Below are 288358 nucleotides of genomic sequence, written 5' to 3'. Positions count from 1 at the left end.
GAGATTGTTATGACTATATTTAATAGCCTAAATCCAGAAGATTGGCTAAATTTGTTGATTTTTTATCCCTCTAGAATCGAAAATACCTCCAAAATTCAACATTTCAAGTTTCAAGAACATTTTTAAAATTAAGAGGTTAATTATAATCTACCTTGATTTTAAAGATTCTGATTTTAAAATTAAGTGGTATTCCCTTGGCCCTAATTTTAAAATTCTAGTTTCCTTTCACTTTTGGAAATTGTGTCATCCTCGTCTTCCAACAAAGTTCAAATTGTTTAATTAGTTTTTTCTTACATTTTGCATTAATAAATTTTGTAAGCTTTGTTCCAAAATTCAAAATTCAAATTTTTCCTCTAGTGCATGAGTTTCACCACTATTAGTCCTACCTACACTATCCCCGTTAGACAAAGCATTAGAATTAAGGCCTCCCAAGGTTTAATTACCAAGGAGATGGAGCCTAATTTGGGTGACTTCTTTAATGAGGATCATGCTAATTCTTCCCATTCTAATCATGTGCCTATTCACCCCATTGATGAATCCCATGATGAAGAAGAAGCTTTAACTAGGGTCTCTATAGATCAACTTTCCACATTGGACAATCAACTTGATAACTTTCAACAATGGATGTCCCAAGAATACCCTAATAGTGAAGCTCTTCCATTAATTCAAGGTCTTAAATGCATGATTCAAAGTGATAAGAATGGAATTGATATATTGTGTGGCATTGCACATATTATTGATTCTAATATCATGCCTATCAAGAGTTGTGTTGAAACCCTAGGTTATTCACAACCTTCAACACAAGTCAATCCTTCAATTCCTTTGAATACTCTTATGACTAGTATTCCTACTTTTACCCCCAACATCATGGCTACTTCAACTCAAAATGTCATCCCTACAACCATCGGTCATGGGGGTAATCCCTCTTCTTCATTTAATCCTCCATCTTTACCTATGTCTTCCATAAGTATTCATGTTATCCCTCAACCAATCAATGTGACACAAGGTGGAAATTCCTTCAACAACTTTGTTCCTCCTTTGCGTGTCCCTTTTCCTACTCAATCACCACCTATGCCTACTTATCATAATGTCCCACCACCTTATTCTCAGTCCATGCCTTCTTTCAATAACATCACACCACCTTCTCAATCAACTATGTCTAACATCAATTCTTCTACCGAAGCGACAATTAAAAATCTTGTTCAAACCATGTCTTCCTTACAACAACAAATTGCTTCTATGAGTCAATCCAAGATTAGTGTGCCCACCTTTGATGTTGTGAGCCCACTTTCTCTTGATATTGTTAAATTTGTGCCATCTAAACATGTTGAGGTCCCTTAATTAGAACTCTATAATGGAAAAGGTGATCCTCTTACGCATGTCAAAACATTTCGAACTTTGTGTACAGATTTTTCTTATGATCAAAGATTGCTTGCAAAATTGTTTACAAGAACACTAAGAGATAAGGATTTACAATGGTATTTCTCTTTGCCTTCTTATTCTATCACTTCTTTTCAACAACTGGAAAATGCTTTCATCCAACAGTTTCAAAACAACATTGGTCCTAAAATCACTTTAACTGATTTAATACATTGTAAACAAGGTGTTAAAGAAAAAGTGACTAATTTCATTGATAGATATAAGCATTTGTGTGCTCAAATTTCTTTTCCTATACCAGATAATGATATTCAAAGAATTTTTATTTCTAATTTACAAAAAGATATCAAGGAAAATCTTATTTTGTCTGAGTTTACTTCCTTTCCGCAATTATGCACAACACTCCACAATTATCAACTAGATGTGAGTCAAATGAAGTAGCTCCGAGTGATAAGGGGGAGAGTGTTCAAGAACTATTTGTGAAGTTCAAACCAACAAAAAGCTTCATCAAGTTCAATGATACAATCAACAATCACAATGTGAATGCTACAATAAGTGTGCCTCCTATTTCTAATGTTTTCCAAAGAGAAAGACAGTTTACTCCTTCGAATGAATCTTTACATAGTATTATGTATTAGTTGTTGCAAAGAAATGTTATCAAAATTCCTCCTATAAAACAATTTGATCCTTCTAAACTTGCATCCCCTTATTTTGATAACAATTCATTTTGTCAATTTCATTACAGCTTGATCATGATACTGAGAAATGTTTCGCATTGAAAAATAAGATTCAAGATTTGATTGATAATAATACTATATATGTGGCAAGTGTGAATGATAAAGGGAATAAATCTATAGCTCCTCCTAATCAAAATCTTAAGATTTTCACTGATCCCTTGCCTTCTCATACCTCTAATGTTATTGAGATTGTGCCTACTTCTTTCTCTTCTGAGGAATCCACCTCTATAGCTCCAAACTTGGTAAATATGGTAGAAAAACAAGATATGCCTAAGGATCCTTGTATTACATTTGACCCTAGTGAGTCCATTAGAGCACTCGATGGCCCTTTATACATAGTTGTGAAGGTTAAGGATATACCTTTCAGTGGTGCCCTTATTTATTCCTCTTGCATGGTTAATGTCATAAATGAAGAGTATTTTTTCACTTTATGATTGCATAAACCAATATATGATGCTTCTAATGTGGTTGTGAAGTTATTTGATGGATTCTCTTGTCCTACCATTGGCTCTATCACCCTTCTTGTTGAAGTTCATACTAAATCCATGGATGTCAACTTTGTTATCATTCCCTCTTCTGAGCAATTCCATGTGAAGTTGGGCTATCCTTGGCTATCTTCCATGAAGGCTATTGCTTCTCCAATCCACAAGTGTCTGAAATTTCCTCACAGTGGAGAAATCATAACCATGAACCATAGCTTATTTCGTCCATCTGAAAGAAGCCCTAGTGTTCCTATTAATTTCTTTTGGCCTAAACAATTTCAATCTCTTCCATCAAGGAGTAATTCTCTTTTTCAATCTTATCAAAAATGGAATAAAGATATGATATTATCCTTAAGTCGGCCTAGATCCCCAACACTTGACATTCCTATCATACGTGAAGATAAAGTTTTTCCCCTCATGGATAGAACTAATCTCCCTTCTATGAAAGATCGTCAACCTATTCCTATGGATGTGACTATACCTTCTCCGAAGAAGCCCTAGTGTTCCTATTAATTTCTTTTGGCCTAAACAATTTCAATCTCTTCCATCAAGGAGTAATTCTCTTTTTCAATCTTATCAAAAATGGAATAAAGATATGATATTATCCTTAAGTCGGCCTAGATCCCCAGCACTTGACATTCCTATCATACGTGAAGATAAAGTTTTTCCCCTCACGGATAGAACTAATCTCCCTTCTATGAAAGATCGTCAACCTATTCCTATGGATGTGACTATACCTTCTTCGAAGAAGAACAACAATATTCTTCCTAAGATTAGACTTGTACCTCATCCTCATGATGGACCCAATCTCCTTCCTACACCTAATATTCCTCCTTTATATGGTGCAGGTCCACCTTTGTCCTCTTATCGAGAGAAGAGGCCTTCTTCTCCTCTTGTTCAGCCTAAAAGACCTCAACCTAAACCTTCAACTGTCAAGGAGAGAAATATTCCTACTTTTTCAACTGTTCCTCCTCCTTCTCAGCCTTCCACTAAGACTTGACGTAATCATTGTGCAAGAGACCGCCGACAAAGATGCCATGTTTGAGCTCATGAAGTTGTCCCTCAAAATACTCAATCTCCTAGAATACCAACAGTTGACATGATTCCCTTTTCTCTTAAGCAAGATGTAGGTGGTTTTACTCGTATTCATGTTCTTGCTCCTCTTTCTCTAAACTTTGATGAAGAAATGGGTGAAAATTTTATTCATGATGGCAATACAAATCCTAATGATTTTGACAATGAGTATGAATATGTTGATGTGGACAACCATTTATCCACTGAATTTTCACAAATCCTAATCCTAGCTCCTAGAATCAAACAAAGTGACTTACAACATGAGCATAGTCCTTGTTTGGATCTTGTGATAGCTCCATCTGCTATGCTCGATGTCACTCCTCTAGCGTGTTGCTCGCCTTCCTAAAATAGTGATCAACAAGATTGGGAGGCGGATGTCATGCTAGATTAGCAATATTAGCACTATAGATTTTCTCTCTCTCCTCTCTTGCTCTTTTGTGGCTATTCTTCAATGTGTATCCATGTTCTTCTATTATCCCCTTAATGTCTACTTGGGGATGATGCAAACCATTGAGATCTTTTCTTGGTCTCTTTCATGTTGACTCAAAAGACACCCTCTCTTCCCTTTCTTCCAAGGTAGTGTCCTTCTTTGGGGAATGACAATTATTATATGCACATACATATATGATATACATGAGTTATTGTACAACATACTGACCCTGAGGAAAGCAAAACTACCTCATGTTTTGTGTTCATTATCCTTGGATTTATTCCTATATTGGGGGCTAAATCCTTGCGATGACATGCTCCCTCTCTTCTTTCTCTCTTGGGTGTATCCTACCTTAAATTAATCACTCCCGATAAGGCATGTATGATTGCTTTAACATGGGGGCATACACTCTACTCATATTTTCCTTCTTGATAATTAGAATTACTTAGTGAACTTTGTTCCTTTGTAATATTTGGTATCCTTGCTTTCATGAATCATAGTAACAGGAACTTTTCTACTTTCAGTCATGGTTCTCCCCTTCTCGATCTTCTCTTTTACTTTATCAATCGAAGTCATAAGATCCTAAGTCCACTGGGGGCTTGGCACATCTTGCCTCCTTAATGTGGTAAAATTATTTTGATCTTGTTTCCTTGTACTTTACCGGTAGTATTAGCGTACGCTCATACTCTCGATAAAGTGGGGGCTAAATGTAGTGTCATAAAATTGTGACCCTAGCAATTTTCGACCACATTAGGGTCCTCACGCATGCAAAATTGAATCCCCTAGCCCGATCAGAGACCAGAGATGGCTCAACCCTTGAAAAATACTTCTCACTTGACCTCCTCACCAAACTATATGCACTATTCCTAGAGAAAAGGGCAGGACAGGGGCATGGCACCTCTGTCCCTACCCTATTTGGGGGTAGAACCCTTCCTAAGTTTGCATTGAAGGTTGTGTGGTGAGCAGGAAAACTTCTCGGATGTTGGCTTGTGATGAAAATCAATTTCATTCACCCTAATTGACAAGTATAAAAGTTGCATTTATCCTCTCATTTGCATAAGTTGAAAAAGTTGGGATGGGTGGGAAGTTTACATGAGATCAAGCCTTCAAGAGTGTTCAACCATTCCTTTCCAGCATTGAGCATTCTCAAGTCTCCCTTCAAGGCTAGGTGTTGCATTCAAGTCAAGGATTCAACCATTGAAGAGGAGATTCATTCCAACATTCAATTTCAAAAAAGCAAATCTGTTAGGATAACCGGTGAACAACTGAGAGGGGGGGTGAATCAGTTGTTAGCAAATTATATCAATCAAACCACTTAATAACCTTTAACCAGAGAACATAAACATTGAGTACCAAAATAGAAAAAATAGATATCGGTAAGAAATAAAACTTAAGAATGAAATGGAGAATTAATACAATGCAACCATACCACATAGCACCATGATTTGTACATGGAAAACCCGGTAAAAGGAAACACCACAGTGGGAAGCCTACCCACAGTAAGATGATACTTCTGCAGAAAGTATGTGATATAATGAGGGGCTTGCATATGCAGGAAGGCACATTTCCTAGAGCGTATTGCTCATCATATAATGAGGGGCTTGCATATGCAGGAAGGCACATTTCCTAGAGCGTATTGCTCATTACAAAAGAGTCTCACTGACTATAGAGAGGTTATAACCACCTCAAGATAATTGGACAATAATCCAGAATAATGAACTGCCAGAGATAGCATCTACCATGTCTGATTACAGTCCTGGTTAAGCTCAATATTGAAGGCCTTACCTCTTACTTAAACCCAATTCGATCACCTATGATCGAACAAATCTCCTTTGCATATGATATTGCATTCCACGACCACAACACATGATCTACAATGAGATCTTACATGAATTTATACAAACCCTAAGGCCTAAACCAATTAGGTCAACCACATAAAAGATATTACAATAATCATTACATAAATTTATATTAAAATGATATGCCATGTCGGCATTAGACCAAAACAACAATAACCAATCCATAAATCATCCTGGTAATGTGTACAGAACACGTTAACATTATATCGGTCCATAACCTAGATAGGTACTAGACCTAATCTAGGTCCACCGTGCCAAAACAATGCCTTCAATCAATTGAGGCATGATCAAGGATCACCTTCTGCATCATGAATTCCATCTAGAAGCCGCACCAACACCACTTAGCATTTTGTCAAGGTTTCTCATTGAAATCTCTACCAGTTAAACCTTAAACCCATACCAATAACACAAGATCTTCTACCGATAACCAAAACCTATCTGTTGGTAACCAACCATAACAGATAGTGTTGAAATCAATGCAACACATAATCAATTCATCCATATTGCCAACAATCTTCCCCTTTGGTATTGATGGCAACACTAGATGTGAAAAACATCTAAGTACAAAGAAATGCCATTAACAAGTCTCCCCATGTGGAAGACAATCAACAATCTCCTGTATATAGCTTTGAATATCAATAACTCTCCCCCTGTGAATAATATCTCTATAAAGTTTTAAATTTATTTTTCATATCACTATCTCTCCCCCTTTGACATCAATGCCAGAAATCTAACAAAAAATATAATAATATAAGCCTCTGAATCTCAAAGTTGACTACTCCCTGTGAGTATTAACACCACTCATCAGTGTTGGAATGAATAGTATATTTGATAATGCATGCAAACTGATGCCAAACCGCATCAATCAAGACTTTGTCAGAGGAGCAGAAACCCCTAACCTATCTCTCAAATACTCAAATGATTCCTTAGACAGTGGTTTAGTGAATATATCTGCAATCCGCTCTTTAGTGTTCACATAAACCAATTTGACTTCCTTTTCTTCTACCTTCTCCTTCAGAAAGTTATATTTTATTGATATGTTCTTAGTCTTAGAGTGAAATACTGGATTCTTAGACATGTCAATAGCTATCAAGTTATCACAATAGATAACTATTGGTTCACTACAATTTACCTTGATATCCTTAAACATTTGATTCATCCACAAGACTTAGTGCAATTATTTGTTGTTGCAACATATTCAGCTTCTGTAGTAGATAAAGAAATGCATGACTATTTTTTGTTCATCCATGAAACCAATTTCTTACCAAGAAAGAAAGCTCCACTAGAAGTGCTCTTCCTATCATCAGTATCTCCTGCCCAATCTGAATCTATATATGCACATAAAGTGAAGTCATCATCTCTAGAATACCATAAGCCATATTCTGTTGTTCCTTGCAAATACTGGAATATCCTCTTTACAACACATTCATTATATTCTTTAGGATTAATTTCATATCTTGAAACAATAATTACTACATTCATAATGTTTGGTCTAGTCTGAGTTAGATATAACAAGCCACCAATCATAGACTTATACCTTGTCAGATTTACCGGTGTAGATGTATCTTTGATAGATAATTTCTCACTTGTTACCACAGGAGTACTTACCAGTTTGGCATTATCCATAGCAAACTTCTTCAACAATTCCCTCAGATACTTAGTTTGACAGATAAAGATTCCTTTGTCAATTTGAATAATTTGCAAACCTAAGAAAAATCTCATCTCACCAATCATGGACATTTCAAATTCATTCTTCATATTATTAGAGAATTCCATGCACAATTTATCTTCTTCTCCAAAAATGATATCATCAATGAATACTTCAATAAAAAAAATATCATCATCAGTGATCTTATAATATAAATTACCATCAGCACTGCCTTTAGTAAAATCAAGCCTTAAAAGATATTTATCCAACCTTGCATACCAAGCTCTAGGAGCTTGTTTCAATTCATATAAAGCTTTCCTTAATCTGCAAACCATATCTTTATCATCTAACAGTGAAAATCCATCAGGTTGCTCAATGTATACCTCTTCCTCAAGTTCACCATTCAAAAATGCACATTTAACATCCATTTGATAAACCTGATAGTTCTTATAAGCTGCATAGGCAAGAAATAGTCTAACAGCTTCAATTCTAGCTACAGGTGCAAATGTTTCACCATAATCAATTCCTTCGGTTTGAGAATATCCCTTACAAACCAATCTAGCCTTGTTTTTTACAACTTGACCATCCTCATTTAGTTTATTCCTAAAAACCCATTTAGTTCCAATAACATTCTTATTTTTAGGTCGGGGAACTAAAGTCCAAGTCTCATTCTTTTCTATCTAATCTAATTCATCTTCCATAGCCTTTAACCAATGTTTATCTTTACAAGCTTCAATAACAAATGTTGTTTCAATTTGAGAAATAAGACATGCCTCTTCATTTTCCAGTCTTCTTCTTGTCATAACTCCCTTGTTCCTATCTCCAATGATTTGATCTTCAAAATGATTTAACCTTACATACCTTGGTGTCTTCTGAACTTCAGGTTCATTGTTCTGATCATCAGTCATAGTTGAATTTTTTTATTGTACTAGTGTAATTGTCTCAGTTTCTTGCACTGATTGAGGCATCGTTGGTTCTGTTATGATCATTTCCACTATTGTTTCCCTGGCATATGATATAGATTGATTTATGTATTTCTCATCCACTTTCACATTAGCTCTCTCGACAATTTTCTACAATCTTTTGTTATGAAATCTATTTGCTTTGCTTTGAATTGAATATCCAAAAAATATTCCTTCATCACATCTAGGATCAAACTTCCCAATTGAATCATCCCTTTTGATATAACATTTACTTCCAAAAATTCAAATAAATTTAACAGTAGGTGTATGTCCAAACCATAATTCATAAGGGGTCTTACTGGTTTCACCTTTGATGTGAACTTTGTTGAATGTGTAGACTGTTATACTCATTGCTTCTCTCTAGTAGATGTGAGGCAATTTGGCTTCCATCATCATAGTTCTTGTTGCATCCAAAATGGTTCTATTCTTTCTTTCCACTACTCCATTTTGTTGAGGAGTCCTAGGTGTAGATAATTGTCTCCTAATTCTATTTGTCTCACAATAACTGTTAAATTCATGAGAAGTAAACTCACCACCTTGACCTGATCTCAAACATTTGATTTTTAATCCAATTTCTGTTTCTACCTTTTCTTTAAAGATCTTGAATTTCTCAAAGGCTTCAAACTTCTCCCTAAGAAAAGTCACCCACATCATTCTAGAATAGTCATCAATTATCAGCATGAAATATCTATCACCTTGAAAGCTTCTAGTCCTTGCTAGACCACATAAGTCAATGTGAATCAACTCAAGTATATCATTAGATTTATCATTTATTCTCTTAAAATAATTTCTAACTTTCTTTCCCAATTGACATTCCTTGTATATCGGATTATGAGGCTTCATAATCTTAGGTATATCTCTGATTGCCTTTGTTGAACTGATCGTGACAATACAATCAAAATTAACATGACACAACCTCTTATGCCATAACAAACTCTCATCAATATGAGAAATCAAACATGTCTTATTACGAGTGTTCAAGTGAAAGATATTACCTCCAGTCTGAGTACTGATTGCAATCTCCAAACCAGTTTTGTTAATGATTTTGCATTTTCTATCTTTAAACTGAAGTTGGAAACCCTTGTCCACCAATTGACCAATACTTAAAATATTATGCTTTAAACCTTCTACATAATAGACATTATCACTATTATGCTTTCCATCCAGAGAAATAATACCTCTACCTTTGATCATACATGCTTTGTCATCTCCAAATATGACTTGACCGACATTATATTCTTGCAGGGATAAAAAATTTCTTTTATCTCCAGTGATATGATATGAGCATCCACTATCAATTACCCATTCATCCTTGTCTTCAACTTTTGCTGCCAGGACCTTTTCTTCATTCTTTATAATTGGTTCTGGTTCATCTTTCTTTAAAGCATAAAATACCCATTCCTTTCCATTGTCGGATCCACTAGCAAAGTTTGTTGCCGCTTCATCCTTAGAGTCATCACTTACTCCTTCTTCATCTACTATGTAGCATTGTTTACTTTTCTTGAATCTATATCTGTTATGATTAGGCTTAAATGATTTCTTAACTCTCTCTTCAAATCTTGCATTCCTTTTAGGACATCTAGATGCAAAATGACCAATCTTATTACATGCAAAATATTTAAAAGGTGTTTTTCCTTCATACTTACTTCTTGTCAGTCCTTTAGTTACTCTTCTAGAAAATAAGGCTTCGAGTTGCTCAAATTATTTATCCTCTTTGCTCATATCTTCCAATTATTTTGCATGTAAGGCTTTCCAATCACTTTTGTCGGTAGATGATGATGCATGAAAAACAAGTTCACATTTTGCAACTCCAGAAGATCCAAATTCTTCAAGCTCAAAAGAAGATAATTTCCCAATCAGAATGTCTCTATTAACTGCAGTGTTTGCCATTGTTCTCAGTTCATTAATTATAGTTGCCTCCATCTTGTAAGCCAGTGGAAGGGCTCTCAAGACCTTGGAAACTATTTCATCTTCACTCAAAGATCCTTCACAATATTGAATTCCCATGACAATCTCATTTACTCTTTCCATAAATGTAGCAATTATTTCATTATCTTCCATCTTCAAGTTCTCATACCTTACCCGGTAACCATCAAGTTTTATTAATTTTGATAGTAAGATCACCTTCATTCAGATTTTGTAATTTATCCCAAATAACCTTTGTCGATGATTTATCAGTCAATCCCATGATTTGTTGATCAATAAGTGCACACAAGAGGGCTTCTCTAGCTCTACAATCATTTTCAATATTCTTGTCCAGGTCTGCAAGAGAAGGATTGCCAGATATTGGATCATAAGGTGTATATCCTTTCTCAGTGATCTCCCAAACATCCTTTCCAAGACATCTAAGATGAGTCTCCATTCGGATTTTTCACATCCCATAATTTTTTCCATCAAGCTTAGGGATTTCTATTCTAAAAATAGTTGTCGGTGGATTTGAAGTATTAGCTGCCATAGGATCTACCTCAAGTGGTTAAGCATCTACATAAGAGGACCAAAACTCTCATACCAATTGTTAGGATAACCGGTGAACAATTGAGAGGGGAGGGGTGAATCAGTTGTTAAGAGATTATATCAATCAAACCACTTAATAACCTTTAATTGGAGCACATAAACATTGAGTACTGGAATAGCAGAAATAGATGCCGGTAAGCAATAAAACTTAAGAATGAAATAGAGAATTAACACAATGCAACCATACCACATAACACCATGATTTGTACATGTAAAACTCGGTAAAGGGAAAAACCACAGTGGGAAGCATACCCACTGTCAGATGATACTTTTGTAAAAAGTATGTGATACAATGAGGATCCTGCACATGTAGGGAGGCACGCTACCTAGAGCATACTGCTCATTATAAAAGAGTCTCACTAACTACAGAGAGGTTATAACCACCTCAAGATAATTGGACAACAATCCAGAATAATGAACTGTCAGAGATAGCATCTACCATGCCTAATTATAGTCTCACTTCAACTCAATACCGAAGGCCTTTGACCTCTTACTTAAACCCAATTCGATCACCTATGATCGACCAAATCTCCTTCGCATATGATATTGCATTCCATGACCACGACACACAATCTGCAATGAGATCTTACATCAATTTATACAAATCGTAAGGCCTAAACCAATTAGGTCAGCCACCTAAAATATATTACAATAAGATCATTACATGCATTCATATTACAATGATATGCCATGTTGGCTTTAGACCAAAACAACAATAATGAATCCATAAATCATCTTGGTAACGTGTAGAGAACACATTAACATGATACCATTCCATAACCTAGATAGGTACCGAACTTAATCTAGGTCCACCACACCAAAGCAATATCTTCAATTAGTTGAGGCACGATCAAGGATCACCTTCTGCATCCTGAATTCCATCTAGAAGCTGCACCAACACCACTTAGCATTTTGTCAAGTTTTCTCAGTGATAGCTCTATCGGTTAAACCTTAAACCCATACTGGTAACACAAGATCTTCTACTGGTTGTTAGATTCAATGACAGTCCCAAAGAGACTGAGAGGGGGGGTGAATCAGTGACTAACCGGTTAGCAGAATATTTAAACTTACTAATAGATTTGCATCCCAAAAAAGTGTACCAGTAAACAAGAATTATTGCAATAAATAGAAATGAAAGAGATAGCATAGAAACACACCATAACATAGATATTTAATGAGGAAACCCAGAGTGGGAAAAATCTCGGTGGGATTTGTGATCCACAATATTCACTCACTATCCAATGAATAAATATTACTTACAATAGGGGCCTGCACATGCATGGAGGCCAACTACCTAGAGCTCACTGCTCAATAAAGAGTCACACTGACTACAAAATGGATTACCAAATCCAATACAATGTATTGCTAAAATAGCATCTCCAATGCCAGGTTCAGTACCAGTTTAAGCTCAGTCAATAACCAAAACCTTTGATGTCAACTATATCACCTTATACAAAATTCGCCTTATACTTCTCATCAATTTGCACACATAAAATGATCTATAAGATCTCATACATCTATGAGTCTTTTACAATGTACCATGTCGATTTTACAAAAGATAATTACATTTCAAAACAATTTATATAAACAAAAGTTTATTCCATGTCGGCTGGAGTGTCGGCATGCATTGTTGCCGATGTTAGTGAAGTGTCTGTCGATGTATGTAGAAATCTATTGTCGGTGCCAGTATCTGTCGGTGGGTTTCTAGATGGTTTCCAATTGGATGCCATCAATGACAACATCAACTATTATCATAAGAGTGTAGAATGCCAACACTAGTAACCAAAACCTATCTGTCGATAACCAACCATAAAAAATAGTATTGACATCAATTCATCCATATTGCCAACAAAATCTACCTACATTCTATCTACAACCTCCCTTGAGGTGATTTACATTATAGTCTTTTAGTTATATTTACTTGCAAGTACTTTCTTTCATTACTTGGTTAATTCCAAAACTGGGGTTTGACCTAAAGGCAAACCCCTAATCCCAACCCATTTTCCTCTCTTTTCTATGTGTAGGTTGCAGGTGCACAGTTGTACTTTCAGATTTGGACTCCATTTGCAGAGGCAAAAAAACCCTTTTCATTTCATGGATTTCTCAGAGGACCATGTACATTCCCACCATGATCTGGGCAACTTTTCCTCAAATTCGCAGGGTGGGTTCATCTAGACATATTACTACCAGATCCAGGTGCACATCTTCATTCCACACTTCGATCTTGAGTTATTACTAGTTCTTTTCCACTTTTGCACTTAGTCTCTATACATAATCCAATAAATTCCTTTCCATTCCAAGTAGAAGAGGGGATTGACTTATCATTCTCATTTCATTCAGAGTTCTATCTTCTTTTTTGGAGGTTAAATCTAATGTATCCCCCCCCCCTCTTCCAATGTAATACGTGAAAATTGTTTGAAGGGAAATCCATAGTGAAACTCTCATCTCTCCTTGGAGGGAAAGGGTAGCTTTCCTCTTGATCTCTCATTCACACATTTTTCACCTACCATTACATTTTGGTGACATTACAATGTCATAAGCAATCATGTTGTGTACTAGGATGTTAAAAGGGGTCATATGGTGTTATATGATTTCCTAAGGGCCCACACATGTTTTAGAACAACATATGACCCCTTAGGACACCATATGACCCACTATGACATCATATTGTCCTAAGGGGTCATATGGTGTCATAAGGGGTCATGTCATGTACTAGGATGTTAAAAAGGGGCATATGGTGTCCTAAGGGGTCATACAATATCAGTAGGGGTCATATGGGGTCCTAAGGGCTTGCACATGTGTTAGAACACCATATGACCCCTCAAGACACCATACGACCTCTTAGTAAACTATATGACCCATTAGGATATCATATTGTCCTAAGGGGTCATATGGTGTCATAAGGGGTTATATGGTGTCGTTAGGGGTCACATGATGTCCTAAGGGCCCATGCATGTGTTAGAACAACATATGACCACTTAGACACTATATGACCCCTTAGGACACCATATGACCCATTTGGATATTATATTGTCCTAAGGGGTCATGTCATATACTAGGATGTTAAAAGGGGTCATATGGTGTTGTTAGGGGTTATAAGATGTTAAATAGCCCACACATGTGTTAGAATAACATATGACCCCTTAGGACACCATATGACCCCTCAGGATACCATATGACCCATTTGGACATCATATTATCTTAAGGGGTCATGTCATGTACTAGGACGTTAAAAAGGGTCATATGGTGTCCTAAGGGGTCATATGGTGTTGTTAGGGGTCATATGGGGTCCTAAGGGCCCACACGTGTTAGAACACCATATGATCCCTTAGGACACCATATGACCCCTTATAATGTCCTAAGGGGTCATGCCATGTACTAGGAAGTTAAAAGGGGTCATATGGTGTCCTAAGGGCCCACACATGTGTTAGAACACCATATGACCCCTTAGGACACCATATTGTCCTATGGGGTCATATGGTGTCATAAGGGATCATATCATGTACTAGGATGTTAAAAGGGTTCATATGGTATCATAAGGGGTCATATGGTGTCGTTATGGGTCATATGGTATCATAAGGGCCCACACATGTGTTAGAACACCATATGAGCCATTAGGATTCCATATGACCCCCTAGGACACCATATGACCCATTAGGACATCATATTGCCCTAAGGGGTCATATGGTGTCATAAGGGGTCATGTCATGTACTATGATGTTAAAAGGGGTAATATGGTATCCTAAAGGCACACACATCTATTAGGACACAATACAACCCCTTAGGACATCATACAACCCCTTAGGACACCATACGACCCCTTAGGACATCATATTGTCCTAAGGGGTCATATGGTATCATAAGGGGTCATGTTCTGTACTAGGATGTTAAAATGGGTCATATGGTGTCCTAAGGGCCCACACGTGTTAGGACACCATACAACCCCTTAGGACACCATATGACCCATTAGGACAACATATGACCCATTAGGACATCATATTGTCCTACGGGGTCATATGGTGTCATAAGGGGTCATTTCTTCTACATGGTGTCCTAAGGGGTCATATGGTGTCAATAGGGGTCATATGGTGTTCTAAGGGACCACACATGTGTTAAAACACAATATGAGCCCTTAGGACACCATATGAGCCTCTCTCTCTCTCTCTCTCTCTCTCTCACACACACACACACATATCAAAATGTCAAATAATTATAAGTGTATGTCCATATACAAAAATGGTATAACGCTAACTCAAACAAAATGTATGTTGATACATGTAAATGTATGTCCATATACAAAATATACATGCCAACTAGACATGTAAGTATCCCAAAATGTTCTATAACATCCTAAACTAATGATGGATGATCAAAATCAATCCTCTTCGCAACACTCCTCATCTTTGAAGGATCCTGCACAAGAAAAATCAAACCATGATTGAGATTATTTATATTATATAATTTACATTTGAAAAGTTAACATAAAAATAAATATAAATTAAACTATAATTGAACTCTAAAATTGAATTCTTGATTACCTCATGTCCACATTTTCTCTTCATCTTGGGAGGAATCCTGGAATATGTCTTCAGTAGAGAAGGTATGTCATCAAGATTCTCATAGACAACCTACATATGTTCACAAACATAACATCGATACAAGTCGGCATATAATTGTCAATGATAAGAAAGAATTATATCTACTAAACACAAAATAAAATAAACACATGTACCTGAGGCATCTCTTTAGCTTTTTTAGGTATAGTGGGTGCAGTGAACAAGGATGTGAAGTCAACAATTCTCTATACATAAAGACAAGTATGTGAAACTATCAATCTATGTAGATATGTATAATCATTATAATTCATTTAAACTCTTAATTCAATCATGTTTGCATTCAATTACCTTTCCCTTGTCTTCGGCTGCACTACCAGAGCCCGAATCGCACGACACTGCACTTGCAAGACTTGTGTCCTACAAGAGTAAAATAAGATAAACATGCAAGTTACTATATAATTTAATTAATGACAATTTAAATGATGATCATGTATGTACAATAAAAAATATAAACAACTGTTAGGTCCCGGAGACAACTAAGAAGGGGGGGTGAATCAGTTGTCTAATAAATTCAAACCAAAAACAACTTAACCAATTTAATGCTTAATAACGGTAAACCAGTTAAGTATGTCGATAGATAGTGTTAACAGTTAATTGCTATACCAGTAAATATTAATGCATGAAACATAGACATAAAATCATCCACAACACATAACACCAATATTTGTTTGTGGAAACCCTGTAAGGGGAAAAACCACGGTGGGAAACCTTACACACAATTAGATGATACTACTACAGATAGTAAGTGTACATAAATAGGGTTTGCACATGCAGATAGGCCAACAAACTAGATCTCACTGCTCAATCACAAAATGGGAGTCACACTGACTACAGTTGGATGGTTAAATCCAATAAGAATGTACTGTACAAAATAACATCTTCATATGCTGGATTCAGTACCGGTGTAATGCTGATATGCTTCTACAAAAACCTAGCTTCACCTTCAAATGATGTCTTCATGTATAGCTCTTCTTAATCTCACATATACCTTCTTACAAATATTTTTCACATTCCACATTCGATCTTACAAATAAGATCTTACATTTATACCATAACCTAAGACCAATTTTAGTAGGTCAACTCTACAAGATATTACAATAAAAATATTTTACAAGCAATATAATATCCGATGCAATAACTAATTAAACATGTCGGCTTAATACATTTACAACAATAATAAATCATCTCCATAGTGTGCCATCCTGATCTGGAAAAGATAAACCTCTCGGTGTAACCCTAGGCAACCTTGGACCTGTTTGCCGATAAAAGCAAATATGCAAATATGATTATACCAATGATTAATTCTTCAAAAAAAAGTGTCCACATGATGTCTTTTACATTACCAAGTGTCTTCCAAATCATTCCAAGTGTCGGTGAACATTATATCCTGTCGGTGAACTATATACCAATAACTGTGCAATAGTTACTTGCTTGCCAGTGAATGTTGCTGGATCTCCAGAGTGCTAGTGTTTTAGTAGGTGTTGACATCAATGACAAAACCATACCAAAATACCAACAATCTCCCCCTTTGGCATTGATGGCAACACAAGATGGAAAAACCATCAAAGTGCCAAAACAGAAATGTCAAAAACCAACAATCTCCAAAAAGATCATAGCCAGAATACAAAGAGTAATAGTCTCTCTCAAACAACAATCTCTCCCCCTAAAAGCAACATGTGTTATCCAAAGTTCTCTCAATAGATAATGTGTTTTTCCATAGATATCTCTCCCCCTTTGACATCAAATGTCAAAGTTATAATAATAAAACCAAGTTCATATATAAAATACCAATCAATTCAATATACCAACTACTCCCCCTGAGAAGTAGCTTCCTCATCAAAGACCGGAGTAAAAGATTTGTCTTTTAATTCTATCGGTTGATGACAATCATCAACTGTCTAAGTCTCTACCAGTGGTGGTATGACTCCAAGCTGATCTCTGAGATATTCAAAAGTCTCCTTAGGCAAAGGTTTTGTGAAAACATCTGCAAGTTGTTCGTTAGTATTCACATAAACTAGTTTTATCTCCTTTTCTTCAACTTTTTCCCTTAGAAAATTTAGTTTGATAGAAACATGTTTTGTTTTAGAATGTAATACCGGATTCTTAGATATATCAATTGCTGCAGTGTTATCACAATATATAGTAATAGGTTCCTTGCATTTTACCTTTATGTCTTTCAACATTTGCTTAAGCCATAGTACCTGTGTACAGTTAGTTGTTGCTGCAACATATTCTGATTCTGATGTTGATAAAGATGTACAACTCTCTTTCTTACTCAACCAAGAAACTAATCTCTTTCCAAGAAAGAATGCTCCGCCGATGGTGCTTTTTCTATCATCCACATCTCCTGCCCAATTTGCATATGTGTATGCACATAGATCAAAATTTTCATCTCTAGGATACCATAATCCAAGATTTGCAATGGCTTGTAAGTACCGGAAAATCCTTTTTACTATTGATTCATGATTTTCTCTAGGATTACTTTGAAATCTAGAAACAATACATACTGCATTCATAATATCAGGTCTGGTTTGTGTCAAATACAGTAAACCTCCTATCATAGATTTGTATCTAGTTGGATTAACAGGTGTAGATTCATCCCTTTGAGATAATTTGTCATTTGTAGTCATAGGTGTGCTTACCGGTTGAGAGTTCTCCATCCCAAATTTCTTTAGTAACTCTTTCAAGTACTTGGATTGGCTCAAAAATATACCTTTGTTAGTCTGTGAAATCTACAATCCTAGAAAGAATATTATTTCTCCAATCATAGACATTTCAAATTCTTGCTGCATTTTAATAGAAAATTCTTTACATAATCCATCTTCCCCTCCAAAGATTATATCATCAACAAATACTTCTATAATCAAGATATCATCATTAGTTATTTTGTAATATAAATTGTTGTCTACATTTCCTTTAGTAAAACCAATCATTAAAAGATACTTATCCAATCTTGCATACCAAGCTCTTGGGGCTTGTTTCAATCCATACAGAGCTTTTCTTAACCTACAAACCATATCATTGTCATCTGTCAAGGAAAATCCATCAGGTTGTTCAATATAGACTTCCTCTTCAAGATCTCCATTCAAGAATGCACATTTAATATCCATTTGATAAACTTTGTAGTTCTTGTGAGCTGCAAAAGCAAGGAATAATCTGACTGCCTCAATTCTAGCTACCGGTGCAAAGGTTTCATTATAATCAACTCCTTGTTTCTGAGAATATCCCTTACACACTATTCCTACTTTATTTCTGACAACCTTACCATCTTCATTAAGTTTGTTTCTAAATACCCATATGGTTCCAATTACATTTTTATCTTTAGGTCGGGGAACTAATGTCCAAGTATTATTTTTCTCAATTTGTTCTAATTCTTCTTCCATAGCTTTAATCCAAAATTTATCTTCCCATGCCTCATTAACAGATGATGGTTCAACTTGAGAAATAAGACATACCTCTTCATTTGCCAATCTTCCTCTTGTCATGACTCCTTTAAATTTGTTTCCTATTATCTTTTCTTCAGAATGATTCAATCTTACATACAGGTGTGTCTTAGTTTGTTGTGGTTCTTCAATTACTATGGAATCCTCTGATGGTACCGGGTTAACTGGATCTTCATTCTGTACCGGTGGATTTGTCACAATTTCTGTTGCTGGTTCAGAGTCTATATACCTTGAAGTTCCTCTAAATTGTTCATCAATCTTTACATTTGTGCTCTCAACATTTTTCTACAATCTCTTGTTAAAACATCTATATGCCTTGCTCTTAGATGAATAACCAATAAATATTCCTTCATCACTTCTAGGATCAAATTTTCCAATATACTCATCTCTTCTAATATAACATTTACTTCCAAAAATTCTGAAATACTTAAGAGTAGGAGTATTACTGTAGCGTCCTAAAATTGCAACACTTGCAATTTCGACTGCATTTAGTCTTCACGATGGCGACACAACACGGAACCTGAATGGAGACCCCAAAACTTGTCCACGACACCAAAAACTGCATTTTTCCAGCACCCTGGCCTGATCCTCCTTGCACCCTGCTGTCTCGGGAGGTGGGACCAGAGCGCCCAGCGCCCTGGTCCCTGGCCCTATTTTGGGCCCAGTCTCCTATGGGACTTCGGGTCTTTTTGTTTGCAAATTGGAAAATAACATTTCCTGGTCAGCCTAAGGTTGGGAAAATCAGTCTATCAACCCTAATTGACAAGTATATAAACTACTTTTCCTCTCCCATTTTAGAAATGGATGGAAAAAGGTGGAAACGATACTCAAACATTCAAGCATTCAAGCATTCAAGCATTCAAACATTCCTTCAAGCAATTGATCATTCTAAGTCTCCATTCAAGGCTAAGTGTTGCATTCAAGACAAGGATTTAACCATTGAAGAGGAGATCACATACTACAACATACAACATACAACAAACAACAACATCTATACCTTCACACATAAGGATACAAACATCCTTACAACAAGGTATTAGTACTTGTTTTACATTACAATCATTTACATTTACAGCATTTCTCATTTCTTGGTTAATTCCAAAACCGGGGTTTGACCTAAAGGCAAACCCCTAATCCCTAACCCCCCAATCATCTTCGCTTTTCTGTGTGTAGGTTGCAGGTACGCAGCTGAAATTGAAGATCTGGAATCCTTGTGCAGAGACGAACAGATCCCCCTTCGTTTTGCGGATTTTTCGGAGGACCGTGTGCACACCGGGCGCCATCGTCCCGTCAACTTTTGCTCAAATTTGTAGGACAGTGCCGTATCGACATTTTACTGCTAATTCCAGGTCCGCAGCTTCATCCTATATCCCTATCTCAGTTTATAAGCGAATCTTTCTCACTTTCTATGTATTCCTAGCCTAATCATTCTATCTACATTCTTTACAAAAGAGGGTAGCCTTGCTGTCTTAACCCTTGAAACTCATTTAGAATCCAATCTTGCATTGTGTGGGATTGGATCTTGTGGGTTTCAACCCCTCTTTTGAATGTAAAGTCTCCCCTAAGTGAAAACCGTCAACCCTAGTAACCTCCCTTCTCTCTCCTTGGAGTTGGAAGAGGGGAGAGCAACTAGGGTTCAATCGATTTTCCGCTTTACATTTTGGTGAACCCGACGTGAACATCCTTTCTGATTATTCATGGTTAGATTTGAAAATTTGATTCCTTGATTACATTTCCATGTTTGATCTTTTGCAAATTTTAGAGGTTGATTGCATAAAAACCCTAAAATTTTCTTTTTGGTAATTGAGCTTGTGAAATGTTTAATTGTTAATGCTTGTTTCAGATCTACCCTTCTATTACAAATTATCAATTCATATCTGTGCTTTAATTTTGAAAATTAAGTGGTTAAGTGTCAAAACTCTAATTTTTGAAACCCTCTTGATTCAACCTTTGTCCGACAATTTCACTGATCAAAACATCTCCAAATCAGCTGTAACTTTGGATTCCGCAATAAAATCATAATATCTTTCATCCCTGAAAATTTGGAAAAAAGTTGCGAGAATCGTGTGCACTCCGAGCGCCATCGTCCCCGACATTTTTTCCAAAATTTCGGGAGCTAGATCTTACTGTATTTTTCTGCTAAAATCTAGAATTTTGGCTGATTTTATCAATTCTAACACTTTCAAAATTACAGTCAAAGTGGGTCTTGTGATTGCTTGGTTTAAGGCTCCTAATCATTCAAAATTTGTTGAAATTGAAATTTTGTGTCAAAATTGTGTTCTTACTGTCCTAAATCTGAAAATTGTGTTAGCATTCATTCGAAATTTCAGTGCTTTACTCAAATTCTTGCCATTTGTGACTTTTGAAATTAAGTGCTTAATTACAACAACTTTGATTTCCGCTTTCAAAATTGAATTTCGCGTGAAATTGAGTCAACTTTTAAATTTCAAAACTTGCATTGCTTTTGGTATTCCCTCTAAAATCATAAAATTCAAAATTTCAGTTTCCCTCTCTTTTTCAAAATTCAAATTTTGCATTTTTCGACAATCTTGGTAAGGTTCAATTTTGAGATTGCAACTATAATTTGGCCTATCTACAGATCATAAAATCACCCAATTTTTTCAGATTAGCTCTAAAATCATCATAACTTTCATCCCTGCAAATTTCGAAAAAAGTTGCGAGGACCATGTGCACTCCGAGCGCCACGGTCCCTGACATTTTTTCTGAAATTTCGGGAGATTGTCGTGATTGCATTTAACAGCTTAAATCTAGAAGATTGGCTGATTTTACTTAACTTTGCTACCTCTAAATTCAAAATCTTCTCTCTCTTTCTAGTGCATGAGTTTTACAACAATAAGCCCTACTTACACCATTCCCGTTAGACGAAGCCTTAGAATTAAGTCTTTCCAAGGTTTAATTACTGAGGAGATGGAACCTAATTTGAATAGCCTTTTTAACGAGCACATGGGTAATTCCTTTAATCCTCCTAATGATGAAGAAGCTCTCCATGAGGTTTATGTAGAACAACTTGCGAAATTGGATAACCAATTTGACGATTTTCGACAATGGATGTCTCAAGAATACCCCGATAGTCAAGCTCTTCCTTTAATTGAGGGTCTAAAACATATGCTACAAAGTGATAAGAATGGAATTGATATTTTGCATGGTATTGCACACATTGTGGATTCGAATATGATGCCTATAAAGAGTTGTGCTGAAAATTTAGGCTATACACAACCTCCCACTCAAGTCAATCATTCTATTCTTTTGACAACTTCTATTGCTAGCATACCTACCTTTACATCAAACATAATGGCTACTTCAATACAAGACATTCCTCCTATGATCACCAGTCATGGGGGCAATCCTTCTTCTTCAATTAACCCTCTTCCTTCATTTAATCCGACTTCTTCATTCATTCCTTCAATGAGTGTTCCTATTACATCTCCACAAATGAACATGACGCAAGGGGGCAATTCATTCAACCATTCCATTCCTCCTTGTAGTGTTGCTCCTTTCCAATCCTCTCCTATGATTAACTATCATAGTGTCCCGCCACCTTACTCTTTACCTTCTTTCAATAACATAACACCTCCATCACAATCTAACATGTCTAATATGAACTCTTCAACTGAAGCGACCATTAACAATCTTGCACAAACTGTCTCTTCTTTACAACAACAAATTGCCTCTATGAATCAATCTAAGTTTAGTGTGCCCACATTTGATGTTGCGAGCCCACTTTCTCTTGACATTGTCCGAGCTATCCCTCCTAAACATGTTGAAATCCCGCATTTGGAGCTTTATAATGGTAAAGGTGATCCTCTAACACATGTTAAGACTTTTCAAACAATATGTACCGATTTTTCTTATGACCAAAGGTTGCTTGCAAAACTATTTACTAGAACATTAAGAGACAAAGCCCTACAATGGTATTGCTCGTTGCCTTCTTATTCTATTACTTCTTTCGAACAACTTGCAAATGCTTTCATTCAACAATTTCAAAACAATATAAGTCCTAAAGTTACTTTGATTGATTTAATGCATTGTAAACAAGGTATTAAAGAAAAAGTGACTGATTTCATTGGTAGATATAAGCATTTGTATGCTCAAATTTCTTTTCCAGTGCCTAACAATGATATTCAAAGAATCTTTATTTCTAATTTACAAAAAGATATTCGAGACAAACTTCTGTTTTCTGAGTTTACTTCTTTCCAACAGTTGTGCGCAACTCTTCACAATTATCAACTGACTGTGAGTCAAATGGAACAATCACATCCTATGGCTCCGAGTGATAAGGGTAATAGCAGTCAACAACCATTTGGAAAGTTTAAACTGAACAGAGATTCTATCAAATTCAATGAAAACATCATCAACAACAATGTGAATGCAGCATCAGGTGTGCCTCCTATTTCTAAGTTTTTCAAGAAAGAAAGAAAGTATACTCCTTTCAATGAATCATTGCATAGTATTATGAATAAGTTATTGGAACAAAATGTGCTTACTCTTCCTCCTGTAAGGCAAATTGATCCTGCAAAGATTAATTCACCTTATTTTGATAACAAATCTTTTTGTCAATTTCATCGTCAACCTGGGCATGATACTGAAAAATGTTTTTCTTTAAAGGGTAAAATTCAAGATTTGATTGATAATAATACTATCTTTGTTTCTGGAGTGAATGATAAAGGCAATACATCTGCAACTCCTCCTAACCAAAATCTTCAGATTTTTACTGATCCACTACCTTCTCATACCTCTAATGCGATTGAGACTAATGATTCCTCTTTTTCATCTGATGGTCTTGTGTCTATGACTCTGAATGTGATTAACTTTGTAGAGCAGCAAGAAAACCCTAAAGAACCTTCCATCACATTTGATTCTAGTGAAACTATCAGGGCACCTGATGGTCCTTTATACATAGTTGCAAAAGTCAAGAATACACCTTGCCGTGGAGTGCTTATTGATCCTTCGTGCATGGTTAATGTTATTACCGAAGAATTTCTTTTTACTTTGCAATTGAATCAAGTGATCTATGACAAAACAGATGTGATTGTGAAATTATTTGATGCATTTTCTTCTCCTGCAATTGGTTCTATTACATTACCTATTGAAGTTCATAACAAATCCCTTGATGTGAGCTTTGCTATTATTCCTTCATCCAAACAATTTCGTGTGAAGCTTGGCTATCCTTGGCTATCTTCCATGAAAGCTATTGCTTCTCCTATTCATAAGTGTTTGAAATTTCCCCATAATGGTGAAGTTGTTACTGTCAATCATAGTCTCTTTAAACCAGCTGAAAGAACTTCTAGTGTTCCTATTGATTATTTTTGGCCTAAAAAATTCCAATCTCTTCCTCCGCGAAGTGATCATCTTTTCAAATCTTATCAAAAGTGGAAAACAGATATGATCCTATCTCTAAGTGAACCTAGAACACCCAAACTTGATATTCCAATCATTCTTGAGAAGGAAGTTCTTCCTTTGAAAGATAAAACTAATGTCTTTCCTCAAGAAGATTCCCAACCCATCCCTATGGATGTGACTATGTCTATGCCTAATAAACCTTCTAAAAGTAGACCTATACCTCCTCATCATGATGGACTTGGTCTCCTTCCTAAACCAAAAATTCCTCCTTTATATGGAGCAGTTCCTCCTCCGTCCTTTTATAGAGAGAAGAGACCTTCCTCTTCTCCTATTATCCAGCCTAAGAGACCACAACCTAAACACCCAAGTGATAAGGATGAGAACATTCCTCCTCCTCAATCTTCTCCACTTCCTACTAAGACTAGACAAAATCATTCTGCACGTGAATGCCGACGAAAGCGTCGTCTTAGAGCTCAAGCAGCTTCTTCTCAAACTTTGCAATCTCCAAAAACACCTTCAACAAGCATTATTCCATTTTCTCCAAAATCTCCTAAACATAAGATGCATGATGATCTTGAGCCTGTGTGAGTTAAAGATCCTATTTTTATAAATCTTGATGATGCTATAGATGAAAATGTTATTCATGATGAAAATGTTACTCCTCTTGCTTCTGATAGTGAATATGAACTTGTTGATATTGATAACCATCTATCTAATGAATTTTCTAAAGCACTTATCCTAGCTCCTAGACAAGAACAATGTGGCTTGGAACATGAACATAGCCCTTGTTTGGATCTTGTGATAGCTCCATATTCTCTGTTGGATGTTCCTCCTCTAGCGTGTTCCCTGCCTTCCCGAAACATTGATTAGCAAGATCAGGGGGTAGATGACGTGCTAGACTAGTTACATTAGCATAGCAGATTCTCTCCTCCTCTCTTTTGTTACTTCTTCTATGTGTTATTCTCATTCTTCTATTTGTTGTCCTTAGTGTTGTCTACTTGAGGATGATGTAAAGCATTGAGATCTCTTTTGGTCTCTCTCATGTTGACTCAAAAGACACATGTGTTCCCTTCTTCCAGGTGACCTTCCTTGATTGGGGAATGAAGAACAATTATGCATACATACATATGATATACATGAACTATCATACAGCATATTGACCCCGAGGAAAGTGAAGTCACCTCATGCTTTGTGTCTATTATCCTTGGGTTTATCTCACACTTGGGGGCTAAATCTTTGTGATAACGTGCTCCTTTCCCTTCTCATTTTTTTATGTGTATCACTACGTTAAAGCAATCACCCCCGTTGAGGCGTGTGCGATCGCTTTAACGTAGGGGGGCATACACCCCGTCTATCCCTTCAGGATACTTGAAAATTTCTTGGCGAACTTAGCTTTGCCTTGAAAATTTTTGGTATTTCTCTTGCATGACTCATAGTGAGGGAACCTTACTACTGATATTCATGGTTCTCCCTCGTGATCTTCCCTTTTACTTTGTCAATCAAAGTCGTAAGATCCTTAGTCCACTGGGGGCTTGGTGTGTCTTGCCTCCTTGACGTGGTGAAAGTCTTTCAATGTTGTTTCCTTGTACTTTACCAGAAGTATGAGCGTACGCCTATACTCCCACTAAAGTGGGGGCTATATGTAGCGTCCTAAAATTGTGACACTTGCAATTTCGACTGCATTTAGGTCTTCACGATGGCAACGCAACACGGAACCTGAATGGAGACCCCGAAACTTGTCCACGACACCAAAAACTGCATTTTTCCAGCACCTTGGCCTGATCCTCCTTGCACCCTGCTGTCTCGGGAGGTGGGACCAGAGCGCCCAGCGCCCTGGTCCTTCAGGACCAGGGTGCCCAGCGCCCTGGTCCCTGGCCCTATTTTGGGCCCGGTCTCCTATGGGACTTCGGGTCTTTTTGTTTGCAAATTGGAAAATAACATTTCCTAGTCAGCCTAAGGTCGGGAAAATCAGTCTATCAACCCTAATTGACAAGTATATAAACTACTTTTCCTCTCCCATTTTAGAAATGGATGGAAAAAGGTGGAAACGATACTCAAACATTCAAGCATTCAAGCATTCAAACATTCCTTCAAGCAATTGATCATTCTAAGTCTCCATTCAAGGCTAAGTGTTGCATTCAAGACAAGGGTTTAACCATTGAAGAGGAGATCACATACTACAACATACAACATACAACAAACAACAACATCTATACCTTCGCACATAAGGATACAAACATCCTTACAATAAGGTATTAGTACTTGTTTTACATTACAATCATTTACATTTACAGCATTTCTCATTTCTTGGTTAATTCCAAAACTGGGGTTTGACCTAAAGGCAAACCCCTAATCCCTAACCCCCCAATCGTCTTCGCTTTTCTATGTGTAGGTTGCAGGTACGTGGCTGAAATTGAAGATCTGGAATCCTTGTGCAGAGACGAACAGATCCCCCTTCATTTCGCGGATTTTTCGGAGGACCGTGTGCATGCCGGGCGCCATCGTCCCGTCAACTTTTGCTCAAATTTGCAGGACAGCACCGTATCGACATTTTACTGCTAATTCTAGGTCCGCAGATTCATCCTATATCCCTATCTCAGTTTATAAGTGAATCTTTCTCACTTTCTATGTATTCCTAGCCTAATCATTCTATCTACATTCTTTACAAAAGAGGGTAGCCTTGCTGTCTTAACCCTTGAAACTCATTTAGAATCCAATCTTGCATTGTGTGGGATTGGATCTTGTGGGTTTCAACCCCTCTTTTGAATGTAAAGTCTCCCCTAAGTGAAAACCATCAACCCTAGTAACCTCCCTTCTCTCTCCTTGGAGTTGGAAGAGGGGAGAGCAACTAGGGTTCGATCGATTTTCTGCTTTACAATTACCAAACCATAGTTCATGAGGGGTCGTACCGGTTTCAACTTTGATGTGAACTTTGTTGAATGTATAGACCATTGTGCTAACTGCTTCTCTCCAATATACATGTGGTAGATTTGCTTTAGATAGCATACTTCTTGCTGCATCTAAGATAGTTATGTTTTTCCTTTCAACAACTCCATTCTGTTGTGGTGTCTGTGGTGCTGATAACTGTCTTCTGATTCCATTCACTTCACAGAATGTATTAAAGTCCTTAGATTTGAATTCTCCTCCTTGATCTGATCTTAAACATTTGGTTTTCTTACCGGTTTCATTTTCAACCATTGCTTTGAACAGTTTGAACTTTCCAAGTGCTTCTGATTTTTCTTTGAGAAAAGTGACCCAACACATTCTAGAATAATCATCAATAATTAGCATGAAATATCTATCACCTTGTAAGCTTTTAGTTCTAGCTAGACCACATAAATTAGTGTGAATCAGGTCAAGAGCATTATTGGATTTTTCAGGAATACTTTTGAAACTAGCTCTAACTTGTTTTCCAAATTGGCATTCCTTACAAATTGTATTCTGAGGTTTCACAATTTTAGGTAGATCTCTAACTACCTTAGAAGTACTGATCTTTACCATGAAATCAAAGTTTACATGACAGAGTCTCTTATGCCATAACCAACTTTCATCTATATGTGCAATCAAGCATGCCTTTTCAATGTTATTCAAATGAAAGATATTACCTCTAGTCTGATTACCGGTTGCAATTTCTAAGCCAGATCTATTCACAATTTTGCATTTTCCATTTTTAAATTGTAACTGAAATCCTTTCTCAACTAATTGACCAACACTTAAAAGATTATGCTTTAATCCTTCAACATAGTAGACATTGTCAGTGTTATGCTTACCATCAAGAGATATTGTACCCTTACCTTTGATTGAACACGCTTTGTCATCTCCAAATCTTACTGAACCTCCATTATATTCTTGAAAGTTCAAGAATTTACCTTTGTCACCTATCATATGATGTGAGCATCCTGAGTCAATGATCCATTCATCCTTTACTTCAACTTTAGCTGCTAGGGCTTGTTCTACCGGTTGAGCAGTAGGTGCCAGTTGATCTTCTGTTATAGCAACAAAAACCCATCCATTGTCTGCTAGATCCTCATCACAATCATTAGTCACACCTTCATCAGCAATGTAACAAGATTTGTCTTTGTTCTTCTTAAATCTGTATCTCTGATAATCAGGATTAGGTGTGTATGTTCTTCTAGCTTCTTCTCTTAGTCTAGCATGTCTATCAAGGCATCTCGAAGCCATATGACCAATCTTATTGCAATTGAAACATTTAAAGGGTGCTTTACCTTCATACTTACTTCCAACAGGACCTTTTGGCATTTTCCTTGCAAATACTGCTTCAAGTTCTTCAAGTTCTTCATTCTCCTTCCTGGTTTCTTCAAGTTCTCTTGCATAAAAGGCTTTCCAATCTGATTTGTCAAATGATGGAGCAGATGATGTTGATGCTCTAAAGGCCAAATTTGTCTTTATAGTAGCAACAGGACTAAATTCCTCAATTTCAAAAGTTGAAAGTTTTCCAATCAATGTATCCCTAGTTACTAACGTATTAGGCATTGTTGTCAACTCATTTATAGCAGTAACCTTCATTTTATATGCCGGTGGCAAACCTCTTAAGATTTTTGAAACAATTTCATCCTCACTCAAGGTTCCTCCACAACATTTAATACCCAAAACAATTTCATTTACTCTTTCCATAAAACCAGAAATCCTTTCATCTTCTTCCATTTTCAGATGTTCATACCTAACTCAGAAGCTTTCAAGTTTTGCAATCTTGACTGTGGAATCTCCTTCATTCAGTGTTTCCAAATGATCCCAAATAGCTTTAGCAGTAGACCTATCTGATAATCTCATGATTTGTTGATCTGATAATGCGCTCAAAAGTGCTTCTCTAGCTTTGCAATCATTCTCCTCATCTTTAGCTAAGGTAGTTGGAGCAGTTTGACCAGCTACAGTAGCAGTATCCATCTTTACCAATGCAATTCAAATGTGTCTCCATTCTGATCTTCCATATCCCATAGTTGGTTCCATCCAGTTTAGGACTGTCCTTCCTAAAATAATTAGTAGTCATTGGATCTCCTCAAGTTGTTAAACTTCTGCAAAAGAGGACTATGTTTTGATACCAATTGTTAGGTCTCGGAGACAATTGAGAGGGGGGGGTGAATCATTTGTCTAATAAATTCAAACCAAAAACAACTTAATGCTTAATACCAGTAAACCAGTTAAGTATGTCGGTAGACAGTGTTAACAGTTAATTGCTATACCGGTAAAGATTAATGCATGAAACATAGACATAAAGTCATCCACAACACATAACACCAATATTTGTACGTGGAAACCCTGTAAGGGGAAAAAACCACAGTGGGAAACCTTACTCACAATCAGATGATACTACTGCAGATAGTAAGTGTACATAAATGGGGTCTACACATGCAAAAAGCCCAACAGCCTAGAGCTCACTGCTCAATCACAAAATTGGAGTCACATTGACTACAGTTGGATGGTTAAATCCAATAAGAATGTACTACACAAAATAGCATCTTCATATGCTAGATTCAGTACCGGTGTAATGTTGATATGCTTCTACAAAAAGCTAGCTTCACCTTCAAATGATGTCTTTGTGTATAGCTCTGCTTAATCTCGCATATACCTTCTCACAAATCTTTTTCACATTCCACATTCGATCTTACAAATAATATCTTACATTTATACCATAACCTAAGACCAATTTTAGTAGGTCAGCTCTACAAGATATTACAACAAAAACATTTTACAAGCAATATAATATCCGATGCAATAACCAATTAAACATGTCGGCTTAATGCATTTACAACAATAATAAATCATCTCCATAGCGTGCCATGCTGATCTGGAAAAGATAAACCTGCCGGTGTAACCCTAGGTAACCTTGGACCTATTTGTCAGTAAAAGCAAATATGCAAATATGATTATACCAATGATTAATTCTTCAAAACAAAGTGTCCACACAATGTCTTCAACATTACCAATTGTCTTCCATATCATTCCAAGTGTCAGTGAACATTATATCCTACCGGTGAACTATATACCAGTAACTGTGCAATAGTTACTTGCTTGCTAGTGAATGTTGTTGGATCTCCATAGTGCTAGTGTTTTAGTAGGTGTTGACATCAATGACAAAACCATACAAAAATACCAACAACAACAAGGTGCAATAATATATGTAGCATATAGTTGTCAAGGCCAAATGAAATATCCATCAAGGTGCCATCATGGACCTGTGCTAACTCCTCCTCAATCATCAACTGTTAAATAGACCATGTATATAAACATTAGTACTTAATACTATCTCTTATAAATATTCATTTAAAATAAAATGCACTATGAAATTACAAATCTTACCACTACATCTTCAGTGTATGATGTGTTGGTATTTTGATGATGTTTAGTTGTTATTGTCATTGATGGACACACACTTATTTAATGTATGAATTATTCTCAACCGGTAGTTGTTCTAACCGGTATTGTATGTATAGTCTTTGTTTGTTGAAGACTATTCGTGTTGTGCAGAAAATGCTTACCAATCTTAGTATGACCGAAGACCCCAAGCGGTATGAAGATCTCAAGCTAAACGAAGACCTCGAGCGACAGTTAATCTTTTGATCAGAACACTATGTTCCAGTTTTCCAGTCTTCACTTGTTAACCGATGAACATTATATTTAGTTAACTGGTATACATGTAATGTGTGATGAGTTATCATCCACCGACACTATGGCGGTGTTTCTGTGTCGTGTTACCAAATGTGTCTATATTACCTAGAAAATTATAGTCTAATCTTATTGGACCGACATGAAATCAAGTTCCTATATAAGGACATCATGTCTAGGGTTTTCGATATAGAAGAGAAGTTGATATGTGTGAGTCTTTGAGAGAAGATTAGGTCTGATCGAGAAAAGGTATCTCGTGAGTGAGATTGAGAGTGCAAAACATAGAAGACTGAAGTAGTGCTTGAATGCATTAACAAGGAGTTGTCAAGGATCTAATCAAGCATTATGTACTACTATCTAGATCATTCACTTGTTGATTACTAATATCTTTGACAAGTCTGAAACCCTTAACCGAGTAGGCCCAACCAAGCCTATTGTAAATCCTCTAGCAAGGTGGTTCACAATTGTGAATCTGAAATCCTTTAACAAGGTAGTCTCTAATAGGACTCATCTCCTAACAAAGATCTGGATTCCTAATAGGATTTGTTCTGGTGAAGAACATTGTAAGACCTTAACCGGTTTGACCTTAATCGGTCTAGTTACTATTCTGCAGATAGTTGACTTGCGAGTTTTACTCACCGTGGTTTTTCCCATTTGGGTTTCCACGTCAAAACATATTGTGTTATGGTGATTGCACTTCTGTGGGTGAATGCTTTATTTTCTATTTGGCCTGTTTATGTTCTAATCAATTTATTGTTTAACCTACTACACCCATCTACAGTTAAACTGCTTAAGTGTTTGTTTAGCTTATTGGGTATACTAATTCACCCCTCCACTTAGTATTAATCATGATGAAGGTACCTCCTCACCTCTAACATGTGAGGACTCTCCAGGGTATCCTCCAGTCCCTGTCATCACATCTAGTGCATCGAGCATATCATGCACCTCAAAATCAACAAGGTCCACGGGAGGATCAATGGGCTCTCCAATAGGACCTAAGCATAGTTGCCCACACATAGCACAAGTATGCGGCACACAAATGTGTGGAGCCGAAGAGGACATGTTAGTACCACCAAATCCACCACTAGCATCACTAAAAGGATGAGCTAGTTCCCCAACCTAAGAAACCAAAAGGCTACTCAAAGAGTGAATAGATGATATAGTTTGTGGCACTGCCTTGACAATGATATCTAGATGTTTTACTAGAGGTGGGGGATCAACGGGAGGAGGGGGAACATATGGGCCCTGTAATACTCGAACTACCCCAAGTCTATCTTGAGGCATACCTAAACCCACACCCTGGAAAGGTTTGAAGTTAAAGTAGATGACATGCTTGCCCAAAATAAACTCAGCATATAATTTTTTAATGAAATAAAATGGGACATCAAGATTGTTATTGGGTGGTCTATCGAAAATCATCCACCAACAATCCCAAAATTTATTTACAATATCTTCATTTTGACACCATTTGATGGAAAGTTTTGTTCTTTTCACATCTACGGGTTGTCTAGTGCAGGGATTGATAAACAATGCGGCAATATCAGCTTTAGATATCTCAAGCTCTTTGACCTGATCATAGGTCAAATCATCCGCATATCTATTCCTCATAGACTCTCGCCATAAAAGAGTAACATTGTGCTCTACGGTTATGGTTTCTACATTGTTTATTATGGCATTAAGAGGATCTAACATTGGGGCTAGATAAGGGATTCTACTGTAAATATTTGCAATGACCCTCAATTGGTTCAAATTTTGACGAATTAAATCTTGAATTGAGGGGGGGTTTGTTAATGGAGGGTTTGCTAACGAAGGGTTTGGTGGTTGTGGCAATTGTGGTTGTTCGGGATTATTATTTTTATCCCCCATTCAACTTGATTGAATTTAAAATTTTGAATTTAATCAACAAATTTGAAAGAACAATGCATTTAAAATGAAAAAACCTAGTTTCTATAAAAAAAAAGTTGAAAAACAAATAAAAATGCGAAAAAATTGATAGAAAATAACAAAAGTCCAATAAAATCATACCTTAGATGACAAATTGACAAAAAAATGGCCCCAAATCAAATATCCGCTCAAATTCGATATTGGATTTTATGCCTTTCGTGTAGCCCATGGGTAAAAAATGACCCACGAGTTGTCTCAGTGGATATAAAAATACCCACAGGAATCAGATATCTGATTCCTAAAAGTTTTTTATGCCATGTGTTTTATATATAATATGTTATATATTATAATATATGTAGTATATCATATATTATATAATATATATATATATATATCATATATTATATATTATATAATATAATATTTAATATATTATATTATATTATATATTATTCATATAATATATGAATAATATATAATATAATATAATATATGAATAATATATAATATAATATAATATATTAAATATTATTTATTATATAATATAATATATATTATATTATATTATATTATATATTATATCATATATAATATAATATATATTTATTAATATTAGATATCCGATTTGGTTGGGTGTTTGTCATGGCCAGATGTACTGACATCCAAGCCAAGCAAAAAGTCAACATGAATTTTTTGTGTTTTTAGGCGAGTGGAGAAGGCAATTTTTTTCATATCACCACTTTTTGGTCCCTCATGATCCTGCACATACCCCAAATACATTCCGGAAAAGCTAAAAGACATGTCACCAAAAATAAAATTAGAAACAATCAAAATACATAATCAAACAAACAGACAATATGCTTCATGCCAAAATGAGTCTCATCTAGTTATCATGTTGATTAGATATGTTGATAGGGTATTGTTATGTCTACTCAATCGGACTATTGTCATGTCATGATTTTGTTAAATTTCAAAACACCATGCTCATCTTAAGTATTTGTGTCTTCACGATGTTTATGAAATGTTTTTTCATTTTGATGAAATTTTTTATGATTTTTAGGGTTTTTGAAATGTTTTAATTTTTTTATGGTTTTTTCAATTGACTTTTCATGATGTTTAGGATTTTTTAGGACATTTTAGGATTTTTAGGATTTTTTCAAGACATTTTATGATTTTTACGATATTTTCAAGACATTTTATGATTTTTATGATTTTGCAAGACATTTTATGATTTTTTTTAAGACATTTTAAGATTTCTATAATTTTTTCAAGACATTTATGATTTTTAAGATTTTTTTATGACATTTTATTATTTTTTAGGATTTTTTAATGTTTGCCCCTAGTGTCTAGCAAGGTAAAAGTGATTTTGAGCAAATGAATGAACTAATGGGATAGAAATGGGTAAGTGAATGATAGTGGAGGCTTATGTGATGTTGAAGGACTATCTCACAATAGGATAAGTACATGTTAATTCAAGCAAAGGGACTAGATATAGCAATACAAATTGAGGATAAATTGTAATGAATGTCATCTGGTCCAAAGAAATGGCAATGTCAAAAGGTTTTTTGAAAGTTCATGTTTTTCATTTTGTCCATAGTTTTGATCAAGATCAAGGGATAGATTCGGATAGGATGAAGATGGGATAAGAAAGATCTAAGGGGGTAATGAAGGATGGAAGCAATAAAAGAACAAAATAATGGATAGGAGCTCAAGGGTGTGCATCAAGTGTAATAGATAGGACACACAAACCTTGCAAATATCCTTAACCTTTTCAAGATCAAAGGTGAAAAAGGGATATATATGGATATAGAGTGAATGAGGGGTAATAGAAGATGAAGGATAATAGAGGATGTAGCAAATAAGACAACATGGATGGAACTTGCCCCAGGTGAATAGTGCAAGAAGATAATAGATTATATATGACACTTGTTTGCTAGGTTTTCATCATGGTACTTGCCCAAGGTGCCACTAAGGTGGTTTTCACACATGGATGAATTTATTTCTCTTTACTTTTTTTTTATTTTTTACTTTTTTCTTTTTTTTTCTTTTCTTTTGAATTTTTTGGAAGATAATGGATACATGATTAGGAGATGGAGGAAGCACTCAAGTATCTTATTGTTTGAATGGTACCCTTGAAAAATATTCTAGAATGGACCATGTCCATTAGAAGTATTCTGAAAGATGTTGGTAGGATAATGAAAAAGGAATATGAGATGGATGATTGGATGGAACTAGGGTAAGGATTTATGCAAAGGATTGGATAACAGGAATGGAAGGATGGAAAATAGGTGTTGGATAATAGATGGGATATTGAAAGACCGTTACATGAGTGAATGGATATTCTAGTGGGATCAACATTGGCACACACCTTGAGGGGTAGTGGAGTGATGGAGGAAAAGTGTATTTTGGATTTTGAGATTTTTATGGAGGAATGGCAATGGGTTTTGGAACATGAGGACCCAAAATGAATTTTAAAGGTTACAAAGGTTTAGAAGTAGGGATAGCAATCTTGGATGCCAACTCTGATTTTTTCTTAGGATGTTGTGTTTTGAGGAGTCACTTGGGAATTCACATGGATTTTTTTATTTTTCTTTCTTTTCTAATTCCTTGGAACACATTTCTTCTACAAGTGCCTTAGGAAATCATATGGTTTTTGAATTTTCTCTCTTTTATAGTTCCTTGGAATGCATTTTGTATACAAGTGGCTTAAGAACCATATAGTTTTTGAAATTTCTCTCTTTTGTAGTTCCTTGGAATGCATTGCTTGTACAAGCACCTTAGGAACCCATATGGTTTTTGAACTTTATTTGTTTTTCTCAATGGGATTTTGTGGCCTTTTGTATATCTCTTTTTCATTTGGGATCACATTTTTCTTTGTTTTTACATGTCAATTAGATGGGACATGTTGATCATTAAATGCAAGTGGATTTTCAAACTTGTGGACTTTATGCTTAGCATTCAGATTGCTTGGAAGAGGAACATGATTTATGGGTGGATAGGGATTATATGGAGGGTTGATGGATGGAGTGATGTAAGTAGATGGTGGGAAGGTTCTAAAAGATGTGTGCCTTTTTCAATCTTGAATTAGGGTTGGAGGGGTATAAGGACCTGAAATAGATGGAAGGGATGAAGGGGTAGGTGTATATTTGGACTTGGATGGAAGGATGTGGGAATTAGCAGGGATACCAACATCTTGGAAGTAAGATTTGTTGTTGGGACCATGACCATCAAGATTCTCTTTGATATGGAGGGATTCTGATATACTTTGTTCATGGAGGCTTGTTTGCTTACCTTGATTAGTTCTTTGACTAATGGGATAATCGTTGCTTTTGGGAGAAGATGCGAGTCCATTTTGAGGTAGATACAAAATGAAATAAATGATAGGATCACAAAGTATACCAGACCCAATGGAATTGAAGGAACTCATTTGACTTATAAAAGGTTCATTAACAACTTGCATAGAGATGTTGGGGTCATGAGGGGGACTAAGAGAAATGATGGGATCTTTAGGTGGATATGGAGGTATGATATGCTCATCTTGGGAGATGGAATCTTGTTGAAGACATGGAGGATTATGACAAGCCAATGAAGGGATAATTTGATCTTGATATAGAAGAGGACCATTGGATAAAGTGGAAAGGTTATTTGGCTCTTCATTTTGAATAGGATCATTTGAAAATGTGGAAGAGGAATCATTATCTTTTTTAGGAAGTGAATTAGGAATAGGTTTTGGAATTATGCTTAGCTCTTGAGATGGAAGGGGATCATCATGGAAGAAATGGAAGGATATAAGAGGATCATCATGGGATTCTAAGGTAATAGGATCTTGGTCAGCCATTGGATGGGGTTGGGGAGTTTTGGTGTCTTGATCTTGATTTATGATAGTACTTGTTTCTTCATTCTTTGAATAATCCTCTTGACACAAAGCCACTTCTAAGAAAGGGATATGATTTTGGATATGCATGGGGGATTCTTGGAAGGTGTTCATGTTTTCGCATGATGGTGAAGAATTTTTATTGAGACTGTCTAGAGTGGGTATGATCGCAATTGGAGTGCATGATGGCATAGGATCCAGGATTTTCAAATCATTAGAAGAATTTGAATCAAGATTGGGATTAGCTTGGATTTCCATAAGAGATGGCCCTTGAGGGTCAACATGAAAAGTGTCATCATTAGGTTCATTGTTTGAAAGAGATGGTGCGAATTGTTGTTGAGAAGCTTTAGGAGATGAAGGCATCGTGGAAGAGATGGAGGCTACATGTGGACCCTTTCTATACATAGGTTCATAATGTTGATCATTCTTAGGAGTAGTGTCTTGTTTCTCTTTAGGTGAGTCAATAGGATCTTCAATTTAGATGACACCATTATCAAGGAGGTCTTGAATCTTATATTTTAATTTATGCAATTTGAAGTCTTATGCTTATTGTGTCTATGATACATGCAATAGTTACTCAACAATTTACATCCTCTTGGGGATGTGTTAGGAAATGTGATAAGATTGTGCTCAAGAATCTCTTTCAAAGATAACTCAATAGATTGTCCCAAAGGCGTAAACTATCTATCTGAGGGATATTTGGAAGAAATGTCTTCTTGTCTTGGTGAAGAAGTCATGTGATCATGTTTGAGATTTGGCTTTTGATTTTCAATTACTTGTTGTTCCACCTTATATATTCATTTTAAGGTGAGTTCACAATAATGGTTCCCACTTTTACCCATGAAGGAAAAATGAAATGGTGAGAAAAAAAATTAGGAGTGTGTTCGTTTGAACTGGGGATGTTCATATGAACTACCCTTTGGGATTCGAGGGAACCCCCACTTCTCTCGAACCTACCTTTACGATCGAAACCCCTTCAACGGTTATTTTTGTCAATTTTTAATTATATTGGGGGGGTTCGCTCGAACCCCCTTCGCTTGAACCCCTGTTCGTACGAACTATCTTTTTTGAGATCTCTCCCCAAATTCTTCAAAATTTTGAGAAATTTCGGCCTTCAAACCTCTGGTTCAAGGCTCAAATGAAAGAATATTGATAACCCAAAAATATAAGATGGTAGTGCTCAGAGCAGTCTTTCCAACGAGTATAATTTTATTACATTGTGAATTTATTTATTTCTTATTTTTTTAATTTTATGAAATATTGGTTTTTCACCGAACATGAACTTCTCTATTCAACACATTGAAAAAAATAGGAAACTAATTCAAAAAAATTTTGAAAAATATCTATGCCCTAGGCATTGATGTCTTCTTTCTAACAAAAAAAACAAAAAAATTTCGATATATATTAAACAAGTTATATGTCCAAACCTAAACCTATGTCTGAATTATAACTAGTCGGACTTCGAAACTTAATAAAATGAAAAATATTCAACATATCACTCTCTAACCAACAAAAAACCCTAGATATTGATGTTACAGACCAAAATTCAAAAGAATTGAGTTTTTTATAGTTTATAGAAAAAAAGTTATGCATTTCGGGAGGCACATCACTCTTAAAAAATGTAGTTTGGTGTAAAAAACTACTTTTCGAGGGAGATGGAAAATTTTTAAAAAAAATCTTCAAAAAAATTTGAAAAAAAATATATTTAGAATCCATAGACAAAATGCTAAAAATCATTAATTTACATCATCCTCAAATTCTTAATAGTTAAAATTTATAGTTGTCGGAAGTTGAAGATTATTTTAAAAATGTTCATCTCAGTGTCAAAAGTGGCAAAAAAGTGGGAACCGTTATTGTGAGTTCACCCTTTAGCATTTCTTGAAGTTTCTCTTTCTTGATATCACGGATTTTTATCTCAAGAGGGGTCATTGATGTCTTTTGTTGGATTTGAATGTCATATATTTCTCTCTTGAGGTCTTGAATTTTTTGAGCCAAGGTAGCCATGGGAATATATGATAGTTCTGATCTTTGACGTATATGACACTATGCATGAGACTCAAATTTTTGAATGAAATGCAAGTTATAGAATGCAAGGATAACCTATGGAATACAATGGCTAGACTTCAAATAGTTTATGAGGACCAATGCTAGGAATTGGACTAATTCAAATGATGACAACTCTAAAGTAAGACAAAGGTAACTCTAGGTCTGAAAACAATTATGTAGGTTAGATTTAACCTTTGCTATGATAGATAGACACAAGCACAATGCTATAGAAAAGAGGGTATGCTAAGGTAGGAGATGATGGACTCCAAGAAAGTTACCCTATTCCTAGATATTGATGAATTTCCCAACTCAAGTATGATAGACCTCAAGTGGTAAAACGTGATAAGATACCTAATGTTGGATTCAAAACCTAAGAAGAGTAACCTAAGGGTAAGCGGTTTTTTTTAATCAACGAGTGAGTACAAGGATGAAATATGCAATGAGATGAAGTGATCTAAAAGATGTGATGCAAGGACTAAATGTATGATTGAATGGGATGATCTTATAGACATAAAAGGACTAGGTATGACTAAGTGGAATGATGTGACTATGCAAGGACCTAAAATATCAAAACTAGAAGATAATTTCCCAAGAGACCTAAAATTATTGTTTCAAGAGGATGAGTTCAGTGTTCAATGTTTATTTCAAATGCAAGGTTTCAGTTTCAAGTGTGGTGTTGATTTGTCAATTAGAAATATTTTGATAGTCCCAACCGGTGCTAAGACGGGAGGCATGAATCAACACTTAATCAAATTTTCATAATTTAACTTTTAACTTAAATTTGCATTCATCTAAAATCCAATAATATACTTAATCACTGAAGTAAAATATGCAAGCATGAAAAGTTGACAGTGACACCAAGAAGTTATCTCGTAGAAACCCAAAAGGGATAAAACCACGGTGTGAGTAGGAACTCACAAAATTTGTATTCTTCTGAAGTACGCCCTGTGAGGAGCTATCCCTGTTTGGAGATTACAAAGACACTGTTAGGTGCCATCCGCATAAGGGATTTTGATCAAGGCTGATTAGTGCCTTTACCTTGTTAAAGGTAGTCTGGTTAGAGGACTTAGAACTATTGTTATTTTGGTATGGTTTTGTCATTGATGTCAACACCTGCTAAATACACCTACTTTGGAGATCCAGCAACATTCACTGGCAATCAGTAAACTATTCAAACAATCACCCATATACGGTTAACCAGTAGGATATAATGTTCACCGGTACCTGCAATGACATGGAAGACACTTGGTAATGTCAAAGACATCATGTGGACACTTTTCCTTGAAGTAATATCATTGGTATATTCTTATTTGCATATTTGCTTTTACCAGCAAATAGGTCCAGGTTATTTAGGGTTACACCGGCAGGTTTATCTTTTCCAAATCAGCATGGCACGCTATGGAGATGATTTATTATTGTTATAAAAGCATTAAGCCAACATGTTCAATCAGTTATTGCATCGGATATTGTATTATTTGTAAAATGTTTTATTGTAATATCTTGTAGAGCCGACCTACTAAAATTGGTCTTAGGGTATGGTATAAATGTAAGATCTTATTTGTAAGATCAAGTGTGGAATGCGGAAAAAGATTTAAGGAAGGATATATGTGAGATCAAGCAGAGATATACATGAAGACATCATTCGAAGGTGAAGTTAGGTTTTCGTAGAAGCATATCAACATTACACTGGTACTGAATCCAGCATATGAAGATGCTATTTTGTGCAGTACATTCTCATTGGATTTAACCATCCAACTGTAGTCAGTGTGACTCCCATTTGTGTTTGAGCAGTGAGCTCTAGGCTATTGGCCTTTCTGCATGTGTAGACCCCTCTTTGTACACTTACTATCTGCAGTAGTATCATCTGATTGTGGGTAAGGTTTCCCACCGTGGTTTTTCCCCTTACAGGGTTTCCATGTACAAATATTTGTGTCATGTGTTGTGGTTGACTTTGTGCTTATGTTTCATGCATTAATTCTTACCGGTACAGCATTTCCTGTTAACACTATTTACTGGCACATTTAACTATCTTACCGATATTAAGCATTAAGTTGGTTAATAAGATTTTGGTTTGAATTTATTTGACAACTAATTCACCCCCCCCCCCCATCTCAATTGTCCCCAGGACCTACAAGAACATCAATTAAGATGTCACCCAATTAAGGGATTTTACAATAGGGACCTATTAAAGTCCACTTGATTAAGGGATTTAAGTTGCAGTTATTAGAAAGAAATAGATGAATGATCTGCTGAATTAGCTATTGATAGCTTGATCAGATCTCAATATGCATCACACTCAATACACATCAGTTGTGTCTTCTCTCTATAGCATTGGTTTCCTTCTTACACCTTCGGCTCTTCACTCAGTCAATCACCTATCCCTCGGCACTGTACTCTATCAATCCGCATACCTTCAGCTCTACACTCTGTCGGTTCCTTGACCTTAGGCTCTACACTCCACTAGTCCTCTGATCTTTGGCTCTGCACTCTACTAGTTCACTATCTCTTAACTCTGCACTTAGTTGATCTACCTCAAACACACTCTACTATGCTAACACCTTTTAGCACTTCCTCTCTCTCTACTCTTCACTTTGGATTGCCTTCAACAAAATCTCCTTCTTGCAAATTTCATGATCATAACTTTCTGAATGAACTTCAAGAACACTTTATACACTTTCTACTGATACCTTCAAGTATTCCCTCAAACAAACCAATCATGGATTTCAGAAGATTTAAAATTCAAAATCTCCCCCTCTTTCTCTACATGTCTTACAACAATTTTTCCAAGTGTTCAACCAATTCTTCCATCGAATCTCCCAAAGATAGAAACTTCTAAGTCATGTTCAACCAAATAAGTGTGAACCAGAAAATCCACATGTAATCATGCTTGACTGCATGATAACTGAAATTTGACCTTACCAGCATATGATTTGGCATAGACACAATCTCACCAACTCATCCTTTGCCACTGCAAATGAATAATCGATCACCACTCTGAGATTTATGGTGATCACCTGTCTTCCTTCTATCATATCGGTGTACCGCTATGCCTCTGCACTTCTATATTATCAGTTCATCCTTTGATTGCCAGTTTTTTGTTCTAGCACCAAGTCTCTTCCCCTATTTACCAATGAGTTACTGGTTTGTATAAACAAACAAGTTTTCTTGCCTTAGTCACATTTTGTGACTTCACCATCAGCAAAGTGACTGATCTCTTAGTCTATCTTTCCTTGAGTTGTTTGAAACTTTGATAATTCAATACCAAAGTTATTTCCATGTATTGTAAGTCATCACTTTTTCTTACTGAAAAACAACACCACTCTACCTATACCACTTCACTGGCTAGTGTCTTCACCGGTAAGTGTTGGACATCAACGACAAATCTTAGCACATATACCGATTCTCTAGATTGACCAGTTTTATCAATGCCAACAATCCAACAATATCCCCTTTTGGAATTGATGGAAAATACTTTAAAATATGGCTAATTAGTTGCATGTTCCTTAATCTTTGTACCAGTCTTGTCCCTTCATCTCTTTACTAGTTCAGTCATTACTTTTGCCCTAAGTAATTAATAACTCCCCCTGTCACTGGTCATACTCTGATACATCAACTTCAACTCAATCACTACCTGCCAATGCTCAAGCACTCTAATCATATCTCCCCCTTTGACAAAAATTCCAAAGAGTCCTTTCTTAACACTTACAAGACTGCTCCCCCTAACCGGAGTAGTCCACACTCATCAATCTAGTCATTTTAAAAAAACTTGAAATCATACCAGATTGATGTAGAACCCTGTTTGCTTACTTTATTGAATGGAGGGGCATAACCCCCAACTTACCTCTAAGATAGTCAAAGGTGTCTGTTTGTAGTGTCTTGGTGAAGATATGAGCCACCTACTCTTTTTTTGGTATGTACTCCAACATCAATTTCTTTTCTTGAACTTGTTCCCTTAGATAGTGATATTTGATGGCTATATGCTTCGTTTTGGAGTGCATCACTGGGTTCTTGGATATGGCAATGGCACTATTGTTGTCACAATGAATCACTACCAGTCCAACCACTTTTTCTTATATTCCTTCCAGTAGTTGCTTGATCCAAACTATCTGTGTGCAGTTGATTGTAGCAATTACGTACTCAGCCTCAATTATGGATTCAGAAATGCAATTTTGTTTCTTACTTGTCCAAGATACAATCTTGTCTCTGAGAAAGAATGCACCTCCACTAGTGCTCTTCCTATCATCAATGTTTCCAGCCTAATCTAAACTAGTCACGATACTTAAAACTAAAATCTCCCTTGTGTGGATACTAGAGACCATACTCATCAATCCCCTTTAGGTATCTAACTACCATCATGTGAGTCTCTTTTGGATTTGCAGAAAATTTGGTAACCAAGCCAACAACTTGTGCTATGTCTGGTCTGCTATGTACTGCATACTGTAACTTACCGATCATGGATCAGTAAAGTGTCTCATTTACTTCTTCAGCCTCATCATGTTTAGATAGCTTGCAACATGTAACCATTGGAGTTCCAACGGGTTTGCAATCTTCCATTCCAAAAGTTTTTAGAATTTCCCTTATATACTTAGTCTAACTGATGAAGATGCCATTCTTTAACTGAGAGACTTGCAAGCCAATAAAGAACTTTATCTCACCAATCATGGACATCTCAAATTCTTGTTGCATTTGTTTTGCAAATCTTCTACTTGAATTTCATCATCTCCCCCAAAGATGATGTCATCTACAAAGATCTCAACAATTAGGTTTTTTCCTTCAGCTCCACTCTTCAGATACAATTTATTGTTATCATTGGTTCTTTTGAACTTTATGCTTAGCAGATATGAGTGTAACCTCTCATACCAAGCTCTTGGTGCTTGTTTCAGCCCATACAGAGCCTTCTACAAATTGCATACCATATTCCTCCCATCTTCAGATGTAAACCCTTATGGTTGCTCTATGTATACTTCTTCCTCTAATACCCTATTGAAGAATACCGATTTGACATCCATTTGGTAAACTTTAAATTTTTTGCAAGAAGCTTAGGCCAAAAAAATTCTAACCCCTTCCAGCTTGGATACCGATGTGGAGGTTTCTCCATAGTCCAAACCTTCTTCTTGAGAATAGCCCTTAGAGACCAATCTTGCCTTGTTTCTTATCACCTTACCAGTTTCATCCATCTTATTTCTGAACACCCATTTGGTGCCTATTACATTTTTATTTTTTTATCTTGGAACTAGAGTCCATGTATCATTTTTCCCTATTTGCTCTAATTCTTCTTCCATGGCTTTGACACAATCATCATCTTTCAGAGCCTCCTTTGTTGTTTTGGGCTCAAAAATTGAGAGCATACACCCATTCTCTATTTCTCTTCTTCTGGTTAGAACTCATGCATCCTTGTCACCGATGATATTTTCTACAGAGTGGTTATTTCTGACCTTTTTAGCTGATATCGATTCACTCCTCGAAGCTTCTTCTACTGGTTGTGTAGGTTCTACTTCACAGGATTCTTCATTAGCCACTTCAACAAGATCTTCTTCAGTAGGTTACATCGGTACATTGTACTCAAACCCTTTATAGTCCTCTCGTTCACTCTTACTATCCTATTCATTTTTCTCAGAGTACTCATCTACTCCAACATTTGCACTTTCCACAATCTTACTGGTTCTTTTGTTTAAACACCGGTATACCTTGCTCTTTGTTGAGTAACCTAAAAAGGTTCCTTCATCACTCTTGGGATCAAAGTTTCCAGTGTACTCATCCCTTTTGATATAGCACATGTTTCCAAATACTTTGAAATAACAAACATTAGCTGAGTATCCACTCCATAATTCATAGAGAGTTTTATTTGTCCCCTTCTTTATCTGTATCCGGTTTAAAGTGTATACAACAGTGCTTATTGCTTCTCGCTAGAAGATATGTGGTATTTCCTTCTGTATCATCAAAGTCCTTGCACAATCAATAAGATTTATGTTTCTTCTTTTAGCAACTCCATTTTGCTGAGGTGTTCTGGGTGCAGACATTTGTCTCATGATCCCTTGTTCCTCGCAGTAGTTCATGAACTCTTGAGAGGTGAACTCTCCTCCTCTGTCTGATCTTAGCCACATCATATTCTTACAAGTTCCTCTTTCTACCCGAGCCTTAAACACCTTAAACATGTGAAAGGCTTCAGATTTTTCCTTCAAGAATACAACCCACATCATTCTTGAGAAGTCATCCACAAATAACATAAAATACTGGTCTCCATAGAAACTCTTGGTTCTCATGGGACCGCATAGGTCTGTGTGAACTAATTCTAGCACATTTTCAGATGAGAAAGTTTTACTGCTGAAACTAGACCCGGTCAACTTTCCTAGTTGACACTTTTTGCACATAGCATTTTCAGGTTTTACTATGTCGGGCATACCTCTGACAGATTTTTCCTTACTGAATTTAGCTATGCTATCAAAATTAACATGACACAATCTTTTGTGCCACAACCAACTATCTTCAACCTTAGCTACTAGACAATTACCCATGGTGGTGTCTAGATGAAACAAATTGCCTCTTGACTATTTACCGGTTGTAATCAAACTTCCAGATTTGTCATTTATTTTACATATCCCTTCATTGAACTCTAACTGGTAGCCCTTATTGTTAAGTTGTGCAACACTTAACAAACTATATTTTAGTCCTTCTACCCAATAGACATCATCACAATTTGTCTTATCATTCAAGGCTATAGACCCCTTACCTTTTACTGCACATGGGGCATCATTTCTGAATCTCGTTGTTTCTCCATTGTGATCCTCCATGCTGAGGAATTTGTTTCTATTGGTGGTCATGTGGTGAGTGCAACCATTGTCGATCACCCATTCTCCACACTAGTTTGTGCTAGAAATCAATGTCATATCTCCTTCCTTTGTGTTGTCCTCCTTGAATACCAAAAATGCAATGCCATCTCCATCAAATCCCTATGATTCTTCATCAATGACTCCTTCTGCAAGATAACATTCCTTCTTTCTCTTGTCCCTGTAGCTTCTGAAATTATCCTTCCTATCTTTATCATTGTTAGGGAATCTTGAAGCAATGTGACCTATCTTATTACAGGAGAAGCACTTTAAGGGTAGTTTACCTTTGTATTTTCCTTTACCTCTTGGCAATCTTCTTGCTAATAGAGCTTCAATTTTATCTTGCTCCTATTCCTCAAAGAGCAGATTGTCACTCTCATGGGAATGACTAGTTCTGGTAGTAGAACTACTACCGGTTTCTTTCCTTCTCCTTGTTGGTGCATGAATCATGGATGCTTTCAAAGTAGCATCAATATTTGGTATGTTGTTGTCATAATTTCTCAGCTCAAAAGCACTCAACTTATCGATCAGTGAGTCAAGCGTTACATTGGTTGTTCCCAAGGATCTGAGTTCCTGGATAACAAAGACCCTTATGGCATATTGTGGTAGCAGAGTTCTCAGGATTTTGTTAACCACATCATCCTCCTTGAGCTTTCCTCCTACACTTTTAATAGAGTTCACTACATCCTTTATCCTCTTGCTATACTACTCTATGTTTTCACTTTCCTGCATTCTCATCTCATCGTATTTTCCTCTCAGGCTGTCTACTTTGGCCTTTTGAACATGGGGATCTCCCCCATATATTGTCTTCAGCTTATTCCATATCTGAAAAGATGATTTAAAATCTTGTATCTCGGCAAATTCATTATCCGAAAGAGTGCTAACAATTAGATCTATAGTAGTAGTATTATCTAGTCTTTCCTTGATCTGGTCTCGAGTAAGAGTCCCTCAAGGTTCATTGTACTCAATGATCACATGATTTCAATAGTGTTCACCTAAGGATCTTGGATAGAGTTTCATTCTTCCACATCATAAGGTGTAACTCTCCTTAAAGAACTTAGGACCCTCCTTACACATCATCTTGGATCTCTCCCTAAGCCGATTAATCTTCTTCTGATTCTAGGGACCTGATACTCTGATACCAATTGATAATCCTAATCGGTGCTGAGAGGGGAGGGGTGAATCAATACTTAATCAAATTTTCACAATTTAACTTTTAACTTAAATATAGATTCATCTAAAATCCAACAATATACTTAATCATTGAAGTAAAATATGCAAGCATGAAAAGTTGATAGTGACACCAATAATTTATCTCATGGAAACCCAAAAGGGAGAAAACCATAGTGTGAGTAGGAACTCACAAAATTTGTACTCTTCAGAAGTATGCCCTGTGAGGAGTCATCCCTATAAGGAGATTACAAATACATTGTTAGGTGCCACCTGGTTAAGGGATTTTGATCAAGTCTGGTTAGTGCCTTTACGCTATTAAAGGTAGCTTGGTTAGAGGACTTAGAACATCAATTAAGATGTCACCCGGTTAAGGGATTTTGCAAAATTGACCCGTTAAAGTCAACCCAGTTGAGGGATTTAAGTTGTAGTTGTTAGAAAGCAACAAATGGATGATTTGTTGAATTAGCTACTAATAGCTTGACCAGATCTCAATATGCATCATACTCAATACATAATGGTTGTGTCTTCTCTGCACAACACCAGTTTCCTTCTTACACCTTTGGCTCTTCACTCAGCTGGTCACCTATCCCTCAGCACTGCACTCTACCGATCCTCAGACCTTTGGCTCTGCACTTTGTCGGTCCCCTAACCTTAGGCTCTGCACTCTGCCAGTCCTCTTATCTTCAACTCTACACTCAGTTGGTTCACTATCTCTTGACTCTGCACTTAGTTGATCTACCTGAAACATACTCTACTATGCTCACACCTTTTAGCACTTCGTCTCTCTACTTTTCACTTTGGATCACCTTCAACAAAATCTCCTTATTGCAAATTTCATGATCATAACTTTCTGAATGAACTTCAAAAACACTTTATATATTTTTTGTTGACACCTTCAGGCATTTCCTCAAACAAACCGATCATGGATTTCAGGAGATTTCATATTCAAAATCTCCCACTCTTTCTCTATGCATCTTACAACAATTTCGCCAAGTGTTCAACCAATTTTGCCACCACATCTCCCAAAGATAGAAACTTCTAAGTCATGTTCAACCAAATAAGTGTGGACCAAAAAATTCACATGTAATCATGCTTGACTGCATGATAACTAAAAGTTGACCTTACCATATGATTTGGCATAGACACAATCTCACCAACTCATCCTTTGCCACGATAACTAAATAACCGATCACTGTTTTGAGATTTATGGTGATCACATGTCTTCCTTTTGTCATACCAGTGTACCGGTATGCCTCTGCACTTCTATATTACCAGTTCGTCTTTTGATTGCTGGTTTGTTGTGCTAGCACCAAGTCTCTTCCCCTATTTACCAATGAGTTACCGGTTTATATAAACAAACAGGTTTTCTTTCCTAAGTCACCTTTTTCACCATCATCAAAGTGATTGATCTCTTAGTCTATCTTTCCTTGAGCTGTTTGAACCTTTGATCATTCAATACCAAAGTTATTTCCATGTATTGTAAGTCATCACTTTTGCTTCCTGAAAAACAACACCACTCTACCTATACCACTTCACCAGTATGTGTTGGACATCAATGATAAATATTAGCACATATATCGGTTCTCTAGATTGACTGGTTTTGTCAATGCCAACAATCCAACATGTTTTTTAACACATATGCAAGACGCGACAGACCAAATGTTTTTGTTTTTGATGTTTTCAATAAAAGCTCATTCAAGCACAATCCTAAGGTTTGACCAGGACAATATTTGTTGAATCCCCTTGCCTAGAATACCACATTCAATTGGATAGATAGAATCTTGGTAGCATTGGCTCCCCTCCAGGACACTCACTTCTCGGGCATACCAAGCTTCAAATTTCTAAAGACCCGAAGATATCGAGAAATTTTCTATCTCAAGTTAAAGGGTACATGAGGGGTTTCTTCGGCATGTGCATATCACAACACCTAATTCAACAAGTAGAAGGCAAGGCTGCTAAAAATCAATGAGTTTCTAGTAAGGACATCCATTCAGGTGGTCATACATGTGACGTTTCACTCAAATTAATAAGGCCTCCCATCCCTTATGAGTTTTTTACACATCACACTAATGTTGAGGGAGACATACATTGGTATGATACATCAACACCTATTGTCTGCAAGTTTCCTCATAGACACATTTATTTATAGTGGTTTGGATGGGATTGGCCTTAGCCTCATTACCACTTGGGTCGTTCCCTCTCACCGAGCCTTAAGGGCTTCTCGAGAGGTAGGCCCTCTAAAAGGTAAAACACAAAGAACCTATTGCTCAAGACACAAATGACACTAGTTAACTTTTTAAAGCACTAATTGAAGTGTTTGCTATATTAAAAGACAATCAGTTTCAAAACCAAGTCTTCATCAAAGGTCTTGCACCAAATGTCATTAGTAGTTTCAAGATATGATCTTTGGCTAGTGAAAATGGATGCCCTGTAATGAAAAGATAAGAGACAATGAAAAAAATGCCTTCTATCAAGCAAAAATCAAATCATGAAGAGACAAAGTCATCCCACCAAACGTGCTAGATGTGAATGTGGGAATGGATTTGAATCAAAGATTCAGACTTCTAACATCCACACTAAAGTACCTACGAGCAACATACATGCAAGAATAAATGTCTAAATTAAAACAACCATGCATGATATAAATAAACTACTCCATTGCACTCCTTAAATCAAGATCTCATGTAAGTAACATGGCTCTCAGAAGAACACACAAGAAGCTATGATTTATTGGAGGTTCAAGATGATTGCAAAGAAACGTGAAAATAAGAAATGCAAGAAAGCAAGATAAGATATCAAACTATCAAAAATATAAGAGATAAATGCAAGATTTTGAATGCAAATTCGTGGATGCAAGATTGGGAGACAAGCTCTACTTTTATAAGCATTCTTTGGGTGGGTCTAGATTGTGGGATCTGAATATGGGAAAATAGGAGATTATTGGTATAGGAAGAATGAGTGGTAAGGAGAAAATATAGGTGGTAATGGGTGTTTATTTTTTATTTTAAATACATGGAATGGATAAATAATGAAATATATCTTTATTCAATGGATTTAATGAATTAATGATATGAACATGTTAATACTATAATGAAGAATGCATACATTATAATATGGTGAATAATGGATAATGTAAATAATGGAATACAGATATGAATATTATTATTTTTTTGATCGGTAATAGTTTTTGTATTATATTAATGTAAAAATTTAAGCATACAGAATTGCAGTCTCCCATAGTCCATTTACATATTGTAAACAACAAACCCCCATACTACCTACAACCATACAATATTTTATAAAAAACCATACAACCTATTTAAATCCAAAAAAAAGACTAGTTCAATGTTGCTCCCGCCAAACCCAAATATTACAGAGATAGTTTAGTTTTAACAGTTAACTATTATCAGAAAATTTGTAAAAGCATCTAAAAAGAATGGCCAAATGGCCACTCACTTGATGTCGCCCTGGTTCTCCTTCTCCCCTTCCTCCTTGGTGGTCAGAGCTTTACCTCTTGCCCCTTCACATTTCATCTTTGGGATGCAATCCAAACATCTGAAATCAAGGTCACCTTCCAAGCTTGCTAGCAACTGAACAACCCATCCTTCCTCTAACCTGTCTCTCAGGTCTCTATCGGCTTCCATCTGTGCTACCGCATGCAATGCCTTCAGGACTTCATCTGCCCTAATTAGTTTCACGCATAGCTTCATAGCTTCCCATCCAATACAAGCATGTTCACGACATTTTTCTTTTGTATCATCCTCCGGCCAATGGACAAAAGGTAGCAGCTCCTCCTGGTCATCTCCCTCCTTGATATGAATGCCTACTCAAGGCACAACTCCCTCCAGAAGTGAGTCAAGATTGAGAAAGTACTCCCCATCAATTAGTTTGGTCAAAGTGAGTCTAATCTTCTCCACCTTCGGCTCAAACTCGCATGTCCATTCCAGAATCAAGGAGTACACTTCCATATTCATCTAGTATCGATGATGGACATACACCACCTCTTTTGCAAGCATGAGGAAAGTCACACTCCACAGTTTCTCTTCCTTGTAACGAAAAATTCTCTACATCCTCTTCTCTGTCACCTTTCTCACAAATGACACCAACTTCTTTTCTATGTGCAAGGTTAAATTTGCTTCCATAGTCACCTGCAAATTGAAACTGCGCCAACTTTTGTAATGACAATGTCATAGAAGCCACAAAGAAGTGAAATCAATTAATACACACAAACACTAGCTCGCAAACCAAAGGGAAACAAATTCCTCCACCATCATTTAGGATGAGTAATGAATGCAGAAGTGATGGCATAAATGCCATGAGATTGCACAGAGGATTTGTTGCCATCCTCCACCCGCACCAAACATGTGACCTACCAAGGATAACTACCACATTCAAAGAGCAAGCACCAACTTGCATGATGTACTTGCCAAAAAACTTCCCTTGTTGACATATTGGAGGTTGTAAGTTCCTAAAAGACTGCATTTAAGACCACCTCCACAGTATTCCATCACCCTTCCACCACTTGGTCGTATAACTGTCCATATCACATCCAATATTAGATGGCAAATCTACCACTACATTTTCTCCTCACCTGACATAGGAGACACGAAATTCCATAAATGTTTTGAGCTTCTCTTGGATCGTAGACACCTAGCGGTTTATTTTCCAGCATGAAGTGTTGCCTTTAGCAATTGCGTTAATAACTACTTGAAAATCTCCTTCCAAATGTAGTCATTGAACTTTCATAGTTAAAGCCAACTCAGTTGCCAAAAGTGTCACCTGGACCTCCGCTTCATTGTTTGTACCCACCTACAAACATTGTGCTCCTTTGAAGAGGACAGGACCATTATCATCCCTCACCACTACCCCAACACCTAAGATTCTTGGATTTCCTCTTGAGGCACCATCAAAATTGACCTTTATCCACTCTGTACTAGGTGGTTTCCATTTAACATCCCCTATATCATAAAAAAGGATCAACCCCTGAGGACCCATTAACGGGTTGGCAGTACACAAGAGACCAGTTTACTTGAATATCTTTATCTTCATTTGTGAAGGGGTGTTTTGCCAAATTATGATTACTAGCTACCATAGAGACAACTTCAGCTATTTCTCTTTCTACCCTTGCACATAGGCTCTCCATTGATTCCTCTTTTTTCTTGAAAAATTCTCCTATTTCTCTCCTTCCAAATCTCCCATACAACAAGGAAGGGAGCTACTAGCCAGAGGCTAGAGAAAACTAACTTGCGACAAGGTAGTCTCCAACTTTTAACAATGTCAAAAATTGAGTTGGGTAGTGAGACGAGCCAACCCAGCTTACCTAGAAGGAAGCTCCATACCTTTTGTGCCTCCTCACATTGGAGTAGGAAATTATCCATAGTTTCTTCTGCCTTCTTGCACATTGTGCACCTAAAGAGACCGAGGAAGCCCAATCTACACAATCTTTCTCCTATCAGCATTTGCTTTTCAAAACCAGCCAAGAAAAGGCTCCTGCTTTCGAGAGGATAGGAGAGCTCCATAAAAATTTAGTTGGTCAGCCCGCCCGACCTTCCAGATTTTCTAAAATACCATAACCAATCTTGACCGAGTATTTGCCCTGATTTTGAACCACACCATCTAAGAGTATCTTCTTTGTAAGATAAAGGTGGCATGTACTCTTGCAGAATGGTTTTCAACAAATCTTTGTGGTTTGATGTCAAAGGAAGGTTATCCACCTTCTTCCACTGCCAAATTATGATTACTAGCTACCATAGAGACGACTTCAGCTATTTCTCTTTCTACCCTTGCACACAGGCTCTCCATTGATTCCTCTTTTTTCTTGAAAAATTCTCCTATTTCTCTCCTTCCAAATCTCCCATACAACAAGGAAGGGAGTTACTAGCCAGAGGCTAGAGAAAACTGACTTGCGACAAGGTAGTCTCCAACTTATAAAAATGTCAAAAATTGAGTTGGGTAGTGAGACGAGCCAACCCAACTTACCTAGAAGGAAGCTCCATACCTTTTGTGCCTCCTCACATTGGAGTAGGAAATTATCCATAGTTTCTTCTACCTTCTTGCACATTGTGCACCTAAAGAGACCGGGGAAGCCCAATCTACACAATCTTTCTCCTATCAGCATTCGCTTTTCAAAACCAGCCAAGAAAAGGCTCCTGCTTTTGAGAGGATAGGAGAGCTCCATAAAAATTTAGTTGGTCAGTCCGCCCGACCTTCCAGATTTTCTAAAATACCATAACCAATCTTGACTGAGTATTTGCCCTGATTTTGAACCACACCATCTAAGAGTATCTTCTTTGTAAGATAAAGGGGGCGTGTACTCTTGCAGAATGGTTTTCAACAAATCTTTGTGGTTTGATGTCAAAGGAAGGTTATCCACCTTCTTCCACTCCTAGCGGTCTACCCCATTTGTCCTGCATTTCATAAGGAAATCCCCTACCTTCAATCCCCACTATGCTTTCGTGACCTGTTTGATTTCCGCTAAGCCTTGTCTCTCATAGAATGCTGGTCTCCCCTCCCAGGAGTCCGTCCAGAAATCGGTCGTTGTCCCTTTACCTAATTACTAGGTGAGATGCTCAGTAATGACATGTCTATAGGAGAAAAGGAAGTTCCAAATAGCAGAGCCTTTGAGTAGGACACTGATGGTAAAAATTCATTCCCTGCTCATCTGATCTAGGTATTTATGTTTTAAAATTTGTACCCACTTCTGATTTAGATGAGAGTAAATTTTCTATAACAATTTTGCCCCCATTGCCTCATTAAGAAAAGTCTAGTTCTGCATACCTACACCCCCTGCCTATTTGGACTGGCAAACTCTATCCCACGTAACCAAGGTGATTTTATCATGTGTCTCTTTGCCATTCCATAGAAAAAATTTCAGTCCTCTGTTAATGCAGCTAATCACTTTCTCTGGTATCTTTAAAGCCATCATGGAATATATAGGAAGAGCATAGAGAACTGATTTAAGGAGCATAATTCATCCAGCCAAAGTGATCCATTTACTTTTTTCACCTTCAAGACGATTGACACAATTGTCAATAAGACTATGCCATAAATTTGTGCAGTTTGGCTCCCCAAATAAGGGAGTACCCAGGAATTTCCTAGGTAGTGTGCCCATTTTGACTCCTAGGATGTTGGTAATTTCTTGTTGTCTACTACCCCTAGTGTTGAAAAATAGAACTTCTCATTTTGAGATACTCTTAGATGGTGTGGTTCAAAATCAGGGCAAATACTCGGTCAAGATTGGTTATGGTATTTTAGAAAATCTGGAAGGTCGGGCGGACTGACCAACTAAATTTTTATGGAGCTCTCCTATCCTCTCGAAAGCAGGAGCCTTTTCTTGGCTGGTTTTGAAAAGCAAATCCTGATAGGAGAAAGATTGTGTAGATTGGGCTTCTCGGGTATCTTTAGGTGCACAATGTGCAAGAAGGCAAAAGAAACTATGGATAATTTCCTACTCCAATGTGAGGAGGCACAAAAGGTATGGAGCTTCCTTCTAGGTAAGTTGGGTTGGCTCGTCTCACTACTCAACTCAATTTTTGACATTTTTATAAGTTGGAGACTACCTTGTCGCAAGTTAGTTTTCTCTAGCCTCTGGCTAGTAGCTCCCTTCCTTGTTGTATGGGAGATTTGGAAGGAGAGAAATAGGAGAATTTTTCAAGAAAAAAGAGGAATCAATGGAGAGCCTGTGTGCAAGGGTAGAAAGAGAAATAGCTAAAGTTGTTGCCCTGCAAAAGGTATCTATTGTCCTTCTAATTACTCTAGCCTCTTGAAGTGAAGACTGACCACATAAAAGGGTGTCATCAACAAATTGCTAATGGGTTACTAGATCCTTTCCTTCCACAATTTTAATTCCTTTCCAAGATCCTCGATTCTTCTGAGAGAGAATTAATCTTCCCAAAACTTCAGCCAAAATAATAAATAGAAAGGGTGAAAGTGGATCACCTTGCCCGATCCGACGGGAGGTCTGAATGAAACCTTGTGGAATGCCATTAACCATAACAGAGGTCCACACTCCCCCTATACATGCTCAAACCCAATTAATCCATTCTTCTGAGAAACCAAACCTGTTCAGCACCTGGAGTGGAAATTCTCGGTTCACCATGTCGTATGCTTTTTTGATATCCAGCTTGATCAGCATACGTTCCACTATTTCTTATCGAACAGTATGAATAGCTTCGTGAGCAATTATTATTCCTTCAACAATCGATCTACCTAGAACAAACCCACTCTGTTCTTCTGAAATAATATGTGTAGTCACATAAATCTATCCACTTAATTAAATGAATACTTAGTATTTATTTGATTATTTAACCATCAATTAATAATTAATTAAATTAATATTTAATTAATTCATCTTAACCCTCTTCTCCTATTAATTAAATAAATTATTCAATTTATTTGATTTAATTCACTTAACCAAACTCAGATCATTAATTAAATAAATAAATCATATTTATTTAATTAAATCTTCTCTCACATTTAAATAAATTAATATTTATTTAAATTCCCCCAAAATCCCACCTCTCACATTTAAATAAATTAACATTTATTTATATCACCTTTATCCTCCACCCACTTGCATTTTCCTACAAATGCAAGTTGCACAATTATTTTAAATAAATAATTTATTTAAATCACTTTTATCCTCCACCCACTTGTATTTTCCTACAAAAGCAAGTTGCACAACTATTTTAAATAAATTATTTATTTAAAATCCTATTTATCCTCACCCACTTGAAACCTTTAATGGTTTCCCTTAAAGTCTTCAAACTTGATGGCTTCCCTCTATAGTCTTCTTAAGCCTTTAATGGTTTCCCTTAAAGTCTTCAAACTTGATGGCTTTAAAGTCTTCAAACTTAATGGCTTCCCTTAAAGTCTTCTTAAGACTTTAATGGTTTTCCTTAAAGTCTTCAAGCCTTTCATGGTTTCCCTCAAAGTCTTCAAGCATTTTAATGCTTTATCTTCCTTTTTCTCATTTAAATAAATTAATATTTATTTGAATATTTATCCAAATGCAAATTACACCATTTAATTGAAATAAATGATTTTATTTTAATTGAAAATACCAAAATTTCTCCCACTTGCATTTTCCTACAAAATCCACTTGCATGCCTAAACCCCTTCTAGATTCTTCTAAACCCTTCCTAATTAACCTAATCCATCCCCTAAATATTGTCACATTCCTAAGCAAATTGGAGTCACTTCTCAAAGACTCCAAAGTCTTTGAAAAGCAATTAATGCTTTGTGTGTTCAACAAATTAACCTCTAAAGTCTTCCAAACCACTTATGGCTCTTACATGACCATTAATGGTTAATTCCACTTGCACCCATGGTTAAGGACTTTGACCCCTAACTTAACCCTCATGTAACCCATGTGTCTCTTCAAAGCATTTATTTCTTTGACTAGGGTAACCATCATGTCCCCTCAAGCATTTCATGCTCCTTATCTCTCCTCTCAAGCCTCCTCATGGTGACACTTGTCAACATGGGATTGGGTTGAAAGTCTCACATGGATTGAATATCTTTCAATCCTAACCCTTGTTAAGATTACTCAATCTTAACCCTTCATTTCCCCATTTCTTCTATAAATAGAACCCTTCTCCTCAAGGAAAAAGAAGCATTAGAGTATTGTTGTTATACTGGCATTAGCATAGAGCTTTCTCATAGCATCACTATCTACACTTCCATAGCATTTGCTTATCATATTCAACTATCTTGAATCTCCATATGGCATCCATGGCTAGTGCTAAAAGCTGAGAGCTACACTCATTTGGGACTTGGAGAGGAGAGGAACAAGGGAGAAGCAACTATGAGCATCTTGATTAGCTATTTTATTCTATGTTTATATGCTTTCTATTTCATGCTTAATATCTCTCTTGATATGCCTGTTTAGGATAATCTTTTGTTGCTAACACTAACATTTGTTTCTTGTGCTCTTGTGTGTGTTGCCATCAAACAGATTTTCTAATCCTTTTTGTAGAGCATCAATATGATTCAGAATTCACTTCAAACGATTTGAAATCACTTTCACTACCACTTTAAAAATGGTATTACACAATGAAATTGGCTTGAATTCATTAAAAGAAGTTGGATGTTCCACCTTGGGGATAAGGGCTAAAAGTGTGCAGTTCATTTCCTTAGCTACATGTGCCTTTCTCCACGATTCCTCCACCACAGCCCAAACATCTTTCCCTACTATATCCCAAAAGGTTTGATAGAAAAAATCCAGGAAGACATCCAGCCCCAGGGCTTTGTCACTCACCATGCTAAACCACCTTCTAAACCTCCTCAAACTGGATAGGTTTCATGAGTGCCTGATTTTGTGCTTCTGATATCAACTCCAGAATAACATTGAGTCCATTTTATTGATAGTCTAAATTGGCATTTCCCTCCTTAGACAATAATGCCAAAAAAAATTCAACTGCCTCTCTATTGATATCCTCTAAATTGTCCAACAAGACATTTTCATTATTATAAATGGAAGTGATTTTGTTCTAGGACCTTCTCGCCTTGACTGAATTATGAAATAATTTTGTATTTCTGTCCCCTTCCCTAAGCCAACACTCCCTCAAATTTTTTCGGCAAAATATTTCATCCCATGCCAAGATTTCATTGTACTATTTTTTGAGGTCTCGTTCGTGTAAAAAAGTCTTCGAGGACATTCCATTTTGTATGATTGCCTCTTGTAATGTGGCCAACCTCTCCTCCAGATCTCACTTATTAGCAAAGATGTTGCCAAATTTAGTATGGTTCCACTCTTTAATTTTAATCTTAACAAATTACAATTTCTTGACAAACCCCAAAGTCGTAGTACCTAAGACCTCAAGAGCCCCAGACCACCATTCCACAATTAGATCTTGCAAACTCCCTTTCCTCAGCCACATCTTTTAAAACTTAAAGGGACACCTTATTGGGGGGCCATCAAATGCTATGATGAGTTCCACCGATAAATGATTTGAAGTAACCATCGGTTGGATATTTGAGACAAAAAGTAGAGGGGATTCCGCCCAGGTCCCTCCCAAGAAGAAATGATCAAGTTTTTATGCTACATGATTTCCCAAAATCCTATGGTTCGACCATGTGAATTGTCCTTCCTTGGATTTGAATTCTCTGAGACCATTACTAATCACAAAATTTTGAAAATTTACTTGGGATGAAGTAGGTCCTGTCTTGCCCCCCACTTTATCATTTGATTCCAATATGGCATTGAAATCACCACCAATAATGAAAACTCCTTCTAATTCTTGAATGAGGGAAGAGAGGGATTGCCAAAGGCTTCCTTGTTGATTTGGTTTAGTCCACCCATAAACATTAATAAAAAAGAAGTCAGCATTCAATGGAAAGGAATAAATCTTACACACCTGCCACATACGGGAGCCGACGATTACCTCTACCTTGTGGTTGGTTAGGTTCCAAAGTATACCCAACCCACCCGAGGCTCCCTCTAATTTTATGAAAACCCCTGCCCACTATTTTCAAGATCTCATGAGCAAGCTGGCTTCCAAGGTTATCAAGCTTATTTTCTTGTAAAAAACACCACATTTGTCCTTAATTGATCCAAACCTCATTTGATCAATCAACGTTTGTCAAGGTCATTACAATCCCTGACATTCCAAGTTATGATTTTCATTGTCCTTCAGCAAGGGTAACTCCCTTCCCTACTGTAAGTTTGTCCCTTAGCACTTCCGACCATTGCAATTCTAACTTGATTTGATTTTCTAACTCTGGATTTCTTTTCCCCCAAACGAACCTTATTCCACGCAGGCTCAATTTTCTCTATTGTCCTTGTCTCCAAGATATCTATCTCATCCATCCATCCCCATCCATTATCATCTTCATCTCCCTCAGTCTCTATACTTTCATTAGCTCCATCCTTTTCAGGGACATTATCCTGAAATTCCTCAGACTTATCAGAAGGCTCCGAAGTTTGTCCCATTCCCACAAGAAGTGAAGCTTTGGATTTTGCTTCATCTAGGACCTCTACTGCTTTCTCCACTCTAACTATAGCTTCTTCTACCCAACCTTCTACCTCCATATGTTTATTTATGAGAGAAACATCCATTCCTGTCTCATCCTCCACTGAAGTCCTATTGTTAGTGGTTATCGAAACCTCCCCTTGAAGGAAAAGTTGTTGTGGAGGTTGTGGTGTGCCATTATCTGTTTCCTTCCCACCCATTTCATTTACTTTGCTTGAAAAAAAAATTACCTCTTCTTCAATTGTTGTCTCCACATTTTTCCCTTTTGGGCCAATCAGACATGTATCCTCTGTATGTCCATCTTTTTTGCAGTATTTGCATATTTCACTTGTTTCTTCGACCTCAATCTTTTGTAGTCACTGCCCTGCATTGGGAATGATCTCAATGTGTGCTGGAAGTGGATATTGGGATTTCCAACTGATGTAGATTCATGCATACATGCTGAAATATTTTGACTCTATAGCCTCGTCAACTTTGATATACAAACCTAGTTTATTACCTATTGCTTGGAGGGATTCCTTGTTCCAATACTCTTTGGGGAGACTATATAATCGTAACCAGATGGGTAGCTCTTCTATTGGCTCCAGCAAGGGATTGAAGTTAGGTTCCCAATCTCTAATATGAAGTCCATTGTTGGCATATGTGTAGGGTTTGATGATATGATGATATTGTATGTTGTCATTGATGTCAATATGCTGAAGTATGAACCGGTATATTGAAGTAAGCAAACTGGCAAGTGAACCAGTATGATGATGTGAAGCGGTATATGTGAAAAGGTGAACCAGTATATGCAAAGCTTGTATCAGGGTTTCATTTGATATGACTACCGATTGGTAGTCTTGGCTTCAGGGTTTTCGATTGATGCATTCCAAGTTTATTTGATTCGATCGATGACATCCTGTGATGAGTTAGCATTGAAATGAAGATGAGATCGTGTTGCCACATCAACCTTATGCGCGTGAAGAATTTCCTTGAGGATCTTGCATGAAGAAGATTGATTCTATCTACCTCGGGAATGTGTGAAGTCTCAGTAAACGGTGGAAAGCGCATGATGGGTTATCAGCGTCCAGAAGCGGCAAAGAACAAACGATGCAAAATGTCTTGAGATTTGTTCAAGATTGTTTCACCCTATGTAATGTGTTTAAACGGTCAGGATTGGACCGATTGTATTGTTAACCTAGATGCTTCGCATTTTAGCTTTTTGCCATCGACCTAATTGTTGTCTATAAGGTTGATGATGATACTCATTTGAAGTTGTTGGCAAATGAATGTGTGTGAAGTGATTCTTGCCAGACCGGTGTACTGAGTAGAGATCTGCAGAGTGTGATTGTAGATGTATAGGAACTGAAGTGGATCTGCCTTGGCATTAAGTGTTGTTATCAAATTACCTTATTACCTGTTGACTTCTAACCATTTCAGTAGTTGGAAAATCCCTTTACAAGGTAGCTTTAACAGGCTTTTTGTAAATCCTTTAACATGGTGACTCAAAATCATTGAGTTCTTTAAATCCCCTGACAAGGTAACCTTTAATAGGGTTTTAACCTCTAACCAGGTATTTAGCCATCCCTTGACTGGGTGATCCCTAGCAGGATCGGTTCCTAACAGAAACTATTTAAAATCTTTATCAGACTAGGCTCCTAACAGAGTGGACTTCAGAAGAGTTCAAGAACAACTTGTGGGTATTCATCCCCACCGTAGTTTTTCCCAGCTGGGTTTCCATGTGAAAAATCAGTGTGTTATGTGTGATACTTTTTCATGTGATGTCTTAGTGTTTTCTGTTAAGCGGTAAAGCATGTTGATCCAGTGGTTATTATATTTCTAATGTATTACTTGTTTAAGCATATGGGTGAAGTGGAAATGAGATATTAGGTTTTGTGAAGATCTAGATGTTACCGGTTTATGTCTTTCACAATCTCACTATGTTTTATCGATAATGCCCTGATTTAGATCGGTGATGTTGTTTACCAGTTAGTGCAGTCTTTGCAGTTTAAGTTGTTAAAGAAGTTTTTGTCTATACTGATTCACCCCCCCCCCCCCCTCTTAGTATCTATTTAGTATTTACTGTTCATCATTATTCATCAATTGGTATTAGAGCTTCCTCCAGGTCCTCTGTGTTATAAGTTTGACCACTTGAGGAAAAGATCATATTCTAATGATGAAGAGGGAAGGTCCTAAGTTCAATAGAGATAACTTTAAGATATGGAAGGACAGAATGAAGATATACATGAAAAGCATGGGTGCTCAACACTGGAACTATGTTGAGAATACTTATGTTGTCCCTACTGGTACTCTCACCGATGATCAAAGAAGAGAAATTCGTGAGAATGGGCAAGTCATGGAAGCTCTTATCAGCAATCTATCTGATGTTGAGTTTATAGATGTTTAGGATAAAGACAATCCCAAAGATGTATGGGATACTCTGGAGTCTATCTATGGCGGTGATGAGCATGTGAAGCAAGCTAAGGAAGAAAGCCTTAGAGGAAAATTTGAAGACATGCAGATGGTTGAAGGAGAGACCATTCAACAATATGGGATAAGGATTAAAACTGTTGTTGGAGACATCAAGAGTGCAGGAGGTACAATGGATGATTCCACCATTGTTAGAAAAGTTTTGAGATCCTTATTACCGATCTATGCAATAAGGGTTGCCGCTATTCAGGAGTTGAGATCTATTGACAAGACAAAGGTGTCCCTAGATTCCATCATTGCTAAGTTGACCATATATGAGCTAAACAGTTATGATGGCAGTGCTCAGAAGACTAATTCAGCCTTTAAAGCATCTTTTGCACTATCTAGAAAGGGTAAAGAAGCTAGTATGAGTTGTGAACCTAGACAAAGTAGAGATATGGATGATGAGGAGATCCCGATGGAATTTGAAGCTCTTCTTGCCAAGAGACTTCCTAAGGGAGCTGGAAAATACAGAGGTAAGCTTCCTTTGAAATTATTTTCTTGCAATAGGATAGGACACATTACTGTAAACTGTCTCAATAGTGATAATAAGGACAAATCGAAGAAGTTCAAAAAGTTCAAAGAAGGAAATAGGAGAAACTATCTTGTTGCAGTTGATGAAGGTGTCACTGATGATGAATTAGAAGATGAAGAAAGCGAAGACATAGTGTTTGTAGCCATCAAGGAAGAAGTGTCAGATAAGAAGCCTCTTGTCTCCCGCTTTGATAATTTTAATGAGTGGATTATTGACAGTGGTTGTTCTCACCACATGACTGGTGACCAAAAAAATTTTTGTCTCTGGAAGAGTATGATGGAGCTGTAGTCTAATTTGGTAATGATGCACCATGTATGGTAAAAGGAAAAGGGTCCATCTCTCTAAATGGAAAAAGCAATCCTGATAATGTGTATTGGGTAGAAGGCCTCAAGCATAACCATTTGAGTGTTGCTCAGCTGAATGATAAAGGACTCACTCTAGAATTGAAAGATGGAGTATGCAAAATAAAAGGAAAGAGTGGTGAACTGATGGCCACCGGTATGCAGACCAAAGGTAACTTATTTCAGTTAAATACAAATATTAGTCAATGTCTAATGGCTAAGTTTGATGACAACTGGATATGGCATAGAAGACTCTGCCATGTAAATTTTGATAATATTATGAAGGCTAGTAAGATCAAGGCAGTTAGAGGATTGCTTGTGCTGAACAAACCAGAGAATCCTTTGTGCAGAGAATGTCAACTGGGGAAAATGTCTTCCTCAACCTTCAAAGGTAAATCTTTCATAGTAGATAATTTACTTGATCTAATGCATACTGATTTGTGTGGTCCTATGAAAACTAGGAGTGTTCAGGGAGATAGGTACTTTATGATTCTTACTAATGATTGCTCAAGAATGATGTGGGTCACATTCTTGAAAGACAAGTCTAAAGCTTTCAAAAATTTCAAAGCCTTCAGAGCACTAGTTGAAAAGGAAAGTGGTAAGAGGATCAAATGCCTTAGAACCGACCAAGGAGGTGAGTTCACTTCTAGAGAATTCAATAAGTCTTGTGAAGAGAACAGAATCAAGAGGAAACTATCTGCCCCCTGGACTCCACAATAGAATGGCCTAGCAGAAAGGAACAACCAAACTGTAGTTGAAGCAACCAGAACAATGTTGATTCAAGGGAAGGTTGCTCACACTTTTTGGAGAGAAGCGATGAGCACTGCAGTCTACACTATGAATTAGGTACTCATCAAGAAAGGTAAGGATAAAACTCCTTATGAGTATTGGACCAGTAAGATTCCTGTAGTAAGCTACTTTAGAGTGTTTGGTAGCAAGTGTTATATTAAGAGAAGTGAACACCAAAGAAAGTTTGATGCAAAATGTGATGAGGGAATATTCCTAGGGTATTCCACCAAGAGCAAAGCTCTTAAGTGTTTTAACGATAGGACTCAGAGAGTTGTTGAAAGTATCAATGTTAGAGTTGATGAAACCTCTAAGAAACCTGAGGAAACTGGCAGTGAGAGAGCGCTAGATGAACCGGATGTAACCTTCTAGGAACCGGTTGCAAAACAACCAAGTACCAATAATAGTGCTCCTACACCAGTAGATGTTGATGAAGATGAGGATGAAGAGGAAAAGCAAGAGGAATCAGTTAAGATCATTCCTAGGTATGTAAAGCTGCATCATGATCTAAAGAAGATCATAGGGGATAAGGATGCAGGAATACTTACAAGAAGAAAAGTCAGAGAGAATTCTCGCATGATTTCTAAATTTAGGCCCAAAACATTTAAAGAGGCACATAAAGATGAAGACTAGATTAAGGCTATGGAAGAGGAACTTGACCAGATAAAAAAGAATGGTACATGGTCTTTGGTACCCAGACCTAAGCATAAAAATGTTATTGGCACCAAATGGGTTTTTAGAAACAAGTTGAATGAAGATGGCACATTGGTAAGAAACAAAGCAAGATTGGTATGTAAGGGATATGCTCAAGAAGAAGGAGAAGACTATGGAGAAACCTTTGCTCTAATAGCTAGATTGAAAGGAGTTAAAATGCTTCTTGCATATGCAGACTTCAAGGGATTCAAAGTGTATCAGATGGATGTGAAATTTGCATTCCTGAATGGAATACTTGAAGAGGAAGTGTATATAGAGCAACCAGATGGGTTTGCCCTATCAGAAGACAATGATATGGTGTGTAGGCTACATAAAGCCTGGTATGGATTGAAGAAAGAACCTAGAGCATGGTATGAATGTTTACACTCCCATCTTGTGAAGATTAGATTTGAAAGAACAAGTGAAGATAGCAATATCTATCTAAAGTTAGAAGGAGATCAGATTCTGATCTATGAAGTGTTTGTTAATGACATAATTTTTGGTGGAGATGACAAGATGATCCATGCATTTGTAGATGAGATGAAGAAGGAATTTGAGATGTCACTAATTGGAGATATTAAGTTCTTCATTGGACTACAGATTCAACAAATGAAAGATGGTATCTTTATCACTCAGTCCAAGTATGTCAAAGAGGTGTTGAAGACCTTTGGCATGGAAGATAGCAAACCGGTTGGTACACCTATGATGACCGGTTGTAAATTGTCAAAAGAAGATGACTCAGCATTGGTGAATGAGAAGGAATACTGGTCAATGATTGGTAAGTTTCACTATGTAGTACACAGCAGAGCGGATATTGCACATGCAGTGGGCATTGTTGCACATTTCTAGAAAAGTCCAAGAGAATCCCACTTGGTAGCAGTCAAGCGGAATCTTAGATATCTAAAGGGAACTATAGATTATGGATTCTAGTATCCATATAGTAATGATGTCAATCTCAAAGTATTTACAGATTCTGATTGGGCTAGTAATGTGGACGACTGGAAGAGCACAACCGATGGTGCATTCTTTCTTGGTGGTAGACTAATCTCATGGATGAGCAAGAAGCGGAGTTGTATCTCTTAGTCTATATCAGAAGCAGAATATGTAGCAGCATTTATTAACTGTACTCAGACAATTTGGATGAAGCGTGTATTAAGTGGTTTCAAAGTCCCTGTATCTAAACCGGTGAGTATATTTTGTGACAACACAAGTGCAATTAATATTTCTAAGAATCCTGTATTGTATGCTATAACCAAGAACTTCAAGCTCAAGTATCATTTCTTGAGGGAGAAAGTTTAGAACAAAGAGGTTGTATTGGAACATGTTTCCAGTAAGGAGCAGTTAGCAGATATATTCACCAAGCCTGTACTGAAGGCTACATTTACCTATTTAAGAGGTGAATTAGGGGTGATGCCCCTTCAAGAGGTGAACTAAAGGTATGTGCTCCACATCAGTCAGGTATTGCATTGTCAAATCTTTTCAGGATTGGTGTGTTGAAGGATGCTACTCCTCAGGGGGAGCAACATAGTAGATCCTGGATGTTTGTGCCTCCACTTTGGCATTGTTATCAAAGGGGGAGAAGATGTGAAGCAGAGAAGAAGATATCTGTAGTATTGGCTACACATAATATGGAAGAGATTGGGGAGGATATGCAAAGTAGAGAGATATCTTTGTATATTGCCATCAATGCCAAAGGGGGAGATTGTTGGCAAATGTGCAGAGTTTGATGACATGATGATATTGTATGTTGTCATTGATGTCAATATGCTAAAGTATGAACTGGTATATTGAAGTAAGCAAACTGGCAAGTGAATCGGTATATGTGAAAAGGTGAACTGGTATGTTGGAATGTGAACCGATATATACAAAGCTTGTATCGGGGTTTCATTTGATATGACTACCGGTTGGTAGTCTTGGCTTCAGGGTTTTCAGTTGATGCATTCCAAGTCTGTGTGATTTGACCGATGACATCTTGTGATGAGTTAGCATTGAAATGAAGATCATATCGTGTTGCCACATCAGCCTTGTGCACGTGAAGAATTTCCTTGAGGATCTTGCATGAAGAAGATTGATTCTATCTACCTCGAGAATGTGCAAAGTCTCAGTAAACGGTGGAAAGCGCGTGATGGGTTATCAGCTTCCAAAAGAGGCAAAGAATGAACGATGCAAAATGTCTTAAGATTTGTTCAAGATTGTTTCACCCTATGTAATGTGTTTAAACGGTCAGGATTGGACCGACTATATTGTTAACCTAGATGCTTAGGTTTTTAGGTTTTTGCCACCGACCTAATTGTTGTCTATAAGGTCGATGATGATTCTCATTTGAAGTTGTTGGCAAATGAATGTGTGCAAAGTGATTCTTGCTAGACTGGTGCAGTGAGTAGAGATTTGCAGAGTGTGATTGCAGATGTAAAGGAATTGAAGTGGATCTGCCTTGGCATTAAGTGTTGTTATCAGATCAGTGTATTACCTGTTGACTTCTAACCATTTCAGCAGTTGGAAAATCCCTTTATAGGGTAGCTTTAACAGGCTTTTTGTAAATCCTTTAATAGGGTTTTAACCTCTAACCAGGTATTTAGCCATCCCTTAACCGGGTGATCCCTAGCAGGATCGGTTCCTAGCAAAACCTATTGTAAAGTCTTTAAGCGGACTAGGCTCCTAACATAGCAGACTTCAGAAGAGTTCAAGAACAACTTTGGCTATTCATCCCCACTGTGGTTTTTCCTAGTTGGGTTTCCAAGTGAAAAATCAATGTGTTATGTGTGATGCTTTTTCATGTGATGTCTTAGTGTTTTCTATTAAGCGGTAAAGCATGTTGATCCAGTGGTCATTATATTTCTAATGTATTACTTGTTTAAGCATATGGGTGAAGTGGAAATGAGATATTAGGTTTTGTGAAGATCTAGATGTTACTGATTTATGTCTTTCACAGTCTCACTGTGTTTTACCAGTAGTGCCCTGATTTAGATCAGTGATGTTGTTTACCAATTAGTGTAGTCTTTGCAGTTTAAGTTGTTAAAGAAGTTTTTGTCTATACTGATTCACCCCCCCTCTTAGTATCTGTTGAGTATTTATTGTTCATAATTATTCATCATTCCCCTACCACCCATAAAAAAGGGCTCACTATTCAAAATCCATTGCTTATCCTTATCGTCATCGGTGATCACCAAGAAAAAACCATTTGGCAAGGTTTTTAGATCGATTTTGCGATTCCAATTTTCAGCACACCAACATTTCAATTTTCGCACAATCAGCCAATCTCCAAAACATTTCATAAAAAGACCCCGCTCGTGAAAGAAAGCCATTGAGCCAGTCTAGCTTTGATTATCCAGCATCAGCGAGACTTTCTCCGGCCTCTCACCTTCTCTATTCTCAGGATCATTGGTTGCCTTCTGCATTTTGTTTTTTGGGTCGCCACTCTTTATCTTGAAAATGTTGCCAGATGGTTTTAGGTCCATATTCTTTATTTCGATGCCCAAAACTGCTAAAATTCTCACTTCTAAAAAACTTGGGCTCCCTAGCTCTGGCCTCCTCCCCCCATTGCTTTTGGGGATTAAAAAACCTGTTCTGATCCTCCCAAACCTTGCTTGGTTTTTGCCTTGGTCATTTACCAGTCCACGTCTGGTTGAAACCTTGTTGCATACCTTGAAAATCATATCTTCGCTCCTAGAAATGCCCCCCTGTGATCGAAAACCCTGCAAATCCCTGGGGCGAAGCCCTAACCTCCTACGCCGCTCCATCACCTCATTTTGTTGTTCTTTTTAATCCAATTAATTGGATATGAATATTGATATAACAAAGAAGGGATAATATTATATAATAATGGATTCACCTAATTCATGAAAAACATATTTACCTTTCATTGGCCAACTATCCTAAGAGAGTTGTTATCGCCAAGGAAAACCCATTCTCTATTATATTCCTTGTAGTTAGATTAGTAATATCTACAAGACATCCATGATAAGGTACTCTAGGTCTATCAATCAAGAGTAATCACCAAGAACATTAACAAAAATAAAAGAATTGCTATCGTATTCACCGTTATTTGAGGATCTTTTAGAAAAATCATCTTTCTTAGATTTATAATCCTTTTTAATGTAACCCTTTTTTCTCCAATTCTAACATTTTACTTTACATTTCCTTAAAGACTTTCATTTTTCCTTTGCCTTACACTTTATCTCTTCACTCTTCATCTTACTCTATCCTTAGATTTCACCTTACAACCTTTAAGTAAAAGGATTGGCCTCATCCATCCATGGGTTTCCTTCTATATTCTCTTATTCTCTTAACAAAATGCCTAGGACATTTTTTAGTTTATAATAAAGTAATATTACTACTAATGCATTCCATTGATCTATTTCTATTAGGAGATCATTCACTTTAAAGAATATATACAATCCCAAAATATATTTACTTTGAGCGTAGTCAAGAACTAAATAAAATTAAATGTGTAGTTTTATTATTCCAAACATTAATCGAAAATAGTCCTTTAAATACTACTGGAAAATGCTGTGTGTAAAGAAGGAAAGAAGCATTTTCATTTTGTTATTATCCATGTTTAAAGCTGTATTCCAGCAAAATGAGCTTCTAAGAAATAACGCTTTGTTTCATCATGGCGATATGAAAATTGCAAAGGTGTATTATCGACTATTATCATATTCAATGAACAATATACTGCCATGTTACTCTCTGTGCATTTGTACTTGTCTTCTTCCTCTCCAATATGGACTGCTTTTTGTTTCAACTGTTTGTCAGGATGAATATGTTTAACTTTTTTATTCTTAGCTTAGTACAAAACGGAGGTTTTTAAGAGAATTATAAGGAATGAGATTTTGGATTATGTCTGATCTTAGATTTGGAAACAATGTCTCTGTGTCAATGAGTTGTTTATTTTAAAGTTAATGGTGGAGTTTCTGTTTTGTCAGTTTTTGGGTTTGAGATCAACTTCTTGTCGTGGATCTATATTTGAGATTCAGATTCTTTTTGGTAATTACTGATGTTTTCTTCTACATGTCTTTTGTTCTGTTTGGAAACATGTTGGTATTTTAAAATATCTTAAAAGAATTTGTGTTATGTTACATGGAGTTTTTATATAGATCAATCTCAAAGGAATTAAAATATATGAAAAATAGTAGGCAAGCGCCTTAGATATATATAGATTGTTTCTTCTTTTTATTGCACAAAATCAAAATGTTTTGTGATTGATTACGTCAATGCTCATAGCATCAAATCATAATAAATATGTGCTTAGTTAGCTCAAAGTAGAGGGATGGAGAGGGCAACCAACAAACTTTGAATTTTAAATGGAGCATGTGTATGTGTGTGCAAATGGATAGGGTAGCGATATGTGTTTGTGAGTGGATATGCATGGGGGATTCTTGGAAGGTGTTCATGTTTTTGCATGATGGGGAAGAATTTTTATTGAGACTCTCTAGAGTGGGTATGATCGCAATTGGAGTGCATGATGGCATAGGATCTGGGATTTTTAAACCATTAGAAGAATTTGAATCAAGATTGGGATTAGCTTGGATTTCCATAAGAGATGGCCCTTGAGGGTAAACATGAAAACTGTCATCATTAGGTTCATTGTTTGAAAGAGATGGTGCGAATTGTTGTTGAGAAGCTTTAGGAGATGAAGGCATTGTGGAAGAGATGGAGGCTACATGTGAACCCTTGATATACATAGGTTCAAAATTTTGATGATTCTTAGGAGTAGTGCCTTGTTTCTCTTTAGGTGAGTCAATAGGATCTTCAATTTCAATGACACCATTATCAAGGAGGTCTTGAATCTTATATTTTAATTCCATGCAATTTGAAGTCTTATGCTTATTGTGTCTATGATACATGCAATAGTTACTCAACAATTTACATCCTTGTGGGGTTGTGTTAGGAAATGTGATAAGATTGTGCTCAAGAATCTCTTTCAAAGATTACTCAATAGATTGTCCTAAAGGTGTAAACTATTTATCTAAGGGATATTTGGAATAAATGTCTTGTTGTCTTGTTGAAGAAGTCATGTGATCATGTTCGAGATTTGGCTTTTGATTTTCAATTACTTGTTGTTCCACCTTATAGAGTCATTTTAGCATTTCTTGAAGTTTGTCTTTCTTGATATCATGGATTTTTATCTCAAGAGGGGTCATTGATGTCTTTTGTTGTATTTGAATGTCATATATTTCTCTCTCGAGGTCTTGAATTTGTTGAGCCAAGGTAGCCATGGGAATATATGATAGTTATGATCTTTGACATATATGACACTATGCATGAGACTCAAATTTTTTAATGAAATGCAAGTTATAGAATGCAAGGATGACCTAAGGAATACAATGACTAGACTTGAAATGGTTTATGAGGACCAATTCTAGGAATTGGACTGCCTCAAATGATGACAACTCTAAAGTAAGACAAAGGTAACTCTAGGTCTGAAAATGATTATGTAGGCTAGATTTAACCTTTGCTATGATGGATAGACGCAAGTACAATGTTATAGAAAAGAGGGTATGTTAAGGTAGGAGATGATGGACTCCAAGAAAGTTACCCTATTCTTAGATATTGATGCATTTCCCAACTCAAGTATGATAGACCTCAAGTGGTAAAAGATGAGAAGATAGCCAATGTCGGATTCAAGACCTAAGAAGAGTGACCTAAGGGTAAGCATTTTTTTGGACCAACGAGTGAATACAAGGATGAAATATGCAATGAAATGAAGCAATCTAAAGGATGCAAAGACTAAAAGATGTGATGAAAGGACTAAATGTATGATTGAATGGGATGGTCTTAAAGACATAAAAGGACTAGGTATGACTAAGTGGAATGATGTGACTATGCAAGGACCTAAAATATCAAAACTAGAAGATGATTCCCCAAGAGACCTAAAATGATTTTTTCAAGAGGATGAGTTCATTGTTCAATGTTTGTTTCAAATGCAAGGTTTCAATTTCAAGTGTGGTGTTGACTTGTCAATTAGAAATGTTTTGATAGTCCCAACTAGTGCTGAGAGGGGAGGGGTGAGTCAACACTTATCAAATTTTCACAATTTAACTTTTAACTTAAATTTGCATTCATCTAAAATCCAACAATATACTTAATCACTGAAGTAAAATATGCAAGCATGAAAAGTTGACAGTGACACCAAGGAGTCATCTCATGGAAACCCAAAAGGGAGAAAACCACAATGTGAGTAGGAACTCACAAAATTTGTACTCTTCTGAAGTACGCCCTGTGAGGATTCATCCCTGTTAGGAGATTAAAAAGACAATGTTAGGCGCCACCCAGTTAAGGGATTTTGATCAAGGCCGGTTAGTGCCTTTACCCTGTTAAAGGTAGCCTGGTTAGATGACTTATAACATCAGTTAAGATGTCACCCGGTTAAGGGATTTTACAATAGGGACCTGTTAAAGTCCACCCAATTAAGGGATTTTACAATAGGGACCTGTTAAAGTCCACCCGGTTAAGGGATTTAAGTTGGAGTTGTTAGAAAGCAACAAATGTATGATCTACTGAATTAGCTAATGTTAGCTTGATCAGATCTCAATATGCATCACACTCAATACACACTGGTTAAGTCTTCTCTGCACAACACTGGTTTCCTTCTTACACCTTTGGCTCTTCACTCAGCCGGTCACCTATCCCTCGACACTACACTCTACCAATACTCAGACCTTCGGCTCTGCACTATGTCGGTCCCCTGACCTTAGGCTCTACACTCTGCCAGTCCTCTCATCTTTAGCTCTGCACTCTGCCAGTTCACTATCTCTTGACTCTGCACTTAGTCGATCTACCGCAAACACACTCTACTGTGGTAAAACCTTTTAGCACTTCCTCTCTCTCTTCTCTTCACTTTGGATCACCTTCAAAAAAATCTCCTTGTTGCAAATTTCATGATCATAACTTTTTGAATGAACTTCAAGAACACTTTATACATTTTTTGCCGACACCTTCAAGAATTCCTTCGAACAAACCGATCATGGATTTCAGAAGATTTCAAATTCAAAATCTCCCACTCTTTCTCTGTGTGCCCTACAACAATTTTTCCAAGTGTTCAACCAATTCTACCATCACATCTCCCAAAGATAGAAACTTTTGAGTCGTGTTCAGCCAAATAAGTGTGTACCATAAAATCTGCATGTAATCATGTTTGACTGCATGATATCTGAAATTTGACCTTACCAACATATGATTTGGCGTAGACATAAGCTCACCAACTCATCCTTTGCCACCGTAACTGAATAACCGATCACCACTCCGAGATTTATGGTGATCACCTGTCTTCCTTCTGTCATACCGGTGTACCGGTATGCCTCTGCACTTCTATATTATCGGTTCATCGTTTGATTGTCGGTTTTTTGTGCTAGCACCAAGTCTATTCCCCTATTTACCAATGAGCTACCGATTTGTATAAACAAACAATTTTTCTTGCCTAAGTCACCTTTTGTGACTTCACCATCATCAAAGTGACCAATCATCATCATCAAAGTGACCGATCTCTTAGTCTATCTTTCCTTGAGCTGTTTGAACCTTTGATCATTCAATACCAAAGTTGTTTCCATGTATTGTAAGTCATCACTTTTTCTTACTGAAAAACAACATGACTCTAATTATACCACTTCACTAGTTAGTGTCTTCACCGATAAGTGTTGGACATCAATGATAAATATTAACTCATATAGTGGTTCTTTGGATTGACCGGTTTTGTCAATGCCAACAATCCAACAATCTCCCCCTTTGGCATTGATGGCAAACACTTCAAAATCTGGCTAATTAGTTGCATGTTCCTTCATCTCTATACTAGTTATGTTCCTTCATCTCTTTACCAGTTCAGACATTACTTCTGCCCTAAGTAATGAATATCTCCCCCTATCACTGGTCATACTCCGATACAACAACTTCAGCTCAATCACTACCTACCAATGCTCAAGCACTCTAATCATATCTCCCCGTTTGACAATGCCAAAGAGTCCTTTCTGAACAATTACAAGACTGCTACCCTAACCAGAGTAGTCCACACTCATCAATCTAGTCATTTTAAAAAAACTTGAAATCATACCAGATTGATGTAGAACCTTGTTTGCTTACCTTACTAAATGGAGGGGCATAACCCCCAACTTACTTCTGAGATAGTCAAAGTTGTCCTTCTATAGTGGCTTGGTGAAGATATCAACCACCTGCTCTTTTGTTGGTATGTACTCCAACATCACTTCCTTTTCTTGAACTTATTCCCTTAGATAGTGATATTTGATATATGCTTCATTTTGGAGTGCGTCACTGGGTTCTTGGATATGTCAATGGCACTGGTGTTGTCACAATGAATCACTACCTGTCCAACCACTTTTTCTTGTATTCCTTCCAGCAATTACTTGATCCAGACTATTTGTGTGCAGTTGATTGCAGTAGCTACATACTCAACTCAGTTGTGGATTGAGAAATGCAGTTTTGTTTCTTACTTGTCCAAGATACAATCTTGTCTCCAATAAAGAATGCACCTCCATTGGTGCTCTTCATGTCATCAATGTTTCCAGCCCAATATGAATCAGTGAAGACACTTAAACTGAAGTCTCCCTTGTGTGGATACTAGAGACCATACTCATCAATCCCCTTTAGGTATCTGAATATTCTTTTGACTACCATCATGTGAGACTCTTTCAGATTTGGAGAAAATCTGGCAACCAAGCCAACAACTTGTGCTATGTCTAGTCTGCTATGTCTTGCATATTGTAACTTACCGATCCTGGATCGATAAAGTGTCTCACTTACTTCTTCAGCCTCATCATGTTTAGATAGCTTGCAACCTGTAACCATTGGAGTTAGAATAGGTTTACAATCTTCCATTCCAAAAGTTTTTAGAATTTCCCTTATATACTTAGTTTGAGTGATGAAGATGACATTCTTTAATTGAGAGACTTGCAGGCCAATAAAGAAATTTATCTTGCCAATCATGGACATCTCAAATTCTTTCTGTATTTGTTCTACAAAGCTTCTGCTCATCTCATCATCTCCCCAAAAGATGATGTCATCTACAAAGATCTCAGCAATTAGGTGTTTTCCTTCAGCTTCACTCTTCAGATACAGGTTATTGTTATCACTAGTTCTTTTGAACTTTATCTTTAGCAAATATGAGTGTAACCTCTCATACCAAGCTCTTGGTGTTTGTTTCAGCCCATACAAAGCCTTTTGCAACTTTCATACCATATCCTCCCACCTTTAGATGCAAACCCTTCTGGTTGCTCTATGTATACTTCTTCCTCTAACACCCCATTTAACAATGCCGATTTGACATCCATTTGGTAAACTTTAATTTTTTTGTAAGAAGCATAGGCCAGAAAAATTCTGACCCCTTCCAACTTGGCTACCGGTGCGAAGGTTTCTCCATAGTCCAAACCTTCTTCTTGAGCATAGCCCTTTATAGACCAATCTTGCCCTGTTTCTTATCACCTTACAGGTTTCATCCATCTTATTTCTAAAAACCCACTTGGTGCCTATTACATTTTTATCTTCCGATCTGGGCACTAGAGTCCATGTATCATTTTTCTCTATTTTCTCCAGTTCTTCTTCCATGGCTTTGACCCAATCATCATCTTTTAGAGCCTCCTTTGTTGTTTTGGGCTCAAAAAATGAGAGTATGCACCCATTCTCTCTTGCTCTTATTCTGATTAGAACTCCTGCATCCTTGTCACCGATGATATTTGTTGCAGAGTCATTATTGTTGGCATATGTGCAGAGTTTGATGACATGATGATATTGTATGTTGTCATTGATGTCAATATGCTAAAGTATGAATCAGTATATTGAAGTAAGAAAACTAGCAAGGGAACCGGTATGATGATGTGAACTGGTATATGTGAAAAAGTGAAGCGGTATGTTTGTTCAAAGTGAACCAGTATGTTGGAATGTGAACTGGTATATGGTAAGTTTTATATCGAGGTTTCATTTGGTATGACTATCGGTTGATAGTCTCAGCTTCAAGGTTTCTGGTTGATGCATATCAAGTCTGTGTGATTCCACCGATGACATCCTGTGAGGGTGATTTCACATTACTGGTTCTCACTTTTTGACCAACTTTGACACTTAGATGAATATTTTGAAAAAAACCTTCACTTTCTGACACCTATAACTTTTAAACCGTTAAGAATTTGAAAATGATATAAACAAGTTATTTTTAGCATCTTGTTTGTAGATTCTAAATATTTTTTTTTCAAATTTGTCTGAATAAAATTTTATTGATTTTTCCATCTCCCTCAAAAAGTAGTTTTTTACAGCAAACAACATTTTTTAAGAGTGATGTGTATCCCGAAACGCATAATTTTTTTTCTATAAATGATAAAAACTTAATTCTTTTGAATTTTGGTTTGTAACAGCAATACCCAGGGCATGTAGTTGGTTTGATAGTGATATGTTTAATATTTTTCATTTTATTAAGTTTTGAAGTTCAACTAATTATAATTCAGATATAGGTGTACGTTTGAACACATAACTTATTCTATATATATCAAAATTCAATTTTCTTTTTTCTTTTTAGAAAGAAAACACCAATACCTAGTGCATAGATATTTTTGAGAATTTTTTTGAATTGGTTTACTATTTTTCCCAATGCATTGAACAAAAAAGTTCATGTTTGGTGAAAAACCTACATTCATAAGAAATAAAATAAAAATATATTAATGAAATTAAATATATTAAAAGTTATACTATTTGGAAAGCTTATAATAAGGACTAAATACCTAAAAAAACAACTTTTAAATGAATTAATTTGACCCCCCAAAAGCTAATGTAAAATTGGTTTTTTATCAGTATTTGATAGATGCAAAGGAGATTCCATTGCAAGCATGATTTAGAAGTAGAGAGGTTCTATTCAAGAAATTTTGATCTAAGAGCCTTTGATTTAACTCTCTTCAATTAATTACTTCAAATGGGACCTCTTAAAGCTTAAATCATTATATTTTCTAAAAATGTATGATTTCAGCAAAAATCAGGACGTACCAAAAAGTGGGAACCAACTTTGTGAGTTCACCCGTGATGGTTTAGCATTGAAATGAAGATCAGATTGTGTTGCCACGTCAGCCTTGTGCGCATGAAGGATTTCCTTGAGTATCTTGCATGGAGATTGATCCTATCTACCTTGGGAATGTGCGTAGTCTCTATAAACGGTGGAGAGCGCGTGATGGGTTATCAGCTTCCAGAAGTGGCAAGAACGAACGATGGAGAACGTCTTGAGATGTGTTCAAGATTGTTTTATACTATGCAAAGTGTTGGAATAGTCAAGATTGGACTGATTGTATTGATAACCTAAATATTTAGGGTTTAGGGTTTATGCTACCAACCTATCTGTTTCCTATAAGGTCGATGATGATTTGCATTGTGAAGTTGTTGGCAAATGTTATGTGTGTATCCAAGTAAAGATATACTTGATTCTTGCTAGACCAGAGAAGTGTGTTTTTACCTGGAAAGTGTGATTGTAGAAGTAAAGGAGCTAAAGTGGATCTGCCTTGGCATTGAGTGTTGTTATCAGATCAATGTATTACCTATTGACTTCTAACCATTTCAGCAGTTGGAAAATCCCTTAACTGGGTAGCTTTAATAGGCTTTGTGTAAATCCTTTAACAAGGTGACTCAATTCAATGAGTTCTTCAAATCCTCTTGTGAGGTAACCTTTAATAGGGTTCTAAACCTTTAACCAGGTATTTAGCCATCCCTTAATCGGGTGATCCCTAGCAGGATCGGTTCCTAGCAAAACCTATTGTGAAATTATTTAACCAGACTAGGCTCCTAACAGAGCGGACTTCAGAAGAGTTCAAAGAATAGCTTGTGGGTATTCATCCCCACCGTGGTTTTTCCCAGTTGGGTTTCCACGTGAAAAATCAGTGTGTCATGTGTGATGCTTTTCATGTGATGGTTTAGTGTTAAATGTTAAGTGGTAATGCAAGTTGATTCAATGATCATAAGTATTTCTGATGTATTACTTGATTATACTTTTGGGTGAAGTTGTGATAAGGTATTAGGTCTTGAATTGATCTAGGTGTTACCGGTTTGTGTGTTTCATAGTCTCACTGTGTTTTTACCGGTAGTACCCTGTTTTAGATTAGTGATCCTGTTTACCAGTTAGTGTAGTCTCTAGAGTCAAAGTGGTTTCAGATAGATTTTGTCTATATTGATTCACCCCCCCTCTCAGTATCTGTTGAGTACTTACTATTCATCATTATTCATCAATTATTTCTGACATATTTAGCTAATACCTGTTCACTCCTCAGAGCTTCTTCTACTGGTTGTGTAGGTTCTACTTCACAGGATTCTTCATTAGCCACTTCAACATGATCTTCTTCAGTAGGTTCCACTAGTATATTGTACTCAAACCCTTTATAGTCCTCCAGTTCACTCTTACTGTCCTGTTCATTTTTCTCAGAGTACTTATCTACTCTGACATTTGCAATTTCGACAATCTTACATGTTCTTTTGTTTAAACACTCATATGTCTTGCTCTTTGTTGAGTAACCTAAAAAGGCTCCTCATCACTCTTGGGATCAAATTTTCTAGTGTACTCATCCCTTTTGATATAGCACATGCTTCCAAATACTTCCAAATAACAAACATTAGGTGAGTATCCACTCCATAATTCATAGGGAGTTTTATTTGTCCCCTTCTTTACTTGTATCTGGTTCAAAGTGTATACAACAGTTCTTATTGCTTCTCTCTAGAAGATATGTGGGATGTCCTTCTGTATCATCAGATTCCTTGCACAATCAATAAGAGTTATGTTTCGTCTTTCAGCAACTCCATTTTGCTGAGGTGTTCTGGGTGCAGACATTTGTCTCATGATCCCTTGTTCCTCGCAGTAGTTCATGAACTCTTGAGAGGTGAACTCTCCTCCTCTGTCTGATCTTAGCCACATCATATTCTTACGAGTTCCTCTTTCTACCCGAGCCTTAAACACCTTAAACATGTGAAAGGCTTCAGATTTTTCCTTCAAGAATACAACTCGCATCATTCTTGAGAAGTCATCCACAAATAACATAAAATACCAGTCTCCATAGAAACTCTTGGTTCCCATGAGACCGCACAGGTCTGTGTGAACTAAGTCTAACACATTTTCAGATGAGAAAGTTTTACTGCTGAAACTGGACCCAGTCAACTTTCCTAGTTGACACTCTTTGCACATAGCATTTTCAGGTTTTACTATGTTAGGCATACCTCTGATAGATTTTTTCTTACTTACTTTATCTATGCTATCAAAATTAACATGACACAATCTTTTGTGCCACAACCAGTTGTCTTCAACCTTAGCCACTAGACAATTACCTATGGTGGTGTCTAGATGAAACAAATTGCCTCTTGATTATTTACTGGTTGCAATCAGACTTCCAAAGTTGTCATTTATTTTACATATCCCTTCATTGAACTCTAACCGGTGGCCCTTATTTTTAAGTTGTGCAACACTTAAAAAACTATATTTAAGTCCTTCTACCCAATAGACATCATCACAATTTGTCTTATCATTCAAGGCTATAGACCCCTTACCTTTTACTACACATGGGGCATCATTACCAAATCTCACTGTTCCTCCATTGCAACCCTCCATGCTAAGGAATTTGTTTCTGTCAGTGGTCATGTGGTGAGTGTAGCCACTGTCGACCACCAATTCTCCACACCGATTTGTGCTAGAAATTAATGTCATATCTCCTTCCTTTGTGTTCTCCTCCTTGACTACCATAAATGCAATGCCATCTTCATCAGATCCCTTTGATTCTTCATCAGTGACTCCTTCTTCTGCAAGATAACATTCCTTCTTTCTCTTGTCCCTGTAACTTCTGAAATTATCCTTCCTATCTCTATCATTGTCAGGCCATCTTGAAGTAATATGACCTATCTTATTACAAGAGAAACACTTTAAGGGTAGTTTACCTTTGTATTTTCCTTTACCTCTTGGAAATCTTCTTGCCAATAGAGCTTCAATTTCATTTTGCTCCTATTCCTCAGAGAGCAAATTGTCACTCTCATGGGAATGGCCGGTTTTGGTAGTAGAACTACTACCGATTTCTTTCCTTCTCCTTGTTGGTGCATGCATCATGGATGCTTTGAAAGCAACATCAATCTTTGGTATGTTGTTTTCATAATTGCTCAACTCAAAAGCAGTCAACTTACCGATCAATGAGTCAAGAGTTACATTGATTGTTCCCAAGGATCTGAGTTCCTAGTTAACAGAGACCCTTATGGCATATTGTGGTAGCAGAGTTCTCAGGATTTTGCTAACCACATCATCCTCCTTGAGCTTTCCTCCTACATTTTTAATGGATTTCACTACATCCTTGATCCTCTTGATATACTGCTCTATGTTTTCACTTTCCTGCATTCTCATCTCATCATATTTTCCTCTCGGGTTGTCTACTTTGGCCTTTTGAACATGGGGATCTCCCCCATAGACTATCTTCATCTTATTCCATATCTGAAAAGTTGATTTCAAATCTTGTACCTCATCAAATTCATTATCTTAAAGCATGCTAACAATCAGATCCATGGTAGCAGTATTATCTTGCCTTTCCTTGATCTGGTCTGGAGTAAGAGTCCCTAAAGGTTCATTATACTCAGTGATCAAAAGATTCCAATGGTGTTCACCTAGGGATCTTAGATAGATTTTCATTCTTCCACACCATAAGGTGTAATTCTCCTTAGAGAACTTAGGACCCTCCTTACGCATCATCTTGGATCTCTCCCTAAGCCGGTTAAGATTCTTCTGATTCTAGGGACCTGATGCTCTGATACCAATTGATAGTCCCAACCAGTGCTGAGAGGGGAGGGGTGAATCAACACTTAATCAAATTTTCTCAATTTAACTTTAACTTAAATCTGCATTCATCTAAAATCCAAAAATAAACTTAATCACTGGAGTAAAATATGCAAGCATGAAAAGTTGACAATGACACCAAGAAGTTATCTCGTGGAAACCCAAAAGGGAGAAAACCATGGTGTGAGTAGGAACTCACAAAATTTGTACTCTTCTGAAGTACACCCTGTGAGGAGCCATCCTTGTTAGGATATTACAAAGACATTGATAGGTGCCACCTGGTTAAGGGATTTTGATCAAGGTCGGTTAGTGCCTTTACCCTGTTAAAGGTAGCCTAGTTAAAGGAATTAGAACATCAGTTAAGATGTCACCCGGTTAAGGGATTTTATAATAGGGACCTATTAAAGTCCACCACGTTAAGGGATTTAAGTTGCAGTTGTTAGAAAGCAACAAATGGATGATCTATTGAATTAGCTACTGATAGCTTGATCAGATCTTAATATGCATCACACTCAATACACACTGGTTGTGTCTTCTCTACACAACACCGATTTCCTTCTTACACCTTCGGCTCTTCACTCAGTCGGTCACCTATCCCTCAGCACTGCACTCTACCGATCCTCAAACCTTCGACTCTGCACTCTGTCGGTCCCCTGACCTTAGGTTCTGCACTGTGCCAGTCCTTTGATCTTTGGCTCTGCACTCTGCCAGCTCACTATATCTCAACTCTACACTTAGTCGATCTACCTCAAACACACTCTACTGTGCTAACACCTTTTAGCACTTCCTCTCTCTCTACTCTTCACTTTGGATCGCCTTCAACAAAATCTCCTTGTTGCAAATTTCATGATCATAACTTTCTGAATGAACTTCAAGAACACTTTATACATTTTTTGCCGACACCTTCAGGCATTCCTTCAAACAAACCAATCATGGATTTCGAAAGATTTCAAATTCAAAATCTCCCACTCTTTCTCTGCACGCCTTACAACAACTTCACCAAGTGTTCAACCAATTCTGCCACCACATCTCCCAAAGATAGAAACTTTTGAGTCATGTTCAACCAAATAAGTGTGAACTAGAAAATCCACATGTAATCATGCTTGACTGCATGATAACTAAAATTTGACCTTACCAACATATGATTTGGTGTAGACACAAGCTCACCAACTCATCCTTTGCCACCGCAACTAAATAATTGATCACCGCTCCGAGATTTATGGTGATCACCTGTCTTCCTTTTGTCATACCAGTGTACCAGTATGCCTCTGCACTTCTATATTACCGGTTCATCCTTTGATTGTCGGTTTGTTGTGCTAGCACCAAGTCTCTTCCCCTATTTACCACTGAGTTACCAGTTTGTATAAATAAACAAGTTTTCTTGCCTGAGTCACCTTTTGTGACTTCACCATCATCAAAGTGACCGATCTCTTAGTGTATCTTTCCTTGAGTTGTTTGAACCTTTGATCATTCAATACCAAAGTTGTTTTCATGTATTGTAAGTCATCACTTTTACTTACTAAAAAACAACACCACTCTACCTATACCACTTCACCGGTTAGTGTCTTCACTGGTAAGTGTTGGACATCAATGGCAAATCTTAGCACATATACTGGTTCTCTAGATTCACCGGTTTTGTCAATGCCAACAATCCAACATGTTTTTTTTAACACATATGCAAGACACGACAGACCAAATGTTTTTATTTTTGATGTTTTCAATAAAAGCTCATTCAAGCACAATCCTAAGGTTTGGCCAGGATAATATTTGTTGAATCCCCTTGCCTAGAATACCACATTCAATTGGATAGATAGAAGCTTGGTAGCACTGGCTCCCCTCCACGACACCCACTTATCGGGCATACCAAGCTTCCAATTCTTAAAGACCCGAAGATCTCGAGAAATTTTTTATCTCAAGTTGAAGGGTACATGAGGGGTTTCTTCGGCATGTCCGTATCACAACACCTAAGTCAACAAGTAGAAGGCAAGGCTGCTAAAAATCAATGAGTTTCTAGTAAGGGCATCTATTCAGGTGGCCATACATGTGGCGTTTCACTCAAATTAATAAGGCCTCCTAGCCCTTGCGAGTTTTTATGCATCACACTAATGTTGAGGGAGACATACATTGGTATGACACATCAACACCTATTGTCTGCAAGTTTCCTCATAGACACATTTATTTATAGTGGTTTGGATGGGCTTGGCCTTAGCCTCGTTACCACTTGGGTCGTTCCCTCTCACTGAGGCTTAAGGGCTTCTTGGGAGGTAGGCCCTCTAAAAGGTAAAACACAAAGAACCTATTGCTCAAGACACAAAAGACACTAGTTAATTTTTTAAAGCACCAATTGAAGTGTTTGCTATATTAAAAGACAATCGATTTCAAAACCAAGTCTTCATCAAAGGTCCTACACTAAATGTCATTAGTAGTTTCAAGATATGATCTTTGACCAATGAAAATAGATGCCCTGTAATAAAAAGATAAGAGACAATGCAAAAAAATGCCTTCTACCAAGCAAAAATCAAATCATGAAGAGACAAAGTCATCCCACCAGACATGCTAGATGTGAATGAGGGAATGGGTTTGAATCAAAGATTCAAACTTCTAACATCCACAATGAAGTACCTATGAGCAACATACATGCAAGAATAAATATCTAAATTAAAACAACCATGCATGCTATAAAGAAACTACTCCACTGCACTCCTTAAATTAAGATCTCATGTAAGTAACATGGCTCTCAGAAGAACACACAAGAAGCTATGGTTTATTGGAGATTCAAGATGATTGCAAAGAAACGTGAAAATAAGAAATGCAAGAAAACAAGATAAGATATCAAACTATCAAAAATACAAGAGATGAATGCAATATTTTGAATGCAAATTCGTGGATGCAAGATTGGGAGAGGGGCTCTACTTTTATAAGCATTCTTTGGGTGGGTCTAGATTGTGGGATCTGAATATGGGATAATAGGAGATTAGTGGTATAGGAAGAATGTGTGGTAAGGAGAAAAGATAGGTGATAATGGGTGTTTATTTTTTATTTTAAATACATGGAATGGATAAATAATAAAATATATCTTTATTCAATGGATTTAATGAATTAATGATATGAATATATTAATACTATAATGAAGAATGAATACATTATAATATAGTGAATAATGGATAATGTAAATAATGGAATATGGATATGAATATTAATATAACAAAGAAGGGATAATATTATATAATAATGGATTCACCTAATTAATGGAAAATTTGAGGTCGATTGAGGAGGGCATTTTTTACATGTCTATAGTACCCGGTGAAAATACTTGAAATATAACTTAGATATCTAATTTTAGGCACATGAAAATTGTCTTAATATCAAATGCCTTCAAAATCATTACAAGTTTTCTACCTATCCACATTTCATATTTTGTAGTTTCAATCACAAAAGTAGGAGACATATTTTTCAAGTAACATATACTAACCAATTTAGCCCAAAACTCTTTTCCTAGACCATTACTAATTGACATACTTGAATGGTTTGATTCAACAAGGTTATATTTGATCTCTCAACCACTCCATTTTATTATAATATATAGGGCATTGTATTTTATTTTATAATTCCAATTTGTTTATAGAATACCTCAAATTTCATGGCGATAGATTCTCTGCCATTATCATAACTAAAACTTGTATTTTATTACCAACTTGTGTTTTCATAAGTACCATAAATTTCTTAACTTTTTAAACACTTCAAAAAAAATTTCAAGATAATGTACATAACTATGTCTTGATTGTTGAGGCTTACCAATGAAATTGACATCCACAAGACATAATACATCATTGTAAGTCAACTCTAAAATATCCTTTACCCTTGTACTCCCTAAAGAAAACTATACCCTATTTTCCTTACCAAACACATAATTTTCACAAAATTCAAACCCAATACAACAATCTAAAAATCCTTCCAAAATATGTTTACTCGCCAATATTTTCAAATATTTTTCATCTTTGGATGCCACAACTCAAATTTAGTTTGATCTACATTAGTAGATCTAGACAATATTAATGCATCTAGCTTGAATAGAGTTCCATGTCACAATCCTTGAGAAGGCACCAATTTGTTTCTAACCAATCTACAACTCACATCATTAAACGTAACATGCATTGTAGAGTTATTCATCTTAGAAAAGGACAAAATATTTTTGGTTAGACCTAGAATATGTAACACATCTTAGAGTGTTATCACTTTACCATTCATGAAATTTTTTTTTACCTTTCATTGGCCAACTATCTTAAGAGAGTTGTTATCACCAAGGAAAACCCATTCTCTATTATATTCCTTGTAGTTAGATTAGTAATATCTACGAGACATCAATGATAAAGTACTCTAGGTCTATCAATCAAGAGTAATCACCAAGAACATTAACAAAAATAAAAGAATCACTACCATATTCACCATTATTTGAGGATCTTTTAAAAAAATCATCTTTCTTAGATTTATAATCCTTTATAATGTAACCCTTTTTTCTCCAATTCTAACATTTTACTTTACATTTTCCTCAAAGACTTTCATTTTTTCTTTGCCTTACACTTTATCTCTTCACTCTTTGTCTTACTCTATCCTTAGACTTCACCTTACAACCAAAGTAAAAGAGAGGCCTCATCCATGAGCTTCCTTCTATATTCTCTTATTCTCTTAACAAAATGCCTAGGACATTTTTTAGTTTATAATAAAGTAATATTACTACTAATGCATTCCATTGATCTATTTCTATTAGGAGATCATTCACTTTAAAGAATATATACAATCCCAAAATATATTTACTTTGAGCGTAGTCAAGAACTAAATAAAATTAAATGTGTAGTTTTATTATTCCAAACATTAATCGAAAATAGTCCTTTAAATACTACTGGAAAATGCTGTGTGTAAAGAAGGAAAGAAGCATTTTCATTTTGTTATTATCCATGTTTAAAGCTGTATTCCAGCAAAATGAGCTTCTAAGAAATAACGCTTTGTTTCATCATGGCGATATGAAAATTGCAAAGGTGTATTATCGACTATTATCATATTCAATGAACAATATACTGCCATGTTACTCTCTGTGCATTTGTACTTGTCTTCTTCCTCTCCAATATGGACTGCTTTTTGTTTCAACTGTTTGTCAGGATGAATATGTTTAACTTTTTTATTCTTAGCTTAGTACAAAACGGAGGTTTTTAAGAGAATTATAAGGAATGAGATTTTGGATTATGTCTGATCTTAGATTTGGAAACAATGTCTCTGTGTCAATGAGTTGTTTATTTTAAAGTTAATGGTGGAGTTTCTGTTTTGTCAGTTTTTGGGTTTGAGATCAACTTCTTGTCGTGGATCTATATTTGAGATTCAGATTCTTTTTGGTAATTACTGATGTTTTCTTCTACATGTCTTTTGTTCTGTTTGGAAACATGTTGGTATTTTAAAATATCTTAAAAGAATTTGTGTTATGTTACATGGAGTTTTTATATAGATCAATCTCAAAGGAATTAAAATATATGAAAAATGGTAGGCAAGCGCCTTAGATATATATAGATTGTTTCTTCTTTTTATTGCACAAAATCAAAATGTTTTGTGATTGATTACGTCAATGCTCATAGCATCAAATCATAATAAATATGTGCTTAGTTAGCTCAAAGTAGAGGGATGGAGAGGGCAACCAACAAACTTTGAATTTTAAATGGAATATGTGTATGTGTGTGCAAATGGATAGGGTAGGGATATGTTTGTGAGTGGATAAAGAGGCTAGGAAAATGGGTCATTATCTCATCTTATATATTTGATCTTGTTTGACTTGTGTCATTACAAAACCTATAAACTAAAAGTAAGGGTTACACCTCTTCCTATTCCTAAGAATCCCTAGCACTCTATTTTTAACAATTTCAAGTTAGGACTTCCTACTACCATACATGGTCTTGACTGTATATACGTGGTGGTAGACAAATTTTTTAAAATGGTCATTACAGAAGCTTGCAAGAAATTGTTCTCTACAAAAGAAGTACCAAGATTTTCTTTGTGAATGGTTTTGTCTTATTTTGGTTTCCCATAAATTATCATCTCTTATGAGAATAGTAAGTTCTTTTAAAAGTTTTGGTCATCACAAGGGGCCATAATGGAATCAATAAAGTACTACTTTCCAGCTATAGATAGATGGTTGAGCTACATGATTATTCGCATTATGTGGATGTGTTATTCAAAGAATATCCACACATGGGATGATACTCTACCCTATGTACCAAATGGAAATGGAGTGCACAAAAGATGCTTTCTACACTAATCTAATTAGTAGAGTAGTTGCATAAAATGTCCAAACACCTTTATAGTTACAAAATCTGATGCACATTCATTTACTTAAAATAGATATTCATAATAGACACAACATATACATGGGGAAAACTCTTTCAAGAGAAAAACACCACACTCCAAAATATAACTCAATGTATTTTAGTAAAATATCTAATTCATAATTTAACATAATGGTATCTCTAAAATCATTTAGCCTATACTACAAAACACTCCAACATAGCACATATTTATAGACCACCAAGTTGGGTACCCAAATCTTCCATGTATCATCCTTCCATACACTACATACATGCAATTGCAAAAGGAAGAACACGCATGAGGCCTAATTTCACATACCAATGCAACTATTAAAAATATTTAATAAGCAAGGAGTTTTACATAAACTGCTATGTTAATATTCAATGTCCTTAATATGAAAATGATTATATTTAAGATGCAAAGAGCCTAACTCGTGAGACTAACAACTACCAACTTTGAATACACCTACACATGCAAAATTGCAACCTTCCAATTATAACAACACACGCACATGTAAAACTCCAAATTGCTAAATGTAATTGCACCTCCAAGGTGGCCACATTTCATGAAAACTCAAAATTGAAATAGAAAGTTCCTACATGTGCAACTCTATTCATAAATAGCAACTTCCAAATTTGACGACTCCTCAAAAAATAGAAATATTTCAAAATACCTTTATGTTGGGGATTTTATTACTACATACATGCAATTGCAAAAGGAAGAACACACATGAGGCCTAATTTCACATACCAATGCAACTATTAAAAATATTCAATAAGCAAGGAGTTTTACATAAACTGCTATATTAATATTCAATCTCCTCAATACAAAAAAGATTATATTTAACATGCAAAGAGTCTAACTTGTGAGACTAACAACTACCAACTTTAAACATGGGTCTACACATGCAAAATTGCAACCTTCCGATTATAACAATGCATGCACATGCAAAACTCCAAATTGCTAAATGTAATTGCACCTCCAGGGTGCTCACATTCCATGAAAACTCAAAAAATGAAATAGAAAGTTCCTACATGCATAACTATATTCATATATAGCAACTTTCAAATTTGACTCCTCAAAAATAGAAATATTTCAATAGACCTTTGTGTTGGGGATTTTATTATTTCTTCATTTTATTTTGATGGAGAATTATCATATTGTACTACTAAACTGAGAAGTAGTTGTAGGTGAGAGAGACAAAAGAAAAGAGGGTAAACGTGGGAGGAGACCATAATAGGATTGAACCTTTTATCTCAAATTAGTGAAGAAAAATAAAATAAATATGGATAATTATTCAAGGGTGCTCTTACTTGTTATATGAGGAAATTTCATAGCTTTGGTATCACTTTACTCAAAGAATTCGTTGAAAACTAAAACTTTAGGTTTGTAATCTTATAGGGTGTTGAACTTCACATTTCTAAGAAGACTATAGCCATGGTGATTGGTTATCTAGTGAAGGGAGGAAAAAGTTCAAGGTAGACACAACAGTGAGAAAGGTGATGTAGAGCTTTAAGAACTAAGTACTCTAAAATTCCTTTTAGGTGATGAAGAGTACACAGTGGTGATGAAGGCGAGGAATTCAAGTTTTGATAAAGATGTGATTGTACTAATAACCATGTCTAACCATGTCTAAGGGACAAAGTATCTTGTCTCTTATCTAACATAAATAAATTAGATAATTTTTAAACAAAATTATGTGACATTTTTATTAAAAGATAGATTAAATCTTGGATCAATAAATATACTTTAAAAATGAACTATTTAATAATAATACTCATCAAAATCATAACAGTAAAAATAATATAGAGTTGACAGTAAAAATAATATAAAACTCTATATATTTATATATTCTTTATTTATTCTTTACATACATAGTGGTGAAGGAACCTCGTAAGTTAACCTCGAGGGGCTTAACCAATATCAATACAACGAGGACTCTCTTCCTCAATAAAAGAGTACAGCTTAACATATTTGAAGGAAAGAGGTGTGTCTGTAACAATGAAATGATACTTTTTGATTGTTTGAATGAAAAGATTTCCAAACATACTGTTATGCTTGGTGGGAACTAAAGTTGTTACACGATGTTTTGTGCCCTAAGATAAGCTAATATCCTCACACTCAGGAGTCACACTCAATCACTGAGCATATCCTTGGGCTTGAATTCCTCCCGGTTTACATTACTTGTACCATCCACTAAGAAATGCATTGTATTCTTTGCTTAAGAAAAAATTATAACCATAAGTTGTACCGTATAAGAAAGAAATCATTTAGAATATGTCACTTTATTGAATAGCTAGCTAGTCACAGTATTTTGTCTGTCTTCATGTGACCCTTTATTTCAGGAACAATATTCATGCACACAATAATGTTTGAAAGCTATCTGGAGTACTCAAGTGTCTTACACCTAATCCAACATTAGGAGTAGGCTTTGATATAAAGTACCCACCTAGTGTATAACAGTGTATGCACATTCAAATTTCAAAAGGTGGGTACAGTACTTTACCAAAAAAAGGCAGTTTTTCAAGGACTTCTTCTGTTCGGGGGTAATGACAACACAGAGAGAAAATCTTTAGGTGTGCTCAGAGGAAGTTTTCAGATTAACAGGATGTGTGTTGTTAAGCTCCTGAGCCACCCAAAAAAACAGATTGGTCAGGCAGTTGGAGTTCAGAGTAGAAGAGCAATGCCAAATGCAGCTGCCATTGTAGGATTTTGTTTGTGGGTATTCATTTTTATGGTACAAGGCCTGAATGGCGATGAAGTTACATATGACGGTACTTCTCTCATTATCAATGGTCAAAGAAAACTACTCATTTCTGGATCAATTCACTACCCTCGGAGCACTCCCGAGGTGGGTATCAGAATAATCATAGGATTTTTTCATGAGAAAACATATATACATTGTTTATATTGTATTTTTTTTTATTGAGGCTGGATATTCAATGGTTTTGACAGATGTGGCCTGGGCTGATAGACACAGCAAAAGAGGGAGGATTGGATTGCATTCAGACATATGTGTTCTGGAATATGCATGAGCCAGAGCAGGGAAAGGTAATTGATTTTAACTTCAATCATATTTGTGATATTATGTTCATAAGTCTAATGTTATGCTAGTATTTGTGATTGCAGTTTAATTTTGATGGGAGGTTCGATTTGGTTTCATTTGTAAAGTTAATACATTCAAAAGGACTATATGTGAGTCTGAGAATTGGGCCATACATTGAATCAGAGTGGAATTATGGGTATGCCTCGCATTCCCAATCTGTAACAATATAGATACTTTACTACCACATTGAATTTATGTTTCTCTGATGGTGCATTTTGCCTTCGTCTCCAGGGGATTTCCCTACTGGCTTCATGATATACCAGACATAATTTTTAGAACAGATAATGAGCCATTCAAGGTACAGATTGCCTTTTTTTCTCATTTATACCTCCCCTTTTTCACCTCTTGTACAGAGCCTTTTCAATTTAAGAAAATTTCAGATAGCTTGTTTTCTGATGCATGAATTGCTACTGTGTTGGTGAGTGCAGCGTGAGATGGAAAGATTCACAACAATGATTGTAAACATGATGAAAGCAAAAAGCCTTTTTGCTTCCCAAGGAGGACCCATTGTCATCACCCAGGTGTGTATTCTCTGCAACTGTGTATTAATTTTCTAAGAATTGTCTAAAGTCAATCCCCATTATCATTACCCAAATGTGTTTCTTCTGCAACTGTGTTATAATTTTCTAAGAACTGCTTAAAGTCAATTTCCATTATTTACCCATGTTGTTTTCTCTGCAACTGTGTATTCATTTTCTAAGAACTGCTAAAAATCAATGGTGAATAGAAAATTCCCATTATCATTACCCACATGTGCATTCTCTGCAACTCTGTATTGATTTTCTAAGAAGTGCTTACCATCATTGGTATGCAGAAAGTATTCATTTAAAAGGACTGTGCAAATGCAAACAAGAATAAAAAATTACCTTGGGGAACATGAAAACTACTACAGTTGTTACCCACAACTTTGTTTCTACTTTCAATGCCTTTGAAATATTCCATAGCCCTAAGGGCTACAGTTGTCTCTCTGTGCTGAATGATCAAGAAATGTTAACCGTTTTTAAATTTATCCAGCAGTAAGTCATAATGACAGCAACTATCTTACTAACTTACAGAACTCTTTTCTCTGTTTTTTATCCATCTCTGGCTAGAGAAAACCTAGATCATGTACAGAGGTCATTTCAAATGGTGATGGGGGGAAGTATCCTTATTTGGCTGGGTTTCTTGTTAAGGGCTTAATCTGGTGTCCTGTAATGGAGAAGGCACTTTTGTTGTGGTTACAACGATTCTTTCATTCACGAGAAATATAGCTTCCCACCTCTTTTGTCACATAGCGAGAAGACGTTCATTACCATCTAACATACTTTAACTCTTCTAGATTTGTCTGTTTTAATACTTCTAACATACTTCTAACTTTTTAATTTTACCTTTTTCCCATTTTCAAACATGAGTTTGAAAATAAGCAAAGCATGCTCAATCCGTGAATGTTTAAAAGTAGTTTAAAGTGTTATTTTCAAAATGAAATAGTTGTATACAGTAATTGTAGAAGTAGTATGGTATTCATTTTAATAATATATAGGGAAAGAGCACCATAGTTGTTATAGTTCTAATAATCAAACATTCTTTGCACAACTATCTTTTATTTATTAATTTTAAAGAAATTAAAAAATAAATTAAAAAAATTCATTAATAAATTTCATATATATCAAAGCTAAACATTTTTGGACCATAATTGGCCCATTTGTGCACCTCTAGATTGGTACCCATAGCGCGCAACTATTGGGTCAGTTGTGCATAAGTAATGGTAATTTTAAGTTCACGGTTGTTGGGCATCTTTAAATTGGTATCGAGCAATACTTGAAATGTGTACTTTTTGACCCTTGAGTGCATAACGGATCCCATAGTGTGCATCGTTACTACCCAGAAGCCAAAACAAAAGCTATAGGCAGTTAAGTTGCTTGCAAAGACAATAAAAAAAAATCATCAAAATCCAATGTACCATTTAGAATCTATGGGTGTATGAATATAGCATAATGGCTATTGGTATGCTTCTTCTAGGTGGTGTAAGAATATCATTTAAAGTATTGCAAAATATATTTTTAAACACATTGATGTTTTAGAGAAAATAAGTTCAAAACATCACATTATTTGAAGAGATTAGGAAATAAGAGTTAACAGATTAATAGCAAGAGATAGAACGTGGTCATTCAACTTAGAACCCCACCCAACATTTGGTAAGACCTTGTCATCTCAAATTGTTTCCTAATGACAATGACCTATGAGGGTTTTTGCATGGTTGTTTCTTTGTATTGTGTGTCTAATTGTGGTTTTCATGTTGTCATATTGTATTTATTGCAGGATTTTTTAGCCTTTTAATGGCCTCAACAAGCCTCAGACCAACTATTGATGCTAGTGTTGGAGCTTTTGCATTTGGCAATCATGGCACCCTTGAATAAACGGCCTAAGAAATTTGTTCCCAAATTTTTTCATGAGGTACGCCTTCTGGTACCCCAGATGTTGTCTTACTTGTTCAAGACTTTGATAATGCTTGTCAATGGCTTGAAAAATTTCCTTTAATCTGATATTTTGTGGGGAGGGTTCCACCTGAAAGCATGCTTTGTGACTGGATTGCCAAGGCTTGGGCCCCTCATGAGGTCTAGGTTAATGACATCCAGAACCTCACCAAAGGCTTTTTTTTTGTTTTGCTTTGTTGATTCCACCCATGTGCATAATATTTTGTGTCGTGGGTCTTAATTTGTTTGGTCCTCTTTACTTGTTTTTCAGCCTTGGTCACGAGACTTCTTTGTCTCTAATGACAAGAAGCTCAAAGTCTCAGTCTGGATTGAGTTTCCTAGTCTCCCTTTGCCTTGTTGGCCTTTTTGGAAAACCATTGCCCATTCCATTGGCATGGTGGTTTGCATGGAACCGGACTGTTTTTTCCATACCTATCCTCAAAAAAGGGTATGCATTGGATTTGTCTCGTGACCTCAAGGAGACTATAGATATTCAGATAGGAGGTCTATGTTACTCTCAAACGAGTAATCTATTTGAACTTACCCAATACTTTCTTTCGGTGCCAATCTTCAGAACATAAGATTAAGAACTGCTCTTTGGCTGCCTTGAGAGCTAGAACTTCTTCCAAGGAGGTTGCTCCTCCTCATTCTTTGAAGCTCCAAAAACTGAGGAGGGTTGGACCACAATTGTTTGCAAAGGAAAGGGTTCTTGATCTGCTTCTCAAAATTCGTTAAGCTCTGTTGTTGTTCAATCACAACCCCAAGTTTCTTCGCAACCACAATTGCAACTGCAACCGTCATCGCCACAATAGCTAATTTCAAACCCTGTTATCCAAGGGAAAGAGCTTCTAGGTTCTAGTGGTGCCCCATCTTCTTGGGTTGGAACCCCCTTGCCTCCTTGTCTTGTTTCAACTCAAACATCCTCCATGCGTCGCTCTCGCACCCTTCTGAGCATGTTGAGGATGGCGATGGAGCTCCTGAAAAAGCATTGAGTGGTTTTGCACTCGGGCTTCTAGTTGGAAGACTTTTTGCAAAATAGTTTTTCCTCTCTTAAGGATGAGGATAACTTGCATGATTATCAATCATGAATTTCATGTCTTGGAATGTTCGAGGTCTCACTGACCTTTCCAGGAAGTATTTCGTGTAGGATACTATCTTAAATATCTTGGTATCGGTTTTTTTTGTCTTCAAGAGAATAAAATTGTTGCTTTCATGCTTATTGTTGAATGTCGTGTTATTTGGCCAGATGGCCTCGATTTGGCCTCAGAACACGATGTTGGTCAAGGAGGTGTCATTACCCTTCTCTTGCCATGTTGGCAGTCCTTTATTGTGAATCACGGAGCAGACCCCAACCTGAGATTGGTCGGGGTCCTCATGCTAGTCAACAATCATTCCTTTGGGATCATTAATGTTTATGTTCCCAATGATATTGTGGAAAGATCTCGCCTTTGGCTGTGGATTGTTGATTCATTAAAACCTGCTACTTGGGTTTTGTGTGGCAACTTTAATATGGTTGAGGTGGCCTTTGATAAGGAAGGTGTTTTTCCTTTTTGATAGACAACTAGGGAGAGAGAAGCTTGGTTTTACATGCGTAATAAATTGGGTCTTTTTTATCCCAATACCAATTGTTGTCACCCCCAAGGTGTTTGGCACACTCGGAGTATTTTTTTGGCTGGTACTAACAGAATTCATAAAAGGTTCGATCATGCTATGATCACAACTCAATCTTTTTTCTCTTTTGGAGAGCTAAGAGCTTCTGGTTTTACCTCTCCCCGAGGTAATGCTGTTAGACCACTTCCCCATAGAGTTTTTCATTAATTAGCAAGTGGATCATGTCCGACCTTTCAAAGCCCAACCTTTTTTAATACTTCTTTGTTGAATCATCCACCCATAGGGGCCCACATCCAATGGGTTTGGAACTTGGAAAGTTGTCCCACTTAGCTATTTGGTTGGATTACATGGTGGAATGATGTTATCCAATGCACAACTTGCTTTCCTCTCATCTATGGAAGATAGCTAGTGATGTACTGTAGATGGTCCTATGATGCCAATACTTTGGATTTGCGTCATGCCACAAAAGCTCTTTCTATCAACCCCTTATGTCCTGCCTTGCAGGTTTGGGTTGCTTAGTTCGGGCACTAGAAACAAATTGTTGATAGTTATGTCGCCTGTGGTGCCCAGAACAAGGCTAGGCTTCACTGGCTTAAAGTGGGAGATCGTGAGTCCAAAGGATTTTTCTTGGCTCTTAGAGCTTGTCATTCCTCACATGGTATTAAATGCATTAAAGATGACCAAACTGTGCTCTATTTGAGCTATCAGATATCCTTCAAGCCTTTGTCAAAGGTACTTTTTGCTTAGGGAAATTCTCCTGAATGTGATAGGGCCTTCAAGTAATGTCTCTTTATCATTCCCTCTTGGCTCTTTGAGTCAAAAAAGAATTTTTACGATCAAACCCTGACCCTTGAAGATCTTAAGGAGGTTGTTTTCTCCATGGCCCATGACAAGGCCCCTAGTTGTGATGGCTTTTCCTACAAATTTTACAAAGCCCTTTGGCCTTGTGTTGGCTTAAACCTTCATAAAGTCTATCTGGAAGCCTTGCATTCTCAATCTCTTGGTCAGCTTATTAACAAAGGGAATACCAAGTTCATCCCTAAGGTAGGGGACCATAAGGATATTTGCAATTGTTGTCCCATCACTTTACACAATATCTCCTATAAGATCATTGCCAAAGCATTGGCTCTCAAGATTCACCATCTCCTCCCTCAGGATTGTTTGACCTAAGTAGATAGGTTTCATCAAGTCCAAATTTATTTTGGATAATATTATTGTTATTTGGGAAGGTATGGAGTGGACCCACCACTCCAAACAGAATGCCATTTTTGTCAAGATAGACCTTGCTAAAGCCTACGACCATATTGAATGGTGTTTCATTCTTGATATGCTCCAAGCCTTAGGGTTTGGACCTCAATTCATTCAATCTGTCCAAATATTTTTTAGAGAGCCCTTAGCTTGTATCACCATTAATGATTGACAATCTTTGGTTTTTGGCTTGTTGTGCTCCATCCACCAAGGTTGTCTATTGGCTCCCTCATTGTATGTGTTTACTGTTGAAGGTTCTGGTTACCTTCTCGCAACTGCCATTTTTGTTGGGCATGTCAAGGGGATTTCCCTACCTAAGTCACCTTCTCAACTTGTTAATGGGCATTTTGTAGATGATTCCTTTCACACCTTTATTTAAGATGAAGATAATGTTCATGAAGCTCTATAATGCCATGATACTTTTTGTTTGGCTTCTGGGTTGATGATCTTCAATGGCGCAAACCCCAATGTCATAGGTAATCCTTTCTCTTGATCCCTCCTTGGATTCTCCAATATGGGTGGAAATGAATTCGACATGGGAAAATCTTTTGATTTTTGGGCATTCTCTTTGCCTTCCAATGTTCTTCTATGGACCTTTGGAATGCAGTTCTCGCCAAAATTGAGAACAAGTTGGCATCTTGAATTACTAAGCCACTCTCATTGGTTGGTAAATTCCATGTCCGTTTGAAAGTTCTTGTTGTTACCCATGTGTACTATTCTTCTTGTTGGGTCTCCTCGAAAGCTTCTCACAATAAGCTTGAGAAGCTTCTTCGAGATTTTTTGTGGGTTTTGGTAGCTGACCATCTTGACTTTCACAGAGTTTCTTGAAGGTTTTGTTGTCTTCCCAAGGAGTCTAGAGGGATTGACCTTATTTCTACCCAAAAGCAAGATCTTGCATTATGCGCTAAATGGGTCATTCGGGCCATCACTAGTGATGAAGCCTGGAAATTTCTTCTTAGACATTGTATTTCTGCTAGATATTCGACCAATAAGCCCTTGTGGAAGGGGATCAATTTTCAAACCTTTCTTGTCATGAAAGACGTAATGCAGATTCAAGGTACTTTTGTTGCCAAAAGCATTTGGTGTGCCTAGGAAGTTGTCAAACCTTGGATTCATTGAGATGGTGTCGGATTTAGGGACGACCTTTCTTTCAATCAACATAATATTTGGTGGCCACCACTTTTTCAGATTCAAGGGCTTCCTTTAGCTTGCGTTCTTGGGGTTGGTGCTCTGTGTTTTCACAAACACGACATTCTCACCCCTAGGGAATTTTTATCCAAAGTTGTTATGCAACTCCGTTCTTGGGAGGACATGCAAGTTTAATTTCATCTTGCCTGATCAGATCGATAGACATTTGACCTTGTCTTGTCGGCTCTACCTTTGAATATGCTACACAAGATGGGCATTCAGTCTATCAAACCCTGATGGAAAGACTGATGTTGGTTTCCCAACATGCCCTTTTGCAATTGCAAGCCCAAGTTGGGTTACCTTTGGCTCATGCCTCATTTTCTTGTGGTCTCGACTTCGAATCTCCAATAGCATTTGTATTCATCACGACACATATGGTGTCTCAGATTTCAAACTATATGATCTACCATAATTGACCCTAAGATGGCTCATTTTTCTTCGTGTATTCTTTTCCAAGATTTGATGTTGGATGCTCAGCTACGCCACTTGGGAGTTCATGACCCTCATTGCCCATTTTGTGGATAGCTAGAAACTTTCCCCCATCTTTTTTGGTTTTTCATTGAGCTCAACATTTGTGGAATTGGATTCGTGATTTTTTCAAGCCTTTTTGGCTTGAACCCTTCACTTGGCATATGTCTCTTTTGGGGGATTTCCCTCGGATTCCCTTCACATAAATTTGACATTCTTTTAGGGTGTAAATCCTCTTCACATTATGGAAGGATATAAATACTATTTTATTTTATCACAACTCTATTGATATTTATGTTTCACTTTTTACTAAAGTGTGTATTTGTAATAATATGATGCTTCATATTCAAGTGTAGCCAACAAGGCTGCACTTGAGGTGGCCCACTTGCAAGTGTTTTTGAATCATTGGGGAGATTCCCCTTGTACAGTGGCATGAGTGCCTTTAGACTCTTTTGCCTCTCGTGACTACTCTCCACCTCAAGGTCGACGACATAACTGTACCTCCTTTGCTTGTCATTCATAGCCCTCACGGATCCAGTTTCCTCACTGTCACTCTGACAGTGGTAGCGAGTTCACTTGGCATCGCTCAAACTCTCTGCCACGTGGTGGCTCTTCCTCCGGGCAGGGCATGAGGGGTGCTAACTTTTTGCTGGTGGTGGTTTCAACTGGTCGGATACTAATGGAGATAATACTTGGCTTGACTCTTCCAAAGGGTTCTTGCAACTTTCTCTACCTATCTCTCAGACTAGGAAGGAAAGGAGAATGAAGAGATGACTACCAACAAAGGGTGGTCTCTCCCGGATGACAACCTTGACCACGCTGATGTATGGGGTCCCAAGGATGATTGTGATCCCCTGTTGCATCTGTTTGCCACTGCTTTAGCTGCGTAGTAGTTTGTTTTTTAGTTTTTTCTATTTTTGGGCATTGCCTGTGTTTTTTTTTATGCTTAGTGTTATTTATGGGCATTGCTCGTATAACTCTTGAGGGGTGATCTCGCATCCACCTACCCTTTTTTTTGTGGTAGTGTACTTTTATTTAAATTTTAATGAAAATGCCTATACATTAACAAAAATTGATTCCCAACATGCATGTATATTGTTTATTTCATTCCACCCCTCTTGCTCCACATGCTATTGACCATATCTTGACATGGTGAGATAGCCAAAGTGAGGTGATTATATTTATTTTGCCCATCCATCAAAGCACAATCATATCACTAATAAGACATAAAGAAAGATGGCAATCAAAAAGAGGAGACCATCATGCATAGTTTTGAGAGCACCAATGAGAGATGTTGCGACCTCACCTTTGGCCCATGTGCAAGGAATTGTTATAAGGTCAAACATGTTGTGGTGATGTAAGCAAAACACAATCAACTTTGCAAGGTGTATTTCCCTGGTGATTCAACATAGTATGGAGATAGGCTACCTCCAAATCTGCCTTGTGGTATTGTATTTGAATATGTAGAAAAAATGAAATGTAACCATAACTTTGATATAAGTAAAGAATTGCTTATCAACTAGTGTGTTAGAAGATGTTATTTACTTTCAAATAGAGAAAAAAGACCTCTACTAAAAAATTATACGAAATCTATGCGAATCTTGGAAAAAGCATTGCTAGTCCCATAAAAGAACATTATGTTAAAAAGGCCTAGGCTAAGTGGGTTTGAAAAAGTCACAAATTTATGACAAAGAAATCAAAGCTCTATTAAAAACCAAAAAAAAAATGCTACCTAGTCTATGTTTATCTAAATAAATGACACTTGGTATTTGACACATCTAAGTGGGTGATCTTGGGTTCATTAATCATGTTCTAGATAGTTAGAACCTCCTTCTCCAAGCCTAAGTGAAGATTGAAGAAACCAACTCTTACTCAAATTTTATATGATAGACAAGTAGGGGAATAAAATTCATATCTTTAACGAGGAGTGTAATTGTCAAATGAGATTTCAACATATCATTTCCAATCTTTTCACCAAGGATGACTAGATTGCATGATAATTTTGTATTGTGTATGAGGGGACACAACATCAAGAATCTCTTGAGTTTTTTGGTCTTCATTGCTCAAGTTAAAATATTCCTTAGATTTAAGTCACAATAGCCAAGAGCAATTAGCCTTATAAAAAAAAATCCTAAATAATTTTATTATGTTGTCTATAAAATTTAAGGGCATGGCTTCAAGGAGCCTCAAGCAACACAACAACATGGAAGGTGATAACTTGAGAGCACTAAAGAGATTTTTGGTCAATTGAGAATCCATCGAAAAATCAATTATTATTCCAAAAAGTCATGGTTTGATAACCTCTTGAGGCTTCCAATTGATTTTGGAAACAAAACTACCCACAATCTTGATAAAGGAGGCTTGAAGCATAATAATGTGTCCAACTAGTGAGACATCCCTAGTTTTTGCCTAAAATCATGTCATGATTGGAAAATGTGGGGATTATGACCTAAGCAACCAAATGGGCTTGATATAATTCCCTTAGATTGAAATCCCCTAAACTTAGATTGAACCCCCCCTTGTAGAGCCTCTGTCATAGTCTTCTCTGCTCCTATCAAAATAATAATAACAATATAAATTGCCTCATATTTTAGTGGTGAAGCAAAGTCATTTTCTAGTGTTTTAAACAAGAGTCTTAGCATAGGAATGCAAACTAAGATCTTATTCATTCACTATTTCAACCATTCATTGGTTCCTTCACTTTGGAACAACCAATGAGGTTCAACTTCCTAAGGTAGCCATAGTTTTAAAGGCTTACTAAGATTTTGGTTCATTTGAGTTGAAAAATGTCTATATTGGTTATTTCCAAACTAGTCCAATAGAGTTGAAGGCATCCATCTCTTCCATAGAGTTTATTAACTTCTATGAAATTCCTATTCTAAATAAGAATTATTTCATATTTTACATATTATTTATTATATAGCTATAATACCACCAATCCCTCAATGAATATTATTCTCTAAATTCCCCAAATAATTTGAATTAGTGGTATTAGTTTTGGTTCACCCTTGAATGTCACATCACATGTAGTTAAGGTATCAAAATTTTGGATTTAAGATAAGGGATCCATCGAATTACCTTCCTTTGACATGTGTACACAACTAAAAATGGCTAAAGAATGTGGCAAATCATTAGACCCCTTTAAGGTGTTGCTTGAAGAGGCTTTGGAAAGACAACATGAGGAGACAATGAACTAGTTCAACCAATTATTGTAGCATAATTAGATAATTTACAACCAAGCACAATGGGAGGACCATTTGGTGGTCACACCCATTTCAAGGTACATGTAAAATTTGACATCCTAACTTTTGAAGGAAAATTGATATATAAATGTTGTTGATGAGTGGATATCAAAATTGGAGAAATTATTTTTGGTAAATCACTTCTTAGATGTTGAGAAAATAATAGTTTCCCTCTCCAAAGCTAAGCCTCATGCGTAGAAATCATGGGAGGGAGACATGGCTTTTAGTAAATCACTTCTCAAATTCTAAGAATATAGTATTTACCCTTTTCAAAGCTAAGCCTCATGTGCAACAATCATGGGAGGCTAAGTTGTTATCCAAGGAAAATTGTAGGGGAAATCCTAACAATCCATAATTGTTCATATAATGATGGATGAGAATCACAAATGGGTAGACCTTGTAAAATACAAGTAGAAGCATTAGTAAAACTCAACTAGATAGTCAGAAGAAAATTAGGACTAAAACCAAGACCATAAGCATAGCAAGAATGAATGTTCATGTTCAATCTTATAATATGCTTTCTCAAAGTCAATTTTAATGAATATGGCTTGTTGGTTTGAGTTTTGAGACCAATCCATATTGTTACCATTGGACATGTTTAATTCTATTCTAGATAGGGGAATAATGTATTTAAATTCATGGTCAAGTCATGAGACCTTCTTTGAATTCATCAATTTCACATAATATTTATATTTATTATTTGTTATTTTAGTTTCAAATAGAAGTTTGAATATAAATAGAATATGTCCAATCCATATACATTTAAAAATAGTTTTAATTTTTATGTATTAAAGAAATACTTTTATAAATTTTTACTTTATAAATTGTGTAAAAATAATATATACACTTTTCATGAAAAAATATGGATGATATAAGATTACATCCTAAAGTCTAATAAAGTAGGATAAGCTGAGGAAAACAAGTAGTTCAAAGAAAAGAAGGCTAGTAGTAAGAGCTAGAGCAAGAGATAAAAGACAATAAAGGCAAGTCTCTTGTAAGCTTAGAAAATAATTTGGTTCAAGGAGTAACAATTTTCATCTTGTGATCAAAGGATTGACAATCAATACATTTATTAAACAAATACACTTTTAAGTATGACATAAATTACCTATCTAAATATTAATTGACTCTTTGATTTCTTTAGACAAATCTACCTCAACACACACATTTTTAAGAGCAAGCAAAGTAAAACTTATCAAGATTGACACAAACAACTCTTCTAAGAGAGAAGTGAGATAGCACCAAAAGGTCAACAAGGCAATAGAATCCTTGGAAACTCAATTCACATCATGAGCTTAAGATCTTGTTACTCTAAAACATTTCTTTTTTAAAGACGTAAGAAATTTAATTAGAAAACTTGTACTTAAGTTCTAAATTCTACATGTATTTTTAGTCTACGATACAATTTTCAATAATACTTGTTTTTTGAAATACATATACAAAATAATACTTTAATAAACTACAAATGTGCCAGTATGAAGAAAAAGGTGTAATATTACATTTACATAAAGGTTTTAAATACATAACATTGTAAATAAGGTATTATTAATATTTTCTTTTATATTGTATTATTCTAACTTCTTCAAAATCTAATTACTAGTCATTTCAAAAATTGTACTTATATATTTAAAGTAATAAAAAATAGTATTCATATGTTTAGTACGAAGATAATAGATTGTATGATTTTTTATTTTATTTATATATATATATATATATATATAATTTTTTATTTTTACCTTGTGATTATTATTAATGGTAAATTTGATGTCTTATGTGTTTCTAGATAGAGAATGAATATGGGAATGTTGAACGTTCCTTTCCAGGGGGTCATTCATATGTAGTTTGGGCAGCAAATATGGTAATGGGACTAAACACCGGCGTTCCATTAGTCATGTGTAAACAACCTGATGCACCAGATCCAGTGGTAAGAACTTTATGTTTCTGAAGTCCTATTTAAACCATTTCTATTATTAGATTAATCTAAGTAATAATAGGATAGTGTAGTTTTGAAAAATAATTTATTTGTAATTGTTTTTAGAAAAATTAAATAATTAATCATATAAAATAATTAAAATGCAATAGTCATTAAACTCGTATTTTCTATTTTATAGATTATATTTCTTTTAAATATGATCAGTTAAAAATAATAAAGAATATAATAAACCAAATCTTGATTTGTATTTAATTAAAAAAAAATAACTAAGCAATAGATTTATAGATTTTAATAAAGAGCATGTTAACAATATTTACGATATTCTTGCACTACTTTAATATATCAAAATTTATATTCAAAGTTCACTGTATCCAAACATATGAATTTTGGAATATATTATAAAGACTAAATGATATATAGATAGGTGTGAGTGAGAGAGAGGTAATTTATCCATTTTATCATGTGTCGTGTCATGCACAATATATCTTGTTTATTAGCATCCTATGAGATATTAATTCCCTAGTAAACAAGTATCAATTAAATTGTATTCAAAACCATCATCTTATTCTTCTATAAACTAGTAAAAATGTGATAGTCTATTTATATTAAATATTTTACACTTAAAAAATTGTTTTTCATCCAACTTTGACATAATTTATTTAATTAATAACAATTACTCATTTAATAATTAAAATGTACACAAAAACAATTCCTACACTAACATTCTAAGGAGAATGTTGTGAAATTTTTATCATTTTAACAATTACAAAAAGAAAAAACACATTTAAAGATAAATAAAAAATATATATACCATAACGCAAGTGTATATGGGAAAAACTCTTTAGAAGAAAAAGATCACACTCCAAAGCAACGCAATGTATTCTTTAATAAATTATAATTATAATACAATTACAAAGAAAGCCTTTGCAAGAGTAATATCAACTAGAGATCTAGAGGAAATCTTATAGCTTAACAATATCTAAAAAACTCTATACACAACCTCCATCTTAAGCACCTAAAATATAGGAGATACAAAACCCAAAACCATCAAATGTTAATTAGAAACCCATGAGCTAATTCATCACGTATCTATCCACTTTTGCTCTTTGAACATGTTCATCACCTCCATACACAGATATGAGCTTGTCCCACATTGGGTTGGCATCATTGCAGCCTTCTAGATCATTAAACTCTGAGTCGGTCAATGCAGATGTTATTTCAATCATTGCTTGAATATGTTCTTGCTTTGCCTTTATCTCTTCCATTGTCAATGGATAGGTGCTAGGTGTAATAAAATCATTCTCCAGATAATATACAACATATTCTCCAACTCCTGATAGGTGTAGCTTCATCCTTTTCTGCCATGTAGAGAAATTAGACTTGTTTAGCTTTGGTGCATCCCTCTTATACATCTTTGGATCTTTTCCTCAAGTACCTTTAAACTTTTTTTCTTCCGGAGTCCAAAGCTCTGATACCAATTGATAGTTCTGATACTTAATGTAAGTATAGATGCCAAGCTAACAAGATGAAAGGGGGGGTGAATCATACCAACTTAATCTTCCATAAAAACAATAAATTCAACCTCGATAACATATACTTCAACAATATAACCAAAATTGCTAAACATGCAAACTCATAAGCATATAAACATCATAACACTCATAACACCAGATTTAACGTGGAAACCCAAATAGGGAAAAAACCACTATGGGATTTCGGACCCACTAAGAAATATACTCTTCTAGAATATGTTGGCAATATTGCATTATAACAGACAATGACAAATTGTTGGCATTTCTTAAGGATATTGAGAAGGTTGTTGATGATTATGGATATAACTGATTAAAGATGTTTTACTATCTTGATATTATTATTTTATCATTGATGTCAAGAAATTGATTTTCTAATTCAGTATGATGTTGCCATATCTTGAGAAGTATGATATGAAGAGTATAAAGATGTCGGTAAAAGACATAGGAAAGAATATGATGAATAAGGGGATGAATAAGGTATTCAATGGGCAACTACTACCGAGTCAGACAATGATGAGATCATGATGTTTTAGATTGTTTTAACATCATACATATGTTGTAAAATGTAAAGGTTAATACTACACTATGTTATCAACTAAGGAACCTAGTCGGTAAACCCTAAGGTTATCGCTATCGGTCAATAAAGGCAGAATGTCTACCGAGTGAAGTTTAGTATTCACCGAGTTGTTACTGAGTTGTAACTGAGCTATAATAGAAAGCATTAAATGTTTACATGCAGTATTTAATGAAGGAAGCTGATGAACTGGAGTGGATCAATGATTGGTAAGCTGTGGAAGAATTTTGTTAACGAATCTAAGGCAATGGAAAGTCGGCATGAAGATCTACAACTTAGATTGAACCACAATACCTTGGCACAAGTTCCAAGACTATTATGCAAGTTCCAAGGCGGGGTAAAACGTTTTCAGATCGAAAGATGCATTGAACCTGGACAAGATTAAAGATTTGATGGCTATGATTGATCATGAGAAATGTGATCAAGGAGATTAAGCGGTTACCTAATTGTTTATAAATAGGAAACTGTTGATAAACAATGTATGTGGGCAAGTGTATGTACAGGGATGTTACATAGTGATTGTCGAGCACAGAAGCTTGAAGACCTGTTAGAATAACAGAGTATAGAAGCCCAACAGATAGACAAGATTAGTTCTATGTCTAGATTGTATTCAACAAATAAGAATCTGCTTTAGCATTTTAGATGTGAAGTTGCAGATAGATTTTTATTACTGTTATTTTGTGAAAGTGACAGAAAATCTCTTAACCGAGTGGACTTAACAGTCTTATATGTAAATCCTCTAGCAAGGTGACATTCTGATTGAGTGTTTGAAATCCTTTGACAAGGTCACTTCTAACAAAGTGAAGATCCTAACAGATCTGAGGGAAATCCCTTAACCCGGTCACATCTAGCAATGTGTTTGTAATCTTTAACAGGATTTGCTTTTAACCGAGCATACTCTAGAAGAGTATATTTCTTAGTGGGTCCGAAATCCCACAATAGTTTTCCTTATTTGGGTTTCCACGTTAAATCTGATGTTATGAGGTTTATATTGTTCACATGCTTTTGAGTTTGTATGTTTGACAACTTTGGTTATATTGCTGATATATATGTTACCGAGGTTGAATATGATGTTTTTATGGATGATTAAGTTTGTATGATTCACCCCCCCCCCTCTCTCTCATCTTGTTGGCTATTGGATATGTACTTATATTAAGTATCAGAACTATCAATTGGTATCAGAGCTTTGGACTCCAGAAGGAAAGTTTAAAGGCACTTGAGGAAAAGATCCAAAGATGTATAAGAGGGATGCACCGAAGCTGAACAAGTCTAGTTTCTCTACATGGCAGAAAAGGATGAAGCTGCACCTATCAGGAGTTGGAGAATATGTTGTATATTATCTGGAGTGATTTTGTCACACCTAGCACCTATCCATTGACAATGGAAGAGATAAAGGCAAAGCAAGAACATATTCAAGCAATGATTGAAATAACATCTGCATTGATCGACTCAGAGTTTAATGATCTAGAAGGCTGCAATGATGCCAAGGCAATGTGGGACAAGCTCATATCTGTGTATGGAGGTGATGAACATGTTCAAAGAGCAAAAGTGGATAGTCTAAGAGGACAACTTGAATCTATGAGGATGAATGAAGGTGAGAACATAACCCAGTACAATACAAGACTAAAGGAGATTGTCAATCAAATCAAAGGAGCAGGAGGAACCATTGAAGAAAAGGATGTCACAAGTAAGTTATTGAGAGCCCTTCTACCTACTTATACAATCCGAGTCTCTGCAATCAATGAATTGAGGTTTGTGCCCAATATGCCAATTTCTTTGGATGCTACTATTGGTAAGCTACATGCATTTGAGTTAAGTAACTTTGATAACAGTGGGTCTTCGGTAAATAAAATTGAGTCTGCATTTAGTTTTTTTCATCTTGATGAATCTGATGATTACAATGATAGAAAGTATAAGTATTCTAAAGGGAATCACAATGGAGCAATTGAAAGATTTCGTAAGAACATGGAAGAAGTACACAAACTGTATGAGGAAATCAGAAAGCAGGAAGAGTTTGAAGCACTATTAGCCAGAAGGTTACCGAGAGGCAAAGGTAAGTATAAAGGAAAACTACCTTTGAAATGTTTCAATTGTGATAAGATAGGACATATGGCTTCTAACAGTCCTGACAAAGATTCTACCGAAAAGAGAGATTACCGAGATGACAAACAGAAAAATAATCATTACAAAGGACACCGAAACTTTAGAAGAAGAGATAGAAAGTCATGCCTAATAGCCGATGAGGAATCAAATGATGATAAATCAGATGAAACTGATACAGAGGAAGTAGTTTATGTGGCTATCAAAGATGGATGAAATGAAGAAAGGTATGAAGAAAAAGTCCTAATATCTGACATAAATACTAATGATTCTTGGATCATAGATAGTGGATGCTCACATCACATGATAGGTGATAAACTCAAGTTTGTTAAATTAGAAGATTATGATGGAGGTTATGTAAGATTTGGTAATGATGCACCATGTCCGGTAAAAGGTAAAGGATCCATAACACTTCTTGACAATGCTAAATGTAATGATGTTTAATAGGTTGAAGGATTTAAATATAATTTGTTGAGTGTAGCACAGCTAAACAACACAGGTTACCGAATAGAATTTCAAAAAGGAATTGTCAAAGTTCATGACAAGAATGGAAAGTTAGCTGCTACCGGGACACAAACAAAAGGTAATACATTTCACCTTGACTCAACTCGGAATAAGTGTTTGCATGCAAAGATTGATGATACCTGGTTATGGCATAAAAGGTTTTGTCATGTAAATTTTGATAACCTGATCAAAATTTACATGAAGCACAAAGTAAGAGGTCTACCGAGTCTTGAAAAACCTGAGAATGCTATGTGTCGAGGATGCCAAATGGGTAAGATGACAAGATCAAGCTTTACAAGTAAGTCTTACACTTCTAAGGGAATTTTAGATCTAGTGCACATTGATCTTTGTGGTCCTATGAAAGTTCAAAGTTATTATGGTGATAAGTATTTCATATTATTTGTGGATGACTATTCAAGGATGATGTCAGTAATGTTTTCAAAGGAAAAATCAGAAGCTTTTCAAATGTTTAAATGGTACAAGGCAAGAGTTGAAAATGAAACAGGAAGACAACTGAAATGTCTTAGATCAGATAGAGGAGGAGAGTTCACATATGATGAATTCAACTTATTCTGCAATGATCATGTTATTAAAAGACAAGTCTCTACATCGAGAACTCCATAGCAGAATGGAATAGCTGAAAGAAGAAATAGATCTATTGTGGATTGTGCTAGAACACTGATGATTGAAAAGAAGGTGCCACAAACATTTTGGAGAGAAGCAATAAGCACAGCTGTTTACACCTTGAACTGAGTTCAATTGAAGAAAGGTACTTTGAAGACACCATATGAGATCTGGTATGATAAGAAACCTAATGTTAGTTATTTTAAATTCTTTGGAAGTAGATGCTATGTTCATAAAGATGATAGAAATGGCAAGTTTGATCAGAAAAGTGAAGAAGGAACATTTCTAGGTTATTCTTCTAGAAGCAAAGCATTTAAATGTCTGATTAAAACATCTAACAAAATAGTAGAAAGTGCAAATGTGAAAATTGATGAATTTGCAAAAAGAAATGATGAAGGAAATTCCAAAGAACCAGAAGACTATGATGAATTTGTCTATGTGCAACCGAGAAGTCCTACCGAGAAAACTGTTAAAGAAAATGAAGAGAATATCCAGTTACCGAGTGATGAAGAAGATCATACAGATCCTACCAAGCTTGTATTAGCCAAGTATATCAGAAGACATCATGCACCAAGTCAGATTATAGGAGATAAGGATGATCCAGTAATGACAAGGAACAAACTGAGACGGAACACATGTTTGATATCTGAATTTGAACCGAGAATAGTAAAAGAGGCATTTAACAGTGAAGATTGGGTAAATGCTATGACAGAAGAGATTGATCAAATCAAGAAGAATGACACATGGACACTAATCCAAAGACCGAAGGACAAAAATGTAATCCGTACAAAGTGGATTTTTAGAAACAAGCTAAATGAAAAAGGAGAAGTCATTCAAAACAAAGCAAGATTAGTTTGCAAAGGTTATGCTCAAGAAGAAGGCATTGATTATGGTGAAACTTTTGCACCTGTTGCTAGACTTGAAGGAGTAAGAACATTGTTGGCCTATGCTGCTTTCAAGAACTTCAAGGTATATCAAATGGATGTCAAATCTGCATTTTTGAATAGAATATTAGAAGAAGAAGTTTTCATTGAACAACCTGAAGGATTTGTTGAAGACAATAATAAAGATCAGGTATGTAAATTGAACAAAGCTTTATATGATTTGAAACAAGCACCAAGAACATGGTATGAAAGATTGCATTCTCATTCGATTAAGATTGGTTTTATAAGAACAAGTGAGAACAACAACATGTACATGAAGAATGATAAAAATGGAATACTGATCTCAGTCATATTTGTTGATGATATTATATTTTGTAGAAATAACTCTTTATGCAAGAACTTTGGAAATGAAATGAGCAAAGAATTTGAGATGTCATTAATCGGTGAGATAAAGTATTTTATAGGTTTACAGATACTGCAAATGAAAAATGAGATTTTCATTACTCAATCCAAGTACATAAAGGAAATCTTGAAGAAATTTGGAATGGATGATTCAAAACCAATAAGTACTCCTATGACTACCAACTGTAAATTATCAAAGAATGATGAATCTGCATCTGTTGACGAGACACTCTATCGATCCATGATTGGAAAACTACAATATGTTGTTCACAACAGACCAGACATAGCACATGCAGTAGGTATAGATGCAAGATTCTCTGCAGATCCTAAGGAAACACACATGACAACAATCAAAAGAATTTTTAGATACTTGAAAGGCACAGAGGATTATGGCTTAGTATATCAGAAAGGAAATGATTTTGATTTAAAAGTTTATACTGATGCTGATTGGACAGGCAACATTGATGACAGAAAAAGCACAAGTGGTGGAGCTTTCTTTTTAGGAGAAAGACTAGTGAGTTGGCTTAGCAAGAAACAAGGATGTGTTTCACAGTCAACAGCAGAAGCTGAATACGTTGCTGCAACATTGAATTGTACCAACAGCATGGATCAAACAACTGTTGGAAGGTATAAATGAGAAAGTTACCGAGCCAGTAACTATATTTTGTGACAATACTAGTGCCATTAATATTTCAAAAAATCATGTTATGCACTCTAAGACAAAGCACATATCTATCAAATATCATTATCTTAGAGAAGAAACTCAAGAGAAGAAAGTGGTGTTGGAATATGTTAGCACAAAGGAGCAAATAGCAGATATCTTCACCAAGCCACTACCAAAGGACACTTTTGAATATCTCAGAAGCAAGTTAGGGGTCCTACCCCTATCTTCTACTCACTGACCGAGTTCAGTGAAAGCATCAATCCGATGATTCTATAGAATATTATGTGTGGATTGATGCTTATTTACACACTTTAGGATGTTTTCTAAAGGTGTGCAGGAAACAAATACAGGGAACAGGAATTGAAGACATAATGCTCTGACCGAGACTGAGTTGACACATAACAACAAGGAATTCACTTCTCAGCGGAAGAAATCATGTTTTAGTTCTTTTACTTTTTGGCATTGTTGTCAAAGGGGGAGAAGACTATTGTATGGGGAAGAATTCTGATGACAGGGGGAGAGCATTTCAAAATCTCACACCAATTTGAATCAATTAGGTCAAATCAATTGGTTTTGCCATCAATGCCAAAGGGGGAGATTGTTGGCATTATAACAGATAATAAGAGATTGTTGGCATTTCAATAAGGATATTGAGAAGGTTGTTGATGATTATGGATATAATTGATTAAGGATGTTTACTGTCTTAATATTATTATTTTGTCATTGATGTCAAGAAATTGATTTTCTAATTCAATATGATGTTGCCATATCTTAAGAAGTATGATTTGATGAGTATAAAGATGTCGGTAAAAGACATAGAAAGAATGTGATGAATAAGGGGAGAAATAAGTTATTCAGTGGGCAACTATTATCGAGTTAGACAATGATGAGATCATGATGTTTAGATTGTTTTGATATCCTACATATGTTGTTGATTGTAAGGTTAATACTATACTATGTTACCGAGCAAAGAACCTAGTCGGTAAACCCTAAGGTTATCGCTATCAGTTAATGAAAGCGAAATGTCTACCGAGTGAAGTTTAGTATTTACCGAGTTGCAACCGAGCTGTAACAGAATGCATTAAATGATTAAAAGTGTTATTTAATGAAGGAAGCTGATGAGCTGGAATTGATTAAATGATTGGTATGTTGTGCATGAAGTTTGTTAAAGAATCTATGGTAAAGGAAGATCGACAGAAAGATCTATAACTCAGATTAAACTGCAATACCTTAGCACAAGTTCCAATAAATGTAAGCAAGTTCCAAGGCGAGGTAAAATGTTTTCAGATCGAAGGATACATTGAACCTGGTCAAGTTTGAAGATCTGATGGCTATGATTGATCATGGGATATGTGATCAAGGAGATTCAGCAGTTAGCAAATTGTTTATAAATAAGGAACTGTTGATAAACAATGCATGCGGGCAAGTGTAAGCACAGGGATGCTACATAGTAATTACCGAGCACAGAAGCTTGAAGACTTGTTTGATTAACAGAGTATAGAGCCCAACATAGGGACAAGATAAGTCCTATGACTAGATTGTATTGAGCAAATAAGAATCTGCTTTAGCATTTTAGATGTGAAGTTGCAGATAGATTTTTATTATTGTTATTTTGTGAAGTGACAGAAAATCTCTTAACCGAGTGGACTTAACAGTCTTATTTGTAAAACCCTCTAGCAAGGTGACATTCTGATTGAGTGTTTGAAATCCTTTAACAAGGTCACTTCTAACAAGGTGAAGATCCTAACAGATCTGAGAGAAATCCCTTAACCGGGTCACATCTAGCAATGTGTTTGTAATCTTTAACAGGATTTGCTTTTAACCGAGCATACTCTAGAAGAGTATATTTCTTAGTGGGTCCAAAATCCCACAGTGGTTTTTTCCCTATTTGGGTTTCCACATTAAATCTGGTGTTATGAGTGTTATGATGTTTATATGCTTATGAGTTTGCATATTTAGCAGTTTTGGTTATATTGCTAAAGTATATGTTACCGAGGTTGAATCTATTGTTTTTATGGAAGATTAAGTTGGTATGATTCACACACCCCCCCCCCCCCCACTCTCATCTTGTTAGCTTGGCATCTGTACTTACATTAAGTATCAGAACTATCATAATTGTCCAAGGGGTTGAGCTTAACTGGTTAAAACACTGGGTTCTCACTGTGGAGACCCAAGTTCAATTCCCAATAGGGACATCTGAAGTGGAATTCTAAGTTTTGACTCTTGGCCTTTCATAGGATGGGGAAGGTCTTGGGGTCAATCTAATCAAACATAATAATAATAATAATAATAATAATAATAATCATAATTCAAAGATATGTAATGGGGATGGGGCCCCCTACTGTGTCCCCACTGGTTCATAGCTCCAGTCAAAAGCTATTCAGGCTTCGACCAATTACCAATCAAAAAAATAAAAAATATAAAAATATAATTGTTATATAATAACTTAAAATTTAAAAAAATTAAATTATTCTAATAACTTTTAATTATTATTTGTACTTTCATAAAAAAAGACAAATAATTAAAAACAAATTTCAAACTTAAATTTTAATTAAAAATTAAAAAATAGAATAAAGTAAATGCAAAGTCAAAATATATGAAAATCTAAATATTAATAAAAATAATATTTAATAAATATTTTTAATTGAAAAATAATTAAATAAAAAATAAAACTATTTTAAAAAATTTTATTAGAATTGAAATATTAATCAAATTTGTACCTAAAAAATAAAATTAATAGATTGCAAACAACATTAACATTAATTGAATCACAATCCAAATCCTTACCCTAAGATTTATCATATCTAGAATGATATATTATGTAGTTAATTAGGGTATGTTCTCACATTATTTAAAATCAAATCTTTCAATATTGTATTGTGTCTAATAGCTTAACTATAAATTTGGCATTAATAATACATACTTTTTAAAAAGTAAGTATTTTTAAATACAATTCTATTTCTATGCAAGATTAAGTATTATTGGATTTAAAATTATTAATGAAATCACCACAATTTTTTTAAAACTTACAATTTATTGTAAAATTATAATAAATTGTAAGTTTTAAAATCCACTAAATATTTATTATCTAATATAATTAAATTATATTTAAAAAATGGGGATGACATTGCAATGCAATGGTTAGCTAGGAGCCTCTTACATGGGAGGTCTTGGGTTTGAATCTACTTGACTAGTCCTTAGCTCCATGGAAAAACTTAATCAAAATGATTAATTATAATTTTAAAATAAGTTAAAACTAAAATATAGATTTAAAAGCAACTTTCAATTCTATTTTATTCTTTTTGCATGCAAATCATTTTATATTAGAATTTTTAAATGATTAGTAAAATTAGATATATGAAATACCAAATAGATATATTAAATAAAAACAATCTACTTTATTTTTAAAAAATCACTTTAACTAAAAAAAACCTTAAAATAAAAAGGAATTTAGTTGAGCTTGAGAATTAAAGATGCATATAGAAAGTTTCTTGCTAATGGGATTTTTTTTGCTTTTTCATCCAATGGTTGTAATTGCTTCAAACATCTTCCATGCCTCTAAGATGATATCAATTGTGGATATCCAAGTGAGCTTGGTAAAGTTCAAAATATTTCTACTTTGTTTTAAATATATAATATAAAAAAATAGTAGTATAATAATAGACTCAAAATAATATTATCAATTATGGAGGATTGAAAGTGTCCCTACATCAAACTTTTTGTTTTTGTAAAGAGTTTAATGGAAATGTAAAAATATAATAATAATAATATATTAAAACACAATAATATAATTAATTACAATATAATAATAATAATTTAATATTAATTATAATATAATAATATAATAATTTTGTAAGTGGAATAATAAACAAATATGATATTTTTCGGCATAATTTACTTATATTTCTCTAAATATAGGTATGCTAGTATTATTCCACTTTCAAAATAGTATTAAATAATTTAATTATCTAATTTAAACTTACTATTTTTTTTTGTCTTGTAGATAAATACTTGCAATGGTATGTATTGTGGAGATACATTTATTGGTCCCAACTCGGATAAGAAACCTAGGATGTGGACAGAGGCTTGGACTGGTTGGTATGTATTTTTAATAATTATTTATACAATCCTTTCAATCTCTCATTGATTTTTGTCTTTTATAAAAATCTACAATCTTTCACAAATAAATGTCATTTTGTAACAACAAACATTGTAATATATTTGATATAAATGGCCAATATAAGTCAATGTGAGTTATAAGAACAATTAAGAGAGGTGTAAATACTACACAACTAATTAAAAAGACCCTTATGAATAAATAGATAAATAGAAGAGAGTTATACAAAAATGAATGAGAGAGCATTAAAAGAACATAGACTATTGGTATCAAATTAGACCCATTTACATTAAATTATTATATTGAATTTTTTATTTTAATGCAAGCTAGATATTATTAAGATTACTTTATTAACATTCATGTACATAGAAGTTTAAAATTGGTGAATGGGTTTCATTTTCTAACAAAATCATAAAAAATGTGTTTTTCATTTAGCATAATTATCTTCATTTAATATACATTTTAATTGTATTATGTTGTATTTTTATTTCTTATATACTCTTTATCACTTCTATGTTCTCAATATCTTTAATATATGTGTAGTGCATTTTTTATTTATTGGTAAGTAGTTCATTTTATTGAAAATAAAGATCGGTTACATTGTATGCATCAAAATCCAAAAATAAGCAGAAAACCCGAAACACCCTTTGTAAGAAACATACAAAAACGCACTATGCTAACACCCCCAGACCTAACACCAAAGTCAACTAGACCATCTTATTTTGTTACAAAAAAAATACAAATTCCAAAAATCAAACCATTATGGTGTGTCTTTGTCATTCCAATGCAACTCCCATTCAACAACAACAACCATAGCACCTGCGTCAACACCTTGGGCTGACAATTCACCAATATGTAGTGTTTGTCCCCTCCTCTTCTTTGACGAGCCCCTTGGTCTTCCTCTTTTACGCTTCAATAAGCGAGTGACAGTTTTTGATGCAAACCTCTTCTTATAAGGTCCCCATTTCAACAATACTTCTTGGATGGCCTATGCTTCCAAAGACTTCAAAAAAGCCTTCACTCCATCCAAGACAATTCTTGCAGTGTCTCTTCTCACCTCTTTATTGTAGTTAGCACTCCACAAGAAGTAAGGATACAATGATGGGGTGAACTCACTAACTTGTAGCCATTCCCCTCCCAAGCATACAAAACCCTTCCTATCTCTCGACATCCCCAAGAAGCTCTCCAACCCCCCACTCCATTCTTCATACACACAATTGGTGAAAATCCACAATGCTACCTCATTGGGTTTCAACTTCAAGCACCATGCCAGGAATAGGGAAGCAATGTTAGTGTTTGTTTTGTATCAAAACCTTTTTTTCATGAACTCGTCCCCAAAGACAATTTTAACTCACATTAGGAATGTCCTCTTAGCAAATTTGAAAATGTTTGTCGGATGTTCATATGACACAGGGCCTCGAAACGTCACCATTGGTCTCACTGCACACAGTGATAAGTTTTCTTCCATCTTTCACTTCGTGGAGATTTCCTTTGAGTTGAAATAACACCATCAAACCACTGCAAGGAGGCCATAAATAGACCTTCAAAAAGAAATTGCAATTGTGTGCTCATTTGTGTAGTGCATGTTATAACAATATGTAATATAGCATATATAATTATTCAAATTGATTTATGAAGATTAAGGAGGCTTATCTTATAATAGAAGAGGCCAAACCCTCCCAAGCCTTCACTGGATCCCTAACTAAGGTTGAGAAGGGGATTAATCAAATCTCATGTTGACCAACACATTTATTGTCTTATTGTCTTCTCTAAAACAATGTGTGAAAAATATATCATCAAAAGACATACACAAGGTTCACACCTCCTTCGAAAATATTTTGCATTTCAACTAGGAAAATATATATTTTTAAACCTAAAATAATTATTGGAGTACCATTCCATGTTCAAAATATCACATCTTATTGAACTCACAAAAGATAATTCTTTAACTACTAATTTGTGATTAGATCAATTCAATTTAGGCCATTAAGGTTAAGCTTAAAGTATTGTGCCTATAGAAATCTCACGACATTGACCACTGTAGGTGTTCAATTCAACTAAAGGTATATGCAATAATGTTGCAAGCACACCCCTAGTAGTGTTTTGAGTGTTTTATGTGACTGGGGAGTTCTTGTAATGAGTGAGAGTCTCTTACAATCATTTATAGTTGGTGATAATATTAGTTGCCACAATGTTACATGTTATGTGACTAGCTAAGGGAGGTGTTATCAAGTGCAAGAGGATGGAGCAATAATTTTGAAACTTGGCATGATGGCATTAATAATGTTATGGGATGAATCTAGACATCTTTATTTTATTGGTGCCTATTTATTCAAGTTAGCATTCAACTATAGAAACGCCATTGGCATTGTAGAGAAGAAGTGTGTAGAAGAAGAAAGGAAACTAGAGAGGATGTGTGACAATTTATTTGTCAAAGGGAAAATTGATAGACAAATGTGTTGCACAATGCATGGTTACAACTTTTATCTTATCATGGTGGCAGTCAATTCTTTCTTTCCTACACACAAAATTATTTCCTTATTTGGGTATGATTCTCCATGATTTGGAAATATTTGGATAAATATTCTCATTCCCCTTGGGTGATGATTTACATGTGTGGAAGACTGAGTAATAAATTTCCAATCTCGTTAGTGGTTACTGTAGCAAGGAAATTACACAAAGCCATGTAAAATCAAACACATTCACAACAAGGTCATCAAAAAGCATAAAGGAAATGAATCAATTGAACAATTAAACCATCCAAGCTCCTTTTACGAAGGCCTCGTTACTCTTTCTTTCTCTTCTAATTATGTTGGCATGTTAGCTTAATCCATTATGCAACTCATATGAAGCAAGGGAAAAAGCGTGACAAGTGAGAATACTGGAAGATTTAAAAGTATATGGATTCAACATAATGATAGCGTAAATGTAAACTGCTAATATGTCAAAATGAGGAAACAAGAAACCAATTTATAGACTTTGAGATCACATTGAATGGACAAGATCAACTCAATCCAATGGTTGAGATTTCGTGCAAGAATGAGTTAAAAGAGAAATTACCATTAGAAGTGAAGAGAAAAAGACATTAAATCAAAAAGAAAATGGAAACTTCCATTTGTACTCAAAATATTCCATTTAAACAAGAATGAGGTGGAATTAATAATTTAAAATTATTAATTCCTCATAACTCAAATTAGACAATTAATATTAAAAAAAATATTAATTGTAGAAAAAAGTGAAAGAATATATAAATATTTATTTATTTATTCAAAAGGGGGGACATGGTAGTAAGAAAGGGGATTGATTAATTATTTAATTAATCAACCTAGGGGAAATGATTTGAACAATTTAAGATACCAACCTGATTATTAAATTAGGTCCTAATAGTGATGATCGATTGGCTAATAATTGATAAAAATTAATGACAATTGGCTGAAGTTGACAACAAAATAGGACAAAGATCGAAAAAGACCCAAGATTGATAATGATTTTGATAAGAGTCTGATAAGATCGATTGATAAAGTGCCATGAAAGGCTGATAATGTGTCACAGAGGACCGATTAAAATTGATTGATAAAGAGGTTGATAATTAATGACTGATTAATTATCAACAAAAAGGGAATTGAGTCTAATTGTCAAGATGAGACCAATTCAAATGATTTGAAAATGATAAAATGCCAATCATAATGATTTAGGACCAAATGCGAATGAACAAAACTAATTAGGGTTGGATTCGAAATGAACCAAAACCAAAGGAATGACACAATGTCAACATATGATGAAGATGAAATGCGACATAGAAGACATGTTAAAAAATTAGTTGGAATACTCATATTTGATCATTTGTTAATAAACTTTTACCAGAATAATACAAAAAGAATCCAATAGATTGAAGGTAGTTATAGATCTTTACGGACAAAACTTTATTATAATTTTGAAGACACTGTTGCCTTACCCCCTAGTATGATGTTGAAGATTCTCTTTTTCTCTCCCCCAAGAATGTGTTTGATGAGAAGTTAAATTCTTTTGGTGATGTGGAGAGGAATGTCTTTGGTGAAGAGGACACCAATGTTGATGATTCTAGGGAAGGGGATCAAAAGGATGAACAAAAAAAATTGAAAGATGATCCCTTGGATACCTATTATGCTGAAATAGTAGACTTTCAAAATAGGAAAAATGAGAGAACATGTACAACATAATGAAATTGTATCAAAATGGGCTGGTTGAAATGGAGAAATATTTTAATTATCTTGCTAAAATAATATATGGTATCATGAAGAAGTCTATTTTTGGAATGGTTATTGTTCAACCAAAGGTCAAGAAAATGAAGAAGAACAAACTATGAAGGAAGATCAAGAGGAAATCAAACATAAGTATAAGAAGAATAATTATAGTAAATAGTTGTGCACATTAGTAAACAAAATAATAGATGATGTCTTCTTAAATGAATAATGGTTTCATTACTTTTTATCTATTAAATAAAGTAACACACTATTCACAAAAAAGGGATAGGTAGTAGAAGACACCCTCAAACTTTATGCAGGTGTAAAGCGGAAAATCGAACCCTAGGTGTTCTCCCCCACTCCAAGGAGAATGGGGGTCACTAGGATTGACGGTTTTCACTTAGGAGGGACTTTACATTCAAAAGAGGGGTTGAAACCCACAAGATCCAATCCCACACAAGGCAAGACTGGATTCTAAATGAGTTTCAAGGGTTGAGACATCAAGGATACCCTCTTTTGTAAAGAATGTAGATAGAAAGATTGAACTAGGAATGCATGTAAAGTAAGAAAGATTCGCTTATAAACAGAGATAGGGATACAGGATGAAGTTGCGGACCTGGAATTAGCAGTAAAATGCCGAGATGATGTTGTTCTGCAAATTCGGGTGAAAGTTGACGGGACGATGGCGCCCGGCGTGCACACGGTCCTCCGAAAAATCCGCGAAACGAAGGGGGATCTGTTCGTCTCTGCACAAGGGTTCCAGATCTTCAATTACAGCCGCGTACCTGCAACCTACACACAGAAAAGAGAGGATGATTGGGGGGTTAGGGATTAGGGGTTTGCCTTTAGGTCAAACCCCGGTTTTTGAATTAACCAAGAAATGAGAATGCTGTAAATGTAAATGTTTGTAATGTAAACAAGTACTGATATCTTGTTGTAAGAATGTTTGTATTCTTACATGCGAAGGTGTAATGTATGTTATGTGTTATTTGTTGTAAGTGATCTCCTCTTCAATGGTTGAATCCTTGTCTTGAATGCAACACTTAGCCTTGAATGGAGACTTAGAATGCTCAATTGCTTGAAGGAATGTTTGAATGTTTGAATATCGCTTCCGCCTCTTGCTTGCATATATTTTCCTCTTTTTCCTTGCCTCCTCAAATGGGAGGGGAAATGTAGTTTATATACTTGTCAATTAGGGTTGATAGACTGATTTTTCCGACCTTAGGCCGACCAGGAAACATTATTTCCCGAATTGCAAACTTAAAGACCCGATGCCCAAAAGAGACCGGGCCCAAAATAGGGCCAGGGACCAGGGCGCTGGGCGCCATGGTCCCACCTCCCGGGACAGCAGGGTGCAAGGAGGATCAGGCCAGGGTGCTGAAAAATGCAGTTTTTGGTGTCGTAAACAGGTTTCGGTGTCTCCATTCAGGTTCAATGTTGCGTCGCCATCGTGAAGACCCAAATGCAGTCGAAATTGCAAGTGTCGCAATTTTAGGACGCTACAGCAGGACCAAACCCAAACAACAAAGAAAAGTTTAATGGAGCCAAGCCTAAACAACAAGAACTAATAAAGTTGCTAGGTAGCGAGAGCTACATAATTAGGTAGATCATGATTATTTGGTTTACCCCTGCATTAGTGAGAATGAAATCATTAGTCATTAGTTCCCAACCAATGAGAGCAACCTCATCTTCTTCCGTTATCTACAAGTTGTTGGACACAAACATGATAAATTATCAGTTGTATACAAGGAGCACCACACCCATGTGAAGAGGTTGATGGTAGAATTTCAAGATGAATTAAGTTAACCCAAAAATTATTAAATTAAAGAAATGAATCTATAAAACAAGGTTGTAGGGTAACTAATTTTTAAATTTATTTATTTTCTATTTTTCATTAATGTTAATTTATTTTTGAAATTATCTATATTTACACACACATATTATTTTTGCACTTATTTTTAAAAGCATCTATTTGTACATAATTCTATAATTTATCATCTAATTTTTTATTCTTAAAATTTAAAAATTTTAAAAATAATAAATCCTTTCAAAAAGACTCCTGAGTTCATTGTTATGTTAAGAGAGACAGCTACAATCATAGCAAATTATAGAATGCAATAATATGGATATATGAACAAAAACTATTAATGGGTTGACATGCAAAAATAATAGAAATACAAAACAAATAAAATGTATCTATAAAAAAGGTTAAAAACATGTGCATGGTTATTTCCATTTAACTATGGTAAATAGTCATGATTATTTTTATTTAATTATTGTAAATAGTTGTGGACTTTAGTAAATAAAATACTAGATAAGATTTTTTTTTATGAATAATGGATTCATAACTTTTTTATATATTTAAAAGAGAATAACACACTATTCACAAAAAAGGCGTGCATTTTAGAGGATACACCTTCAAAGTCTATGTAGTGCCAAGTCCAAACAACAAAACAAAATAAGAAAGCAAAGTCTAATGGCCCCAAGCCCAAACAACAATAGATATACAATAAAGCTAATATGTGGTAAGCATGACATTGTCAAGGGGATCATGATTATTTGATTTACCTCATACATTAGTGTGGATGAAACCATTAGCATTTAGTTCAAACCAGTGAGAGCACCCTCCTCTTCTTGACTTTCATTTATACGTTGTTGGACATGGACATGAGAAATTGCTAGCTATAAGCAAGGAAACTTGCTAGGTTCTAGTTAGTCAAGTGTAATACACCCATGTGAAAAGGTCACAATAGAAATTTGAGATAAATTGAGTTAACCCATAAATTATTAAATTATAGAATTGAATTGATAAAAAAATGATTGTAGAATTACCAAGTTTATATTATTTTTTATTTTTTCATTAATTTTAAATATTTTTTTAAAACATTTATATAATTTACGTATGATTTTTTATTTTTAAATTTCTCACTAATTTTCAAAACCACCAATTTACACAATTTCTATAATTTCTATCTATTGTTTGATTAAAATTCTTACTTAAATTAATAATTAAAAAAAACTATAAACTCCTTTTATAAAAGCTCTGAAATTTTCTTATAAGCTTGTTATTATGTTAAAAGGTGTAACTTCAATGATAACATATGATGGAGTTAATGCCATGAACAAGTTAACAAAAACTTATAAATAACTCACATGTAAAAAATAAAAATATAAAATAAACAAAATGTAAAATAATAATAAAAATATAAAATAAACAAAATGTATGTATAGAAAAGTGTAACAACTCTATATAATTAATCTATTTTTGTGCATGATTATTTTCATTAACTATAATAAATAGTTGTTGTTAATTTCATATAATTATACTAAATAATTACGTACATATGTAAATAAAAAATAGATTATTTAAAAAGTAAATAATGACTTCATTATTGTTTATGTATTAAAAAGAAAATAGTACACTATTCATAAAAAAAGGGGTGGGTCGTAGAAGGCACACCTTCAAAGTCTATTTGAGGCCAAGCCTAAACAATAAAATGAAAGAACACATCAAACTCTAATGAGGCTGACTCCAAACAACAATAAATAATAAAGTTGCTAGGTGGTGAAAGCTTACCAACAAAGGGATCATAGTTATTTAGTTCACCATATACATTAGTGAGAATGAACATATTAGTAATAAGTTCCTAACTAGTGAGAACACCTTCCTCATCTTGACATTCATCTTTGGCTTGTTGGATGAACTTGAGAAATCGCTAGCCTCAAGCAAGGAACCCTGACAAGATTTGGACAACTAGGAGCACCACACCCATTGGAAGATGACAATGGTGGATAGGAAAGCTGAGCCATATGTGGGCAACATAATCCTTAGCTCATCTACAATGCAACTAAATGTCACATGGGTGTGAGCCATGATCTCTTTTGGTTGGTTAACTACATCCATGTGGAGGGGAGTGGCGAGTAAAACAATCCTTGACACATTTGAAAGGTAGTTGATAGCTACAATCTCTTATGGTAGGTTGTCTACATCCACATTTGCACCCAGGTAGAGGGGAGTGACCCTAATGGGAGACATAAAGAAATAACAATCTAATTCTCTACAATGAACATTATCTCAATGATCTAAAAAGAGAGCAACTTTAAGTACAATCTTGCTCATTTGCACTTAATTTTATGTAAATACAATGAAACAAGTCACAACTTTAGTGTAAAGTAAAAAATGAATATCAATTGTATAACTAATAAAAAATAGCAAAATTTGAAACTTTTCAAATGCTAAAAAGAATCTCTATTTTAAAAACATGTCAAATCTAGACAAATTTAAAAGACACACAAAGGCCATTCTCCCAACAAAATCATATACCATGAAAAGAACTAATGAATCTAAATCGAGACTTTGTGAATTCCAATATAAAATTAAAAAAATATGAAACTGTCCACCGTAGACAAACATTAGAAACTATATAACTTAAAACTGATTTAAGTTTTTTTAAGACATTTATACTAATCAAGTAACAAACAAAAGCACCATCCAATAATTTCTTCCTTTCTTTCTATGGGCAAAAATACGGTTTTTCCCCCAAAAAATAAAATCAGAACGGCTCGAAAACAGTAAGTAGAATACAGTATAGAAAATTAGCACATTGCTTATGAGGGTCATTTGCCTCTGAAGGCAATCTTGGAATCTGAGCTGTAAGATGAAATGCTGAAATTATCCTCCTCCTGTGAGTGAAATAGTTTGAAAACCCTAGCTGTTAAAACCCTAATCACATTCAAACAAGAAATGGGTCAAACAGTGGAGTTGTGGAGAGGGAAGGCGGAGAGAGATCCCAGTTTTAAATTGTCCTCTGAAAGGGATAGATTTAAGGTAATTCGTTTTTTAATGTAAAAGAAAAAAATGAAAGTCGGGCAATTTGTCGAGAGAAACGGGAGAAGTTTGAGCAATTGTGTGTAGCGACGTTGGGGATGATGATGCTTACTGCTCTATGATTCGACTATGTTAATATTGGAAAGGAGGATTATGTCAGTATATGAACGATTGAACCCATGGACGTTCTTCGTAGAGTCTTGTTTTAGATTTTCAAAGATTATGTTGCCTTGTGGACCTTCTCTGTCTTACGATTATTATCAATACGGAATGAATGTACTATCTTAAGGCATATTGCTAAGGTCAATTTGCTCCCGATTTCTGTTAGTCAAAGCCTACACAGCTCCGACACATCCACAAGGTCCATTATGCCATACCTGGTGTGCTGGCTAGAATGGATCTCCCGATTGCAAATGGTATGTCTTCCCTTTTAATATTTTCGAATTAAGGAACTAAGGCAATATCCTCAAATACGTAAGTAGTTGAATGGGAATCAGAAAGTACAATCGGTTGTAAAATTTGAGTTATGAAAAACAACTTAGACAATTTAAACAAAAGAATGGGGATAGGCGGTTAAACCATGAACCATAACATATAGTGCAAGCGTAGTTTTGAAAGGGAAGGACACTTTAATGAAGCGTAGGATTGATGACGATCATAGTAGGAGAACATGAAAGTAAACCAAGGCTGTCGTATGCCTGCACTAAAAGTCTAGCATTGTTGTTTCTTGTCGCAAAAAAATAAAGAAGATCTGAGAATGCTCACAGAATAATGTCCGTAGCTGAGGGTGGCAGTCTGGACAATCCTCAAGGGAAGCCAAGTACTTTCTTAGAGCCTCTTATAACTGTCAAGTCCGATGAACCTTTGGTTACAGATATATATGAAGTACTGACAAAGGATAATGATGATTAAAACTATCATAATGTATTATTAGAGTTTTTGACAGATACCACCAAATAATGATGGAAGAAAGAAAAGACAGGGATAATGCACAAAATAATGCAAGTTGGTGGAGAACTATCTTTCCAATTAGCTTTCTAAATTGAGAATAGCAGAATCTTCAGTAACTCAATTACAGATTCAATAACAAGGGCCTACCTCAGGAGTAGGCTGAAAAAGTTCTAGGCGCATGCCAGTATTCACTAATTTTACGGTTACCTGAAGACACGTTAACAACTGAAATTGCAAGATATAAACCTAGCAAACAAGACAAATTTAATACTAGAGAACACAGTTGCTCCATAATAGTCCATATCATGAACACTTTGAGGGCAACAATATCGTGTGACTATTACCTAATGTTAGAACAACATAAATCTGAACAATTCGTAGTTCGTCATAAAACTAAGTAATATTGCTAATGTAACACTACATTAGGCACACATGTAGCACACAATTACACATGCACAAGTACGTAACACATTGAAAACTTGTTCAATTGCATAAATCTGTTCACTGAAATTGTATGTGAATCTCACTGGGATCTTATTAAGATTAGGGGTGGGTTTCCATGGAAGGGGCTACTCCTATTTTCACTGTGCAGGTGATCCTATGAGAGCTGGTTAGTATGGTTTGCAAGAATGAATTGAATCTCCAACAAAAATCTGGAGTGCCCATTTTTAGGTATGATTGAGTGGGCAATGTAAAGGAGGGATATCGAATGTTTGTGAAATGATGGGAAATGGGATCCTAGCCTAGAGACATAAACAGAGATCTTAAATCAATATCATTCATTAGAGGAAATAGCTTGTAATGTCCCTTTCGGTATGTGAATAATTGAAGATGAATCTCCTAGCCTTCCTCATTCTCGGGGTTAGGAAAAATTAAATAAATAAGAGGGAATAAGTGGAAAATTAAACATGGATTCCAAAAAGCTAAAGTCCAAGCCAATATATTTTAATTATTCATTATGTTTAAAGAAGGGGCCATTTTTAAGTTACAACGTTATTTCTTCGAGGTGAATCATTATGGGGGCCAATTTAATAATTCTTACATCATTGGAATTTGTGCCTAAGTCACTTATAAGGAGGTTTCTAGATGGATCGATGCTTTTTGGTTGATGTTGAAGCTATTACTTAAAGGGTGTCAATGCTTGAAGAAGCATTCATTATTATTGTCTTCTTTAATTGATTTATGAGCTCTGCAAGCCAGTACACACACAGGACGAAAACCCTGTCATCTGCAGCCTAGACGCGACTTCAGGTCTGATTGTGGCGACATCATTAATTGGTCAGCATCAAAGCACTGCCATATTCCTATCGCTGTGATAGAAGACTTCCAACCATGTGTTTGGGACTTCAAGCTCAGACTACAGCCAGCATTCGTGGGGGTTTGGAATCAGTCTGATTTTGTATCCAGAAATCGCAGCTTCCATCCATACTAAATATCGTGCTATGAATGAGGGTTTGGGAGCCAAACATAGTTAAGGCGATTTGCAGATCAGCATCAGATAGAGGTAGCATTCTTATTTACCGAATGTTGTAGTTTGATCAAAATAATGTTAAGCATAAGTTTAATGGAAATAGCGATAGCTGCAATAATATAAAAAATTTCATTATGTGAACTTGTTCTTTATTGTATCAAGAATTTCATTATATTACATCTGTATCTTGTTTGCCATAAATTATCAAAACCAAATCGATCATACATCAATCCCTTAAAAACTTCAAGCAAGAATATTTCAGTGGTATCAGAGCGCAGTGACCCTGCTAGCCTGTGAGGGTTTTCCTGTGCATGTCGGTTTGAGGGTGATCAAAGCAGTTGCATGTCAGAATTTATGGTTGTATGTCACTTCTAATCTGTTGCATGTCAGTTTGAAACGTTTCTATGCACTCGAGAGGGTTTGAATCATATAGATACTTCACCAAGAGTAGGTCTGAATAGCAGTTGGAAGAAGAAGAGAATCCCTTGTTTGATTCTGGCAACATGGTTGAACAGAGAAATGATGGTGGAAATGGTCAATAGAGCCTTCAGGATATTATGGCACAGATGGCACAACAACAACAACAGATGATGTGAACATTTATGCAGTCTCAACAACAAATCCTAGCTGCAATTGGAAATTTAAGGATTCAACAACCACAGGTACAAGGTCAAGATGGAGCTAGAAGTGATGCCGAGAATTATCATCAAGAAACGATGGCTTCTAACATTGTTAGGACAGTGGATACAAGATTCGATCGACCTCTAAGACCTGTGTTTGTGCCAAGGCCAGTTGAAGAGGAAGTGGTTCTAGAGGTAGAGGAAGAGGAGACTCAAATCATGGATGATGTCATGGTAGCATATGATGAGTACAAAATGCTCCCAAATGATGTAAGGCAGTTAATGAACCTAAATCAATTCATGAACCAGCGAAGGGATAAAGCCAGATTCTGCTTGGAGAGACAGGAAAAGAAACCTAGAGGCCCAACCAAGCAAGGCACACAGCCTTAAGAAATCAAGGATGCTTTAAATAAGGTCTCTTTGCCCACATTTGATGGAAGTGGAAAAGTTAGTGCTAGGTCTTGGGTTCACAAACTTGACACATTCTTGTCACTGAAACCTATGGAGGAGGACAAGGCCATACGATTGGTGGCACCACGGGCTTGTATCATAGGATCATGGTTTGATTCATTCATATGAGGAGTTTGTCAATAAGCTGATCGCATGGTTTGACAGGAAGGATGTTGAGTTTTATTACAGGGAGTTGGCTCAGCTGAAGCAGGTTGGGCATGTTGAGACTTACATTAATGAGTTTCAGAAAATTTAAGTTATGGTCCCCGAAATGTCTGAAAGGAGAGTTACTATGCTGTTTGTTGAAGGTCTGAGTGATAGACTGAGGGGACTGGTGAAGGCTCATAAGCCTAGTACACTTCATGATGCCATAGGACTAGCATTGGACTTGGAAACTACACCTTCTTTTGAGCCTCAAAAAAAAGGTTTCAGCCCATGGAAATCTGATAAAAAAAAAGTTTTAATTAGCAAAACAACATCCCATCAAAGGCTGATCCAGAGTCTAGGAATGAACTTAGAAGGAAAAAATTATGTTTCAACTATAAGGAACCATGGGAACCTGGACATCGCTGCCTTGGGAAAGGCAAAGTACACTTGATTGAAGTCATGTTTGATGACGAAGAACGAAAAGAGCAAGAGGCTTGTGTGGGAGGTGATAGTGAACAAGAGGATCAACAACTACAGATAGAGTTGGAAGACACTACACCAAAGAAACTCTACGTATTGCCACACTATCTGGAGTTCCTTGTAGTCGGCCTTTTCGGCTGAAGGGTGTTCTTAAGGGATAATGAATGGTGTGTTTAGTGGACAACGGATCCACACACAACCTTATAGATGAGGGACTAGTAATAAAGAATGGACTTCAGGCTGAGGAGTTTCTAGGATTCAGTCTTATAGTTGCAGATGGTTTTCCATTGACTTGCACCAGAGCAGTTCCTCAATTGAGTATACAGATTGGAGATTACACATTGACAGGTGACTTTTATGTGCTTGGGCTCAGTAACATAGATGTTGTCTTGGGACTTGAGTGGTTGGAGTCACTTGAACGTTATGTTGAGGACTTTAAGTAGATGCAGTTGGAATTAATGGTTGATGGTAAGAAGATGGTGCTTAAGGCAATGTTTGATGGTGGTCCACGAGTTGTGTCACCAAGAAGGATGGAGGCTCTATTTAGACATGGTGATGTGGATTGGGCAGCCCAGTGTTTTGTGTCTGCTAAGCCTACTTCCAGCAGTAAACCACAATACCATGTGGATATCTAGACAGTGCTAGATAAGCACAACATAGTCTTTAGTGATATACCCCTCCTGGACATCCACCTGATCAGGGGTTCGAGCATGTGATTGAGTTGGAGGATGGTGCAAAGCCAGTAATTACCATGCCCTATTGTCACCTGTGACACTTCAAGGAAGAGATTGAGAAAACGATTAGGGACCTTCTCAACATGGGACATATATGGCCTAGTTCGAGCCCATTTGCCTCATCGGTGGTTCTACTGAAGAAGGATGGGACTATGCGCTTGTGCATAGACTACAGGGCGCTGAATAAGAAGACTATAAAAACTAGATATCTTATACCTAGGATCGATGAGTTACATTGGGCCGTGTACATTTCAAAAATCGATTTTCACTTTGGCTATCATCAGATATAGGTCTGAGAGGAAGACATTCATAAGACTGCTTTCTGTTGCCATTACGAACACTTAAGTTCTTGGTCATGTCTTTCGGGCTCACAAATGTGTTGACAACATTTCAGTCCTACATGAATTGCATGTTTCATGATTAGTTGTGAAAATATGTTTTGGTTTCTTGATGATATCTTGATCTACAACTGGACCTGGAGTGATCTTCAACATCATCTGGATCTGGTCTTGAGTATTATGGAGGCTGGACCTGGAGTGATCTTCGGCATCATCTGGATGTGGTCTTGAGTATTATGGAGGCTTAGTCGCTCTATGCGGAAGCTTCCAAGTGTGAGTTCGGAATGACGAAGACACTATATCTTGGACATGTTATTGGTGTAGATGGTGTGAAAGTGCATCAGGAGAAAATTCAAGCAATCATAGACTAGCCGCCACCTAGGAATATAACAAAATTGCGAGGCTTCTTGGGTTTGTGTTTTTACTACAAATGGTTTGTGAGAGGGTTTTCACGGTTGGCATCCCCTTTGACAGATTTGACTAAGAAGGGTGTGTTAGGGGTAAAAACGTATGTTAGTACGAATAATAATTATAAGTGTGTTATGTGTGTTTATGTTTTGCTATTGCCGAGAGGTTCCCGTTGGGTAGTTGGGAGTTGGGGACGGTTGGCCAAGTTGCCAACCGTCGGGTCTATATATTGTTTAGTTGGAACCTCGGTAGGGAGAATGTGTAGGGACAATTCTGGACATTGGAATAAAGATATAACTTTCTGGTCTAATTATTATCATTTGTCATTTATGTTATGATGTACAATTGTTCCGTTCCATGAATGCTTGGTACGTGCAGGAACTACTGTGTTATCTGATTATTCACCAACTATACATTTAGGACTAAACATTTTGGCGGCGTTGCCTGAACGAACTTGGAGATAACTATGGCGGTAGGCGGAAGCAATTAATGGGCTGACCATTTAACCAACAATTAATTGTCATGGACAGTGACACACATGAAGAGAGTACCGCGGAAGACGAACGAGAGGATAAGTTGACGACAGACTTGGTGGAGTTGTGGGACGTGTCAGTCACGCAGTACGTACGGCGAGAGGCTCAGGAGAGAGCCGTCTCGGAAGGTACGGTACGTGGTGAACTCACCGTCAGCACCCCCGTCTTTGACCTACTCGGAAGTATTCCAGGGTTACTCGCTAGGAATTTGATTGCACTCCAAGACCAAAGGGAGGAAACGACAAAGGCACTTCGGCGGCAACAAGCTTCGACGATACGAGGAATGGAGTCATAGGGAGGAAGAGGAGAGGGAGGCCAGTCAGCGCCGTACCTCTGGCACTTGATGCCCCTACGACCGAACAAAGACAGACGTACCACTGCTACCGAAGGAGTAAACGAGGGAACTGTATGACAATCTCTCCGCATAAAAGAATAGGCCGACAGGAGACGGCGACTAAGAGAGGTTGCCGACTCGAGGAGTCCGAAAAAACACAGCAGAAGTCAGAGTGTGAGTCGGAGTCGTAGTCGGGAGAGGCAAAAACCGTGTATGTGGAAGGAGTTGGCTGAGGTCGCCAGGAACCTGCCGCTTCCAGACTTAGCGGAGGAAGATCTCGCTGACCAGGCCCCACACTCGACATCAAGTGAAGAAGACTCCATAACCGAATCACAAAGCACCCAATCGGAATTTTCATAACAAGGAGAGGAGGTGGTACGAGACCTGCACGAGGAAATCGCCACTATTTTCAAAGCAATGTTGTCCGGCATTAAAAACGTGTCCTTGTCAGAGGGCATCAAAATAGGAAGATCGGATCCGGAAACCTCGGGAAGGAGGGACTATAGAAGTGAAGGTGACCAAAGCCCGATTGGCAGTGGCCCAACCAGACCAAGAGCGTACGGTACCCTCCGGACACAGTACCTTCCCGGCATATAGCCATTTTTAGGCACTGCATAAAACCGCACAGAAAAGAACGATGGCACACACCCTGGAGAAACAAAAACTCCCAAAATTCATGGGAGACGGGTCAGAGGACCCTGTACGACATTGCAAGACATGCGTCACCATCCAGGAAGCAAATGGCCAGGACGACCGGGACTATTGGGTGAAGGCATTTCCGGCCACTCTGCGAGGAATAGCTATTGACTGGTACACAGACCTTGATGCTTAGCATAAAACATCCTGGAGCAATCTGAAGAAAGCCTTCGAGGAAGAATTCAAACTCCTACGGGATGACAACGAGATTGTGGCGGAAATTTACAACACCAAACAAGGAAAAAACGAAAGTGTGCGCGCATATAACAGAAGGCTGAGGGAATTGCTTAACAAAATGGAGAACCAGCCGGCAGATGGCCTCAAGAAGCGGTGGTTCGTGGAAGGATTGGTACCATCCCTAAGAAGGACGATGAAAGTAGTCCCTTCGCCATCATACAATGAAGCATACAACCGCGCCATGGATATTGAAAGTGAAAACAAGACATCCCGGGGGAAGCGACAGACTAGTGATGGTGACAGCACGAACGAAGACAGTGATGGGGGATCCAAAACCGTGCAAGCACTTCGGAAAGATATGATGAGGATGATGGAGTTAAAAGGTGACAAAGAAAATGGTAGGGAAGGAAAAGAACTATGGTGTACTGACTGCAAGATTGAAGGACACACTAAAGGAAGTTGTCCCCGTAAAGTTTTCTGTGACATTTGCCAAGTAATGGGACATTCCACTAAGGAATGCCCATACAACTTGAAAGCATGGAGCACACAAGTGCTCTACGCCCAACCCGACCAAGCCACACCGTCGGCGACACCGTCGAAGCCAACAACAAACTCTGACGCCTCACCTGGAGGGTACAGAACAATTGGGGTAACAACAAATCCAATAATAACACACACAGGAGCAGAATTCAATATGACGGGAAGGGGCGACCCATGATTCAATGCAGGAAGTGCAACGAATGGGGTCACTTTGCTCGAGAATGCCAAAATGAAGGTGATGTAGGAAGTTTGTTGTGCAGATGGTGCGGTCCAGGAAATCACGAGGACATAGATTGTCCAAAACAAAAAGGGGTGAACATGCTCGATGTGGAGAGATCAAGAGAAGACGTACTAGCAATCACAAGGTTGCAGAACAAGAAAGCCATGTACCTGGACCCTCGCACAGAAAAAGAAAGACTCCAGGAGGCAAGGGCGGATATCGAGCGGGCGATGGCTGGAGAGCGAAGGGTCTCGCACCTGGCTGTCGATACACCAGTCTGGTTGGAACCAGAGAAGAATATCATCAAGCAGATGTTACAAACCACAATACCCGTACGGGTGTCGGACCTTCTACAGACCATGCCACAGTTAAGGATGGCTTTGACAAATGTAATCGGGGACACTACCATCGGTTAGGAACACCAAACGATGACAAAGTTTGGTACAGACCCGGTGAAGGGATCTGGTACAGATGCTATGAACCCTATGCTACTAGTGGTGGGCGTTGGATGGAAACCCTCAGTGGTAGAGATGGATATATTGGGACAAAAGCTGACAAACACCATTGTTGATGGTGGGTCCGGAGTCAATGTACTGTCGGAGGAAACTTGGCAGAACCTCGGCAAGCCGACTCTATGGCCACCAACCTTCCACCTAGTCGGTGTGGATCAGCACGACATCAAACCCCTTGGCACCCTCATGGCACAAAAGGTGGTAATTGGGACGCAACACTTCCTTCTGGATTTTGTAGTCATCCCTCTGGAAAGGAAAGTGTATGACGCTCTTCTAGGAAGGGGGTGGCTGATCATGGCCAAAGCTAACCACAACTGGAAAAGGAATACGCTTTCAATCGAGAGTGACGATCATAAGTATGTAATTGATCTAAGGAACCAGTCTGTTAGCGAAGAGCTCGCGTCATCGGACTCCGACTCAGAAGATTCAAATAGATGGGAGTGGGGTTCTGCAGGAGACAGAGGAGGGAAAGAACCCGACGAGGAAGGAGTGTTGGAACTGGACGAATGTTCCGAGGATGGAACCAGTTCACTGGCGGGACTTTTTCATTGGCAAATGGAGGACTATGAGGTCTTCCACCCAGAGTGTCACATGCTTCAAATATGTGAGATAGGAGAATCAAGCGGCAGGATGGAAGAACAATCCTTTTCCCTGGAGTGCGGTAGATACCAAGAGGGAATGGCACGGATGGACGACACGCCAACCAACCAGTTTGAACGGGATAAACCCATCAAGTACGAGGGAAGGTATGTGAAAAAAATCAATCTAGGCAAGGACAAGGACCTGCAGGTGATACTCATAGGGGATGACTGGAATCCCATAGTAGATCACTCGTACGGCGTACGCCAGTCAAGGGAGTGTTTGAGTTATCTGTACAACGTATGGTCGGCAAAGAAGGGAGACTGGCATAGCCCGTAAGGTGTACGACTTGCAAGAGGAGGAATACCGTACGGTGGAACATTGCACCCACAGGAAACTAATTCATACGATCTTGTACGACTAACAACGGATAAAGGAGAAAGAGCATACGGTCAGAGAACAGACAAACTGTACGTGCAGGATCTGTACAATCCCCTCCTTTGCGGTGTTTGTACACGCAGGGAGCGGTTGTATGAAAAGTTTGAGGGTATCTGTGCAGAGATTTGTGCCATCCATGTGAAGCTGAGTAAAGAGTTGGCATAGGTTGAAGAGGTCGTACGACTAGGGAGCGGAAGTGCACGAGTTAATCCATATGGTGTAGAGGCAGCAGTCGGTCCAATGGTCCGTACCAGTATGGCAAACCAGACAATGGCAGAGGAGGCTGCACTAGGGAAAAATGATGTCGTCGTACAGGTAATTGGTACTAGTACGACATGTTCAGGTACTGGTACGACAAGCACTAGTACAGTACCAATAGGTATTGGTATGGTTCCAGTAGGAACTGGTACGTTTCCAGCAAGAACTGGTATGGTACTAGCATGTATGGGTACGCCAGGTGCTAGTACGACAGGTTCAGAAACTGGTACGACGACAACAAAAATTTGTACGGTGTCGGCAAAAGCTGGTATGACGACAGCAGAAACTGGTACGACGACAGCAGAAACTGGTACGACGACAACAGAAACTGGTACGATGGTAGTAGAAACTGGTACGCCGACAACAGAAACTGGTACGTCGACAACATAAACTAGTACGACGGCAACATAAATTGGTATGTTGTCGGCAGAAACTAGTACGGTATCGGTAGCAGAAACTGGTACGACGGCAACAGAAACTGGTACGACGGCAACAAAAACTGGTATGGTGTCGGCAAAAACTGGTACTATGTCGGCAGAAACTGAAACTAGTACAGTGGCAGCATAAACTGGTATGACATCAACATAAACTGGTACGACGACAACAGAAACTGGTACGGCAGCATCAAAAACTTGTACGGTGTTGGCACAAACTGGTACAGTGTTGGCACAAACTGGTACGGTGCCAACAAGAACTAGTACGGTGCCAACATGTATGGGTACGACAGGAATTGGTATGGTGCCAACAAGAACTGGTACAGTGCCAGTAGGAACTGGTACTGTGCCAGCAAGAACTGGTACGGTACCAGCAAAAATTGGTACGATACCAACAAAAACCGGTATAGTTTCAGCAAAAACTGGTACGGATGACTTGAAGGCAGAAATCGGTATGGTACTAGCAAAAATTGGTACGGGTGACTTGGAGGCATTAGCAACCTAGGTGGCGACGCTCAATTCACAGCTGGAACAAAAAGATAAAAAGCTATTGGAATCTGCTCACATGGTAAAGAGAGCTCAGGAACGACAGTCAATGGTAGAAAAAAACCCGAAACTCCAGGCCGAACAACAGCCTCCTACCGCAACCACTACAGAGATGCCTCCTCCCTCTTCTCGGTCTTAGCTATGTTTTTCATTTCAGTTTCTCTTGTCTGAGTCATCTGGAAGACGACTGCGTTTTTGGGGGGGCTAATGTTAGGGGTAAAAACGTATGTTAGTACGAATAATAATTATAAGTGTGTTATGTGTGTTTATGTTTTGCTATTGCCGAGAGGTTCCCGTTGGGTAGTTGGGAGTTGGTGACGGTTGGCAACTTGGCCAACCGTTGGGTCTATATATTGTTTAGTTGGAACCTCGATAGGGAGAATGTGTAGGGACAATTCTGGACATTGGAATAAAGATATAACTTTCTGGTCTAATTATTATCATTTGTCATTTATGCTATGATGTACAATTGTTCCATTCCATGAATGCTTGGTATGTGCAGGAACTACTGTGTTATCTGATTATTCACCAACTATACATTTAGGACTAAACAGGTGCATTTCTATGGTTCGAGGAGGCACAGTTAACTTTTGATAAGCTCAAGGAAGCCATGAGCTCCTCTCCAGTGTTAGCATTGCCAGACTTCACATAGCCATTTGTGCTGGAATGTGATGCATTGGGTCAGGGGATAGGTGTAGTGTTGATGCGGAATCGACACCCGATTGCATATGAGAGCAAAAAATTGAGAGACTTTGAGAGATTATTTTCTACATACAATAAGGAGATGCTAGCGATTATGCACACACTAGCTAAGTTTAGGTAGTACCTAGTGGGAACCAAATTTGTGGTTAGGATTAGATCACAACAATCTCAAGTACTTTTTGGAGCAGAAGGACTTGAATGAGTGGCAACAGAAGTGGGTAAGCAAGATTCAATCCTACGACTTCGATGTAGATTATTGTTGATGTGTTTTTTATGCACATGTGAACACAGAATAAAATACCTTAAGGTACGTTATCCTCTCTTGAATAAAGTTTCGGAATGCTAAAGATATCGCGAAAAGGATCAATCGGGATGACTTCAAGGTTCTTGTATGTAGGGTCTCTACGTGTGGATAAGGTCTCTGTGGTATGATGTGATTTTGCTGGAATCACAAAGGGACTTACACTTGATGACTGAATGTCTGATTTGCTGGAATCACAGGATTTTACCGGTTTAGATTTGAAAAAAAAGGAAAAAAGATGAGGGCGAGGAAAGGATCTAATTCTAATACTAAGAATGTAGGAGCAATGAATGATCTTTGATGAAATTCTAACTAAGTCTTGTTTTGACATCGCAGGACCATCTCCACAAGGCTAGTGCGATCTTCGAAGGAAAGCTTTATGATGTTCAAATCATCACTGCAGGCATAGACACCATGAGGCTGATGCATATCAATGAAGAAGCGATAATTGAAGTTAGGCTTAAGCTGAACGATTCCAGTTGACTACGCAAGGCAAGTCTGCAATCAACAAACTGCTAGTAGTATGGATATGCGAATTTCACCATCAATCAAGCACATTTCTTCCACTCATCTAATCATCTACCATCTAGGATTGAAGATTCAACAAGAAACCATGCATATTGCAAGAAACGACACACTTCACCATTACTTCAATGAAAATGGAGTTTGTTTACAATCAATGGCAACAATTTCTTGCCTTGTCCTCCTATTCTACTCTAATTGCTATTCTATCAACTGACTACTCACTTTCTAACTACTCTCTAACTGCTTCCAACTGCCTTTACAAAATGAAGAGTCGGGGCTTATATAGTGCCTTGAATACAATTCGATGGCTCAGATCCATTTGAGATCAATGGCCAAGATTCAATAATGAAAACCCTAAATAGGGTTTGTTACAACCATTACATAACATTTAATGCTTGACCAATGATAAAATTGTATTGCTTGGACACATGTCCTCTCTGGAAAATTCCACCAATGAATAGCCGGGGTAGGTACATTGAAGTGTGTGCCATCTCCCATGAGTTAGGTACATTGAATCTGGACATGCTGAGGTGGACCAATCCGACTGCAGAAGTGATGACTGGGATGCCACCTCGCCTGACACTTGGTTGATGCTAATTTGATGTCGCTGAGGAGCTAGCTTTAATTAACCCTTCTGGAACTATCTGCTCCTTCAACGAACCCTTGCTCTGACTTCTTTTGTCTTTGATGTGCAGGGTGATTGATGTATCTCGCCTTGGAATGCTGGATTGGAAGAGGTCGTTCCTGATGATGCTTGACCGAAGAAGGCCGTCCTTGTTGATGCTAGACTGGAGGAAGTCGCCCTTCTCCTTGCTTGATCCTCTTGGAGGAGACCGCCTTTGATCTCGCTTGATTTTCCAACTCCGGGATCTCCATTTGATGCCTACACAAAATATTAAAGTTAGTCTTTTGAGCATCAAACCTCAAAGCATGAAATTTAAGACCTTTCAAAGGTAAAACTTAAGATATTAATTTGAAACAAGTCATGATAAATCAAGAACTATACATTTTCAAATTAATTATGAATGGAATTTGGATCTTTAAGACTTAGATTTTACAAAATTGCAATGGGATCACAATAAGTCTTGAATAAGAACTTCAAAAATGATTCTTCATACCTCCTCTTTGATTGCTTAACTACAAAACCTTGGCAAAAGATGAAAGAAAACCGGATTTTGATGGACAAGCTTAGATTATAGTCCTCCCTTGGATGAATTACACCTCCTCTAGCTTGGAAAAGAATAAACTCCACTAGCCTCTTCAAAAATTTGGAAATTCGCCTTCAAATACCTTCAAAACATCTGGAAATTATCCTCCAATCTAGCAAGAAATTCACCTCTCCAATAGCCTTCAAGATGAATTTCGCCCTCCTTAGTCTCCACACTTAGTAGAAATTCGCTCCACTCCAGCTAGATTTCGCACCTTCAATTAGCTCTCCAAATTCGCACTTGAAAGGATGATTGAATGATTTGAATTGTGAAAAAACACCTCCAATATATAGAGCGCTCACCCCTTTGCTCCCTCTAGGCCGACTTGGCAAAAAGAGGTTAGAAATAAATAAATTTCCAAAAAAAAAAAAAAAGGGGGGCCGACTTGGCAAAATAAGTGAAAATAAGGCCTTGTGCGCTCCACATTTAATTTTAATTTAATAAAAATTAATTTTAAATGCCTTAACAATAAAAGTTCGATTTTTTAAGGCCTAAAATCAATTTATTAAATGCCAAAATGTCTTTATTTAATGCCAATTTAATTTTAATTTTTTTTAAATGCCCCAAAGTTAGCAAATTTTGGTGAATTTCAAGGAATGTCAACGTTCAATTAATGCAAAAAATGAAGGATATCATCAATTTCACTCTGGACCCTTGGTGAAGGCTAGGAGCGATTTTTCAATCTAGACCTTGCATACCTCCTTTTTTCCGCCCAAAACTTCATCTAGACATTTAAATGGCATTTTTAACTGGAATTTTGAGTTTGATTTCATTTGATATTTAGGAGGAAAGTGTATTTATTCCTTTTTCGCCCTGGACCCTTAGAGAGGGTCAGGAGCGATTTTGCAAATTCAAGCTTATCCATCTTTTGTTAGTCCTCCAAATTTTCTTCAATGGGTAAAACATACCTCTACGCATCCATTCCAACCAAAAAATTGCTTTGACCTTGCAAGAAAATTGTGTTTTTGAGAATCTAGCTCCGGACCTTCAGTGAGGGTTAGGAGTGCTTTCGCAAATTTAAACAATTTTCTCTCACCTTTCCCTTTGAACTCACCTTGATAGGGAAGAACTTTCCTTGTTTCACGCTATGAATATATCTTCATGTCCAACAAGTGATAAAATAATGTGCTTTTAAGAAAATCGCCCTAGGCCTTCAGTGAGGGTCAGGAGCGATTTTTTGTTTTTGGGTTGATTTCCTCTTTTGATGATCATCCAAATTATATTCAATGGGTAGAACACGCTTTCCTTGATCCCTTCCAATCATAAAATCACTTTGATCTTGCAAGAATAATGCAAATTTGAAAATCTAGCTCCGGACCTTCAGTGAGGGTCAGGAGCGATTTTTGCTACCTTGATCAAACTGCTTCATTTTTCATCTCGAAATCTCTTTGCTAGGGAAGACTTCAGCTTGTTTTGTGCTATGAATAAATTCCCATGTCCAAGAAAGGTCACAAAATGGTGCATATAAAGAAAATCGCTCTGGTCCTTCAGTGAGGGTCAGGAGCGATTTTTGTCTTTGTTGCCCAAAATTCACCATTTTTCAAACTTTCAAACTTTCAAATGCATCCAATAACGTCCAATCTTCTCTTCGGAAAACCCTGAACAAAACAAGTTAGCCAAAATTAGCGAGAAATAAACTTGAATAACATTTTCGCCCTGGACCTTCAGTGAGGGTCAGGAGCAAAATTTACAATCTAGGCTAAATTGCTCAATCTTTTAGTTTCAAATCACTTCACAGGGCAAGGTAAGATCACTTTCAAGGCCAGGAAAAAGGTTTCAAATTCAAGCGAGTTGGCAAACGAAATCAACAATGAATTTCGCTTTGGACCCTCAGCAAGGGTTAGGAGCGAAATTCCCAATCTTGGCCAAAATTCATCATTTTCTTCAAGGTGTTCAATCAATTCCAAAGTCCAAACAAAATGCTTTGCAAATCAAAATTTGGTCGAATAAGGCCAGAAATGAGTCCTAGGTTGATTTTCGCCTTGGACCCTCTGGAAGGGTCAGGGGCGGGATTCGCTTTGGACCTCCTGAGAGGGTCAGGAGCGAAATTCGCTCTGGATCCTCAGCAAGGGTCAGGAGCGAAATTTGACTTTTTGAACTCTCCGACAGGATAATTTTATGGAATATAACATTTAAGTATAAGAATTCTTCTTTCTTATACTTTAAGTTATATTCCATATATACTTTCAGGATGTTTGAGAGTGGTTTCAGACCTCCAGGAGTTATATTGCAAAATCTAGTTTTTGGAGGTTTTTCAGTTTTCAGACTTAGCCAAATTTCAGGATCAGGACTTTCAGACTTAGCCAAATTTCAAGATCAAGACATCACTCAAGCAGGACTTGCTATCCAGGTGATCCCCTTGGCGACACTCAAAATGCAAAGGCTAACGGACAAAACCCTAAAAGACCTAAAAAGACAAACCCTAAAAAGCAAAAAGCAAGGGTCCCCATTTGCAATGGGGCGATGTGTGAAAACGTCACAACAATTATGTGAAGGGCAAGAAAAATGTTGCTGCCGATGCCTTATCTAGAAGACTTGCACTTTGCTTCCTCACGAAGATTCTAGTTGATTGGAAATCTCAACTATTGTCAGAATATGTGAAAAAATCATTTGCTTCTGATTTGATTGATGGCAAGGTACAAGATGAGAGGTATTCAGTTGTTGATGATATTATATATTACAACGACAAGATTTATCTTGTACCAAGTTCTAGGTTGAAGGCCAAGATTTTCATGATGCACCTATGGTAGGATATCCAGGTTTCTTCAAAACTTATTGCCAAGTCCGTGAGAGATTCACCTGGAAGGGATTAAAGGATGACGTACTTCAACATGTTAGAGAGTGCTTGACTTGCCAGCAAACCATGTCATAACACACGTTCCCTGCAGGGCTTCTACAGCCACTTCCGATACCTGAGCAGAAGTGGGAAGGGATATTATGGATTTTATCACAGGACTTCCTCATGTGTAGGGAAAAGATTGCATATTTGTAGTCGTTGATAGACTCACAAAATATGCACACTTCTTTGCTATACTTGCAGAGTTGTTCTTAAGAGAGGTTTTCAGATTGCACGGCCTACCCAAAACAATTGTGAGTGACAGAGATAGCCGATTTTTGAGCATGTTTTGGCAAGAGTTGTTTAGATTGGTGGGAGCAAAATTGACAACTAGCACGAGTTACCATCCTCAAACGAACGAGCAGACAAAAATAGTGAATAAGTGGATTGAAGGCTACTTGCGAAACTATGTTTCAGCGCAGCAGCGTGCTTGGGTGAGATGGCTTTATCTAAGTGAGTATTGCTACGATATTGCCTACCACATGTCCATTGGCATGTCTCCTTTCAGAGCACTCTACAGATATGATGCCTTGTCATTCATGGACTTAGCGTTTGATGATAGAAAGGTTCCATAGGATAAGGAGACACTGCAAAGCTACCAGGATATTCTCAAGGCACTGAAAGACAATCTTCAACACGCAGAGAACCAGCAAAAGATTTATGCAGATAGAGAGTGTGTTGAGAGGTCTTTCGAAGTTGGAGACTTAGTTTTCTTGCGTGTGCAGCCATATTGGCAATCCACATTGAAGACAAGTGGCGTAGAAAAATTAAAACCATGTTTCTATGGGCCTTTCAGGATATTGAGGAGAGTTCGAGAGGTTACTTATGAGCTGGAGCTGCCGGAAGGCAGCAAAATTCATAATGTGTTTCACTTTTCATGCCTCAAGAAGGCGTTGGGCCAACACATGGTTGCATCTCTCGAGTTGCCACCATTAGATGAGGAAGGGAAATTGATATCAATCCCTGAAGGTATTGCCGATTGGAGAGAAAGGAAGCTGAGAAACAAATTTGGTTCAGGAATATGTGATAAAATGGAAGGATTTACCAATTGAGGATGCAACTTAGGAAGGAGAAGAGATTTTACAACATCCCAATTTGCGATTGCTAGAGGATCAACAATCCTGGGAAGGGAGGACTGTAATGCCCCTTTCCGTATGACAATAATTGAAGATGAATCTCCTAGCCTTCCTCATTCTCGGGGTTAGGAAAAATTAAATAAATAAGAGGGAATAAGTGGAAAATTAAAGATGGAGCCTAAAATGCTAAAGTCGAAGCCAATATATTTTAAATATTCATTATGTTTAAAGAAGGGGCCATTTTTAAGTTACAATGTTATTTCTTCTAGGTGAATCATTATGGGGGCCAATTTAATAATTCATACATTATTGGAATTTGTGTCTAAGTCACTTATAAGGAGGTTTCTAGATGGATTGATGCTTTTTGGTTGATTTTTAAGCTATTATTTAAAGGGGGTCGTTGCTTGAAGAAGAATTCATTATTGTCTTCTTTAATCAATTTATGAGCTCTGCAAGCCAGTAACACAAGACGAAAACCCTGTCATCTGCAGCCTGGACGCAACCCCAGGTTTGATTGTGGTGACATCATTAATTGGTCAGCATCAAAGAATTGCCATATTCCTATTGTTGTGATAGAAGACCTCCGACCATGCACTTTGGGATTTCAAGCTCAGACCATAGCCAACATTCATGGGGGTTTGGAATCAGTTGACAACAAAATTTACAATCCTGTAGCAACGTATCTCCAGTCTGATTTTGTATCCAGAAATCGCAGTTTCCACCCATACTAAATATCGTGCTATTAATGAGGGTTTGGGCACCAAACATAGTTAAGGCGATTTGTGGATCAACATTAGATAGAGGTAGTATTCTTATTTAGTGAACTCATTGTGGTTTGATCAGAATAATGTTAGCTACAATAATATCAAAAATTTCATTCTGTGAACTTGTTCTTTATTGTATTGAGAATTTAATTATATTACATCTGTATCTTGTTTGCCATAAATTATCAAAACCAAATGAATCATACATCAATCCCTTAAAAACTTCAAGCAAGAATATTTCATAGCTACAAAGATCCAACTTCAGTCCTAAAAGAGAGCTGATTGCTGTGTATGATTATTTCCTCTTTTTGTATTTGATTTGATTTGATATGAATAAGAAATGACTAGGTAAAATGATGCAAAGTTAACAAGATTCAGCATAAATAGACAAATACAAAACTAAAAGTCAACTTGAGAGTACGAATTTGGAAATGAGAGGCAGAAAAGAATTGTCACTGAAATTTGCGCTTGAAAGAGTTATGTCGTTTTCACACATCATTCCATTGCAAATGGGGACCCCCACTTTTTCTGCTTTCTAGGATAGTGTTAGAGTCTTTAGCTATTAGCCTTTCACTTAGAAGAGGTGTAGTATCTTAGGTGGCCAGGAGGTAATCGAGTCAAGTCTCTCGTTTGGATGAAGTGAGGTCAGTTAGTTCCCAAGGCTCAAGAAATAAACGATTCATGATGATCATTTCCATTTGATCATCATCATTTACTTCTTGAAACAGAGAAGAAGTGCTAAAATTTGGCGAAGGCAAATTGTTTTAGAGGTAAATGCTTGAAAGGAAGGGTAGCTAGACTCCAAATTATTACAAAAGGGCTTAAGGTGAAATGATTAGGTTAGCGAAGTTGTCATCTTGAGGTCACTTCTAGTTGCCTCCCAAATGTGCGAACTTCTAGTTGCCTCCAAAATCGGCAAACATTCACCTCACATTTTCTTAAGCTTGAAGATGATCATGGCCTTTCTAGAACGTTGCTAAGAAGCTATCACAAGCCTAATCAATGGCAAGTCAAGGGAGCGAATGAAGTAGCAAGTCAATCAACCAATAATGAATCACTTCCAATACCCTTGCTAAAGCGTGAACTTCCAATATCCATCTCAAGGCGCGATCTTTCACCAACCGCTTCCGGTACCTATGCAAAAGTGCGATCTACCACTCACCGCTTCCTTTGCCTCCTAAAAAGCGTGACTTTTCCTTGCATTTCCTTTGCCTCCCAAGATCCGTGACCTACCTTGAGTCACTTCCTTTGGTCACCCAAAAGCGCAAACTTCCTTTAATCAACAAATTTCCTTTGCCCTTTGTTGTGACGTATTCACACATCGCCCCATTGCAAATGGGGACCCCTACTTTTTTGCTTTCTGGGGTTTTTTTTTAAGATCTTTTAGGGTTTTGTCTATTGCCTTTGCATGTTGAGTGTTGTCAGAGGGATCACTAAGATAGCAGGCTCTGCTTGAGCCAGGATGAGTCCACAGGGCCCCAAAATTAGGGTTTCTTTGAAAGTCTTCCTTAGGACAAAGTTTTGCTCTTGTTGCTAATTGTGTCTTGTTTGAGGAGGTCAATGAGGCTTGGTGAGTGAATATCATCCTTGAAGGTCTGAGTTAAGTCAAATTGGTGAGTGATGAAGTCTGGAATGTCATCCTGATCTTCAAATGTCCTGAAATTTGGCTTAGTTTGGAATGTCATCCTGATCCTGAAATTTAACTGTCTAGAAAATTGAAGAATCCTCCATAAACTAGATTTTGCATTGTAACTCTTGGAGGTCCGAAACCACTCTCAAACATCCTGATAGTATATATGGAATATAACTTAAATGTTATATTCCATAAATGAATCTTGACGGAGAGGCTAAAATGTCAAATTTCGCTCCTGACCCTTCCAAAGGGTCCAAAGCGAAATTTCCCAAAGGACCTAAATTCTTCACCTAAGTCATTGAATGGTTGAGCAAATTTGCATGGTCATGATGGAAGGAAGCCTAACAAAATGTGTCCAAGGCATGAAAAGGAGAAAGGAAGTAAGAAATTAGCTCAAAATGAGGATTTCGCTCCTGACCCTTCCAAAGGGTCCAGAGCGAAATCCTCATTTGACCCTCAATTTTGGCCTAAGGCATTGAAAATGAAGATTTTTGAGCCAAGTGAATGGCAAGTGGACTTGATTATGGCGAGAGGATGGTGAGTTTGATCAATTTTGAAGATGGATTGGATGAAAGAGGTGAGAAATCAATCAAGAATATGAATTTCGCTCCTGACCCTTCCAAAGGGTTCAGAGTGAAATTCTTAGAAGACCCCTTTTTTCTTCCTTTGCACTGAAAGTCTTGTTCTTTGGGCATGGTGGGGGTAGGTTGATATGTTCTTGCTTTAGAGAGTGATTGAAAATGTTGAAAAGTGAGGATCCTGTCCAAAATTGTGAATTTCGCTCCTGACCCTTCCAAAGGTTCCAGAGCGAAATTCTTCATAAGCCTCATTTGCTTCCTTGTTTAGACTACCAACCTTGTTCCTTGGGCGTATTTGGAAGGGAAATGATGTGTCTTTGCCTTTCCAAGTGATATAATGTGAAGAAGTGAAGGATTTTTGACCAAGACAAGAATTTCGCTCCTGACCCTTCCAAAGGGTCCAAAGCGAAAATCCTTATAGCTCTTATTTTCTTCCTTGTTTTGGCTAGGCGTTGGCATGTTGGACGGTAGATTGGTATTTTCTTGCCTTGAGAGGTAGTTGGACGCTTTGAAAGATGAAGATTTTGCCCAAATCATGAATTTCGCTCCTAACCCTTCCAAAGGGTCCAGCGCGAAATTCTTTATTAACCTCATTTGCTTCCATGCTTCGACTTCAAACCTTGTTCCTTGGGTGAAGAGTGATGGAATTTTACCTTGCAAATAAGATTGGGATTGAAAAGATGAAGAGTCAAGTCTAGAATGAGAAATTCCCTCCTGACCCTTCCAAAGGGTCCAGAGCGAAATTTCACAAAACCACTCTTTTCCCTCAATTTTAGGCCAAGTCTAGGGTGGTTCAAGGTGAATTAGGATTGGAAGTGTCCTTAGGTGTGACTTTGACTTGCTAGTGATTATCAAATTTGAAGGAATTGAGCCAAATCATGAATTTCGCTCCTAACCCTTCTTCCAAAGGGTCCAGAGCGAAATTCCTAATATCACCTATTTTCCCTTCAAAGCAAGTCGAATCCTTGGTTTTTATGGCTTGGATGGGTGTGAAGTGGCGTGACCTTGCCTTTGAAGGTGGATGGAAGTGAGAGGAATGAAAGAATAAGCTCAAAATATGAATTTCGCTCCTGACCCTTCCAAAGGGTCCAGAGCGAAATTCCTTAAAACTACCTTTTCCTTTCATTTTTATGCCAATCTGAGCCTAGACCAAGGTGGGAGAAGTTGGGAGATGCCCCTAGGATTGCCCTTGAATGGATTGTCGCCTCCTGAAATGAAGATTTTAAGCTTGGACAAGGATTTCGCTCCTGACCCTTCCAAAGGGTCCAGGGCGAAATCCCAGATAGGTCCTGTCCTTGGCCATGGTTTTTGAGGCCAAGTAAGTGTTGTCAAGTTGAGAAAAGGATTCAAATGGAGAATCAAGTAATAACAAAGTGAAAGAAATGGAATTGAGTGAGGGAAAACAAGCAAAGAGAGAAATTCGCTCCTGACCCTTCCAAAGGGTCCAGAGCGAAATTCTCCAAATCAACCATTTTTTTCCTTGATTGAAGCCAGAACCTTGATCCCTATGGCATGATTGGATGAAAAGTGATGTACTCTCGCCTTGCAAGATAGATTGGAGTGAAGGAAATGAAATATCAAGTGAAAAACTTGAATTTCGCTCTTGACCCTTCTAAAGGGTCCAGAGCGAAATTCTCAATTTTACCTAAATTGCTCATGATGAAGGTCAGGAGATGGATTCCCAGGCCTTGGTGGAGAGAGGACTAGTGTATCCTTGCCTTGGAAGACATTTCGGAGTGGAGGAGTGACAAAACTTGAGCCCAAACTTGAATTTCGCTCCTGACCCTTCCAAAGGGTCTAGAGCGAAATCCTCAAAAACTCCAGTTTTCTCCAATTTTGCATCAAGCTTGATGTTGGTTGAGATTAAAGGGATCCTTAGACATGCATTTGAGCAAGTTGTGGTTACAAGCTGTGAAGATTTTGTCCTAAAATGCAAATTTCGCTCCTAACCCTTCCCGAGGGTCCAAAGCGAAATCCTTTGAAACTCCTATTTTTTCACCCTGTTTGAGCTAGGCACAGGGCTAGTTGTGAGATTATGATGAAATGAGGTCTAAATTGGCTAGGAATGCAAATTTCGCTCCCGACCCTTCCAAAGGGTCCAGAGCAAAATTCTTATAGGGCCTGTCCCTGGAGAGGATATTGAGCGAAATTCCATTTTGATGTCTTTTTGTTGATGATTTAAGGTAAGAAATGCTATGATTGGAATGAATTTATTATGTGTCCTTAATCACCTTTTGGTTTGTTTTGTAGATGGAAGAAGATCAGGGCAAGGACGACCTATTCCAGTCCATCACCATCAAGGACATTCCAAAGGCATAAAGGTGGACTCAAGGTGTTTTTAAGCATTGAAAGACTACATGTGTTCAGGGAGTTGCCAGCTATCTCCAAAACCTTCACTTCGCCACACTAAGGAACCACAAGACGACAAAGAAAGGCTTTGCCAGCACTTCAAGGTGAGATATGCTACTGAGTAGGAAGACTTGACAGTAAGGAGACCTCATCAAGCATATGGGAGTCAAGGGGGTACGCTTTTCATCAAAGTACATCAAGGACGAAGGAAGATCAACCAAGTCATAAGCATTAGACAAGGTGGCATCCTAGTCATCATTCCTCTGATCGGATTGGTCCACCTCAGCATGACTAGATTCAATGTACCTAATTTATCGAAAGTGGCACAAACTTCGGTGTACCTACCCCTACTTCCTATTGGTCCTCACTTCTAGAATGTAATTTTCTCATTGGCTAAGGAAGTTTGTTGTAACAAACCCTAATTAGGGTTTCTATCTTGTAATCCTAGCCATTGATTCTAAGACAATCAAAGCCGTCTGTTTGTAAAGGGTTCTCTATATAAAGCCTTGGCTCCTCATTTGTAAAGGTTAATAGTTAATAGTTAGCTAATAGTGAATAGTCAGAGAGTAGGAAATAGTTAGAGTAGAGTAGAAAGAGAAGGCAAAGATTGTTGCCAAGATATTGTTGCAAAAGACTTGTAAACTTCATTGAAGAAATGGTGAATTCTATGTGTCGATTCAACAATTTACATGGTCTTTATACTTCTCAAATTTGATTTCATGTTATTAGATGAGTGGAAGGAATTTGTATGATCAACGGTGAAATTCGTATATCCATACTACTAGCAATTTGTTGATTACAGACTTGCCTTGCGTAGTCAACTGGAATTATTCAGTCTAAGCTTAACTTCAATTATTGCTTCTTCATTGACATGCATCAACTTGACGGTGTCCTTGTTTGTGGCGGTGATTTGAACACCATAAAGCTTTCCTTAGAAGATCGCACTAACCTTGCGGAGATGATCCTAGCATGTCAAAGCAAGACTTAGTTAGAATTTCATCAAAGGTCATTCATTGCTTTTACATTCTTAGTGTTAGAAATAGATCCCGTCCAACCTTTATCCTTTTTTTCCCTTTTCAAAATCAAGGACCAGTTAAGTCCCACATTCTAGTGATATCCAACAAATCAGACGCTCAGGCAGTCGAACGTAAGTCCCCTTGTGATTCTAGCAAAATCACATCATATTGCAAGAAGCTTATCCACACGTAGAGACCCTACATACAAGAACCTTGGAGTTACTCCGATTGATCCTTCGGCAAGATCTTCAGCAGTCGGGAAACTTTGTTCAAGAGAGGATAAGATACCTTGGTATTTTTATTCTGTGTTCGCATGTGCATGAAAAACACATCAACACCCTCTCAAAACAACGACCTTCCCTCGAGCTCTTCCTTTGCCTGGTTAGATCCATGATCGAGCTTAAGATCACTGTCAATACCTCCCTAAAAGTCCGATTAGTCAGGACATGTTCTTGTTTTGGTGAGTTGAATGCTGGTTGGAGAAAGTGCTTAAGATTCTGGAAGTGATTGTTGTCTTAAGATTGGTGAAGTGGCTAAGAAAGGAAGGAAGAAGTCACTTCCTTTGCCACCTGAAACCAATGCAAATCAGGCCTGTCTCAGACTTGAAACCTATCAACTCAGGCATATAAAAGTGAAAAATCAGACATAAATCAAGCCTAAGATACAAAATCAGACTCAAATTGATGAAAATTAAGCCAAAAGAAGGGAAATCAGACATAAAATCAGATGTTTCCATGATCAGAAAATTCATTTCCAGATTTAGAGAAGGTAGCGGGAAGCTTGATTAACTAATTTTTACAATGTTTTGATTCAAATTATTAATTATGTTTGTTTCCAGGTTTGATGCAAGCTGGATGAGCATGCAAAGGAATGTGAAGAAAGTCAAGACTTCAAGGCGTGGAAGGAACATCACTCACATGCAAGAGGGTGAATCAAGGCTCGAAGAATCAAACACAAAGCACTACAATGCAAGGAGAAGAGATCAAGGAGAGCACAAGAAAACTCTGAGCTCAAAATAAAGGATTTCCACTGCATGATGAAGACAACATTGTAAAAGGAAGATCAAGCACTCAAGGAAGAAATTTTGCACAATCTTGATTTTCCTCCGGAAATCCAAGAATCACTACCAGTATAGCAAGATGGAAGCTCTAGGGTGGAGGTGATCAAGACAAGAGATAGTTTCAAAAGAGTTAATCAAAGTTAGAAGATGTTGCAATTTGGGAGTATCTCCCACCATCATTCCATTCTTCACCATAGGTGCTTGGAAATGTTGAGTATCACGAGATATGACTCATTCACCAACTTGTGATGACTTCCAAAGATCAAGCAATCTAAGGTTTCACCCAGTCATTGCTTAGCCATTCATCATTTCAAGATAAGGCGTCTAGATTCATTGCACCTAGCTCATTTAACGAGGCAGGTAACTACTACATATGGGCACAAAGTTCGATGTACCTACCCTCATCATCTACTGGTCAATCAGTCAAAGGACATGTGTCCATTTTATTGTAAATCTATCATTGGTCAAGCATTAAATGCCTTGTAATGGGTGTAACAAACCCTAATCAGGTTTCTATCTTTCAATCTTGGCCATCGATGAGGATTTGATCCCGGCCCTTCATTGTAATGAGAGCACTATATAATGCTCTACTCTTTCATTTGTAAAGGTTAATAGTTCATAGTTCAAGAATAGTTTGATAGTAGATAGTTAGAGTAGAGTAGGAAGAGAAGGCAACAATTGTTGCCAAGACTTTGTTGTAAGAAGCATGTAAACTTCATTGAAGATATAGTGAAATTCATATGTTGATTCAACAATTTGCATGGTCTCTACTTCTCATTCAATTTTCATGCTGTTTAGATGAATGGAAGAACTTTGTGCATGATCTATGGTGAAATTCGTACATCCATTCTACTAACACTTTGTTGATTGTAAAGTGCCTTGGGTAGTCAATTGGATCCATCTTAGCCTAGCTTAGCTTCAATCTCTACTCCTTCATCGATATGCTTCACCTTGAAGGTGTCTATGCTTGTAGTGGTGATTTGAAAATCATTAGCTATCCCAAGAAGATCGCATTGCCCTTGTGGAGATGTTCACTGCATGTCAAAGCAAAGCTTAGTTGAGTTTCATCAAAGAATGTCCATTGCTCTTACATTCCTAGGATTAGAGTAGCTTCCTAAACCATATCCCTTTTACTCTTTATTAAGTTAAGTGGAATTCCACATTCCAACAACATTCAAAGCATTCAAGATTCAACGTAAGTTCACCTTGTGATTCCAACAATATCACATTAAACACACTGAGTCTATCTAAGCGGTTGTTAAGACCTGACATTCGGAACCTTGGAGTTGTCTCATTTGATCACACAGTTTAGCACTTGGGAGTCTTTGTTCAAGAGAGGATAGTATACTTAGTGAGAGTCTTTGTTCAAGAGAGGATAGAATACTTAGTATTTCATTTTGTGTTATATGATGCACAAAAAACACCATCCAGAAGTTGGACTATGGAGATAGGTGTCTTAGCCAAAATAGGTGTCCAAGCGTCAGATAGTCCTAGATTTGGTATTAGAAAACTCAGAATTGCAAATCCTCCAAATTTCAAGTCAAATTAGTAGGACAATGGTGCTAACCGGATTAGTCTTAGGCTTTTTACTTGTTTGAAGTTTGGAACCGTGTGTCACAGTATGCTCTACACAAACCTACAACTTTATGTTGTGAGATCTATAACTTGCACACACACACACACATACAATGTTGTGTTGTATAGGGGCTTGCCTAAGTCAAACCTTGTGTTGGTGTCTCCACCTCCACAAGAGCTATGATGATGAGAAAGAGAGCTTACCCATAGTAGGGTAGAGGCTAAATTGTAAATGAAATTTTGAATTGAGAAGATTATACCTTAGAGTTGATAATGGTGGTGATGCAATGCTCTTTAGATAAGTCCTCCAAGTGTTGATGCAATAACATGATATATCATAACAAAATCCATCATGGAAACATACTTGAGGATAAGTTGCTATAGCTTGATGTTTCTTATACTTAGGTCTGCTCTTGAATGAAGGAATTGGGACTTGAAATAGAATTGCTAGATTATGAAAGATGATCAAATGAATTAAAGATGATGCCTTTATATAGGATTCTCAAGGTATTTTCACATTTAGGTTGACTTCCAATAGTCATATCAAAATATCGGGATTAGACCACAAATGGAAGGAACTGGCACTTCGACATATTCAAATTTGGGCCCCTTTTGGATGGAATATGATGCTAGGTGCCATAGTCCACCCATAAAAGGGCAAACTAAAAATGGTTGTAGAGTGGATAGGCCCAGGACATTGGATCAGGTTACGTCATGAGCGTATGATGACAGTTTGGATGAGATGATACCAAAATAGGCTGAAGATGACCTAGGAGGAGGCACAATAAAGCAAGGGCCAAAAAAAGAGTGTGGAATTGTAAAGGGTTTACAATTCACAACACTACAATATGTTGGACCTTTTTGAGATATTTTCAAAAGTTCTATTACCAAATGGCAACTCCATATAATTTAGAGGTTCTTGTTAATTATATCCTGAACATTTCAATAGCACTTATCAAAATTTCAAATAATTTCCAACGTTTCTATGGCAGAGCGGAAAATTTATGCGAAGGAACTTTTAAACCTACATTTTTTTGTGCATTTATTTCAGCAAATCCTCTTAGTAAATATTGAAAACCCCCTAGATGAGTACAATATTTTGGGGCTGGTAATCTCTATACAATTGATTGTAGTAGATCTACTTAAAACAGAGGCAATTATTAAGTGGTTGGTCCCAAAAATTGAGTTCAAAGCTTAGAGATTTATGGGATTACATCAGATCTGTTACAAATTGTTAAGCAGCATTGACCGTTCCTAATCAAAGCACTTATGTCATAATCTCTTTGCATATACTAAGGCTGCCAATTCCATATAGTTATGCTCAAAATGTGGTTTGAAAATTTTCATACATTAATTTTGATTTGATAATATCTTATATTTGAAGTTGACAAATAAGCTTATTTTGAAGCAGTTGTACATGGATACTCAAGATGGAATGATGTGATTCTGTAGAAAACTTAAGTCGCCTTTTAAGACATTGGCGAGTTTTGGCACTCCATTTTCACTGTTAAACAAATAGTGAAGGCCATTTAAAAAAAGTAAATATAGTGAGTACTTTGATATTGATTATTTTTTGTTCAAAAATGTTAAGCTTTAAGAAAACAAAAAGTATTGAGGCCATTTTATTTGTTCTCATTTTGTATAATGTTCAAAACAGTATGATTTTATTTGAGTATTTGAAAATATTTATTTCACTGCTACATATCAAAATTTCAAATCTTCATAAACATAAATAGATAGAAAAAATCTGTTACCACATGTGTTGGGACTCATAAGATTTTGAGTCAATTTGAGAGGCCCATTTCAAAGAAGGGTAAAATGAAGCCAACATCTTCTCCTCGCGTGCCTGTGAAGAGTAAAGGCATTTCAAATTTTCAACCAAATGCAATGGCGGGTAGAAAGTCTACTTTCCCCCCAATTTGGCGTTGGAGGAGATAATTATAGCTTCCAAGCAAATGCATCTTGGCGAGCGTAAAGGGTTTTGAAACTTCCAAGCAATTTCAGTCGCTAGGCATGAAGAAGCATTTATCCCACATTGGTGGTGGGGAGGAGAGTTTTAATATTTAAAAGCAAAGCCGCATATATCCTTAGTGTCAAAGCTTACGGGCTTTTGACAGGAGCCGCTCAGCGATCTGGTGGGCCCCCCTGCGTGCATCTCAAAGCGCCCAAATTTTGCAGTAGGAGGGCAAATTAACCAGCGAGCAAGTTGGGCAGATCAACGGTGATCGCAGATGATCCGACGGTGGTCGCTATACCACGATAGAAAGATGCCTGCCGAATACTCACCACGACTTGGCGACAAAGCACTTGCAGAAAAGGGGCGAGTTAAAAATCGAGCAGATTGTTGAGATCCAATGACAGATCCAAGGAAGATCAACGGTGGAGTGAAATTTCGGGGCTATCCATGACAGTCGCTGTACCGCGGTTGTGAAGTGCCCGGAATGAATACCCTCGCGTTAGGTGGCGCCTAGATGGTGACCAGCTGGATGCACAGACAAACCAAAGGGTGATTTATCAAACAGATCGTGGCTTTAATGGATCTCTAAAAGGATTCACCGAAAGCATCAGTTCCATCAACATAAGGTGCATCGAAGAAATCAGAACTGGTCCCGCCGATAAAGTAAAAAGTATCGATGAAACTGCAGTATCGATGAGACATGTGAACAGCTCGCCGAGGGAGGAAGTTTGGCCGAAAGAATAAAATCGAACAAGTCAACAGAACCAAAGACACCTGGCGGTTAGCGGGTAGTGCCCAGGCAGATCTCATGAGCGAACCAGTGCCTGACACGTGGTGACACGCGGCAAAAGGGAGCAGATCAGCCAAGGTAAAGGTCGGGTAGATCAAGGAAGATCGGACGACGATGTGAAAGATCCAATGGTGGTCGCTATACCACAATGGAAAGAAGCTCGCCAGTTATCTGCCGCGACATAGCGACTGGCGAGGTGGCAGTTTAGGTGGCCGTCCAGGTGGGCTCAGAACGAATTAGGATGTGCCACGCGACAGAGTGTAGAAGAACCCAGGTGGGCCCAAGTCCAGTGGCAGGTCCAAGTGGCAAGTAAGTGGATCCAAAAGCCAATCTAGAGGTGACACATGGTAGGGGTCTGCCGACAAGTGAAATAGATAAGGGGCCCGTTTTGAGGGTTAGAATGGTTAATGATCGGACAGGTTCGATGCAGATCCACAGTTGTCGCTATACCGCAACACAAAGGTGCGCGATGGTTATTCCTTGCGACATGGCGACAAACCACTAGCGGCGGGCCCAGACAGTGGTTAAAGCTTGTAGTTAAGGCGAGCGGTTACGACAGACAACTAGTGGTAGCGGTTAAGTTTTCAAAGGTTTTAAAGATCGAGCGATTGATAGGTGATCCGACGATTGTCGCTATGCCGCTATGCGAAGTTGCCTGACCTTTAGTCTTTGCGGATCAACGACCAAGTGGTGGGGCCTGTTTTGAGTGAGTTACTCAGGAAAGTTAAAGGGCGTGCTAGTTTTCCATGATCGGATGGTTGTCGCTATACCGCAATGGAAATACGTTCGAACTTTAAACGCCGTGACATAGCGACTAAAGGAAAGGTGCCCAGAAAGAAGGCCTTCCTGATCTGTTGGCACCAAAATTTAAATATTCAAAAGAATTAATGGCAGAGGCGTGCAAGTTCCATCCGACATTGTTTCGAAGTAAAAAGTTGGTGAGAGGTATTCAAGGAGATTTGTGGAGAACATAATGGTGCGCGGCTGTGTGTGTTCTTAGGAAGAGCCCATCAATGCTCTGGCATGAGACAATACACTAGCATCATGAAGCTGTCAGTTGTTGTAACCGATTTTGGGTAATAGGAGCCTGCCCTTTTGGCCACTTTCCAACTAAATGACCAGTGAATTAATGAAGCACGCGTCCTAGAAAGAAAGTTATGTTTCTCCCTCAACTTCAATGGTACAACAATGTAACTTTTGGAGTAAATGATAGTTAGGGTAAGAGTTTTCTTTTAGGTAGTCCGAAGCTTGTTGCATCTTGATTTTCTATAAAAGGATACCAAGGCTACCTAGAAAAAGGGGTCACAAATTTTGTAGCTAAACTCTGACAAAATCAATACAGGCCATTTTCTTAGCAATTTCTGAGTCAGATATGATGTACTTGTAACCTTTTTGACAGAGGAATGAAATATAAAGTCCAGAGAATTTAAATTCAGACTTGTATTGTCTCTATGTCATTGTACTGATGTTCATTCTATTTAAATAATCAAGGATTGTTTATTTGAATGATTTGCTAGGCATCTAATGAAGTTGTTTTTAGTCTTTTTCTCAAGGAGGAAAATATAAATATACTTTGAACAAAGTCATTGATATCAGTAATTTTGGTGTAGATTTGATGATGATGTCTGGTTCAGATTAGGACTCTGTATATGTCAGGCATATTCAGAGTTGTTAGATCAGGAACTTGTGATTTGTGTACAAGTTTCTTTTGTCAGGTTGCAGTCTGTTGTAGATGACTCTATTGCCCAGATAAGGCACTGGTTTACCTGTTGGTTTTTAGGTGCATTTTGTGATCCTTTTCAAGAGATCAAATCAACTTTCCATTTATGTTTTAGTTGTCCCAGTCAAAAAGGAAAGTTTACAGGAATTTACACTAGTTTTCTGTAAACCTTTTGCTATATTCGTAAGAAAATAGTCTTAAAAGGGTTCACCTACCCAAGCTATTAAAGGCTTAAAGTGTAGGAGGTTTCCTCATTTGGAACCTCATATTGTTGTCTTTATTTCAAACTTTTTGTTATTCTCTTCCATTGCAGCACAGAGGCAGTAGCTTTCACTTTTAAAGAGAAGAAACAAAAGTTTTCAAAATGGAGAACAACAACATGTATTTTCTTTGTTTTGAGATGCATGTTTCACAGTTGTCTACTTTTTTCACACTTGTGTTGTTTCTTGAAGGTTTCATTACCCATTACAATGTCAAGGCTAATCATTACATTATGTGTGGTGACCATTTTGTGTTCATAGGTCTTGTGGTCAATGTCATTATACACTATTTGGAAGGCTGTATTCTTGAAAAATTAGTTATTATTCTAAAATTCCAAGGCTTGGGTATGTTCATAATAGATGCTTGGACTATAAAGTTTACAGCTAATAACATAGCTTATGTTAAAGTTTAGTGGTCATATTGTATGATATGCATCTGCAAAAGATATTAGAGAAGGTTCATGGCATGCATTTGCTGGTTGGCCATTCTATTTTTTCGTTTAAATATTTGTTTTAAAAATTTGAGATTGTTCATGGCATGCACTTACATGAGATACTGCCCATTTAAAGGGTTTATGCCAATATTGACAGTTCTTTGTTCTGAAAAATTCTGATTGGTTTTAGCTGGAGATTGTCCATAGATATTAGGGTTTAGATATTAGTTTTAATTTTCTAAATTTGATGGATAACAATTAATTGTGACTGACAGTTCTTAGTGTCGACAAATTCTACTTGGTTTTTGCTGAATATTGTCCATATATATTAGTGCTTCTTTTTTTGAAGAATTTGTCCGAGTTATGCTTTCTAAATTTGGTGGATAACAATTTATTGTGATCAGTTCATGTTAGTCAATGGAACAAGCTTGTTCAACCCAACCCTTAGGGCTCATTACTAATCTTTAGATTACAGTCTCCTCAACTAATCTTTAGATTACAGTCTCCTCAATGTTACACTTTATGCTTGACTTAAAAACAATTTGCAGTGTATAAATCACCAGAAAAATAATTTAAAGCAACAAAACCTAGCTCTGTATCTTATGGTATTCATGCGAATTCCCAATGACTGTATTGTTATAACTGCAATATAACTTTTGAAAGTTGTATTATTTCCATATTGTGCTAGTATTAAATGCCTCACCATGGGTTATTCCTATAGCCTTCCTTATAATTCCCATCAGCATTCTCTTGGCTCTGGATGCTGCTATTTCTAGCTTCTTGTAATGCTATTGTTCATTATGTATTGCCTACAATTACTGTCCATTATTGCAAATTCAATTTATATTATTTTCTGTAAGTTTCTAAAGACTCAAAGTTTAAATGTTCTTGTGCATTTGAGTACATCATACAATGTCAGTTGATGGATGAAATATTGTCCACAATTCTCACCAACAAGAGTATGCTTTTTTAAAATAGGTTTCAGGTGTTCGGAGGCTCAATGCCTCACAGACCAGTAGAAGATATTGCATATGCTGTTGCAAGGTTCTTTGCGAAAAATGGCACATTTGTAAACTATTATATGGTATGGATCTACATGCATCCACCTGGGCAGTATGTAGTTTTTTACCATGTATTTGTTGTAAAAGGTTGGGCGATAGAATGAACTTATATAACAATACAGAAAATGCATTTACATATATTGTATACTGCACTTTAATATCATTATCTTTAACGTTGGCATTCTAGTATCATGGAGGGACAAACTTTGGAAGATCAGGAGGGCCATTTATCACAACAAGCTATGATTATGATGCACCTATAGATGAGTATGGTCAGTAACAATTCATCTTCCTCTTGTAATTGTCACTTATTTCAAATCATACATCAGTTCATCCACATGTTCTTGTTCATGTACTCAGGCATCCCCAGAGAACCTAAATGGACACACCTTAAAAATTTAAATATAGCAATTAAGCTCTGTAGTGATGCTGTACTATATGGAAGACCAGAAATTCTCTCATTGGGTCCTTCACAAGAGGTACTTGTAATTGGGGATGTTTATATTGGTGCTTCTAAAGATGTATAACAATTCATCAAAGACGTTTATATTGGGAAAAATAATATTTGAAGATAATTGGGTGAATGGATGCATTATGCTTGTCTTGATACTAAAAGTTTGAATATGACTGTATAAGACATGCTTTGTGGCATTGTAGGCACATGTTTATAGTGGAGAAGCAGGACTTTGTGCAGCATTTCTTTCCAACAGGGATTCGAAAGCTGATGTGAAGGTGAACTTCCAGAATTTGACATATGATCTTCCAGCATGGTCAGTTAGTATACTTGCTGATTGCCAAAATGTGGCATTCAATACTGCAAAAGTGAGCTTCTGAACTTTAAGTTGCTTTTCTTTGGATGAAAGTTATTCATTTGTTTGGCATTCAATAATTTTTCAAGTGGACAATTCTATGCTTCTAGCTTCTTGAGGCTTATATTTATGAAAATTTATAATCTTTCTGGAATTAGTTTGTTGGGTTTCGAAAGGGCTGTTAACTTTTTGGTCCCCCATAAGATTTTTTTTTTGAGTGCTGAAAAATTGAAAATAAAAAAAACTAGGCATATTTTAAGAGAATTAAATCTTCTATGTTTAGGCATGAATGATGCACCGGCAGTACCTGTTGTTAGCATAGTTTGGATGCTATTTTTAGCAGGATTTTGTGGTACCTGTTTATCTTTTTGTGCTTGCGTCTTATTTTTCGGGCAATTTATTTGTGTGATTGAAAAAATTAAAAATAAGTCATCTATTGTGTGTCTGGTTCATGGGTTATTTATTAATATTACGAAAAGTGATGACATAGAGAATGATTAGCAAGATATTCGATATTTTTATTAACAAAAGGGGCAAAGTCGCTTTAAATAAGGGTTACAAATGATTTATCCAATAAGAATAAAATCAACTACTAAGAAAAGTAGATAAAAACTAAAAGAATAAAGAATATTTCTGAAGACTACGCTAACACTTTATTTGACCATTATAACTTAATATTACAATATTATTTTAATACCCTCGCTTATGGTCAATCTATCAACTACATCGAGCTTATCTCAAAATTTTACAAATTTGGTTAGACTCAAAGACTTGGTAAGAATGTCTACAATCTGGTCCTTAGTTGGAACATACTTCAACATCATTGATGTGTCTTCTACAAGTTGCTGTATGAAATGACAATGTGGCTCTACATGTTTTGTATGCTTATTGAAGAATGGATTCTTGGCAAGCTTCAACACCCCTTGATTGTCACAATACAAGGGTGAAGGCCTTGCTTGAGACATTTGCATATCTGAAACCATCATCTGTAGCCATACTGCTTCACATGCTTCTTTGACTATTCCTCGATACTCTGCTTCTGTCAAGGATAGAGCTACTTTTTGCTGCTTCTCATTGGATCTTGTGGCTGCACTGGTAACAACATTGAAAACATACCTAGAAGTTGGCTTCTTGTCATCAATAGATTTTTCTTAATCTAAATTTGTGAACCTAACCTGCCTAGGATCTTTGCTTTTGCTATATAGAATGCCAAAGTCGAGTGTCCCTTTTGCATATCTTAACACCCTCTTTGCTGCAACCCAATGTTTTTGCCGTAGGTATTGTCTTGAATTTGGAAATGTAATTCACAACATAGCTCAAGTCAAGTCTAGCGGCTATAAGATAGATAAGGCTACCCACTAGTTGACTGAATGTTTTGCCCCAAATTGCACCCAACAGAGGCAGAATACCAAATCATCCTCAATTTTGGGAAGGAGTCTTCAAAATTGAAGCTCTGATACATATAGAAGTTGATTGGTGACTCCTCTACATCTTTAGTGACCTTGCAAGACCAAAATGACTTCCACAAGAGAGAAAATGAAAAGAATAGCTTGCTTGATTTTGAATGAAGAATGGACATGAAAATATACATTAGATTTCTTGCTTATAAGGGCAAGGCGAGATGTAGTAAGAAAAAATAACATGAGACAAGTATTAAATACCTAATGCAAATATTAAATGCCTAGGTAATTAAAAGTAAATGAGGTGAACATGGCCCCATTATAACTAACTTATAGAATGAGACCTAAGACCTAAGTAGACTTAAGCCATATGAATTATTTCCTCGCTATGAACTAGTGAAAACATTAGGTACCTTTGCTAGGTCCAAAACCTTATTCACACTAACACTTATGATCTATTTTATGGTTGAATATAGTGAATCCTCCTCATGAAAGTAGCTACTCAAAACCTGCAACTGTCCCATTATCTTCTTGTTGTGACGTTTTCACACATCGCCCCATTGCAAATGGGGACCCCCTTGTTTTCCTTTTTTTGGATTGTGTCTTAGTGTCTCAGGGTTTTGTCTTCGATTTCTCTCGCCTCTGCGAATGAGTCAAGTTTGTCGAAATTTGGAGTAGTCATCGAAATCAATAAGGAGCAAAAGTGGTCCAACAGACATTCTAATGTTACAGATGGGCTTTAGATAGGTCTAAGGAGTAAAATCGCAATTTCCCGGGGTCAATTCTAACAACTTGCATTTTTTAGGAAATTTGCTTTTTGCTTTTTTCTAAATTTAGAAAGTTTTGTTTTTGGTATTTTGGGGCCAATCCGAGAACTTGCTTTTTCGGTTTGCTTTTTATTTTCTAAAAATAGGAAGTTGCTTTTTTCTAAAGATGTTTTTTGCTTTTTTGATCATTGATGGTTTTAGGGTCAAAGGAAGTGTCAGGTTGGAAAAATTCATCTAGAACGGACCAAGCGTTGTTGTGACCTAATCACACATCACCCCATCCCAGATAGGGACCCCCCTAACTTTTAGGCCCTTTTGGTCGTTTGGTCTTGGTTTTTTGTGAGTTTTGGTGGCAATCTCGTTAGTCTCTCCACTTTGCGCATGTTCGAGGGTCATTTGGAGTTAATCTGCTTTTCGTTTGAGCAAGTTTGATGAAGTCTAGGGCCTGTTTTGTCCTTTTTTAGGGTTTTTGCCTTTTGTCCTAGATTTTAGGGGTTTCTGTTAGGGTTTTGGAAAAAATGAACATACGACTGGAATCAGGACCCTTCAAGGAACCTCCTAGTAAAATTTGAGCGAAAATGGAGCAACTTTCTATTTTTAGAAAGTTACCATTTTTTAGGGATTTTACTGAGTCTCGAAATGTTGTCATTTTGCCAAAAATCAAACTTACTATTTTTAGTAAGTTTCTATTTATAGTAAATCATTCCTATATCTTGTCTAGGGGTCTAACGCTGACACTTTGAAGGTTTCTATTTTTGGAAAGTTTGTTCTGACAAGACCGTTCGGGCAAGGTGACAAAGATCATGCATTTGCAACTATTTCTAATTCCGGAAAGTTAGAAGCAGACAAAGAAAGTTCAGCGAAAATGGAGCAACTTTCTATTTTTAGAAAGTTCCTATTTTTAGGGATTTTACTGAGTCCCAAAATGTCGTCATTTTGCCAAAAATCAAACTTACTATTTTTAGTAAGTTTCTATTTATAGTAAATCATTCCTATATCCTGTCTAGGGGTCTAACATTGACACTTTGAAGGTTTCTATTTTTGGAAAGTTTGTTCTGACAGGACCGTTCGGGCAAGGTGACAAAGATCAGGCATTTGCAACTATTTCTAATTCTGGAAAGCCAGAAAGCAGACAAAGAAAGCCAGAAGATGGTTGAGTGCTGGAGGTCCACTATTGGAATGGAAAGCTCGGAAAAATTCTGTAAGTTTGGAAAAATCATCGCAAATTCTCAACAGGGTGCCAAAATGGAGGCGTCATGGAGGATTCAGCATTTGATGAAATTCCTCCTTCATGGCCAAAATCCGCCCAAACACTCAGCAGGGCGCCAAAATGGAGGGGTCATGGAGGATTCAACATTTGATGAAATTCCTCCTCCATAGTGAAATTCCGCCAAAACACTCAGCACGACGACGCCAAAATGGAGGGGTCATGGAGGATTCGACATTTGATGAAATTCCTCCTCCATAGTGAAATTCTGCCCAAACACTCAGCACAACGCCAAAATGGAGGGGTCATGGAGGATTGGAAAATGATCAAATTTCAAGACATGGTGAATTCCATGCTTAAGCTTGAAAATTGAAAATTTGTCTAAGGCATGAAAGTCAAAGGGTCAAGGAGGAATGAAAAGCAAAAGAAATCCCCTCGAGAATTTTTTTGAAATTTCCATTTTTAGACACCAAATCTTATTAGAATCCGAATTTTTTGGCAGATTTGGACTCGTGGGAGAATTCTCTCTCTCCTGGACTCGGGTCCTAAATTTTAGGAAATTTCCTAAAAAATAGGATATGTGAAAATTGGCGAAAAGCTCCCTGCGAATGTGATGAATTCAAAGAGCACAAAAAAAATTCCTTCCTCGAGAAAGAATTGTGCCCAAGAAGAAGAAATTCTGAAAAAAAAAAATTGACGAAGTGATGGAAATTCCTTCCTTCATGACATAGTTCGTGGAAATCATGAAAACTGGCTAAGGTATGAACAATTTCCTTCCTCAGGGGTAAGGAACAAATTTCTTTTCAAAGGAGAATTCCTTCACAACATGAATTCCACGCCGGGATGAATTGAAGGTGGAAAAACAATTTCTTGGCAAGGAAGGAATCAGGGATGAACTGAACAAGAAATTTCCCCCAGGAAAAGTTTAAAAAAATCCATTCTCGGGCATCAAATCACATCCAAATTTCAAAATTTATACAGATTTGGATTCTTAGGAGAATTTTCTCTCCTGGACCATGGAACCCTAATTTGGAAATTTTCCTAAAAAATAGGAAATGTGCAGAATTGATGAAAAACCTTCTTCAAGCAAGGAAAGTTGAAGAGATTTCAAGAAAATTATTCCTGAATCAAATTTTCTCTCTCCAACAATTCAAGATGTGTAGGAGCAGATATACAACGACAAGGTCCACTTGCATGGCGAGGATCTATTGAATGCATGGCAGTATGGTGGCGCATTCATTGCCAGAATATTTGACCAAATGGTGACGCGGTCATTGCACGTTGAATTTATGGTAGATTATTTTTGCATGCAGCCGCCGCATGTGGAAATGATGGAGCATTTAGGACATAATGGGGTGATTTTTGCATGGATGAATATTCAACGCATGTTGGACGAATTTGAAAGAGGTGGTGCATTTAATGCGCAATGGATGCTATTTTGGGTACTTTTGAATTAATTGTATATGGGCATGATGGGTTATTAATTGGAGATTTCCACCTTGTTGCATCTTGAGTGGAGAATCTTTTAGGGAAAACCCAAATTAGGGTTTGCATGTAATCATGGCCTGAGGCCTATATAAAGGGGTGACCCCCCTCATTTGTAAAGGAGGGAGACTTGTATGAAATTGTTGCGATAAGTTTTGAGATAATAACAGTGAAACATTGCTCTCTGATGGTGTCCACTTAAGTTATTTTTTCAAAACTTGCATGGTTTCACCTTCCTCACTTAGAGTAGATGTAGTGTAGTGCTTTGATTTCAATGGAGAATGTAATGGTGTTTGATGAATTTCCATGGTTCATACTTTTTGCATCTTGCTGATTGTAAGTTGTAGTGTAAAGTTAGCCTGAACCCCCTAAATTTGTGCTAAGTTTGATTGTGGATGGTCGTTTGGATTGCGTCGTTTTTGGGTATTCAAATGTACTTTCTTGATTTGAAAATCCTCTAGCATCCCCAGAAGATTGCACCGGTTCTTGCGGAGTTGTAGTTGATCTTGGCGAAGCAGAGCTTGGTTTATTTGGAATTTGTCCACCAAAGCATTAATTGTTGATATCACTGCCCTTAGGAGTAGATTTAGATCCTTCTAAACCCCTTTTCTCCTTTATTTTCAGTTCAGTTTAGTCCGTTCGAAGCAGCAGCATCGCAGAATTGCCATACTCGATGATGGAGTTCCAGCCACACCAAAGAAGTGAAAGAATGATGCAAACGCAAGGCCCCTTGGATTACCAGCAATCACATCAGCCAACTGAGTCACGTCCGTAGCATAAAGGAACCTTGGAGTCGATTGTTTGAACTTCTTGCAATCTTAGCAAGCAATCGTACTTTGATCAAGAGAGAGTGAAGTGACCATTAGGCAACTTTATTTTGTGTTTGACGTGGTCATAAAAAAACACGTCAACAAGCATGAAACATCTTTCGAATCTAGAAGATGTGTTCTTGAAAAGTTAAGGTGAAGATCATGGCAAAATGGTCAAGCTAGAATCAAAATCAAGAAAGGACAAAGTTTTCGATTCAAGACCAAGGCATGTGAAATTAAATGTATGCATATGCAAAGTCCGCCCTCTCTATGCTATATTATACGTGGGCATATGCAAAGTCCACCCTCTCTAGGTGGGCAATCATACGTGTGCACATGCAAAGTCCCCCCAAGCATGATTGAAAACTTCCTTGGCCATGTGCAAAGTTGAAAGTCCGCCCAAGATTGAGTGAGAGAAATGGTTAAGTATTAGTACCTTGGGAAGAAAAATTCAGACTTTTGACTAACTATAGAAGATTTTCCTCAAGACCACATGAAGTCTGCTCTCCAAGATGGAAAATTTCCAAAGCAAGATGAAGTTTGCCTATGGAAGGATGAAGTTTCCAAGTCAACATCAAGGCTGCCCAAGGCATTAAGGAAACTTCCTCCAAGCAGCATGAAGTCCGCCCTAGGAGTGGATGAAAAACGAAAGAAAATAAGAAAATGGTTAGGGGTGAGCACTTGGAGAAGGGAAAGAGTCAAAATTTTTGAGACATGGGAAAGTTTTCCTTGTGAGATACAAAGTTCGCCCCTCCCCTTGGCAAACATTCTTTGCACACACATCAAGTCCGCCCATGCCATGGCCAAAACTTCCTTAATCACGTGCAAAGTCCGCCCTAGGAGAAACAAGTTTTGGCAAGTTGAAAAAGTGAATAAAGCAAGGAGGAAAAACACAAAGCAATTCGCCCAACAAGGAAAGATAAAAGTAAAAAATGAAGTATGATTTGTCCAAGTGTTGGATCAAATGAAGAAAAAGGAAATAAAGAACAATTCATTGCTGATGGTAAAGTGGAATAAAACTCAAAACAAAACAATTCGCCAACATGAAGAGGAAAGTTTGGAGAAAATAAAAAAGTTTGAAAGATGTTGGCAAGGTAAAAAAGTGAATAAAGCGAAAAGGGTTGAAAAGGGAATAAAGAAAAGAGTTCGCTCAAGAAGAAGTGGTTTCTAGAAGGAAGCAAGAGAGAAATTGCCATTTTGCCATTAAGTTTTGAAAACAAAAAAGACAAAAAAAAATAGATCTATTTTATTTTATTTTTATTTAAATTTTCATGTGCCTTTAAACATTTTATAATACATCTAGAGGCCCTTTGCAAATTACAATTTGAATAAAGTGTTAAAATATTTATTAAACATTACATATGACCTATAATAATATTTATGTTGCTCATTTGAAAATAGAATGATTGGGTTCTACTTAAAACATTATTAGTTCTTTTAATTTTGAAAAGGGGACATGACATTAGGGTGCTAGGTCAAAGTCAAAGGCGGAAAATAAAAATACAAAAAAGAAATTAAAAATCCATTATAAATTCGATGGGTTCCATATGGATTTGTTGGGATCTGTTTGGATCCTCTTTGGATTCATCCTAGACAAACCCAACTCCCCCACACCATACCTTGCCTGAATTTGTAGGTACTGGACTCAACTGCGACCCGGTTCAAACCAGACCTAAATCGGGCTAGTCCCGTGGCAGATCCGGTAAAATAGTTCTTATGGAGTAAATATTTCTCTCTTTAAAGAAATATTCATTGAATCCATTGGATGATTTGGAGGCCAAATATGTACTTAAAAATCTGAAAAAATATAACTCTAGTTTCTGTTAAGACTTCTGTTTTGACAGGTTTCCCATGAAAAGATGGAATTCACAATCTTGGTGACATCATGGTGAGACTTAATCACTTACGGAAGAAGTTGATTTTGTTATGTTTATCATGTGTAGGAGAGGACTTGGTAATCATATAATCAAAATTTTATATTGAGTTTCAACACTGTAGTTTGAGAAATACTAACTGGTCCATAAGTACAAGTGGAGGTAAAGGATCAATATTGAAAATTGAAAGAATAACACTTGAAATGAAAGACTGGATTTTTGTTGATGTCTCTATGGTCTTATCTGCTAAGTTTGGCCAACTCCCACATCGTCATCATCAAAACACATAGTATAGCAATAAATGTCATCAGATGTAAAATTGACAAAACAATTTTGTTGAATTTGAAAGTCTCTGTATCAAAACTGTGTAGGAATTTTTTTTATCAAGTGTGATCCAAAACATTGATACAAAAATACAGAAACTTTCAAATTTACAACAGTGGGCTGGAAATATCGTGTCTTATGTTTAAAAATCAAAATCAATGGGTTCTTGCAAAGTACTAAGCTCACCATGTGGTATGATTTCTTGGCTACAAAGGGGATACTAAACCTAGAGTCCTCATCCTTAATACAATGAATCAATACACTACTCCAATATACATACATATTCCAAAATATACCAAAATACGAGAAATAAGAATGGGGAAAATAGGGGGTAATATTGCACTCATTAATAATGATAACAAGACAAACCTGAGTAGACATGTAGTTGGGACTAATCATGTTGAAGGAATTCGAACATCTACATGTTATTCATTTATTTTGTGGATTGCAATTTAAAAATCAAAACAAAAAGTTCTTTATCTATGTTGTAACTTGTATATGACATATGGTACAATGTATACAACATGATTCATCAACATATTGCTATTATCATGGTCCACGGGTCATTGCATATCTTGTAATTTTGGCATTGTCAACTTAGAAACAGTCATCGTAAATGATATAATTACTCAATGGAAATTAGAAATGTATGCTATGTGCTTTAAATAGATACTTCAATTTTCATTGCCACATCTTTAATTATTGTCATGAATTGTCCATTATATTTGAAAGGTGGCTGTAAAGAACAAATATAATTACATTTATTACTGAACTGCCAATGGATTGTGTCTTTTCTTGGGTACTCCATTGAAGTTTCTGTTATTTTCTCACTCCATTTCTTTGTTTCCTTATGCTTCCAGTTCCTATAGATACATAACCAAATTTTCTGTCCAAAACAGACCTTACCTGTCTTTGGTTTTTCAAATTTTCATTTCTTGTTTCTGGCGTCCTACTTTCATAACATGTTGCAACATTAGTTTTGTTTGGCTTTAAAGACAACACTATTAAATCATTGTTTGTAATAATTGTGACATGCAAATAACAATGAAAAATCATTATTAATTTCTGGTGATTTGTAACAGGTGAATGCCCAGCCGTATTCTCTTAAATCAAATACCCAGATGAAGCTTGAATCATCTAAATTATTAAGTGAGAAATTCATGGAAGGGATTGGTTGGAAAATATTTAAAGAGAACATTGGAGGGTTTGAAGATACTCAATTTCAGAATAAAGGTCTTTTGGAGCACATTAGTACAACTAAGGACACAACAGACTATCTTTGGTATTTGATTAGGTGAGTCCCCGTCTCTTTCATTCCGGCACTCTAAATGATTGAAATGCATTAAAGCTGAAATTATTGACCGATGAAAAACTTCTCGATAAATATATTTGAAATTATAAGTTTTCATTCCTATAAGCATTTGATGCAACCAAGGATTCACAATGTGCTATTTAATGCAAAAGCACAGTTCACTAAACACATTTATTTTGAGTAAAAAATTAAACTTCAGTTAAGGCTCCAAAAGCTTTTAATGTTGTCAATGAGAAAACAACCATAGATTATGTTTAACAGGAATTCAGAATTATCACCTTTTTTTGTACAGGGAAACATTTACAGAATATGTTTGCCTATTAGGCTATTTAGTATTTTTTTAACAAAAAAACTATATTTCCAGATGCTTTCGTGTATCTTATTTCTTTTGTGTATGTTTCCTAATCCATGTGTTTATATTCTGCTTTCTGTAGTTTCTCTTCACTCAGACTCTGGAGAATAACCATCTGCAACTTTGTTTCTCAAACTATTTCTGATGTTCATCTATCCTAAGAGGAAATTCTTTCTATTTCTGAATGCTTTACTCTCGTTTTTTGTAATTTATAATTCTCAGCTTGAAATTGGATGATTCCAGCTCTGAACTAAATGACCCCAGCTGCAATTTCTTAGTCCCGAACACCGGACTTTCAAAATTTATAAGTTTAGTTGTACACAACATCAAAATTCAAGTGGAAACATTCATATAATGCATCAAATTTGTTGTTCAGCATTCATTGATTTAAGTATAGAAGCAACAAAAAACTAAAACTTTTTCCATTTTCAGTAATATACATATTTTCATTTCTTTCGATTTTTTCTCCCCTTGTTCTGTAAATCTAAAAAAATCTGTGGATGTCTAGATTTCTGGGGATGTGGGGCCTCCAAAAAGGGTGTTTTGGGGATAGGACAGCAAGATGATTACTCAACCTGTGATTCCTATATAAATTGCTATTTTAATTTTGTACTGATGTGTGATTGATGACATCAAAGGAGTAACAGTTGATGTGACACAAATTGACATCCATAAAATTCAATGATATGGCTGAACTCCATGTATGATGAAGCTTCAATTTTGAGGCATTAATCATGTTCTTGCATTGATATACCATTAATATTCTCTAGTCTCATTGCACAATTGTCGAGAACCTCATGAATCTTCATCTCTTGAACTTAACTGTTTTGGTTTCTCATTGACCATAAAACTTCAACACTAGTGCCCCTGACATTAAGTTCATCTTTCTGAGATGCTTGTTGTTTCAGTATTTCTGCTGTGGTTGGATTACTTTGGTCATGTAGCATGCATTAAACTTAGTCTCTTTTGATTTGTTCAAGTTCATTTTTCTGAAATGCTTGTTGTGCCAGTACTTATGCTGTGGTTGGATTACTTTGGTCATCTAGCATGCATTAATCTTAGTCTCTTTTGATTTGTTCAAGTCCAATCGTTTTTGCATCAGTTTCTCATGATCCATATAAATTTTGCCAGTGTTTTGTGGTGTGAGAACATGTGTTTGTAAACATTAATCTTGTTTTCTATCTTAGAGGCAATCTTTGAGTTATCTTCATCTGCTAGAATTATTTGGCTCAACCTATGAAAGTCATCCAGAAATGAATAGATGTCATGCCTCCCAAGTTCCAACTACCTGCAACACAAAGCCAGTAAAAGATATGGAAAACAGGCCTTTGATTGTCACTACATTTAGACTCCTAAAATTTCCATAGAAGCCAATCTGAACTCTCTTAATCCATGATCATAGATTACCCATTTGTCCATGCTGATCACTACATTGATTAATTTCTCACTTCTATTCAACACTTTCTTTATGTACATTGGTATCATCTTAGCAGTTGTGCACCTGACACAGATGGATTTCTGTGCATTCAAGGCTTTGGTGACATTCCTTGAGATCCCTATATGCCCATACAAACACATCTTTCCAGTGAAGAAAAATTTAGCTTCATTTCTTTACTATTTTATTATGACCATCAATGGTGATATTTTCAATAGCTGTCTTTTAGGCGCAAACCTTTCATAAGCATTTTTTCTTGTTAATAGAGCTATATATGAGCCAATTGATTAGTGTTATGCTCCTGAATAAAGCTGAATCTTCCAGTAAATTTTAAAAAACACTTATCGATGAATATTAATGGAGAGAATCTTATATATTTTTAGAGGGGTATTGTAAGCACATTGAAATTCAGTATTTGTAGTATTTCTAAGACAAACATGTCTGGTGCACAGAAAATAATAAATACTTTAAAATATGATTCTTACAGTTTATTTTCAAGGTATGATTTGATGTGCATTTGATGGTGGCTTGAATCATCTGTGCACAAAGTTTGCATTGTCTTATTATCCGGTTAATACTTTGTGCTGAATATAGAATTTCATTTCCTAACTCTGAATTGCAGTGTTGATGTCGATGAAGATGAGCCCTTTTTAAGGAGTAATATTTCACCGTTGCTTGCTATTGGGTCTCATGGTTATGCTGTGCATGTCTTCCTCAACAATAATTTTGTAGGTAATTTGAAAAATTCTGGAGATCAAATTGTTAAGCTGTTTGCTTATTATGATAAAGTGACATCTCACTCTGGTCAATAAAGCATAGTAAAAATCTGTTGAAACCGTTTCCTCTATGTTTTGAAATTGTTTTCATTGAAAGAATTCAGAAATTTGCTGTTTCTGTCGTGTTAAGCTGGCTTGCATTTAATTTTACTATGGTATAGATAAATTTGAAAAACAATTATATAAAAATTGTTTGTTCTTCACAAGTACTTGTTATCCAATATTAGACGCAATATGATTGATGCAGAACATTCTGGATTTTTAAGTGTGCGGTAGAGAATTTGAGGCCTATTTAGTATTGTAATGTCCTATAAGAATTTTTTCTGATGACAAGATGTGTACTCAATGTTCAGGAATGACTATTTCTAATTTTACACCACAACATTGGTTTATTTTTACTTTTCAATGTGAGTGTATGTTTGTCATTTGATATGGTGTGTAACACGGTCCAGTTTATTGAAAGATCCCTGATGGATCCCCTTGCTGATCTGCTGTAATTTTTAAAATAATAAACTATATTTTCCTGTGATTTTGCTGATGGTCTTACAAAATAGAGAGAAGTTGCAGAATGTTTGGTTTCTTTTTGTATTTTTTTGAATATATAAGCAAGTAATGAATAAAGACCAGCAAATAAGGAAGGAAGCTGAAACAAGTAAGAACATTCAATTAAATCAGAATTGATACAAATCGTACCAAGCAGATTTCTGATTTATAATATCTAGATTATTCCCTACGCACTGAGGATGTGCCTACGCACTGGGGATGTGCTTACATCCAATAATGGCACCAACTGAAGGGTAGATGATGAACACAAACCAAGAACATCAGCTATGGCTGAATGAAAGTCTTCACCACTTCCAACGTAAAGTGTACCTACTGTAATGGTGGCATCAAGTTGAAACAATCACACCCTAGCTAGGAAATTCAACCACCCTGCTGAAACCCTCACCAAGCAATCTGAATCTCCACAAGGAATAGCGCATACACTCTGACCAATGATGCCACTGCCAAAAGAATCCACTGCCAATCAATAGCTGAGGGCTACGTCCCAGCCAGTAACAATCATGGGGTTTGCATCCCAGATTGAAGAATTGCTCTACCAGAGCAATATCGCACCAAACAAGTTTTCAATATGTAAAAGATAATGAGAAATTAGGTTTCCTTCTCCTTATATCTCTTTCCTTCCAAATCGAACCCTAAAGATATATGAAAAGTGCGGTTTAGTATAGTCATATTTCCCAATATTGGGCACCCAAGTATAGAAAAAACACCACTTTTTCAATATAAAATATCTCCAAGCGCCAAAAGGACCCTGGCAAGTGAAAATCATTTAGAAAAGTTCAAGACCTTTCCAACGAGCTATAACACATGGGCATACGAATCCAGCTGAAGCCAAAAACCCCTTATTACTCTGAAATGGCTATAGACATAGCCTTATTTAAAATATTAAAACGCTAACTTGGGAAATATTTAAATATATTAAAAATATAACCCAAATAGCTACAGAAAGCTCGAAACACACCAAAAGCCTGAAACTGAACCTGTCACCTGTCTGTGACTGATGTTGGAAATCATGGATCAACTGGCAGTCTCATCCCTAAAATCTAGGGATGCTCCTAGAAACTAGGAAACACACCCAAATCTCCTGAAACTGAAACCATCTGAAAGGTCCTGAATAACCTCACGACTGGCAACTGTCACGACCTCCTAAAATTTAGGAATATCCCCTAAAATCTAGGAACTGCTCCAAACTGGCTCCAAACTGCCTGTAAAGCCAAAATCCAGTCACTATATGCACTGAATGAGTCCCAATCAACCTCTGCTAGCCTATGAGACTCCAATGATAGGCCAACTCCTACGTCTTTGATGTCCACTCTAGAAAGGGGACATGGCATTTATGATGCGTTTTTGTTAGAATTTGACTCACTTAGAAAATTTTCTATTCCATCAAAATTTTCGTTATCACGTATTTCTAGACATAGAATGAGTATAGAATTTGACTCCTAACAATTCCAGAATCGGGTAATAAGGTTTATATACAAACTAAATGGATTTCTTGTATAGAAGTTAGAACCTAAGTCATAATGTTCGAATTCGAATTGGAGTTCAAGAACAATAAAATTGGAATGAAGTTCGGCAAGGGGGAAAAATTTGAAACAAAAATTGGCATTAAATTTGCCTTACATAAATTTAATGTTTTTTAGAATATGATAGTTTGATTTATTGAATGTTAATATAAAAAAATAAAAACTATAAAAACTATAAAAAATAAAATAAAACGATACTAAATTTATAAAAAAAAACTCAATATTATTAAGTTTAAAATTTTAATTTAAATATTTAAATTTGTTAATTTTTATATATAAATAGTTCAAAGTCTGAATTATATGTTTTAAAATATGATAGTTTTAATCTATCAAATGTTAACATTAAAATTAAAAAAACTATAAAAATAAAATAAAAAAATATTAAATTTAACTATAATAAATGCTAAGATTTTTAATAGCAAATTTAATTTAAAATTAATTAATATTTATCATTTGTAATGTTATAACCATATATTATTGAAAATATAAAATACATCGTTAAAGTTTTTGATAAAATTTTATAAATGAAAAGTAACATAAAAAGAAAATTATAAAAACAAAAAAAGCCCTAAAAAAAATTTGGCGTCTAATTGCATTTCTAGAAGCCACCCACAAGGTTGCGACTCAGTTGCAGATGGAGTCTCAACTTGTAGGGAGCTTGAAGAAATTGCACTAGAAGGGCAACTACAAAAGAATAAGAGTTGCATGATGGAAATGGGAGTTGTACAACAAATGTAGCTTGATAGTGTTGTATTTTAGAAGAAAATAGCTTGTAAACTTAAAAATGCTTTTCAAAAACCCTAAAAAGTGATTTCCAAAAAAATAAATTTTATAAAAACATGTCCCATGTTTTCCATACAAATCTCAAGCGAATTTTATACAAAAGTTTAATTTTCGCCAAAACTTAAATTTCATGCTTGAAATTTGACGAATCTTGTCATTGTAATGTCCCCTTTTTGTAATTGCCCTAATTTTTGCCCTAAATCACAATCTTAAGTAAAACAAGAAATGGAATAGAGTTATCGATATCATTTACCTAGTTGAGACCTGCAAACATGTTAGGTAATCATTGAAACATAATCCATAAAATAGATCTTCCCTACTAGAAACATTTTTTTAATGAAAAGCATAGATCTTTCCTACTAGGGTTAGGAACATTAATTTAACCATAAGGTATATCTAATTCAGTAATGGAATTCAATCATAGGAGAGTTAGGATAGGGAGGCATGATAGGGTGCCTGAAGCGATCCTCTACCCTAGGCCCAAGAGCGGATATGAGGGGGTGTACCTAGTGAGGAATACTATAGCTATTCCCCCTCTTCTTGCCACCCTTATTCTCCTCACTAAGATTGGGGTTCCTTAATCCAATAGTCAACCATGGTAGAGTTTTGGGGGTAAACTACATTAGGGTGTCTGGAACAGACAAAAACTTGTGATGAACAGAAAAAAACACGACGCGGAAAACTGTCACGATTTCAGATGCGACCAAAAAGGGTTCGCTTGGAGAGTAGATAGAAAACCCTTCGCTCAAAAGAAATCCACCTTGGCTCCAAATTGCATGAAAAAAGCCAACGCGAATTTTTGAAACCCTATGGCGCGAGGTTGCAAAAAGATCCTCAATTTTCAGACCCAAAAGAAAACGACGCGATTTTCCAAAAAAGCTTTTTCTGCTGCCAGAAAACTTTCATGATTTGCAATTGAAATTCCAAAAAAAAATTGTTAGAAATAAACCCTGCGGATTTGTAATTGAAATTCCATGATTTTTCCAGAATTTTTTATTTTCACAGACCGAAAGAAAACCTTTTAAAGATTTTGTTCAAAATTTTTTGTTAAAGAATCTTTTTTTAAAACTAGTCCCACTCTAATACCATGAAATGGTAATTGGATATTCAATAATGAAAATGAAGATTACATTTAAAGACAACATATCGATGTTTCTAAACGAAACAATCGACAAAAATAGAAACTATCTAAAAGAATTAAAGAAAACTAAATATTCCTAAATGACCATTAAAATAATAAAATATTACTTTAATAATTTATAGCTCTGTCATGTTGAGGTTTGATAGCACAAAATCTAAAATGATCAAAGCTTTCATAAACTGGTAGTGTTAAAATACAATTTACTCCTAATAGGGAGGACCCAATATTTAGTGTCCCTACTTTTACATAATTCTTGCTATTTGACTGACAAGACTTAGTATTATTGTTAACGCAACTGCTAACGACTCAATCTCAAGTCATTACAACACTAACTATGCCAACATGGGTTCTATTTGGTTAGCCTCCAAAGCATTAGTAGGAGGGCATTCAATTTAGTACAATGATGAATGAACTATGTTGTTTGTGTGTTATTTGTTATGAGTTTTATAGTGTCACATTTGTTAACACAGAATCTGAAAACAAAGTTTGATCATAGAGCCTTAGATTTGCCCATGTAAGCTCTATGAAACTAATTATCATTCATGGGGACCAGTTTAGAATCGTGGATATCATGCTCAGCCATAGAGCCTCTGGTTTTTCTAATACATGCTCCACAGAGTCAGTTCTTATTTGTGGCTCTATAGTTGTTAGTTGTGGCCTTTGTCTGATTAGGCAGCTTAAATTTTGGGCCTTATACTCAGTTTATGGATTGACTGCTAAAACCAATCCAGGTCCAGATATGGTTTAGATTACTGTTGTTTGTAACTGGAATTGCTTTCTCCTTGACCTTATTTGCATATTTTGATATACATGGATGAAATGAAATTTCCAATGTTTAAGTTAAACATGAAAAAAATTATCTATCATTCATTTTGATTTGAGAAACAAAATCCTTACATGTTTGGTAGAAAATAAATAAGAATATTAGCAAGTTCTCAAGAAATGGTCTTTAGAGACCCTACAATGGTTGTTTATTGTTTGCTCAAGTTTTGACTTAAATTTCAAAGTTGATTCTTGGCTGCCAGTCTGCTGGTACAATCCATCCTTTAAGTTTCTTCAACTGTCATAAGTTAAGTGCAATCGAAGTCCAAGCCATCTGTAATGTAAAGTTTAAAGTCATATTAGTGCATTGAAGGTTTTCATGTCTGTTTTTGTTTCATGGACAAATTTGAAAATGTTATTGAAGACCTTACTAAACTTAATTTATGATGCAGGAAGTGCAAATGGAAATAAAACAAGTCCAAGTTTCAATGTTGAGATACCCATTTCTCTAAGCCCTGGGAAAAACGATATAGCTATACTTAGTGTGATGGTTGGATTGCCGGTAAGGATTGCAATTCCAATTAAGGATTTCACTGAGCTTTTTGAGCCTTTGTTTCTACTTTTATGACTGTTAATGAATATGGAATTGAAGTTAAGACTTTTGACCATGCTGTCTGGTTTACTACGAGTATTTTAATACAATGAAACATAAATTTGTTGTGTTAATTTGCAATTGATAATTGCACATCTTGTAATCTTACATATATGCTACTGTATATTTATTTTTTAAAGCGCTTGGATGCAAGAAGTTCTTAACATGGCAGCTTGATTGCTCATATTTTGAAATTGAAAGAATTCGGGGGCGCATTTTGAGCGAAAGAGTGCAGGAATAAGCAATGTAGCAATCCAAGGGTTTAAAGATGGCACTCATGACTTGTCAGAAGAGTTATGGACATATCAGGTGTGTTTTATGCTCATGATTTAATTTGAAATTTAAACATCAGGTTTATTTATGCTACAAACACAATTTGCACTTTATACAAAATATTATCTGCATATATATCCATAGAATTATTGAAGTATAATATTAAGAAAATGTGGAGTATCATGAAAATAGATTTTAAAGAAAATTTGTATAGTGGGCTGATGTCTAACTTCATAATGTGATTAACTATAGCTAGAGTTGCTTGAATGCACAAATAATGATTTTCAGATGGACTCTATGAAATGACCCACACTGATTCTTACCAACTTTTTTGCACTTTTTCACCTCAGACAATTTGTCAAACAGTTTACATGAATGTCCAGATGAAGGTTTGCAGTTTGTCTTTAGCTATGTCGCTGATTGGTAGAGTTTTCAAATGACATTCATAATGCTTGTGTAATATACTAATTTACCTTCCACAATCTCTCCCAAATATTTTTGCCTTTTTCTTTCTATGCGATGGTGTGACTGTATAATGTGCTGAGTTTGATATTTATTTTGACAGTTTTTAATTTGTAATTCTTGGATTACAAACTCATGAACAAGTAGAAGACAAATACCTTTCATAACAGAAATAATAAAGATTTCTTTTCTTTGAAATCACCACTTCCATGTTACAAATTCAAGTTGCAGTTAATTTCAGAATACGACGACAATGCAGTAGCATATTTCTGACCTGATTTTCACATCAAAATCTGCCATTGATGAAGGTATTAAATAGCAGATTATGTTGTCAGCAGGCTACAGAAGTTGACCAGCAAATAATGGAGAATATATATGCAGCATTGGTCTCTCCGATTCCCACGTGCAGGCTCCTATGCAGCAGTCAACCTTCCTTTACATATAGTAATCTTACAATACCATGCCAGCTGAAAGTAAAAGCTAGTAATTTTACTAGGGCAGTCCCTCAATGTCTTCAACTGGCATCAGATTTAGCATGTCCCAGCAAACTTCACCTTCTCATTGATATTCAGCAACTTTTCTCAGAAGATGAGCCGTTTTCTGAGGATATAGTGGCATCGGTTAGTTCCAGGAGATTCATGCCTAGGTAAAGAAGATATGTGACCCAGCAAGGAATCCCAATGAGCATTCAATTACTCACACCTAGAAATACATATAGTACTTGAAAATTTTAGTTATGAAAAGATGTGTAAAGAATAAGTATAAGAACTATAAATGAAACTTTGCCACACTATGTAAAGTTTACACTAATAGACGTCAAAAACATGAAAATGATTGCATTGAAAATTTAAAATTTGATCATTACCTATGGTGGGCAGAGTTTTGGAACTTTGGGAACAAAGGGCAAACCAAGAATAAGTATTATTATTTGCAAATGAAACTTTGGCATACTAAGTGAGATTTAAAGTTTTAAACTAATAATTTTAAAAGTTAAAAACATAAAAAAATGTGGAAATTATTGCATAAACAATAAGAATGGTGGGTGGATATTTGGGGTCAAGGCATAGCGCCCATTGCGGGGGTCTTGATTATGGCTTTGACTGTGAACATGCAGAGATTCACAACCAAGGGATATGTATTATGTAGATTTTTATGATAATGATTCATCACTGGCCTATAACTTGCTTAGATTTATAGTTTCATGGGGGTTTGGGGGCAACACTAAAATGAGGTTGAGGGTAGCACCCCTTGCGGGGGTTAGGGGCTAAGAGAGAGATGTAGAGAGATAGGTCTAGATTTGGGGGAAGAGAAAAGAGAGTGAGATAGAGAGAGGTGGAGAGAGGGGATAGAGGAAGAGAGATAGGTCTAGTGTTTAGGGGAGATAGAAAGAGTGAGGTAGAGAGAGCGAGAGAATGCTGATTATTGCAATTTGACTAGGTTTGAAAATTTATAAATCTGCTAAAACCTAAAATTTGCATTATAACTCTTAGAGATTTGAAACCACTTTCACACGTCCTACCAATGTATACATGAAATATTACTTAAAGTATAAGAAAGAAAAAAGACGTGATGAAGAGAATGAGATTGACTAAAGACAAGGATTCCATTTTCACCATTTTTTGCTAAAGGATAGATTTTTTGAGTGGGGGCTATGGGAGACTCCTAGGTGTCCCTAGGACGGCCAGGGAACTCCTGGGTGTCCTTGAGACATCCCAGAGATCTCTAGACATCCTTGACATCTCCAGCAAGTCTCCGACGGCCCGACGGCAGTGGTGGGACAACAGGGGGGCATTACATCCCCGTCTCCACATCCCAAAGATGTTCCCATCCTAGAAATGCACAGTTTTGAATGTGGATGTGTCCCCATGGTTCACTGCATTTTTTTAAGGGACACTGATTAAAAAATAGGGAAAATTCAAAAAATATAGGAGATTTTTCTTTATGGCTTGCAAAGAGGGCAAAGTCCATGGACTTTTTAGGATGGGGATGGTAGGGGATGATGGGATGCTTTTTTTGGCCTGGGAGGGACATCAAGGATATTTTTAAGGGATACTAATTAAAAAATAGGAAAAAACTAAAAAATATAGCAAATTTCAATTATTCATATGTAAGGCATTCATCATATACATTATAGAATCATATTACATAACATTAGAGCTAAATTGAGAATTCATATGAGTGAGCACACAGGTTAACAAAATTTTATTGTCAATCGACATAAATATCATATAGAAATTACAACAAAATATCCAAAGGTTACAAGTTACAAAAATGACAAAACATAGAAAATCTTCTACTGCATCTAATCTTCATCTAGTAACTTTGCATTAAAATTGGAGTCTGAGTTTGAATCACTCCCAATATTGTTATTTTTAGATCAGACTGATAGCAATTAACAAAATCAACACAATGAACATACAGTACACACGAGTACCCTGGGAAAACCTCCCTCTTGGAGGTGAAAAACCCATCAACAAATCTCAGTTTGTATTAGGCAATAATCAGAATGTGTCTTACAATTTTGCTTCAACGCTTGAAGCAATATTAAGAACAAAATATAAATCTGAACTAGGGCATGCACAGTAGTATGAACAGCAGCATGTAAAACTGAACTAGGGCAAACTTATCTGCAGTATCCTTGACTGGAGGTGATTCGCTAATCAGATAAGGCAATTCGCTGGTATGAAGACCATTCGCTTGACAAGGAGACAAGTTGCAGAATAAGAAGACAATTTTGCTGTTCCTGAAAATGAATTCGCTGCCCTTGAATGGATTCACTGCTCTTGGAGATGAGATTCGCTGTCTTAGAATATATTCGCTGCTGTAGGTGATAGACTGTTTTATGCTTTCAGTGAATCATGAAAAATATATATCTTGAAGCATGAATGAGCCTTGCTTATATATGTGACTTTGGCCACCCAATTTATCCTAGGTCGGCTCTCAAGGAGAATAATTAATAATAATATAATGCTCTTGAGGAGGCGCCCATTATAGGGTCAGCGCCAAGTTACATTGAAACAACTTCCATACGTTACATTTAGGGCCAGGTTTAATACAAGTTACATAATGCGTTTGGGCCCAGCCTAATACAAGAAATACTTATATTTTATTTGCAAGGACCCAATCTAGCTATTATTTCAACACTCCCTCTTAGCTAGAGAGGATTCAGTCAGGTATAGTATAATCATGCATCATGGACTTCTTTATGAGATTCATCGTACATTGCTCGCAGAGGATGAATGTAACTTGCAAGAAAACAACAAAACTTTCCATCTTGCATTGCCTGTAGAGGATGTATCCACCTTGCATTGCCCGTAGAGGATGAATGTAACTTGCAAGAAAACAACAAAACTTTCCATCTTGCATTGTCTGTAGAGAATGTATCCACCTAGCATTGCCCGCAGAGGGTGGAAGAGGTCTTTCATCTCAACCTTCTCCCAGAGAAGGATATACTGTCACTTTGCATTGCCCGCAGAGGGTGACTCCACCATGCATTGCGCGCAGAGGGTGGAAGATGCAACTTAATGCATCACTGAGACTGAGACTCCCTCTCAGTGATAGCTGGATTCTCCACAATTCCAAGCCTATCTCTGAAGTATTCAAACTTCATACGAGCAAGGGGCTTGGTGAGAATGTTTGCAACCTGCTCATCAGTGCTGACATATTTAAGCTGTAAGGCACCTCTTTGTACCATATCACGAACATAGTGATAGTGAATTTCCACATGTTTTGATTTGTCATGAAACACGTGATTAACAGACATTTTAATACGACTTTGATTATCACAATGAATAACTGTGGGCTCCCAAGGTTGTCCAAACAACCCAGCAAGAAGCTTTCGAAGCCACACTGCTTCTCTCGATGCAACACTCGATGCAATATACTCAGCTTCTGCAGTACTCAAGGCTACTGAGGACTGTTTCCTGCTGGCCCAGGAAATCACAGCAGAACCGAAACTGAAACAGATATCTGAAGTTCTCTTCCTATCGGTAACACATCCTGCCTAATCAGAATTTGAGTAACCTTCCAAGGTAACGGTAGTGTTGGTTGGATTCTTTAGCCCATAGCCAACAGTTCCACGCAAGTATCTCAGAATATGTTTGGCTATAACAAGATGAACATGCTTTGGCTTGTTCATAAACTGGCTGAGTGCACTCATTGCATAACAAATGTCTGGTCTAGTGTTAACCAGATACATCAATGATCCAAGCAACTGCCTGTACTCAGAAAGATTTGCAAAATCAGAGTTAGCTGCAGATAAACGCAATTTCTTCAAGTTAGTTTCCATAGGAGTAGACATAGGTTTGCAATCCAACATTCCAAATCTCTTCAAAATATCAACAGTATATTTTCCTTGACTTAGAATGATTTCATTAGGTCTTTGCCACACTTCTAACCCTAGAAAGTAATGCATTAGACCTAGATCCTTCATTTCAAATTCAGTAGCTAATTCTTTCTTACACCTAATGATGAGACTATCTTCGCCAGTTAGAAATAAATCACTTACATATAAAACCAGAATTAACATTTCACCATTAAATACTTTAAAATAAAGGGTAGGATCAACATCATTCTTACAAAACCCTAAACTAACCAAGTACTCATCAATTCTTTAATACCAAGCTCGAGGAGCTTGGTTGAGGCCGTAAAGAGCTTTCTTTAATCTGCATACATGAGATTCTCTATTATAAGCCTCATATCTTTCTGGTTGCTCAATATAGACTTCTTCCTCAATGACACCATTAAGGAAGGTAGTCTTTACATCCATTTGATGTAACTTCCAACCATTAGCTGTAGCAATGGCTATAATAGTTCTAATAGAAGTATATCTAGCAACAGGAGCAAATGTTTCTTCATAATCTATGCCTTCCTTTTGAGAAAAACCACGAGCTACAAATCTATCTTTATATTTCTCTATACTACCATCAGCAGCATGTTTAATTTTAAACAACCATTTAGAAGAAACAACAGACTTACTTTTAGGTCTAGGCACAATATCCCAGACATCATTCTTGATGATGGATTGGTACTCTTCGTCCATAGTTAGTTTCCATGCTTGTTGGTTCATAGCTTCTTCTATGTTGGATGGTTCAGTCTCAATGATGTTGCACATCATTGCAACATAGTTGGAGAACTTTTGAGGTCTCCTACTTTCTCTAAAAGTGCCACTAGGAGCTGCAAACTTTTCTGCTTCTTGAATTGTGCTCCTAACCCAAAGTGGCCTTTTCTTGCTAATTGCAATATCTTTAGGTCCATCAGTTGGATCCAGAGGCTCAGGAGGATCACCATGCTCAATAGGTTCGGGAGGCTCAGTAGACTCCTTGTGAGTCTCAGGGTTAGTATCAATATCCATGTTTTGATTATCATTAACTTCTCTATCATCATTGACAAGGGAACCTTTAGATTTCTTAAAAGCAACATTTTCTTCAAACGTAACATCTCTACTTACCTCAATATACCTTTGTCTTGGAATGTAGATACAAAATGCTTTGGAGGATTCACTGTATCCAACAAGGATACCTTTTATTCCCGAATGGCTCTAGCTTAGTTCTCTTTTCCTTTGGCACATGAACATAGACAGGACTTCCAAAAATCCTTAGGTGATTGATATCCGGTTTGACTCCAGTGACGGCCTCTTCAATAGTTATGTTCTTCAGGACACGGTGAGGGCATCTGTTCTGAATGTATACAGCAGTCTTGGATGCTTTAGCCCATAAGAAGGTTTGGAGATCCTGATCATGAATAATTGCTTTAGCTGCTTCAACAATGACTCTATTCTTTCGTTTAGCCACACCATTTTGCTGAGGATTGTAGGGAACACAAAACTCCCTCTTAATTCCTGTCTCTACACAAAAGTCATTGAAACTGTAGTGTCCTAAAATTGCGACACTTGCAATTTCGACTGCATTTGGGTCTTCACGATGGCGGCGCAACACTGAACCTGAATGGAGACCCCGAAACTTGTTCATGACATCAAAAACTGCATTTTTCAGCACCCTGGCCTGATCCTCCTTGCACCCTGCTGTCCCTGGAGGTGGGACCATGGCGCCCAACGCCCTGGTCCCTGGCCCTATTTTTGGGCCCGGTCTCTTTTGGGTCTCGGGTCTTTATGTTTGCAAATTGGAAAATAATCTTCCCAGGTCGGCCTAAGGTCGGAAAAATCAATCTATCAACCCTAATTGGCAAGTATATAAACTACATTTCCTCTCCCATTTGGAGAAGGAAGGACATATGTGTACAAGAGGCGAAAGCGCTAGGCAAACATTCAAGCATTCAAGCATTCAAGCATTCCTTCAAGCAATTGATCATTCTAAGTCTCCATTCAAGGCTAAGTGTTGCATTCAAGACAAGGATTCAACCATTGAAGAGGAGATCACATACCACATACAACATACAACATACAACAACATTTACACCTTCGCATGTAAGAATACAAACATTCTTACAACAAGGTATCAGTACTTGTTTACATTACAAACATTTACATTTACAGCATTCTCATTTCTTGGTTAATTCCAAAACCGGGGTTTGACCTAAAGGCAAACCCCTAATCCCTAACCCCCCAATCGTCCTCGCTTTTCTGTGTGTAGGTTGCAGGTACGCGGCTGTAATTGAAGATCTGGAATCCTTGTGCAGAGACGAACAGATCCCCCTTCATTTCGCGGATTTTTCGGAGGACCGTGTGCACGCCGGGCGCCATCGTCCCGTCAACTTTCGCTCGAATTTGCAGAACAGCATCATCTCGACATTTTATTGCTAATTCCAGGTCCGCAGCTTCATCCTATATTCCTATCTCCGTTTATAAGCGAATCTTTCTTGCTTCTACATACATTCCTAGTTCAATCTTCTATCTACATTCTTTACAAAAGAGGGTATCCTTGATGTCTCAACCCTTGAAACTCATTTAGAATCCAATCCTGCATTGTGTGGGATTGGACCTTGTGGGTTTCAACCCCTCTTTTGAATGTAAAGTCCCTCCTAAGTGAAAACCGTCAATCCTAGTGATCCCCTTTCTCCTTGGAGTGGGGGAGAACACCTAGGGTTCGATTTTCCGCTTTACAGAAACTACTTGAGGTGTATTCACCTCCATTGTCAGATCTTAACACTTTAATCCTTTTACCAGACATGTTTTCAACTAGGGCTTTAAATTCTTTAAATCTACTTAGCACTTCATCAGATTCTTTAGATTTTAGAAAGTAAATCCAAGTCTTTCTAGAAAATCATCTATAAATGTAATATAGTATACAAATCCGCTAGGTGAAGGAACAAACATGGGTCCACATAAATCAGAATGAACAAGTGCTAATTTTTCCTTAGCTCTACTTTCACTTTTATGAAATGGACTTTTAGTGTTTGTACCTAATGCACAACCTTTGTATGTATCATCATGAAAATGACTAAGTTTAGGCATACCTTTAACCATCTTTTCAAGTGAGGGAAGTGCCTGAAAGTGAAGGTGGCCAAGCCTTCTATGCCATAGCTCACTAGATTCGGGAGCTTCATGAATGAGTTCTCGAACTGGATTAGCTGAAAGCTTATACAAATTATCATATCTTTTCCAATAATACAAGCAGATTTAAAACTAGATTTGTTAGGCCATGCAAGTACTCTACCCTCAAAAAATGCTACTTGATAACCTTTATCTTCTAGGGCAGAAATGGAAATTAAATTTCTTTTAATTCCAGGAACAAATAAAATATCACTAAGATGCAAGGAGATACCAGATTCTAAATTTAAAGAAGTATTGCCAAAACCTCTTATCGAATATCGGGCATCATCACCAATTACCACATGAAGATTGGACTCTTTCTCCATTAAGTCTGAGAGGTGCTCCTAGTATCCTGTGATATGCCTGGATGCACCACTGTCTATCAACGAAGTGTTGCTGTCAGTTGGCACATTGTTGGATAAGGCAGAAATGAAGAGGAAGTCTTCGTTATCCTTCAAATTTGCAACTTCATTCAGGTTCGCTTCTCCTTGCTTGGGCAGATTCTGACATTCTTTAGCATAGTGTCCAAACTTATCACATTTGAAGCAACGGATACGTGAAAGATCCCTTGGCTTCTTCCTTGAATTGTGAGCAGCAGGAGGTCTGAAGTCTCTATCTCTTTTGAAGCTGTTCTTCTTCCAATGACCACCCTTTCTTTTGACATGTTGAGATGCAAGCACATGATGGTCACCTCCATGAGTGCCCTTGAGCATTCCTCTTGCAGCTTGCCGTGATTCCTCTTGAATGCAATCAGACTGGAGGCGATCAAATGAGGGAAATTCAGCTCTTTCGCTTATGCTTTGAATGAATGGATCCCAAGAATCATGGAGACCATTTAATGCAATCATGACAATATCCTTGTCCACTACTTCACTTCCAATGGAGCTGAGTTGGTTCCTTAATTCTGAAATTTTCATGAAGAAGGACATCACTGAATCTCCCTTGCTCATCTTGATTTGAAGAAGTTACTGCCTTAGAGTAAGTGCCCGACTGATGTTGTTGATTTCATACATCCCTTCTAGGTGTTTGAACATTTCCTTGGCTGAAGGTAACTTGGAGATGACTGGAACAAGGTGATCCTTTACAGAATCAATTAGGAACTTCTTTGCTTTAAGAGCATTCTTCTTGAACTGCTTTAACTCATCTGGATCTGATGGTTCAAGCAGATCCTTGTCTTCCACAAACTGTAACAGCTCAATCTCTTCAAGGGCAAGAAGAACACGGACTTTCCAAGAAGTAAAATTGAGAGCACCATCAAGTCTGTCCTTTACCTTTAGTCCTGTAACCATCTTGCAAAACTAAAACAATAAACTGAAAGTGAAGGATAACTGATAATCTGATTACTTTGTAATGAACCTAAGGCTTTGATACCATGTTATTTTTAGATCAGACTGATAGCAATTAACAAAATCAACACAATGAACATACAAAACACACGAGTACCCTGGGAAAACCTCCCTCTTGGAGGTGAAAAACCCAGCAACAAATCTCAGTTTGTATTAGGCAATAATCAGAATGTCTTACAATTTTGCTTCAACGCTTGAAGCAATATTAACAACAGAATATAAATTTGAACTAGGGCATGCACAATAGAATGAACAGCAGCATGTAAAACTGAACTAGGGCAAACTTATCTGCAGTATCCTTGACTGGAGGTGATTCGCTAATCAGATAAGGCAATTCGTTGGTATGAAGACCATTCGCTTGACAAGGAGACAAGTTGCAGAATAAGAAGACAATTTCGCTGTTCCTGAAAATGAATTCGCTGCCCTTGAATGGATTCACTGCTCTTGGAGATGAGATTCGCTGTCTTAGAATATATTCGCTGCTGTAGGTGATAGACTGTTTTATGCTTTCGGTGAATCATGAAAATAATATATCTTGAAGCATGAATGAGCCTTGCTTATATATGTGACTTTGGCCACCCAATTTATCCTAGGTCGGCTCTCAAGGAGAATAATTAATAATAATATAATGCTCTTGAGGAGGCGCCCATTATAGGGTCAGCCCCCAAGTTACATTGAAACAACTTCCATACGTTACATTTAGGGCCAGGTTTAATACAAGTTACATAATGCGTTTGGGCCCAGCCCAATACAAGAAATACTTATATTTTATTTGCAAGGTAATCCGAACTAGCTATTATTTCAACAAATATGAGGGACAACCTCATCCATTGCTACCCATACCAGGTCCTCTTTTGTGTTCTCATCAATTTGTGTTTCATTTGAGATCAACATCATAATGTGCCATTGGAGTTTGGCAATATTTAGGGTTTGTTGATTCCAAAGTCATAAAGTACTATGCATGTCCACCAATATCTTGGCTTTTTGAGAGGTAAGCTTCTTTGTCTTGATAGATCAGAGGAAGCTATGTATTGATCATTACATTTTTTTAGTAGAGGAACTAACAACTTGTGAAAATAGGTGAATATCAAGTATTCTTAACTCCAAGGCATCCTTGCTGTGCCAAGTCTACCATCCAAAATGGTTGGATTGAGCTTACGTAGCTCTATTTGTCCGGCATTTGGTTTGTTGAATATTGGATCTTGAAGTTTGAAGAAGTAAGTCCATTACATATGAGGTAAAGTTTCCTCCTTAATGCTATACATCTTTTGAAAGGTCTTCATGAATTCTTCTTTCATCTTTTCATCATCACAAGAGGCACTCTTCCAGCCTTTGCTGCAACCATTTGAGACATAGAGCATAGGTTGCCATATGAAGTAGGGTGCTCATAGTGTTCCACTTTTGTGTCACAATCGGCTTAATATGCTTCTCATGTAGTCTCAAATTAGGGTCCTTTCTATGAATACCTTGCTTCATCTAGCCAAGCATGTTGTCAAATATATTATAAATTTTGCATCTATTTCTAAGCATCAAGCATTCACTATCTCGTCCATCCATAGATGGAGATATCTTATTATGTCTTCAAGCTTTGTCGCCTTTGCTTTGTGCATCATTTCATTTCCTCATGTACTCTCTACAACATGCTCATTCCTCATGCCTTCTATCAAACAACTACAATGTTAGAAGACCTTTGAAGATGAAGAATGCTTAACAAGGAAAGGAGAAGCATACAGTTGCCAAGATTGGAAGGAAGGTGGGTGTCAAAGATTACATGGATGAGTTCTATTAGGTAACCTTTTGTCTTGCTCATATCGAGGATGGTGTAGATAAATTTGCAAGGTATGTAAATGGTATGTGATTTAACATTCAAGACGAGTTTGGGATTGTGACTCCTAAGTTTGTGGAGGGGACATGTCAATGCAAATCGAAGGTTAAAGAGAGGTTGTCATGAAGACAAGAAAATGCCACATGAAGCAAGGGAAGTTTGTGTGTGGAAGGAATATCATAATGTGTAACAACAATGAAGAGTCAATCCAAAGACATAGAAGAGAGGTGAGCACATTGCTAGGATGAGACGACATTCTAGGGAAGAGATATTTCTTTTGATGAAGAGGATGTGGATAGTAGGGAAGTTTCTCAAGAACATGTTTTAGATGTGTAGAGATTGTGTATTGCACATTCAAGTACCCCCAAGTGCAATAGAGTAGCACTAGTCCTAGAACTAAGGCAAGCAACCATGTTGTTGAAAGTAGCCCAAGGAATAGTACATCGATCAGTGGCATAGAGAAACCAGTAGTGAAGTTCTCATGACATAGTGCATTGATGAAATTTACAAAGGAGAAAAACACACCAATGCAGAGGAAGAATCTCTTTAGAATTGTTTTGAAGTCAGGAGGTAAGTGTTGTAAGATGACCATAGATGTCAACAATGTAAATCATCTCCTTTTGGATTAGATGTTTAAGAAGCTATGCTCAATGAGAATTGTGCATCCTACACTCTACAAGATGTAATACTTGTTGAGAGGAAACTAGTAGTTGGTAAATGAGCAATGCAAGGCCAAGGTCAAGATTGGTAGATATGAAGATGAAATTTTGTGTGACATTATGTTGATGGATTGGTGCTTTGTGTTGCTTGGTGATAGGAAAATGCAACATGCTAGGCATACAAAGACATACATGTGGAAGGATGACAAAAATTATAAGTTGGCACCACTAAATGATTAGGGAACAAAAGTGGAAAGAAACCCTTGAGTATTCGTTTTAGGGAAGCAATTTATGAAAGAGGTGAAAGAGTGCGTATGTTTGGCATTCATCTTGAAACTTGCACAATGAGAAGGCTCAAATGGTGCAAAAGAAAAGGAGATGCCATACTACGTATGAGAGATATTGGGTGAGTATAAGGACATCATTTCGAGTATATGTTGAATGGCCTACCACTCATGTACAACATCAGTCATGTGATGGACCTAATTCCTAGGTTTAGTTTGCCGAACTAAGCAGCCTGTAGGATGATGCCATAGGAGAGTGAGGAGATAAGAACTTAAGTGGAGGAATTGTTTGCAAAGGGGGTAACCATAGAAAGTCTAACCCATACATAGTACTTGTAGTGCTAGCACCAAAGAAGGATGGATAGTGGACATGCATGGACTCCAAAGCCATCAATACGATCATCATCAAATATAGATTTTCAATCTCACACATGGATGACTTGATGATGTAGGCATGTGTTGTGATGTATTCACACATCACCCCATGCAAATGGGGACCCCTACTTTTTTGCTTTCTGGGGTTTGCTTTCTAGGTTTTTAGGGTTTGTCTTTTGGCCTTTGCATGATGAGTGTTGTCAGGGGGATCGTTAGATAGCAGGCTCTGCTTGAGCTAGGATGATTCAGTGGATGATCCAAGTTAGGGTTTTTTTTTCAAGGTCTTCCTTAGGCTTGGTTTTGTTGGTTGTGTCTTGTTCGAGTTCGAGGAAGTTAGTGAGTGGTTGAGAAAATTGGCGAAAGGTATGGAAGGAAATCTGTCTAGGATCATGTCCAAGGCAAGGTCAAATAAGTTGGAAGGAGAATCAAGCCTAGAACATGATTTTCGCTCCTGACCCTTCCAAAGGGTCCAGGGTGAAATTCATGTAAAACCCTATTTTTCACGAAATTCTTGGGCTAAATGTCGACCTAAAGGGTAGATTTGCAGGATCAGGATGGAAGGAGGCCTAGCAAAGTGCGTCCAAGGCATGAAAAGGAGGAAGCAAGTGAAAGATTAGCTCAAATTGAGAATTTCGCTCCTGACCCTTCCAAAGGGTCCAGAGCGAAATTCACCTTTTCTTCTATTTTTCTCTTTCATATGGCCAAGTTTTGGATTTTTGAGGCACAGTTGAGAAGGTTTGGATGCATGTTTGCCTTGGAGAGGATGTTTAAGACTACAAAATGACGGAAATTAGCCTGAAGTAGGGATTTCGCTCCTAACCCTTCCAAAGGGTCTAGAGCGAAGATCCTTATAAACCTCAATTTCTCACTTATCAAGGCCAAGTTTTGAGTCCTAAGGCATGTATGGAAGTGTTTGACATATTCTAGCCTTAGGGAGTGACTTGAGGTGGAGGAGATGAAAGATTTTAGCCCAAATGAAGATTTTCGCTCCTGATCCTTCCAAAGGGTCTAGAGGGAAATATTCCTTTTTTGCCTTCCTTTGACCTTGAAACCTAGTTTGACCTCGCCTAGATCCAGTTGGATGGAGATTTGTCTTGATTGCGATGAAAGGAAGTTGAATTGACCAAGTTTGTATGAGAATGAGTTGAAAGGAAGATGAAGATCAACCTGGGAAGTGATTTTCGCTCCTGACCCTTCCAGAGGGTCCAAAGTGAAAATCCTTGAAGACCTCAATTTCTTCATTGTCTAGACCAAGCTCTTGGTTCCTAAGGCATGCTTGGAGGTGTTTTTGAATGTTCTAACCTTGTAAAGATTGAAAGATGAGGAATTCTAGCCTAAAACATGAATTTCGCTCTTGACCCTTCCAAAGAGTCCAGAGCGAAATTCTTGAAAGCACTCATTTTCCCTCTAGCCAAAGTCAGGATCTTGGTGGAGATGCAAGAGGAAGGATCTATGTTTGCCTCTCAAAGAGGATTGGAATTGGAAAAATCAAGAATCAAGGTCAAAACATGATTTTTGCTCCTGACCCTTCCAAAGGGTCTAGAGCGAAAATCCTTATAACTCTTGTTTTCTTCCTTACTTTGGCTAGGCGTTGGCTTGATGGAGGATGAATTGGTATGTTCTTGCCTTGAGAGGGAGTTGGATGCTTTGGAAGATCAAGATTTTGCCTAAGAGATGAATTTCGCTCCTGACCCTTCCAAAGGGTCCAAAGTGAAATTCACTATAAAACTCATTTGCTACCTTGTTTGAGCTTGAAACCTTGTTCCATAGGTGGAAAATGATCTATGTTTGCCTCCAGAGAAGATTGAAGTTTGAAAAATGAGCAATCAAAGCCTAAATCAAGATTTTTGCTCCTGACCCTTCCAAAGGGTCCAGAGCGAAAATCTTCTTAGACCTCATTCCCTTCCTTGTTTGACCAAATTTTGATTTGCAAGGTATCTTGAAAGGAAGAATGGACATGTTTGGCCTTTGGAAATGTTTGAAAGCATTGAAAAATGAAGGATTTTAGCCAAAAAGGTGAATTTCGCTCCTGACCCTTCCAAAGGGTCCAGAGCGAAATTCCTTACACACCTATTTTTTGACCTTGCTTAGACCACAAACCTTGTCCCTTGGGTGAAGAATGATGTTTAGTTACCTTCTAGAGAGGATTGGAGTTGAAAAGATGGAGGATCAAGTCAAGAATGAGAAATTCACTCCTGACCCTTCCAAAGGGTCCAGAGCGAATTTTCTCAAAACCACCTTTTTTCCCAATTTTATGCCAAGGCAATTGCAGACTAAAGTGAATTGAGGTGAAAGAGATCCTTAGGAATGACTTCAAGTGCTAGGAAATCATTGAAAGTGAAGGAATTGAGCCAAATAGTGAATTTTGCTCCTGACCCTTCCAAAGGGTCCAGAGCAAAATTCCTAAAATCCTTTATTTTCCTAGCAAAATCAAGTCAAACTTGGGTTTCTATAACTTGGATGAGTGAGGAGAAGTGTTTTCTTGCCTTTTTGAGGTGGATTCAAGTTGAAAGGATGGAGGAAGAAGACTAAAAAGTAATTTTAATCTCTATAGCTCTTATTTCCTTCCTAGTTTTGGCCAAGTGTTGGTTTCTAAGGCGTGTTGAAAGGTAGATTTATGTGTTCTTTCCTTGAGAAATGGTGGAAATCAACTTAGAACATGGATTTCGCTCCTGACCCTTCCGAAGGGTCCAGAGCGAAATCCTCATTTGCCCCCTTTATTCTGCCTAAGGCACTGAAAGGTGAAGTTTTCAAGCTAATTTGGTGGTGAGTGGACTTGATTGTGGAGAGGAGAGTTGAGTTAGATCAATTTTGAAGATGGATTGGATGAAGGAGGTGAGAAATCAATCAAGAATATGGATTTTGCTCCTGACCCTTCCAAAGGGTCCAGAGAGAAATTCTTGGAAACTCATATTTTCTTCTTGGAGATGGTCAAATTCTTGAGTTTTATGGCATGGTTAGAAGGACTTTGATGTGGTCTTGCCTTTGAATATTGGATAGAGGTTAGAATAGCTAAGGATCAATAGTGAATAGAATAGAAATTAGAGTAAAGTAGGAAGAGAAGGCAAGAAATTGTTGCCTTGATTGTAAATGAACCCCCTTTTCATTGAAGATATGGTGAAATGTGTCGTTTCTTTGTAATACGCATGGTCTCTTGTTGAATCTTCATTGTAGATGGTAAATAATTAGATTGAATGAAGAAAATTGTTGAATGCACTTGTGTGGAATCCGTCTAGTCCATACCACTAGCCTCTTACTGATTGTAAGTGCGCCCTGCATGGTCAACTAGCATAAAATGAGCTTAATCTTAAGTCGTTACACATCTATTGTTCATGCATTATCTTGAATGGTGATCATTATCAGATGGTGTACTATTTGAATGTATTGGAAGCATCCCTTAGAAGATCGCACTGAGTTGGTGTTGGATTGTTCAAGCCTAATGGTGAGACCCAGCCCAGTAGGACTCCACCTAGTCATTCATCCATCTTCTCGCATTCTAGGTAGTAGAGTAGACTTTCTGAACCCTACATCTTTTGCCATTTGTTTGTCTTCTAGTTAGTAAATAGGACTTGTGATTCCAGCAAATCAGACGTTCAGGTCATCGAGTGTAAGTCCCCTTGTGATTCCAGCAAAATCACATCATACCGTGAGAAGCTTATCCACACATAGAGACCCTACATACAAGAACCTTGGAGTTACTCTGACTGATCCTTCGGCGAAATCTTCAGCAGTCGGGAACTTTGTTCAAGAGAGGATAAGGTATTACTTGATCCCCTTTGCTTGCATGTATATATACCGATCGGTGAATGTTGGAAGATCATCGAAATTTATTAATGCTCTTTCTCCATCTGCAACATACAATATAATAATCAGATTAATTATATAGTGTATTGACAATTACATGAAAGATACAATAGCATTATATATCTTGCTCATTGAATAGAAAATTGAAAACATTTACATGGTATCAGAGCTATAGTAAAATCGAACCTGCGGCTTTTGAATTGTGTTAAATTCAAGTGAAGAATATATCCAACATCACATTTCTCCAAATGGCCAGCACTATTAGACTCGAAGATAGACTCGGAGGAGGCAATGATTTCTCAGCATGGAAGTTCAGAATCAAGATGATTCTAAGAGAAAATAAAGTTGAATCATTTGTAAAAGTTGAAACCACAAAACCTGAGACTGAACCTGACAAAGCGACATGGATAGAGGGAAATGAAAAGGCCATCAAAATCATAGTTGATGGGGTGAGGAATAATATTATGCCCATCATAAGGAAACATGAAACGGCCTACAACATGTTCAAAGCACTTGAAGATGCATTTGAGATATCCAATGCAAGTAGAACCTTGGATTTAAAGAGAGAAATAAATCATATAGCTATGATCAAAGGGGAGTCAGTCAATGCCTACTTCATGCGGATATCAGCCCTAAAGGATGAGCTAGCAACCCTTGGATATGAGATCCAAAGCAAAGAATTAACACTCATTGCTCTAGATGGGTTGCCTAGTATATGGGAAACATTTGTCCAAGCCATCAGTGCCAAGGCTAAATATCCAAAGTTTGAAAGGTTAAGGGCAGACTATCTCCAAGAAGAATCAAGGTTAAATAAGAAAGGGATCAAACAAAAGAATATAGATGAAGATCTCCAAGTCCTAAATACAAACTCCAATAAGAAAAGCAAGAAGAAACAATTTAGGAAGAGGAAAGGTCGTCAAGGCAAGAATACCTCCTAGAAGGATCTCTCTCATATTTAATGTTACAAGTGTGACAAATTCGGACACTATGTTGCCAAATGTCCGGAAAGAGCCAAACAACAAGCCACATTTGCCAAAGCAGGAAAATCTAAAGGGGAAGATGACTCCGAGAAGTATGTACTCTACTCAGCACTTACAAACCAAGTATCAAACAAGGTTAACTCCTGGGTGATCGACAGTGGTTCATCCAGACACATTATAGGGTTTAGAGAAGTGCTAGACTCCGTGATAGAGGAGAATGATGAGGAAGTGACTATCGGAGATGACTCCACACATCCAGTCAAAGGAGTTGGAACTTGCACCATCAAACTGAAGTCAGGCGTATCATTGCAACTTAAAGGAGTACTATATGTCCCAGGCATCAAGAGAAATCTAGTCTCTATATCAGCACTAGAGGATAATGGGTACAAAGTGACCTTCATGGACAACAGAGTGTTGGCGTGGCCAAGGAATTCATCTATCAAGAAAGCTAAAACCATTGGTCAAAGACAAGGCTACTTGTATGAGCTATGCACAGAGTCCAACCTAGCCCTAATCCATGAAGCTACAAATGTTAATTAATTTTGGCATAGAAGACTAGGTCACCTGAATTTTAGAGCTTTATCATCAATAGGAAACCTTATCACAGGTCTACCTAAGTTAAAGCAATATCATTCAGTGGCATGTAAGGGATGTGCCCTAGGTAAAAATGCTAAGGGTGTTTTTCAAAATAGTACTAGGAAAACAAGCAGAGTTTTAGAGTTAGTTCATTTTGATGTATGTGGACCTATGTCCGTACCTTCTTTAGGGGGTTTTTTGTATTATGTAATATTTGTTGATGACTCCTCTAGGAAAACTTGGATCTACTTTCTGAAATGTAAAGAATCAGAAGAGATCCTTAATAGGTTTAAGGAATTTAAATCACTAACAGAAAACTACTCAGAAAATAAAATTAAAACCTTAAGAACTGACAGTGGGGGGGAATTCACCTTAGATTTGTTTAAAGATTTTTGTAAAAATGCTGGGATTAAGAGGGAGCTTACTATATCTTATAATCCTCAACAAAATGGGGTAGCTGAGAGGAAAAATAGGACAATTGTAGAAGCTGCCAAAGCCATGATTCTTGATCGGAATCTAAATACCAATCTTTGGGTAGAAGCAACCAACACTGCTGTATATATACAAAATAGATGTCCTCACTCCCATCTTGAAGATAAAACCCCTGAGGAAGTCTTTACTAAAACAAAGCCAGATATCAGCCACCTTACGATATTTGGGTGCCCTGTCTATATTTACGTACCTAAGGAGAAAAGATTAAAATTAGAGCCTTCTGAAAAAAGGGGAATACTTGTAGGATATAGTGAAACTTCCAAGGCCTACAAAATCTATATACCTAGTCAGAGGAATATTGAATTGAGTAGGGATGTAATCTTTGAAGAAGACTTAGCCTTCAGAAGAGCCCAAAGCTCAATAGAACCTGAAGCCTATATCCCTACCCCTAGCATAGATGAAGACCTTGCTCCTAAGCTTTAGAGGGAGAATCTTGAGGAAAATGAAGGTGAAACTTAAAACCCACCTAGAAAAAATCTCAAGAAAAGACCACTATGGGCCACCAAAACTGTAGAAGAAGCTCAAAAGTATGCAGCCCCTTCAAGAACCTTCAGAGAAAGCAAAAGGCCTAACAAACTTACCAACTACGTTGCCCTCATGAATGATCTTTCAAAAGATGAACCTACTAATGTATCTGATGCACTTAAACATCAAGTATGGAAGAATGCCTTGTCTGAGGAATACCAGTCCATTATGAAAAATGATGTTTGGGAGATTGTTCCTAGGCCAGCTGGAAAATCTGTTGTCACCTCCAAATGGCTCTTCAAAATCAAACATGCTGCAGATGGCAGCATTGAGAAACACAAGGCTTGATTTGTAGCCAGAGCGTTCTCACAAAAGGAAGGAATTGACTATGAAGAAACCTTTGCACCTGTAGCCAGATATACCTCAGTAAGAGCAGTCTTAGCCATTGCAGCAACAAAAGGATGGAAAGTACATCAGATGGATGTAAAGACAACATTTCTTAATGGAGAGATTGCACAAGAAGAATATCTAGAGCAACTTGAAGGGTTTGAGATTCATGATGTAGAATCTCATGTATGTAAACTCAAGAAAGCTCTTTATGGGCTTAAACAGGCTCCCAGAGCCTGGTATGAAAGAATTGACACTTATCTCTCAGGGCTAGGCTTCTCAAAGAATGATGCAGATCCAAATCTCTACTATAAGCAAGACAAAGGTAATATGCTGATATTGATTTTATATGTTGATGATTTGTTAATCACAGGAAAAGATCACCTCATAGATCAGTGTAAGAAAGACCTTGCTAAAGAATTTGACATGAAGGACTTGGGACTCCTTCATTACTTCCTAGGTTTGGAAGTATGGCAGAATTCTGATAGCATTATACTAAACCAGGGTAAGTATACCTTGGACATTTTGAAGAGATTTGGAATGCTAAACTGTAGACCCATGTCCTCTCCAATGGAAAGAAACCTTCTTGAACTTAAGGAAGCAGCAACAGAATCACAACCCTCAGATCCTACTCTATACAAGCAAATGATTGGGTCCCTGATGTATCTGGTAAATACAAGACCAGATATCTGTTATGCAGTTAATGCCTTGAGTCAGCTTATGTGTGAACCAAAGGAGATACACTTGGTAGCAGTAAAACATATCATGAGATATCTACAAGATACCCTAAAACTTGGTCTCAAATATGAGAGAGTTGAACTAGATTTACATGGACTCACAGATTCAGATTGGGCTGAAAGTGTAACTGACAGGAAAATTACCTCAGGATGCTGTTTCAGTTTAGGTTCAGCCATGATATCCTGGATCAACAGAAAATAGTCATCGGTAGCACAAAGTTCCACTGAGGCCGAATACATTGCAGTCTCCATGGCTGCTCGAGAGGCAGTATGGCTTAGGAAGTTGCTTGTGGGGTTATTCGATGAACCAATGAAACCTACAGTTATTCATTGCGACAACCAAAGTTGTATAAAAGTTTCAGTGAATCCGGTGTTTCATGACAGATCCAAACATATTGAGATTCCATATCATTATGTGCGAGACATGGTAGACAGGAATGTGATCCAGTTGGAATACATTTGTACAGGAGATCAAACAATAGATATTCTTACCAAACCACTTTCCAGGGTGAAAGTTGAGCACTTCAGAAAAGGTCTTGGTATGATCGAAATTTAATTTTCTTTGTACTCCTATACTTATTAAGATGTTTAATGTGTAAACTTCGTTGTCGTCATATGACTTTTATGGGCTCCACCCCCTGTGTACGTTTCTAAGAGGTGACGATCTCTCAGATACTGAACACTTGTATGTAGACATTATAAGGTTACGATCTTATAGTGATCAAACTAGATATCATGTGTGATTCCTGGTGTATCATGGATGTGCCATGATTATGTTGTGGTAGAGACATTTGGAAATGTCAGTTCACATACCACAATTTGGATTTAATTACTCTTATGCATTTATCCTTAGTATTGCTTACTTTGCAATACTGATATCATGTGCTTAGGTGATATCTTGTCATCACAAGTTGATGTGATGAACTTTTGTATCACGTGTTTAGGTGATACTTCATGTCATGTGCTTAGGTGATGTGATTTCTTGTATCATATGATTGATGATACTTCATGTCACATGTCTAGGTGATATGATCCCCTAGAGAGTAAGATTATAAGACTACATAAGGAATACTAACCATCATGAGAAATGTGATGCTAGATATGTTGTCTTTCATTTATCTTCCCTAGCTAAGAGGGAGTGTTGATACATGATAGCCTCGATAAGATAAATGATTGAATGAGAGATAAATGAAGTCTCTCATTCAATCATCTATCTCATCGATAGAGTATGATAAGACTTCATTTATCATTCCTTTGTCTGATGATTATTATAATTACTCTTCTATATGTTATTTTCGGTTTTTCTTATACCAATAATGATGATCGTATGCATGATCATTCAAACTTATGTTGATATTCACATATACGATCTTGCTGTGATCATATACCTCGATTAATATATATATAACCTTGCAAACAAATCTTGATTAATATCGGGTTCTTAACCAATGCTTAAATACCGATTAACATCGGTTATAAATCGTAATGCACAAAATACCGATTAGTATCAGTTGTGTTTATTAAATGCATACACACCGATTGGTATCCGTTAAATATGATTATGGTTTGAAAAGGCACGATCAAGTAATATCTTGATCGGTCATGTCTAATAGACATGACCGGTCAAGGTATTACTTGATCCCCTTTGCTTGCATGTATATATACCGATCGGTGAATGTTGGAAGATCATCGAAATTTATTAATGCTCTTTCTCCATCTGCAACATACAATATAATAATCAGATTTATTATATAGTGAATTGACAATTCCATGAAAGATACAATAACATTATATATCTTTCTCATTGAATAGAAAATTGAAAACATTTACAAAATCAACATCCAATTCTTTATCTTCATCATAAAAATTGAAAATATTAATCATTACCTCTATTTTCTCTAGCTCTTCCATCACAACTTATCTTTTTTTTTACTCTCAACTGCAACATTTTCATCTTACAATGTTCTCATGTCCTCGGAAAGACACACAACCGCTGCTACAAAATTATCCTTCTTATTCGCATACATCTTATCATCCTCTACTGTAACTTTTGTTTCCACCTCTTCAATGCCTTCCATAATACATGCTTAAGCTACATTGTCGTTCTTTTCTTCTTCTTTATCCTCCTTTCCTGCTTACACAAATTTTTATCAGAAGAAATATGGGACTCAACCTTACCCATTTTCTTTTCCTCTTCTTTTCTCTTTTCCATCGCTACTTTGGTCTCCCTCAAGCCTCTCATCATACCCCAGATTTCATTCATTCTAGCTAGTTGCATTCTTTCTCTCTTGACAAGGACTGAAATTCCCAAGGGATTGCGCACAACCGACCCCTGCCTTTTTCTCTTTTTCATCTTCACATACAATTTCCAACCTGCAACAAAACTCACATTCACACCTACCCTCTACCCAACAAAGATTTCTGGAAGACAAACTTCTCAGTTCCTCTACCCACTCTCTTTTAGTGGAGGAACTATGTGCACCTTCTGCTCAGCTTCAATCCTTGTTGAAAGACAACAAATATGCTGTCATACATATTTCATCCAACCCAAGGTCCTAGTGTAGATTGCCTAACATTTGGCAATCTATCTACACACTCAAGATCTCTGGCTCTGATATCATTTGATGTAGAGAAGACTAGGGGATCTTACCAACTACCCAATCTTGTAGCTTTAACGTGTCTTCCAATCCATAATGTGGAAACAAAATATGAAACACTTCTTTATTGAAACTCTCATTTGTATATTCATATAGCAAAATACCTCAAGAACAATTACAGATATGCAGTCTTACAACAAGAGACAAATTCAGAAATTTTACAATGTTTCTAGACACTTCTTGCCTTCAAAATTTCAAACCCTCTTGCCTTCAACTCTATTGGCTGCACTCCTCTTTGGAATTCTTATTTTTTTCTTCATCATACAGGCTCTCATGACCGTCTTAAACACCACTAACACATCTGCATATTCGTTCTTCTTTGTTCTCTATTCTTCTCCTCCCGACAAACTTATTTCTTATGCTTTTCTCATTTATCCTCCAAAGCAACCTACAAATACTTTTCTCCAACCTTGCTGCTGTTGATTGCTACCTCTTAACACCATTAAAGGCTGTATTTTATAGGGTTTAAAACCTTTGTGAGGCACCAAAAAGAGACACCTAATTCTGCTCTTTCATTTCCCATAATTTGACCTTTGAATTTCCTTAAAAAAGAATGACATAAAGAACATAGTTTTGCTTCAAAAATGTGTTGTTAATGGTGTTGGACAAGATCCCATGACATGGTGCTATAGATGCCTTTAAATAATGAATAAAAACATAAACCAAGTCGTGCTCCTTTGGAATTTGAAGAGTCATTAGCCATTTTCACAAAATTTACTAGCTTTTCCTTCCATTTTAGGCATCCAAATTGAAAGAATAACACAAAAATATAATGCCAAAAGTCACTTGTCTTATACAAACTTATCTTGGCATCAAAATTGAGAAAATAATTAATTTTAAATTCTATAATATTCCAATGGATGCCTTCAACCTTTTGAATTTGTGCAATATAATACTTTTAAAACCACATTAATCACCCTGTTTGTCTTTGATTTTTGAAATGAAAGTCAAGTCTTGATAAAAGACATATTTTATCTTTCGACAATGCAAAATATGCTCTTGAAGCTCCAACCTACACCAAAAATGAAAAACTTGAACACAAAAAAAAAGGATTTTGTTTTGGGTGATGCAAGATTGGTTGTGAGCCCGGATGCTCCTACATCACTTGATGGATTTTTTGAGTGAGACATGATATTTTACAAAGATTGATTTGAAGAATGGCTACCATCATATCATAATTAGAGAAGCTAATGAGAGAAGATGGTCTTCAAGATCCAGGTTGGGTTGTATGAAATGTTGCTAATGCTGTTTGGTTTGATAAATGCACATCTTCATGCAATTAATTAACAAGGTGTTGAAGCCATTTCTTAGGAGGGTTGTCATTGTGTACTTGGATGACGTCTTGATCTTTAGTTGGACGAAGAACACTTGGCACACATTAGGCAAGTGTTGCAATAGTTGCGCAAGAAGAAGCTACTAGTGAACCTGAAGAAGAGTAGCTTCATTAGAATGGAGTTAGTATACTTGGACCCTAAGAAGTTCATCAGAAAATTTAGTGGGATTTGTGCACCTATCACAAAGACAATGAGGGGTGATAGGACCGAGCTCATTTGGACAGAGGGTGCAAAACACACGTTCTAGATGTTGAAGAATGTGACAAAGCAGCTAGTGTTGGTGCTACTTGGTTCCACTAAAGTTTTCCAAGTGGATTGCAATGCAAGTGGCATGGTGATTGACATGGTGTTGAGTAAAGAGGAAAAGTCATTCACATATTTTACAAACAAACTAAATGATAGGGGCAAAAGGTATTCAAGGTTTTATGAAGATTTCTATGCAATCATACAAGCACTAAAGAAGTGGATTTATTGTCTTTGCCAAAAGAGTTTGTGCTATACATTGCAATAGACTAGTAGACATTGTAATTCATCAATAGTTAGGGCAAGTTGAACCAATGACAGATGGCGTGGATAGAGTTCTCACAAAGTTTCTCATTTATCCGAAAGCATAAAGGTGGGAAGTCTAACAAGGTTACAATTGCATTGAGTTGAAGGTGTGCATTGATGAATGACACATGCATGATTCTTTGGCTTTAACTTAATTAAGGAGTAATACACACAACACTTGGAGTTACTAGAGGCACAAGGAGCACGTGTAGTGCCTACGTGCACAAACTAATTGCAATGGTTGAAATATTTGTTGGAGGATGGGTTATTTTTTAGATGTGTGTGTAGTTGTATAGACATAAGGGGTCAATGCATACACATCTCATCAGTGAGAAGCACAATGGAGGTTTGGCCAGTCATTTTGGTGTACACAAGATGGTGGTGTAGTTTTGTGAAGGGCATTTTTGGTGAATTCATACCATGCAAGCAAACGAATGGCACCACATAGGTGGAAAACCTATTTGTTGATGTGTTTTTTACGCACATGCGACCACAGAATAAAATACCCAAGAGTATCTTATCCTCTCTTGAACAAAATCTCTCGGATGCTAAAGATTAGCTTAAGGATCATTTGAGAAGACTTCAAGGTTCATGAATGTAGGGTCACTACGTGTGGATAGGCTCTGTTGGTTGATGTGATTATGCTGGAATCACAAGGGGACTTACATTTGAATGCCTGAATGCTTGATCTGCTGGAACTTAGATCATTTGATGTAACAATATGGTGATGCTTTGTAATGTCCCCATTTTTCTAGCCTCTTATGAAGTTTTAACCTTTTGGCTAAGTGGAGAAATAAGGAGAAGTTAATTAATTAATTTCTTATAAAGTCATGAATTAAATTAAAAATTAAAGGGGTGACTTATTTAATTAATTAATTAATTAGTGACTTAAAATAAAATATTAATTATAAAGTCACTAAAATGAAATAATATTATTTCTAGAATCCTCTAGAAGTTTATGAGACGTATGGAGAAAAAAGATAAATAGAGGTTGAGCCTCATTGTATGATCATTGGAGGAGGATTTGAATTTGATGAACTATCTAATGCGTTGCATTAGTTGAATCTTTGAGGACGCAAACCTTCAGCGGATTGATAGAAGGACTGGACGAAACCCTAGTTTCTTCTTCTTGGGAGTGGAAGATATTCAGTTTTCCACATTGTGTATAACGAGTTTATGGTGGTTGGGAAGGACAAATCAGTCCTTTCACTTGAACATAATTGAGATTGCTACATTGCCATGGAGGTTGGAATTCATAGTATTTTCAGACTATCATATTGGAGGCTCTAATTACTATGGTTTTCATGGGAGGAGAAAGGTGATTTGGTTGGAGATCATTTGGAGACTAAATTTGGGAGAGTGCAGATCAGAGTTGCAGGTTAGTTTCAGATCAGGGATTTACCATCCAAACCCACGATTTTATTTCTATATCAGCATTGAAACATCCTAATTTGCATTGGAGGACAGTGATGTTATCTAGGGACAAGGGTAATTCATCTAGGAGCACTTTGAAGGAGAAACAAGGTGATTGCTGGTGACATTCTCAGATCTGAAGCAGTTCGACTCAGACCTCCCATACCCACGATTCTGCTCTTAGGTCATTGTAGATGCACCGTTTTACGACTTTGAAGACAGTGACATTTTGTGTGCAGAAAGGCGACTCATTTGAAGGCAATTTGAGGGAGATTTTGTGAAGATTCAGCGATATATCAGTTTGAATCAAAAATCATATCAGACCTTCACTTCCTGCGAAAGTGCTCATAAGTCCTCATTTTGGCATCTAACTTCATCCTAAGAGATAGCGCTCAACTTGGAAGGTGAAGGTGAATTATTTCAGGGGTTTTGGCAAGAGTTAAGGAGCTGTTCACAATATATTTCAGACCTCCATTGCTACAGCAGGGGCGATTTGATACTTGTTCGATTTGGCAAGAGGAGGCACCTAAAATTGGGGATATTGATTGTTTCTTCAGTCTCCAAGCTAGGTGTTGAGCCTCATTGTATGATCATTGGAGAATGGATTTGAATTTGATGAACTATCTAATGCATTGCATTAGTTGAATCTCTGAGAACGCAAACCTTCAGCAGATTGATAGAAGGGCTGGACGAAACCCTAGTTCTTCCTCTTGGGAGTAGATTCGTGAGGGAGTCTACATCAGCACCAAATTTGTGAAGTCTTCAAATTGGAGACAATTGATGACATTGCAGGTCTGATTCAAAATTGGGTGCCATCCACATAAACCACGACCTGCTATTATTTCCTTGCTGGAGCTGCATAACATTCATTGGAGATCAGCACTTGCATTGGAGGAGAAAGGCGATTTGTGTCAAGGTGGATTGAGAGCGGAAATTAGGAGGTAGCTGATAATAATTGCAGATCTGTGATAGATCGACTTCATGATCATTAACCCACGATTCTGCTAATATCCCTTGATTAAAGCCACATAATAGTCAATGGAGGTCAGCGATAGCCTTGGAAGCATAAGGTGATTCAGCTAGAGGTATTTTGAAGGTGCAAAAAGAAGGTTTTAGTTGATATATCAGTTCTGAGAACAAATCATAACAGTCAGCCATATTCCACGATTTTTCTCTTTGACTCCCATCTTGACATCGGGTTTGGTATTTAACATTGGCAATCTACTTGGGAAGGGAGAGTGATTCTTTTTGGTGCAGTGGAGAAGAGTTTGGCATTGCAAATTATTTATTCTCAGACCTTTAAGTCTGCAGCAGGGGCGATTTTGAGGAATAATTAGATTGAGAATATGTGAGGGAACCCAAGCTTGGATGTTGATTGCTACTTCAGTCACAAGGCAAGACATGTATATAACAGGTTTCTTTGGCACCATTATATAACTCTTTTTCAGATAATTTGTAATGTTCATGGTTGCCACATGTCCTAAGATTTTCTGATGTAATGAATACTTAGTGCTTGTCATTAATGAGGACATTGTAAGAACTTGTTTGATTATTGTCTATTGCAATTAAGGAGGAATAAGTTTGCACCATAATTGTATGTTGTCTGAGGTTTCCTACCAACTGTTTGATATAATTACAGCCAGCTGTAGGTTCATGGTTTGCATCCAAATTTGGTATGATGACATTATAAATTTGTGGCATAATCATCCTAGGGAATTATTTCATCATTAAGTAGCAATTTGCTAGTCATTCATTGGTGCATATGTATGGTCAATGACTTTTAATAAGTCTGGAAATTTCTGAGACTTTGTGGATGAATTGTTTGACAAAATTCCTTGAGTCATGAACTGCATAAGACGCAAGCGACCCTGCAGCCCAGAAACCGCATAACATGCAGGTTGTCAGCAATTTGTCTGACGACATTCCTTGCCTTAACAGTCATTTATGAGCATGGGATATTGCATGTTTTTGATCCTAAACTAGCTGGAGTTTGAAAAAAATGGCAAAAGATGGGGGGTTGAGAGAGTCTATTCTAATCCTAAGAATGTAGGAAGATGAGTGAATGATTAGATGGAATCCTACTGAGCGAGGTCTCAAGCTCACTGCAATCTTCTAAGGATATTTCAAAGATATTCGAATCAATACCATCAAACATCGATTACCATTCAAGTTAATGCATAAGCAATGAATGTAGAACGATTCAAAGTTAAGTTCATATCATTCCAAATGACCACAAAAGGCACACTTACAATCAACAAGAGGCTAGTGGTATGGACTAAATGGATTCCACATAAACGCATTCAACAAATTCCTCTATTCAATCTAATTTATTAATAATGTAACATAAAGATCCAACAAGAAACCATGCACATTGTAAAGAAACAACACACTTCACCATAACTTCAATGAAAATAGAGTTCATTTACAACTTAGGCAGCAATTTCTGCCTTCTCCTCCTACTCTACTCTAATTGCTATCTATTCTTCTATTGCTATTAACTATTAGCTAACTATTCTAGCACTATTAACTATTCACTATTAACCTTTACAAATGAAGAGTCTGAGCTTTTATAGAGAGCTCATTTACAATGAATGGCCAGGATTGAATTTTCATCAATGGCCAAGATTTTACAATGAAACCCTAATAAGGGTTTGTTACAACAAACTCTCCTTAGCCAATGAAATGATTACATTCAGTGAGTGTGGACCAATAAATATCAGGGGTAGGCACATCGGAGTTTGTGCCTTCATGTATGAACTTGATTCAATGCGTTGATGTGGACCTTCTCTGATTGGTGGAGGTAGTGACTAGGCTGCCACCTCAATCTTGCATTTGTAAACTTGATTTGATTCATCATCATGAAGGGATGTTGAGAGATATCTCTTGATACTCAACATTATTCAGTTGCTCAATGTGATGATGATGATGAGAAGCAAACTTTGATTAATGCTTTTGAAGCTATTTGCTTCTTCAATCATGCTCGATGTAGGTCTTGTGATGACTTTGGTTGATCCTCCTTCGTTTTCGATATACTTGATGATTGGTGCAACTGGTTGAATGCAGCTCTTCATTGTACTGACTTCAATTCTTGGATTCCCGAAGGGAATTCAAGTTTGTAAAACTTCCTTCCATCATGTTGGTTATCCTTCCTTTATTTTCAAGTGCCTTGAGGTAGTTGGATGATTTCTCCTTTGTACTCCTGTGATCTCTCCATGTCAATGTGATAGAATGAGAACCTTGAAGATATCCCGTTCTATTGCTTGCAGCTATTGAACATTTCAAGTCTTTCAACCTAGTAGCATTTTGAGTCGTCTTCATGCAATTGAGGTGGTGAGAGGCTTTAAACACTTTGAGATCTTCTCCTTCTTGATGTTCTTGTGTTTGTTGATGAAGCTTCTTGAAGAGGTTCTCCTCGTATCTTGCTTCGTTTCCTGCAAAACAAACAAGCAAGTATCAAATACACTTGATATATAGGTTTAATGAGAGCATATAAAGAGAATTCGCCTTCATGTAGGAGCACTTTGAAGTTGCTTTTTGCTTGTGGTGAGGAGCTCTTGTCTTTTTCAACTTCGAAAATTTGCTCTAATCTTCTAAGTCATGAAGTTCACCCTTGTAGAAATTTGCTCCAAATCCTCAATTCTTGAATTTTGCTTGAATGAAATTCGCTTCATCTCTTCAAAACATGAAGTTCGCTCTAGATCCTTCAAACATGAAGTTTTCCTTCATAGGGAATTGACTCCATTTTCTCAAATCATGAAATTCACCCTCAACCTCTAACTCATGAAGTTCATTTTGTATAAAGTTCGCTCCATTTTATTGATTCATGAAGTTCATTTAAATGGAATTCGCTCCCAATCATCAACTCATGAAGTAGACTTGTATGAACTTCGCTCTAAATGTCCCAAACATGAAATTCGCTCCAAAGTGGCAACTCATGAAGTTGCAAAATTTGCTCTAAGGGGTGTGCACATGAAGTCTTATTTCCATTCCCTTGTTTGCTAAGCTTGCTTGTCTCTTCCAAACATGAAATTTGCTCCAAATCTCTCAAACTTGAAGTTCGCTCCAATACTCCAACTCATGAAGTTGCTTTAAATGTGAAATTCGCTCCAAACTGTGAGATCATGAAGTAGGGATTTCGCTTGTGTTGCTCAACTCATGAAGTATGTTTTTCACTCCACTTGCTAAACTCATGAAGTATGAATTTCGCTCCAATTGTTAAACTCATGAAGAAGGGAATTCGCTCCAACTTAGCAGCTCATGAAGTAGGGAATTTTGCTCCAACTTAGCAACTCATGAAGTTCGCTCTAAAGGTTGAATTCATGAAGTTCATGTTCTCAAATTTGCTTCATTCCTTTATTCCCAACTTCGCTCATGAAGGCTTGAAGATGTAATTCGCTCCAACCTCCTTATTCATGAATTTCACTCCAAGAAAGCAACTCATGAAGCATGAAAATTTTGCTCCAAGAAGGCAAGTCATGAAGTTGTAAAATTTCGCTCCAAGAAGGCAACTCATGAAGTTGGAAAATTTTGCTCCAAGAAAGCAACTCATGAAGTTTGCTTGGCTGTTTGATCATGGAGTAGGCACCTTTTGACTTTCCCTTAATCTTCCACCTCAACATGAATAAATTCGCTCCAAAAGTCCAACTCATGAAGTTCAAGTTCGCTCCAATACATGAAGTCATGAAGTTCGTTCCAAGACAGCAAGTCATGAAGTTCGCTTGTGAATGCTTAAACATGAAGTAAGTGGTTCCTTCATCTTTTTATCTTTCCATTTCTCTCATGAAGCCTTGAAGGTGAAATTCGCTCCAAAAGGTGAACTCATTAAGTTGGAATTTCGCTCCAAAAGGTGAACTCATGAAGTTGGAATTTCGCTTCAAATGGTGAACTCATGAAACTTGCTCTTGAGTGTCTGATCATGAAGTAGGCGATTTCCCTCATTCGTCCATTTCCAACATTAAGAAGCTCACTCTAAATCTCTCAAGCATGAAGTTTGCTCCAAAAGTCTCACTCATGGAGTAAGTACTCTTAAATCCTTCACTTCATTCCTTTATTGCCAACCTTGTTCAAGAGAGCTTGAAAGTGAAATTTGCTCCAATCTCCTCATTCATGAAGTTCTCTCTAACTCCTTAACTCATGATGTTGTTCCAAATGTGAAATTCGCTCCAAATTGTGAGATCATGAAGTTTTGAAGGTGAAATTCACTCCTGAGGTTTTGAAGATGTAATTCACTCACGAGGTCAAGTTCATGGAGTGGATTTCAAACCAAGACCAAACTTCCCTTTGCTCATTTTCACTTACGCTCACAACCTCAATACCCTGTAACTTGGTCAACATGAGATCTTAGAGTGAGTCTTTGCTCTGTGGGAGAAGTGTAAGAATATTCACTACACAAGGAATGTTCATGAAGTGAAGTTCGTTCCTTTAAGAGTAGCACCTGACATAAGCGTCAAATTAACAATCCCATAATATCTAGACTTTGTAAACTTGCTTCACACTCATGCAAGACCATCCACTTGACTCCTAGCCATTCTTGATGAACTATACCCCTTGAATGCAAAGGCTAATAGCAAAAGACCCAAACACTACCTAGAAAGCAAAAAAAGTGTGGGGTCCTCATTTGCAATGGGGCGATGTGTGAATACCTCACAACGCTATTCTTCTGGGAGATCGTGTGGCTACCTAGATTGCTACTTAGCATTGCATTGGATAGGGATACAATTCGTGGGTCACTTTTGGAGAACACAATAAAAGAAGTTGAATATAGTTGTAGTTAAATTTAACATATCATCCTCAAATGAATGGGAGGATGGAGCTGGTCACAAGAACCTTGGAAACTTGTTACAATGTTTGGTAAGAGAGAAGCCAAGACTTTGGGATTCAGTCTTGATACAGGTAGAGTCTGTACACGACATGGTAAATTGGAGCACTGCAGAAAGCTCATTACAGATAGTTTATGGGAAAAGTCTGAGAGGAATTGCAGATTTATGTGACATACCAAGACAGCAAAAGAAAATTGCAAAGGTGGAAGATTTTGTATAGTATATGCGTGATGTACATTGAGTGCACTTGTGCCTAACAGCTTTTTGTAGTCACAAGCTTCCCCATGCCTGCAACAAATTCATTAGAGCATGCAGCTCTCTGTAGTTATGAATATATGCAACCAATTGCTAAAGCATAAAGCTATCTGCAGTTATAGGACACCACACCTGAAACAAATCCTTTAGAGTATACAGACCTCTGTAGTCATAGATATCCCCCTCAAAAATTTACTAGAGGCTTAGAGACACCTTTCAGCCTAAAAGATCTTACTCAAATCATCTTATGAAATTGATGCAATCTCCACTACATCCACGTCCCAATGAACAAACTTTCTCTGATATGGGGATAGTTTATCTTGATCTTTTAAAATTTGTTAAATTTCTAATATGGGGATTTCTATACGATTTTATTAATTTTAGTTCTTTTAATATTTTTCAAAATACGAAAGGACTATATTATTAATCATTGTCAAGTTATGTTCACTGGAAATGCATTTATCAGAAAAGCTTAATTTTAAATATGCATCATCTCTTGATGTTTTTCCTTTTTGTTTCTAGTTAAAATACTTGTTTTTATTATTATATAATGCATCTAGCACATGGTGCATAGAAACTAAAAGAAAGTGTAAATTTTATGGACAAGCTTTCCAAAGAATAAGTTTTACCATATATACTTTTCTGTCTAAATCTTGATACAATATGGTCATTTATTCTTCTTTCTTTTATTCTAATTGTACTTTTTAATTTTTATACTTTGCAGATTGGTTTAGTTGGAGAAAGGTTAAATATCTATTGTAATGATGATTCACATGCAATGAATTGGACTTCACCAATTTCTAATCAGTCCTTGTTATGGTATAAGGTAAATTCTTTTGGGATTAAATGTACGTATGGACAGTATGCTCACTCTTATCTAAGGACCATAGGACATTGGAACCATTTGGATTGATTTTGTAAATTCTTGAAGAAATCTTACATTTTATAGTGATGACTTAAATGACAATTTTTCCTCTTTCAATGATGCTCATCATATTTAATTCACCTTTTACCATTCTAGCTTTGAATTGTAACTCATTGCTTTAATATTTACTTTTGAGTCTGTCATTCTCATTCATTCCTTAAGCTCTACAACTCCCAAAACCCCTATGACTCATGCTGAAATGCAAAATCGCTCCATCCTGCCCACTTTTTATCTCAAAAAACTCATCCTGCATATTATTGTGTGCCTCCTCCACTAGTGTTCTTCCTCCCTTCTGAGGTTCAAGTATTAGGGAATGGATCTGAGAAAAGCCATAATTTTTTAGGTTGACAATGCCCAAAATGTTTGGGTTGAAATTCTCGAGGCTTATTTAAATAACATTAATAACAATTGACTTTATGAAAAATTATGTAGTGTCAAAACTGTTGATTTTATTGTAGCTATGGTTGGAATCCACAGGCCTACATAAATAACACAAAGCTTGTGATTATATTGATAATATAATTATTATATTATTAGTTTTGAGATAATATAATTATTATATTATTAATTCTGATAATATAATTATAGTTATAATTATTAATAATATAATAATATATTAATGATTATATATATATTAATATATATATATAATCATTAATATTTAATTTTTTAATATTATAATAAAGTATGGTGTCCCTTGGTGAAAGGGCACCTCTTGCATATATATTATGAGATGTGTGATCTCATTGAGTGAAGAAGATAATAACAATAATAATAATAATAAAAATACAGGCAATACCTGGGACTTCAACAAAAACATTGCCAAAGACATTTCTCAGGTCTGTGTTGTGACGTTTTCACACATCGCCCCATTGCAAATGGGGACCCCCACTTTTCCGTGTTAGACTTAGGGTTTTGGCGCTGTCTTGGCTTAGTGTCAATTTCTTAGTCATTAACCTTTGCTTGTGAGGAAGTTGGTTCCATCGGATTGGAAATTGAGGTTAGGTTATTTGGAGATGTCAACATTGCAAATGTTCCTAATGTTGTCAATGTGATAAAATGTTGTCTAGTTGCAGGACATTTCCTAAGGTCCTTGATTGCTTGGGTTGATTTGCTTAAGTGTTGGAGTCAAAGTTGGATGAGGTTTGCATGATTAAGTTGTTCTTGGTGATCAAGTCATCAAGGTCTCACTTGCAAACATGAGGTAGACCCTAGGGTTTTAAGGTGGCAAAAATAGGTTCAGGGAGTGGTGGTCAAAATCACTTCCAAGGATGAAGGTATCTAGGTGATGAAGGTATGCAAATGTTGAGTTTTGCCAAAATTTTGAAGGTGAAAAATTGACTAAGGGATAAATTTTCTCAAGGTATGATCTTGATGGTAGCTTGCTAAGCAAGAGGCAAAATTCTGCCTAAGTGAAGAGTTGTGTATGCAAGGCTCAAAATGTTGATTGGCTTGTGCAATTGGGAGATGAAAAGCAGCCAAAGTTGTGCTAATGGAAGGGTAAAAACTGCCTAGATTGTGCAATTGAAGGATGAAATGCCACCCAACTTGTGCAAATGAAGGATGAAATGTCACCAACCTTGTGCAAATGCATGGGCAAAATCTGCCCAACTTGTGCAATTGAGTGTAAGAAATACACCCAAGTTTTGTGCAAATGGGCATGAATTTTGCGTCCTACAAACTTCAGTCAGACCTAATTCGTAAGTCTGGCCTAAATGCATAAGGTAGAGAAGACCTAATCCTAAAAATCAGACCTAAAAGTTGACATAATCCTATGCATAAGGCTTAGTTGAGTTTCACCAAAGATTGTCCATTGTTCCTACATTCTAGGATTAGATTAGACTCCCTGAACTCTATCTCTTTTGCCCTTTTATTTTCCAAGCAAGTAGTTAGATCCAAAGTTCCTGTAGCATTCAAGAGCATTCAAGTAAAATGTAAGTCCCCTTGTGATTCCAGCAAATCACATCAAACCATTGAGATATCTACACATCATGACTTGACAATAGAAACCTTGGAGTCGTCTCGGTTGATCACATAATTTAGCATTTAAGTAGATTTTGATTGAGAGAGGATAGAGTGCCTTTGGTATTTTATTTTGTGCTGCATAGTGCATAGAAACATCATCAACAGTCTAATTTTAGAGTTTGCAGGTGATCTGGCTCCCTTGTTGAATTGAATTGCAATAAGTAAAGAAACAAAGACTTTCCACCCTTGGATTACAATTTCACCACTATCATTAAATAGGGTAAATTGGTAATAGAGTTGGAAGGAATCATTAGTGATTCTCTTCATCAACAACTATTGAGAAACTACAAAATTCTATATGACTTAATACCTTGTTTGCACTCTTGTATAAAAAATACCCATCTTTGCAAGCAGTCTATTGAAAGAAAGCAAGATTTGAGGAAACACTTCCTAGAATAATCTACTAAGAATATAGTTGTGCATATTTCAATCTTCCACATTATAGAAAGTAGATACACATATAAACATGAAATAGACAATATGCCATAACATAGGCGTAGATGGGGGAAACCCTTTCGAGAAGACAACCCTACACTCTAAAGCAACCGAATCTATTATTCAATAAAATAAATAGATTACAATACACTTGCAAAGAAGGCCTTCATAGGTGTTTCACCAACATACAATTTTGGAGTGATTCCAACATGATGTTGGTACCTGCAAAATTAACCATACAAACTACAAAAGCATCAACAAATAAATGAAGTACAAACTAGAAATTATGTTCCAACAACACTCCTTGATCTTAATCCTCCTAGTTATTTTTGGCATAATCCTTGCACTTCTTACGTTGTATCAACCAAACATGGGTGGCCCTATCTATTTCCATGACAAGTGTCCAAGCTTGTCATAGTGCTGGGCAAGATTCCAATGTAAGCTCCCTCTTACATGTTCTTACATGTCATATGAATCTATCACATGTAACTTCCATCATGATGTTCCTATAGACACCATAAGATGTCAACACCTGGACAAACAATGCCACCTCAAAGTGGGATGCCTAACTTTTCATGTGAGGACAAAAAGCACTAAGGATGAACTCCATTTTATCTCCAAGTGGGAGCCAACTCTTCCACATGAAGACAAATTGCACAAAGGACGAAATATCGAGTGCATGCAAAAATATTAAAATTGAATATTGGGAATGCAATTTTGAGACACCATTCCCCAAAATCTATAGGCTTCGTCAATGGAGACCCATAATAATAGACACCATATTCAATACTTCAAAACAAGCCCTTGCTATGAATCTTGAATACGTAGTTTAGATGCTTAAGTATAAAGTATTTATGTATTCTTGAACTAATTGAACTGATTGTTGACATAAGTTGGAACAATTGAGAAAACTTCATGTATTAGTCATCATAGTTTCAAGGTAGAATGTTTCTTTGAGAGATACAATGGATCCATTCCATGTGTCTAGACATGTCTCTATCATCCTTATGTGTTGTACAATAGTTATTTCATCATTTCTTTATTGAGAGAAACTTTTAGAAGAGAAAATGTGATTTTCTTGTGGTCAAAGAATTGATTAATCACATAATTAGAACATATTTGGTATTGCCAATTATCTAGGGCATGCACATCTATCTTGCCTTCTAACGTGGGGATTTCTAGATTTACTTGTACCTTTTATGGCATGTGACCACCAAACAATTGTTGTGAATTTGGTACGGTTTTGAAATTGTTTGAGAAATTGTTAAAATTAGTCCACAATGCCCACCGTTTTGTGTGCATGGTGTTCCTCCTATTCTTCTCGTTGTCTTTGCAAAGCATGCTCTATCATCTTTTGGAACATCTTTGGTGTCAATGTTGTTGATCTTTTGTCTCCTATTTTTGAGGATGCAAAGGAAGATATGATGAAGGATAATGGGTTTCAAATCCAAACTTCTTGTATTCTGACCCCATGATTGGGCAATTATTCCAACTTTTACATCCTTGGGACCTCCCCAAAATTCATTGGTGTGCAAGAAACATCCCTAAAATGTGGGGATGCAATGAAGACAATAGGTTTTGATCTAACAACATAGCTCTTGCCGCTTCTACTATTGTTCTATTTTTTCTTTCAGCAACCCCGTTTTGTTGAGGATTGTAAGGTACAGTGAACTCCCTCTTAATCCCAGCATCTTTACAAAACTCTTTAAACACTTCTGATGTGTATTCCCTACCATTGTCAGTCCTAAGAGTTTTGATTTTCCTACCAGAGTGATTTTCTGTAATAGATTTGAACTCTTTAAATTTCCTAAGAATATCTTCAAATTCTCTACTTTTAAGGAAATAAATCCAAGTTTTCCTAGAAAAATCATCTAGAAAGATTACATAGTATAATGCGTTTCCTAGTGATAGTTCAGACATAGGTCCACATAAGTCAGAGTGAACTAGTTCTAGTACCCCTTTAGTTTTTCTAGAACTGCAAGGAAAAGAGCTTTTAGTGTTTTTCCCTAGTGCACATCCTTTACAAACATCTAAATGAATTGGCTTTAGCTTAGGTAGTCCTGTGACTAATTTCTCCATAGAGGGTAGAGCGCGAAAATGTAAGTGCCCTAGTCTTCTATGCCAAATTTCTGCTTGATCTATGACTTCATGAAGTAAGGTTTGATTTGGCTCATTACACAATTCATATAGGTGCCCTTGTCTGTAACCAATCACTTGTGCTCTTTTGAAGGTGGCTGTTTTTGGCCATGCCATTACCTTTCCTTCTATGAATGAGACTCTATATCCATCGTCCTCAAGTGCAGAGATAGAGACTAAGTTCCTTTTGATGCCTGGTACAAATAGTACCCCGGTGAGTTGGATTGAGATTCCAGACTTTAGTCTGATTGTAAATGTCTCGACACCCTTTACAGGATGTGCAGAGTCATCCCCTATTGTTACCTCTTCATTTGATCCCTTTTCCATCGAGTCTAGTAATTCTCTGAATCCGGTGACATGTCTTGACGATCCACTGTCTATCACCCAAGTGTTAGACTTGTTTGAAGCTTGACTTGATAGTGCTGAATATAATACAAACTTCTTAGATTCAAGTTCTGTGTTCCTCTCTACTTTGGCGAATGATGCCTGCTGTTTTACTTTATCAGGACAGTTAAATGACATATGTCCGTACTGATCACATCTATGACATTGGATTTTTGACATGTCTTTCTTATGAAAGCTTTTCCCATGATGGGATTTTCTCTTCTTACCTTTCTTACGGGAATCGGTATTCAGAATGTGGAGGTCTTCATCTTTAGTTTTGTGATTTCCCCCTTTCATTTGCCTTGATTCTTCAAGGAGACAGTCATCCCTTAGTCGATCAAATTCTGTGAATTTATCCCTTGCATTTATGCCTTGTTTGAATGATTCCTAGGATTCAGGTAATCCGTCTAGGGTAATCATTGATAGTTCTTGCTTCTCGACATGATAATCAAGTTTTTGCAGTTGATCTTTGAGTGAACCTATCCTCATGAAGTATGAGTTTATTGTTTCACCTTTATTTATACTTATGTGGTTCAACTGTCTTTTTAGAGCTAGGGTTTTGCTTGGATTGTTTATTTCATACGTCCTTTCAAGGGTTTTGAACATTTCATATGCATTGTCATGTTTTAATATAAGTGGTATTATGTGATCCCTTACTGCATCTATCATGATTTTTACAGCTTTATCATTTCCTTCATTCCATATAGTTTTCTCAGGTTCGTATACAGGTTCGGGCTTGTCCTCTTTTATGAATTTGATTACTTTGTTCTCTTTTAACACTATCATAATTCTGACTTTCCAAGCCAGAAAGTTTGCTGCTCCTTCGAGTCTGTCCTCGAATCTGATTGTGTTTGCCATTTTAGAACTCTTCAATTTTGTAAATTTCACTTTCAGTCTATTCGGATCTTTAAGTAGTTAGGCTCTGATACCATGTAGATGTAAACAGACTGTGATGACTTTCAGAACAATCAGAATTCTGAGACAATGAATTTATATTGTTATTGTTTGATATGAAGAAATATAAAACTGATTTTAAATATTTATCAGTTTGCCTCTATAGATATGAAGATCAACTAATTATATCTGTTCTCTCGTTACCGTATGTATCGTACTTATCTTCTTATGCGATAATGGGAGGTGGATGTATATCTTATGTCTTCAATGGATCGTGCCTCCACAGGGGCTCACGATCCTATGTGGAACCACGTGGTTCCACATAGGGTCGTGAGCCCTGTGTGGAGCCACGATCCTTCTACACCGGCGGATATACTTTAACCAAACATTACAATTAGCAAATTAATATGTCAGTTTTTAATACTAACTTAATTAAATCCCAATAAATCACAAGTGACATAAAATCGAATTCTGGGTGCTAATTATCAGATTACGATTGTTTACGATTGAGACTAATTTTAACACTCCCTCTTAGTCTTAAGAGTATAGATCTAAAACTTAATTTAGCTCAACACTAATCTCATGATAATTACATCACCTAGGTGTGAAGAATCATCCTGTGATTCTAAGGATATACTCACTTTGATATCTAATTTTAAGTATCAGCCTGTGATACTAAGGATATACTCACTTTGATATCCTTGTTATAGTATGTGCACTGACATTAATCCGCTTACATAATGTCTACTATAACTTATCATATTACTGATATTCAAATTGTTTGATTTTCAGTTTATATGATCTTCCAAACATTTATAAGATCGTCACCTTACAATGTTAAAATACAAGTGTTTATTAACTAAAGAATCGTCATCCTTTAGGAATGAACACAGGGAAAGGTTATATACTTCATATACTCAAATATATGACCAAGAAGTTTACATAATTTTAGACATCAATTACATTTTAACCATACCAAGATACCTCCTGAAGTGATCAATTTTCACTCTTGCTAGGGGTTTGGTGAGAATGTCAGTTGTCTGATCTCCTTTATTGACATATTCTAGTCTTATTACCTTTCTCTCTGTCATGTCTCTTACATAGTGATATGGGATCTCAATGTGCTTGGATCTATCATGGAAAACTGGATTCACTGAATGTTTAATGTAGCTTTGATTGTCACAATGAATGATAGTAGGCTTCAGACTTTCACCAAACAGTCCTACTATCAATTTTCTCAACCATACGGCTTCCTTAGCTGCCATGGATGCAGCTATATATTCAGCTTCTATGGAGCTCTGAGCTACTGATGATTGTTTTCTGCAGATCCAAGATACCATAGCTGATCCTAAGCTGAAACAACATCCTGAAGTGCTCTTCCTGTCTATCATGCTTCCAGCCCAGTCTGAATCAGAGTATCCATGTAGGTTCAATGCAGTGTGTTTATAATGCAGTCCATAGTCCAAGGTACCTTGTAGATATCTCAATATATGCTTTACTACAACCAAATGTATTTCTTTGGGTTCAACCATGTGTTGGCTGAGTGCATTTACTGCATAACATATATCAGGTCTGGTATTGACTAGGTACATTAATGATCCAATAATCTGTCTGTATAATGTTGAATCTGCAAATTTGGAATCTGCTATAGCTTCTTTTAGTTTATGTAGGTTTGTTTCCATAGGAGATGACATTGGCTTACAATTCATCATTCCAAATCTCTTCAGAATGTCAATGGTATATTTACCTTGATTTAGATAAATACCATCTGGTTTTTGCCATACTTCTAATCCAAGGAAATAATGGAGTAGACCTAAATCCTTCATCTCAAACTCTGAAGCTAGTTCCTGTTTGCATTTTGCAATGAGATGATCTTCGCCTGTAATTAATAAGTCATCTACATATAATATGAGTATCAACATTTCACCTTTGATTATTTTGAAATACAGATTTGGATCAGCAATGTTTTTAGAGAAACCTATCTCTAATAAATAACTGTCAATTCTTTCGTACCATGCTCTGGGAGCTTGTTTTAATCCATACAGTGCTTTCTCTAATTTGCATACATGTGTTTTAGCATTATTTACCTCAAATCCCTCAGGTTGCTCTAGATATACTTCTTCTTCAATTGTTCCATTCAAAAATGCAGTTTTTACATCCATTTGATGAACTTTCCATCCTTTAGATGCTACTATAGCCAGGATTGTTCTGATAGAAGTGTATCGTGCAACAGGTGCAAATGTTTCTTCATAGTCAATTCCTTCCTTCTGTGAGAAGCCTCGAGTAACAAATCTTGCCTTATGTTTTTCTATACTGCCATCAGCAGCATGCTTAATTTTAAAGAGCCATTTAGAAGATACAATTGATTTTCCTTTAGGTCTAGGCACAATTTTCCACACATCATTCTTTAAGATAGATTGATATTCCTCTACCATGGCATCCTTCCATACTTGTTGTTTAAGAGCCTCTTCAGCACTTGAAGGTTCAACATTTATGAGGTCTGTCATTAGAGTAACATAGCTAGAAAACTTTGAAGGTCTTTTGCTTTCTCTAACTGTTCCTCTAGGTGCTGCAAAGGATTCTGTTTCCTGTACTGTTTTAGTGGCCCATAGTGGTCTCTTCCTGGGATTCTCTGTTGTAGTGTTCTCAAGTTCCAAGGTGTTACCCTCAGGATGCTCTCTCTGAGTTTCAGAAAGAGAATCTTCTTCCAAATTAATGGAATTAGTTGGGATTTCAGGTGTGATGGAACTCCTTGTTTTGTTAATAGCTATATCTTCCTCAAATATGACATCTCTGCTTAATTCTATTTGTCTTTGACTAGGGATGAATATTCGGTAGGCTTTAGATGTTTCACTATATCCTACAAAAATCCCTTTCTGTCCAGTAGGCTCTAATTTAGTTCTTTTCTCCTTAGGTACATGAATATAAACAGGACATCCAAATATTTTGAGATGGCTAATATCAGGTTTAATTCCAGTAAAGACTTCTTCAGGAGTTTTGTCACCAATCTGAGAGTGAGGACATCTGTTTTGAATGTATACAACGGTATTAGTGGCTTCTCCCCAAAGCGCAGTTTCTAGGTTTTGATCTAACAACATAGCTCTTGCCGCTTCTACTATTGTTCTATTTTTTCTTTCAGCAACCCCGTTTTGTTGAGGATTGTAAGGTACAGTGAACTCCCTCTTAATCCCAACATCTTTACAAAACTCTTTAAACACTTCTGATGTGTATTCCCTACCATTGTCAGTCCTAAGAGTTTTGATTTTCCTACCAAAGTGATTTTTTGTAATAGATTTGAACTCTTTAAATTTCCTAAGAATATCTTCAAATTCTTTACTTTTAAGGAAATAAATCCAAGTTTTCCTAGAAAAATCGTCTACAAAGATTACATAGTATAATGCGTTTCCTAGTGATGGTTCAGACATAGGTCCACATAAGTCAGAGTGAACTAGTTCTAGTACCCCTTTAGTTTTTCTAGAACTGCAAGGAAAAGAGCTTTTAGTGTTTTTCCCTAGTGCACATCCTTTACAAACATCTGAATGAATTGGCTTTAGTTTAGGTAGTCTTGTGACTAATTTCTCCATAGAGGGTAGAGCACGAAAATGTAAGTGCCCTAGTCTTCTATGCCAAATTTCTGCTTGATCTATGACTTCATGAAGTAAGGTTTGATTTGGCTCATTACACAATTCATATAGGTGCCCTTGTCTGTAACCAATCACTTGTGCTCTTTTGAAGGTGGCTGTTTTTGGCCATGCCATTACCTTTCCTTCTATGAATGAGACTCTATACCTGTCGTCCTCAAGTGCAGAGATAGAGACTAAGTTCCTTTTGATGCCTGGTACAAATAGTACCCCGGTTAGTTGGATTGAGATTCCAGACTTTAGTCTGATTGTACATGTCCCGACACCCTTTACAGGATGTGCAGAGTCATCCCCTATTGTTACCTCTTCATTTGATCCCTTTTCCATTGAGTCTAGTAATTCTCTGAATCCGGTGACATGTCTTGACGATCCACTATCTATCACCCAAGTGTCAGACTTGTTTGAAGCTTGACTTGATAGTGCTGAATATAATACAAACTTCTCAGATTTAAGTTTTGTGTTCCTCTCTACTTTGACGAATGATGCCTGCTGTTTTACTTTATTAGGACAGTTAAACGACATATGTCTGTACTGATCACATCTATGACATTGGATTTTTGACATGTCTTTCTTATGAAAGCTTTTCCCATGATGGGATTTTCTCTTCTTGCCTTTCTTACGGGAATCGGTATTCAGAATGTGGAGGTCTTCATCTTTAGTTTTGTGATTTCCCCCTTTCATTTGCCTTGATTCTTCAAGGAGACAGTCATCCCTTAGTCGATCAAATTCTGTGAATTTATCCCTTGCATTTATGCCTTGTTTGAATGATTCCCAGGATTCAGGTAATCCGTCTAGGGTAATCATTGATAGTTCTTGCTTCTCGACATGATAATCAAGTTTTTGCAGTTGATCTCTGAGTGAACCTATCCTCATGAAGTATGAGTTTATTGTTTCACCTTTATTTATACTTATGTGGTTCAACTGTCTTTTTAGAGCTAGGGTTTTGCTTGGATTGTTTATTTCATACGTCCTTCCAAGGGTTTTGAACATTTCATATGCATTGTCATGTTTTAATATAAGTGGTATTATGTGATCCCTTACTGCATCTATCATGATTTTTACAGCTTTATCATTTCCTTCATTCCATATAGTTTTCTCAGGTTCGTCTACAGGTTTGGGCTTGTCCTCTTTTATGAATTTGATTACTTTGTTCTCTTTTAACACTATCATAATTCTGACTTTGCAAGCCAGAAAGTTTGCTGCTCCTTCAAGTCTGTCCTCGAATCTGATTGTGTTTGCCATTTTAGAACTCTTCAATTTTGTAAATTTCGCCTTCAGTCTATTCGGATCTTTAAGTAGTTAGGCTCTGATACCATGTAAATGTAAATAGACTGTGATGACTTTCAGAACAATCAGAATTCCGAGACAATGAATTTATATTGTTATTGTTTGATATGAAGAAATATAAAACTGATTTTAAATATTTATCAGTTTGCCTCTGTAGATATGAAGATCAACTAATTATATCTGTTCTCCCTTTACCGTATGTATCGTACTTATCTTCTTATGTGATAATGGGAGGCGGATGTATATCTTATGTCTTCAATGGATCGTGCCTCCACTGGGGGTCACGATCCTATGTGGAACCACGTGGTTCCACATAGGGTCATGAGCCCTGTGTGGAGCCACGATCCTTCTACACCGGCGGATATACTTTAACCAAACATCACAATTAGAAAATAAATATTTTAGTTTTTAATACTAACTAAATTAAATCCCAATAAATCACAAGTGACATAAAATCGAATTCTGGGTGCTAATTATCAGATTACGATTGTTTACGACTGAGACTAATTTTAACAGAAGCTCGAAACTCTACTCATTGGAAATTCATCTGACTACATCAATTCTTGCATTGGTTTTAGCATACAATGATGTAGATCATTCTTTGCCAACAAACATGTGCGTCAACCAAGTCTTTCTTTGAAGCAAAGATTGCAACATGATGAAGTTTGTTGCATGTGGGTTATTTGAAGATGGGCCAACTCCGTCTTGTCTATATATTTTATTAGTTTCTCATTATATTGAGGACACAAGTATGGTTGTATAGGTATTTGGAAATGTTTTTACCATGCTCCACATATTGCTTTCATCCATGGGCTTTTCCTAAAGTTCTCCAATACAAGGTGAAGGCAATTTGCAACACAAGGAGTCTAGAACAAAGATAGGTGCCTGTCCATGAGAATTCTATCTACAACATTATTTATTGCATTATGTATAACCATTTGCATAACATTCTCCTCGCTCACCTCCAACCAAGTTTTCCTCTAAAAGCTTAAAAAATAAATCAACATTTTTTTGTCTTTCTTAATGCATCAATGGATTTCGGGAAAACTATGCCATTTGAGGGAAATAAAGAAATTTGGAAATGTTCGGGACGGGGGCGTGGGCTCCACTGTCCTGATTCTGCACCTGAAACTGCTGTTTTGCAACCTGAAAAGCTGTCAGAAAAATGCTGAAACTTGCTGTCTGACAGAAGGACCAGGGCGCCCAGCGCCCCTGTCCTGGTAGGACCAGGGCACCCCACGCCCCTGTCCTAGCTTTCTGGGTTGGAATTTGGTGTGAAGTTCTGTCTCGATCCGCTTCCGTCAGATCTGCAACTTGCAGCGTCGTCCGAATCCTGAAATCTGCACTTATATCTGAAAGGGTATGGTGGGCGGCTATATAGGGTTTTGCCTTAGTCAAACCCCGAAAATGCTAAAGTTAATCACTATGTAGAAGTTTGACATTTTAATCATTAAATCAATGGATTTTAGAAAAACTATACTACCTAAGGAAAAACCAAAGAAAGTCAACAATGTCTTGTTCCTCCTGTTAATCCAACCACCACTTATGATTGTGTAGCCTTTCATATATCCCACTACTAATCATCTTGGCCTTCACATTGGCCACTTTTTGAGTCAAAATTGACTCCTTTATTTCATAATTATTAAAAGCTTTGAACCTCATCCCACGAGTAGTAAGGACATTTATTAGATTTTGTCAATTATTTAGAATACAAATTACGCAACCCCTAAACTTCAAAAATTAAGAGACACAGAAATCAGAGAACTTATTTTTAAACAAAAACATTAACTAGTTACATGGTTGCATGAAATGGAATGGAACAATAGAATCAAAAGTCTCCAATTGTATTCCTTACTATATCATATTTATCTTTATCCCAGTCCATGCTCTCAAGTGATGGTTGGGAACTTGAGTAGTGTGTAATATACTAGATGAATCCAATCTGGATTCACATACTCTAGACCCCACATTTTCCATTGCCACCAATACTCATAAATCAAGGGAATGGAAGAATCAAAGAACAAAAGTTTTTATGAATGATTGTCATATCTTTTCTTTGTTCTCTTTTAGTTCCTTTTGTTGGTCAGAGGTCTCTAATTGGCTTTGTACCTCGTACACAATTTCAATAGGCACTTTTGTGCATAAAGTTTTGAATTTATTAATTTGTCCCTCAAGATTTTTTATAATGCAAAATTTGCAAACCAACTCCCCCTTTTTGCCCTTGGAAAGGCAGGTTTCCAACAAGGGTCCTTTCCAACATAGCTTGACATTAGAACAATTTATAAACTGAAGTATATTGTAATAACAATTAAATGAAAAATAAATTAACATTTAGGGTTTACAGATAAAACAAGGTTTAAAAAAAAACAGTTAAGAGTTTGCAACTAAAAAATGGATAAAAAATAGCCAAGGTTTGTTAATATAAAAAGATAAAAAATAGGAAAATCTATAATGGAACAAGAAAAAGGAAAAGGAAAATTGTCTTTTCATTTTTCTCTCTTATATATTTTTTTCCATGAATCTAAAATGAAAAAGAAATTAAACAAATGTAGAAAGCATGCAAAATGGGAAATAAAGAAGGAAAAATTATTTCTCTTTATTTTTCGCTCTTTTGTTTTTTTGCTCCATGAATTTAAAATGAAAAGCATTCAACAAATGAAGACGACATGCAAAATTTAAAGGAAAAAAACACCAAAAAGAAAAAGATTCAAAATCGGAGAATACCACTTCAGATTAGCTCAAACTTGACAGGGCTGCTCCAAATTAGCAGTGGGCTCTTCTGGATAGACCGTGGGCTCCTTTGGATGCACTGAGGGCTGCTATAAATCTGTTCATGTTACACTCAATCAACATTTGTTGCTTAAGTTGTCTGCTGTGTTTTGCTTCAGTGGATAATGTTTTTGCTCCAAACTGTTTTTTTCCTTCTTCATCTTGGTTGCAGATAAAATGAATGTCTTTTGACTTTTGAGAGTACTAGAGATCATTTTGGAGTGTTAGGTTTGAGTTTTTTTTTTCTTTTCTGATTTTCACATCACAATTGGGTGGCAGAATCTTAGTGACTGGGGGGTTACTGGGTTTAATGAGTCTTGTAGAGTCAGCGAGTTTGACCAAACTTGCCAAGGACTTGGGCTGGCAATGGTCAAGTACTTGGGCCCTGGGTCTTCTGGCCTCAATTAGAACTATTTGCCTTGCGACTCTCTGAGTATTGGTAATTCAGGACAAGTTTTGTATCCATGGATAAAAGTTTCTCTCATTTAGACACAAAGAGAAGATGTTAAGATCTGTCTACTTTAATATTTTCAAAAAGGCTTTGCAACCAATCATCACAACCAATGGGTATCCAATGATCCTTCCATCCCACCTTTTACTTAAAAGTTTACAAATAAGAAAAAAAAGAATCTGAATAGTGAATAGTAACTATTCCACAAGTTTTCAGAATTATGAGTTAACAATATTCTTCTTTGCAGTGCTCCTCCTGTCCTTTAACCGCATGTGGAATTATCTCCTCTGCTAGAATTGATACAGTGATGTTATTTAAGTGATGTTGCATTTATTGCAAAAAGAGAGGTCACATAGCACTCTCCTTGGATGGATCATCAAAAAAAGTCCCAATATGTCAGATGTCTTATGGACACACTTACAAAGAATTTGAACACTTGTATGTGAAGATTATAATGCAATAGCATTGGCTATTATTATTTCACAACTTTCCAATTTGAGTGACGTCAAGGTTTTCTCAGTTGTCTTAAGTATCAGCTGGAATCTTATGCTGTAACATGCATCTATCATTTTACAAATTAAATCTTATAGCTTATTAGTCATTTATTTTTGCCAGCTTTGGCACAAGAGATTTGGCCGTTTGCAGTTATTTAAAGTTGTACGCTATCCCTTTGGTATTATTATTTAGTTCTTTGTATTTGCAATTGATACTACATGGATGTCTCTGTTAGTTATTTCTGACAGACATAAAACCCAATAAATTTGCGAATGTTTTGCAAAATACTGTTGATATTTCTGCCATTTTACTTGTACACAATTGTTATGAGGCATTCGACTATTAAAATGAGGTATTCCTCTGGCAGGATTGCATGGAATAGGCTTTGGATCTATGTAATGATGATTCACACGGAGTACACAAGATTGTTAACTGCTCCATATGGAATATCCTTTTAATGATTTTTTTTATCTTGCAGATAATAATAGATGCCCCAGATGGAGATGGACCTGTTTCTTTAGATCTAAGTAGTATGGGGAAAGGGCAAATTTGGATCAATGGGGAAAATATTGGACGTTATTGGGTTTCCTTCTTGGCTCCTCCAGGAGATTGTACTAGATGTGATTATCGAGGAAATTATAGCTTGCATAAGTGTGCAACAAATTGTGGACAACCCTCTCAAACATTGTAAGAAATGTCAACAGATTCCTTGACCCTGTTCTGTGAACTTTGAACAGGAATTTCTTCTGTTTTTTTGGTTGCTTTTCCGCTAGCTCTTCCAATCTGCTTGTCAATATAGAGGCAAGAAATATTATTGGATATTCAGTCCAATGGATTTGTTTTACTGAAATGAAATTAACACATGTTTTCAGGTATCATATTCCTCGATCCTTGCTGCAACCCACTGGGAATTTTTTAATTTTATTCGAGGAAATAGGAGGTGAACCATCAAAGGTATCAATACTGACAAGATCCAACAGCAATGTTTGTGCACATGTCTCGGAGACTCATCCACCATCTATCCAATCTTCGGAAAGGATGGAAAGTAAAACTAAGTCCCAGATGCTACATGAGGACGGAGAGCCAAGGCTTCAACTTGAGTGTCCTGCGGGCAAAATAATTTTCTCTATCCAGTTTGCAAGCTTTGGGAATCCTCAAGGAGTATGTGGAGGATTCATCAAGGGGACATGTCATTTGGTGGAAACTGCAAATGTAGTGGAAAAGGTATAATTTAAATTTCTACTCTCTTGCACCAGTTTTCAGAAAACGGTGAATATATTGCTTCAGTTAATGTGATTATTTACTGAAATTACAGGCATGCATAGGACAGAGTGGATGTTCAATTACTGTTTCATCGGTGCAATTTGGAGCAGATCCTTGTATTGGAATTGTGAAGAGTCTAGCAGTTGAAGCAATATGCAACTGAATACAATTGGAATCTTGCTCCAAGATTTTCTATTTTACCAAAGTTTATGATTTCAGTTAATCTTGGCAGTTTGCTGGTTACACACATACCCTTGTGCATTCCGGTGGTGACATATCAAGCAATTTATTCTTTCAAGATGCTGACTGTAGTATATTCTTTATTATTTTCACAGGCCATTTTTTTCAAGACTTGGAAGACTGATTGGAAAAAAAATAAAGTCACAAAATAAGACAAAGCAGAAGACTCTGCTACACCTTAGTACAACCATTCCCCCTGATCAAATCTACATGGAATATTATTGGTATTACATTTCAATGATTTCATTAATAAAATAGCTGGGGATCAAAGCCCGGTGCAATTTCTTTATACGAAGTTCCTTTGTGTTATATTTGTTAATGTCTTAATATTTTAAATTAACCAATTTTAGCAGTCAAACAAATGAAAAAACCTACATCATTTTGTCATCTCTACAATTCGTTGTATATAGATGAAGATCAATATCATGAGACGCAAGAAATTATTTTGGTAACTTTGTGGTATATTATAATAATGAATATTAATATTTTCACACCATTCGTGGAAAATATTTCTAGCTTTTTTTCACCCATTGGGTATTTTTTTGACTACTCAAAAATTACTACCCCAAAATGGCAATTTTTTAGTAAATACAAGCAAATGGCCAAGTCATTTATCTCTGCCAGAATTTAGAATAAAGAACTATTAGTAAATTTACACAACCATAAATAATGAAAACAAAAGATAATTGCAGTCCAATGTGGAGATCGTGTGACATTTGCCTTTGCTTCACATTATTGAGACTAATTGTCTGATAGTAATTGGATTTGGTCTTTTGAGCTAATGGTAATTGTTGAGGCTAAAGTTGAACTCTAAAGAAGTACCCTAAAGTTGAACTCTAAAGAAGTACCTTGAATCTTATTAGTCCATCATAAAGTATAAAAGAAAAGCTACATGAAACTTAGCTTCAACCAATGAAGTAACATGAAATAAACAAAATAAACAAGATTATACCTTCCATGATTTACATATCATTGTGTTCTAACTCCACTGTTGGTTGCAGATGATTTTGTTCCCAGACAAGCACTGGTAGCTTCCAAGATGGCATATGAAGAATGGACAGATAGTTAACTGATACTATGATATGCCAATGATATTAAACTAACATGCTATGAAAATGATTTATGCTCAAAACTCTAAAAATGCTATTTGTTTCAAACTCAAATTCACGGATGCAAGATAAAGACTCCTAGAATGACTTTAAGATTAGCTATTAGACTTAGTTTTTAAAAATGGCTTAGGAGACCTTTATTTATAGATTTTTGAGTGCATAAGCTTAAGTGGCAGAGATCAACGGTCATGATCAAATCTTGCAATTTCAGATGGCTATGAGCAAGACGTTGAGATGTGAGAGAAAAGTGGAAGATGTTCCTCCTACTCCTACATGATGGAGGAAAAGGTGGAAAGAGAAGGCAAATGTTGTTTATCTCACCTTGATCGAGGATGAAGACTGAGAGAATATAGGATAGTTGGAGAAGATTTAGGGATAAGAGGACAAGTGAACTCAGCTTCTTCCAAAGATGTAGGAAGGTTGGAAAGAATATAGGGAGGTTGAGGAATGTGTGTACGTACACATTATTTGGAGATAGAATGAATGTTGAAGATAATGATATATTAATATCTTTAGCCACCTGATGGATGAGTTGACAAAGAAGAAGTAATGTGGAGATGAGGGAGAGTTGGAAAAGGGAGATTAAATAATTAAGAAATTATTTAATTAAGAAGACTATAGGATAGTGGATAGAAGACTAATCATTAAATATTAGATATTTAATTGATTATAAGAAAGACTAAATGAATTAATTAATGCTAGGGTTGTCCCCATATTACAACAGTTGTAGGCTGTGCACCTTTGGGTGGAGGTCTCGGGGTCGAAACCCTTGAGCCTCATGTTGTGCCGTCTAAGCTAGGCGGTACAGTGAGGTGGAGGTTTATCTCGCCCCCCACTGACTGTGATTGTCCGTAGGTCCCCCATCCCGGAAAAACATTTGCTCTACTCTGCTAGTGCTGACAGACCAATCTAGTAGCGCGTGATGAATAATGATGAACAATTAGTATCAATCCAGTACTGAGAGGGGGGGGGTGAATCAGTACAGGCAAAAACTTTCCTTGAACTAGTTTAACTGCAAAGACTGCACTTAGCTGGTAAACAGGAACACCGGTTTGAATCAGGACACTATCGGTAAAACACAGTGAGAGTATGAAAGACATAAACCGGTAAACACTTAGATCTCCACACAATTTAATATCTCATTTCCACTTCACCCGTATGCATAAACAAGTAATATATCATCAGAATATAATGACTGTCGGTTCAACATGCTTTACCACTTGACAGAGAATATTAAAGCATCACATGAAAAGCATCACACATAACATGTTGATTTTTCACGTGGAAACCCAACTGGGAAAAACCACGGTGGGGATGAATACCCACAAGCTGTTCTTTGAACTCTTTTGAAGTCTGCTTTGTTAGGAGCCTAGTCCGGTTAAAGACTTTTACAATAGGTTATGCTAGGAATCGATCCTGCTAGGGATCACCCGGTTAAGGGATGGCTAAATACCCGGTTAAAGGTTAGAACCCTGTTAAAGGTTACCTTGCAAGAGGATTTGAAGAACTCATTGAATTGAGTCACCTTGTTAAAGGATTTACACAAAAGCCTGTTAAAGCTACCCGGTTAAGGGATTTTCCAACTGCTCAAATGGTTAGAAGTCAACAGGTAATACACTGATTTGATAACAACACTCAATGCCAAGGTAGATCCACTTTAGCTCCTTTGCTTCTGCAATCACACTCTGCAGGTATCAACACACTTCTCTGGTCTGGCAAGAATCAAGTATCTTTTCACTTGGATACACACATAACATTTGCCAACAACTTCAAAATGAAAAACATCATTGACCTTAAAGGAAACAGATAGGTCGGTAGCATAAACCCTAAACCCATTGAGAGAATGACCATGAACCTGCCATAGGATGCAGTTCTTGTGCTGGTGCATGAATCAGATTCCCATGGATCTGACATTGTTTGCATCTCTTAGCATATGTAAATGAATCTCTCTCCATAGTAGGCCAATAGTAACCCAAGCGAATAAGTTTCTTGGCCAATGTTAAACCACTTGAGTGCGTGCCACAAATACCTGTGTGGACTAGAACTTTCTCAGACTCTTCTTGTTCAAGACACCTCAATAAAGTACTATCTAGACCTCTTCTATATAAGGCATCATCAATGATAGTATAGTGGGATGACTGACAGATAAAATTTATTTTCTAATTGTGGGATAGGTCATGAGGAAGGTTATTCTCCTTTAGGTATCGATAAGTTTGGCTGTATAAGGGTTGATCGGTTCCATATATATGACAAATCATGTGGGTATTTTGTGATTCAATTGTAGGATTCAAGATATCTTCCACCAGGAATTCGTAATGTTGTTGATTTTCTTAATTCTACAAAAGAGATGCTATTGTAGCCATTGCATCTGCTGCTTTGTTCTCATTTCTTGGAATTTGAGTGAATGATATTTCTTCAAAGTGTTCTTTAAATTCTTCAACTAGCTGTTTATAGGGCATCAACTTGTCATCTTTAGTTTGATAATCATCATTTATTTGATTGATTATGAGTTGTGAATCACCATAAACATGCAATCCTTTGATGTTCCATTCAATAGCCATTTTGATTCCAATAACCAATGCCTCATATTCTGGAGTGTTATTTGTGCAGGGGAACCATAGTCTATATTATTTTGGAATTGTATGTCCTTGAGGTGTGATGAACAAAATTCCAGCACTTGATCCATGTTGTGTATAGTAGCCATCAAAGTACAACTTCCAAAACTTTGTGCTAACTGTCAGAATATCTGCATCGGGAAATTCAATGTGCAATGGTGTGTCATCTTGCAGGGGTACTTTAGCCAATTGATCAACAATGACTTATTTTTTGATAGCTTTTCGATCAATATATTCTATATCAAACTCACTTAGTTTCATGACCCATTTAGCCAATCTGCCTGTCAAAGTTGACTTGCTCAACAAATACTTCAGTGGATCTATTTTTGCTATTAATTTGATAAAATGAGTCAGCATATAGTGTCGTAATTTTTGAGTTGCAAATATAATTGCTAGACATGTCTTCTCAACTGATGTATAGTTCAATTCATAGCCTACAAGTGTTGCTGATGTAATACACTGCTCTTTCTTTTCCTTCTTCATCATGTTGTGCTAAAAGAGCTCCTAGTTATACATTTGTTGCTGAGATATAAAGCAACAATGGTTTTCATTTGATTGGTGATACCAGTACTGGAGGATTCACCAGATATTCTTTGATTTGCAAAAAAACTTCCTCACACTTCTAATCCCATTTGAAGGGAACATTCTTGTGTAATAGATGAGTGAAGGAATGACATCTATAAGCTAATTGGGCAACAAATCTTCTAATCGATTGCAATCTCCCTTGTAGAGAACGCAATTGACTTATATTCTTAGGTGACTCAATTTCCATGATAGCTTTGACCTTTTTAGGATCTACTTCAATTCCACAAGCTGATATAATGTACCCAAGAATTTTTCCAGAGGTTACTCCAAATGCACATTTATTTGGATTCAATCTTAACTGATATTGTTCAAGCCTGTCAAAGATCTTGCCCAAAATGTTCAAATATTCTTTCATTGTATGAGATTTTGCGAGTATGTATCTACATAATCTTCCACAAATGTATGCATAATGTCATGGCTCTCTGATAAGTTGCTCCTGCATTCTGAAGCCTGAATGACATGACATTCCAGCAGTAAGTACCCCATGCACAAGTGAATGTTGTATTTTCTTGATCTTCGGGGGCGATTCTTATTTGATTGTATCTCGAGAATCCACCCATTAATGAAAAAATATCATGACCCGCTAATAAGTCTACAATTATATCAATGTTGGGCAGTGGGAAATCATCTTTATTCAAATCTTTAAAATCAGTGCAAACTCTTATGCTTTTATCTGGCTTTGACACTAGCACAATGCTTGAGACCCATTCTAGATAGGCGACATTATGAAACCCACATCCAATAGTTTCTTTATCTCTTCTTTGACAAGGAGAGCGATGTGTGGATGCATCTTCCTTAGCTTTTGTTTAACTGGTTTTGCTTTTGGATCTACATTGAGATGATGCATGGTAAGATCTAGATCAATTCCTGACATGTCTTCATAGGACCAAGCAATATTTATTTGTCTTTGTTTGAATAATTCTATGTATTATTTCCTCTCTTCATCTGATAATGATGCAACAGGATGAAGGACCTTGGGGTCCTTTGATGTACCAATGTTTATTGCTTCTGTTGGCTCTATTAAAATAACAGATCTTTCCTGAAAATATGTAGGGAGTATGTCAAACTTTCCATCTTCTGGCACCTCAAGGAGGTTTTCATCATCAGATATGTCCTTTATTTTTCCTCTTGATTGATCTAGTTTTGCCATAAAATATTTTTTAGCACTAAGTCTTTTTCCTTATTTTATTTCAATTTTGCGGCTGGAAAGTTTGGCACTCTCTTGACTGCAAGAAGTGTTACTCGATTCACCGGTGGAGGATATCTTAGGTGTTAATGGTTTAACAACATTAAGATATATGGCTAAATTATGATCATTGGAAAAGATATCCAATTAAGGGTTCTCTAGTTTATCCCAATCGATCAACTCTAGATGAATCAGGGGTAGGTCATAGTCATCATCATTGTTGGGTGTTTCAAGGTTCATGACATAATAGTCATAGTTTGACGTAGAGTAGGAAATCTCATAGATAGAACTCTCTTGAGGATAGTCTCTCCCAAGTGCTCTCCAATTAGCTCTAATGAAATCAAGATTGGTATTTTGTGATTCGCTCTCAAGTGACTCATCATCTGATGTTCGTCCCTCAAACAAATGAATTATATCAAGACATACATATTTGATACTACATGTTCCTTCTTGGTTAGCTTCAATAGATTCATTTGTGGTTTGAAGTTGGCATACTTGTCTACTTGACATAGAGGACTGTTTTGCTATCTTTTGTCTTCTCTCGAACTTAGCTTCTTATGGACTAATAGTCATTCCTGCTTGAATTTATATTAGTTCTTCTATGGTTCTTCCATACCTTAATATTTCTTGCTCAACATTTGACATAGATCTGATAGTCTATGTTTCCTGTGGTGTCACTTCTTGATCTTTCTCATCTTCTTTCCTTTGTTGTTTTGCATATGCTTCTTTCCTCTGAATTCTTATTTCTTCTTGTCTTCTTTCCAACTCTATTCTTTGTTTTGTGAAAGATGAGTCTTCATTTGTAACAACTACTTGTTCTTCATCCTTTTCTTCAGCTGATGCATTAGATGAAGGTGGAAGATGTTCCTCCTACTCCTACATGATGGAGGAAAATGTGGAAAGAGAAAGCAAGTGTCATTCGTCTCACCTTGACTGAGGATGAAGACTGAGAGAATATAAGATAGTTGGAGAAGATTTAGGGATAAGAGGACAAGTGGACTCAATCCAAAGATGAAGGGAGGTAAAAGAGAATATAGGGAGGTTGAGGAATGTGTGTACGTACACATTATTTGGAGAATATAATGAATGTTGAAGATAATGATATATTAATATCAAAGATATTAATATCTTTAGCCACATGATGGATGAGTTGGCAAAGAAGTAGTGATGTGGAGATGAGGGAGAGTTGGAAAAGAGAGATTAAATAATTAAGAAATTATTTAATTAAGAAGACTATAGGATAGTGGATAGAAGAATAATCATTAAATATTAGATATTTAATTGATTAAAAGAAAGGCTAAATGAATTAATTAATAAAATATTTTAATTAATTAATAGAAGAATGAATTAAATAAATTAATCATTTCAAATTAACTATTTAGCAGAAGAATAATTATTAAATAAATATTAAATATTTATTTAATTGCTCATAGCCAATTTTATGTGTATACAGTAACATTTAGTTTGATTGCTTCCAATTCATAATCCATTTCTTTCGTCTCATTATTCTGGAAATAGTTCCATAGGATCTTCTTCTTGCGTCATAAGATTATGTAATGTCCCCTCTTTGAATAGGGTTTCATTATAAATAATAATAATAAAATTAAAAAATAAAATAATAAAAATTAAATTAAATTAAAATTTGATTAAAGTTAATGAATGGTCAAAAGGAATGAAATGATAAGTTGTGACTCCCCCAAATATGAGGTATAAAAGGGAGAAGATAACTCATTTGAAGGGGGGATAATTTGGGAATAAGAAGTGCAGATTTGATTTAGATAAGAAATGCAGATATGATTATGAAAGGTTGTGTTCCCTTCAAAGGGCAAAAATAATGAAGAGCTGCACTCTTTCAAAGGGTGCTAATGGTGAAAGGGTGTGTCTCTTGCCAAAGGGTATACATGATGAAGAGGCGTGACCTCTCCCTCACATTGAGAGATATAAAGGAACATAATCAAATCGAGAGATTAAAACCAGGAAAACTATACCACATCAAGGAGAGGATCGAACATCACCGCATGTGGCAATAATTGGTAAGATGCATCTCACCTAATGACTATATGCAGATTACTTTATGTAGAATATTATGAGTAAAAAACAATTAAACTATAATCTGGGACACTGTATTAATAAATAGATATCAGGAAATGTTGCCAATAATTTATACCAGTAATAATTAAGAAATCAGGATAATACTTAATTATTTTTGCATTTGTAATACTTAGAAAGTTAATATAATAAACAGTCTGATCCTTTCTCTTCTGCTAAGACCTACGTGGGATAGGGGGTTTGTGTAGGGAGAGGCAAAGTAATTTGGTCACAAGATGGGTAGATCCCAAGATGGGTAAGGTCATGTATTCCTGAAACCTTGAGGGGAAGTTCCCAAGATGGATACATAAGTGTGCTTATAAATTCTTCAAAAATTTGCTCATAGACTCTTCATAAATCTGATTATAGATTCAAATATTTGCTAATCTTTCTTATATATATAGATATTGTATTTATACTAAATGGCACCACAATATAGGTCGACCCAATACTATTTATTTGCTTTAGTCAATAATCATTAGAAGGGTCAAGCTAAGGATGATAGCAATTCCTTTAAGTGGTCAACCCCAATAACCAATAATATTAGTTGACTTTTATATTTATTTTTGCTCAATGTTGCCATAATCAAGTCTCCTATTTTTATTTCTGCTTTAAACTGTAATGTCCCTTTTTATTTGGCCTAGAAATACAATTAAATAATTAAATTTTAAAAAAAATAAATTATTTTAATTATTTAATAAGGTCATTATAAAATTATGTTAATAGGTCACTTTATTATTTCCCAAGTTGAAATTGTAAATTTAAAAAAAGAAAGATAAAAATGAAAAAGAGAGGGAATGTGTAGAGAAGAATTCGAAGAGTTTCTCAAAGGGTTACAAAAGAGTAGTGAGAGGCTCATTTGAAGCATGTTGAGTTTTATTCTTTTTTTTCTTGTAACCCTTGTGGTTCTAAAGTTTGGATTTTATCAAATTAAGCCTCTTGAGGATGCAACCCCTCTTGAGATGATCAGTTTCGGTGGTGAAATTATCCACTATAACTGATGTTGGCAGAGTTACACAGATTTTGCTACTAGATTCAATGTAAGGAGTTTAAGAAATGAGAGACAAATTTGCAAAATAATTGGATTATCAGAACATGTGCTACTATTCATCTGACTATATCTGCATTTTGATGCATGCTAAATAAGGTGCCTTATATGTATATATGTATATTTTCTATATGACAATATTCAGATTTCATTTTAGATTTCTATTCTAGTCTACTATTATATGCAAAGACATTGGAAGAATGGGAATTAGTTTACATGCAAACTATTTATTTAAATTCCTGTGGAACATTTGGCAAATTCTGAAAAATTTGGTTATGGGATATTACAATGGTATCACACCTAGAGGTTTCAAGAGTGATAGAGATTAAAATTTGCAGAATAAGATGAATTCAGACGAAGAAATAGCTCTTATCTTTGGCATTGATAATAATTCCAAATCTTGTGTCTGTTGTCGATACATAGGATTAAGGAGAATAAAGAATACCATTCATATTATTTGATTTGGTGTATTTTTTGAAGACGGATTGGTATTTTTTTATAATCAAAATTCCATTGCTAGTATGGCATGGGTCCCTTTTCTTCGTCAAGTGTCGCTGTCAGTCTGAACGTAATTCCTTAGAGGCATGATATATATTTTCCTGGTGCGGTTTTTCTTGTGTTCAAATCGTGGCTCCTTTTTCGGTTTTAAAACTGTGACTTTTTATTTTATATCAACTTTTCTAAAAGAAGTTGAAGAGATGGTTGAAAGGTTTGGTTGTTTTCATATTCAAAGTTTAGCTTCGTTGATATCGGCTTCATAGATTATTTGAGAAATCAACTTTGTTGATTTGTGTGGGTTCATAATTTATGCACAACTGTTTCCAATTGTCGTGAGAGATCCTTATTCACAAGTCGTTAATTTTGGAGGTCACAAAGCATTGTTTTTTGGTACGATTCTTCAAACTAGTGCGTGATAATGTTAATTGGCAAAGATATTGGCATCATGAGTTTTAGGAGATTTAGCTCTGAGTTCTTGTTTCGCCTTTGCTCAGAGACTGTGAGTTCGAAATTGGTGATATATCTGAATTCATGTCTTCCGTTCGGGAATTTCAAATGGACATCTAGAAAGTGAAATGAATTGTTCTTGTACGTAGGAAAATGTGGTGATCAAAACGAATAAATCGAGATCAGATGCCGTACATACCAATGAGACTCTTAGTGCATGTATAAAATAATTTAAACTATTTTAACTTCCCAAGGGATGTCCCATTGTTCTCTATCTCACAGGATCCCTAAAGCCAATGCTTTTCTCTCAGATCATTGAGAAGATGACTTAGGAATGACAACTCCAAGAACGAGTGATACTGTGATCCATATGCATGAATGCATTCTAAGATCTATATGATATGTTAAAATCTATGATGATTAAGTTAAGATGAAGATAGTGCTATGATAATTAGATTAACAAATTATCCTAACATGATATGTTAGCATGAATAAACTATGATATAAAATGAAATGCTTCTAAATGTTATGATGATATTCTAACAAAGAGAGGCTAAAATGCTAGGTAAATTAGACTATAATTTAGATTCATGAAACTTGGATCTTGGATAATGAAGAATGTGAGCTCTATTTATAGGGAAAATAGGGCAATGGATGGTTGAGATTGAATAATCTCAACAAGGGCTAGGATTGAAAGTTAATCAATCCATGTTTACAATTTTCACCAATGAAATAGTGACAATTGTCAACAAGAGGTGGTTTGAGAGGAGATGCAAGAGACATTAAATGCCCGAGGAGACATGAAGGTTACCTTAGGAGGTAAGGTTGAGGTTGGGTTAGGGTCATCCATTGGATAAAGCTTTTACCCAAGGGGTAAACTCTTGTGCAAGGGTTAATAGGATAACTAGGGTCAAAGTCATAAGTGCTTGATGAGACCCTTGGGTTAGATGAGGGTTAAGTTAGAGAGAAATTCTCTAACCATGAGGGCAGGGTTGAGTTAACCATTAATGGTTTGGAAGACTTTGGGGATAAATTTGTAAGATTCCTTCCAAATTTGGGGGAACTCAACAAGTTAGCTTGTTGAAGAAATATAGCTTTAAATGCATTTAGAAGACTTTCCTCCAAATTTGATAAGTGACCTCCTCAAACTTAGGGAAAGGACATGATTAGAGGGATTAAAGCTAATTGATTAGGATTAGATGAGTTCTATAAGAATGTTTAGGAGGCAAGTGGGAAATGTAGGAGAGGGCAAGTGGGAGAAAAAGAATTTTAATTAAAATAAAATATTTTATTTCAACTAAAATAGATGAAACTTGCATAAATACAAGTGGGGGAATTTTTATAAATAAATTAGATTTATTTATATGCAAGGGTCAATTTAGTTAAATGTAAAGTTAATTAAAGGGAAGAAAGGGGAATTAATTAAATAAAGTGATTTATTTAATTAAAGGCTAGAAAAGGTTTAGGTGAATTTAATTAAAAAAATTGAATAATTTATTTAATCAAATAGATAAAAATGAAGAAATTAATTAAATAGGATTTAATTAATAGGAGGGATGAGGTTAAAATAAATATTAAATATTTATTTAAGTGGTCAGATTTATACATCTACAGTTCCTATCAACTAGTTGCTCTTGATAGTAACTTCAAAATTATTTTGGCGTGGAATATATTGTATTGAGTCATTTACTCTTCATTATAGTATTTGGTATTCCCGATCGAGTCATTACTGAGTCGGTTTCAACATTATAAGCATATTGGATAATTTTGAAGGATTCTTTAGTGCATAAACTATATTAGTATGGTGTCAGAACTAGTAATAGTTGTTCAGGAGGATTGGTTGGGAGAATTTATGTGTTAATGGCTGAGCAATAATACATGTGTATAGACTTCCATTTATTCACATGGGCCTTCTATATTAATTCATGTTCTTATTTGGAATGAAAGTTTGCTTGGCATAGGATCCTTTTATAGATTAGGCATGGATTTATGTTGTTCAATACAACCCTCACATAAGAAAAATACAAATAGAGGAGGTCGTTTTCATTGTTTTGTGCGATATTGGTGTGGCATTTGAAGTTCCTCTAGGCGTCGTTCTTTTCTCTAACGCGAAACTTTATTCAATTGTTCTTTGGCATTAGAATTGAATTTTTTTGGGCAGTTGTGGGATCTGTCCTCTTTTTGGTATTGCGAGAAAGAAGTTGAGTGAGACTTCTTATTATTTCTTGTGTGACTTGAAACATGATTTATAGATGGTGTCTCTAAAATGAATTTGCATATTTGTTATCTATAGATCTAGGAAGTGTCATATCCCCTAGAAATTTAAATTAATTTTGTTTTTGGACCCTTAGCCCCGTGGTAATTTGGACTAGGGATGGCCTTTGTGATTAAACTATGACTATGTGAATTTATGAATGTGAGTCTGTGATGGTTATAAACTCTTATTTCTATTATTAATGAATGTTTTGATATTATAATGTTTTATTTTGGATTAAGGCAAAAAAGGGTTTTGAAGGGAACCGAAACCCTTTACAAAAGAAGATCCATTTTGACTTAACAAGATATTAAGCCCAAACCAATAACAACAAAAAAACAACCCCATAGAAAACAAATACAATGTAATACCAATAGGGTAGAGACAAAGCGAACCAGGGAAAGAGTTCCCAAAAACAAAGACATGGGTTTTAACAGAAGGCTCCCACAACCTGAACCAAAACTAGAGAAAGACCAAAAAATCAAGCCAAGGCTCCCCCAACCAAAAACCATTAAGAATTATACTTTTCACTACTATTGTGGGAACAAAGAGTCATATCAAAAGAGGGTTTTGAAGGCTTAGCATTCTTTCCCTTAACAATAATCCAACCCTCCTCCACTAAGTTGCCTTGTCATGCCAAGCCAACGAAAGTCCACCATCAAGTGGAGAAGGAGAACCAATAGAAAGAGTAAACACCCTATCAGAGGAATCAAAATATTTCTTCCCAACATCAGAAGATTCTCCAATATTGATAGCAGGAACGCTATCACAAAACAAAGCAACCTGGGGCTCAATCCTACACACTTTTGGGAAAATACCATGTACAACCTTCTCTGCATCAACATTCCCTCCCTTTAAAATATCCAAAGATGTCACATCAACATTCACCGGAGGGGATGCCGCAACACCCTGTGAATCCGAAGCAACCACTTAAGAAAAACTCCTAGGTTGCTCATATTTTTTCTCAATCGTATAGTGTTGTTCAGAAGCCCCTTTCCACCGCGAAGCCGCCATAGTCTTTTTCTCTAATCCGCATTGTGCAACCACATGACCTATTTTAAAACATCTTCTACACCAAAAAGCTAACCCCTCATAGTCCAAAGATTGAACCCAACAACCCTTAGAAGATTTGAGCACAATCTCAACAGGAAGTCCTTTTGAGACATCCATATCAACCAGAATACAAGCAAAAATGGAGTCAGAAGATTCATCATCCACCATCAAAAAATCACCAAGGCCATCACCCGCTTCCTCCAAAAGAGGATCAACCCAAAGATGAAGGGGAAGATTAGGCAGTTGAACCCAAATCAATATCTTGTTAAAAGATTCAGAAGAGGGATTAAAATCCTCATGCCAAGGTTTAATCATCAACATGAATTTGTCATCCCAGCTAAAATAATGATCACATAAAATAATGTCTCTATCCTTAGAAATTTCAAACTTAGATTATTATAATATTTTGTTAACTAATGCTTTGATTATATATTTTATTACTAACCCAAACTGACAAATTTGTGGAGTTGTGTGAGTTTGATGGTTTATTACAGGTACTTGAGGTGCAAGGTGGAGTGGATTTTGTGAACCAGTGGTGAGAGGTAGACTATCTGTATTGCCAATATAGTGTCTATACCTTGAAAGTGAGTTTTGTCCACCTAAGGTTCAACTTGCCTAGGAATCAAAATGCGACTACTTAATTGTTTCCGAGTGTTTTGGAGACATTTATAATAAACTTGCTATTTATTAATTGGAGACATTGAATTAAAAGTTTATTAAAGAATATATATATATATATATATATATATATATATATATATATATATATATATATATATATATATATAATGATTGAAATAAAGATAAGTATAAATAAAATAAAACATAAAACAAATAAAAACCAAATATAAATGAATAAGTAAAAATAAATAAATGTAACTTATATTTTATCTATAGCCAAAATTATGCATATACCTAGCATGGGTGCTCAACTTAAAAAAAAAGAAAAGAAAACAAATTTTGTTAATAACATATGGTAGATGAGGAATTATGAGAAATAACAATAAAAGATAGTAAAAGGGGATTTATTTTTCATTCTTCCACGCATGAGAGATAACTCTCATTTATGGAGAGAGGGGTGCGAGACTGGGAAGGTAGCCGAGCACACTGTTGGAGGAAGTCGTGCCATTAAAACAACATGGCAACCATGTCTGAGGGGCACTTCCAGGTCTAAGAAAGAAGAAATCTAGAGTGACAGGCCATTATTAAAACCCCATAACCCCTTGACTGGGAAAAAAAAGAGAGTCTGGAGGAAAAGAAAATTTGGGGAAAGCATAAGGATAGGCAAGTAGAGGTTCCTGAGAGGGCACTCTTGCATCTGGACGTGGATTCTGAGTGATTTGAAGGAGCTGCACACCTCACACCAACAATTGTGGATTAAGAGTTTTGACAAACAACAAGTTTCAATTCTCTGGCTCAATCTTTTAACTATATGGAAAAATAAAATAAAAGGTAGAATGAAATAAAATATAAACCTGAAATTTTAATAGCTATAGCTTGTTTCCAATTTCTTAGTTAATAAATGTAAAGTAAATTCACCATATTGATGAGGGTTTCATAGTTAATCAATTTATAGAATTCATCTAGCATAATCTTGCCTTGAAAGCTACCAGAATCCTTTAAATTTATGTGTAAAATAGCTGTAGGCACTCTTTATTGAAGCATTCCCCTTAGGTTGTTCTTATAAGTAATATTTTCTTTTAAAGATAAAAACAAAACAAACTCCAACAAGTATAATTTCCTTTCTAAGTCCACCTTCGAGCCCACTTTAGAAGCCAATGCCTAAATTAAATCTATATATTACCCTTGGTTTTGTGCTACAACCTTAGATGCCTATTCTTCAAATATAAACCTTACTTGAATAGTTTTAATTTGTTATGCTGAGACCTTATGCAAAGAAGTAAAGGATATTATTAGAGAGTAACCAAAGGAACTCCCTCATCGTAAGAGCTGAAATTAATAGATTGGAAAAAAGTAGATGCTTAAGAAAATCTTAGTGGAGGAATGACCCATATCCATATTACTACTTGCTGCAATAGAGGTTACCACCATGACAAATCAATCATTTTATGCTCCTGGTTGGCTGAAGCCAGTGAGTATCCTCCTCATAAATTACTTACATCATTGAAAGAGTTAGAAGCTTACGTTGAACATAATCTCTCAGAGCTAGAGACTCATAAAGTAAAGCTATATTTAGAGTATGCATAACACCTTCTCATGTGCTTTGGACAACAGAAGGCAATCAACCTATAGCTTCCTTAAACAATACCAAAATACTTAAAATTACCTATTGGATTGTTGGAGGCCAAAACCTTACTCCTAGTAGTCTATTCTTCTATTTGGATGCTCATTTAAAGAAGACAAAGGAATAACCAATAAATGATATAACTTCCATAGTGAAATCATAACTATGATTATACCCAACTATTTGATGTTCAGAGGGTTTAAACATAAAAGGATTATTAAAGTGAAGAAAGGATTAAAAGAGATAGTCTATATGGGTAATCACTACAATTAAAGTGGAATGTGGGAAGAGTTTAAAATGTATTCATATAATCAATAATTTTTTTTTTAGCTCCATTTATATTCACTTGGTGGCCTTTGCGGCTAGTAAGTACTATTTTCAGCTCACACTTAGCATTCTAGTTGTCCAACCAATGCTGAAATTAGACTCAGAACAACAACAATTAATATAATACAAAAGTTGGGTTGAGGCCAATAGTCTCGGGTTACTCAAGGAGATATTGAGCCTATTAGCTTTTGTTTAAACAACTTTGGAACCTATTGCTAGTTGGAAGCCGACGTATTATCTTGGGTACAAACAACTCCATGGAACTTTCTTAATGTGACAACTCTAGAATTAAAACTGAGCCATAGAAGAGGCTAGTTGGAAAACTACCTACTCCCAACTTATGATTCTATTTCCAGTTTTAGCACTAAGCTATGTACAAGCATTGACTTTTATGACAAGGATAGAGTTAGGACCCTATGAGGGCATTAAGTAGAGGATAATATTCCTCTAAGGCATAGACTAGTCCTCTCTATCCAAGGTGATCACTGAGAGGTAAATCCTATGACCCGCCATAGATAAGCTTATATGATTGAGATTGACAGTAGTCAAGGAGTGTATTGTGCCGTTAGACTGTCAGCCATACCCCTAGATAGCGGATGGATGCCGCTAGTTGCATGTAGGTGATGGGTACCCATGATGACCTATGGAAAATGGATGGATTTCGCCAGTTGCATGCAGGTGAGGGATACCTGTGATGACCTATGAAAAATGGATAGATTCCGCGAGGAGCGTGTGGGCCTGGAGGCCAGCTACATGTCGGTGATGGATGTCCCCGTTGCTTAGTCATCCGATGGATTGCAGGGAAAGGAGAATTTCTAATGGGAATGGATAGACAACCTTTTATGTAATCTCTTAGTGTGGATTGACATGTTTTAGGTACTTGAACCTTGAGGTAGTAAACACCTTAGGTGTTTGGTCTTTAGAGGTAGACCAAATCAATGTCTCTCTCTCACCACATGCCACATAACCTACTTGGAGGGGTGGATAGGGACTAAACCACTATGGAGGGCTCATATTGCACCTCAAGCGATAAAAGAAGAACTATGGATAAGAAGCTTACAGTACCTCACATAGTTCCTAAGGTATGCTATCAAGTAATGCTATTTGTTAAGCTTCTATATCATTTATGATGTAATTATTATTATAGGTTTTATCTTGTTAATTTACTGCTGCACTAATAGTATGATACTTGTTAACATGTTTCATGCTTTGAAAACAAAACAAAAAATTGTGTTAATTTGGATCCTTTTGGGTTGCCGTTACATGAAGATACAAAAGGATTAATAAAGTATCATTGAAGGTGTCATATAGGAGACTACAAATTCATGAAAAATGTGTTGAGAGAAAATTCAGAATTAAACACTGGTATATTTATGCTAAAAGCACCTTCCTAATGCTAGACCATAAATACTTCTGACTATTAGGTATCCTAGCCCTTGGAATAAGCTTCCTATTCCTACATTGCCAAATCTTATGTATGAGAAAAATCTGATGGCATGAGGTGCTTTGTGTTAGGTCTTCTATAAAATTAATGTATGTCTTTGTATTAAGGAGAAGCCTGATTATTTCCCAAGACTGCAGTTAAGCTAGTAGGGAAGCACAACATTCATTGTGATTGTGATAGGTCTTGCAGAATTTGGTTGATGAACAATTACATTGTATACTTGTGCTTGGGTGTTTTCTATTATTTTGAAAGAATTAATAGAATGAAAGGTCAACATGTCCAACTAAGATGTGGAGATCATTTCATGTGTGAGGGAATTATAAGTTGTAGTTATTTCCATTTAAGATTGAATGCGTAGACTTTGTGTACCACTAAATAGTTATAGAACATAGAGTTGGTTACTAACAAAGGTAAATGAAAAGGGGTCTTTTAGTACAAGAAATCATGATGGCAGTCATTTATGCACAAGAGGACAAAAACTTACAGAAGGAGAGATCGAAAAATTGAAAAAGATAGATTACCCAATCACCAATCCAAATGTCACAGTTGAAGATTGTGCTAGCAATGAGCCTACTGCAACTTCTCATGTTCTCATGCTACCATTTCAGGAGATTCAAGAAGAGGAAATGGTATGGTTCTTCATATATTACAAATAAAATTGGTGTCTTGACTCATGAGGGCTATAAGATATAGTTTCAAAGATCTACTGATGTCGAGTTAATGCATGAGGAGAAAGCTAAAATAGTTGCTTCAAATACATCTAATATTGAGCACATGGAAAGAAAAATGATACTAGCTTCAAATTAGATAAAGATAATGATTCTTTCTTTCATTTCAGTGACATAAGAGGATTTTGGTTTGACTTCCAAACCAAGCCTATGGCTATGGAGAAAGATGTCCATGAAATTCCTTTTGCTTCTTCATCTCAGGAGCCCAACAATGAGGATGACATGGAAGGAGCTAAATCCAATTTTTCTTTTCTTGAAGATGGTCTAGAGTAGAGTCTTGGTGACTTTGATGATTTGGGTTCTCATCCTTTTATTGAAGAGGAACAAGAAGAGGCACAAAAGGTTTATGACAAACTTGGAGACACAATTGAAGGGTATGAGACTAATTCTAACCATAGTTCTTCATCATTATTGGATCATGATTGGAGAATCCAATTCTTGGTAATCACTGAAGAAGAAGTACCAGTTTTATCTAGAGTGGATAGCATATACATGCATATACAAAGTTTGATTCAAAAATATTGGAGCAAATTAATTATTTACTCATTATGGTTAAGTCCAACCTTATAGAAAGTTTGATTCAAAAATATTGGAGAAAATTAATTATTTATTCATTATGGTTAAGTCTAACCTTAGGTTAGTTGTCATTTAATATTTTCCTAGATTGCATTATTATTTGCACCGATAGTTGGCAATTAGCTGTTGAGTGGTTGTACCTATCTTACTTGCCCTCACACCTCATTTGTGCTCATCTCTCTTGACTTTTGTTTGTAAGAAAGGTGCTTGTACATTTCACATCATCTCAATACATTTTCATCGTCTGGTGAAATATGTATCTTCTCTTTGTGAAGGTTTATAGCAGGTTGTGGTCTTGGCATACAAGTGCATACTTCTACATGGCATCAGAGCTTCATTGTACTTTGGCACACCGGTTTTGGATTCTTTAGTGGCTTCATTGGCTCACCATCTCTACTCTTTATAGGTATTGTCAACCTTTTATTGCATCAAACAGACCACTTCATTATTGGAATCCCATTTTTATGTTTGTGCAAAGGTTAGACTTTAACAACATTATTGAATAGCATTGGCATTTGTTTTGGTTACAGGCCCAAAATCTCACAAGGCAAATGACAGTTTGTAAGCATTTTTTCATTTGGACTATTTCACTGATCATAGTCTTCATCAAAATCTCATGGCTCTTCTACATTGTGAAAATCCATTGATTTTTATGTTGATCTGTCCAACGATTATTTTTTGTGTACTAGTTTTGGCATGTGTAGGAGTTTCTATTGAAGCGGTTTGCAAATCCGTGAGTAGATACGTGGTGTTCACTTTGTCATTAATTTCTCATTGGCCCATTTTTGTTTTCTGATTATAAAGTATTTAGAGAAATATTTTCATCTAGGGTTTCTTCTTTGTGTCCAGCTTTCGCAGTGGTGGACCCTAAATTTGGTTGTTGAGTGCTAGCTTTTGGGAATAATCCAATATCACTTGTTGTAAACCTATTATTTTTATTTATATGTGGTAGCTTCCTATGTGATGCTTGTGTTGGCATTTGCATGAAGATTGCATTAATGATATGTTGTTGTCATTGATGTCAATTAACTGGTAATGATATTGCTATAATAATGTTTTGTAACTGGTAAGAAGAATTTGTGGAGTGAACCGGTATTGCTATGTATTGGAGAGTTGAAATAGTAAACCCTACCTATTGATTTGATAAACCCTAACCACTTAAGTTTGGTGATTGGTTATATTGGTTTATGATCTGATGATGAACGGTAATGAGTATGACACGTATGCTTATTGTATGAAGAGAGTTTCAAAGTGATTTTGGCGTGTTGATGAAACAATTTTTGTCTAGGGAATGAGCAAGTATATTACATATAATGAAAAGCGCGTGATGAGTTACTGAGTTCGATGAAGTGGTGATCAAGGAGCGATCGAGGTTTTCTTGATTGATGTGCAGAGATTGCTATGTAATCCAATGGTCATACTTGAACCGACTTGTTTGTAATCTCTATGAGAGAATTAGGTTTTTGTTGTTTTACCGACTTAATTGATTTGTTTAGTTTCAGAGTTGGAAAAGTTTTAGATGAGTGTGTGGTTGCCGAACTAGATGATGTATCTGCAGTTTGAGTAAAGGCAGATAAGAGAATGAAAATGTTGGCAAATGCACACTCCAATGAGAAATTGTAGGTGATTGAAGGTTTTGTCATTGATGGCAAACTTGCAATCATATGATACCGACTAGACAATTATACCGGCACCGGCAATGACAAACTCTACACCAGCACACAGAACATTGGCAGTGAAAGAAAGGATACTGACACCCAAGCCGACGGGAATTTTGTTTGTAATATGTTTTGTAATTAATTGTAAAAATCATTATAGGCTGACATGGCAAGTTGTAAGATGACTCATATATGTATGAGATCATTATAGAACATTTGGATAGAATGTAATAGGTGAAATAATGGAGACCTAATATGCAAATTTTAGGTTAAGGGTTTATGTGTGCAGCAGAGCTAAAACCGATACTGGATCTGGCACAACAGATGTTATTTTGAAGCAATACAAGACATTGGATTATTATAATCCATTTTTGTAAGTCAGTGTGACTTCCTTTTGTAATTGAGCAGTGAGCTCTAGGCACTTGGCCTTCTTGCATGTGTAGGCCCTTATTGTAGCAATAATATTCCCTTATTGGTTAGTATGTGAATATTGTGGGTCACAAATTCCACCGAGGTTTTTCCCACACCGGGTTTCCTTGTTAAAATACTGTGTTATGTTGTGCTCTTTATGTGGTTAGTGTTTTTCTTGTTTATTACATTACTTTTGATTTACCAGTACACTGTATTGAAATGCTTTACATATTTTAAATCAAGTAAATGCTTAAACCGGTTGGATACTGATTCACCCCCCTCGCTCTCAGTATCTTTGGGAATCCTAACAATTGGTATCAGAGCTTGGTCCTCTATTCTTAGAAGTCTAACAACTTGAGGAAGATCTTGACACCGGTAGAGATGGAAAACTCGAAGAAACAATTGGAAACAGATCTTTCAGACTATGATGTAGAAAAGTTGAATAATATCAAACTTGAAGATGATCTGAAGGCTGCTCAGGATATTATTCAAGCGCTTCAAGAAAATCTTACCATTGCAAGAAATAAGAGAAGATAACTTTGTGAAAAGATGCAGAATGAGAATGATGAAAAGGATAATCTTAATGATCTGGTAAACAAGCTAAGACAAGAGATCAATACAACACAGAATGAGATGCAGGGTATGACTATGAGATTTTGTAAAGAAATTGAAGATAGGAAGAAGAATGAAGAAGACTTGGCCAGAAGACTAAATGATGCTGGAAATGAGAATACAAGACTTATTCATGAAAATGATATGTTGAAGACAGATTTAATGCACACACAAAATGACAGAACTAAACTCATAAGACAGAAAGGAATCTTGGAAAGTGAACTAACTACTACAAATCATCACAAAGAAAAATTCAAGAAAAGTTTAGAAGAACTTGGCGACATGCTAAAGAATCAGAAACCTAATGGTGATACAAATGGGCTTAGCTTTGAAGTTGGTGAAAGCTCCGGTACTGCAAACACACATGATCATAGCAAACTGGTAAGATAACATACTGCTTACAACTTTAATGGCAATTGCTTTAACTGTAACAAGTATGGTCATAGAGAAAATTAGTGTAGATCTAGAAATTATCAGAACACCAATACACCCACCAGTCAATGTTCTAAATGCAACAAAGTTGGTCATAATTCAGAAAATTGTAGAATGAATGTGAGATGTTATGTTTGTGGAAGATTTGGGCACTTATCTAATCATTACAGAACACATACCGGCATAGGTTATGGGAAAGCTATTCAGAAAAAAATAATGTGACTTGTTATGCCTATAACAAGATTGGACACATTGCTAAATTTTGTAGAAGCAAGACCTCACCGACAAATAACAAAGGTCCTAGTTTGAAAGGTAAAGAAAAGGTTGAAGAGGTAAAGTAAGAATTCTCAAAACAATGGATTAGAAAGTCAGATCAGAATGTTGATATGAATACTCCTTCACCGGCAGAATAGAGTAACACTCCACCGGTAGGAGACTCTTCATCTAACTGAAGGAAAATCCTTTGAGGGTTTAGCAACTAAATGAGAAACATGCTATTATTCCCTTGGCTGATGTTAAGAAGTTTAAATGACTTCTATACCGGTAGATAAGTTAAGTCATTACTTAACCAGCAAGCATTAAATGTGGTAGTTGGAGATAAATGACATTATAAAGTAAGTGTTTTGGCTCCATTTTCATTCACCGAGCATTCAAACTTTCGAGAGCACAAAAATTTCTGAGCGAAGGCACCCTTAGTGAAGCAATTCATCAAGCAATCATTCCTTAAGGAAGATAAAAGTATTTATAACCATGGCTTCTTCATCTACTCCTGAATTCATTGCAAACTCTACTGTTGTTGAGGTAGTTAAATGCCCTAGACCCATCTTCAAACTGGTTCCCAAAATTGCTAAGAAAGATGATAACATTGGTGCATTCTCTACAATCCCTAAGGAAGTAGTTTATGCTGAAGACCCTAGAATGTATATACATTGTCATATAGAGGAATTGGGTGATGATGAAATAAAAAACATGTATAAATCTGTAATTTGTGATGAATTTGGAAAATGTTAAAACTGAACACAAGATAATAGAAACCCTAGGTTTTACAGAAATTCTTAGTATCCTAGATTTTCCCAAGGATATCATAAGAATTGTGCTAAGCAGGGTTCATGGTGAATTCTTTTGGTTGGACTCTATCCACAAGATTACTAAGGAAGTTGTCAAAGCCATAACATGGTTACCTTCCACCTGTAACAGACCCGACAAAACCAAGAAGATCTCAAATGACTTAGTGATAGACCTAACTGGTGCAACATTTGACAAGAGATCACTAAGGGTAAATGATGTAACAGATATCAATGTCAAATTCATCAGTATGATCTTAGGCTACAAAACTACACATGCAAATAGGTTAAACTCAGTCTCTAGCCTATGCATTAAAAGTGCCTATGGTAAAAGATAATGCAAGAATAGATGTGTGCGAATGGCTTAAAGATGAATTGATTGATAATTTGGGAAAGATAAAGAAAGACAAAAAGGGAACATTCAGATTTGGAAACCTACTTGTTTGTCTGATGCTGTACATAACCAAACAAGTACCCGGTATCAGTATTAGAAATTTTGGTTTTGATATACTGGTAGGCAAACGATTGTTAGATTTACTGAACAACATGGGAGAGAATAGGGAAAAGAACATAAATGAGTATTTTCAGGCATTGAAGGCCCGAATGAAAACTAGAGTTAGATTGTCACAAGCAATTGTGGACAAATATAAGGATGAAATCTGTTTTGTAATAAAGAAGGATGAAATTTGGATGGAGGAAGTTATTCCTAGAACTATCTGGGTAACTGAAATGGGGTATGAAACTGATGACAACATAATAGAAACTTATGCAAAAGCCCTCCTAGAAGCTCCAAAAGAACCTAAAGAATTTTTTTTTGGCAATGCTGAAACAATAGAAAGACAAATTCAATCAAGAAAAAGGGTTAAGAAGGTTGAGGCAACTATTAGAAAAGGAACCTGATAGGAAAAAGCTATCAAGGAAGATGCATTAAGACAAATCGGTATTAAGGAGAGTGAACTGGAAGAACTTCAATCAGAAGTTCATCTGTCACCTGTTGCAAGTTCCTCTGAGAATGACATATCGACTAAATTCAAATGAGTTGAAAGAAAGAGAAAAACCTCACTAGTACCCTCACCTTGTCCTAGAAGAACAAGAAAGAAGCAACAAACAGTGAGGCCCCCAGCAAAGAAACCGACTCCAAAGAAAAAGAAGATGACTCAAAAAACTATTGCTCCCATTGATAAACTTCTCAATGAAATAATAGAATATGGAAAGCTGAAAAACATTAACAAATTATATGACACACTATCGGCTGTGTAAAGCAGAAAATCAAACCCTAAGTGTTCTCCCCCACTCCAAGGAGAAAGGGGGTCACTAGGGTTGACGATTTTCACTTAGGAGAGACTTTACATTCAAAAGAGGGGTTGAAACTCACAAGATCCAATCCCACACAATGCAAGACTAGATTCTAAATGAGTTTCAAGGGTTGAGACATCAAGGATACCCTCTTTTGTAAAGAATGTAGATAGAAAGATTGAACTAGGAATGCATGTAAAGTAAGAAAGATTCACTTATAAACAGAGATAGGGATACGAGATGAAGCTGCGGACCTGGAATTAGCAGTAAAATGTCGAGATGATGTTGTTCTACAAATTCGAGCGAAAGTTGATGGGACGATGGCGCCCAGCGTGCACACGGTCCTCCGAAAAATCCGCGAAACGAAGGGGGATCTGTTCGTCTCTGCACAAGGATTCCAGATCTTCAATTACAGCCGTGTACCTGCAACCTACACACAAAAAAGAGAGGACAATTGGGGGGTTAGGGATTAGGGGTTTGCCTTTAGGTCAAACCCCGGTTTTGGAATTAACCAAGAAATGAGAATGCTGTAAATGTAAATGTTTGTAATGTAAACAAGTATTGATACCTTGTTGTAAGAATGTTTGTATTCTTACATGCGAAGGTGTAATGAATGTTGTATTTTGTATGTTGTAGGTGATCTCCTCTTCAATGGTTGAATCCTTGTCTTGAATGCAACACTTAGCCTTGAATGGAGACTTAGAATGCTCAATTGCTTGAAGGAATGCTTGAATGCTTGAATGTTTGAATATTGCTTCCGCCTCTTGCTTGCATATATTTTCCTCTTTTTCTTTTTTTTTTTTTTGCCTCCTCAAATTGGAGGGGAAATGTAGTTTATATACTTGTCAATTAGGGCTGATAGACTGATTTTTCCGACCTTGGGCCGACCAGGAAACATTATTTCCCAATTTGCAAACTTAAAGACCCGATGCCCAAAAGAGAGCACCCTAGTCCCTCAGGACCATGGCGCCCAGCGCCCTGGTCCCACCTCCCGGGACAGCAGGGTGCAAGGAAGGATCAGGCCACGGTGCAGAAATATGTAGTTTTTGGTGTCGTAAATAGGTTTCGGGGTCTCCATTCAGGTTCAACGTTGCGCCGCCATCGTGAAGACCCAAATGTAGTCGAAATTGCAAGTGTCACAATTTTAGGACGCTACATTTAGCCCCCACTTTAGCGGGAGTATAAGCGTACGCCCATACTTCCGGTAAAGTACAAGGAAACAACATTGAAAGAATTTCACCACGTCAAGGAGGCAAGATACACCAAGCCCCCGGTGGAATAAGGATCTTATGACTTCAATTGACAAAGAAAAAGGGAAGATCATGAGGGAGAACCATGACTGTCAGTAGTAAGGTTCCCTCACTATGAGTCATGCAAGAAAAATTTTCAAGGCAAAGCTAAATTTGTCAAGAAATTTTCAAGTATCTTGAAGAGATATGAATAGGGTGTATGCCCCCCTACGTTAAAGTGATCGCACATGCCTCATTGGGGGTGATTGATTTAAGGTAGTGATACATATAGGAAATGAGAAAGGAAAGGAGCACGTTATCACAAGGATCTAGCCCCCAAGTGTGAGATAAGCCCAAGGATAATAGACACAAAACACAAAGCACGAGGTGACTTCGCTTTCCTTGGGGTCAGTATGCTGTATGATAATTCATGTATATCATATGTATGTATGCATAATTGTTCTTCATTCCCCAATCAAGGAAGGTCACCTAGAAGAAGGGAACACATGTGTCTTTTGAGTCAACATGAGAGAGACCAAAAAAGATCTCAATGCTTTGCATCGTCCTCAAGTAGACAACACTAAGGACAACGAATAGAAGAATGAGAATAACACATAGAAGAAGTAACAATAGAGAGGAGGAGAGAGTCTACCATGCTAATGAACTAGTCTAGCACGTCATCTACCCCCCGATCTTGTTGATCAATATTTCGGGAAGGCAGGAAACATGCTAGAGGAGGAACATCCAACACAGCAGACGGAGCTATCACAAGATCCAAACAAGGGCTATGTTCATGTTCCAAGCCACGTTGTTCTTGTCTAGGAGCTAGGATAAGTGCTTTAGAAAATTCGTTAGATAAATGGTTATCAACATCAACATATTCATATTCACTATCAAAATGAAAAGAAGTAACATTTTCATCATGAATAACATTTTCATCTATATCATCATCAAGATTTATAAAAATAGGATCTTTAACTCGCACAGGATCAAGACCATCATGCATCTTATGTTCAGGAGATTTTGGCTCAATTTCCGGCTGAGGAGAAAATGGAATAATGCTAGTTGAAGGTGTTTTTGGGGATTACAAAGTTTGAGAAGCAGCTGCATGAGCTCTAAGATGACGCTTTCGTCGGCGTTCACGCGCATAATGATTTCGTCTAGTCTTAGTAGGAAGTTGAGAAGATTGAGGAGGAGGAATATTCTCATCCTTATCACTTGGGTGTTTAGGTTGTGGTCTCTTAGGTTGGACAATAGGAGAAGAGGAAGGTCTCTTCTCTCTATAAGAAGAAGGAGGAGGAACTGCTCCATATAAAGGAAGAATATTTGGTTTAGGAAGGAGACAAAGTCCATCATGACGAGGAGGTATAGGTCTACTTTTAGAAATTTTATTAGGCATAGACATAGTCACATCCATAGGGATGGGTTGGGAATCTCCTTGAGGAAAGACGTTAGTTTTATCTTTCAAAGGAAGAACTTCCTTCTCAAGAATGATAGGAATATCAAGTTTGGGTGTTCTAGGTTCACTTAGAGATAGGATCATATCTTTTTTCCACTTTTGATAAGATTTGAAAAGATGATCACTTCGCGGTGGAAGAGATTGGAATTGTTTAGGCCAAAAGTAATCAATAGGAATGCTAGAAGTTCTTTCATCTGGTTTAAAGAGACTATGATTGACAGTAACAACTTCACCATTATGGGGAAATTTCAAACACTTGTGAATCAGAGAAGCAATAGCTTTCATGGAAGATAGCCAAGGATAGCCTAGCTTCACACGAAATTGTTCGGATGATGGAATAATAGAAAAGCTTACATCAAGGGATTTGTTATGGACCTCAATAGGTAATGTAATAGAACCAATTGCAGGAGAAGAAAATGCATCAAATAATTTCACAACCACATTTGTTTTGTCATAGATCACTTGATTCAATTGCAAAGTAAAAAGAAATTCTTCAGTAATGACATTAACCATGCAAGAAGGATCAATAAGCACTCCACGACAAGGTGTATTCTTGACTTTTGCAAATATATATAAAGGACCATCAGGTGCCCTGATAGTTTCACTAGAATCAAATGTGATGGAAGGTTCTTTAGGGATTTTCTGCAGCTCTACAAAGTTAATCACATTCGGAGTCATAGACACAAGATCATTAGGTGAGACAGAGGAATCATTAGTATCAATCACATTAGAGGTATGAGAAGGTAATGGATCAGTAAAAATCTTAAGATTTTGGTTAGGAGGAGCTACAGATGTGTTGCCTTTATCATTCATACCAGAAACAGGGTATTATTATCAATCAAATCTTGAATTTTACCCTTTAAAGCAAAACATTTTTCAGTATCATGCCCAGGTTGACGATGAAATTGACAAAAAGATTTGTTATCAAAATAGGGTGAATTAATCTTTGTAGGGTCTATTTGCCTTATAGGAGGGAGAGTAAGCACATTTTGTTCCAATAACTTATTCATAATACTATGCAATGATTCATTCAAGGGAGTAAACTTTCTTTCTTTCTTGAAAAACTTAGAAATAGGAGGCACACCTGATGCTGCATTCACATTGTTGTTGATGATGTTTTCATTGAATTTAATGGACTCTCTATTCAGTTTAAACTTCCCAAATGGTTGTTGACTACTATCACCCTTATCACTCGGAGCCATAGGATTTGCTTGTTCCATTTGACTCACAGTCAGTTGATAATTGTGAAGAGTTGCACACAACTGTTGGAAAGAAGTAAACTTAGAAAACATAAGTTTTTCTCTAATATCTTTTTGTAAATTAGAAATAAAGATTCTTTGCATATCATTGTCAGGCACTGGAAAAGAAATTTGAGCATACAAATGCTTATATCTACCAATGAAATCAGTCGCTTTTTCTTTAACACCTTGTTAATGCATTAAATCAATCAAAGTAACTTTAGGACTTATATTGTTTTGACATTGTTGAATAAAAGCATTTGAAAGTTGTTGGAAAGAAGTAATAGAATAGGAAGGCAACGAGCAATACCATTGTAGAGCCTTGTCTCTTAATGTTCTAGTAAATAGTTTTGCAAGCAACCTTTGGTCATGAGCAAAATCGGTACATATTGTTTGAAAGGTCTTAACATGTGTTAGAGGATCACCTTTACCATTATAAAGCTCCAATTGTGGGAGTTCAACATGCTTAGGGGGGATAGCTTGAACAATGTCAAGAGAAAGTGGGCTCACAACATCAAATGTGGGCACACTAAACTTAGATTGATTCATAGAGGCAATTTGTTGCTGTAAAGAAGAGACAGTTTGTGCAAGATTGTTAATGGTCGCTTAAGTCGAAGAATTCATATTAGACGTGTTAGATTGAGATGGAGGTATTATGTTATTGAAAGAAGGTATTGATTGAGAGTAAGGTGGCTGGACACTATGATAGTTAGTCATAGGAGATGATTGGAAAGGAGGAACACTACAAGGAGGAATGGAATGGTTAAATGAATTGCCCCCTTGCGCCATGTTCATTTGTGGAGATATAATAGGAACACTTATTGAAGGAATGAATGAAGAAGAAGGATTGAATGAAGGAAGAGGGTTAATTGAAGAAGAAGGATTGCCCCCATGACTGGTGATCATAGGTGGAATGTCTTGTATTGAAGTAGTCATTATGTTTGATGTGAAAGTAGGTATACTAGTAATAGAAGTTGTCAAAGGGATAGAATGATTGACTTGAGTAGGAGGTTGTGTATAACCCAAAGTTTCAGCACAACTCTTCATAGGCATCACATTCGAATCCACAATGTGTGCAATACTACGCAAAATATCAATTCCATTCTTATCATTTTGAACCATACGTTTTAGACGCTCAATTAAGGGAAGAGCTTGACTATCGGGGTATTCTTGAGACATCCATTGTCGAAAATCATCAAATTGGTTATCCAATTTTGAAAGTTGTTCTACAAAAACCTCATGGAGAGCTTCTTCATCATTAAGAGGATTAGAGGAATTACCCGTGTCCTCGTTAAAAAGGCCATTCCAATTAGGTTCCATCTCCTCGGTAATTAAACCTTGGAAAGACTTAATTCTAAGGCTTCGCCTAACGAGAATAGTGTAAGTAGGGCTTATTGTTGTAAAACTCATGCACTAGGGAGAGAGAGAGAAGATTTTGAATTTAAAGGTAGCAAATTTCAATAAAATCAGCCAATCTCCTAGATTTAAGCTATTAAATGCAATTAGGACAATCTCCCAAAATTTCAGAAAAAATGTCCGGGACCGTGGCGAACGGAGTGCACACGGTCCTCGCAACTTTTTTCGAAACTTGCAGGGATGAAAGTTATGATGATTTTAAAGCTAATCTGAAAAAATTGAGTGATTTTATGATTTGTAGATAGGCCAAATTAAAGTTGCAATCTCAAAATTGAACCGTACCAAGATTGTTGAAAAATGCAAAATTTGAATTTTGAAAAAGAGAGGGAAACTGAAATTTTGAATTTTATGATTTTAGAGGGAATACTAAAAGCAATGCAGGTTTTGAAAATTAAGAATTGACTCAATTTCACACAAAATTCAATTTTGAAAGTGGAAATCAAGGTTGTTGCAATTAAACATTTAATTTTTAAAGTCACAAATTGCAAAAATTTGAATAAAGCACTGAAATTTCGAATGAGTGCCAACACACTTTTCAGATTTAGGATAGTAAGAAACACAATTTTGACATGAATTTCAATTTCAACAATTTTTGAATGATTAGAAGCCTCAATCCAAGCAATCACTAGACCAACTTTGACTTTAATTTTGAAAGTGTAAGAATTAATGAAATCAGCCAAAATTCTAGATTTTAGCAGAAAAATATAGTAAGATCTAGCTCGGGGTGCACACGGTCCTCACAACTTTTTTCCAAATTTTCAAGGACGAGAGATATTATGATTTTGTTGCGGAATCCAAAGTTACAGCCAATTTGGAGGTGTTTTGATTAGTGAAATCATCAGTCAAAGGCTGAATCAAGAGGGGTTTTAAAAATTAGGGTTTTGACACTTAACCACTTAATTTTCAAAATTAAAGCACAGATATGATTTGACAATTTGCAGTAGGAGGGAAGATCTGAAACAAGCATTAACAATTAAACATTTCACAAGCTCAATTACTAAAAAGAAAATTTAGGGTTTTGTGCAATTAACCTCTAAAATTTGCAAAAGATCAAACATGGAAATATAATCAAGGAAACAAATTTTTCAGATCTAACCATGAATAATCAGAATTAGGATGTTCACGTCGGGTTCACCAAAATGTAAAGCGGAAAATCGAACCCTAAGTGTTCTCCCCCACTCCAAGGAGAAAGGGGGTCACTAGGGTTGACGGTTTTCACTTAGGAGAGACTTTACATTCAAAAGAGGGGTTGAAACTCACAAGAACCAATCCCACACAATGCAAGACTGGATTCTAAATAAGTTTCAAGGGTTGAGACATCAAGGATACCCTTTTTGTAAAGAATGTAGATAGAAAGATTGAACTAGGAATGCATGTAAAGTAAGAAAGATTCGCTTATAAACAGAGATAGGGATATGGGATGAAGCTGCGGACCTGGAATTAGCAGTAAAATGTCGAGATGATGCTGTTCTGCAAATTTGAGTGAAAGTTGACAGGACGATGGCTCCCGGCGTGCACATGGTCCTCCGAAAAATCTGTGAAATGAAGGGGGATCTGTTCATCTCTGCACAAGGATTCCAGATCTTCAATTACAGCCGCGTACCTGCAACCTACACAAAGAAAAGAGAGGATGATTGGGGGATTAGTGATTAGGGGTTTGCCTTTAGGTCAAACCCCGGTTTTGGAATTAACCAAGAAATGAGAATGCTGTAAATGTAAATGTTTGTAATGTAAACAAGTATTGATACCTTGTTGTAAGAATGTTTGTATTCTTACATGCGAAGGTGTAATGAATGTTGTATTTTGTATGTTGTAGGTGATCTCCTCTTCAATGGTTGAATCCTTGTCTTGAATGCAACACTTAGCCTTGAATGGAGACTTAGAATGCTCAATTGCTTGAAGGAATGCCTGAATGCTTGAATGTTTGAATATCGCTTCCACCTCTTGCTTGCATATATTTTCCTCTTTTTCTTTTTTTTTTTGCCTCCTCAAATGGGAGGGGAAATGTAGTTTATATACTTGTCAATTAGGGCTGATAGACTGATTTTTCCAACCTTGGGCCGACCAGGAAACATTATTTCCCAATTTGCAAACTTAAAGACCCGATGCCCAAAAGAGACCAGGCCCAAAATAGGGCCAGGGACCAGGGCGCTGGGCGCCATGGTCTTGAGGGACTAGGGCGCTGGGCGCCATGGTCCCACCTCCCGGGACAATAGGGTACAAGGAAGGATCAGGCCACGGTGCAGAAATATGCAGTTTTTGGTGTCGTAAACATGTTTCGGGGTCTCCATTCAGGTTCAATGTTGCGCCACCATCGTGAAGACCCAAATGCAGTCGAAATTGCAAGTGTTGCAATTTTAGGACGCTACAGGCTGATGACAAGGAGAAAGTAGAGAATAGTGTAATCTTGCACTTAGATATCTACAAGAAATTTTTGATGCAAGTTGTTGATGAAATACCGATAGATCTCTATAATAGACTAGAGCTAGAAGGCTACCTATTGTTGAGCTTGATAAGAAATTAAAGATTGAAAAACTACTTGTTGTACATCCCATCAACTCCCTTGAAGAGGTAGATCAATTGATCTCTGATGCTAACGGATTAGTATTTTCAACTGCGCACTGACATATAGCACTGATGGTAGCTAGAGTGAATGAGGTAACAGAAGAAACAACTGATGCATGGGATATATTCTTTGTAGAGAAGGAAAAACAAGAAGATTATCGAAGCCCTAAATCCATCAAGGCATATCAAAAGGATAAAGGAAAAGGTAAGGCTGGTGGACCACACAGTATAAAAATAATAGACAACTTATCCCCATTGCCTTTAGATACTCCACCGGTAGTTACTACTGACAATCAACTGGCTACTGAGAGTATGAACACACCATATGAGGATACAAATCCTGATTCTGAGGTGTTATATACAATGAATATTGACACTCAGAAAGTCAATATTGTGATGGATAAAGAATCAACTGGGAAATCAGATGTGGCAACTAAGCCACTAGCAATAGACAACACAGAAGAAAAATCGATAGAGAAAAACACTGAGAAACAGGCAGAGCAACAAGCTCCCTCACAGGAACAGGTTCATGCAGAGACTGTGCCACCGACAATAGCTAAGAAACCCAAACCTTTGCTTCGAGAAATGCAAACACAAACTGACCTATCGGAGGTCATTACAAGAAAAGAAGTTACTCACACTGGTGGAATTCAGATTGTTGGGTCTTCCATGGCAGAATTCAAACCAACAAATGTGATAGAAGTTCTATTGGATTCAATCGAGAAAATAATAGAGTGCAGTGCACAAGCATACAAAGCTATTGATGATACAATCCCAATTTTGAAAATGGTAGCACCCAAGTGTAATGTGGATAATAAAGATTCTTTAAATCAACTTGACACATTGTCTAGGTATATTACTGACAACATTGTGATAGTTGAACAAATAAATGAGAAAGCATTCAAAGAGAAAATTGAGAAAGAAAAATATAAATTCTTTGAAGAGGAAATAAAGAAGTGCATGAGACAGTTTGACACTCTTTTACCGGCACTATGTAAAACACTAAAAGAATTTAAAAAGCTGTACAAAGATACATGTAAAACAAACTTTTTGATAGTACATATAGATAAGAAGATCAGTATGGTACAGGAAGAAATAAACAAATTAGCAGACAATTTCATTAATTCATCTAAACCATTATTAGTTTTTGAGCAGAAAATAACAGGTTTTGAGGAAGAACTTCAAAAATTTGAAAGAGAGAAGGAAAGAATAAAAGGAAAGGCAAAATATCTGAAATGGAGACTTAGTCCAAAATTGAACTACCTCGCCTCCTTGAGAAAAGAGATATATGAGGCATTTTTTCAAGGACAGAAGACATTGGAACAACAAATGCAACACCTCATTGGTACAATTCGGAGGACAGAGGCAACATTAAAGGACAGTGAACGGTTCACTGAGAGCCTGAATCTGGTATTGGCAGACCTTTTTCAGATTGTAACAAACCAGTTACAGGGATGAAGCTGGAAACCACACTCAGTTGACACTTTGACAACCTTTGTCATTGATGCCAAAGGGGGAGTAGTGGTAATGATAAAAATGATTAGCAGAAGACACCATCAGCTCAGGGGGAGCACATATGTTTGGTAATACAATTTTTGGTAAGACAATTTTGGCAGATTCTCTTTGGACGACACTTTTTGGATTTTTCTCATGAGTGTTGCCACTAATGCCAAAGGGGGAGATTGTTGGCAAATGCACACTCCAATGAGAAATTGTAGATGATTGAAGGTTTTGTCATTGATGGCAAACTTGCAATCATATGATACCAGCTAGACAATTATATTGGCACCGACAATGACAAACTCTACACCGACACACAAAACACTGTAGTGAAAGAAAGGATACCGACACCCAGGCCGACAAGAATTTTGTTTGTAATATATTTTGTAATTAATTGTAAAAATCATTATAGGCCGACATGGCGAGTTGTAAGATGACTCATATATGTATGAGATCATTATAGAACATTTGGATAGAATGTAATAGGTGAAATAAAGCAGAACTAATATGCGAATTTTAGGTTAAGGGTTTATGTATGCAGTAGAGCTAAAACCGATACTGGATCTGGCATAGCAGATGCTATTTTGAAGCAGTACAAGAAATTGAATTATTATAATCCATTTTTGTAAGTCAGTGTGACTTCCTTTTGTAATTGAGCAGTGAGCTCTAGGCACTTGGACTTCCTGCATGTGTAGGCCCCTATTGTAGCAGTAATATTCCCTTATTGGACAATAAGTGAATATTGTGGGTCACAAATCCCACCGAGGTTTTTCCCACATCGGGTTTCCTCATTAAAATACTGTGTTATGTTGTGCTCTTTATGTGGTTACTATTTTTCTTGTTTACTGCATTACTTTTGATTTACCGGTACACTGTATTGACATGCTTTACATGTTTTAAATCAAGTAAATACTTAAACCGTTAGATACTGATTCATCCCCCTCTCTCAGTATCTTTGGGAATCCTAACAAAAAAGGATCTGGACAAGCAAGCATAGTGCTATTCAAATAGATCAGAAAACTCTTGTTGTTTTCTAACAATTACAACAGATTGAAATCCCCTAACCAGGTAAGCTCTAACAAGCTTGGTGCTATTCAAATCCTCTAACTAGGTGATCTATTAGCTTGGATTTCAAATCCTCTACCGAGGTTACTCCTTACAGGGTATTGATTCTAACAAGACATTATAGTCAATCCCTTAATTGGGTGGTCCCTAACAGGACCTGTTCTTAATAGGACTTTTGTAAAGCTTTAACAGGCTAGGCTCCTAATAGGGTGAACTTCAGAAGACTTCAGATAGTTATCTTGTGAGTTTCATCTCACTGTGGTTTTTCCCATTTGGGTTTCCACGTCAAAAATATTATGTCAAGTGGTGAATGTTTTTGTGGTTATGTTCTTATGGTCGATTTTCTTAACTAATTAATCCAATTTGATAAATCATGATAACCGAAAGCATTGTGAAATGATGTTTTACTTATGTTAGTAAAAGCATTTGGATGTTTATGAGTTTGAAGTTGTTTACTTTTAATTTGTTGTAATAGTCAACCAATTTATCTTGAGGGTTTTTATCTTGACAATGATATTGCATTGATAGTTCCAAGTTTAATTGCATTGATAGTTCCAAGTTTACTTTGAGAGATTGATTTTGAGATTGGTGAAGTTAGTATCAGTTTTTCTATCTACTGATTCACCCCCCCTCTCAGTAGTCGACCATATTCTCATTCTTTCATCATACCATTAGCTTGTTGTGTTGGAAGATATCATATGTTGGCTGTTCTTTGGTTTAAGTTGCATGACTTCATTATGGTCAATGAGTTATTACCCTCTTGGTCTATATGTGGTCATTGGGTGTTGTTGTGACCTTGGAGTCACTTTGGCATAGTTTGCCCACCAAAGATATCACCCAAAGGTTCTTTTTTTCTTGTCTCCACCCAATCTTGTGGTTATTTGGAGTGACCAAGTGCTCCCACACAATCTTGTGGTCATGTGGAGTGACCAAGTACTGTGAACTAAGCCCCTTGGTGCCTCAAAAGTGCCTTTTATAGGCCTTTTTTTTTCAATTTTACACTTCTACATACAAAGTCCATTTTTGGTGTACTATATAGCATCGAAAAACTATTTTTCATGAAATTCATGGTGTTAGAGATAATTTCCTGATATTTTGTAGTTTGCTACTCCATTTAAATCTTTGAAGTTGCATGTTTGTTTTGCATTATTTCTTAATAACAATGGATTCATTAGTTGGTTTTGTGAGGAAATTTGTTGCCTTCTATTACTTGATCATGGATTTGTCCAAAGTTGTATCTCTCACTCCATATAATTATCATTAGTGGAAATCACAAATGGTGCCATTGTTGCTAACATTGAAGTAACAAAGAATCACATATGGTCAAGATCATGAACCCACAGGTTCTATAAAAAGAGAAAATGGTTTGATAGAAGAGATAAAGCTCTTGGTACTCTTCTTTTGTCCATTTCTCCTAATCTTTGATATCATGTTGCATCTTGTATACATGCCAATGATATTTGGACCACGTTGGAGAATCTCTTTGGTAAGCCAAATAAGATGAGGAAGTTTCATTTGGAGAATGAACTAATGAGGCTTGATCCTAAACACTTTGATCGTATCTAGGACTTCTTTACCAAGATTGGTTCTCTTCAAAAGCAATTGCCTAAATTTGAGGTCAAGAAAGATTATGAGCAATTGATACTTTCTATTCTCTCTAAGCTTGTTCCTGATTATTCAATATTTGTTTCTTCATTTTATGCTACTATGGGTGCTCTAGGTAATGCACACAAAATAACTTCTCTTGATGGTTTTGCAATACAACTCACAAGGGAAAAAGCAAAGTTGACACAAATGAGCACATTGGCACCTCCATGGTCTCAAAATCTTCTTGCAAAGGACCCCAATCCAAAGGCTTGAAGTGGCAAGGAAAAGAAACAATATAAGGATTCTCAGTCTAATGGGAGAGTTAAGGATCCTCCTTCACAGCCTACTCATAAGTCCAAGACCTCTTCCCAAGAGGAATCATCCAAAAAGAAGAAGATTGAATGTGCATATTACAAAAGAAAAGGACACAATGAGAATAAGTTTTATTCTAACAAGATTGATGAGCTTCCACACCTGCAAAAGCACAATATCCCACTTCCCTGATCAATGTTTTTAGCACAAGTTTCCTTTTCATCACTTGTTTCTTTTTCAACTTTTCCTTCCTTGTTTTTATGGGTATTATTGCCAGTTCCAAGTGATGTTGCCAAGTACAAGTGATGTTGCTAGTTTCAAGTGATATTTCCAGTTTCAAGTGCTATTGCCAATTTCAAGTGTTATTGCTTGTTTGAAGTATTGTTGCCAATTTTGATCTCTTGTAAATTGGAAACTACTATTACTTGGCTTTTCTATACAAGCTAATAAAGGACAACAACTTTATTATTATTTTTGTTCTTTATCTAATGTTTTCAAAGAGGCTATAAACTTTGTAATTCCCTTCATTGTAATTAATCAAATAATTTTTTATATGTTCTATTTTTTTTCTTTATGCACGTGCAAGTTCTGTTCTTTCTATTCTAGTTAGATCTAAATTATGATGTGCAGGTTAAGCTATAATTTTACATGGTATCAGAGCTTAGGTTGCTGGAAAGAAGAAGCATAACTATTTTTGTAGGTATTGAAGATTAGAGCTCATAAAGATGGGTACTTTAAAAGATTCTAAAGATCATGCTCTTGTTGTCCATACAAGTGAGAAGAACAATTCAAAATCCAAGATAAAGGAGAGGTCAGGTGAGCCTTGTAGTTTTTGTGACAAGGTGGGACATGCAATCAACATTGTATTGGATGAGACTAGAGACTTTAGAGGAGGCCATGCAACAACATGATATTTCAGTCACTCAGTCTTCTTCATCACAAATAGACCAAGGTCATGCTCTTTTTGCACATGGGTCTTGCCTTCATCTTCTCCAATGTGACACATTGTTTCAGTGGACCTGTCATGCCTCCTTTGTCATATTGTGGGGAGTTTTTGTACTTTTTCATATTAAGGGGGAGTTTTTCTACTATTAGTACTAATGTTTCCTTGGTTTCTTTTCAAGTTTGATCAGTTCTTTAGACTATTGGTACATGTATTTTCGACTAGCAACTTCTTCTTGCATGGTTGAGTAGAGTCGTTGGGTTCACTCAAGTAGATTCATGTGCCACCTATATCTTTGACTGACATATGTTTATCTCTATTTGTTGTATGTTCACTGTTCGAGTAGTGTCGTTGAGGGCACTTATACAGATTCTTGATCCTAGTCATCATCTTGGCTTTTGAGGAGGTTCTTCATTCAGCACTATGGAAGTTATCATTTGACAACTCTCCATACTTTTCTTGTGTCTCAAAAGATGTTCTTCTGCACTTCATATAGTGTTGACATGCATAATTAGTGTCTAAGTTTGAGGGGAGGTTTTGTTCCCACCAAGTTTTCCCTCTTTCCTCTTTCCTTCTCTATTCTTTTGTCTCCTTCGTTAGACTTAAGGGGGGTATTAGCGCAAGTTTCCTTTTCATCACTTGTTTCTTTTTCAGCTTTTCCTTGTTTTTACAGGTGTTGTTGCCAGTTCCATGTGGTGTTGCTATTTATGGGTGATGTTGCTGTTAGGGTTCCCATAGATACTGAGAGGGAAGGGTGATTCAGTATCTGACCGGTAATGTAATTTTCTTAAAACTAAATATGCAGAATATAAAGTAACAGTATATTGGTATGCAAGAATTAATGCAAATAACAGAATCAAAAGCATCCACATGAAAAGAACACCATAACACAAGATGTTTAACAAGGAAACTCGGTGTGGGAAAAACCTCGGTGGGATTTGTGACCCATAATATTCACTTACTGGCCAATAAGAGAATATTACTTACAATAGGGGCCTGCACATGGAGGAAGGCCAACTGCCTAGAGCTCATTGCTCAATAAGAAGTCACACTAACTTACATTGAGGATTTACACAAATCCAATATTCTGTATTGCTTTACAATAGCATCTTCAATGCCAGATTCAGTACCGGTTCTTGCTCTGTTCTTTACATATACCCTTGACCTACAATTCACACATTAGGTCTGCCTTATAATTTATTTATTTATTGCATTCTATCCCTGTCCTACAAATGCCTACAATGATCTCTTTTATATACAAGAGTCATTTTACAATTTGCCAAGTCGGCTTACAATGATAAACAAAATATTACATATCAAAAATCCTGTCGGCCTTTGTGCCGATATACATATTTCCTTCTGTGCCGGTGTACATCTTCTGTGCCGGTACTGGTGTAGATTGATCTTCTGATGCCGGTGCACTATCTTGCCTATGTTATACTTTGCTGGTATAATATCTTGCCGGTGCCATAGGATTGCAAGGTTGCCTGTGTAATGCTTTGCCGGTATAATGTCTTGTCGGTGCCATAGGATTGCAAGGTTGCCATCAATGACAAAACCTTCAATCACACACAATGTCTCATTGGAGTGTCCATATGCCAATAGTTGCCAATTTCAAGTGATATTGTTAGTTTCAAGTGCTATTTCCAATTTCAAGTGTTACTGCTCGTTTCGAGTACTGTTGCCAGTTTTGATCTATTGTAAATTGGAAACTATTGTTGCTTGGTTTTTCTATATAAGATAACAAAGGACAACAATGTTATTATTGGTTTTGTTCTCTATTTAATGTTTTCAAATAGGCTATAAGCTTTGTTATTCCCTTCAATGTAATTAATGAAATAATTTTTTATATGTTCTAATTTTTTTCTTTATGCACTTGCAAGTTTTGTTCTTTCTATTCTAGCTAGACCTAAATTATGATGTGCAGGCTAAGGTAATTTTTTACAAGTGTCTCCATATTTTTCTTTAGCTTCAAAATCAACAACTTCTCCATCTTCATCCCCAAATTCAGGAACTTCATATTTTGGGAAAGGTAATGCACTCTTGGCTTCCACTATTCCTGTAAATGATAGATGCTTCTTTATTCTGGTGCATCAATTCATATGGCATTATCTATGGATATTTTTTCTACTTTTGAGCCTTATAGTTCACCTCAAATTTTAATGGGTAGCAATACATATATTAAGGCTTTTGGGAAATATTATATTGATATGGGTGAGGGATCATTCAATAGTGCTCTTTGTGCACCCTCCTTGATCACTAATCTCCTTTTAGTTTATCAAATTACCCATGGTGCATGAGGTAAGATAGTGAAGTTCCCTCCTGATCATGTATACGTTAGAGATTTGGAGACTACAGAGACCATTGCTTTAGGTGTGGTTGATCATGCATCTAGATTGTATGCCTTCTCTCATTTTGTTCTTGATGATGATGTCCCTTTGGATGATGTTCATATCCTTCCACCAAGGGTAAATCATGTTTTTGAGGAGAAGTTTGGTCATTTGAACCTTGGTGTTCTTGAGACTAGTTTTGAGCTTCCTCCACCACCACCACCTACTTCTTGAGATTTGGAGATTGTTACTATTTAGCAAGTTGATCATAGTATTCTAGATCTTGATATGTGGGATGACTATTTGGTATGTATTTCATACTTGTTTGTGGAGTCTCATCTTGCAGATTTGGGAGACATACTTGAGGGAATTTCTCTCATTTTTTATTATAGTTTGAGCACGACTATTGATACATCTACATTGTATTTGGAGATTGATATTGATTAGTTTTCTCCTTCAATTTCTTTGTCACATTCCTTGGTTGAGTTTGATCATGAGTATGTGGAGTCTTATGCTTGGAGACTTCTACCCAGTTTTCAAAGACTTCTATTTGGAGACTTCCTTGCTCCATTTTTCAATTGGACATGGCATGTCTTCTTCATCATTTGATGAAATTTTTTCTTATAAAGGGGAGATGTGTTGCTTGTAGGTATTGGATCATCTTTTTTTTTCAAGAATAGTTCATCGACATTGGAGCTTCTTCATTATGGGGGGATATTATGTCTCTCTTTTTCCTTCCTATGGAGGGATATTTGATTGCATATAAATGGTGTTTGTAGTCCTTGAGGGGTGTGATTGAGTCCTCCATTCATTCATCTTGTTTCTATTCTATCTTTTGAGAGGTTTTTTTTTCCCATGTGGTTTTCTCCTTTTCTCCATTTGTAAGAAATTTCACTTGCATTTTACATGGGTACCTAAAATGGTTTTGTAGCTAGGACCCATCTTGCATTTTTCTCATAAATAAATTCATAATAATCTTCTCCCTAAGTTGCACTTAAGGGGGGGGGGGTGATGTAGTAAATAAATTATTTACTCATCATGGTTAAGTCCAACCTTAGGTTGGTTTTCATTTAATATTTTCTAGGTTGCATTATTATTTGTGTTGATAGTTGGGAAATAGTTGCTAGGTGGTTGTACCTACCCTACCTACCCTCACACCTCATTGGTGCTAATCTCTCTTTCCTTTGCTTTATAGGAAAGGTTCTTGTACATTTCATATCATCTCAATGCATTTTCATCTTCTAGTGAAATATTTGTCTTCTCTTTATGAAGGTTTGTAGCAGGTTGTGGTATTGGCATAGAAGTGCATACTTCCACAAAAACGCACCAAGAAGTCAAAAAGAGCTTAATATTTCCCTTGTTGATTTGCAAATAATGAAAATATTATGGAAGAAATGAAGACAACCTACTTGTGTGTGATTAGTGATAGAGATTTGGCTACTAAATGAGGCCTTAGATTTATAGAAGAGAACAAAGGCTAAGTTGATAGATGTTCAAAAAGCCTTATAGGGAGTACAAAAATAGATTGTTGTCAATAATAAATTTAGGGAATAAGAGAACAAAGGAAGGACCAAGGAGATCATTGAGGTGATTAAGGAAATTGACAACCTACAAGAGACCTATGGTTTTGATCATTGTCTCAAAAGATCAGATAATAGATGTTTGGGCTAGCAAGAACATTGGTATGAATTTGCAGTTAAGGATTATCTTTAGTATATTGATAACCCTTTGTTTGAGGTAGATTTTGATGTGATTCATGATAATCCACTCTTTGAGTTGGATGTTGCATTTCCTTTTGATTCTATCATGGAAACTAAAGACAAGCATAAGATTTGGGACCCAAGTGAAGCTTCAAACAATATGGTGTTGAGACAAGATTCAAATTGTAGGTTAAATTTCATTGGTTCTATGTGTTAGAATCTCTAATACCAAAGGAAAACTGTGGGGGGTGGGGTGACTCAGTTTTCCACAAATTAAACAATTAATTCAGATTATAAACCATTTATCGGAGCACAATATAAACAACACAATGAAGGATAAAGCATGAAAGCACATAACACACAACACCAATATTTTAATGTGGAAAACCTGATAAAGAGAAAAACCACAGTGAGAAACCCTACCCACAGTCAAATAATACTTTTGCATCAGTATGTGAAATAATTACAATGGGGATTGCACTTACAAATAGGCCAACCGCCTAGAGCGCACTTCTCAACACAAAAAGGGAAGTCTCACTGACTTACATAAACATTGGACTACAATCTGAAGAGAAAATGAATTGTGAAAATAGCATCGCCTAATGCTTGATTTAGTTCTAGTTAAGCGCAAATTTATGCCTTGCAATACCAAAACCTTCGCAACCCTTCACTGAATGATATAACCTTGTTCACATAATTACCTCTCTCTGATAATGTAGACATAACCATTGATCTTTGAATTACATGAATATATCACCTATAAATATAGATCATCAACCTTTTGATAACAAGGTCAGCTAAACCCTAAACCCATAAACCTTAATTACAAAAATTACATCACACGATTCCACCAGACCAATATTATGATTTACATTACATAGCATGGACCTAATTCAAATTCCCAAATAATTATATCCACTGAAAAATCAGCTAAGACCTATATCAACATGTTTCATCAATCCATAGAAACCCTCAGTGTAATAACACAAAATAACCAACCAGATCTAAATAGGACCACCAAATCATCACTCCAGCCAGTGTAAAGCCACCAAACAATTAGGAAATGATCAAGAACATGTTCAACACATTAGGAACCATTTCTATAAGCCGGACCAAAATCACTTAACCAAATCATCGAATATTGCCAATCAACACCAAGAAATATCAAGCGGTAATCCAGAACATAAGAGATAGCTTCTGGAGCACCAAATCATGAACCAATTGAATGTAACAAGCATATAACCAACCTAAATAACTATCCAAAACCAAAACAGCCAATCTGATCATACCAGATCAGAATCACTGATAACCAAGTCCAACAGGGATAGCAAGAACCAATCGGGACATAACCATATCCAATTGGAGCACATTGTTGACATAAATGACAACACATGAACAATTTCAGCATATTGCCAACAATATTCCCCTTTGGCATTGATGGCAACACTGAAGGTGAAAAACATTCGAGTGCCAAGGATTTCCAACAATCTCCCCAAACAATCAAGAACCAGCAAAATATTTCTCCCCCTAAGATTTTTTTTTTCACAAGAACACCTCTCCCCCTTTGACATTAATGACAAAGGGTTGATGCCAAACCAAATAGCTAACTACTCCACCTAAGCAACAACATCATCCCATCAACCTGGATCAGAAGATGTTTCTGATAATCTCACCGGATTGACACATCCCTACATCTCTAAGTCTCTTCCAGAGGGGTGGTGACCCCTAACTGATCTCTGAGATATTCAAAAGTATCTTTAGGCAATGGTTTTGTTAGAATATTTGCAATCTATTCCTTAGTAGGCACATGAACCAACCTGACTTCCTCTACTTCAACCTTTTCCTTCAAGAAATTATACCTTATAGAAATGTGTTTTGATTTGGAATGAAATACCAGATTCTTTGACATATCAATAGAAACAATATTATCACAGTGAATAACAATAGGCTCATCATAACTTACCCTTATATCCTTCAACATTTACTTCATCCATAAGATCTGAGTACAGTTAGTTGCAACAACTACATATTCAACTTCAGCAGTAGATAATGAAGTGCATGATTGTTTCTTGCTAAGCCATGAGACCAATTTCTTCACAAGAAAGAATGCACCACCTGTAGTTCTCTTCCGGCTATCAACATCTCCTGCCCAATCTGAGTCTGTATAGGCACATAGTCGGAAATCATCATCCTTTGGATATCATAACCCATACTCTATTGTTCTTGCCAAATATTTGAATATTCTTTTAACAACAATATCATGACTTCCTCTTAGACCAGACTGAAATATAGAAGCAATGTAGACAACATTCATTATATCTGGTCTATTCTGAGTTAAGTACAACAATCCACCAATCATTTCTCTTAGACCAGACTGAAATATAGAAGCAATGTAGACAACATTCATTATATCTGGTCTATTCTAAGTTAAGTACAACAATCCACCAATCATTTATTTGTATCTAGATGGGTTCACTCAAGGAGATTCATCTTCCTTAGACAATTTGCAATCGATTATCATAGGAGTACCAACATGTTTTGAATTTTCAAAACCAAATTTATTAATCAAGTCCATCACATACTTAGTTTGACAAATGAAAATACCTTTATCAGTCTGATTAATCTGCAAACTTAAGAAAAAAATTATCTTTCCAATCATAGACATTTCAAATTCATTCTTCATATCATCAACAAATTTCATGCATAAACTTTCTTCTTCTCCAAAAATGATATCATCAACAAAGACTTCAATAATCAATATGTCATCATGCTCAATCTTATAATATAATTTATTATTAGCATTACCTTTCCTAAAACCATGCTTTGAAATATATTTATCTAATCTAGCATACCATGCTCTAGGGGCTTGTTTCAATCCATATAAAGATTTCTTCAATCTGCAAACCATGTCCTTATCCTCTGATAATGAAAATCCATCAAGCTACTCAATATAGAATTCCTCTTCAAGATATCCATTCAGAAATGGAGATTTAACATCCATCTGATATACCTTGTAGTTATTGTGTACATCATAGGCAAGAAATAGTCTTACCACTTCAATCCTAGCAACTAGAGCATAAGTTTCATAATAATCAACTCATTCTTCCTATGAATATCCTTTGCAAACCAATATAGCCTTGTTTCTTACAACCTGACCTTCCTCATTTAATTTATTCTTGAAAATCTATTTAGTTTCAATAACATTTTTATCTTTAGGCCTAGGAACCAATTCTCATGTTGTATTCTTTTCTATCTAATTCAATTCTTCTTCCATAGCTCTCATCCGATTCTCATCTTTACTTGCTTTAATAAAAGATTTTGGTTCAATTTGAGAAATTAAACATACCTCTTTAGTAGCTAACCTTCTTCTTGTCATCACACCTTTCCTCTTGTCTCCAATTATCTTATCTTTATAATGATTCAGATTTACATATCTGGGAGTCTTTGAATTATCTTGAATTTCTAACTCTTTCGGCTCATCTACAGTTACTGTGAAATTTAATGATGTTACCGGACCAACTGGATCAATGCTCTGAATGGATTCTTGCACAATGTAATCAAAATTCACGTGACACATCCTCTTATGCCATAGACAACTTTTATCAATTTGAGCAATCAAGAAAGCCTTCTCACCGGAGTTTAAATGAAAGATATTTCCTTTGGTTTGAGTTCCGGAGGAAATTTCCAAACTAAATCTATTGATAATCTTGCATTTTCCATCTTTTAATTTCAAATGAAATCCTCTATCCACCATCTTATCTGCACTCAAAAGATTATGCTTCAAACCTTCAACATAATAAACATTGTTAGCAGTAGTCTTACCATCCAAGGTTATTGTTCCTTTTCTTTGATCCTACATACCTTGTTGTCTCCAAATCTAACTAGTCCACCATCAAATTCTTGTAGAGTCAGGAATTTCCTCTTGTCACTAGTCATGTGATGTAAGCAATCATTGTATATAACCCATTCATCCTTCTCTTCAATTTTAGCAGCTAGGACTTTCTCCTCAGTATGATTTGTATCAATGAAAAGTTTTGGAGAATCATCCTTGATAGCAATAAATACCCAATCTTTGTCGGAGCTTCCATTACCGAATCCACTCATGGATTCATGATGATGATGATCACCAACATAGTAACATGATTTATCCTTATTCCTTCTAAATCTAGGTCTCCTCTGATATTCCAGATTAGGTTTATAATTCCTTATAAATCTTTCTTGATTCCTAGTAGCTTTTTCAGGACATCTAGAAGAAAAATGACCAATCTTATTGCATGGAAATCATTTAAATGAAACTTTTCCTTCATACTTACTTCCAACCAGTCCTTTAGGTATTCTTCTGAAAATTAGGGCTTCCAAATCTTCAAGTTCTCTGTCTTCTCTCTCAATGTCTTCCACTTATTTAGCATATAACTCCTTCCAGTCTATCTTCTGCTTACCAGAGGGAGATGCTCTAAATACAGTCTCAATTTTAGTAGCACTCTGATCTCCAAGTTCAAAAGCTGTCAACTTCCCAAGTAATATATCTCTAGTAATAGGGGTATTTGACATTATTTCGAGTTCATTTATTGCAGTAGCCTTTATCTTTTAAGCCAGAGGTAGAACTCTTGAAATCTTTGAAACAACCTCATCCTCATTAACATTTCCACTACAACATTTGATTCCTATGACAATCTCATTCACTCTATCCATGAAAGAAATTATCTTCTCATCTTCTTCTGTCTTCAAAGTTTCATATCTCACTTGGTAACCTTCAAGTTTTACAATCTTAACTGCTTGGTCACCTTCATAAGAGTTTCAAGCTTCAACTAGACCTGGTTAGCATTTTTCCGCTCTATGACAATCAACAACTTCTCATCTGATAGGACACTTAAAAAAGCTTCTTTCACTCTGACATCATTATCAACATTCTTCTATTCATCAACAGGTGTTGGAGTTCTAGAATTAGGATCATGAGGTGTATACCCTTTCTCTTTTATCTCCCAAACTTATGCTCCAAGACATCTCAGATGAATCTTCATTCTCTCCTTCCACATTTTGTAATTTGTACCATCAAATATGGGACTCTCCTTCTAGTAGGGATTAAATGTAGAAGTTGATGCCATTGGATCTCCTCAAGTGGTTAAGTTTTTGTAGAGAGGGCCTTGATTTGATAACAATTGTTAGAATCTCTTATACAAGAGGAAAAATGAGAGGGAGGGGGGGTTGAATCAGTTTTCCACAAATTAATTAATTAATGCATATTATAAACCATTTACTGAAGCACAATATAAACAACATAGTGAAGGATAAAGCATGAAAGCACATAACACACAACACCAATATTTTGACGTGGAAAACCCGGTAAAGGGAAAAACCACGGTGGGAAACCCTACCCACAGTCAGATAATACTTCTATAGCAGTATGTGAATAATTAAAATGGGGATTCCACTTGCAATTATTCCAACTACCTAGAGCGCACTACTCAACACCAAAAGGGAAGTCTCACTGACTTACATAAACATTGGACTACAATCCAGAGAGAAAATGAATTTTAAAGATAGCATCTCCTAATTCTTGATACAGTTTTGGTTAAGTACAAATGTTTTCTCTACAATACCAAAACCTTCGCAACCCTTTGCTGAATGATATAACCTTGTTCACACAATTACCTCTCTCTAATAATGTAGACATAACCATCGATCTCCAAATTACATGAATATATCTCCTTTAAATACAAATCATCAACCCTGATAACAAGGTTGGCTAAACCCTAAACCCACAAACCTTAATTATAAAAATTACATCACACGATACCACCAAACCAATATTATGATTTACATTACATAGCATGGACCTAATTCAAATTTCCAAATAATTATATTTGCTAAAAATTCAGCTAAGACCTATATCAACACGTTTCATCAACCAGTAGAAACCCTCAGTGTAATAACACAAAATAACTAACTGGAACCAAATAGGACCACAAAATAATCGCGCCAGTCAGTGCGAAGCCACCAAACAATTAAGACACGATCAAGAATGCTTTCAACATGTTAGGAACCATTTCTATAAGCCGGACCAAAATCACTTAACCAAATCATTGAATATCACCAACCGATACCAAAACATATCAACCTGTCATTCATAACATAAGCGATAGCTTCCAGAGTACCAAATCATGAACCAACTGAATGTGAAAAGCATATAACCAACCTAAATAACCATCCAAAACTAAAACAACCAATCCGATCATACTGGATCAGAATCATTGATAAGCAAGTCCAATCGGGATAGGTCCAACCGGGATAGTAGCAACCAACTGAGACAAAACTATATCCAATCAGAGCATAGTGTTTACATCAATGACAACACATAAAAAATTTCAACATATTGCCAACACTATGATTGCCCACTTTCCAATCAATTTTCATGAGATTGCAGTTCATGACATGCAAATTATTGGGAATTCCTCTTCTAACCAACAATCAAGTATTGTATGGTTGAGTTGGGCTAGTAGAAGAGATGACTCTTCAACTATATCTATACCCATACCTCCTATATTTCTTGTGGGATTAAATAATGATTACCATTGCCCTTGTTTTTCTATATTGATGACATCAATTTATGATCAAATGGATTTTGAGTCATTGCTTGTATTATAGCAACTAATACTAAGAGATTCTTTAAGTATTGTTCAATTTTTTGCCTCCACCATAGTGAGTAATGATTTCTACAAAATTTATAGGGTATTATTATACATGTCTTCATATAACACTATGATGATTGCAGTATGTTGGAGTACTTGGAATTTCCCTCTTGACACCTTGAGAGAATATGTTGAGGTTTTATTCCTATGGTTGAAGATATTTATTTTTCCATTACCTAGGAGTGAGTTTGATAGTGATATCTATTTCAACCCATTCATGTATTTCAAAGTGGATTTAGATAATGAGTACTTCTTAGGATTCATGGAGTGGTAGATGCAGTTTGGGCATGATAATCAAATTGTTATGATGAGAAGAACAACATTAGTGTGGTAGTTCTTTTTGGAGACTAACCTAGAATATTGGGTTCACATGGGATTGCAGTTTAGTAGTTGGTGGGGATGAGTTGTTAATGGTGACTATAATGAGCTTACTCCTAGGGTGTTTGAGTTCTTCAAAGGGCATTTTTCTAAGGAGTTGATAGTGTTTGTGAAATATCAAATTTCTCTTCCTATAGGTGATATTCAAGAGATCACTTTTACTACTATTCAACAGAATTGTGTTTTGAACAAATAGGATTATAGACCTCCTAGGTTGATTTGGGACCCAATAATTCTATGATGATGATATTGTGTTATAGTGGATTAATTCAAAATGTGACAAGGGTTGAAAATTTTTTTGGATTCAGTTTTATCATATTAACAAAGTGGAAATTGTTGGAGTTGAGAAAAATACAACACCACAGGAGCCCAAATGATCTCTGCAAGCTGAAAAACCTGTTACAAGGAGAAGCAAGGAAGAAAATCACAGAAGAAAGAAATACAAAGAAAATATGCTAAAAAAGAGAGAGCTCAATATTCACAAAATGTAATGTAATAATCCTCCTTCTTGTTACAAAGAAAAGAAATAACTTAACCTTTAATAGGTCAAGAAACCCTAAAAGGGAAAACCTAGGTTTGCACATAATAATTAATAAAAGAATTAATTATTATGCACCTAAAGTTAGCTTAAGTGTAAAAAGAGATAAAGGGAACTTAAATAATTAAACAAATATTGTTTAATTAATCAAGTAAATACCCGAATACTCTAACACCCCCCCTTAAGTTAGACTTAGGGAGAAGCTAAAACCTAGAACAACTATTGAAAGCAGGGAAGATGGGTCCCGACAACAAGGCCTAATCAGGTACCCAAATACAATGAAATCTCTATGAACTGGAGAAATAGAGAGAACCACATGGGAACAAAACTCTACTCCAAAAAGAGATGGAAAAGAACACCACTGAAGCATGAAGAACCTGCAAACTCCGTCGAAGAATAATTGCTGAGCTGAAGAACCTCCACTAAAATAGAACATGACCAGGTAGAGAAGACTATAATTTGTATGAGTGCCTTCAAATAACACTACTCGAATTAGAAGGCAAACAAGGCAAACAACTGAAATCGAACATATAGATGGTATGAAAACACCAAAGCCTGAAGAGCTGATCAATCGAACCAAGGAAGCATTAGAACCAACAGGAAAAAATCAAAACAAGAGGAAGGGGTAGTCTGGTGGCTATTTGGGTGGAGGTAGCCAGTGAGCGGCGCACTGGTGGCGGGCGGGGGGCACCTCGACAGCGGTTCGGTGGTCGGGCGGTTGTTTTCGGCGGCGGTGGGCCAAGGTGGCTAGGTGGCGACGTGGGAGCTGGGCCAGGCGTCGACCAGAGTTGTGGTTTTTGGCGGCGGGGGCCGAGGTGCTGGCAGGGAGCAGCAGGGAGGCCGGCGGGAGTGGGGTGGCAGGGCCCAAGGAGATGTAGCGGCTGGGAAGAAGTGGCAGCTGGCAGGAGCAGCAACGGTGAGCCTTGGGAGATGGAGGCCGGGGGGTTGGGAAGCCGGGTCGCCAGTAGGCGGGGCCGTCAGAAGGCGGGGGCTAGAGGACGCCTGGCGGGGCTCGCTCTGTCAGCAGTGCAGCCTTGTATGGTGGCAAGGGGCCCCACGGTACCCTGCGTATTGTGGGAAAACCCCCCCCTCCCAAAAAAAAATGTTTGCCCAATCAAATTTTTTTTTCATTGCCCTATTTTGAGTTATTTTGATTTTTCAAAAAATCAAAATCTGCCCTGCATGCCGTAAAAAGGCAAAAATATTTTTTTTTTGAAATTTTTTTCTCGAACTGTAGCCAAGGCCATACGGCCTGGTGTTGGAGAAAAAATTCACCCAGATGCTCAGGAGTAAAAAATAGACAAATTTTATATGACTATAGGGGTTTTTAGGCCTTCTGTGCATGATGGTGAGGTCTGTTTAGGCCCAAAGTGCTCAGAAAAAGAGGCCTATCCCTAAGCACACACAAAAAACTGCTTGAAACCCCAGATCTGCTTCCAATGCAAAAATGATCAAAACAAGAACAGATAGTTGTAGATCTGAAGCTTTGATACCATGTTGGAGTTGAGAAAATGCAACACCACAGGAGCCCAAATGATCTCTGCAAGCTAAAAAACCTGTTACAAGGAGAAGCAAGGAACCAAATCACAGAAGAAAGAAATACACATAAAATATGCTAAAAAAGAGAGAGCTCAATATTCACAAAATGTAATGTAATAATCCTCCTTCTTGTTACAAAAAAAAGAAATAACTTAACCTTTAATAGGTCAAGAAACCCTAAAAGGGAAAACCTAGGTTTGCACATGATAATTAATAAAAGAATTAATTATTATGCACCTAAAGTTAGCTTGAGTGTAAAAAGAGATAAAGGAAACTTAAATAATTAAAAATATATTGTTTAATTAATCAAGTAAATACCCGAATACTCTAACAGAAATTTATTGAAGCATTTTGCAAGTTTATTTTGTTAGGATAACCGGTGAACAACTAAGAGGGGGGGGGGGGGGTAAATCAATTGTTAACAATTATAACATTTCATCCACAATACAACCTTAAACCGGAGAACATAAACATTCAAATACCGGTAAAGCAGAAACAGATGTCGGTAGAGACACATACCGGTAAACAATGTAACTCAACAATTAAACAAATAATCAATGCAAATCAACCATACCACATAACACCATTATTTGTACGTGGAAAAACCAGAAAGGGAAGAACCATAGTGGGAAGCCTACCCACAATCAGATGATACTTCTGCAGAAAGTATGTGATACAATGAGGGGTTTGCACATGTAGGAAGGCACACTGCCTAGAGCGTACTGCTCATTACAAAAGCATCTCACTGACTACAGAGGTTAAAACCACCTCAAGATAAATGGACAACAATCCAATAAAGTGAACTACCAGATATAGCATCTACCATGCCTAATTATAGTCTCGATTAAGCTCAATACTGGAGGCCTTTGACCTCTTCTTTAATCCCAATTCAATCACCTATGATCGAACTGATCCTTCACATATGATATTAAAATTCATGACCATGATACTTCTTTTATTTCCACACCACGATCTATAATGAGATCTTAGATTCATTTATACCAACCCTAAGACCTAAATCAATTAGGTCGACCACCTAAATAATATTACAATAAGATCATTACATAATTCCATATTACAATGATATGCCATGTCGGTTTAAGACCAAAATAACAATAACAAATCCATAAATCCTCCTGAAACATCCCAGTAACGTCTAGAGTACACGTTATCATGATATCGGTCCATAACCTAGATAGGCACCAGACCTATTTTGGGTCTGCCATGCTAGAGGAATGTCTTCAAGTAGTTGAAGCATGATCAAAGAAAATCTTCAACATCCTGAAATCCATCTAGAATCCGCACCAACACCACTTATACATCTTGTCATGATTCCTCAGTGAAAGCTCTGCTGGTAAAGCCTTAAAACAATGCCAGTAAGGGTTTACAGGAGTATATGATAGTATCCAATACCAAGCCAATACCAAATGACAAAAATATGCTCCAGAAGCACATATCACATGTAACCAGTCACATTCCATAGATCCAAACATGCTGGAAGTGTCCAACAGATATTCTCTTCTACCAGTAACACTAGATCTTCTACCGGTAACCAAAACCTATCTGCCGGTCACCATCCATAACAGCTAGTGTTGACATCAATGACAAAACATCAATGCAACACATAATCAATTCATCCATAATGCCAACATATTTATGACCCCAATATTGGTATACAGGTCCAAGATTGTTTGAGGTCAAACAATCTCTAGGAAGGGATGGTTGTAATGTCCCCCTTTTATTTGCCCAAGAAATACAATTAAATAATTAAAATCTTATTTAAATTATTTAATAAGGTCATCATAAAATTATGTTAATGTGCCACTTTATTATTCTCGAGATTCTTGAGCATGATGGTGACATTTGTTTTGCCCCAAACTGACTAGATTTTTTAGCTACCCTTAGAGCTCACCTTGTAAAACATACCCTCAGCCAAATTAACCCCAAAATTCAACTGCTCAAATTTTGATGAAACAACAAGTGATCTTAGGGGTTTTTCATATTGTAGGTGTGATGGTGATGCTTGTTTTTCTCCAAGGCTAATAAAAAATTGCTCACAACCAGATCCAAAAAATGAAAATTTGGGACTACAATGCTTTTGAGTAAAGAAACCCTCAAAACCTGAGAAAGGGCTTGGCGAATCCACGTTCTGATACCATGTTGAAGTTTCAAAGCTCTAAAACCATGTTAAATTTTTAAAGCTCTAATACTATGTTGAAGATTCAAAGGTCTTATACCATGTTGAACTTTACAACACAAAATATTGCAACACAAGCTTGTAAGATCAAACAACAAACAAGAATCTCTTTCACAAGAAAGAGTTGAACATAAAAATACTATATTACTCAAAAACAAAGAATATAGAATTACAAGATAAGTTACAATTTTACAATGAGGTTCTTATAAAGAAAGCATAGAGCTAAATTTAGGATAACTAAAGTGCAAGCATGAGGAGCTAAATAAAGATCAACTCTAGCTAAACTAGATGCACAACTAAAAGAAGCATTCGTAAGTGAACTTAAGAAAAATAGCACAAGTAGTTGTAAAAAAGAAACTAATAACTAAATATGCTCTCACATAATCCAAGTCATTTAAGGTTTAACCAATCTTAAACTATCTCTAGTTATCCCTAATCTACACCAAACCATCCTTAACCATTCCTAATCTTTTTTAGATTTCATTAATTTCATTCCAAGTAGTTTTCTCTAATCTAGTCTAGAATCCAGGCCTAATTTATCCCAACCTTTCATAAACCATCCTGATTTGTCCTAAACCATCTTAAACCATCCCTATTCATCCCTAATATACACCAAATCATCCTTAACCATTCCTTATCCATTCTATATTTCACTAATTTCCTTAGTTAAATATCAAATCCACTCTAATCCATCCCTAATTCATCTTCATTTTTCCTAAACTAGATCCTAGTCCACTCATAACTATCTTAAACCATTTCTAGAGTCATCTTTAATCTACACAAAACCATCCTTAAAACCATTCCTAATTCATTTTAAATTTCATTAATTTCCTTCCTTATTTTTCCTTAATCCACTCTATAATCCATCCATAATGTATCCCAACCTTTCTTAAGCTATCCTAGTCTACCCAAAATGACTACTAAAGCATCTTAAATAATCTCTATTAATTCCTAATCTACACTAAATCATACAAGTACCCATTCCTAATCCATTCTATATTTCACTATTTTCCTTTAGTTAAATCCCTGATCCACTCTAATCCATCCCTAATTTTTCATAAGATTTCCTGAACCATCCCTAGACCATCTTAAACCATCCTTAACCATTCTCAGTACATTCTATATTTCACTATATTGCTTCCTTATTTTTTCCCTAATCAATTCTAATCCATCCCCAATTTATCCTAATCTTTCCTATATCATCCTAGTCCACCCTAGATTGTCCTAAACTATTTTGAGCTATCCCTACTAATCCCTAATCTATACCAAATAATCCTTAACCATTCCTAATCCTTTGTATATTTCACTAATTTTCTTCCTTAGTTAAATCCCTAACCCATTGGAATCCAATCCTAATTTATCCCACACTTTCCTAAACCATCCTAGTCTATCCTAATCCATCTTAAACCATCCCTAGTCATCCCTAATCTACACCAAACCATCCTTAATCATTCTTACTCCATTCACTAATTTCCTTTGTTAAATCCCTAATCCACTCTAATCCATCCCTAATTTATCTTAATCTTTACTAAACCATCCTTAACCATTCCTAATCCATTCTTGGTTTTACTAATTGTTCCTTAGTTTTCACTGTACCACTTTATAGTTCATTTACAATTTATAGGGTTGTGTTTGTGGAACTTGGATTTTTTTTTATAGTTCACTTTCACAATTTTCACTTCTCTTGTGTAGATGTGTCAAGGTGTTGTAGTTTAAATATTGATTTATAAATTGTGTGTGCTACATGTTGTTGGGATCAAAGAACACTGAGAGGGGGGGTGAATCAATGTTTTGTTGGAATGAATAAATTTGACCTTATTAACACAACAACTCAACAACTGGTAAACATAAAATGAGATAACAATAAGTAACAATGCAAACACAAAGATGAACACCAAGACACCACAAACTTATACATCAAAAACCTCAATGAGGAAAAACCACGGTGGGATTGGAGACCCACAATATCTATCCACTGATCATATGAATAAATATTACAATAAGGGGCCTGCACATGCAGGAAGGCCAACAACCTAGATCACACTGCTCATCACAAAAGGAGTCTCACTGACTACGTAAAACATCAGACTATAATCCGGAATGAAGATTGAACTGCAAGTGTAGCATCTCCTATGCCTGAGTACAATTTTGGTTTAAGCTCAATATCGGAGGTCTTTAACCTCTTACACAAACCCAATTCAATGACCTATGATCGACCAAACCTTCTGCACATGATTACAACTTTATTCGTACACAAATAATCCCATAACCCACACGCTATGATCTACAAAGAGATCTTACATAATATTTATACCAACCCAGGACCTAAACAATTAGGTCAGCCACCTAAAAGATAATACAATAAATACATTACATAAACACACAAACAAATGATAATCCAAGTCAGCCTAAGAACAAACAAATATTAACCAAACAATAAATCCAATTGGTAACGCATTGGGAGCATCCACCAACACATTACATAAACGAGTCAATAAACTAGCAGAATAAGACCAGACCTAAAATAGGTTGCCATAAGCCAAATGAAATACCACTGATCAACTGGAACATGAACACGATAACCATCAGCATCTTGAAAACCTTCTAGAAGCCGCACCAACACCACTTATTGAATCCATCAAAAGATATTCAATGAAGCTCTACTGGTAGAACCCTTACCGGTAACCAAAAGGCTTACTAGAACATATGATAGCTTTCGGATCACCAAATCTGAAACCAACTTAATGTGACACGCATCTAAATAATATGAATGATTGAACCAAACGAATTCCACCAATCAAAACATATCGAAGACAAATCTCCCGATCATCATCAAAGTCTTAACTACTCTATCAGAACCCGATAGATAACCAAAGAAGATAGTGTTGACATAAATGACAAACATCAATGCAACACATAATTAATTCCTCCAAATCGCCTACAATCTCCCCCTTTGGCATTGATGACAACACTAGATGTGAAAACCATCCAAGTGCCAAGAAGTGCCAGACAAGTCTACCCCAATGAATGACATCTGACAAATGATCATATCAATAAAGTTTTGAAATAATTTTCTCTATACCAATTAACCATCCATAGACCTGAACCAAACCCCCATAGGGTACAACCTTGATCTAAAAATTTATTCCTCCCCTTTTGACTGATATCTCTATTAGACTCTATTTTCCACATGTATATCTCTCTCTCTTTGACATCAATGTCAGAAATCTAACATAAACATCAAAGAAAAATCATAAAACCTCTGAACCACATAGTTGAGTACTCTCCCTGAGTAGTAGCACCAACTAATCAATCCAGAATTAATGATAGTTTTGATAATGCAATAATACAACCTTCTGGTGTGCATATTGAAAATTTCATTAAACAAATTATTCATTTATTTCTATGGTATGAAGTCATAGAATGTATTTGTAGCGGTGTTAAAGCAACAAATTACTTATTTTTACTCAAATGCTCCACCTCTTGACTCCCTACAAATTTGCAACTTGTTGCACCTTCTATGCACTTCTCAGTGAGCTATAGTTTGTAGTCAGGCCCTTAAATGATTGCATTATTCATAAGAAATGTTGCCATCTCACAAGTTTTGAGGATTTCATAGGTTGGCGGGAGACTAATTAAGGTTTTACATATGATTTAAATATAATTTTTACATAATTTAAACTTGAAAAATTATAGATTATCACAATCAATAATTATTTAAAAAAAACTTTGTTGGGTGCAAATAATCATTCACAGAATCACAAAAAAGTAGATATAATGAACATTTTTGAATTTTTTTGCTTCTATTGAATGACCATTTGAAACTTGTGATTAACCTACAAATAGGTTCCAAAAACCCTACGCCACCCACCCACTCACTCACCCTTTTTTTGGTCTCAATTTAAATTGTATATATTATTATTTATTATATTAAATTAATATTTAAATAAACTTTTTATTTTATTTTATTTTAATAAATATTATATCTGAAAAATAAAGGACATGGCATGCCCTCAAAATTGCATGAAAAAGTACTGTTAGGAATACTCTTGTGGCTCATTATCCCTTTCCCAAAGGCCATTGATGGCTCCAAGAATTTCAATACACTCAAAATAAGGAAGAATATATTAGAAATAATGATAAACATCTTGGCCATTCACATATTCGAGAAAACAACTCTATATACCCCTCAAGTCAAATTAACCTTTTCAATGTTTATAAAAATGCCATGGTTGTGAAACCCTAACATCATAGGAAATGAGATTAACCTTGAACCTTAACAATGTTGTAAATACTAGTGACATTAGAATTTGGGATTGCAAAAAGGCTTTGACTAAATACACCGGTTATTATATCACACACTTTGATAATTAGACATTCCCATTGGGATCAGACTTCACTTGTTTGGTATGTGTGATTGAATTTATTTATTTTGGCTTGACTATAATTTATTGTTAAAGGGAGGTTTAACCAATTTTGACCATGCAATAAAAAATAGTGTGCATCTTCAATATGCAAGTGGATAGAAAATTGAAGTTTATGCGCATTGATCAATTTCTAAGTATCTATGGTCACTTCATCTTTCTAGAGTTTCTTATTGTATTAGGATAGATGTCCATAAACCAATTTTAGGTAGTCTTTGTATTCATAAATTTGTTTGTAATGTTGATGTGGTTACTATACTATTGATATATCATTGACTGCAACTATTCGATAGTAGTTTTTTTCATACAAATTGTTGTGTATGGTCATTGAATATGTATGTATGTATGTATGTGACACACAAAGAGATCTTTCAAAATAAATCAAGATGGTATTTACTTTCAAATAAATGTGAATCACTATAGTTAGAAGCATTGGGCATGTTGCCCATGCAAAAGTCATGAGTTCAATTCATAGCTTATTTGCATTATTGTGTGTTGAAAAACATCAAGTGTTTTTTACACAATTCAAAAATATATTAAGTATTTCTTTAAATGACAAGGTGAACATGCATGTATCTTTGATTGTCAAAATTATACATTGTGTGGACAATAGCGACAACCCAACTGCTATAACTTTCTTTCATTTTTCGAAAAGCATTGAATGGAAGAATAACTACATGAGCAATCATCATGAACTCTACTTCCGATGGGTTGGTTGAGATGGTTAAAAGATTATAGAAATAAGTCTCAATATTTTATCTATAAGGGGATCAACTTGTTAGAATTTTTAGAGCAATTGTTTGTACTCTTGAATTCTTTGTTCCTAACACTCCTAACTATATTTTATTAGATATTGAAGATTTGGAATTCAGATTGTCTATTGTGTGACATGAATAAAAAACTATTCTAATTTTTAGTTGACATTGATTTGATTGGACGTTGTGAGGATTGCATAACAAGAGGGATCCTCAAGGTTTTGAGTATATAGGTAAAATATATGGGCAAACGTAGAAACTTGTGTCACATTTTTATAAAGGAAATGACTAACACAATATAAATTATTCAACTTTGACCACATAAAAGTGGCATTTTGTTTTGAATTAAAAAATGATGTAAAATAATGAAATGTAGAAAGCTTAATTAATTTTATGCTTGTAAATAAAAAAATAAAATAAAATTTTTGACATATTTAAAGACAATTTTTTTATTGCAAAAAAATTAGAAAATAGTGAGGTTGATTTAATGTCACAAAAAAAAGAAACAAACTTATTTTTGTTTTCTAGATAGTTAACATCAATATAGTGCGTGGAAAAAAAATTCAATGTATATTTTCTTTGTACTAATGGTTTAAAGTCAAACTTAGAAGAATTTGATAGTTTTAATTTAGCGTCAATTTGTGTCTAATATATTATAATTTAAAAAAAACCAATTATACCCTTTAGGAGAAGATTCTCTCCACTAATACATCATATATTTTTAAAAATATTTAAATATGGTTTAATATTTATTTATTTATTTTTAATCAACCTTATTTTTAATTTTTATAAGTTGCTTGCAACATTACAAATTTTTTTTTATAGATAATCAAAATATTATATATATATATATATATATATATATGGATTCTCAACTTTGATTTCTACAAAAGAGTATTTTTAGTTTTTTGGAGAAACTTATACTAACTAAATAAAAATTCAGTTGAAGTGGAAAGTTTTAAAATTTCTGAAAATGGATGAGGTAGTTGCCAACAAAGGTGCCACATAGATATGTTCGGCTAAAAGGGTTTAGGCCAAAACCCTTTTAACTGGAACTAACTTGGTCGAACACCTTCTAGCTGACTACACACTCTTTGGAATTTAGTTGACTAGGACTAACTGAATTGAAAATGTTCATATTAAAGATTATTATTTTTTTTGCATTTTTTTTTTTCAATTCTAGTATCTAAATAATCGCACACAAGCAAGGCCTTTTGGCAAGAAAGGCTAAAAATTCTTAGGTATGATGATTTTCAACTTATCATTGATTAATTTTAAATATTTGCAATATTGTGAGTTTGGATATAATGATTATAGGATTGTAGGTACAACTTAGACCCTATTTCTCTCCTTATGGTGTGATATGATTCAAGTTGAACACATTTTCCATATTTTTTATGCATTTAGAGACTATGAAAACCTTAACAAGGTCCTTGTATTTGAAGCATTATCCTTCCTAGATCACTAGATTAATCCTAATACTTCGATTACATAATGTATAATATATAATCAACCATGCATAATGATAGTGAGATGCAAATTTAGAGACATGATTTAGAAGTTTTGAATAAAATACAACATAACTTAAAATAATGTCTATATTTAATAAATGCATTGAAAACTTGTATATGTTGTCTTGTGTGATACTATTATGTATGATATGCAACTAGTTCATTTAAAATATAGATTCTCTTCACCTATATTGTGCAAAAATGAGCACATGTGTGCCATATGAATTATGTGTTAAGATGATAGGATTTGATCATTTAAACAAATTTAATAACAAAATGTAGGTAAACAACTTGAAATTGTGTGTGTGTGTATTTGAACAATAAACATATATCAAAAATATATTTTACTATGTTACTTTGGTTTATGTCTCTTTTCTCTATTATAGTTCTTAAACATATATTCTGGCTAGATGTTAAAAAAATAGTTTAGTCTTAGACCTTATCCATCATCGTTCAAAATCCAAGGTTAATCTATTGAATTTTCAAAGCTCCATTACCTTGTTAAAAGTTTACAACACAAAATTGCAACACAAGCCTGCAAGACCAAACAACAAACAAGAACACCTTCCACAAGAGAGAGTTACACAAAGAATGCTATATTACTCAAAAACAAAGAATACAAAATTAGAGGATGAGTTACAATTGTACAATGAGGTGCTTATAAAGAAATCACAGAGCCAAATTTAGGAGAACTAAAGTGCAAGAATGAGGAGCTAAATAACAACTCTAGCTAAACTAGGTGCACAACTAAAATAAGCACTCCTAAGTGAGCTTAAGAAAAAAAGAATAACTAGTTGTAAAAAAACAACTAATAGCTAAATATGCTCTAGCACTCTCCCTTAAGTGAAACTTAGGGTGAGTAGAAAAAATCTAAATGCATGAATGCAAAAATGGATCCTAACAACAAAAGGCCTGATTAGGTACCCATGTACGAAGCAACAAAGTCTCTTGAAGTGAAGAAAAGGAAAAAACCATGTGGGTTTAAACCCCTCTCCAAAAGCAAGAGATACAATGCATGAAAAAGAAACATGAACTGATAAAAAAGGAAGGACTAAGAAGCCTCCAAGACAATGTCCCAAAAGAATAGGAACATGAAGGACATCCTTGAAGCACAAAGAAGCTACAAACAATTGTCGAATGGTAATTGATTTACCTCCACTGAAACAAAGACGATGATCAAGATTAAGAAGACGACAATATGCACGAGTGCCCCCAACAACACTACTCAAATAATCAGATGGGAAACAAAGGCAAAACATTTGTAAGTTGAAGATACAAATGACACATGAATCTGCATGAGTGACCCTAATGACAATACTCAACCATGCAAGAGAAAACTACTAGTAAAAAATACAGGTGCCAATAGTCTTAGGTTTTGGTATATATAAAGGTCTCATTTGTGAGATTAAATATAGAATATAATAAGTGGTAGAGGATTGTAATAAGGTATATGTGAATATAAGTAGAGCTATACACACAAACATCATTTGAAGACTCAAGAAAGGTTTGGAGAAGACAATTAGAGCTTAAATGGTACTGAATCCAGCATATGAATATGCTATTTTGAGTAGTACATTATCATTTGATTTAATCATCCAATTGTAGTCAATGTGACTCCCATTTTGTGATTGAGCAGTGAGCTCTAGGAAGTTAGCCTTTTTGCATGTGCAGACCCCATATTGTACACACATACTATCTGCAATAGTATCATCTGATTGTGGGTAAGGTTTCCCACCATGGTTTTTCCCCTTACATGGTTTCCATGTACAAATATCTATGTTATGTGTTGTGGATTTTATTTGTCTTTCTGTTTCATGCATTAAAATTTATCGGTATTGCAATTAACTATTAAAATGTCAACCGACATAAAGATTGGTTAAGTTATATTTGGGTTGAAATTAATAGACAACTGATTCATCCCCCCCCTCCCAGTTGCCTTTGGGTCCTAACAATTGGTATCAGAGAAAAGTCCTCTTTTTCTAGAAGTTTAACATCTTGAGGAGATTCTATGGCAACTAACTATTTCAGGAAGGACAGTCCGAAACTTGATGGAACTAACTATGGTATATGGAAGATCAGGATGGAGACACATTTGAATTGCATTGGAAAACACATATGGGATATTACAAAGAATGGCTATGTTCTTCCTACTCAAAGTCAACCTAATCCACCAACCTTGGCTAAAGATGAAGAGAATGATTGCAAAGCAATAGAAGCACTTTTGAGTGCATTGTTAGATTAGCAAATCATGGGATTATAAGACCGATCTATTGCTAAAGCTATTTGGGACGAATTGGAGACATTGAATGAAGGTGATACCACAGTCAAAATTGTAAAATTGGAATGCTTCTGGGTTAGGTATGAAAATATGAAAATAGAAGAAGATGAAAGGATTTCTACTTTTATGGAAAGAGTAAATGAAATTGTTTTGGGTATACAATGTTGTGGAGGATCCTTAAGTGAAGATGAAATTGTTTCTAAATTTTTAAGAGCATTGCCACCGGCATATAAAATGAAAGTAATTGCTATTAATGAATTGAGAACAATGCCTAATGCATCCGTATCTAGAGATACTTTGGTTGGAAAACTTTCAACTTTTGAACTTGAGGAATTTGGTCCTGCTGCTACAATTAAGACAGATTTAGCTTTTAAGGCATCATCATCTGCAACATCATCATCATCATCATCATCTGAGAAATCTGATTGGAAAGCACTCTATGCAAGATAACTTGAAGAAATTAGAAGAGAGAGTGAAGAACTTGAAGAAATTGAAGAACTTGAAGCACTATTTGCAAGGAAAATGCCTAAAGGTCTAGTTGGAAGTAAGTATGAAGGTAAAGTACCATTTAAATATTTTAACTGCAATAAAGTTCGTCATATGGCATCTAGGTGTCCTGATAGACATGCAAGATTAAAAGAAGAAGCTAAAAGAACATATAAGGCTAACCCTAAATATCAAAGATACAAATTTAAAAGAATAGAGACAAATCATGTTATTATGCTGATGAAGGAGTAACTGATGATTCTGATGAGGAACCGACAGACAATGGATGGGCTTTTGTTTCTATAACAGAAGATCAACTGGCACCTACTGTTCAATCGGTATAGTAGGCCCATGCAACTAAAATTGAAGAAAAGGATGAATGGATCATTGATTCCAGATGTTCACATCATATGACTGGTGATAAAAGTAAATTCTTAACTTTTTCAGGAATACAATGGAGGTTTAGTAAGATTTGGGGATGATAAAGCTTGTTTGATTAAAGGAAAAGGCACTATATCTTTTGATGGTAAGCACAATACTGATAATGTTTACTATGTTGAAGGTTTGAAGCATAATCTTTTGAGTGTTGGTAAATTAGTTGAAAAAGGATTTCAGTTACAATTCAAGAATGGTAAATGCAAAGTCATGAACATAACTAGTTTGGAAATTGCAACCAGTAATCAGACTAGAGGTAATATCTTTCATTTGAATAACAATGAGAAAGCATGTTTGATTGCACATATTGATGAAAGTTGGATATGACATAAGAGAATTTGTCAAGTAAATTTCAATTGCATTGTGAAGATTAGTACAACTAAGGCAGTAAGGGATTTACCTAAGATTGTTAAACCTCACAATGTGGTATGTAAGGAATGCCAATTTGGAAAGCAAGTTAGAACAAATTTTAAGAGTATTTCAAAAAAATCCAATAATGTTCTTGACTTAATTCATACTGATTTATGTGGTCCAACAAGAACTAAAAGTTTACAAGGAGATAGATATTTTATGCTAATCATTGATGATTATTCTAGAATGTGCTGGGTTACTTTTCTCAGGGAGAAATCAGAAGCTTTTGGGAAATTCAAATTATTGAAAGTGATGGTAGAGAATGAAACCGGTAAGAAAATAAAATGTTTGAGATTAGATCAAGGAGGTGAATTCACATCTAAGGAATTTAATACCTTCTGTGAAGTGAATGGAATCAGAAGACAGTTATCAGCACCTCGGACACCCCATCAGAATGGAGTTGTGGAAAGGAAGAACCGAACTATTCTAGATGCAACTAGAAGCATGATATCAAAAGAAAACCTACCTCATGTATATTGGAGAGAAGCACTGAATACAACGGTTTACACATTCAACAAAGTTCACATCAAAGGTGAAACCGGTAAGACCCCTCATGAACTATGATTTGGTAATACTCCTACTCTTAAATATTTTAGAATATTTGGAAGCAAATGTTATATTAGGAGAGATATGTATATTGGGAAATTTGATCCTAGAAGTGAAGAAGGAATATTTCTTGGTTATTCATCTAAGAGCAAGGCATATAGATGTTTTAACAAGAGATTGCAGAAAATTGTTGAGAGTGCAAATGTGAAGATTGATGAACAGTTTAGAGGTAATTCAAGGTCAATGGACTTTGAACCAACAATAGAAATAATTACAAATGAACCTACAATGAGTACACCAGTACAAAATTTTGATCCAGTCACATCGGCATCATCTGAGAATTCCACAGTGACTGAAGAACAACAAGAAGTAAATACACCCAAGTATGTAAGATTGAATCACTCTAAAAGTCAGATAATTGGGAACAAGTATCAAGGAGTTATGATAAGAGGAAGACTGGAAAATGAAGAGGTGTGTCTAAATTCTCAAATTGAACCAGCATCAGTTATTGAGGCATGTGAAGATAAACATTGGATTAAATCTATGGAAGATGAATTGGAACAAATTGAAAAGAATAACACATGGACATTGGTTCCTCGATCTAGAAAACAAAAATGTAATTGGAACTAAATGGGTATTCAGAAATAAACTTAATGAAGATGGTAAGGTAATAAAAAACAAAGCAAGCGTAGTGTGTAAGGGAAATTCATAGAAGGAAGGAATTGATTATAATGAAACCTTTACATCGGTAGCTAGAATTGAGGCAGTTAGACTATTCTTAGCTTTTGTAGCACACAAGCACTATAAAGTATATCAAATGGATGTTAAATGTGCATTTATGAAGGGTGATCTTGAAGAGGATGTTTACATTGAACAACCTGATGGATTTTATTTGATAGATGACAAAGATATGGTTTGTAGGTTAAGGAAAGCTTTATATGGATTAAAGCAAGCTCCTAGAGCTTGGTATGCTAGATTGGACAAATATCTTTTAAATCTTGGATACACTAAAGGTAATGCCAACAACAACTTATATTGCAAAGTGACTAATGATGACATCTTGGTAATTGAAGTTTTTGTTGATGATATCATTTTTGGAGGAGAAGATGGATTGTGTAAAGACTTTTCTAACAAGATGCATGAAGAATTTGAAATGTCTATGATTGGAGAGATAAAATTCTTCTTAGGATTGAAAATTTCATAGACTGATAAAGGTATATTCATAAATCAATCAAGCTACTTGAAGGACTTACTTAAGAAATTTGGATGAAAAACTATAAACCGGTAAGTACACCAATGAGTATGACTGATAAACTATCTTTAAAGGATGAATCAACACCTATTAATCTGACTAGATACAAGTCTATAATTGGAGGTTTACTGTATTTGACACAAACAAGACCTGATATTATGAATGCAATATGTATTATTTCAAGATTTCAGATTAATCCTAAAGAAAATCATGAATCAGTAGTGAAAAGGATTTTCTGGTACCTACAAGGCATAACAAATCTTGGTTTATAGTATCCTAAAGATGAAAATTTTGATTTATGTGCATACACAGATGCAAATTGGGTAGGAGATGTAGATGATAGAAAGAGCACCACCAACTGAGAATTCTTTCTTAGTAGCAGACTAATTTCATGGTTGAGCAAGAAATAGTGTTGCACACCTTTATCAACAATAGAATCAGAATATGTTGCAGCAACAACTAATTGTACACATGAATTATGGATTAAGAAAATGTTGAAGGACATAAAGGTAAAATGCAAAGAACCTATAACCATTTACTGTGATAATATGGCAGCAACTGATATATCTACAAATCCGGTATTTCACACAAAAACTAAAAATGTTTCTATCAAATTCAATTTTCTAAAAGAGAGTGTTGAAGCAAAAGAAGTGAAATTGGTTTATGTGAATACTAAAGAGCAGATTGCAGATATTTTTACTAAGCCTTTTCCTAAGGAAACTTTTGAATATCTCAGAGAGTAGCTTGGAGTTATACCCTCACCGATAGAGACTTAGACAATTGATGCTTGGCATCAAACTGACAGACTTAACTGAGAAATATATTTTCTGTCTTTGATGAGGAGAGCTACTTCTCAGGGGGAGTAGTTGGATGAATTAGATAAGTTGGTATTTTGTAATAATTTCTATGAACCGTTTTATCTAGTTTTTGTATTACTTTGGCATTTGATGTCAAAGGGGAGAGATATCTATGGAAAAACACATTATCTTTTGGGGAGAGTTGTCACTCTCTGTATCTATATTTTGATTTCTGGTTAAATGATCTATTTGGGAGATTGTTGGTTCTTGGTTTTTGGCATTTCTGCTTTGGCACTTAGATGGGTTTTCCAACTTGTGTTGCCATCAATGTCAAAGGGGGATATCATTGGTATTTTGGATGTGTTGCACTAGTTTTGTCATTGATGTCAACACTTGTCAACACCTATCAACACTTGGAGATCTTTGGTTATGTTCACTGGCATGTTTAGTGACTTATACATAATCACTGGTATCTAGTTCACTGACACTAAGGATGACTTGGAGATTACTTGGTTATGTCGAAGACATTGTTTGGACACTTTGTTTTGGTAATTTGGTTACTGGTCTAATCGAGTTTGCATATTTGTTGTAACCAGCAAATAGGTCTGTTTATGGATTGGTAAGCGTTATCTATCCCAGATCAGCATGACATGTTATGGAGATGATTTGTTATTATTGTAAATGCATTGAGCTGACATGATGCATCACATATTGATTCATTTGTATTGTAATATTCTTTGATAGACAACCTACACATTTGGTCTTAGGTTTTGGTATATAAGATCTCATTTGTGAGATTAAATATAGAATGCAATAAGTGGTAGAGGATTGTAATAAGGTATATGCGAATATAAGCAGAGCTATACACACAAACATCATTTGAAGACTCAAGGAAGGTTTAGAGAAGGAAATTAGATCTTAACCGGCACCGAATCCAACATACGAAGGTTCTATTTTGAGCAGTACATTATCATTGGATTTAATCATCCAATTGTAGTTAGTGTGACTCCCATTTTGTGATTGAGCAGTGAGCTCTAGGCAATTGGCCTCTCTGCATTTGCAGACTCCATATTGTACACACATACTATTTGCAGTAGTATCATTTGATTGTGGGTAAGGTTTCCCACTATGGTTTTTCCCCTTATAGGGTTTCCACATACAAATATCTGTGTTATGTGTTGTGGATGTTATTTTTCTTTCTGTTTCATGCATTAAACTTTACTGGTATTGTAATTAATTGTTAAACTATCAACCGGCATAAAGATTAGTTTACTAGTATTATGCATTAAGTTTGGTTAAGTTATATTTGGGTTGAAATTAATAGACAATTGATTCACCCCCCTCTCAGTTGCCTCCGGGTCCTAACAAGCAAAACAAAATGTACTACACAACTCCCCATGCCACTTTATAATACATGCATGTACAAAATAAGGCACAATAGAATGTGAAAAATCTCCAAAAAAACATACACAAGACTGACACTTTATCTCAACATGTCTACAAGAAAGGAATTTCTTAAAACAAAAGTTCAAAATGCCCAAATGGGGCAAAGTTTTGCAAATACATGTAGGGAAGCCCAAGAGAAGACATCCACTACAAATTGAAAGATTCCAGGAGCTAGAATGACCAAGTAATATTCAACCATGAAGTGAAAACATAAAATATTGAATAAAAGTCATATGGAGAAAAACATAGAAAATATAACACCCGATTTGAATAGGTGACTCTGAGATATTTCCAATGATGTGTGGAAGCCAAAAAAA

The 288358-nt window shown here is 36.3% G+C and overlaps 1 protein-coding gene across 1 annotated transcript; it reads left to right on the top strand.

Annotated features, from left to right (window-relative positions):
- The first annotated feature begins 88198 nt into the window (after positions 1 to 88198).
- On the top strand, positions 88199 to 221628 carry LOC131068386 (beta-galactosidase 8). Its single transcript, XM_058003565.2, has 19 exons — positions 88199 to 88677; positions 88782 to 88877; positions 88956 to 89068; positions 89164 to 89230; positions 89361 to 89453; positions 100926 to 101066; positions 112363 to 112457; positions 154156 to 154261; positions 154426 to 154510; positions 154599 to 154717; positions 154896 to 155060; positions 163996 to 164207; positions 166635 to 166744; positions 172014 to 172123; positions 172415 to 172522; positions 205119 to 205220; positions 220315 to 220523; positions 220709 to 221060; positions 221152 to 221628. The coding sequence occupies exons 1-19, from the start codon at positions 88435 to 88437 to the stop codon at positions 221260 to 221262; spliced, it is 2637 nt and encodes an 878-aa protein (XP_057859548.2). The 5' UTR covers positions 88199 to 88434; the 3' UTR covers positions 221263 to 221628.
- The last annotated feature ends 66730 nt before the right edge of the window (positions 221629 to 288358 follow it).

This window comes from Cryptomeria japonica, chromosome 5 (genome assembly GCF_030272615.1).
Source record: "Cryptomeria japonica chromosome 5, Sugi_1.0, whole genome shotgun sequence".
Lineage (NCBI taxonomy): Eukaryota > Viridiplantae > Streptophyta > Pinopsida > Cupressales > Cupressaceae > Cryptomeria > Cryptomeria japonica.
Note: the sequence above shows the minus strand (reverse complement) of the source record. Positions and strands in the feature narration are given on the sequence as shown.

Excerpts from the sequence above, each read along its gene's own strand:
- LOC131068386 (XM_058003565.2), top strand. The coding sequence starts at position 88,435 with ATGTGTGTTGTTAAGCTCCTGAGCCACCCAAAAAAACAGATTGGTCAG. Across the intron at positions 89,231-89,360 it reads CAGATAATGAGCCATTCAAG|CGTGAGATGGAAAGATTCAC; the intron begins GTACAGATTGCC and ends TGGTGAGTGCAG. Across the intron at positions 221,061-221,151 it reads CTGCAAATGTAGTGGAAAAG|GCATGCATAGGACAGAGTGG; the intron begins GTATAATTTAAA and ends CTGAAATTACAG.